The sequence below is a fragment of the Rattus norvegicus genome, chromosome 16 (genome assembly GCF_036323735.1).
Source record: "Rattus norvegicus strain BN/NHsdMcwi chromosome 16, GRCr8, whole genome shotgun sequence".
Classification (NCBI taxonomy): Eukaryota; Metazoa; Chordata; class Mammalia; order Rodentia; family Muridae; genus Rattus; species Rattus norvegicus.
In genome coordinates this window covers 9545581-9832425 of record NC_086034.1, presented here as the reverse complement: position 1 = coordinate 9832425, position 286845 = coordinate 9545581, and the positions used below count along the sequence as shown (strand labels likewise).

Below are 286845 nucleotides of genomic sequence, written 5' to 3'. Positions count from 1 at the left end.
TGGCTGTCCTAGACCTCTGTAGACCAGAGTGGCCTTAAACGCAGAGATCTGCCAGCCTCTGCCTCCTTAGTGCTGAGATTAAAGATGTATGCCCAGTCTAAACACTTTTTTAAAATTAAACTGATCGTTCAATTTGTGTAGGCTCAGCTACCTTTGGGAGTCAGGCCTGCCATGGAGTGCGCCTGGTCAGCCTACCAGCAGGGATCACACCTTTAAAGAAACCGACTCTCTCTCCAGCAGCTAGCAGATGAAGAGCTAGCCCTCTTCAGCTGGGGGTGGGATTTCATGCCATCCCTCCACCCCAGTGATGGGATTTTGTTTGGTTTGCGTTTGTTCAGGTCTTGTGCATACTGTCATAGCCACTGTGAGTGTCTGTGCGGTGTGCAGCGAATGCCCTGCTGTGTCCAGAAAACACGGCTTCCGTGAAGATGCCTGCAGCCTCTGGCTCCTACAGTCTTCCTGTCTGTCCTTCCATCTCTCGAACCTGTCTAGAAGGGTGTGGTATGTTGGATCCATTCAGTGTCTTGTTCTCTGCACACTGACCAGTCGAGGGGCTGTGTTAATTGCCATCTATTCCGAGAAGCTTCTCTGATGATTGAGAGATACACCAAGCTCTGTATAGCAATAGATCAGTCGGCTTAGTACTATGTTTATTTGGCAAAATATTGGTAGTAAGTTCTCCCCTAGGGCCCACATTTCTTGGCCCTGTTAACAGTGCCATGTGTGGACTCTATGTCATGATTGAATAAAAGAGTTTATTTGGAGTTTATTTGGTTTTCATGTAGTTCCCCTCCCCCACTTTAATTTCTGCCATCTTTCTCCTTTTCTGTTGAGTCTGTGGTTGGTGGAATCACTCCTGTGGCAAAGGAGAGGCTACTGTATGCGAGCTATTCTGTTGTTAAGGGGCAGGGTCTTGTTGGATTGCCTAAATTGGACCCAAACTTCTGGGATAAGTCTCTTCCTGTCACAGCTAGGAATTCAGCTGCCTGATGTCACATCCCGCTTGCGCTTAGGTTTTTAGAGTAAACTTTAAGCCAGCTGTGGTGGTGCACACTTAGAAGCCCAGCATTTTTGAGATGGAGATAGAGGGGGACCAGGAATTCAAGACCAGTGTGGGCTGCACAACACTCTGTTAAAAAAAATAAGTGAACATAAATATGTCTTTGAAAAAATTTATAATTAGATGGTCATTTGAACATGTGTCAATCTTTTCAATCAGTGTTTTAAAGACTTCCAGTTCTTAAAATATAAAATTGGGTCTAAGCTTGAGATGACAGCACTCTGGACCCTCAGGTAGAACTGTGAGTTTGAGGTCAGCTTGAGTTACATTGCAAGACTCTTTTAACCTCTCAGCCACCCACCTAGCAGTGTGCCAAGGGATCTTAGAGATGTACTTATGTATGTATTTTAGTATGTATTTATGTATGTACTTAAAAGAGATCTTAGAGATGTATTATGTATGTGTTTAAAGTGCACTGGCTGGGTCCTTAAGGGAGCTGACAGGTAGTAGAACCCATCTCAGCTTGGGTTAGTGAATTCCTAAGTCAGGTTCATCTGGGCATTTAAACAGAACCAGTGAGTAGAAATTGACTACACATTGGAGTTATTTTTGAGTGTCTTACTTTCTCTGATGCTGTGGACTTCATTACTCTTCCATTTAAGCTGCTCATGAACCTTGTTTTCTTATGGCCTAGACTCAGTGCTAATGTGTAACCAGTGCTGCTTGGCTCCTCCTCCCTGATGATCTGAGGAGGCTGAGGTATGCCAGGTGCAGGGAGAAGACGATCCTTTGCCTTTTGGGAGACTAATTACTCACTGAGGAGTCAGTCTGAGGACAGGCAGACCTGGAGACTCTAGGACTGTAGATTTAGTGATCTGGCCCAGAGAGGACATTATGAGAGGAGTATGGCAAGACTTGGGCAACTAGGTACAGATGAGAGAGGACTGGATTCGGTTAAGGGGAAGCAGTGATTCTAGTTGATGATTGAGTTAAAAATGTAGAGTTAGGGCTGCTCTCTGGTTGATTGTATTCCTGTGTGGGCACATGTTGTAGGAATCAGTTCTCTCTACCATGTTGGTCTGGGTATTGAACTCTATTGGGCAGGCTTGGTGGCCAGCTCCTTTATGCCCTGAGCCACCTCACTAGTGCTGTGTGTTTTTTTTTTTTTTTTTTAACCGTAAGGAGTTTAAAACAACTCTTAAACAACCAAATAGACAAGTAGAGGTTTCTGGGCCCAGGCTGCAGTCAGTGGTAGAGTGCGTGCTTGTGTAGGTGTGAAGCCCCGGGTTCAGTCTTTAGTACCAAAGATTACAGGGAGGAAAAGTTGTTGGGTTTTTTTGTTTTTTTGTTTTTTTTTTTTTGTTTTTTTTTTGGAAAATGTTCTTTATGGATCTGGAATTTCACAGAGATTTGGGATAGAGGAAGACAATCTAGAGTGATGATCATATAGATTGTATATTTTGACAGCAAGATTGATTGGGTAGTTCTCAAAAGTAACTTGCTTGCAGTTTGATAAGCCCAATGCACCTTAAGGGAAGAAAAGCCCTACCCCCACTATATTTAAAAAGAAAACAAAACAAAACAAAAAACCGACCTAGAAATAAGTGACTGAATCTAGTGGTACAATTAGGATTCTGTCTAGTCTGTTCCTCACATTTTGGTGGTTTTTCTTTTTTTTTTTTTTTTTTTTTTGGCCAGTGCATTTTCTGGCAGAAGAGGGTCCCTGGTAACTAACTGCGAGCTTACCTGGACCAGCCTGCTTTTAGGAGGAGAAAGGAAACCTTTTCTAGTTGCATAAATCTGTCTGGAGAGACCTGAAGGATGGAGTGTCATTGGTGTCTGGGCCTTCCTTACATACCCAGTTGAGCTCTCAGAACCTTTTAACACCACCAGTCGTGGTCCTTCCTGGACCACATGGGATGGGCAAATGGTAGTTTCCCCAAAGATAGCTCTGGAGAGAGAAGGCTAAGTCCATTTGGTTCTTAGCTTTCTAAAGGTAATTCTTTTAGAATCTGAAGAAATATACACAAAATAATTTTGGAGCAACCTTGTGGTTATACTATGGACTTCTTCCCAGGTTCTACTGATAGTAGATTTAGCAAAGATCACAAGCAGTAGCCGCTTAAGGGCTCAGTAAAGAGATTGACAGGAAGCTGTTGTCTAACTGTAGTTTGTTAAGATCTGCACAGGGAAAGTTGCAGGGATCTTACACTAGACAAGGAGACCTGGCTTGTCTAGAACACAGCTGTTTAGACTATGGCTTGCAGAGTGAGGATGTTTGTGATGTGTTCAGCAGTTTTATTTTATATTATCAGAGCAATATATCTAGTACTGATAATTTGGGAACCAGAAAGCAGTAAGTCTTTGAGTTTCCCATGCGATGGAAAATGCCTGGTAGGTACTGTTTGTTTCTGCTGCGTGTAGCTCTGCAGTCTTGGATACCACACGATCCTATTGGAACCTGTTGATCTCTTGTTTCCAAAGGGAAGGAGAACGTGAACTTTCAGGTCATTTTTCTATTGCAGAGAAAGAAAGGAAAGGAAGAGGGCTCATCTTGATGTGAACCTGAGTTCTATGCCAGGAATCCACATGTTGGAGGGAACCTACCCCTACAAGTTGTCCTATTACCCTCAGGAGTGTGCATTGCCCCACTGCCCCTCAGTGTAGTAGAAAAATAAAGTAAGGGAGAGAAATTCCATGACTTCAGTGCAGAGCAGTTAGTTCTGATATTGCTGATTATACTTTGGATCCTGATGATATTGCTGGATTTCTGACTTTTGCCATAAAAGCCACTCTTTTAGCCTTAGCAGTGTTTGCAAGTAAGAAAGGGAGTAGCTTATGACCAGTGATGTTATCTGGGTGAGGAAAAGTACTTTCAGATTACTGAAATAGTTTTCTCATCTTTTGTCCTTGTTAAATGGTTTTCTTTGGCTTCTAATCTGAAATAGTTTTCTCATCTTTTGTCCTTGTTAAATGGTTTTCTTTGGCTTCTTATTAGCTTACAATACAAATCTAAACCGTCCGAGACTGCCTTTCTCTGGCCAGTCCGCATTTCCTTAGGAGTTTAGGTCCTACTGTCTTGTTGATAGCCTAAGTCACCTAACCATTACCTTTCTAGATTTGTGTTTTAAATCTTGGGATCTGTATTGATTATTGCAGTATCCCTTACTATATGTGGTTGTTAGACATTTGAAATGTGGCTAGTCTGAATTATGTCATAAGTATAAATTACAATACACACCAGCTATTGTAATAATGCAAAAATGTAAAATACCAGTGTTTTCAAAATGTTGATTACATATTGAAATAGTATTTTGGATACATTGTGTTAAAGCAATTACCATTTAATGGGTTTTTGATTTTGTGTTTTTGAAGCAAATTCTCCCTATGTGGCTTACAGTATCCTTGAACTCTGAACTCTCAGGCCTCTTGGCTCTCTGAATGCTGAGATTATAGGTGTATGCCATTGCACCTGCCCCCACCCCACCCCTTTAGACCTCTTTGTTTTCCTGTTAGCAGAAGTTACACATCTGTGCCTAGATTGAGTGGAGTGACATAAGATACTCTATAGTCCTCACCCCCATCACCACTTACACAGCATAGGGTTAGTGTAAGGTTCTTTTCTTTCTTGTACCCCATCAATACATTTTGATTTCTATTCTTTCAAAATAATTGGTGTATTCCATTTTGTGAATATACTTGCATTTTATTTGCTTTTTGAGAAGGTGTGGCAGTGGCTGGCCTTGTACTTGGCTTCGAACAAGTGGCTGTCCTCCAGTCTCTGTCCTGAGGGATATGATTGCATGCAGGTGTTCACCATTATACCCGGCTCCCCAGTCCTGTGCTGACTATGGTAAGATTGTTTCCAGTTTTTCTCCTGTGTTGTAAGTAGTACTGTCCTTCTCTGTGAGACTGTTTTGTAGGATAAATTCTTACAAATGCATCTACTCTAAGAGGTGTGCAAACTTCATTGTATCCCAGCGGACAGTGTTTGTGTGTTCTTCCCCATGGCTAGTATTGGTTTATTTTTACTTTTCTAATCTGCCACTGAAAAGTTACTCCTGCTACAAAATTACTTGTAGAGAAATTACTTTGAGAGTTATTAGCTATTATTATTATTATTATTTATTAGCTTCTTAGTGGATGAATTTTGTTCTAAAATAGTGTAAACGAAATACCTTATACAAAGAAAGTGCATACATATTTGTGTCTGTTAATGGCAATAGGCTCCAAAATATGCTTCTGTGTCATAAAAATTACTTTGACCTGAAGGCATTTGCAAATGGAATTTTGTCCTCACCTCCTTACCTGCCTGAAGCAGAGCTTTCCAAAAGAGCTCCCTTGGCATAGGCTCTAAGCCCCTCTGGGACTTGAACTGCCGTAATGCTCTCCCTTTTGGAATTTTGAAATCATGGAAGGTTGAGTCTTACTAGAGGAACCACACATAAACAGACATGGCTAAAAATCCAAACTACTGCTTACCAATCCTAAAAGTTACTTGTTTTATGCTCCTTCTATCACTTGGACTTCCTTGGTTAGAAGTATCTTTCTTACTTGTGGCTGTCCTCCAGTCTCTGTCCTGAGGGATATGATTGCATGCAGGTGTTCACCATTATACCCGGCTCCCCAGTCCTGTGCTGACTATGGTAAGATTGTTTCCAGTCTTTCTCCCGTGTTGTAAGTAGTACTGTCTTACTCTGTGAGACAGAGTCCTCTGTGTGTGCGTGTGCGTGAGAGAGAGAGAGAGAGAGAGAGAGAGAGAGAGAGAGAGAGAGAAATAGAGATATTAATGCTGGAAGTCTAGTTGCTGAAACTAAAGAGAGCAGAGGAAAACCTTTTCTTCTTTAGTAATGGCTAAATTCATCTCTAGTCCCAGCATCTGTGTAGAGATTAGAAAAGTGACATTTCTCTAAAAATACTTAAAAATAATATTATTTAAAACTATATAAAAATACTTTAAGCATCAGTAAAATTTCTTTAAACTGAATTTTCCAAAATCTGTTCTCTAAAACTAAATATTAAGTATTGTTGAATGTTCTTAGATGTACTTCTCTACATAGTCTTCCACTTCCGCATATATTCTGTGGCTGTCTCTTTTTAAAGTGTGTGTCTCTTTTTAAAGTGGAGTAGCATAATACCTCAGCTCTAATTGTATGCTTCTTTGTTTTTAAATTTATCTTCATATCAATTTGGCTGAAAGAGTAAATTGGTTGTCCAGGTTCTTCTGATCATATCAGTGAGGAGGAATGACAAAGTCTTTTTTTAAAAAGAATTTATTTATTTATTATATATAAGTACCCTGTAGCTGTCTTCAGACACCAGAAGAGGGCATCCAATCTTATTACAGATGGTTGTGAGCCACCATGTGGTTGTTGGGATTTGAACTCAGGACCTCTGAAGAGCAGTCAGTGCTCTTAACTGCTGAGCCATCTCTCCAGCCCGAGGCATTTAAGTTAAATTTCTTGTAGCTTTTATTTTTATTTTCTGTGTGAGTGATTGAGTGGATGTCTGCACCATGGCCAGAGAGGGTGTTATCCCCTGGAAGTGGAGTTACTGACTCTTATGACCTGCCATGTGGGTAATGTTAGGAATTGAACCATAGTCCCCTGAAGAATAATGAATGCTTTTTTTTTTTTTTTTTTTTTCTTTTTTTCGGAGCTGGGGACCGAACCCAGGGCCTTGCGCTTGCTAGGCAAGTGCTCTACCACTGAGCTAAATCCCCAACCCCATGAATGCTCTTAACCACTGAGCTATCTCTCTAGCAGCTGGCACCCACCCTTTTAAAAGCCTGGAACTTGCTATGTGGACCAGGCTGGTCTTAGATTCACAGAGATCTGCCTACTTCTGCCTCTTGAGTGCTGGGATTAAAGGTTTGTACCACTATGCCCCACCCTGGTTGATTTCTTTAACCCCAGCATTTGGGAGGCAGAGTTGTCTCTGAGTTCAAGGCCAGCCTGGTCTGTCTACAGATGAAGTTCCAAGACAGCCAGAGAGAACTACAAGGAGAAAGTCTTATCTCAAACAAAAAACAACAAAAAAAAACAAAAACAGACCCAAACCAAACCAACCAACCAACCAACCAACAAAAAAACCAAAAACCAAAACAAACCATTAATCGTGACAATGATTACAGTAACTTCACATTAATCTGGATTCCCAGAAACTAAAATTTAAAAAACAGTTAATTGAATCTTGGCTTATTCATAAGCTTAGTTAGTGACCTGGAGTCCAGAAGAAAGTGTTAGCTTCCCAGGAACTGGAGTTACTGACAATTGTGACATGCCGTGTGGATGTTGGGAATTGAACCCAGGTTCCTTGGAAAAGCAGCCAGTGCTCTTAACCTCTGAGCCCCTGTGCTTAGTCATTTACATTTATCGTGCTGTGTACTTTATACTCTGCTTACTGGGTTTATTGCCTTCAGCCCAAGAGTTAAAACTCTTACACTGAGGACAGTGACAGTTCTCAGAGGCTCCTGTGAGGGCGATGGGGCACTCATGTTGCCTCTATAGAGCAGCTTGATAGATGTCAGTGAAGATGAATGTTTGTCAGCAAATAACTTGGGTAAAAGTTTTTTGATTTTTTTTTTTTCTTTTTCTTTTTTTCGGAGCTGGGGACCGAACCCAGGGCCTGCAAGTGCTCTACCACTGAGCTAAATCCCCAACCCCTTGATTTTTTAAAAATAAACTATTTTTATTATTTTTAATTGTATGTGTGCTTGTAAAGTATGCCCACATGAGTAGAGTCTCAAATCCCCCTGGCACCTGGTGTTACACACAGCTGTGAGTTGCCAGTGTGGTGCTGGGAATGGGATTCAGGTCCTTGGAAAGAGCAGTACTTGCTCTTGAGTGCTGAGCCATCTCTTCAGCTCCTAAAGTTTTTATTTAAAATTTTTTTTTTTTTGCACAACATATATTTGTTATATTCTTTTTCTTTAAATCCCAGGTTCCCCTTCCTTTTGTACCCATACCTTTCGATATTCTTTCTTTAAAAAAAAAAAACAAAAAAACCCAAAAAACCACACACACAAACTCAAAGCAAACAACAACAAAAAAATGGAGTTGTTTTGTGTTGACCAACTCTTTCTAAGCATGAGGCCCGTCTTGGAGCATAGTTAATACACCCAATGTCACTGCATTGGAGAAAACGGATTTTTTCTCTCCTGGCTCTTATCAATTGCAAATAGCTTCTTAGGGCCAAGATTCTGTGTCCTTCGCACTGAGATGTGTACCTGGTTTGAACTTGGGTAGGTTTTATGCTTGCTGTTGCAGTCTCTGAGTTCATTTGTTCATCAGTCCTGTTGTTTCTGGAAAATACTGTTCCTTGGAGCAGTTAGTTCACTTTCTCTGGCTCTTAAATATCCTCCTCTTCTGCATAGACTCTTCAGCCTTGAGAGGAGGGGCCATAGAGGAGGGGCCATTTAAGGCTGAGTACTTCAAAATCTCTCATTCTCTTCACATTGTTTGGTTGTGAGTCTCTGTAAAAAGTTTCTCTGGGGGTTGGGGATTTAGCTCAGTGGTAGAGCGCTTGGCAAGCGCAAGGCCCTGGGTTCGGTCCCCAGCTCCAAAAAAAAAAAAAAAAAAAGAAAAAGAAAAAAAAAGTTTCTCTGACTAGAATTCAGCAGTACCCTTATCTATGGAAATAGCAAAACACTATCAGGAGTCCTTTAATTGGCATAACCATTTAGCAAAATGATCATAATAGATTTCCCCCTAGGGCCTGTGACCTATCTAGTCTTAGGTTCTTTTTCTCATTAACGGTGTCAGGTATAGGTTCTATCACATGGATCGGGCTTAAATCCAATCAGAAGGTAGTTGGTTATTCATGTAACATTTGTGCTGTTATTGCATTAGTGTATATTTTGAGGCAGGTTGATATTGTAGCTTGTAGAGTTTGTACCTGGGTGAAAATGATGACTGCTTCTCTTTTGGAAGCATGTGTAGTGCCTTTGAGCACCACGAGCACTAGTCAGTAAGAGCGAAGCTATCAGTTGAGTGCTAGCTCTTTTCTCAGTGTTTGAGGACATAGGTATGTGTTTTCAGCAATGGGGTCTTACTGTCAAGTTGTAGAGAGTAACTAACAGCATTGGCTGTAAAGTATGTGAGTGGTGTTGTAAGGGCCCTCTTTTAGCCAATGCCTCAAAAAGGTGTAACTCATTCTTGATCCTGGGATTCTTTTTTTTTTTTTTTTGGTTCTTTTTTTCGGAGCTGGGGACCGAACCCAGGGCCTTGCGCTTCCTAGGTAAGCGCTCTACCACTGAGCTAAATCCCCAGCCCCGATCCTGGGATTCTTATTTGATAGCACATGATGTCTAGTTGGGGCGTTATCTCCCCCATTATATGATAAGTAACTCCATTTAAATACCATTTATATTTGTAAGTAATATGCATGTATGTATGCTTCTACATAAGTAGGTTTCCATAAAAAGTTTAATAAAAAATAAATCTGGTCAGATGTTCTGTTTTGGTAAATATTGATGAATGTATCCAGCCTTCCATGAACTTCGATGAAAAATTAGCTGCTGGAGAGGGAGCAGAAGTAGTAAGAGGAGGTTGAGTAGAAGTAGTTCTGTTTGTTACTTAGGAATTGAAGTTAGAGTCTCATACAAACTAGGCAAGCATTCTACCACCGACTTATACTCCCAGCCCATGGAAGTGCTTTATGTGGGGAAGCAGGTGGGAGTAGGAGCTCCTCCTTTTCCTAGGGTCTCTGCCTACTAAAGACCCTTGCATCACAAATTCCATTTTATTTTTCTGTATAAAGCTACGATGCTGTTGTCATTCACAATCTTTTGGTCTGTCCAATACTGTTTCTAAGTGTGTTCTGATTCTCCATATAATCTTAGCATGAGATGTATTTTCATTTTGCTTCAGTTTAACAATGTATACAATTCTTTTTTTTTTTTTTTTTTTTTTTTGGTTCTTTTTTCCGGAGCTGGGGACCGAACCCAGGGCCTTGCGCTTCCTAGGTAAGCGCTCTACCACTGAGCTAAATCCCCAACCCATACAATTCTTTTATATAGGATATTAAGCCAAATATGGAATTGTATATCAAAACTTGGGAACATTAAGTACTAATTTAATATTTTATGTAACTCTTTGGGATTGAGATTGAACCCATTGTGTGTGTGTGTGTGTGTGTGTGTGTGTGTGTGTGTGTGTGTTCCCTAGGCAAGTGGTATGCCACTAATTTCCCAACCCTGTATTTTTACATGGTATAGGACATTTTTTGAGGTTTATGAAGATTATTTTTCAACCATTATGTAAATGTCTATGTACCCGAGTTTAGAAAATGTAGAATAGTGACATGCAAATTAAGATATATCAAATAATGCTCACATTTTCTTACCGTGAGATCATTACTGTGAATCCTACATGTGAATCTCTTTAAAGCCCACAAATATCTGTGATATAGGTGCTGTTACCAATTCCTTTGACTCATGAGGAAACCGAATGCAAAAGTTAGTAAATCTTCAAGAGCTATACAGCTATAACATGGTAGGGCTTCCTGGCTCACTTTAGGGTCCTTGCATATTTTTTTAATAAGTCACATATCAGAAGCTGGTCTTGAATTTCTGATCTACCTCTGCCTTCCAGGTGCTTGGTTTACAGATATGGGCTGTCATGACCACTCTAAAATCCACTCTTAGTATAATTTATCATTTAAAATATTCACATTTTATGTATATGAATGTTTTTGTTTTTGTTTTTTCTTTTTTTTTTTTTCCGGAGCTGGGAATCGAACCCAGGGCCTTGTGCTTGCTAGGCAAGCGCTCTACCACTGAGCTAAATCCCCAACCCCATATATGAATGTTTTGCCTGCATGTATGTATGTGTACTGCATGTGTGTCTGGAGCCCACATAGTCAACAGAGGGTGTCAGATCCCCTACAACTGGAGTAATGGATGGCTGTGAGCTACTATGTAGGGGCTTGGTACCTACTTGGGTCCACCAAAAGGCGAGTGTCCTTACCTATTGAGCCCTTTCTCTAGTGCCCCCTATTTTATATTTAGTTATGTGCGTGTCTGTCTGTGTCTGTGTACAGATGTGTGCACCTGTGTACAGATGTGTGCTGGTGCCTGGAGAGAGTGTCAGATTCCCCAGAGCTAATAGGTGTTTGTGATTTACCTGACGGGTGCTGGGAAATGAAACCTGGTCCTCGGAAAGAGCAGTATAGAATTTTTTTTCTCAAAACAGGTCTTTGAAAAAATTGAATTTTTTTTACATGTATGAGTGTTTTGCCTGCATGTATGTCTGTACTACATGCATGCCTTGCTGCCCATATAGGGCAGAAGAGGGTATTGGATCTTCTGGGACAGGAGTTAACAGATGGCAGTGAGCTGCCGTGTGGGTGCTGGGAACCTGGGTCCTCTGGAGCAGCAGCCAGTGATTATAAATACTGAGCCATCTCTACAGCCTGCACAGCTGTAACAGAACAGTGGGAGACGTAGGAAAGCCCTGAGAAGAACAAAATTCCTCATCCTACTACTCAAAACTGACATCTGTAAATGTTAATATAGATACTTTAAGTTGACATCATTACCTGATGTTGCTCTTATAACTTAAGATTTTGAGTAAATAAGATGTCCTTGATGCTGGAACCTAAAATGTAAGATTCAGAGCAAGGGATAGCTCTAATGCAGAGTGGAGATGTCACTGGGCTGTATGCAGTTATGTTCGCCTACATTCTCTGGGTTTTGGTTTTGTTTTGTTTTGGTTGACATCTTTTCTGAGGCAGGATTTCTCTGTGTAGCCTGGCTGTTTTGGAATTCACTCAGTAGAACAGGCTTCCTTCAAACTCAGAGATCTACTTGTGTCTGTCTCCTGAGTACTCCAGTTAAAGGCCTGAGCCAGCACCCAAACGTGTAGCACATGCTGGCCTTGAGCTGGTGATCCTCCTGCCTCCACTTCCTCCAGCAAATCCTTGCTGCCTCCATCATCACAACTGGGCTGTTGAAGGTAGGACCTGGGGTTGGGGATTTAGCTCAGTGGGGTTCGGTCCCCAGCTCCGAGAAAAAAAAAAAAACACCAAAAACTTAGGCCGTGGAACTAAACAGAGAGCTCTCAAAAGGAGGTAGGACCTGACCTGAGGGAGGTAAAAACAGATTGTGGCGAAAAGCTAGACCCTCCAGCACAGAGAACGGACTTCTAACACCTGCTGGCAGCTGTGCATTCTTTTTTTTTTTTTTTTTTTGGAGCTGAGGACCGAACCTAGGGCCTTCCGCTTGCTTGCTACTCTCTACTACTGAGCTAAATCCCCAACCCCCAGCTGTGCATTCTTTATTCGTGGGTTCTGTTGCAGGTACAGCACTTTTTAAAAAAGAAAAACTACGTCTGAGATACATTAGTATATATTCATATCAGTAAGTGTGGTAAGTTCGTTTTTATCTTTCAATGTATGTTTAATTCATCTTTAAGTGTACTTTTGTTTCCTAGGAGTCATTCAGATTTTTTTTTCTAAAAATAACAGCACTTTTAGGGGATTAAATTTAGATTTCCTGCATATATCAACAGTACTGAATCAATATTTTATGAGCTTACACATCAGGAGCTCTCAGTGGCACTGACATGTGATACTGTTGTATATTGCTTTATCTCTCAGGATTCCAGGGTGATCTTGGATCAAGATTGGGTGGTGAGAAAGCTTGAGAAAGCTTTAAGTAACCTAGTAGCTGGGAGGTTGTCAGGTCTATCTTTTTAATGGGCAGACTTTTTAAAAATAAGACTTCAAAAACTTTATGATTTTTTTTTTATATTACACAGGTTTAAGGAAAAAGGGGGGAAAAAAGAGAAGCTAGCCAATTAGACTAACAAAATTAAAGACAGCTGAGAAAGAGAGAGGAGAGAGAGACCAGCTAATTAAAAATGTGTGTTAAATCTGTAGACTAAAGCTAGCCCAAGGATTGAAGGGTAATTTTACATTTAGAAAGCTACAGTATCTTCGGTCCCCAGCTCCGAAAAAAAAAGAACCAAAAAAAAAAAAAAAGGAAAGCTACAGTATAATTTACAGTATTTTAATAAAGAAGACCAGTTTAGTTTGATAAAATTGAGTATGAGTATTAGCCCTTACTGATTGCTCCTTCCTTTTTCTCTCCCTCCTTCTCTTTTCTCTTGGATTTTTGAGAAAGGGTTTCTTTATGAAGCTTTGACTGTCTTGGAACTTGCTCTGTAGACCAGGCTGGCCTTGAACTAAAAGATCCACCTGCCTCTACCTTTGAAAGTTGGGATTAAAGACATATGTCACCACTACTTGGTTATGAGTGCATCTTGAATGCCATTGTTACTAATAGAGACCTTAGCTATTGGAATATTAGAAGCTAAAGAAAAGTACAAGGCTGGAGAGATTCCTTAGTGTTTAGTAGCATTTGCTGCTCTTGTAAAGGATCCAAGATTTATTCCTGCATGTCAGAAGATTCACAACTACCTGTAACTCCAGCTTCAGAGGGGTCTGATAACCTCTAGCCTCCATGGGTACTGACAGAGGTAGATACACATAATTTAAAAGTAAATCTTTGTTTTAAAGTGTGTGTGTGTTTGTGGGGCGGGGGTTGGGAGAGGGCGGCAAGAGTGTGTAGTATTTACCAGTGTGTTTTGCCAGGTATACACTCTACTTAAGAAAGGTCAAGATGGTCAACTAAGAAACTACTAATTAGGTGGCTGGAATATGAATATAGTGAACAGTAGATTTCCTGTAGGCCAGCAATAAACCATTGGGACTTTCACCAGTTGCTACATTTGCTACATGTGTCTGCTGATCTTTGGCCTACTGGGCAGTTTCCATCCCAGACATGCTTTGAATGGTGAGAGCACTCTGGAAGATAAAGCTTCCAGCTTCCTGCTTACCATAGAGAAAATCCACTGTTTTGAAGGGTCAGTGGCAAACAGAAGTCTGGTTGCTCTCTGTGTCCATCTAGAGAGCCAAAACTACACTCTATTGCCCATCTCACTCAGTATAAAAATAAACTTAAAAGAAGTTTATAATCAGAGGGCATGTAGCATGAGGATCCTGGAATCTGGAGGCCCTGTTGTCCTGCTAGAAGAATTCCAAAAAGTATACTAAGAGAAATTGAAAAAGGTTTTTCTAAAGTTAGCTTAAAAAAAAAAAAAAAAGAATATGGGGGCTAAAGAGTTAAATAAGAGCTGCTCTTCTGGAAAATGGGATTTTTTTTTTTCACCCTAGCACCTACCATCGGGTGGCTTAAAACTGTAACTCCAGCCCATGGGATCTGATGCCATCTTCTTGCCTCCAAAGCTTCCTATTCACACGATGCACACACTTAAAACGTAAATGCAAGAAAACTAATCCTAAACATGATGGTGTATGCCTTTAATTTCAGCGTTTAGTAGGCAAAGGCAGGTGGATCTCGGAGTTCAAATCCATCCTGCTCTACAGATCAAATCCAGGACTGCCAAGGAGGGATACATGAAGAAACCTTGTATTGAAAAACAAAAAGACCAAACCAAAACCAACTAAATCATAAAAATAAAAATTTTAAAAAATGTAGCAAGTACTTATAGGTAACACAGAATCAGTCAGTACATAGAAAGTGAGGTAACCCTGAGGCTCCTGTTGCTTTCCCTTTTTCTCAGTTTACTCCTTGTGGTAATTACTGTTAACTGTTTAATACATCTTGCTGGCTAGTCTTATGTCAACTTGACATTAGGTAGAGTCATCTGAGAGCAGGGAAAGCCAGTTGAGAAAATGCCTCTATAAGGTTGGGCTGTAGGCAAGCCTGTAGGGCATTTTCTTAATAAGTGACTGATATAGGACTGCCTGGCCCATTGTGGGCTGGTGACCTGTGTTCTATAAGAAAGCGGCTGAATAAGCCCTGAGGAGCTAGCCAGTAAGCAGGAACCCTCCATGACCTCAGCATCAGCTCCTGCCCCCAGATTCCGTCCCCGTTTGAGTTCCTGCTCTGTCTTCCTTTGGTGATAAATTGTGATTGGAAAGAACAAGTGAAATAAACCCTTTTCTCCTCAAGTTGCTTGTGGTCATGCATTTCATCTCCACAGTAGTAACCCTAACTAAGAATCCTTCTAAACTCTCCGCACTAGTGAGAATGCATATCCTATTTTTGGTATTTCATGGTTTTATTTATGCATTCTGTGTTGCAGCTTGGGTTGTTTTGTTTTGTTTTTGCTTAATAGCTTCTCTCTCTCTCTCTCTCTCTCTCTCTCTCTCTCTCTCTCTCTTTCTCTCCTTCTTGATTGTTTTGCTCTGTAGTCCCTTCCGGCCTTGACTCTGCCTTGCTCTGTAGTGCTATGATTACCATTCTAGGCCTGGTCTGCTATGCCCCTCCTTTGACTGTTTAGTGGCACTCTGAGCTTCCTTTTTTACAGCTCACACATTGCGTCCAGCACTCCGGAACTCTTGAAACTTTCTTAAGGTCCCTTTCCTCAGGTATTCTGGTAAGCCTTGTACTGTTTGGGGCTCCCTCTATTCCACTACTCAGGCTAATATTTTCAGTTGGGTAAGATAAAACACATAATATTATTAAAGATAATTATATTAAAACATAGCTTTTAAAGTAATCACTTTTTTTTTCCCGGAGCTGAGGACCAAACCCAGGGCCTTGCGCTTGCTAGGCAAACGCTCTACCACTGAGCTAAATCCCCAACCCCAATCACTTTCTTTTTTAAAAAGATAGAATGATATGTTATTTGGGGGTGCTATACATGTGGGTGCAAGTTTGTATGCACCAGTGTGTGCAGGCAGAGGTTAGTGTTGGCTGAGTCCTCTCGTTCTCCACATTATTGTGAGACAGTCTTCACTCAATCTGGAGCCCACTAGTAAGACTAGCTAGCTAGTGGGCTCTGCGGATCCTGTCTTTGCTCGTGCTAGGATTACATATGTCATCACTTGTATGTAGGTGCTAGCAAACTGACCTCACTCAGGTCCTGAGGCTTTTGTGGCAAACACATTTACCAATTGATGGTTCTGCCCAGCCCCCTGATGTTCTTTCACCAGATCATTAACCCAGTGACAGGATTTATAGCTGTCCTTATAAAACTGACTTATCTACAGCAATGCCATTTGTTGAGATTATCTGATTTCTTTGCTTAGGAAGTCACATCCATGGTTAATACTATTGTGTATCTTCCCAACTCTTTTTTTTTTAAAGAGTTGTTTATTTTATATTTATGAGTACATTGTAGCTGTCTTCAGACAGACCAAAAGAAAGCCTCAAGCCCCATTACAGATGGTTGTGAGCCACGATGTGGTTGCTGGGAATTGATCCTAGGACCTCTAGAAGAGCAGTCAGTGCTCTTAACCACTGAGCCATCTCTCCAGCCCCTCCAACTCTTACAATAGGTAATTAAAGAAAAAAAACTTTAAAGTTGTTAGAGACTAATGAAGAAAGCAAAGGGGTGTGTGTGTGTGTGTGTGTGTGTGTGTGTGTGTACGTACGTACGTCCGTACGTACGTACGTGTGTGTGTACTTGTGTGCCCTCAGTCCAGGTTCAGAGAACTCATAAATCTATAAACCCATTGTCTTTGATTAGAGATCTCTACAGCTACACTTGTGTGCTTTAAGCTTTTAAGTGGGCTATCTTTGCTTGTTTGGGTTTGCTGCATTCTAAAACCTCTCTCTCATTTTAACATGCCAGACAAACCCATGTGTTTAAAAAATCTTACTCTATTGTTACTCCTTGTGGTTTTCCATTGACCCTCTCATTCTATGAAGAATGTGTCTTGTATGGCTTCCTGTCTCCAATACTACCTTTTTCTAATTTCTCTAGGGTAGGTGCTTCTTCTTAATACTAGAAAGCAAGAGCCAAAGGGTATGATGTCCAAAATGAAATTAGAAAAAAATTACAATTATGCTATTGTTATGTAAAGGACCTATGGGGTCAGTATGGGTGCCTGAGATAAGGCACCGGACACTAGAGAACAACAAATTAAAAGGCCACATAACCTGGAATCTAGAACTCATTAAGTCTGTCATCTTCTCTGTCCCCACCACATGGTGAGGTGTGAACCTCACTTACTTCTAACAAGTACTCAGGACTCCACTGAGCTTCAGCCTCATCCCTCCCTCATTCTCATTCAACAGGACAGTTCTCGTCTGAATACCAACATACATACCATGATTTATCTCTCTCCTTAAAAGCAATTCTTCTGGCTATAGCTACTTGACTTTTAGCTCTGTCTGCTCTCTACTTTGAAGGTTTCACTTTTCTACTTTCTCTTTCTGGTCTGCCAAAAATAAACCTTGACCAATTGCTCCATGGAAAACAAACAAAACCCAAATAACATAACAAAGTAGCACGCAGCCATTCTTGGGATTCTGCTTTCTCCTTCATTGTTGCTTATTCTTCTTTCCTGTAACCCAACCCTAAAGAGCTATCCGTAGTTCTGATGTATGTATAGAAGATGTGTGTATGTATTGAGCAGGCTGGACAGTAACCAGAGTACGGCCTGCAGCATGTGCTTGGGAGTGTTTCTCCTCCTCTTTGCTCATCAGCCTTCCTGAATCAGGCTTTGACTCTCAGCCTCCTGCTAAACAACCATCGAGAAAGCGCCATTTCTCATCCCGGAACTGTTGACTTAACGGTTTCCTCTTGAAACACTATTTTTGCACGAGGCTTCCAGGACAGTATACCTGCAAAGGTCCAGTCTGTAAACCTCTGTACTCATTTTCTTGATTATTTTATTTTACATCATGATTTTGAAACTGTTCATATTTTCATATATGGTAATGGCTTATATTTTAATCTATAACTTGAACACTTTGGAAATGCTGGCTTACTTTACTTGGGTGTTCAATAAGCAATTAAACTAGATCTCTCTGGGCCTGGAGAGTTTACTCACTTTTGAAGAATATTGATTGTTCTTCTAGAGGACCCAAGTTCAATTCCAAGCACCTACATGGTGGCCAACAACTACTTGTAACTCCAGTTCTAGAAGTTCTGACACTCTTCTGACCTCCTAGGGCACCAGGCATGCATACATATGCAGGCAAAAGAATTATACATATAAAATAAAAATGAGTAAGTCTAAAAAAGAAATTTAAATCACAGCTTCTCTAAAACTTTTGCCCCTCCTGAGGTAGTAGTGTCTTAAGGAACCTACAGTGACCTCAGAGTTGTAGAAATCTTGCAGCTTTCAATACTACCATCAGGAACTAAAGTCCCCCACCCCTTCTTGTGGTGTTGGGGATTGAATCCAGAGTCTTTCAAAGTGCATTAATTTTCTGCACCTGAACTTCATTTGTGCTCCTTCTAAAATTATTCTTCATTTGACCAGTCTCGGTTTCCTCTTCACCACGGCCTTTTTGATCATATGGAAGAACGTATTCTTTCTCCTGTTTGCTGCTCTTAACTGGTACATTTTGCCCTCTTGTAGAAAAACTTTAAGATGAAAAAGCTCTTTAAAGACACTAAGGACAATAGGAAACCCAGTCACACAAAAATAAAGATAGCCCTCTACTGCATTCCATACTGGAAAATGAACTCAGAGTGACCTAAGAATGACCTAAGAGCTAAACCATAAAAATTCCTAGAAGAAAAGCATAGAACTCTCTGGCTTTGGATTAGGCAGTGGTTCCTTAGATAATAGCATCAGCAACATTAAAAGTAGACAAACTGGATTATATCAAAATTAGAACTTGGTACATCATAGCTATACTATCAAGGGACTGAAGAAACAAACCACAGAATGGGAAAAATATTTGTAAATTTTGTGTATGGTGAGGGACTTACACCCAGGGTATATAAAGCTCACTGCCTAAAAACTCACCTTCAAAACAACCCAGATTTTATTTTATTTTTTTTAACATTTATTTATTTATTATGTATACGTCATACAGCTTTCTGCCTGCATGTATGCCTGCAGATCAGAAGAGGGCACCAGACCTGATTATAGATGGTTGTGAGCCACCATGTGGTTGCTGGGAATTGAACTTAGGACCTCTGGAAGAGCAGACAGTGCTCTTAACCTCTGAGCCATCTCTCCAGCCCAACAACCCAGATTTTAAAAGTAAGGTTTTTGATAAACCTCCAAGAGATACACAAATGATCGGTTATGTCTTAAAAATTCACTCATTAGAGAATGAGTGAATTGTCTCCTCCCTCCCTCCCTTCTTTCCTTGTTTCTCTTTCCTTTTGTTGTTGTTGTTGTTGTTGTTGTTATTTGTTTATTTCAAGGCAGCGTTTCTCCGTGTAGCCCAGGCTGTCCTGAAACTTGAGATCTACCTGTCTCTGCCTCCCAAGTGCTGGGACTAAAGCCAGCAACTTCTTTAAGGAAGTAAATGGAAAAACTTAAACATAGAATTGCCCATGCAGCCTAGCAGTTTCACTTTTTTGGTATGCACCCAAGAGAATGCAAATCTCACGTTCACACTGAAGCCTTCATGTAAGCCTGGACTCATTGTAAGACTTGTCATGAAACAAAACAAATTGTTCAGGAAAGTTCACAACTTCATTTCTAACTGCCAAGTGTTAGAAACAGCCTGAATATTCATTACCTAAGAAACAGATTCGATCTTTCCCTGGGCAGTGAAGCATCACCTATGAGAAATGGAGTGCCGACCTACGCTCGCTCGTAAAGCAGCTCAGTTGGCAGTGAGACTCAGCTTCAGCCTCCGCATGCTGCCCGCTCTACCCTCTAAAACCAGCCTGGAAATGCTTGTCGGTCATTGCAGTACTTGGGAGACGAGGCAGGAGGATCAGAAGTTAAAAGTCTTCATCAGTTTCAAAGCAAATTAGAGCTAGACTAGACTTCCTAATCCTCACTCTAAAGAAAAACAGTGAATAAGTCATTCACAAAAAATCCACGTTATATGAGTTCATTTACAAGAAACGGTAGGAAGAGGCAAATCATTAGAGGAAAACAAATAGCTTTCTGGGGCGCCAGCAGTAGGGAGCTGAGTAGGACTCTAATGGGTTTTGTTTGGATGAGGTGAGAATGTTCTGGAATTAGTAATGATCTTTTTGTTGTATCTACTTAGAGTTATCAAAGGGAGGATTTTATAGTATCTGAATTTTGTTGCCAAAAATGAAACAAAACCTTAAGAATATTCAGAATGGTTGGAGAGATGGCTTAGCAGTGAAGATCACTTCCAGAAGACCTGAGTTCAATTTCCAGCACCCACATGACTGCTCACAACTGTCTATAATCCCAGTTGCATGGGACTCAATATCATCACACAGATGAACACATGCAGGCAGAACAACAGTGTACAAAGAAAGAGAGAGAGAGAGAGAGAGAGAGAGAGAGAGAGAGAGAGAGAGAAAGGAAGGAAGGAAGGAAGGAAGGAAGGAAGGAAGGAAGGAAGGAAGGAAGGAAGAAGAAAGAACCAATCTTCAAAATGATATTCCAAATGGTGTTAAGAAAGTTATTGGGTCCCAGTCTTTGGCTTGCTTTTAATTAAAAAAAAATTTAAAAAATTTTAACATAACTGAAGAAGTGCTTAAGTCTATTATTCAGCAATCAATTGTTAACTGCTAAAACAGTAAGAATATTTTGGTGCTGGGGTACAGTTCAGTGGTGAGTGGAAGGGTTCAGTCCTTGGCAACAGCAAATAGTGGTGACTCAAAATTTTCAATGTATGACTTAGAAGAGATCTTGAAAGTTTGTTCTTTTTGTTTTTTTGAGACAGGGTTTCTCCGAGTAGCAGCCTTGGCTGTCCTGGAACTCATTTTATAAAATAAGAGGAGAGCAATCCAGGGAAGATCTGTGGACTCACACTCATGGGCATACAAGTGCATGTGAACCTGCATTTACACATGCATACACTCAAACCAGCAAACACCACAAAAAACACACACTGTCAGAGAGCTTAGATAGGTTTTTGCAGTTGAATACACAAATGAAAAAAGTTAAGACAGTGATGGTCAAATATTTGGAATTCTATTGCTTAGTGGTTATGTAACCTTAACCTTGGGTTTCCATCTGTAAAAACAGTGATAGAGCTCCCTGAGCTCTCGTGATGATTCAGCTCAGGTAAGAGAAATGTCTAGCACAGAACCTGTCATCTAGTGCTATTCAATGTTTATCAAATGAATTATATCTGCTGCTTTATTCTTGAGGTAGGAGTTAGTTCTGTTGTGTCTGAAGGAGTTAATAGCACAACTATGGCAGCCTAGTAAAGTGAACCAGTGTCTATGACTAGCCCCCTTTCCTCTTTCTTTTCTTCTTTCCCCTCTTCCTCCTCAGATTCTCCTCCCCCCTCTTCCTTCCTTTCTTTTTTGTTTTATTTGAGATAGGGGTTCTTTGTGTAGCCCTGGCTGTTCTGGAACTCAATTTATAGACCAAGCGGTCTATAAATTGAACTCAGATATCTGCCTGCTTCTGCTTTCCTAGTGCTGGGATTAAAGGTGTGAGCTATCACACCTGACTCCTTTTTTTTTTTTTTTAATTGCTGGGGATTGAATTCACAATATTTGGATTTAAATCCTATCTTTGTTACTTCTTAGCTATGCGGCTTTGCAAAATTATGTAAATGCGGGGTTGGGATTTAGCTCAGTGGTAGAGAGAGCGCTTGCCTAGCAAGTGCAAGGCCCTGGGTTCGGTCCCCAGCTCCGAAAAAAAGAAAAGAAAAAATTATTAAATGCTATTTTATGCCCAGTTTCCCCATGTGTTAATGTAATAATAGCAGTATGGAAGCTAAGAGCTAATTTATTCATTTTTGTTGTATCTATCCACTGCTCCTTGGCCAGCATTCTTTGAAGTCCATTCAGTGTTGCACATACTGCTCCTTAATTCCATTCCCTCACTGTTACGCAGATGTTCTCTTTTTTTTTTGATTGTCACTTCACATCTTTTCCCCAGCCGTGCTGTGTGTTTTTAGGCACTTAGGCGATTCTTTTACAAAACCAGGCTTGACTCCCAGTTTGTGCCCATTAGGATAGCTAAACAGAGAGAGGGTAAAGCCCCTAGGCTTTATATCCCCTTGCTTTTATTGAGTCTCCTTGACTTGCAGTCAGCCTCCTGCCTGGCTGCACAGGTATGATGTTAAGCTGTGGTGTCAGCCGATCCTGTCTCACCGTACTTTACGGCCAAAAGCATAGATATGTCATTGTCCTAAGGCTGTGGTCACCTAGGGTTCCAGTTTCTGCACACCTTGCAGGACATGCAAGGGTGTGTCTTGGATCATCTCCTGAGAAGCAGTTTGTCCTCTTAAGCAGGAATAATGGACGACTTTGCAGTACCAGAGCTGAAGCAGTAATCACTGGGTCTGCCAATTTGTACCCCTCTGCTCCCTGCTCCAGGGCCTCCCCTTTAAACCTTTAAAGCTCATGTCAGTTCCCCAAAGAAAGACTGGGATCATTGAAACCGTTTGCTTCTCTCCCAACACATTGACTAGATCTCTGCTTTTTGTCATTGCTTGCCTCTTTAATCAGTATTTGAATGGCTGACTGAACCTCTTGGGGCTGTTTGAGCCAGTTACATTCCTTGATATATTCATATTCTCCCTCCCTCCCTCCCTCCCTCCCTCCCTCCCTCCCTCCCTCCCTCCCTCCTTCTCTCTCTCTCTCTCTCTCTCTCTCTCTCTCTCTCTCTCTCACACACACACACACACACACACACACACACACACACACAGAGGCAGGCAGAGTGGGCGAGCTCACAGAGTGGAAAGACAAAGGAGTTCTGTGTTTTGCTATTTCAGAGTGTGTATTTGGTAGGAATGGGATAGCCAAGTTTCAGAGGCAGATCATTGACCCAGGACATCACTGAGCAACAAAATTACATTTTGTTGTATAATGAATCAATTCTTGACCTTGTGCCTAAGATAGTACATAGTTTGTGAACAGTATTTGTATTTTATTTGGACAGAGGCAAGACTTTATTTTCTGAATAATATATTTTCTCAATTGACAGATTTTTTTTTTAAAAAGAAATGTTGCAAGACAATAGTCTAAAATACAAAACAGCCAATTATGTGCTGGTTATGATTGGTTTGTTAGTTCTCTATGTGCATACTAGTTTAGAGTACAAACCCACTGACAGTACCATGGGGGAGTCGCGCATGCGTCTAGTCAGTCCAGATGGAGGTGTCTTCAGAAATTGTGTTCCTTCTTTGGAATTGCTGAGACTGAAGTACCTTTTCCAGACTTAGAGACTGCCGCACTGCCGCCCTGTGACCTGCTGCCTGCTTCTCTTCACAGTCGGCAAGTCGGCAAGCTCAACTCTCAGACCTTTTCTTCCCGTCTGTCCCCAAGGTCAGAAGACCTATTCCTACTCTTGGTAACGCAAGCAGTTGATAGGTAATTTCCCATCTCAAATTCTGTGGTCAGATTTGCCATCTGCTTTGCCATTTTAAGTGACATGTTCACAGGTTCCAAGGATTAGGATGGACTATCTTTTCAGGGGCCATCATTAGTGACCATACTTTATTTTTAGTTTGCTACATAACTTAAACCGCTTAACTTTTTTTTTTTTTTGATAAAGATGAGTATAGTTGTAACTTAATGGTCAAATCTGGATTGACTCTTGGCCTGATGTATGCCAGCTAACAATTGCTATTGTTATTGTGACTGGAAGCAGTTGGCTCACTGACCTGTTTCTTTGCTAAAAGAAGGTGATACTGTTTTCCAGCATATATCAAAATAAAACTTGAGTTGGTCTAGAGACTAAAGTTCAGCGACACCCTACCAAATTCTTGTGTTTGTCTTAAATAAAAGTGTGACGGACGTGCCTATTTCACAGAGCTGTGAGGATCACTTAAGTCATACATGAAGAAGCACTTTGACACTTTGTTAGAAAGCTTTAAGGGTTTCTTTTTTTTCCTTTTCCTTCTTTCTTTCTTTTCTTTTCTTTCTTTTTTTGGGGGGGGGTTTGGTTGTGTTTGTTTGTTTGTTTGTTTTTTGGTCAGTTTCCAGAAGATTCATTACATCTTTGGTTAGCAGGGTTTTCCTTACCCTGTAACACATTGTCAGGTTCACTTATGTCCTTTATTTAGGGCAAATGGAAGATGATTAAAAACTAAAAGTACTTATTAAGCTTTCATGATTCTTTTAGTAACTAGTCTGAAAATCCAGATGTATCTGTTTAAAAATCTTAATCATTTTCTTTTCTGACAACTTCTTAGGAAATAATAACTGTTGTTATTGTAGAAGCAAAATTAATATTTAAGGCCCATTGGATAAGTAAGACTAATAATTGTTCTTAAAACACTAATTGGAGTTTTAATCTTACATAATGGAATCTTAGTAAAGTCTTAGTTTGTAACTGGCTATCTAGGTATCCAATGTTTGGGTCTCACATATTACTGCATATTAAACAAAAACCACTCCTTAAAAAGTGATTGGATTTTTTCCTCCTTAGGTGGTAACAATGAGTAAATCCTTTCCCCCTATTACACAAAGATGCTGGATTTTTTCTTTTCTTTTTATTTTGAGGGGTTAAATTACTGGTGGGTGTTGCTGTGAAGGAAAGGAGAAGGAAAAAAGATTAAGTTACACATTCTTTGTTCACTGTTAGTGTGGGGCCAGCCTAGAATGTGCACATGCTTCAGTGTCCACCCTGCCCCCAGTTGGAGAGTAAGAGATTTTATCCCTGCCAGTCTCAAACAGACCATCTTAACCTCAATATTTTCAAAGTTGCCACTTACTTTTCTGCTTAAAGGCCTTGTATATAATTTAGCAGGTAAGCAAAAAGATTTTTTGTTCAGGCAGAGTTTTAAAAAATAGTTTTCTAGGAACCTAAAATATTTTAGCCATGCCATTAAATATAAATTTATCTGTAATTGATATAGAATAAATTTAGAGTCATATTTTGATGAAAAATCTCTTCTTGGCATAAGATAAACTTGAATGAATTGGATCACTTGTGTTTTAAAATCAGTAAAAAGTACCCACAGCAATTCTACTTTTGTTTAGTTTCTTGCTGTTCACAGATAAACGAAGACTTTACAGGGCTTTCACATAAACAATTACTAAAACTCTTTTTCACTATTCTGAGTTGTAATTTGACCTTTTGGTGGTTTTTTTTTTTGCCCAGTTTTAGGGTATAAGTTTTTCAAAAATATTTAATCCTTTAAATAATTTTTGGTTATTCAAACTTAAATGTACTTTATAAATATATTTATATGCAACTGGTTTACTTCTGAGGGTTTAAGAGGTTAGTTATTACTTATAAAGTGATTACATCTCCAACTAAACACTGCATCCATTAAGAAAATAATCTGGGGCTGGAGAGATGGCTCAGCGGTTAAGACCACTGACTGCTCTTCCAGAGGTCCTGAGTTCAATTCCCAGCAACCACATGGTGGCTCACAACCATCTGTAGTGAGACCTGGTGCCCTCTTCTGGTGTGTCTGAAGACCACTACAGTGTACTTACATATAATAAATAAATCTTTAAAAAAAAAAAAAGAATTTGTTCTCTGTTACAGAGAAACTGTCTTGAAAAACTGTGCTTCTTCTGTGGAGGTTACAATGCCTTTGTGTACTGCTTTTTTCTTGTTATTTATCCTGCATTTCTAATTGGATTTTAAATAATGAACTAGTTACTGTTTATATACTCACTGTATCATTGTGAGTTTTAAAAATTATATGGCCACACTGGTGTTAGCATACATCTGAGGAAAGTAAGAGGCAGCTACACTGTTGAGGATGTTCAGATACACATCCTTTTCTCTTTGGCTTATCTTGCACATACTGCATACTTATTAAACGGTATTTATTAATAAGTATGGGGTGACTAGGTAACTCATTTTTGTTTAGGCTTTCTTTTAAAGATGGTTTTTGGAAGAGCCAAGAGAAATGGTCTGTTGGAATTTGAGAATTCTTTTTTTATTTTCTTTTTCCAAGTTGTGTATTATTCTTGAGCACCATGTTTTAAATCCCCTTTGTGAGATTTATCTTACCCAGTTCTTATCAATTGGAATTAAGTTACAGCTTGTATATCTTTTTTTTTTTTTTTTTTTTTTTTTTTTTTTTTGAGATCAGTTACACTTTTTTTCAGCATTGTAAACCTCAGGTGAGTGGGAAGTCTTCCTCTTGGTCTTGGTTAGAAGCCTGACACATGTGTTCAGTGACTTCTTTGTGGCAATGTCATTATTCCCTCCTGTCTTCCTTTCTTTTTTCTTTCTCGTCCTCTTTAATTATATTAATAGTAATTTAGCTGGGTGACACTTCCAGCACTTGGAAGACAGAGGCAGGTGGATCTCTGAGTGCCAGGCCAATGTGGTCTACAATGTAGAGTTCCAGGATGGCCAGGGCTACACAAAGAAACCCTGTCTTGAAAAACAGCAACAACAATAATTTTAAAAGCTTTGTTTTTTCCAAAGTTTTCAAGAAGCCTGGGAGAGGAATTTAATGACCAAAAATAAGAACTGACTTCAATTTTACTTGAGTCAGTAACTGACTAAATTAAGATTAGATTAGAGAAGAACGATAAAAGCAGAGAGTATTAAATGAATTAAAGTTAAGGTTTTAGTTGTGTTCCCCACCCACCTACCAGTTTCAAAGACTATTGCTTTGTGTTTTCAATATTTTGATTTAAGATGATTGTGCTTATTCTTTTTGATGACACCTGTCAAAGGCAGGTCTAAGCACGGTTTCTGCTGGGTAGAAAACTGAGCTTTGAAGGTCATCTGTACATGAGATGAGTGGACCACAGGACACGTCGTGCTTCAGTGAAGTGTAAAGTGAAAGTGCTTGCTGGTGGCGTCGTCTTCGTTGTTGTTGATGCTTTGTGAGTGTAAGTGGCATACATCTCTAGGTGCATAACAATTCTTTACTCAAGAGTAATTGTGAATTTAAAAGCAGATTTCTTATTCATGTAAGACCAATAAGAAAATATAGATGAGGTCTATAACTTAAGAAAAGGTAAAAATTTTTTTCAAAGATTTATTTATTTATATCAGCACACTGTAGCTGTCTTCAGACACACCAGAAGGGGGCATCAGATCCCATTCCAGATGGTTGTGAGCCACCATGTGGTTGCTGGGAATTGAACTCAGGACCTCTGGAAGAGCTGTCGGTGCTCTTAACCACTGAGCCATCTCTCCAGCCCAGAAAAGGTACAATTTTTATGGCAGTTTGGAAATAGACCTTTTAGCATTGCATTGAGTTTCTGAAATGTGTGTAATTTGAATAATATCTCTGTCTGGAAGGAAGTTATCCACACCCCCACGGACCTCCCCAAATTGCCGACCTACAATTCTGCAACCTAGAGGTTGCATTTGGTTGCAATCAGTTAGATTTGCCTGACCAGCATATAATATCTTGCTGTCTCTCCCTTTCTCGTGTGCACATTCCTCTTCATCTGTTTTTGAGACAGTCTTACAAGGTAGCTCTGGCTGGCCTTAAACTTGCAGGTGTTTGACTGCTTCTGTCTCCCAGTGCGCCATCATGCCCAGTTGTTTTAATCGTGTGTATGTGTGGAGGGTCGTAGCCTGTCTTTGCTTCCTTTTTTCTTTTTTCTTCTTCTCTTCTCTACTTCTTTTCCACCCTTTCAACTTTCTAACAGGACAAAAGAGAGAAAAAAGAGTAGAGAGCAAAGGAAAGAGATCCCTGAATAAAGTCAGGGGCCATTAAACTACTTCCTGCTGATTAGGGCCATTGAGTTCCTTGGGGCAAGTTTAATCTTCATTAGTATCTTCATTAATATCTAATTTCTTGTTTCTTCTTTGCACACGACTATTCATCAAACTGCGAGCAACATCAGTCAACAACATTCAAGCTCTTTGGGCCCTAGCATTTTCATACCCTCTGCAAAGCCCCCAGAATTCCGAACGTCACACAACTGTAGAAACTGTCTGTGCACTGGCAAAGTTAGGACCCTGCTAGAGCATGAGACCAATCATGGTCAGTTATTGCATACGAAGCAGCCCCATATCCCACACCTGGGATTAAAACAAAAACATAGTCTTATATTTCTGTGTTTTTAAAAGAACTCAAAACTCCACAAAATTGTCACTACTTTTTTTTCTTTTCAGGCTAGCCTCAAACTTGGAGATCTGCCTGAATCTGCCACGCAAATGCTTCCCAGCTTAATTGTTTTTGTCATCAATTAAATTTTGAGAAACTTCACAGAAAGAAAATGTAGATTTCTAGTTCCTTCAAAAAATGTAAGATAGGTATTCAGTGGTATTCTTCCTTAATGCAGCCATTCATGGAAACAAAGAGCAGTCTAGAACTCCTAGTTGCCTTCTGAACCCTCATGGAGCACTAAGTGCCTTTAGTCATAAAATTTTTCATACAGTGAAGCTAAGGGAGAAAGTTAAATGCTTATGGCCCAATTAAAATAGGGCCTTTGTGTTTTAGGAGAAACAAGAAAACATACATACATACATACATACATACATACATACATACATACATATGCGCGCGCGCGCGCGCACACACACACACACACACACACACTTTTTTTTTGTCAAAATAGCATTGCTGGGGGTGGGGGTATAGGTCAGTGGTAGGCCAAACATGTTCAAGGCTTGATCCCCGCATTACAAAAAATAAAAAATGAAAATCAGACTAGAATAAAAATTTCTATGGATATATCAGGAGTCCTCTCCTCTTTTTAAGACATTTATTTTTATTTCATTTATATGGGTTTTGTTTACATGTATGTCTGTGCACCATGTGTGTTCCGGGTCCCTGTGGAAGCCAGAGGAGGGTGTTAGACCCTCTGGACTGGAGTTACAGAAAGTCGTGAACCGTCATGTGGGTGCTAGGGTCAGATCTGGGGCCTCTGGAAGAGCAGCCACTGCTCTTAGCAGTTGAACCATCTCTAGTCCTGGAAAGTCCTACCTTTAAACCTTAATTCATACTAAGGAAAGTCAGAGTTGGAGAGATGGTTCAGCCATTAAGAGTACTCGCTGCTCTTCCAGAGGAACCAGGCTTGATTCCGAGCACCCACAACCGTCTCTAATGCCAGTTGTATAGGGGATCCAGACATACATGAGGCCAAAATGCCCAGGCACATAAGATAATAAAATGAAAATAACTTCATAACTAATTTTGATACTGTTATGAATTGTAATGTAAATATCTGATATGCAGGATACCTGATAATGCAAACTCCTTGAATGGGTTGGTAAATCTCCATGGGGTTGCAACCCACAGGTTGAGAACCAACACACTGATCCATTCTTCTGCAGCAGTGTCTGTAAGGAAAACAAACAGTTCATGACAGCAAGTTCCTGGATCGTAGTAACTGATGCTTGAGGTGTGTTCATCACTGATACATCCTTTCCCCTTGCCTTCCCTTAGCTGCCCCTCTGCTCTGACTCTGTTGCTACCTGTTAAGCACAGTGAGTGTCTGTCCCTTGGGGTAATCTGTGCTATTGATGGCCACAGGGGCGTCAGATTGTCTCTTCTTCAGCTTTTTAGCATAGCTGATTCCTCTGCTTCAAACTTGGAGTTTCTATGACATATTACCTTCTACATCTTTTAGTCTAGTTTTTTTTTTTTTTTTTTTTTTTTTTTTGGTCTAGGTGATAGCTGAGGGACACATTAAATGAGGGCTGCCTTGTATAAAATCTGTGTTGTAATGTTGGGCTTGTTCCATATACCTCACATTTTACTTTAATTTATGAAAGCTGAAAACATTTTGAAAAGTAGCTGGCTGTTGGTGGTATATGCCTTCAATCCCAGTACTCGAGGCACAGGCAATAGATCTATGAGTTTGAGGCCAGCCTGGTCTACAGAATGAGTTCCAGGACAGCCAGGACTACACAGAGAGACCCTGTCTGGGGTGGGGGTGGGGAGATAGCTTATCAAATCCATTATTTGGTTGAATTCTGTTTTTATTTTTATTTTTTTGAATTCCGTATTTTTTAATAGTCTTCCAGATCTGCTGGAAGATGCTAGAATGAGTTGACAAGCATGAAAGCAGTGCTTCATGTAATATTTCCTCAAATGTTTGAGAAAGGTTTTCTTTCTCACTGAAAAAGAATTCAATTACATATAGTGTATATGCGTTTCCATGGGAAAGATTCCTTCCCTTCTAGCATGTGGGCCTGGGAATTAAACTCAGCCTGTCTACCTTGGAGACAAGTGCTTTACCTACTGAGTCCTGTCCCTGGTTCCTGTCTGTGAAGGGCCATGTCTCAGGATGGAGATGTGCTTCTACACGCACGCACGCACGCACGCACGCACGCACGCACGCACGCACGCACGCACGCACGCACACACACACACACCATTTTTATGTTTCTCTAGGTTTTGAGAAGGTATTGAATGTAATTCTGTTTTTTTCTATAGCAAGGAGCATTTCCCCATAAATCTTTTAAAGGGTTTTTAGTGTTTTCTGTAATTGAAATTATTTATGTCCTGGTGTAGGCTAGGTGTAGTTGGGTTCTTCTCTGCTCCTTAAATGGGGTGTGTTAAGCTAGTACCCTTCTCCTGCAAGGATCGAGCGATCTAGAGTTAGCTATTTCTATTTCTCTTTTCCAGAATGTTTGCGACCTGATAAAGTCCTCGTGGGTTTGCCTCTGGTAATAATTTGCCTTGAGGGTAGGCCTTATTAAGGAGGAAAGAACGTTCCTGTGAGGTGCTGTGCTATAAAACTACACGGAGAAAGGAATGTTGCCATGATTTCAGGGGCAACCTATATAAGAGATCCTGCTATTTCCTCACACCCGGAAAGAAAAGGTGTAGCATGTCGTTCACTTCCCACCTCCTTCTTCCTACCTTGTGAGCCTCACCTGACTGGGCCAGCTTCCTCTCCAGCCCTGCAGGTGCTTTGCTGACAGCACTTCAGGTTCGCTCCCTGTCCTGGCACTGGTTGCTGGGGAATTGTGTTCATGGGCTTCTGCTCTAGTAAATTGTGATCCTCTACATGTCTGTCTCTAATTTGGGGGACGGTGGTTTACCCTGCAACAGGACTGTTCTGATAGATCTTAAGACAGTTGTTGACTTTCAGCTTGGTCAGCTTTTTTTTTTTTTTTTTTTTTTTTTTGGTTCTTTTTTTTCGGAGCTGGGGACCAAACCCAGGGCCTTGCGCTTCCTAGGTAAGCGCTCTACCACTGAGCTAAATCCCCAACCCCTTGGTCAGCTTTTTAATTGTTAAGTCTGAGTGGTGATTTCCAAGCAAATTGCATGCTGGACTAGAAACTCAAAGTTGGTATTTTCTTTTTGGATTGTAAATTTAAGTACAATAGATGTTTTTAAATTAGGTAATTATTCTGTAATTTGTAGCACTCAGATTTTATAATAGGAATTTTAAGGCATTCTCTTCACATGTGTCTTTTATTAAGGTAGTTCCTGGTTTGGAAGGCAGGAATTACTTCCAGAAGTATTTACTGACTGCATTGAGATTTGTCATGCCTTTAGTGGTATCTGGGGTTGCATGTTACCATACAAAACTGTACTGTACTTCACTGTGGCATGCTGACAGAAACTTTCAGACACCCAAACCAGTTCAAACAGTTTTATCATTAACACCTATCCATCTATCACATATCTGCTCACCTGCTATTCTGATGACTTCATCTGATTTGTTTTCTTCAGGGGATGGAGTTAGGTTACCTATCTATGCTGCTCTTGACGTCCTTGGTGCAAATGTTCTTGCTTGGGTCTTCAAGATTAGCTGGGATTCTGGGTACATGCTACCCACTCTGACTTCAGCTCAGTTTTTTATGTATTGCAAATTAAGTTGCTAACATTAAATACCTCAGCATATACATCATTAGTTTTGAAGTAAACATTTCTTTACATCTTTAGGGAAGACTTAAGGTGGTTAAGTGAAGTAAAATTACATTTTTTTCTGGCAGTTTTTATTCCTTTAAAAATAGTTGAATGTTCAAAAATTCTTTGATAAAATACTACTTAGTGTTCACGTTTGTTGATGTTTGTACTTGTGAAATAACAGCTTACGTTTGCCCCAGCACCTGTGTGTGGGTCTGCATAGCACCTCTACTCATAATTGCTTCAAACTGGGCACAGGGTCTGTGGTCTTTGGTAGACAAATGGGGAACTGGTACATTCATGTGTTACAGTTCATATAAAACCCGTTGCTTCTCAGAAGTCATGGATTGTTTGTGACAGATGAGTCTAGATTGCTGTATATAATCATATATTACACATAAGATTTCATTTCAGTAGATAAAGAATTTAGGAATGACAGTGAGATCTCTCAGTGGGTTAGGGCACTTGAGCTGCTAATCCTAATTAGACCCAATCTGCGTTTCATTTCTAGGACCCATGAAATAGGAGAGAACGTACTCCTGAGAGTTACCCCCTTGCATCCACTTGTATGCCATGACGTATCTGCTCCTTTCTCAATAAGTACATAAGTAAAAAAGAACAATCTAGGGATGGTGCGCTAGTTTCTCCCTCTCCTTCTCTCCCTCCCCCTCCTCCTGTGTGAGTGTGTGTGTGTGTCTGTGTGTGTTCTCTGGCCTCAAACTTGGAGTGATCCTAACATGGGAATTAAATTTGGATTCTCTGTAAGATAAGCAAGTGCTTGTAACTTTTGAGCTCTCTCTAAACTTTAAAAACAAAAACAAAAAACCAACAAACCAAAGCAGTGCATATATGTAGAATCCTTACATTCTAAAATAATGATCTGTAGTATAGTATAATTAATATGTAAACAAGTTGCAGTGGTTTATTATCAGATATTACTTACTATATATAATTATATTATTATTTTTTTTATATAATTGGCAGTTTAATCGTTTTTTTCCCCCCGTAGTGTCACAAACACATGAATGGTACATTGCACTAGATCTGTTGTAAAAGTCAAAGGCTATCACTACACAGTAGGAAGTTTTCAGTTCTTTGTAGGGCCACTTTTACATATGCAGCTAGGCATTGACTAGAACATTGTTAGACAGAATAGAACAGTATTTTTTTTATTTTTTTGATTAGTCATTGGTGAGTACTTGGGTTGCTTCTGCATTTTAGCCATGTCGAATAATATCTGTTATGAACACAGTTAAAAAAGTAAAAAGTACTATAAACAATTGTACACCCACACATTGGCTATGTTATTTGTAAGAAAAGGATTGATCCTAGAAACATAAAAGCTAACAAGAGGGAATCATGGGAAAACCAGAATCGGAGTTGATCTATGAAGGGGAGAGTGAATGAGGAATCAAGTCTCCTCACAGATAACCCTGGACCTAATGTCTTTACTGCTGAGCTTCTACCAATCAAAGACCGACACCACCAGTCCTTGTTGAACATGTTTGGATAACATTACCTTAAATATCAAAGCCAAATGAAGACCAAATACATACAAAGTATGTACAAATATCACTCATGGACTCTGGTTTAAAATCCTGAGTAGAGTAACTGGCAAGCCTTCCCCTGCCCCGTCTTTAGATTTCTTTCAGTTGAGTTATTTGTTTGTTGTGTAATGTGCAAAATGTACAAAAGGTGAAGCATTAAAGGAGTTCTCCAAGTGAGGACAGTAGTGTATACAAAGTGACCAAATAGTTGGTTTAGAGCATTACCGTTCATGTCCTGTCTTCCCCCACCCGCTCCTGTCTGTTGAGCAGCAGTATACATGGTAGGAAAGAGTTTGAGTCAGACTATGTACTTGAGAACTAACTTACTTAAACTTAAATCCTGTATCTGCTATCTCTTTAGTCAAATTCCATTAAAAAACTACTTAACCATATTGAAATATAACCAGGGAATTGTGCTAGCTAGTCTTTTGATAAAAGCTAGAGCTATCTAAGAAGAGAACCTCTCCAGCTGGCATTTTCTTTTTCTTTTTTTTTTCTTTTCTTTTCTTTTTTTCGGAGCTGAGGACCGAACCCAGGGCCTTGCGCTTGCTAGGCAAGCGCTCTACCACTGAGCTAAATCCCCAACCCTGGCATTTTCTTAAATAGTGATCAGTAGGCCCAGCCCACTGTGGGTGGTGACATCCCTGGACTGGCCATTCAGGGTTCTTAAGATAGCAAGCTGAGCAAGTCATGAGGAGCAAGCCAGTTAGCAGCACCTGTGCATGACCTCTGCATCAGCTCCTGCCACCAGGTTCCTGCCCTGTTTGAGTTTCTGTCCTGACTTCCTTTGATAAACAGCAGTATGGAAGTGTAAGCCAAATAAACCCCGTCTTCCCAAACTCACTTATTGCTTATGGTATTTTGTTGCAGCAATACAAACCCTAACTCAGACAGTAATAAAGTAGAATACGTTTTTCAAGAAGATGGGTTTTTTGGTGGAGGTTGTTAGGTCCTGGAAGACAGCACTTGAATGTGCTGAATAACATGGAATCATTTTGAGAAAATTAAATGCGACTGTGTATTACCAAACATTGGGCAAACGAATGTATAAATTGTGTAAGGCTAGCCACATATTGAGCACCAATTTCTATCCTGCCCTTCTATTTCTGCCACTGATCTCACACATAGAATGAAAAACTTGATAACTGCTTAATTTTTAAAAGCCTCCCTCCCCCTCCCCTCCCCTCCCCCCTCCCTTCCTCCCCCTCCCTCTGTCCCTCCCTCCCTCCCTCCCCCTCCCCTCCCCCCTCCCTCCCTGTCGTTGTGTATAGGTTGTCAGTTCTCACTTTCTACCTTGTTTGAGACCAAGTCTCTCATTTACTGTTGCATACACCAGGCTAGCTGATGTAGCTTCCAGGGATTGTTCTGTTTCTGCCTCTTATGTCTTCTTCATTAGAGTGCTGTGATTATATATACAGCTGCTGTGTTCAGGCATTATGTGAGAATTCAGATTCAGGCATAGCAAGCACTACGCTTGGTGCTGTCTCTAGCCCCAACCTACTTCCATTTCTAAAGATTTCTCTATGTGTTTTCAAAACACCATGCTTCATAATAACTTGCCTATGTTAGGAAGCCTTTCAGTTACAGAAAGTTAAAGATGTTTGCTGACTGAGGTTTCCTAGAAAACTACTACAGTAGTAAACATTGTTTGAACCCTGGTGCCTTCTTTGACCATGTAGCTCATCTTGTAAATGTCAGAATAATTAGAAAGGCTGTTGTGCTTGTTGTCCTTGAGATGGCCAGTAAGGTTTAGTACCTTACTGTACAGTCCCCAGACAGACCTGTATTCTCTAGTCACCTTTTGTTTGTTTCTTTTTAGTGCAGGAGACCAAACCTAGGGCCTCTGTATGCTAGACAAGCATTCTATTCCTGAGCTACATCTTGAGATCTGGATTTTCTAGTTTTAGGAGTAGTATAATCTGTGTGTATACCAACTGTGGGAAAAAAAAACAATTCGCAGCTGCTTTCTTCCAATATGTTGTTTTTGTCTGGTGTGGATTGTTTCTGTAATTGCTAACCATGTGATTAGACGGATGGCTCTGCCATCTCTGGTAAAAAGTACTCCAGCAACTTCCCCACTGCTCCTTGCTCCTTACTCTACACATCATTCCTATTCTTTTGATTTTGGAAGATGACTTCACTTCTTACTTTAACAGGGTACCAAATTATTGTCAGTTTTATTTCTTTCCACTTTACTTCCAAGATCTTTTCTTCCTTCTAAATCCTTTTCTTCTCTCTCCTGCTTAAAAAATTTCCTTTAATTTTTTAAAAAAGGTTTGTTTTATTTGTATGTGTGCAAGCAACTTTATGTGTACCTTGAGTTCAGAATAGGGTATTGGATCCCCTGGAACTGGAGGCCCAGGCAGTAATGAGTTGCCCTGTGGGTTCTGGGCACCAAGCCCAGGACCTCTAAGAGCAACAAGCTTTCTTACCCATTGAGCCAACTCTAGCCCCTCTCTGATTTTTAAATTTTCATTGTGTATATTCCTTGTCCATGAAAAGTGTTAATGGGGACATTTTCATACAAGTATGTATTGTATACCATGTATATGTTTTCTACCTTCATCTGTGCCCTTCTTAGCCTTCCTATTACTTCTCCTTGTGCTCCGAGACAACTTTCCTCTACATGTTTGAATATATCATGTACATACACTTTATGTGTCTATAGGTTTTATATATCTATAAAATTTAGGAACTACAGAATGATAAAACACAAAATACATAGTTTGTGAGACAGATTTAATTCACTTAATAATGATTTTCCATGTTTGCACCCATTTTCCTTCAAAGAGCTCATTCTAAAAAAAATTCGATGGTGACTTATGTGCCACATATTTTTTACCCATTTTCCTGTGGCCGTTGCCTACATTGGTTCAATAACTTAGCTATGATAAATAGTGTTACAGTGAACAATGCTGCAGGCATCTCTGGGAAATGTTGGAGTCCTCTGAGTAAATAAATATACCGGAGTGACGTAGCAGGGTTGCACAGTAGATCTACTTTTTAGGGTTTTGAGGGACTACCACACTGCTTCCATTTCGGGACCAGTTTACTTTCCCACTGACAGTCTATGAGGGTTCCCTTTTATCCAAGTCCTTACCAGCATTTGTTGTCTTCTTAAATGCTGCCATCGATTGGTGTGGAGTCTCCATCTCGTTTCTCTGATAGCTCATGAGGTTGTCTGTAGTATAGAATCAATAGGGATGCTCCTCTAATAGGTTATTTAAGGGACTGAACATGACAGTGAGTCTGTAGAACTTAACACATAGAACTGGAACAGTGTTCAATAAATGGGGCTCAATATATCTCATTGTTGCCAGGCCATTGTTCTTGTTTCTTTTTCCCAGACAGGCGTTCTCTGTGTACCCTTGACTGACCGAGAATTCACTTTGTAGACCAGGCTGGCCTTCAACTCACAGAGTTCTCTACCGTCTAAGTTCTGGGATTAAAGATGTGTGCCACTACCACGGTGCCATGCTTTTGTTCGTAAGCCAGCCAGCACGTGTTTGATTGGGCACTGCTTCTGATTCCTGAGTGGTGTTTCTGTTATTGCTTGGATGTATGCTGGGAATGCTAGTAGTTGATTGTATTTAGAAGTGCTTGCTCTATGACTGCTAATATTTTAAGAATGGTTACTTTTCTAACTCCTTTGATCCTTACCTCTCACTTACTGTTCTAGTTTTACAGAGCAAGTAGTTCAAGGTCAAAGGGTTGCAGCATGTTAACAACAGGGGCAGGATTTTAACCTTGGTTCTCATTCTGACTGTAGAGTCCACACTCTGTTTCTTGTATCCATCACTACTCTGCTTCCCAAAAGAATTGTACGTGCACCTCAGGTGTTCTGGAACCTTGGCTGTTTGGTGGTTCTGTATGGAGATGGGTTGCGACAGTTAGGTCTTTAATGCTGTTTGAAGGATACTTCAGTGGGCGGTGATGTCTGCTGTGGGCGTGGGCCTCTGAGTACATGTGGGTTTTGTTTGTTTTTAAGGTGTGCAGGTACCCACAAAGGCCAGAGAGAGTGTCATATTCCCAGGAGTTGGACTTCCAGGCAGTTATGAACAGCTGATGTGGGTACTAGGAATAGAGCTCTGGTTCTGGAAGAACCGAAAGGACTCAATCTCTGAGCCACCTTTCTAGCCCTGCTGTTGTGCTTTTTACCTGTGCCAGAGACACATTGATGGTTGTTCTCCACTAGCCTAGAATCTGAACCCTGAGCGGAGCTAAAACCCATCATCATAGGGCATCCTTGTCTTCTTGATGTTCATTTTGAAAAGCTCTCAGGGAGAACTTTCCCTCGGGATGGAGACCCTCCAACTCCAAAGACCAGACCGAGACACCACAGGATGCAATCAGCAAGAGGATTTGGTTTATTGTCGGGATACACAGGCACAGGCACCTGCGGGCGCTTCAGTCACTCGGGGGACTGGCGCGCCCCACGGAACCAAGGATGGGCTTTTATAGGATTTTGGGGAGCAGAAGCAAGCATACAGAAGCAGATGCATGGTTACAGGGATATAATTGGTGGATTCTAATATGGCAAGGGTTTAGCCCGGGGGCAAGTTTCCTAGCTACCTTCCTGGAACATAACGACTGACTCGGCCCCCCAAGGGTTCAGCCCGGGGGCAAGTTTCTTAGCTACCTTCTTGGAACATAACGGCTGACTCGGCCCCCCACCAGCGTGTGGGACCTCTCCCGGGGCTTTTTTCATTGTCAGGTGTTCAACCGAAGTCGTCCTGTTGCCAGGCCTTCAACCAAACACATCCTGCTTGGCAGCCGCTGTGTACTCAGTGTTCTAACCTTTCCCTGAACCAGTCATCTTAAGTACAGCCTTGCAAAATGGTGTTACTGCTGCTAAGCTGGGGTCTTTCAATTTGAACCCACCTCACTTTCTTCTTATAGCTTGATGAGTCATGTTTACTTAATGTAGCTTGTGGCAGGAAACTGTCTGAAATAGTTAAAATATTCTACAGTACCTATAGAAGTACCGTAGAATTAATAATTGATACATGTTTTTAAGTTTTCTCTTATTGTCTCATTTTCTGGTTGATAGTAGTTATTTTATGAAATTCAAGGAAAGTGATCCTTCCAAATTTAGCCCCAGAGAATATGGTGTGGTTTTTGCAAGATCAATAGTTCCCTGGCAGGCAGTTGGATTATGTGTATTATGTTGGGATAGTTGCTTCTAATTATCTGTCTGAAACTCTCCCAAGGCTTGTTGCTTCCTCATGAAATGGCTTTGACTGCCCTAGTTGCTGCTCACCCTGTATACAGGCATGTGACTCACTGTTTGAAAGCTGGCACAGTACAGCAGTTAACTACTTGCCCCTTGTTACATAGAGACGAGAATTTAAATGTAGGCTTCGTATCTAACACTTTCTTTCCCAAGCATTTACTCCTCTGTTGACATGTAGCCTTCTGAAGAAGTCTCTAGACTGTTTTTTCCCCTCTTATCGGAAGTAATTAGTTTACATCTTCCTATATAAGAGATGGGTTTTATAAGGGTTAGTTAACAGAAAGTAGCTTTATTTTCTGCAGTATTTTTATTTTTATGTTTTGGAGATTTTTAAGACAGGGTTTCTCTGTGTACCTTTGTCTGTCCTGGAACTTTCTCTGTAGACCAGGCTGACCTTGAACATAAGAGATGGTTCTGCCTCTGCCTTCCTAGCGATGGAACTAAAGGCGTGTTCCATCACCACCCATCTTTAAAAAATTAGTTATGCATCATTAGAAAATAAGTCTATTATGAGAAGGAAGTTTGAAAGTATTCTTCTGTTCTCTAGGGCATTTAGAAATAGAACATACAGAGAGAACTGCACTTGGCTTGGTGACACACATCTGTAATCCTGGCATTTTAGAGTATGAGTTGAGGGATAATGAGTTTAAGTTTAGCCTGGGCAACTTCACTTAAAAGTTCAGGGTTAAATGAGGTCCTGTTTGGAAAAAACCCAACGGTGAGAATAGGGGGAAGGTAGGTCTTAATAATGGATTGACATAGTTACATTTTATTCCTCAATATCAAGTAAAATCTTTTTGTAAGTTAAGTGTAGACCAAGCAAACTGACCCCCCTCTCCAATGTCTCTAGATTGCTTGTTACACATAGTTGTGTGATCCCCCCACCCCCACAAAGGTGAATAGAATGTTACTTCATTTCAGATAGGGAACATGCAACAAATGACAGAAACAGTGCCACCCAAGTGTAGCTTGGTGAACCAGTGAGCTTACTGGGGTTCCTTAGGAACATGGCCAAGACTTAACAGAAGAGCTACGTCACTGCAGCTCTCTGCCAACAGTTTCTTACTGCTTATTACAAAACTTTTGGCGAGGAGCTTTGTAAGTCTTGTAGGTTTTGTAAACTTCCAAGTCTTATGAGTTTCCCTCCTCTCTGCAAGATCCATATTCTAATTAGGAAGACATAGCTATACAACAGAAACATAGGCATAATCTTTAATCTTCTAAGAGCAATTTAAATTTTCATTCAATTTCTAAGAGCAGTTTGGGATTGAAGATATGGCTCTGTGGTTAAGGATACTCTCTACTCTTCAAGATGACCCTGGTTTGATTCCCAACATCTACATGACTATTCATAACCATCTATAACTCCAGATGCAGTGGATCCAGTGCCCACTTCTGGCTTCTACAGGTACAAAAGCCTGTGCATGGAGACACATCACTCAGATACATCATTTTTAAAAAAAAATCTTTAAAAGAAAAAACAAGGGGTTGGGGATTTAGCTCAGTGGTAGAGCGCTTGCCTAGAAAGCACAAGGCCCTGGGGTTCGGTCCCCAGCTCCGAAAAAAAGAAAAAAGAAAAAAGAAAAAAAAAGAAAAAACAAGTTTCTAAAATTTAAAATTTGCCGGTTAAAGAAAGCTCCTTGAGACTTTGTGTAGATTTATTGGTTTGATTTTAATAACTTCTGTTATAACAACATTGTTTACTAAACTTCTGTATATAATTATCTTATAGCTAGTAAGTACATATTTTCTCAGATTTTTTTGTTAGCTCTTTAAAGGAGAAGATTATTTCCTCCTCCTCCTCCTCCTCCTTCAGAAGTGTTACAGTTACAAATTTCAGGTTTTGTTCATATTGACATAGTATCAGGATTTTGTTTACACTATGATAGTTCCATTTTATGAATATACTTATTTTATTGTTGGTATACATTAGATTTTATTGCTATTAAGGAATGCTGCTGTGAATTTAATTGTATGTGTCTTCAGGTTATAGAGCTAAAATTTAGTGGCACTGAGTATGTATACTTTACTGAGGAATGGTAGAGTTTAATTTTGAACAGTTCTAGATTGAACCAAGTGGAATAGAGTTCGAGAGAAGCAGGCCTGTGAAAGGGTGGACAGTCAGGATGAGTCCTGGTCTGTGTGCTTATGAGTTTTAACATACCTAGTTTGTGGTACTGAACAGGCTTTGAGCTGTCTTTGTTTTTTTTTTTTTTTTTTTTTTTGGTTTTTTTTTTTTTCCCTTGGTCTGACTTATCTTGATATGTCTTCTTTCCTTTCTTGAAGTGGTCTTTGTCATCATCATTCTCTCCATCAACTATGGCAGCTTACAACTATATAATAGAAAATTTATTCTGTTCTTACATCTTAAATCCCAAGCCATCACTATGGTCTTTTTTTATCTTTTATAGAGCTGGAATAACTGATATATTAAAGTAGTTTTCTGGCTATCATGAATGGTGTAAAAGAAAAACAAAAAAGTTCCTCTCACTCTTCTTCCTCTCTCTCACTCTTCCTTCCGCTCTTCCTCCCTCTCTCTCTCTCTCTCTCTCTCTCTCTCTCTCTCTCTCTCTCTCTCTCTCTCTCTTCCTCTCCTGGCTTGACATGAAAAAAAAAAGTTCCTAGCAAAGGAGAGAGAAAATAAAGATACAAGCTGGAACAAATACAGAAGCAAGGAAGCAGTGGCAGCACTCTTGGGGCTTTAGAACTCATTCCTGGTGACCTCATTTTATTGTAGCAAGACTCTTGGTATTTTCAGTATTGGTATTTTTCACAAATTTAATTACAATATTAATTACAAGTTTTTTTATGATCAGGAAGGTCCAACAGCAGATGTTGCACTTAGGAGTCTAGAATTACTCTCTAATGATGTTTGATAGTAGAAATTTCACTGTCTTGTGTAGCTATGTTCAAAGAATCTTGTTTGATGGTACTTTTACATCTTAGCTAATAATAAATACCTTTGATAATTTCTTAAACTCTTTACAGAAAAAGAGGATAATATGTATTTTTTTACTGATTCTGTTTAATTGGAAAGGAAAGATGATTATCAAGTATGTTAATTTATATGGAAGAATTAAGGTTTTAGGATAAATTGAGCAGAGAGGTGGCTTTTGTGGACTGGCTCTGCTGCAGCTTTCCCCTAGAGCAGCGGGCACTCATCAGAGGAGGGAGAGCAGAGACACAGGAGCTGTCCGTACTGAGGGCCAAGGACGCAAAGCTGGCACAGGAGCTGCTGCTGGGTTCTTTAGTCTGGTGCTAAAAGGACTCCTTATTCCACTAGGAAGGGAAAGCCATTGCAGCACTGGGGTTCCCTTGAAAGTTTTCTTTGTAATTTAAGAAGAAAAAAAAAAAACGCTGGGTGTAGTAGTGTACACCTTTAAGCCCAGCATTTAAATAAGCAGGAGCAAGTGGAACTTGGACTACAGTAAGTTCAGGATAGCCAGAGCTGCACAGTGAGACCTCCTCAAGACATTTGCCTTTCTACATCTGTGTAAAGACATGGTGTGTGTTCAGTGGCCATGTACGATGGAAGAGAGGACAGGGTCCCCCAGAACTGGACTTAGAGGCGATTGTGAGCTCCCTGATGTGCACTTTGCAATCCAGACTCTGGTCTTCTGGGGAAATAATGAGCACTCTTAACTGCAGAACTACGCCTCTAATCCCCCAAGAAGACTCTTGAGGGCCATTGCTGCAGCATCATTGCTTCAGAGTCTTGTTTTAAGGTATGGTGGGGGATTGAATTTATCTCCAGATATAACATGGTTATCTAGAGCAAGTCAGCAGGGTGAGGGTGGGTGGGAAATGACTAGGGAGAAACTCACAGGCTAAGCAGATATTCTTGCTAAATGTACATAACAGGATTTTTGCTGAAGTCAGGCTAGAGTCAGGGTGATACAGCATCACTTGAACGGATGGAGAGGAGAAGGGACTGGATCAGACATGAGGTGGTAGTAGACGACGGTCCTGCTAAGCTGGTTTCATTTAAGACTGGATTTTATGTAAAGGCAAACAGGCCTGCGTAGAAGAAAATTTAGAGAAATTTGGTGGAGCAGAGAACCTTTGTTAGTGTTTAGGATTACATTTAGTGGGTTGGGTGTTACTTAGGGTGTTTTCAGGAAGCATTGGATGGATGGGAGAGACAGAATCTTCCTATATAGTCTAGACTGATCTGGAACGTATCATCCTCTTACCACGCTTTCTGATTGCTAGAAATATAGCAATGCACCTTGGTGGCCTGATGTATAAATTTAGTTTTTAAAAGAAATTGCTTAGCTGGAGAGACAGCTGGAGGTGGCACGGGGGGGGGGAGCATTTAAGAGCACTTGTTGCTCTTGCAGAGGACCAAATTTCAAGTCCCTGGAGTACCCACATGACACGGCAGCTCACCACTGTCCGTAACTCCAGTTCTAGGGCATCAGCACTCTCTCCTAGCCTCTATGTATATCAGGCTCATGTACATACATGTAAGCAAAACATTCATATATGTAAAATAAATTAAAATAAAAAAAATTGCCAAACTCCTTTCCAGAGTGGGCGCTCCTTTACTTGCTCCTCACTGTATTTGAGAAAATCCGTTTCTTCACATCTTGGCCAGCGTGTTTGAATCTGTCTTTCCTATAGTGTGTAGTGAGATCTCTATCAAGCTTAACTTGCATTTCTCAGTAACTAATAGTCTTCTATGTCTATTTGTCAATCATATGATGTCTTAGAATTTTGTCGCTTATAAAAAACTATTTTCTTATTGATTTTTTTTTTCTTTCCACTGTTGAAGTTGGTTTGTTTTTTCAGTGCTGGATATTGGACCTAGAGCCACGTTGGTTCTACAAGCACTCGACCACTGAACTGTACTCCCACCCCTGTTGTTGAGCTTTGATGTGGCTTCATATATTCTTGATGAGTCTTTTTTACTTGTGTACTTTGTAAATATAGTCTCCAAGTTTGTATCTTGTTCTTTCCCTCTTAAAAGATCTCTCGAAAAGTAAATGTTTTAAATCTTAAGTTATCAAGGTAGTTTAACCACGTCTAGGGCTGGGTATATCTGTAGTAGTAATAAGAGTATTTGCTAAGCATCTGCCAGGTCCTGAATTCAACTCCCAGTACCACAAAAATTTAGCCAGGGGCAATCCATTAACCCTACAGAAACCACCAGGAATAGACACCAGTATGATAGTACAATTGTGATTGACCCTAAGTGTCTAAATATTACTTAGTAATTAGTTTTTGTTTTTGTTTTTGTTTTTTTTTTTCTTTTTTTCGGAGCTGGGGACCGAACCCAGGGCCTTGCGTTTGCCAGGCAAGCGCTCTACCACTGAGCTAAATCCCCAACCCCGTTACTTAGTAATTCTTGTATTAAGGTTTGTCTTATATGGTACAGCATAAATCCATCTAAGCGGAAACTTAAAATTACTTTAAGCTTCTCCATCTTAAATTAACATGCTTGAAAATTTTAGCCTAAAATCTTTGGTGAAAAAAATTATGTGTTTGGTGTTCGTCTTGTTGTTGTTACATTCAATTCGTTTTTGTATGTTTTTGTTCGTGTTCATGGACATGCGTCATGGTTCAAGTGTGAAGGTCAGAGGGAAATTTGCAGGAGTTGGTTTTCTCTTTCTGTTGTGGGTTCTGGGGATTGAACTCTGGCTTCTAGGCTTGGCAGTAGGACCTTTACTTGATGAGCCATCTTACCAGTCCCAGTGTTTGACTTCGTATAAGATCCCTAGTCGAACACAAAGTTAGACTTGAACACGCAAGTGAGGATGTATGGACAGAGGGGTATATTGTGGGACACACTATGACACACTATAGCTTGCAGGGCGAAATGTTTTCTATCTGTTCTGTTTGTGTGTTTTTTATTGGGGAGGGGTTTGTAAGGGTGGATATGAGGGGAAGAGGAGATTCATCATGTGAAACTCTTAGTAAAAAGTTATTTTAAAAAATGAAAATGGGGGGGGCAAAAACTTGTGAACACACATATACAGTGCTAACAGTGACCTAGTAAGTTAAGTGATTTGGACTATTTTGCCAATGTAAATCCTATATCTATACTCGTATATATTTATAGAGGCCTTTGTCCTACATTTTTTTTGGATTTCTAGTATGTAAAAAAACGATCTGTAGCCCTGTACTGTGAAGCAAATCTTTTTATTTCATTTGCCTTTTGTTTACTTCTGAGGTATAGAAAAATTTTCTCAGTAGGCTTTAAGATTAGGTTTGTTTGTGCTTTTTAAAAAGATTTATTTATTTTAGTGGGTGTTTTGCCTGCATGTATGACTGTATATCACTTGAATTCTTGTACTTGAGGTCAGATCCCCTGGAACTGAGTTTCAGATGGTTGTGAACCACCATGTGGATGCTAGAAACTGAACCCAGGTTCTAGACCCAGTGTTTTTGTTTGTTTGTTTGTTTTTTGTTTTTCCTTTTTTTTCCGGAGCTGAGGATCGAACCCAGGACCTTGCCCTTACTAGGCAAGCGCTCTACCACTGAGCTAAATCCCCAGCCCCTAGACCTAGTGTTCTTAATTGTGAGCCATCTCTCCAACCTCCAAGATGAGCTTTTTAAAATTTTTTTCTGAGACTACTTTTCTGTTAGTCACCTATTAGAGTACAACAGGAAATTAGACAGTTTAGATTTTTGAATTATGGTATATTTGGACATTGGAGGTGGATAATGTGTTTCTCTTAAAAAAAAAATAAATTTAGCCTAAAACTCAAACCTTTTTTAGCTGTGAAAACAGTGTTATAATAACTAGTGTTGTAATAAACAACAGTTTGCATGTTATTCATCATTTGATCCATTGCAGTTATCTGGTAAAATTGTTAAATAAAGGTACAGCAATAGCCTATTTTCACCATTTCACAAGAGAGGGGAAAAGTGAGATTACAAGAAAATTGTTCATTTCAGTGTTTTTTTTTTGTTGTTGTTGTTTATTTTTAATTGGTATTGTTCATTAAAACCTAAGCTTGACATAGACATTTATAACTAATTACCTAGAAGATTACACTGACTCATTTCCCAAAAAATGTATGTTCTTCTTTGGCTAGTAATCCTCCATTGACTTTACTTTGAAAATGAATAATTTCACCTATGAAAAACTTTCAGTGCTCTTTTACACATTTTATTCTGACAGTAAAAAAGCTTTTTCTTAAATAAGTCTTTTTTTTAAATGCAGATTTATGAAAATATGCATCGCTTTGATACTGTCTTGGAATTCATGAGATGGAAACATAGGTCAAAGCTGTTTGGAGAAATTGGAACTACAGTTTTATCTAGCCACATCTCTGAGGTAAGGAAAATATTAAGAGAATCAAGTCACAGGAAGTGGTTACTCACTGAAGATAGTCTGTGTGTGCACCGTGTACACTGCATCTTCACTTGTGGTCCTTTAATGTCCTTGGAGCATCAGAACTTTGTGTCAACCGTTCAGCTTCTTGAGTCACCTTCCTTACAAATTAATAATTTTAATATATTTTCATGTTACAAATAAATGGTCAACTATTTGAGAAATGCCTTGAGATCCAGTTTCGTCTGTGTTAGTCAGCTTCCCTTAGTGTCATGAGATTCTGAGGTAATTAACTTATAAAGGGGAAAGAGTTACTTTGGCTTAGAGTTCTGGGTTCAAGTGACTCTGTTGTTGCTTTGGACCTCTAGCAATGCAGCACATCATGCTAGACGTCCATGGCAAAGCAGATCGCTAACCTAAGCACCGTGTAAGAGAGAAGACTGGGCTTCGTGTGCTTTCCAGAAGCACACCCTCACTGACCTGATGGCTGCCTAGAGGATTGCACTGTCTCACAGCTGTGCTACCCTGCACTCCTGTACTCCTCTTAACCACAGCAGTTAGTCATTTGATATTCTTCAGTGACGTGTCCTTTAGTGATAACTTTGTCCTTCATTTGAATGATTTGTGTACTACTTTATAGTTGTAACTGTTAATAAGGTAATTTCTAATCTAGGTGACTCAGAAACCCATTTCCTTAATTTTAAAGATCCACAAAACTGCAAGCAACATACATGAAAGTCTTTCATGACCATCAGCTCCATTGTTCTTCTCCCTAACTTCCCTTCCACCTGTCTTGGTGTCCTGTCTTTTATCATCAATTTATTGGTCTGTTTATGTATCCCCTACCATCTTGAGTTAATTTTAATATCTATCTGTGTGTGTGCTTACAGAAGACAGAAGATGGTGTTGGATCCCCTAGAACTGGAATTACAAGTGGTTGTGAGCCACCCAGAGAGTGTACTGGGAACTGAGCTCAGGTCCTCTGGACGAACAGCAAGTTCTCGTGACCACTGAGCTATCCTCAGTCTAACTGCTTGATTTCCAAATTTATTCTTATAAAAGTATGTGTAATGAGAATACCCGCTTACAAAGCATGAGGACAAAGTGAAGGATGTAGAATAATTCTTTCATTAAACTGACTTATCTATTGGTATGGGGATGGATACCTGCCATTGTGCGTAGGTGGAGGTCAGAGGAAATCGTGGGCCAGGCAGTTTTCTCCTTCTACCATGTTTGTTCCAGGAAACGTCCTCAGGTCATCAGGCTTGACAGGAGCCCTTATCTACCAAGCAATATGACTGACCCAGTAGAGCTCCTCTAAAGAGGCCTTTCCTGCGGTACTGGGAGTAGTACTAGGCGTTGGATCCAGGCCTGTGTGCCTGCCAAGCAATTACTGTACCACTGAGCTACATTCCCAGCAGTTGGAACTCTTAAATGTTGACGCTAATATTGATTTTATCGTTACTGAATATTACTAGTTATAATTATTGCTAGGACTCTTCATTATTAATATTATTCACTTGTGACTTCATGTGTGCGTGTATGTGTGTTTCATGTCTTTTCAAAGCACTAACCTTTGATTTTATAGATGGAACTCCACTTTTCTGATTATATAGTTAATAAATTTTAATATGCTCACTTCCTTGTTAACCATTTTTGTTTTATCATATATTTGTTGTGATTATGGGCGTGCGTGCATGCGTGCGTACGTGTGTGTGTGTGTGTGTGTGTGTGTGTGTGTACACATCTATAATTTTAACGTCTTTGTTAGTCATTCATTGCTGTGCCCATGTGTCTCACAAACAAGGGAGGAGGGATTTATTTATGGTCATGGTTTCAGAGATTTCTGTCCATAGTCCTTGGCCTTGGTAAGGCCATCACTAGCCATCATGGTGTGGGAGTGTGTATAGAAGAAATTCTTCAAGATGGATAGGAACAAAGAATGAAGCCTTCACTCCACCCTTAAATCTACAGCCTCCTCCCGTAGCACTGCCCATATATATGTGCCTGTGATACATGAGCCTGTGGTGAACACCTCATGTTCGAACTGTAATTTCTGTTAGCCCTTGACCTTGAAATAGTAAATATACATATTCTTCCATTCATTTGGCCCAATTTAGAGCTTCTTATTTGTGGACTGTTTTGTTTTGTTTCATTTGTTCTTAAAAGTTTACAGCTGAGTAGAGCAGTATACATTTGTGATCCTAGCAATTGGGAGGTAGGCAGGAGGTTCAGGAGTTCAAGCTCAGCCTTAACTGTAGCCAGTTTAAGGTAAACCTAGATTATATGAGACCATCATCATTATTTTTTAAGGCTTCGTCTGTCTGTGGCTCTTGATGATTTCCAGTCTCTAGCATGAGCATCTGTAGTTGCACATCTAGAAGTTGCTGTGTTCTCTCAACTCAACCTTCATAGTAGTTCCTCCATCTCCTCTTAGCATGCTCAGTTATGTTTTTAATGTGTTACAATTCACTTCAGATTCTCTTCTTCAGCCCTATCCCTTATCTTCACAGTACTTCAGCAGTGATCTTTGTAAATCATGGCAAACTCTTTTGCTCAAAAGCTTGGAATGATTTTTTACTGTCTGTTGAGTAAAGTTCAGGCTTTAGCATGTGAGAAACCTCATGAATTAACCTATTTTTTAGTTATTTCTTACCCCTTTGTATGTAAGAAAGTCGTAATTGGTACTATGTTGGTTTTTGGTTTGATGGGTCTTACCCTATTTGTTATGCTTTTGTTTCTGATTCCTGTAATTCTGTTTATTCTGTCCTTTTATTCAAGCATTATATCATTCCATTATCTGTCATCAGTGTTTTAAACTCATACTAGCTCCTAGACTTCATTATTTCATGTTTTTGGCTTTGAAGTCCAGCTTCCATGGTTTGTTGCTAATCATTAAATTTTTGATGATCTACTAGCAACTTCTGTACCTTATATCCACTTTTACACCTGCTTGTCAACGTTGCCATTGAATCAAACAGTAATACTAGTTTTAGACACCACTGTCCAATATAATTACCACTGCCATATTTTCTAGTTGCTACTATGCACAGTTTTGTAGCTATATATTCTTGGTGGATTTCTTTTTGAACAGCTTATGGACATTTTTATGGAAGTTATTTTGAAGCCAGATGTCATCGCACACTTTAATCCCAACACTCTGGAGGCAGAGGCAGACAGATTTCTGTGATTTCAAGATCAATCTGATCTGTATAGTGAGATCCAGGCCAATCAGGGCCACACAGTGAGACTGTCTCAAAAATACCACCAAGAAAGAGAAAAAGGAAGACATAGAATGTGGCCTGCATCAAACAGAAATCCATGTTCAGTAGGTCTTTGGCACAGTATGAGACACTGCATTTCTGAGGTATTCACACTTGTTACTCAGCTTTGACTAGCAAAGTGGCTAGTACAAAATTTACTTAGACCCATTGTAACTTTTTTTTTTCTTTCTTTTTTCTTTTTTTTTTTGGAGCTGGGGACCAAACCCAGGGCCATGCGCTTGCTAGGCAAGCGCTCTACCACTGAGCTAAATCCCCAACCCCACTTTGTAACTTTTCATTCATTCATTCATTCATTCATTCATTCATTCATTCATTCATTCATTTTTTATTTTTTTTCCTTTGTAACTTTTCTAACCTTTAACACTGTCCCTTTAATTTAGATCATAACTTTCCTTTTGAGAAGGCTGTGATCTTTAAACTATGTACCTGTATAGTGACAAATTTAGAGTTGTAGTTTCTTTGAAAAACACAGAAATATGGGAATGTGTTTTCGTTTTAATCCCAGGTGTGAGATACAAGGCTACTTCAGCCTGTCCACAGCAGCTGCCTGATTTGCCTCGTGCTCTAGCAGGGACATGGTTTGTGACAGCTGCAGATAGTTTCTGTGATTATGTGACCTTTGGAATTCTGGGGACTTTTCAGACGGTATAATAATCTCACAGACCTGAAGAGAAAGACCACTGACCCAAGTCATCTTTACCATATTAATTAAAACAAGCTTCTTTATTCATGTACATGAAAGGCTGCCAACCTCTAAGGTTCAAAAGGTCAGCATTGGACATGAGGAAGACAAGGATTTTAGAAGTAGGGGATTTTCAAAGAGGGGATGTGGTGGGCAAAATAGGCTGGCTTACAGGAGCAGAACATAAGTGTAGCAAGTTAGTCATAAAGACCTCCAGCAACAAAGGCAAGTGGTTGGAACAAGGTAGTCTTAATAACAGGTAGTCATAACAGCCTTTTGAAACAAAGGTAAAGTTGCAAGATGGCTATAAACAAGTTTTTGAAACAAAGGCATGGTTCTATTTTCTGGAACAGGTAGTTTAGAATCATTTGTAGTTAAGGTTACAGGTGGGACATAGCCCAATCCTTGAGTAAAAGAGGTTTGTACTAGAGGAGTGTGTGTGTCATGTGTGTATTTGTATCCCCCCCACACACACCCCCCCCCTCCCCCGTGCTGAGGAACGAACCCAGGGCCTTGCACTTGCTAGGCAAGCGCTCTACCACTGAGCTAAATCCCCAACCCCTTGTATTTGTATTTTCATAGTTACTTAACTATGTCATTTAACTTGGTATAAGTGTGTGGTACAGTTAAAAACCCGGCCATTATTTGCTGTGAACAATATTGTTAGTTAGGGGATGTTATGTTTACATGTGCTTAAGGTTTCTTCAGACCTTTTATTTATTTATATCTGAAAGTGAAGGAGATATCATGAAAATAGTGGGAATTAATTCTCACTGAATCTTGACACAAAACAGAACTGGAAGTGAGCCAGAAGGAAGTGGTATGATTTTTGTGTCATTTGGTTTTATCGTAATTAAGAAAATAGAATTAGGGCTGGAGAGATGGCTCAGTGATTAGAAGCATTGACTGCTTTTTCAAAGACCCTGAGTTCAATTCCCAGCAACCACATGCTGACTCACAACCATCTGTAATGGGATCTGATGGTCCCCTCTTTTGGTGTGTCAGAAGACAACTACAGTGTACTCATGTACATAAAATAAATGAATTTTTTTTTTTTTTGGTTCTTTTTTTTCGGAGCTGGGGACCGAACCCAGGGCCTTGCGCTTCCTAGGTAAGCGCTCTACCACTGAGCTAAATCCCCAGCCCCATGAATTTTTTTTTTTAAATAATTTTTCCCCTGGCCACTTGGGTGAAAAGTTTTGTTTATATATAAACTATAAATAACTGGCATAACATTTAAATTACTTTTGCCCTATTCAGTCATTTCCTTAGGGAATATAGATTTGTTACCAGTATAGTCCCAACAAGGTTCCAGGTGCCTGTCATGAATGCTGTAGATACTTTTATCCTCTGGAGCAGTAGACAAGCAGTGAACAGCACAAAGAATAGGGTCGGGCATGGTGGCATACATAAATGTATCACAGTCTAGGAGTTGAGGCAAGAGGGTTGGTCACAAGTTCAAGGACTGTCTAGACTACATAATAAGACCCTGTCTAGAAAAAATAAACAGAAAATAAAAACCGTAAATGAAGCTGGGTGCTGTGGTTCAGCTCTGTTCCTTAGTACTTAGAAGAATGAGGCAGGAGGCTCACTATGAGTTTGAAACCAACCTGGTCTTCTTAAGTGAGTTCTAAGCCAGCTTGGACTATAGACTGATATCATATCTTAAAATAAAAACAAGAGGATGGAATATCAAAATATGCCAAGTGCTAAAGGAAAAAGAAAAACCAAACCAAAACCCTGGCTGGGGTAACAAGAAAGCTTTCAGTAGCAATGCCATTTCAGTTTGACTAGGATAGGGTAGGGTCACTGAATAAGACAAGTGTGGTGTTGTTGTTGTTGTTGTTGTTGTTTTCTAATTGGCACAGGGGCCATGTAGCAATACACCTTTTCTGATATCCTGTACATGTGCCAGTCCTAGAGCAAAGGCTTTGGTGTGGCCTGTTTAAGGAAGAGCTGTGGGTCAGTGCAGCTGGAGTAGAGGAGCAGCTGGAGTCGGGTGGACATCTGTAGACTTAAGCTTTTACTCTGAGGGTCTTTAAACAGAAGTGTGGTTTACCTACATCATAGTTAGGATTGCTGCCTGTGTGGGGAATATGTGGTGGATAAAGGTATTTGTAGACCTTTTAGGAAACTGTGCGAATAATCCAAGTGAAAGTTGCTAATGTCTCAATAGGTTAGAGAACAGAGGAGTTGGTGAGAAGTGTGTAGGCTCAGGATATAAACTGAAGGTAGAAGCAGCTGATTTGATGACAGGAGCCTGAGAGGACGTCTTTGTTAGGGTTTCTGTTGCTGTGAAGAGACACTGTGACCACAGCAACTCTTATAAAAGAAAATGTTTAACTGGGGCTGGCTTCCAGTTTCAGAGGTTCAGTCCATTATCATCATGACAGGAAGCAGAGTAATATGCAGGCAGACATGGAGCAGAGAGTTCTACATCTGGATGCACAGGCAGGATAAGGAGACTGCCACACGAATCTTAGCTTGAATATATGACACCTCAGAGCTTGCCACCTCAGTGACACACTTCCTCCAACAAAGCCACATCTAATCCAGCAAGGCCACACCAGCTAATAGTCATTCCATATGGGCCAAGCATTCAGACACTTGAGTCTATGGCCAAACCACCACAGGGAGAGTACAAGTGAATGACTGGCATCTTAAGTCTGAAGAAATAGAAGTGAAATGTCACTGTTAGTTAAGATGGGAAACACCACAGGTCTAGGAAATTTAAGAAAGGAAATATCAATAGTACTAAATTATATAGCTGTTGATAAAATTGTTAAGTCACTTTACATACTTTTTGAGTTATCTTAGGAATCATTTTCTCTCTGGCTTAATTCTTTTAATAAGATTAATGCTGGTTTTATTTATTTTCCTGCAAATGGTATAACAGTGTTCCTTTTGTCAGCCTGGAGTTGTTTTTCTGTTTTTTTGTTTTGTTTTTTGGTATGTGTTCTATGGAGTTTTTTACTAATTCCTTTTAAAGGGGCATGTGTGTCTGTGTGTCCATCAATCTGTACATGTATGGACACTCACATGTGTATATATGGAGGTATCTGAATGCCAGAAGAGAGTGTTCTGTCCCCCTGGAAGTGGAGTTAGAGATAGTTGTGAAGCACAGGTTCTGTATGATAGGGTCTGAACGTGGAAGGAACAGCACCCTCTCTTAACCAGTCATTGTTATTAAACTAACTTAGGGTGCTCAACTTGCCTTTCTTAATCCTCATCTCATTGACACTGTTTTTGATTGTTACAAAAAAACCTTCAGTGACCTCAAAACTTTACGGTAATTGCTCCTCTCCCCCCCCTTTGTCACCCAAGACAGGGTTTTTCTCTGTGTAGCTCTGTCTGTCCTGGAACTTATTTTGTAGACCAGGCTAGCCTCAAGCTTATTAAGATCTGTCTGCCTCTGCCTCCTGAGTGCTAGGATCAAAGGTGTTCATGATCACTGCCAGCTGTAAAATGTGTAGCCCAGGCTGACCTGGAACTCTGATCCTCTTGCCTCTGCCTCATTCAGCAAATCTTACTGCATATGCCACCACAATGGAAATTTACTGCCTCTTCACCGAAAAGTTCCTAAGTAATTGAGGCCTCAAACAAGATTGCTTAGCATTCAGTATTTCTGAGGATCTGCGTAGTCTTCTGGTCCCAGAGTAGCTGCCAGCAGCTTCCGAGACTGTTGTTTCCTGTTCATATTCAAACAGAAAGATTTTCTTTTCCTTAAATGCTAAAAACCAGGCTTGTGTTGTTGTAGATACACTCATAGCTCTTGAAGGAAAATATTTTCTTCAGATTTGGATGAGATGGATTTTTCACTGCTATAAAAATAACCATGACTAGCATAACCCTGACCAGGCTGCTGCAGTTGTGCATGTGTATATTGGGGTTAGGGTTGCTGGGAAAGAAGGTAGAAATTTGGGAAAGAAAATGGATGAGTGCTTGTTAAAGGAAAAGAGGATATTCTTATGCTAATCCAGACTCTGGATAAGGAGCAGAGCTGCCACACAAACAATGGCTGTGGAGCCGGAAAGTCTGCAGCCAGAATAGTGCTTCTCAGAAAGCTTGTCAGAGCAGGCGCCTGGAGCTGTCTAAGGGGGGCTTTCCTTGGAAGGGGGGCTCTCCTTGCCGATTTATGGAACTAGTAGCTGGCCTGCTTGCTGGAAATTCCCACACCTTTCTAGTATTAAGTGAAAATGAAGAGTATGGGGGAAACTTGACAGGAAAAGGAAAGTGACTGCAGATTTGTTTTTTCAGCTGACTTCAGACTTTCCCTGTTTCGTTTGGGGTTTTCTTTTCTATTTGTGCTTTAGTTATGACAGGACTGTTAATTCAACCTTCTTGTTTGTGAAGTTTTATATGTTTTTAGCTTAAGATACTCTTGGGTCTGGAGAGTTATCTCCACAGTAAGGAGTATATATTACTCTTTCAGAGGACTTAGGTTCAATTTCCAGCACCTATATAGTTCATGATAGTCTGTGAGTTTAGTCCCTGGCTAGACACACACAGATATGCATCCAGGCAAACAGTCACATACAGGAGTAAATCTTTCTTTAAATGGTGGTGGTAGCGGCGGCACACGCCTTTAATTCCAGCTCTTGGGAGGAAGAGGCAAGCAGATCTCAGTGAATTTGAGGCCAGCATGGTCCATAGAATGAGTTCCAGGACAATCAGGGCTATACATAAAACCCTGTCTTGAAAACAACAAATAAGTAAAAATAATAAGAGGTAATAGGTAAGTCTTTCTTTTAAAAAAGCTATCAGTATGGGTATATGCAATTGTTAGTTGCCAATCTATAGCTTTTAAATTCTTGCATCATTTTTCAGTTTTGACTAAGTGGCATTTTAAATATCTGCCCGTGTGCATGCATGTGTGTGCCATTGATTAAATATCTGCCTCTGTGCATGCATGTGTGTACCATTGATTAACTATCTGCCTGTGTGCATGCATGTGTGTGTGCGCCATTGATTAAATATCTGCCTGTGTGCATGCATGTGTGTGCCATTGATTCCTCTGTCACTCTTTTTGAGATCGGATCTATTGGGGTGTTCATCATGTCCCCATAAGACTTCCATCTCGGGGCTGGGGATTTAGCTCAGTGGTAGAGCGCTTACCTAGGAAGCGCAAGGCCCTGGATTCGGTCCCCAGCTCCGAAAAAAAGAACCAAAAAAAAAAAAAAAAAAAAAAAAAAGACTTCCATCTCTACCTCCCAGCACTGGATTTCATAGATGTACACGCATAGTTGCACATGCTTTTTATGGGCCTACTAGGAGTCAAACTCTGGGCCCTCATACCTACATGGAAACACTTTAGAGACTGGACTTAGGCTCTGTCCTTATGTGAGTAACATTTGCAAACGTAGGATTTTTTTCTTTTAAACCTTTAAAATTTTTTTTATTTATGTATGTATTTTTTTGAATGTTGGAGTGCTCTATCTGCACGTACAGCTACATGACAGAAGAGGGCATCAGATCCCTTTAATAGATGGTTGTGAGCCTCCGTGTGGTTACTGGAATATAAACTCAGGACCTCTGGAAAGGCAGACAGTGTTCTTAACCACTGAGCCATCTCACCAGCCCAAGTAGATATATTTAATTTATGGTGAAACGTCTAATGAATACCAGTGAGATAACTTAGCTGATAAAAGTCCTTGCTTCTCAAACATGACAAACCAAGTTCCATCCTCAGACTCAGTGATCAGACAGTATTGATTTCCCCAAAATTGTTTTTAACTCCTTACTCAAGTAGCACATAATAATAAAAACTTTTTTAAAGGATTCTGGTGAAATGTCTAGAAATTTAAAAAGCATATATTTTCAAAGGTTAGGATAAAAAAATCAGTCTTGGTATGATGATAAAATAAGATTGCAGTGGGCATGGTGCAAGCCTTTAAAATCCAGTATTCAGGAGACAGAGACCAAAAAGGATCTTTATAAGTGAGGCCAGCCTAGTCTACAAGATGAGTTCCAGGACAGCAAGGCTATACAGAGAAACCCTATCTTGAAAATAAAATAAAATTAGGTAATTTTTCTGCTGCATTAATATTGTAGAAACGTTAACATGAGACAAAGAGATAATAACATTATTGTTACTAATGATTAAAGGAGTAACACCTATTTATTGAATATGTAATACTGGGGTACAAGGTACTAATTCATCTAGGTTAATAGTATTCCAATTTTGTGATTAAGGAAGAAGGGAAGCCTTCCTTGATTAATCAACATTGTCAAAGTCATGAGTCAAGTGAACTTGAACTGACATTTGAAACCAAGCAGATTGCTATCATAGTTACCCCATTAAAATTGCTCTCTAGAATATAGTATGAAAACTGTCTTTACCTAGATAAATAAACTAAGGTCATTTTTATGGAATTGAATCTATAGCATAACATAAAGGGGGAAAGTCTATAATAATGCAGAATTTAAAAATCTGTTCTATATCTCTCCAAAGTGGGTCTTGTGGAAATAACGTTAACAGTATGCTTTTGGCTACTTCTTTGAGGAAACACGTCCATAATATTACACTTCTCTGGGCACTTTGTATGGGTGTAACTGTATTCTCCTGATTATGGTTATGGTGATTAGGCTTTTATGTGTCGGTACATTTCTCACAAAATTAGTTTATCTATTATCCCCAATATACTGTTCCAAAGTTTATTAACTCATAATAGCTAGCATTTATGTGTTCTCAAGAGTCCACCAAAAGCAGCAGGACACTAGGGCACGCACCTGTGATCCTGGCACTTGGGAGGCTGAGGCAGGAGAATCATTGCCAGTTTGTTGCTCCTAAGTTTTAAGGGACTGTTTGAATATGCTTAGGATATGGCTGCTGGCTTCAGTAAGATTACATCCATGACCTAGTCGAAAAAGTCACTTATTCATTAGAAATTAGTCACTAAATCTAGTCCCATATCCAAGGGAGGGGAATAAGACTTCACTCTTTGAAGGATGTATCAAAGTGATTGTGAACATATGTCAGGCCTTAACAGTGATCTTTTGACTTAATGGGGAGGGAGCTTAGATAAGGGTCTTACTGTGTGTGTAGCAGTGCTGATCCACCTCTGTGTACGCCATCCGTGTTGAAATTATAGACATGCAGCACTGTGCCTGGCCATTGGTGTAGCTTCTCAGTAAACAGTGCTGCAGGACTCTTTCATCCAAGAGCCCTAGCTTTCGGTATCTCTAAGCTGTTGACATAATGGAAGATTTGTATCTTCAGCCCCAGATGTTTCCTTTAAGCTTGAGAACCAGATGCCCAACAGACATTCCTGTTGGGTAATCTCAGCTGTCTAAATCTGAACCCTTAAGCTCTTTTTCTTCACTTCATCCAAAAATCTGCTTATTCACATTTCAGTAATTGCTCAGACGAGCAGTGTGGGAGTCACCTTTGTCTCATGGTGCTCCCTGACCCCAGTATCCAGCCATTACCAAGTACTGTAGAGTCTTGCTTTTCAATTGTATTCACTCGCTGTGTTCCTGCCACTGTGGTCCCATGCATTCGCCTACATTTTCACAGCAGTCCTCTTGCCCTCTGTGGTTCATCGCATAAAAACTGACTGACTAACACCTATCTTACATTCTAAAGCCCAGATCTTTTATAGAGTCCTTGTCCTTTCTGTCTTCCAACCTCTTTTGTATTGCACTACTGTATTCTCCATAGTTCAGAAGCATTGTTCTCTGTTTTTTTTGTTCCTCAGAAATCTCTGCACAGACTGCTAGTTTGACTGACTGTGTGTCTTCATGTAGTACCCTAAGTATTACGTATTACTCCTCAGAATGGGGGGTGGAGGGAAAGCTCTTCCATCTTGAATACATCTGGACCCTCCAGGGTTTCACATTTTTTTCCTACCTTGCACTTAGTACAGATATGCTTACATTTTATTTTTTTATTGTCTTGTTCTGTGTCAAAAGTATTTCCATCTTTAATTCCTTTCCCCTAAGATGCAGAACCTCCCACAAACAGCTCTATCATGGTGCTAGGACCCCCTGTGTTAGAGTAGTTAATTCTCATTTGGAGACTATGAACTTTAAGAAAGATGGGTCTGTTTTTCTATCATGATTATAGTTTTGGTGTGTGATATGTATGCCGATGCATAAAATAAGCTCTTTATGAATAATAACTACTGGCAAGAACACTGTTACACAGGACTTGAGCATTGGAGGGATTTACTGACCCATTCCATTAGTGTTGTCTCCCTTTCTGCTGTTTGTTCCTCTTATATCCTGTGACCCTTTGTTGTTTCATTTATATATAAATGAAACAGTTTGTATGTCCTTTGCATTCCTGTAAACTAGCGTCTGTGGTAATAGCAGTGTGTTTCTACTGATAGCTGGTGAGGTTACAATTCATAGTTTAGGATGTCCCGCATCCTACTGCATTGATACTACATTGAGTATTTAGTTACCACGGGTTTCTTGTTTGTGTGTTTGCTTGTTTTTGCTTCCCAAGACAGGATTTCTCTGTGTAGTCCTGGCTGTTCTGGAACTCGCTTTGTAGACCAGGCTGGCCTCAAACTCACAAGAGGTGGGCCTGCCTCTGCATTTTGAGTGCTGAGATTAAAGGCTTCTGTTTTCTTCTTAATATTGGTGGTAGTGGTGGTGGGTACGTTGAAACAGATTCTGGTTATGTAGCCCAGACTGGCTAGAACTCATAGTATTTCTGTCTTAGACCCATTTCCACTCCAGTTGCTAGAGTTAGAGGCAGAGGCATGTACTGTCATACTCAACTGACACATTCATTACAGTAATAAATAATTACATTACAGCAAACAGAAAGCTACTGAGGAGAGTCTGTCCTCCCTCCCTCCCACCTTCCCTCCCTTTCTCCTTTTTCTTGTTACTTTTGTAGAGCTGGAGTTGCTTTGCTGTTGCCTTGCTTGCCCTAGAACTCCTGGGTGTAAGGGACTCTGTCCTGTCGGCGTCCCAAGTAGTGGGGACCTAATGTGTGCACAACATTACACTAGGTGGTTGAGTGAGATTCAGTATGCTTGTCTTGGCTGATTTGAGGTTAGGAGAAATTGCAACTTTCTATTAAATTATTTAGACTTTGTAAATACAGTTGCCTTTAAAAAAAAAGGATATCTTTAATCTCTAAAAATGTATTTCAGCAGAGCTGAAACTGTATGTAGCCCAGCAATAGAGCCCTCACTTAGCATATACAGATCCAAGAGTTGATTCCCCAGTGCATACCACAGTTTTTTTTAAAAGCATATTTTTGTATTTAAAAGCCTGGATGTATTTGTTTTCTTCTCCACATCTGAAAATGTTCCAATTTTTCATTATATTCATTGCCTTGTTCATTTTTCTTTTCCAGAAGTCTGAAGAAAGCAGCAGGTGAAAGTCATTGTCAAGTGATTTTGTTCTTCTGTAAGGAAACCTCGTTCAGTAAGGCCGTTTACTTCAGTGAAACAGCAGGACCAGTAATCAAGGTGGCCGGACAGGACACGTGCGAATTGGACAATGACTCAGCTATACACTTACATCAGATTACTGGGAGCCTGTCTGTTCATCATTTCTCATGTTCAAGGTAAATTGATACTTGTTTCAGTAAGTCATTTCTATATATAAAGCACTTAAATTCCTTGTTCTCCTCTGAGCACATGCTCCTTTCTAAACGGTCAGCCATACCAGCACAGCTCTTAAGTAAAGAAGCAAAGAGCAAACATCCAGAGTGTAGACACCTTTTAAAAATCTTAGCCTCCCTGAACCTTTTTTTCTTTCTGTAACATAGGCAAGGGATCCAGCCTGAGGTTCACCTGGTGAGGATCAGGTGACATGAAGTCGTCTGCAACCCAGTACCTAACCACAAAGCAGTACGGATTTGAGACTGAGCTTTAGAATGTCCCATCTTCTTAAAAACGCAACAAGGAACAAGCACAAATAATAATTCAAAATTGTTTAATTGTCATGAGACGAATTTGGAAAATCAATATACTTGTTTGTCTGTGCTGAGTTCTAAAATTTCTCCATAGAGTATTAACAGTCTATTTGTGTCTCTGTTGCATACTGTGTGTTCATAGATCAAACTGGAACTTAAAATCAAATGAATTATATGTTCGTGCAGACTTTTTCCCCTGATTGGTTTGATTAGGACAATATTTTGAACTGAAAAGTTAGCATTGCTTTGTAAGAGCTTAGATTAAATTACCACTTTTCTTTTTTAAAATATATGAAGTGTGTGTTCGTGTATGTGTTAATGTTTGTGCACACATGTGCGTCTGCGTGTGGAGGCCAGCGTTGGCATTGGGTGTCTCCCAAGGGTCTCTGACTAAATCTGGAGCTTGCTAACTGACTAGGCTGGCTTCTGACCGCCCAGCCCCCTCCTTGTCTTCCAGCTTCATTTTCAGAAGGTTTTGGCTTTGTAAATTGCAGTTTCATGTTTAGTTCTGAGTGCTGAGGATTATTCATCCACATGGAAAATCTGGGTAACAGCATAAAGCTTTTTTATGTTTTCGAGTTACTACACTGACGTCCATAGCTTCCTCATATTTGCCTTATTGTTGCTTTGCTCATAACAGAGCCCAATGGCTCAAAGCCACTTAAATCTGCAAAATATGAGAATACATAATACAGTACCTCTGTGTTAAGTTTTGAGGGATCTTTGAAGGATATTCCTTTGCAGTGTGTGTTTTTATTAACAAATATTTACTCTGAGGTAAATTTCTTTTCTGAATATTAAGTATAACAAACTTAGGGATGACCAACCAAAGAGCATACAGAAGTTGATCTGAGGTCTCTCACATATGTAGCAGAGGACTGCCTTGTCTGGCCTCAGTGGGAGAGGAGGTACCTAATCCTCTAGAGACTCGAGAAAGGGGATACCCAGGAGGAGGGGGGTACCTTTTCTTGGGTGAAGGGGAGGGGAGATGAGGAGAAGAACGCTGAGAGGGGGGACCTGGAAGGGGCACAACATTTGGGATGTTAGTTAGTTAATTAATTAATTAATCAGATTAATTAAAAGCAACTAAGGGCTGGAGAGATGGTTCAGTGGTTAAGAGCACTGTCTGCTCTTCCAGAGGTCCTGAGTTCAAATCCCAGCAACCACATGGTGGCTCACAACCATCTGTAATGACATCTGATGCCCTCTTCTGGTGTGTCTGAAGACAGTGACAGTGTACTCATATATAATAAATAAGTAAGTCTTAAAAAAAAAAAAAAAGAGCACTAGCTGCTCTTCCAGAGGACATTGGTTCAATTCCCAGCACTCACATAGCAGTTCACATAGGGTTTGCCTTAAACCTGAGACAGTTCCTCCTCCTCTGTAACTCCAGTTCCAAAAGATATGACATCTTCACATAGAGGCAAAACACCAATGTACATAAAATAAAGTCATGTTTTGCAAATGTATAAAAGACATAAGATCATTACATTTTAAATTATGAGGTGGTGGTGGTACACATCTTTAATCCTAGCCCTTAGGAGTCAGAGGCAGGCAGATCTCTGAGTTAGAGGCCAATGAAAAACCAAAATACACACATAGATTATACATACATACATACATACATACATACATACATACATACATACAACTTATAGAATCTCTAGCTCTTACATTCTGTTTTCCTGCTGTCAGTGTGTGTGTATATGTGTGTGTGTGTGTGTGTTGTTGTTGTTGTTGTTGTTGTTGTTGTTCTTATTTTGTTGTTTATCAGTATTGCTAAATTTGCAGTTGAGTTCACATTACTGAACCACTTCATATTTATAGTGAAATTTCTTTTTTTTTTTTAGCTTCCATTTTCTTTTATTGGATTTTTTAAAAAACATTTTAAATGTTATCTCCTTTCCCCATTTCCTCTCCAGAAACCTGCTACCCCATCCCCCCTCCACCTACTTCTATGAGGGTGCTCTCTCACCTCTCTGCCCTGACATTCCCCTACACTGGGACATTGAGCCTTGACAGAAAGAAGGACCTCTCCTCCCATTGATGCCCCACAAGGCCATTCTCTGCTATATATGGAGCTGGAGCCATAGGTCTAACCCTGTGTACTCTTGGAATGGTGGTCTAGTCTCTGGGAGCTCTAGGGGTCTGGTTGGTTGATATTGTTGTTCTTCTTATGGGGTTGCAAACCCCTTCAGCTCCTACAATCCTTTCTCTAACTCCTCCATTGGGTACCCGATCTCAGTTCAGTGCTTGGCTGTGAGCATCTGCCTCTGTGTTTGTCAGGCTCTGGCAAAGCCTCTCATGAAAAATTCATACTTCTTTAATCCTTTTGGCTCTACCATTTTTCCACATGATTTTGTTTGAAAAATTCGGTGTCATGTATGTTATTACTTGTAATTTGAGGCCATAAACTCTGTAGTGTAAGATCCTGGCTTTGTTACATAAGCCTTTGACAACTTTTTCACCGTGAGTCTGGATTCAGATGAATGACCCTGGCATGGAAGGACTTGTGTCGTGTTTCCAGTTCCCTTACTTAGGCAGGTAGGGTTCTCTGTAAGGTGCTTAGGTACTCCCTTTTCACAGAGACATTCAAAAATGATGTTTTTGTAAAAGCTAGTTGCAAGTTTTCAACCAAAAAAATTTGAGGTGTCAATATCCCCCCCACACCCTCACCACGCTGTGAAAGCATTAGAAATCATCCCAGCCTTTCCTGAAGTCTCTGTTTTATACCTCGGAGGTTGTAACTGCCATACACAAGTGTGGGCAGCTCTGAACTCCGTAGGCTTATAGGTCAAGTTTTCAAAGAAGACTTATCCCATGCTGAAAATGAGAGGCTTAGTGCTCTGGGTACTCAGATCAGAATGCACTCTGGGCCTTGTAAGGCATCAGAATCCTTGCCTCTTTTGTTGTTGGTTTTGTTTGGTTTTTGTTTCCTGATTGGGTTTTGTTTAAGACAGGTTTGGATCTTCCTTTTAGGAAGCTTTCAGGAGCTCCAGCTACCCAGGGCCCTAGCTTAGCTGTTCACACTTTCTCGTCACCTCAGTATGTCTGCAGGCCTCTGTTAGCAGCTTCTGTCTGTGGTGATTTTGATTTTGGTTCCTAGGACTAGCATTTTTTTTTTAATCCTTTATGAATATGTCTGTGATAAATGAGCCTGGAGCACTTGTGAGGACTGAGGCCTTCTGAAGCTGGGCTGTAACTTCAGAAGTAGTGGTTCCAGAGGTTCCTGCAGCAGGGGTGGAGTTCCTCCCAGGAATCCCGGGCATGTTAAAGAAAGCCAGTCTGACACAGCGAGGGCACTCCTAGTTGTGAAAGAGCTGCTCCTCACTCGGGGCAGCTAGGCACCAGGGAGGGGTGTGCCAGTTGTCAATCAAATAGCCAGTTGGCTGTTTCAAATAGTTTATTTAAAGAAAAGTCAAGGGTGCTGGGGAGAAGAGGAGCCTGCAGGGAGGGAGAGAGAGAGGTGGGGGAGATGAAAACACAAGATGCTTACAGTGCTTAGCTCTTAGCCAGATACCTTTAAGGAGAGGGATTCTTTGCTCTGATCTTTTTTGTCATTTTTGTTTGTCTTTCATTAGTATAAAACTTGCAACTGGGCGTCTCATATCTCAATATCTGGTACAGTAGTTTTGTATATAATACTTTATAAATTGATACTATGAAATTTACTTTTTAAAGTATATTACCAGAAGGTATCATGTATGATAAAGGAAATGTTACTTTCTTCATTGAAGATTTAAACAACCTTCCAAGCTTGATTGTCTACAAATGTCATTTTTAATACAGGGCAGAATCTAGATAGTATGCTCCATGGTACTGGTATGAAATCAGACGTGGACCAGAAGAAGCCGGAAAATGGAGTGACGTTAGCACCAGAGGACACCTTACCTTTCTTAAAATGCTATTGCTCAGGACACTGCCCAGATGACGCTATTAATAACACATGCATGTAAGTATTTGATCCAGTTCTTAAGAGTTAGATCAATAGGGGTTGGGGATTTAGCTCAGTGGTAGAGCACTTGCCTAGCAAACGCAAGGCCCTGGGTTCGGTCCCCAGCTCCAAAAAAAAAGAGAAAAGAAAAAAAAAAAAAAGAGTTAGATGAATAGTAAACTCAGGCAAGGGGTTTTTCTTTTTTCTTTTCCCTTTGTATATATTATCCTTCCAAAGAAAGAAAGGAGTTTTGGCTTGAATATAGAAATATTGTCTATCATTAAACAGCCGATGATTATTAGTTATATCATGATACAGCTTCTCTTTTGTTTGTCTTGATTTTTGAGACAAGGTCTTTTCTGTATAGACCTGGCACTCGACTATGTAGACCAGACTGGCTTTGAACTCCCAGAGATCAGAGTGCTAGGATTAAAGGTGTGCAGCACTGTGCCTGGCTTACTTTTTGTTTCTTTACTGACTTTTAAAGCTATGAACCTAATGGCGCTCCTTGTAGAAAATGTTTTCTCTTTTGTAGATTACCACAACAAAACCCAAAATGTTTGCTCATTGTTTCCTTAGCCAGTTGCAGCAGCGTGTAGATACACAGGAGTGCACTGTGATGGCTTCGTTACTCCTCTCTGAGCATTTCTAGTCCACATCTGCTTTATGTGACTTTATGTTAGCCATTCAGTCCACTCACAGATGGTCATGTAACTTGAGTTCACGTGTGTGCAAGATGTGTGTGGGTATACGTGAAGAGATTGAGGATAACTTGCAGAAGTCTCTTCTTCTATATGTGGGATCCCAGAGTGGAACTCAAGATTGTTGGTCTAGACAGCGAGCACTTTTACCTGCTCAGCCGTCCTGTGCCCATAGGCCGTATCTCGGAACATACTGAAGAATTGTAGATTCTTCTGTGTTACCATACTTTTTGGCTACTTTATTAGGTTCTTAATATCTGCTATTCTTACCACCTCATTTCTTTCCAACCTTCCAACACTGGGTAGCAGAGAAAGAGGGTTAGAGGGGAAAGGGGACCATAGAACTCATCAGACTACTTTCTGCTGATTAGGAGCACTGAGTTCCTTGGGACAAATTCAGTCTTCCTTGTCAATAAATCTCCAGCTAGCAATGCAGCAAAACAGCCAAAGCAGCAGCAGGAAGAAGCAGCAGCAGAGGGACAGCTGCCGCTGCAGCCCTCTGAGGCTCTGGCATTTTATACGCTCCAGAGTCCCAGAATTCCAAGTGTAAACTGTCTTCAGCTGGCAGAATCCCACCCCTGCCAGAGCACGAGACAAACCATGGTCAGCTGCTGTGGACAGTCTGAAGCAGCCCACACCCCACACCTAGGATTAGCACAAAGAACATGTTCACATAACTTTTTTTTTAAGAGAGCAAAATTCTCACTACACTTCTGGCCAACAAAACAACTGTGTCCAGTTCAATCTCATCAGTCCATTGTCTTCTTGCTATAGAATTAGTAAAGAAGGCCAAATTTTGTAGTTGTCTGTGCTCTTTGAATAAAGTAGATATAATTTATAGAACTTACTGCATGCTGGGGATTTAGCTCAGTGGTAGAGCGCTTACCTAGAACTTACTGCATGAAATTGTATAAATTATCCTTCCTACATTTGGTAAGGGAAAAAACTCAAGAACACTGACATTAAAGAGGTAAAACTTTATAAATATATTTATGTAATAATTTTTTAAAATGAACTGTCCAGACCTCCTCTCTGCTTTCTGGTCACATTTATTACAAAGTACTTTCAGGATCTAAATCATTTGTTCTTCCCGAATATACTTCCTGTGTCATTAGAGTCTGCTGAAATGTTTTTCTGAAAAGCTTGTTCTCATTTCCTACCATGTAGAGATAGTGTGTGATCATGAATTGACTAGCAAAGTACTTAGTCACCTTTCTACTTGACAGAGTTCTCAGTGGCCCTTCAGGCTTTAGTTTAAACACACTACCTTTGATTTAGCTTAAATCTAAATTGGTTTTGCTATAAATCATGTGAGAATGCAATTTAAATATAAAAAACAAGGTATTGAAGGCCATATTCAATTCATATATCTTCAGTTCTTCTGTATGTCTATTTAAAACATTTACACTCATTTATTTGGTGTGTATGTGCACACATCAGCTTACCAGAATCAGTTCTTTCCTGTCACCATCTGGGTTTTAGAGATCAAACTCCAGTCTTCATGGTGACCAGTACTCTTAACCACTGAGCTGTCTCTTTGGCCTTCTTTATAAGACAGTCTCTATGTAGCTCGGGGTGATCTGTAATTCAAGATTCTTCTGCTTTAGTCTCCTGAGTGCTCATGTTCTGGATTTGTACTGCCGTGCTCTTTCTAATATGAAATGGTATTATTGTTTTTCTCTCTTATAGAACTAATGGCCATTGCTTTGCCATTATAGAAGAAGATGATCAGGGAGAAACCACGTTAACTTCTGGGTGTATGAAGTATGAAGGCTCTGATTTTCAATGCAAGGTGAGATCTAATTTGTAACCTATGGCTAGACTGTCTCAACCTGCCAGCTACCCAAGTAATAGCTTCGAGACCTTTTATTAATTATGAAAGCTTGGCCTTAGCTGGTTCATATAACTTAAATTAATCCATTCATACTAATCTCTTTTCTACTACATGGCTTGTTACCTCTTCTCAGTCTTGGAACCTTTTCTTCCTCCATTTCTGGCTGGCAAATCCCATGCCTGAATCTTTCCCAGATTTCCTATCTCTGCCTAGAAGTCCTGCCTATCCTCTCCTGCTTTGCTATGGGCCATTCAGCTTTTTATTATACCAATTGGAGATGATGGAGAAGAAGTGTCACAAAACACTGAGATAGGTGATGCTTCCTACAGATAACAATACTGGGCCTGTACAGGAATCAACGTTTGAATGACACAAAGAACACAAGAGATTATGTCAGCAATAACTCCAGAAATAAAGAAGGGCGGAGCTCTGCAACAGAGCTGAGCTCCCCAGCAGAAGGAGACTGCCCTTCACACTACTGTGCTCACAAAACCAGTTTTCTAACAAAGCCTGGCTCAGCAAGTAACAAGATTTTACTAATTGACGTTCTAGATTGCTTTACGTTCAGTTTTAAATTATCCCACATTGTGGTTAATGAAAAAAATTAATGAATGTCACATTTATTTGTGGAGTGTAAAATGTATTAAAAAGACTTTAAGATAGTGGATAGTAACATTTGTTTCCCCATGACATCACTGTTAAGTCCTCATTTCAGTATGTGGTGATTTGCATAAGATGTCCCCCATAGTCTCATCTCAAGCATTTGAATATTGGTCCCCAGTTGTCTGTACTGTTTGGGAAGGTGTAGGACATGTGGCCTTGGAGGAAGTGTGTCACTGGAGGCAAGTTACAAGAGGATAAAACCTTACCTACTGCTAATTTGCTTTCTGCTTGGGATTTGAGGTGTGGCCCTTAGATTCTATTCTGCTGCTGCTATGCCTTTGCTCTCCTGTCATGACTACTTTAACTCCTAGATCCACAAACCCAAAGGATCTCATTGTTCTGTACGATGCTTTTGGTCATGGTCTTGGTGTTTGATCACAGGAGTGAGGAGAGCTAATATAAGGTCTCTGTTCAACTACATGAAAAGAGAAGCAGCAGAGAGAATTCAAATTGTGTGAGTTTCTTAAAGGATGCCGCCAGTGTTTTTGAAAAGCATCTCTGGATAGAACCTTAAATGTGAGCTATGCCAGAAAATTAACCCTATTTAGAACTGGCAGGCTTGATAGAAAACTACAGAGTTAGATTTATCCTTGAAGTCACTGGGCGAGTGACTAAATCCACCCGTCTCTCTGGTACAAACAGACCTAAGCTCTCCTCCAAGTGCTTCTGAGTGTGCGAGCGAAACTGTTCCATCCTGTTTCCACAGGTCTTCTCATCTTAGGAAAGACCTGTGTCTTCAGATTTTACATACATAGTCATTCAGTTATTACACTAATGATCCGGTGTAGCGCACAATCAAGTGTGCTGTAAGCAAGAAGACCTCTCACTCTGAATGCAGCCGCATGTGTCTTAGCAGTTGTGCTGTATTCTTGAGGCATTGCACGTTTGCCAACTAAATCCTCATGTCTTTGAGTAGTCACTCTGCTTCCATGCTACCCCCACCCCACCCCCACTCTTCACTAGTGATGTTGGTCCTCTGATATAAGTAGATAGGAATGGTACCAGTTATCAACTGTGTATGCCTTTATAAATCACTTTTAAAACTTCACGGAGGAGCAGTGGTTACAGGCTCTGAGCTATGCCAGTATTGACAAGAATCCTACAAACTTCTAGACTGATTTGGTCCAAAATTTAGTATAAGTTAGTTTTCAAGATTAATCTGTCCAAACTCAAATGCTTCCTCATAAGAGCTGTGAAACTTTGGGCAAGGAGCTTATTTTCTTAGGAATTTTATATATCAAATGAAATAGCATAGTAAGGGCTTAGTAAATGTTAAAGTCTACCTCGCGTTGAGCAGTATCCAATTATGTCGCCCATATCCCTACGTGTGCACACACTGCTGCACGGTAGAATCTTGAGCACATGGTTTTAAGATCCTATACTTGATAAGTTTCTTTTGTTAAGTATGCTTCTGAACAGAACTTCTCAAGCCCCTTTTCTCCCCCCCTCTCTCCCTTCCTTCCTTCCATAACCACCCTTCTTCTAGTTTATAGATCATGGGACTGGGATGTCAGAATCTGAAGATTCTACACAGTATCATGCTTAGAAATGAAAATACCAGCAAAAGGACATGGGGCATCAAATATGTTGGCATCTTAGGTGGCTGTCGGGTTGGTTGTTTGGGGTTTGCATTTATCCATTAGAGTATGTGCAGTACGTTGTGTGTGGAAGTCAGAGGACACATGTGGAGGCTGCTCTTCTGCCCTGTGTGTGCTGTGTCTGACTCAGATTGCCAGGCTTGGAGTAAGCTGATGCAGAGGTCAGGGAAAGGTGATGCTTGCTGCTTGCTGCTTGCTGCTTGCTGCTTGCTGCTTGCTGGCTTACTGCTTGCTGGCTTGCTCAGCCTGCTATCCTAGAGAACCCAGGACCACAAGCCCAGGAATGGTACCACTCATAATGGGCTGAGCCTGTCAATCACTAATTAAGAAAATACCTGACAGGCTGGCTCACAACACAGATTTTAGGGAGGCACTTTCTTAACTGAGGTTTCCTCCTCTCACATGATTTTACTTTGAGCCAAGTTGACAGAAACTATTCAGCACTGTTACTCCTGATCCTTGGGGGTGGGTAGTCTCTTGATATCCCTCTTGATCTCTTTACAGTGCTAGGTAGAGGTATGGTAAATGATGCCTATGTACTTCATGTTCTTGCTACCTCACTGCCAGAGCACTGTCCTGTGTCCCTTGTTCACACCCGTTGTGAGAGGAGCCAGTCCTCAGAGTCCTCACTCCCATGTTGTTATCACTTGCCTTCAGTGCACTCTGAGTATCCTTTGGCCCAAGCACATAGTGTTTACTTAAGCCAGACTCTTCCATTTCATAGTTGCCAAACGAATTGTTCTCTGGGATATTAATTAATTAATTATGTATATAGTTTTTTCCTTACACGTGTGTATGTGCATCATGAACATGCCTGGTGCCCAAGGAAGCCAGAAGTGGGTGTCAGATCCCTTGGAACTGGAGTTACAGAGGTTGAGAACTGCCGCGTAGGTTCTTGGAGGCAAACCTGAGTCCTGGAAAAGCATCCAGTGCTCTTAATCACTGAGGTTGATCTTCAGGTCCCCTCCCCTCATCCCCTCCCCTAGGACTTTTATTCCCTACCTTAGTCTACAGATAGGGAAGAGTGTAGGAGAGAGAAAGCTGTCACCCTGCTCTAGATCCTGCTTTAAAAACCTGACATATTGTTAACCTGTGTAAGAAAGATGTGAGGTGAGTCTGCAATAGCTTGTTTGCGATAAGGGCATATCAGGTCTTGAAGGTCTGGAATTCATGTCATACTCACCAGAGAAAGAAGAAATCAATTTATTGAACATTACCTGTTTGCATTTAGTTTGCTAAGTATTTGGTGCATTTCATCTTCTTGCCTTATGGTTACTCTGTAAGGCAAAACTCTTTATCTGGTGCTTTCCAGAGGAAACTAAAGAGAAATTAGGCACTTAGGGTCACAAAGCGAGTGACTGGCAAGGCTAGGTAAGATTTATGCTGATTTTTTTTTTTTAATTATATCAAGCTACCTTCTATCTATTGGGAAAATTTTTCTTTCCCTTAAATGAAGTCATATGATGTATGGCTGTCTAGTTTCCCACACTCACTGTTCAAGAATCTTTTAAGTTAGACTTATCTTTGAGGCCTTATACTTACAAGTGTCTTCGTCTTCCGTACTCACTCCTGTTAGAAGGTATGGACGCACGTGACTGTCTGCACAGCTGTGGAGCATTAGTGACCATTGTCTGGGGCGAAGTCTGCTTTTATTCTTCTAGTCATCCGTAGTAGAGAAGACAGAGACAAGAGAGAGAGAAAATGAGAAGTGGGCAGTATTCCATGGCTTAGAGATCTTTCACCCAAGATTGCCAAAGATGTCCATCTTTGTTTTCCTTTCACGTTAATCTACTCAAGGCAATCTTCATTCAGCCTTCCTGGGAATGACTGTTTGGCGCTTCATTTATTCATCATCAGTTATACAATCATTCTTTCTTTTATGCTGATTTTTCTCTAGGTGAGTTATTTCAGAGTTTGCAGCATAAGTCCTATCATATCTCTGTCTTTATGATAATTTCAAAAGAATTATTTTAAAAATAAATTCAGTTAAAATGTAGAATTTATACACTTGAATATTTCTAAATGTTACTGTCTTCCCAGGGTGGGATTCAAGCCATAGATCCTCAGTCACCTTTTTTAGGTAACAGCTTGATTGTACTGAGGCATTTCCATTCTGGACGTCTGATATTTAAAAATAATGTGGTCAGTTTCTGTTTACATTCTTGCTCCTTCTGTAATGCTGTGCAGGCTCTTTCTATTCATATTTTAATTCAGGATGGCATTCACCCAGGGGACACTGAGGTGTCAGCATGTGATCCCTCCTCGATGGCTGAAGTCACTTGTTTTCTGATCTTTTAGGGCACACCCCGTATCTGGTGGGTGGTCTGTAGCCACCTCTCCTAACCAACACCTCTCTCCCCATTGACTAGAACCTCTCGCCCCACTCTGTAGTCTGATCTTAAGTCTCACCCAAATCTGATTTCTGCTGTGATTATATTTTTCATACCAGTTTATGATTCTAATAAAATACTATGTTTTCTAGAAGATAATTACATTTTAAAACTAAAAGTAGCTAGTTGAATGGTACTTCAAATGTACTAAGTTTGAAGTAAAAAAAAAATCACAATTCTATTCTTCATTCCTTTATAATTTATAATTAGTGTCTTTTACAGTCTTAAGAAAAAAATATAAATTTTCATTAATTTTTTGTGTCTTTTGAAACAAGGTTTCTCTGTGTAGCCCTGGCTGTCCTGGAACTCACTCTGTAGACCATGCTGGCCTCAAGCACAGAAATTCACCTGCCTCTGCCTCCTGGGTGCTGGGATTAAGGGTGTGTGCCACCATTCCTGGCTAGTATTTTTTTTTTGGCCTAAAGTTTGGAAAACCTTTTCTCCGAGTTATAAATAATATTTACCAATACTAAAGATATTTGTACTCAATTTAATATGTTAAGTCCTTTAATTTTTTTTGTCTTAAAGGATTCACCAAAAGCCCAGCTACGCAGGACAATAGAATGTTGTCGGACCAATTTGTGCAACCAATATTTGCAGCCTACACTGCCCCCTGTCGTTATAGGTAGGTCAGCCCAGAGATGTGCAGGCATGACTCTCTGTAAGTTCTTTGTCTGTAACAGTAACCACACTACCTAGAATTCAGTGCTGTGGTGCAGCAGGAAGACCCATACTTCATTGTCGCCTTTTTTCTCAGGCCCATTCTTTGATGGCAGCGTCCGATGGCTGGCTGTGCTCATCTCTATGGCTGTCTGTATTGTCGCCATGATCGTCTTCTCCAGCTGCTTCTGTTACAAGTAAGATAGTTATTTCTATACTAAATATATTGCTAGCTATTTTATATTAGTCTTGTGTTTAAAAAAAAAAAAAAAGAAAGTAAAAACCAGTGACTACTGTGTGCACTTCAGAAATTCAGAAATCACTAATTAATATTCTCTGGTTTCAGCTTTTCAACTGTGTTATAGCTTCACTAGGAGGAAAAATGAACTTAATTGCCAATTAATACTTTTAATACTAATTCATTCTTGTATATTTAAGAATAGTCATGGCTTTCTTATTTGTATAATAGTGAGCTTTGTTTTATCTGAATTTCTAAAGCAGATTCCTAGATAACATAACTTCTTTTCTAGTTTAATAATTTGGGATTTTTCAGTGAAATGAAATCATCTATGAAATAGGTTAGTAATATAAATAAATCTATATATAAAGAACTTTACAATATATGAAGCTGTCAAGTTTAAGAACCTGGAGGAAAAGATAAAGTCAATAAGTAGATTTTATACTGGGTTGCTATATAGAAAAAATAAAATTGGGACAATTTCCTGCACTGTATAAATTTGAATCAGATTAGATTAGAACTATATATTCTTTTTTTTTTTTTCCTTTTTTTTTTTTTTTTTTTTCGGAGCTGGGGACCGAACCCAGGGCCTTGTGCTTCCTAGGTAAGCGCTCTACCACTGAGCTAAATCCCCAGTCCAGAACTATATATTCTTATGCACAATTTGGAGAACCTTTCTGAATCTGCCTCAACTTGGAAACAAGCAAGGAAGTAAATAAAATATGATAGTATTAGCTACATAAAAAGGGAAATGTGTGGTAAAAAAACAAAAAAATCTCAAGAGGTTAGAAAACAGAATGCATGAAAACTCCTGGCTTCTAATTGCTGCAAGTGACTGCTTACACACATAAAAAGAGAATCTACAAACCAAAACGTGCAATTCAGCAAATAGACAAAAATGGAGACAAGTTTTTAAAGAAATATGCATGGCTTTCTGAAGATCTTTATTTTTTGAGAAAGGATCTCACGGTGTCACCCTGGATAGCTTTGCACGCACTGTGTAGACCGGGTTGGCCTGAAACTCGTGGAGAGATTCACACCTCCTCTACTTCTCCGGCACTGGAGTGGAAGTTAAGTGTAGGCCACACCAGCTAACGTCCTCTTCCTTGGTCATTCTGCACTGTAGTTTCCGAGACAGCTTCTCCTGCTAAAGCTGGAGTCACTGCTGTGGGCTAGAGGGGCTTGCCAGTCAGCCTCGGGCTCCTCCCAAAAGTCTCTGCCCCACGCTGGGATTGCGGTGTGCCCTAGGTCTTCATGGGTGCTGGTGCTCAGACTCAGGTCCTCGTATGGCAAGTCCTTTACTGACTGTCCTCACCTGAGCCCCTCACATGTCTACACAAGATTGTGTCTTCTTTTTTGGTTTTTCAAGACAGGGTTTCTCTTTATAGCTGGCCTAGAATTGAGATTCACCTGCCTCTGCCTCCTAAGTCCTGGGACTAAAGGCATGTGCCAGACCACCACTCAGTTCAAAGATATTTTTTCTTTAGAAAAAATAACAGATTGACCAAGTCAGCCTGAACTACATAGTGAGACCCTGTTTCACAAAAAATGAAAATTTATTCTGAAAACAAACAAAAACCAATTTATCGGTTATGGGGTGAGACATGATAATGAAAACAAGATGTGGTGAACATTTAATTACAATTTAGTAGCCTTGACTTATTAGCCAAGCCTGTATCTTATAAACCAGATAGGATTCTTGGGAAACCTGTACAGGATGGGAGAAAAGACTTACAGATACTGATGAGAGTTATGTGAAATGGCCCAGGCAGATTAAACCTGTACCAGTTAGCTCTGCAGGCGCTCACAGTCTCACAGTAAACACGGGCTCCTGGAAAGAGGGAAAGAAGGGAAGCATTAAGATTGCCGTGCTCCCTCCTGCCTGACACGTGGAGGGAGCAGAGTGTAGTCGCTGACTTTCTCAGATGAGAACATGTAGGTGACAGTCTGGGGGATGTCATCAGCTATGTTCATAGAACAGGGTACTAGAGAATAGAGGGCATCACAGGAGAAGACTTGAGTTCAGCAGATGACCCCATGCAGTATTCAGCATGTTCATATGAAAAATTTCCCAGGCCTGAAATGACTGGAGGAAATAGTATTGGTGCTCACCGAAAGCCAGGAATGGTGCCTCTTAACCACCATCTTTGAGAGTGTGAAATCATAGGTCTTGGTTAAAGTGCTCAGCTTGCTTCAGTGACAGAGAATAATTATCACCAGACTAAATGCAGCTGATGTCCCACCTTAAAACAAGACTCAACTGGACATGGTGGTGCATACCCTTTATTTCCAGCACTCAGCAGGCAGAAGTAGGTGGGTCTCTGAGTTAGAGTCCAGCCAGGCCACATAGTAAAAGGTTGTCTTTAAAAAAAAACATACAACTGAAGGTTTCTGTGTAGACCTGGCTGGCCTTGGGATCAGCTGGCCACGTCTCTCCAGTGCTGGAGCTAGGGCGTGTACAGCTTTAGTACAGAGACACAGTTAGTGAGAGTGTGTGTCTATAGATACATGAGATGAGTGACTCTCTATGCTCAGTCTCCTTTCAGATTGTTTTAAAGATGTTAAAAATTACAGTTTAATACTTTTTACAGCTGTGACGTCATTTTACGTTCTGTAGGAAAAGGGGATATTTGGGGGGTTTGTTTAGCTTTGGTTTGAGGGATAGAATCTTAACCATGTAACCCAAGCTGGCCTTGAATCAAGATCTTCTTACCTAACTCTTCTTAGTGCCACCACCACTGGCCTCTGGGGCAGGAGGAGTGTGTGTTGGTGTTAGGGGGCCGGCGGGGGTGTTTGGTTGGTTGGTTGGTTTGTTTTGTTTGGGTTTTTTGTTTTGTTTTTTGTTGTTTTTTAAAGGAGACAAGACACTTCCCCATCTAGGCCTGGTTCTGTAGCCCAAGCTGCCCTTAACTCCTATTCCTCCTGCCTCCCAAATCTGGGGTTACAGATGTAAGCCACCACATTCTGCTATTTATGTGTGTGTGTAAATATATATATACATACAAATACATACATATATATTCACTTGCTAATAGACCATGGCCAGCTCTTCATGTTAGCATGACACACAGCATTCTATCTCATACATTCTATTTCTACTGGACTATAATAGGTTTTTTCCCCCTGTGGTAAAGATTGATTAGGTTGCAATTCCTCCTGGAGGCTCAGGGTACCACAGTGGTCCAATTTTAAAGTAGATTGTTCTCTGCTTTTTTAAAGACATTACTGTAAGAGTATCTCAAGCAGAGGTCGTTACAACCGTGACTTGGAACAGGATGAAGCATTTATTCCAGTAGGAGAATCACTGAAAGACCTGATTGACCAGTCACAAAGCTCTGGTAGTGGATCTGGATTACCTTTATTGGTAAGCCCAAAGCCTCTTACAAATACGAATGTTGTGTCGATGAAGACGTGACGCCGTTGGTAAGTCGGCATCGTGGTTATTGCAGATTAGGAGATAATAGATAATTTTTTTTCTCACGTAGTAATACAAGAAGAAGTTAATTAAAAATAAGAAATTTGAGCCAAGAAGAACAGGATGGGCAAGATAAAGCCATGAGTAAGAAGTCTAATAGTTACATAAAATGTTAGGATATGGAGGCCTGTGTAAGCGCAGGTTAGCTATGTATTTTGCTCTAAACTTTAACAGTCACGGTGAGAATAGAGCCATCTTTGAATGCATACAATATGATTATGTAAGAAATGTAAGATTTGCTATACATAAACCTGCTGCAGCCAGTGCTTAGCCAGTTTGCAGAATACAGTCATTATTTCAGCTTTTACCGAATTTACATACACGGGCAACTTGAAGATGATAGTCTGGAAACAAAGTTAAGTAGTATTATTTAAGAGTATCCAAAAGCGCTGGGGATTTAGCTCAGTGGTAGAGCGCTTACCTAGGAAGCGCAAGGCCCTGGGTTCGGTCCCCAGCTCCGGAAAAAGAAAAAAAAAAAAAGAAAAAGAAAAAGAGTATCCAAAAGCATAAAATATTTTAAAAACAATCTTAGCAAATTTATACGTTATAAAATTTGTACATTGAAAATTATTAATTGTTGACGTTAATGGAGACCTAAAGAGATGGAAGCGTTTACCTGTTCATGGCTGAGGCAGTACTGTCAGTGTCAGGTAGCCTCCCATGGGAGCACGGTTTCATTTCAATCCCAATAGAAATCAGACTTTAACGGAAATAGATGGGCAGATTTATTTAAAAAAAAAAAAACTGAGCTGAAGTTGTTTGAAAAGAGGGCAAAGGACTAACTACATGGCTTCTGGCTTACTTTAAAGCTACTGTGGTTAACAGGGTAAACTTAATGTAAAATTAAACTAGAAAAACCTCCAGAGGAGTTTTTAAGAAATGTCATTGTGACTTCTTATTGCATCAAAAGCATTCACAGCACTTGTGAGGCATAAGCAGGCAGGGCTTTGTGAGTTCAAAGACAGCCAGAGCTATAGAGACACTGTGTTTCAAAACAGCAACAAAAAAGAACCAAAATTGAAAGATGAATCAGTTAACAGCTCCAGCTTCGTATTTTTAACTGGACAGAAGATTTGAGCAAGAGTCAGAGTGGCCCTGACATGAGCTCATTGCATCATGGAGGACTTGCAGATCAAATGCACCAAGGCCTGAGAGAATATCGGAGACTTTATACATAGCTGTTGAAAATGCGAAGTGATGAAAGGTGACTAGCAAGTTAAGCATAAGCTTTCTTTTTTATATTTATTTTATTTTTATTTTTCTTGAGACAATTTCTCTGCGTAGTCCTGGCCTGGAACTTGGTCTATAAGCAGATTAGCCTTAAACTCAGAGATCTGCTGGCCTGTACCTCCCAAGTGCTGTGATTAAATGTGTGTGCAAGCTTACCTTGTATACAACAAAACAGTTCCTCTGTTATTTACCCCAGAGATGGGAAAATGTGTTTACTCAAAAGACCTGAAGGTGGCTGTCCATAGTAAATATAGTCTAATAAATAAATTACAAATAGTCTGAAAGCCCACCAATTTGGCAAATGTATAAACAAATTATTACACATTCATTAATGTTTAGAAACAAATCAATAACAATAGAGATGATTTCAAAGGCACTTTATGCTTAGGGGGAAAGCAACCAGATACAGAAAACTACATAATGTATCTATTTATCTGACTCTAGGAAAAATAAAACTGTAGGACAAAAATGGATAAGTAATGCCAAGACAACAGGAAGGAATTAATAATGAAAGTGGGAATTGTTTTAGGAAGTGGAAATACTAAGTCGTAAATGAGATTTTGGTAATTAGATGGCTAGGCATTTAACAGAACATACTGCTCAGTCTTAAAAAGGGATACATTTTATTCTATATATAAGTTATATTTGAATAACCCTGGCTTTAAAACACTACAGTCTAATGCTAAGTGGTCATGATGTAAACCAGTTCAGCTTTGCATAGTTCCAGCCTCAGATACAGCGTTGTTTTTCATTTAAAATTACTAGTAGTCTGAAGATGAAAGATGAAGTATATACTTCAGGTCTTAGTCCCAATAACTACCTGTGTTCTGAGCCAGAAACAGAATTTAAACGAAGTTGTGTATAAAAACAAAACTGTAATTCTGACAAGTACAGCCAAGGAGGTAGAGAATAAGCTTGTTGAAGCTAGACAAGCAGCACTCTACAGACAATTAGGCCTGCAGCAAGAGCCGTGAAGAGGAGGAGAAGCAGGTGCATTCAGACATGTGAAGCAGGGCTGAATCTGCCTGGAGGTTCTAGGAGGTAGCAGAGCTGCTTCCCTACCCTTATGAAGACCAGTCCTCCTCTATCTGGGGAGGTTTCAAGAGGGATCCAGTGGAGGGGGCGAGTGGAAGAGGTGCCTGTTTGGACATCCAGCTCAGCGGAATTAATCCTGGCAGTTAACCTGGTGATAGATGTGTCATAGCCAGATCAGCCGCCCAGTCAAATGATTGTGAGAGCCAGAAGTGGATGGCTCCAAGGAAATCGCATCTTCAGACACAGCAGGACTGGTGTACATAGGACTTCAGAGACTAACCATGTGCGCAGCCTCAGACAAAACCTCAGCACGGAGAAGAGGAAGTAGACATACAGCTCACCTCTGACCAAACAAGACCTGGGAGGAATTTGGGGAGGGAAAGGAATGATCAAAATATACTGTATAAAGAATCAAATTCTTAAAATTGTTAGAATAAGGAGAGTGTAGGTAAGTAGTGAAAACTGGGGCGGTGTCAGATCAGCTAGGATCTTGGAGGCTGAGTTGAAGGATTTTAATTATCATTTAGATTTCGTTGCATAGTAAATCACCTTTAACTCAGTGGCTTGAAGCCAAAAACATTTATTATTTCTCATAATTATGAGTCTGTTAGAAAGTTTGTTTTCGAGACTTGTGCAGCAATTGATAAACTATATCCCAGTTCATGGGGTTGACAGTTGGCGCGGTGCTTCATGAGAGCAGAAAGATAGGCAGGTTAAGATACACAGCGTCCGTGAGGACTACTTGTTGTACATTTACTACTCTGTAGTCCAAGGCCCAAGAGTGTGGGCAAGGAGAGCTCCCAGGGTGGCCGGCTAACCAGAGTGCGTGTTCACTGCTGCTTTTGCATGCTGTACACACTGGGGCTGTTTGGATATGCCAGGCTTTCTAATGGGATGACCTTAAAGGGTTCTTTTCATAAACTCTGTTTTTGTTTCTGTATAGGTTCAGCGAACTATTGCCAAACAGATTCAGATGGTTCGGCAGGTTGGTAAGGGCCGGTATGGAGAAGTATGGATGGGTAAATGGCGTGGTGAAAAAGTGGCTGTCAAAGTGTTTTTTACCACTGAAGAAGCTAGCTGGTTTAGAGAAACAGAAATCTACCAGACGGTGTTAATGCGTCATGAAAATATACTTGGTGAGTATCCTACAAGTTCCTCATTCTGGCAAGGTTCTCAGGGTGCACAGGAGAGCCTGCCATGTGCATATGGATTCAAATGTTTATGTAGCTAAAGGCAATCTAGTAGAGTTCACAGTGAACTAGAACTCTTTCCTGGATGCCGAGAAAGCATCTTCCTGCTCTAAACAACATTGAGCTTTAGAAGGACGGAAAAGGCTGCTTTACTGGACTTGTGGACTAATGGGAGCCAAGTGTTTGGCAGAGAACTTCAGTGCTTTTCTAGGGTAGCTTTAACTGCGTCGACCTTTTCCCTTTCGTCATTAGAAAAACCCAGTTCTGACCTTTTTTATTTCCAGTGTGTGACTTTATTGTGTTTTTATACCTAATACATCTTCCTCTCACCACCACCTCATTATAGAGTGGTGAAGTGCTATCTAATCGTTAGAATGGGGACAGATCTAGCTTTTCTGAGTTTTCTTTTCAGCTGCTACTTCATTATCTCTCTCTTTTTTCGGGGAGCGGGGATGCAGTGGGGAGGATCCCTGGTTCTTTATTAAAACCATTTCTTCTCAGTAGTGTTTTTCCATGGAGGGTGGAGGGTCCTGCAACAGTTCCAGAAGATTTCCTTGGTTTCAAAGGTGACTTTGCATATGACCAGGAGTTCTTCCCAAGATGGGAGGCTTAGCCAGTTGCAGAAGAGGGGCTTTGAGGTTTTTACTGAGGGGTATAGTGGGAGAGGCTGAGAGGCCGGGAGAGCGCAGTACTAGGGAAGGACTTGAGCTTATCCTCCAGTTGTCAGGCTGTTGGGGAATGCTCCCTTTTCACAAAGAGATGGCAGAAGGTGTGCCTTGGTTTGGGTTTGATTTCTGTCAGAGCGGGTGTCAGTGCTTCGGGTCTTGGTGAAGAACACATATCCAGATATCTGAGTGCCTTGGTCTTTTGCCTGCTTTTCCTTGTTGAGCATAGGATTCATATGGGAGCGAGCAGTAAACAGTGCTTCATCTGCAAGTTCTGTGCTGATTCAGGTCAGGATTTCTTCAGATCGGCATAATTAGGCTTTCTGCCCTCCACTTAAGGAGGTGGAAGCTTGAGATGACCAGATGTCCTTCTTGTCCCCACTTCTGGCAGATATGGATGCTATCCTGCAAATGTCTGTGGGAGTTCTATAGTTCTGTTGCTAAGAGACTGGAGATTCTGGAATTCTCATCTTTTAATTTGTAAAGTGCATTGCCCATTGCCATGTACAGACATTTATGTTCATTTCCTGTGGCTACTATAAAAAAATTGTCATAAGCTGAGCGGTTTTGTTTCTGTTTTTGTTTTTTTTTTAAGATTTATTTATTTTATGTATATGAGTGCACGGTAGCTATCTTCAAACACACCAGAAGAGGGCATCAAATCTCATAGATGGTTGTGAGCCACCATGTGGTTGCTGGGAACTGAACTTATGACCTCTGGAAGAGCAGTCAGTGCTCTTAACTGCTGAGCCATCTCTCCAGCCCAAGCTGAGTGGTTTAAAACATCAGAAGTATGGGTGAGTGTGATGGTACACACCTTCAATCCTAGCACTCAGGTGGATCTCTGAGTTCAGAGATAACCTGGTCTACAGAGTGAGTTCCAGGATAGCCATTGCTACACAGAAAAAAAAAATAGAGGAGGGTGTTGGGGGGAGATGGTTTACTGTTGAAGGGGTTGACTAGTTGGTTGGAACCTGAGTGTAGAATGTATTTAAAGAGTGAAGTTTGATGGTAAGATATGGACGGTGGAGATTCTGTTTAGACTCCTGGAACTCTGACCAATAGCCTAGCCTACCTGGCAGGGTTCCAGGCCAGTGAAACACTCGGGTCTCAAGAGTTGTAAGCAGGAGAGGAATGACCCCTCAGGTCATCCCTGACCTCCACATCTACTCACACTCTTATGTGTACGTGTTACCTGTGCACACATAAAAAAAGGGGAGCGACTGACCATCCCCTCAGCTTTAGGATCCAGAACTTTAAAATGAAGCTGTTGGCAGGACCATGGCCTCTCTGCAGGTTCCTTCCTGACTGAAGGGGTCATTAGTGTCCTTGGACTTACAGACAGCCCTCCTCTCAGTACTTCATAGAGTCTTTCTGACCACGTCATACAGAGGGACACTGATGCGGGGATTTGCACACAGTCTTCTCATGCATGGCTTCATGGAAATGTAATTTTATCTACAAAGACCCTTTTTCCAGTGTAACTTAAAATATCTATTTTTCAACTTGAAATTGAGAGCTTTTATTTTGGGGGTTCAGGGGTAGGGTTTTTTGTTCTTTTCCTGGCCATTAAATAGTCTTCCTCTGTAGCTCTGGCAGCCTTAACTCGTTCAGTCTTCCTGCCTCTGTCTCCTGAGTACTGGGATCACAAACTTGTGCCACCACTCCCTGGTAAAGAACCTTTTCAAGAGAGAGTCATGTAGGCAAATAGCACTTGCAGGATATCGTATAATAAATATATGGTTTTTCTTAGTCATATTATTATCACTGCTGTGATCAATGTCAGGGTTGTCATGTTAGCTGTATGTGGTAGCACATGCCTGTAATCAATCCCAGCACTCAAGAGGCTGAGTGGGGATGACCACACGTTTGAATATAGCCTGGACTACATAGCAAAACCCTGTGTTTAAAAATACTGTAAATCTAGACCTGAAAGATGGCCCAGTGACTAAGAACACATACTGTCCTCGCAGAAGGCCTGAGCCTGAGTGTGATTCCTAACACCCACGTTAGACAGCTCACAGCCGCCTGCAGCTCCAGCTCTAAGGGATTCAACAGCCCTCTGATCTCCTTCACTCACACACACACACACACTCACTCACTCACACATACACACTCACACACAAATTAAAAATACTGTACATTTATTGTAAAACTGTAGTGATGTGTATAAATCATAGGAAATGAGTCCTTGGTGATACTCTCAAAACATTTTGCCAGCCAGGTTAGGATAGTACTTTGTGTACATAGTAGCAGTTCATTCCCAGTGTCCTGATCAGTAACTGCCTGGTGTCTCTGCACACAGCTAACCTCTGAACTCTCTAACTAAACAGGTTTTATAGCTGCAGACATTAAAGGCACCGGTTCCTGGACTCAGCTGTATTTGATTACTGATTACCATGAGAATGGGTCTCTCTATGACTTCCTGAAATGTGCCACCCTGGACACCAGAGCCCTACTCAAGTTAGCTTATTCTGCTGCCTGTGGTCTGTGCCACCTCCACACAGAAATTTATGGCACGCAAGGCAAGCCTGCAATTGCTCATCGAGACCTGAAGAGCAAAAACATCCTTATTAAGAAAAATGGTAGTTGCTGTATTGCTGACCTGGGCCTAGCTGTTAAATTCAACAGGTAAATGATTCTTTGGAAATTCTTTTAATATCTGTCAGGTATTTATCCTCAGGTTTGGTTGTTTCTTTTTCTTTTTACAAAGCTGCATGTGACTGTACTTCTCTGGGGATTGTTATGGATTGAACCTGAGGTCTCACGAGTGCTAAGCACACCCTCTGCGGCTAAATGGCCTCCCAGCCTCTGCGTGATTGTTGACTTCCTTTTTTAAGCCATAAGATGCTTTATTTAAATAAGATGCTTTTATTTCACTTTACCTTTACTTGCTCTTTTTGCAAATATAGTTGTCCATGTTAAATATAAAGTAACCTAAATAATGGGCGTTAGGTTTGCTTCCAGTTCCTCTGTGTTTCTAAAAAGGTTATGAAGCTGGGAGTGGTGGGACGCACCTTTAGTCCTAGGACTTGGGAGGCAGAAACAGGTGAATCTCTGGGTTCCAGGACAGCCAGGGCTATACAAAGAAACTCTGTCTCAAAACACAAAGCAAAACACCACAACAAAAATGGGTATTACGAACATTATTGAATTTTATGCATATAAGTCTATTCTTGAACACTTGCATAAATATTTTTGTTGGGGGCTGGAGAGATAGATCAGCGATTAAGAGCACCCGACTGCTCTTCCAGAGGTCCTGAGTTCAATTCCCAGCAACCACATGGTGGCTCACAACCATCTGTAAAGAGATCCGATGCCCTCTTCTGGTGTGTCTGAAGACAGCTACGGTGTACTCATATATATAATAAATGAATAAATAAATCTTTGAAAAAAAAGTTTTTTTTCTTTTTTTTTTTCTTTTTTTCGGAGCTGGGGACCGAACCCAGGGCCTTGTGCTTGCTAGGCAAGTGCTCTACCACTGAGCTAAATCCCCAACCCCGAAAAAAAATGTTTTTTAAAAAAAAATTTTTTTTGTTGGGGTTCAGGAGTCCTCCCACAAACCACATGCATCAACACTGATCTCAGTCAGACAGGGATAGTTTATTGAGCACACACCACAAGATTGATCGATCACAGTTTGGGAGCTAAAGCTAAGTACCCCAAACCTTTCCCAGGACTAGCTTAGAGGTTAAAACTACAGTGAGCTCATGTGCAGGTGCCTTGACTCAAGGTATTTTAGACAAAGCAATTCATATTAGCCTTGAATTTGATGGGTCCTAAGTGAAGCTATGGTTGTGGAATTTCCTTTTTTTTTTTTTAAGATAATTTATTTAATTTTATTTTATGTGTGCTGGTATGAGACTTTCAGATCCTTTAGAACTGGAGTTACAGACAGTTACAAATTGCCAGGTGGGTGCTGGGATTTGAACCTGGGTCCTTTGGAAGAGCAGTTTTCTTAACTACTGAGCCGTCTTTCCAGCCTCCCTGGAATCTCTTAAGATTAACAAACCTCATAACATGCAGAGCATAACAGGGTCTGTGGTCAGCACGACCCTGCTCGAGTCAGGTTATTTCTCTGTGTCAATGATGGGCAGGCGTGTTATAGCAACATTGTGAAATAGCTGGCAGGCATGGGACAAAATGGCTACAGCTATGCCAGGTGGGCAAGCCTCATCAATTTTTATTCATAATAGATTTCTAGATAAGGGAGGCTCCTGGAGAGTTTCCACATAGTTACTTATGGCATATTGTAAAATAGTGCTTCAGAATGGTATTGTGTGTGAAAATAGGGGAAGATAATTAGGCACTTTCTTTCGATGTTGTTAGTTTTCCAAAACAATTAGAACTATAAAAATTTCAAGGAACTGTTGAAGCAGTTGTTTCACATTTCAGAATTCATTTAAAGCCAAAAAGTAAAAATACTAGTTTACTTACTAGTGGAGGGACTAGAGAGATGACTTAACAGTTAAGAGCACTTACTTAAGCTCTTACAAGGACCTGGGGTCAGTTCCTAGCACTCACATCAAGCTTCTCAAAACTACCTATAATTCCAACTCCAGGGCATCCGGCCTTCACAGACCTGCAGTCACTTGGAACATGTGGCCTCATGCGGGTGCACATACATGCACATAGAGAATGAATAAGTAATTGTTTTGTTGTTGTTCATTTTGAGGCAAGGACTCACTTTGTCACTAGGCTGATCTGGAACTCTGTGGACCAAGTTGACCTTGAACTCACAGAGGTTCTCTTGTGCCACCACACCTGGCTTTTTTTTTTCTTTTCTTTCTTTCTTTTTTTTCTTCTTTCTCTCTTTTTTTCTTTTGTAGCAGCAGCAGTAGTAATTAAAATTGTATGGGGCATCTTCTTGGTCATTAGCAGTGTTCTTTTTGTTGTTTTGAGGGGAAGTTGTTATAAATTCTAAGATTTTCTTTCCCAGCCCTGGCTCCCAGATTGACAACTCTGAGATTAATTATTTATTATTCAATGCTTAGGCTATAACCTTAGGCTCATTCCCTGACTAACTTATTTAGTCTATTCAAACTGTGCTGTGTCTACCACTTGATTAGTTACCTCTCTTTCAGTCCCAGCCTGCGTCTTTCTTCATGGCGCTCTCAGTGTCTAGTTCAAATCCTTCTTGTGCCTCTCTTTAGTCTCCTTTTGTTCTCTATTTCCCAGAATCCTCCCCTTCCTGCCAGTGTCCTACCTATTTCCTACAAAAGCTGATTGCCATAACAAATAAATCTTTTTTAAAAAGCAAGTTTAGTTAGTTGTTGTTTGGGGTGTGTGTGTGTGTGTGTGTGTGTGTGTGTGTGTGTGTGTGTGTACACGTACATGTGTCTATATATGGGGGTGTTTTGTTTTTCAAGTCAGAGTTTCTCTGGGTAGCCCTGACTGTCCTGGAATTGACTCTGTAGACCATCAGGCTGGTCTCAAATTTATATCCCCCACCTCTGCCCCCCAACTGCTGGGATTAAAAGTATGCACCACGACTCCTGGTTTTATTTTTATGTTTATGTATATATTGCATGCATAGATGTCTATATTCCACATTCAAGCAGTTCTCCAGAGGTCAGAAGATGACTGGAACGGGAATTACAGGTGGTAGGTAGTAAGCCACTGTATAGGTGCTAGAAATTGCACCCAGGTCCACTGGAAATGTATCAAGTACATTTAACTGCTAAACTATCTTTTCCAGTCCCTACTCCATTGTTTTTAATTCATCCTCACGTGAGTTTTCAGGACTCCTGTGAGCATGCAGCCTGATTCTTGCCAAGATAGAATACAAGTAGCCTCTTGCCTAAGTTTCTCTGTAACTTCATGAGCCAGGCCTCCGCTGTGTACCTTTCTCTCAGCATTCTGGTCTTCCCACTCCCATGAGGAAGCTCCGTAAGTCTGCAGGCTCCCCTGGCACGTCAGTCTAGACGCTTCCACGTTGTCCCCATAGCAACTAAAGGCATAGCAACCATATCGTCAGCTGTATTGTAGCAACAGCCCCACCCCTCCTTTCTGTGTGCTATTGACTGTTGCACATGCAGAAACTACAGGAGGACCTCCAAAATCCTGTTTTTATCATTCTAGTATTCCCTTGAGAAAGGGTCTCTCACTAAACTAGGAACTAGCCAGGTGGCTGGAAGCCCCAAGGAACCTTTTCTCTCTCGTACCTCCATGGCACGGATGTTACTGATGGCACACCCAGCTTGAGGGCTAGGGATTAAACTCAGGGCCTCCTGCCTGTGTAACAAGTATTCTTACCAGTGAGCCTTCCCTTAAGAACCAGCTTCATACATTGTTTCATGTTGCTGTGACAAAATATGACAAAAGCACCTTTTGTCTTTAGCCTTTAATGGCTAAACTATGGTGCCAGCCTAACAAAAGCAACTTTTAAGGAAGGAAAGAACTTATTTTGCTCATGTTCTCAGGGTGTAGTCCATCAGGATAGGGGAAACATTATTGGGGGAGTATGAGGTCACATTGTGCTGTAGTAAAAAAGCAGAGAGAGTTGAATGTGAAGTGGGGGTTCTCTTGTTTCTCCTTTTAACATTTTTATTCAGGAATTGAAGCCCACAGGATAGTATCACCTCATTCAAGGAGATCTGTCCTTCCTCTACTGAATTTCTCTGGAAATGCCCTCAGAAACAGCACACCTCCACCCCTGCCCCACCCCCATCCCTGGTTGCTTCCAAATCTAGTCAAGATGACAATGAAAATTAACCATCAGAGATGTTTTATAACAAAATACAATACCTTGTACTGGTTCCACTGGAAAGTGGTTTCTAGAACTTTCCAGTCGCAGTAACAAAACATTTATGTCTTCAAGTCTAAAATTCAGTGCAAACCCCAGAAAAGTAAAAAGTCATTTATTACTGACTATGTAGATATTACTTTGTTTCTAATATAAATAAATTGGATCCATGAGAAATAAATTTCAATTCTGCATTTTAATGTTAAACTTGTTATATAAAAATGTTGAAAATAAATTATTTTTCTTTTATTTTTATACTCAACTTCTCAGATATAATTACCTGTTCTTGTACTTGTCTTATATAAAAAATATTGTCATGCTTTTTTTTTTTTTTTTCTTTTTTTTAAGATAGGGGCATATGTAGCCCAGGCTGGACTGGAACGAGACATTTAGCCAAGGATGACCTTGAAATTCTGGTCATCCTGCCCTTACCTCTTCAGAGCTTAGTGTTAAGGTGACAAAAATGACTCACCACACTGGACTTAGGTGGTGCTGGGGGTGGAACTTGGGCCTCCTGTGTCTATACAGACGAGCGCTACACCAGCCGGGCCTCACTGGTGTTACCTCTGATAAAAACAGCTGCTTTGGTGACAGGTCTCAGCTGAATCTACGAAAGGTGTTTGTAGTAATCCAGTTTAGTGTGAAAGGTTGGTCAGCGATCTGTGGCAGACATGGTTCCAACGTCAGAATGACTGTCCCAGCTCCTGCTTGGGATGCTATGTAATATCAGCATTATGTAACATTAATTCTATAAAGGACTCATAACATTACATAACATTAAATCTGTAAAGGACTCGACTTCTAACACATCTGCCTTCAAGAGTTGATAGTAAAGAGTATAAGAATTTACATGTCCTCGACAGAAAAATATTTATAAGGATGTACAGAGATGAAGTGTTGTTTGGTCCTCTACTTGACCGCTGTCTTCCTCCTGTCTTAGTGACACAAATGAAGTTGACATACCCTTGAACACCAGGGTGGGCACCAGGCGGTACATGGCTCCAGAAGTGCTGGACGAGAGCCTGAGTAAAAACCATTTCCAGCCCTACATCATGGCTGACATCTACAGCTTTGGTTTGATCATTTGGGAGATGGCCCGTCGCTGTATTACAGGAGGTAGGGATTTGAACAGTGTTTCTAACTGTATTCGTTTACTTGTCGATTAAAAAATAATTACCTAATTTATATGTCACCTATGTCAGGGTTTCCCAGGACCACTCTCAAACCCTCTGGTTTCATCAGAATTATGCACATAGTTGTCTAAGGGGAAAGATGCCAAGAGCAGTCCTCAGAAAATGCAGGTTTCCAACAGCTCTCTTCAGTCTCTTCAGGGAGAGAGAGCATGCTTGGTTTCTCCCTTCCCTCAGCCAGCTGTGACAGGGTGAAGTGTTGTCGTCAGGGAAGCTCGGTGTGCCTGCCATGTCTGTTGGCTCTGCTAGTGTGTACCCCAACTCCAGCCTCTCAGAAGAAGGCGGATACAGCATGACAGCACTGTCTGCAGTGACCATCAGCCAGAGGGCACGCAGAGTGCCTCACATTCGGGTCCTAGACAGTAGGCAAGGCTCACCACAGTTTCCTTTGTAAGAGCAGAAGTGGGCCTGCTTGGTGAGCAGTCTTTCTCTTGTAGCAGAGAGTAATAAAGACACTCACAAGTAGGAACAGAGATGTAAATAGACATTTACACTAAAATGCCTTTAAGAAAGATCGTGGTCTCGTTTCCTTAGTTTTAAGTGTTTCATTACTAGTAGCCCAGGCTGGCTTCAAATCACAGCCCTCTTTTCTCAGTCTCAAGTGCTCTACCCACAAAGAAACACTGTCATTGCTGATAGACTTTCATTCTGTCAGAGGTAGGGGGAATAATGGGTCATAAATAATAGAAAAATATATATTTATTATTAAAAATGAGCCATTCAGATTGTGTTTCTTCTTTATGTAGGAACCAGTTGTTAGTCCCACAGTTCAGTGGGAGATGCTCTCTACGTCGACCGAGAGCTGTTGCACGGCTGTGACTTTGCTCACTGTTGTTTTCTCACTCCCTGCAGGAATCGTGGAGGAATATCAATTACCATATTACAACATGGTGCCTAGTGACCCATCTTATGAAGACATGCGTGAGGTCGTGTGTGTGAAACGCTTGCGGCCAATCGTCTCTAACCGCTGGAACAGTGATGAAGTAAGTTGGAGCCAAGTCCCTGTAAAGTGATCAGCGAGTGCGGGTTACTCCATGCTCACCACACTCTGTTTGCGTTTCTCTTTAGTGTCTTCGAGCCGTTTTGAAGCTGATGTCAGAATGCTGGGCCCATAATCCAGCATCCAGACTCACAGCTTTGAGAATCAAGAAGACGCTCGCAAAGATGGTTGAATCCCAGGATGTAAAGATTTGACAAACAGTTTTGAGAAAGAATTTAGACTGCAAGAAATTCACCCAAGGAAGGGTGGAGTTAGCATGGACTAGGATGTCGGCTTGGTTTCCAGACTCTCTCCTCTACATCTTCACAGGCTGCTAACAGTAAACCTTTCAGGACTCTGCAGAATGCAGGGTTGGAGCTTCAGACATAGGACTTCAGACATGTTGTTCTTTGCGTATGGACAGCTTTGTTTTAAATGTGGGCTTTTGATGCCTTTTTGGTTTTTATGAATTGCATCAAGACTCCAATCCTGATAAGAAGTCTCTGGTCAAACTCTGGTTACTCACTATCCTGTCCATAAAGTGGTGCTTTCTGTGAAAGCCTTAAGGAAATTAGTGAGCTCAGCAGAGATGGAGAAAGGCATATTTGCCCTCTACAGAGAAAATATCTGTCTGTGTTCTGTCTCTGTAAACAGCCTGGACTATGATCTCTTTGGGATGCTGCCTGGTTGATGATGGTGCATCATGCCTCTGATATGCATACCAGACTTCCTCTGCTGCCATGGGCTTACAAGACAAGAATGTGAAGGTTGCACAGGACGGTATTTGTGGCCAGTGGTTTAAATATGCAATATCTAATCGACATTCGCCAATCTCATAAAAGCCATCTACCTTGTAACTGAAGTAACTTCTCTACCAACTTTATTTTTAGCATAATAGTTGTAAAGGCCAAACTATGTATAAAGTGTCCATAGACTCGAACTGTTTTCCTCCAGTCACCATTTTGTTTTCCTTTTGGTAATTATTTTTGTTATATAATTCCTCCTATCCAGAATTGGCGCTCACTGTCTTGAACCATACTTTGAAAGAAATGCCTCTTCCTGGAGTCTGCCTTACTGCATCTGATCACCATGTGCATACCTCTGATCAAATTCTGGAGTCTTTGTTCTCGGTACCTCTTAAAAAGGGAAATTGTGTATCATGTGTAGTGTGCTTTTATTTTCAAAATCTTCATAGCCTTTATTCTAGCCATTTTTACCTACATACTCATTCTGTACAAAACAGCTCACTCGGGTCTCACGGCTGATCCTCAGTGGAAATGATTTAAAGTAGAGCTGTGTACGAATTTCAGAATTCATGTATTTAAAAACTTCACACTAACACTTTACTAAGATATTGTCTCATATCTTTTATGAGGATGTCAGCTGATTTTTCAATGACTATAAATGTATCTTAGCTATCTAAATCTTTTGAAATTTGGTTTTATAATTTCTGGTCCCTAACTTGTGAAGACAAAGAGGCAGAAGTACCCAGTCTACCCACATTTACACTGAACATTATTAAATAAAAAAATGTATATTTTATAGAGGCCTTGTTATCTCAAAGAACAGTTCTGGTTAAAACTTATTATACCAATATCATACTATTGAGATGTTTATTCTAAGCAAACAAGCCATGTGACATTGTTTCTTTGGATAAAACAAACTAAAGATGGTTATATCAAAACATAGATCGATTTAAATTAAATGGGAGGCAGGTAGGGCATGTGTCCATCTGTCCATCTACAGACATGACTAAACTTAGTAAAGTACCTCAGATCATATTCCACAAATTTGTTTTCCTGTTTTGTTTAATGAGTCTCATCTACTGTTCCTCAGCCCTGAGAACACTGAGGTCTGATTTTACATGTTTAAATTGTGTGTGGAGGCCACTGTAATGACTCTTGTCTACTTAGCGTGCTCTAAGGAAAGGCCATCAGGAGTTAATTGTAAGGCAGGCAGCAAGTGCTCCAGTCATTGCCTTCCCACACTGCCATCACTGCGCTTACGCAAATGGCAAATGCTGCTGTCTTTCCTTATTTGGCTTCCCAAAATCGAAAGTTTCATTAAATTTACTGTGTTCTCCTCCCCCTCTTACTCTTAAATTTAAAATTCAGTAAGTGAAATATTTAAGAGTGCATCAGACCTTTGGCCAGTGAGAAAATGCTCAGTAGGTAAAGACACTTGCTGCCAAGCCTGCGAGCCTCAGTTCAGACTGCGGACACAGTGACGGGAGGGCGCCAACTACCGTCCAGTTATCCTCTGACTTCCACACACTCCATGGCATGCCCGCTCCCCGAAACACACACCATTCACTCCACATTCTCAAAAGTAATTTAAGGAAAAAAAAAATAGAACCCTCTGTGTTAATGTATTAAGTATTATGTAGTTACTTAATTAACAACTTGTAAATATCTGGAAACTATGATTTGGTCCCTCTTTGAATCTAGAGTTTAAAAAACACATGGCTAAAGTCAGCCATCCTTTAATATTTAATTATTTAAAGGATGGCTGATTTTAGCCATGTGTTTTTTAAATATAAAAGCCCCAAACCCCAAACTGCTTAAATATATACCAAGTAATCCAGGAAGACATCATACGTGGTTTGTATGACCAGTAGTTCTCTAGTACAGAGCATGTTAAGATTTGCCCCAGCCTGATTCTGTGAGGTTTCTACAGCACTCAGTAATGTTCTGAGTATAAAGTCTGAACTGATTACTCTGGAAATATTCTAACAAAAGATATTTTAGTCAGAGAGCTATGTTCCCCTTCCAGTGTCTAGAACCTTTTCTAAGCCTGTAAGTCACCTTTTGCTGTCATCAGCTGTTGTCCTGGAGTGTGCCAGTTTTCATTTATTCATCCTAATAATAGTCAATGTGTTCTTCTTTTTAGATGTTTTTCTTGTTTAGAATAAAAGGAATAATTTTTCAAGAACCATACATCTCTGATTTGGCCTAAGGTCAAATTGGATATTGGGTACTCTACTCCAGGGCAGATTTCAAAAGTGATACACTTGTCTTTTCAGATCTGTATTGTTTTGAAATGTTTCCAAAGGCCTAAGATAATTTCAACAGAAGTGTCACTCGTGAAAAGAAACGTGGTGTAGCCCTTGTGGTAATAACACAAATTGACTTGAGTCAGAGGTTAAGACAGTTACAGTTATCTCGCCTCCGGGCTGGAAGAGGCATGAAAACAGGGCAAGCAGAACCTGATTCTCTGGGGTCCTGTATGAACCCACAGGGCATGGGAAGGATCGTTCCATAAAGAAAGCCTGTATGGACGGCTTTTGCAAAGAGTTAGATGTAATACTGTAATTTTAGGTTCTGCTCTGTACTTCCTTTCAGTGGAATTATTTAAGCTCTTTAGTGACCTTTGTTTTTCCCACTTAAAAACTAAAATGTAGCATATGTTGTATAAAATGAAAATATTAATGACTTAGGGAGATTGTACATAAGGCATTGACAGGTTAAAAAAAAGCATTTTTATTATGCAATTGTAAAACACCAAAAATATAGATTCATCTTTGATATGTAACACACTAAATGTATTTTGTACAGCATCTGATTTAAAAGGTGCCTTATTAAGTTTACCATTAATTGCTTTGTTCTATATACAGATTATGTCCAATGTATCATTTTTCAGTAAATAACCTTATTTTAGTATACTTCAGCGATGTGTTTTGTGATACTGTTCTTGGATTTATCGTGTTTCAGAAGTTAACTGTTGAGATTTTATAAGTAATTTAGCGTACAGTCGTACATTCCCGAGCATGCATTTCAGCTCTGGAAACCCGGCAGGAGCATGGCCAGGTAAGTGCCCCATGCTTGTCCTTTATGTAGATGTTGAACCTACCTTAATGAGGGGGTTTTTTTCCTTCTATACAAAGAAAAAAAACAACATCGTTTTCTGATTATAAAAATGTGTGTTTATGACAGAACATTGGGAAACAGGAAAAGCATAAGCAAATAAACTACTCCATTTTATTGCCAGACACCACTATTTACATTTGAATGTTTTTCTCCTTTTTTTTTTTTCCATGACATTAAGGTCGTGATATTCATTATGTGTCAGTTGAAGACACCATGCATTGACTGGGCATGGTGGTGCACACCTTTGATCCCAGCACGTGGCAAGCAGAGGCCAGCCTGGTCTACAAAGTGAGTTCCTGGAAAAGCCAGAGATATACAGAGACACTCGGGCTTGGAAAAGAAAAACACCAAATACATATCCATTCCATTCTATTTCATTCCCACAAAAGAAGACCTTAAAATTAGCTCAAATCCTGTGCCTCCCAAGCAGTGAGGACTTGAGATGCATACCGTAGAGCCTTAAAAATGTCACCTTCGGGGCTGGGGATTTAGCTCAGTGGTAGAGCGCTTGCCTGGGAAGCGCAAGGCCCTGGGTTCGGTCCCCAGCTCCGGAAAAAAGAACAAAAAAAAAAAAAAGTCACCTTCAAGCCATGTCATATTTTCTGTGAGTTCAAGGCCAGCCTACACAGTTTTAGGACAGGAACCTGTCTCAAAAAAAAAAAAAAAAAAAAAAAAGAAAGAAAGCAGAGGAAATAACTTATTTCTGTGACCTTTTTGTTATTTTAATCATTTTTTTGTGATTTTGCTTTTGTTTTCAGAAGAAGATAGAACTTGGTCTTGCTTGTAGCCCAGGCTAGCCTCAATCTCTGTGTTCTAGCTCTGAACTGTAGCTTCATTCCCTTCACAATAAGACACATATTGAGCATCATTGTACATAAACCCTATTTTCTCATAGATCCTAAATGCAGATATGTATGTTATAACTTTATTAAAGGAAAGGTACGGCTCTTGGTATTGTCCTATCATCAAACACCTTTCGTTTTTACTGTACCGGTAGTATGTTCTTCAAGGCTTTTTATTCTGTTTGATAAGGTCCCCTAAAGTGTCCTTGCTGACTGAGACTTGCCACCTGCCCTGAGCTCCTGTCTGCACTGAGTTCCTGTTAGGAGGCAGGACTTGTTTCCTTCTTAAAGACTCAACTCTCGTTTATGTCACTCCTTGACAGCATGCTTAGAGTATACAGCTCATTTCTCGTGAATGTAGACAGTATTCGTTTCTCTTCCTTGTGACACAATTCTGAATAGTCAGCTCGAGAGGAGAGCTGTGTTTTTTTTTTTTTTAAAGATTTTGTTTATTGTATATGAGTACACTGTAGCTGCCTTCAGACACACCAGAAGAGGGCATCAGATCCCATTACAGATGGTTGTGAGCCACCATGTGGTTGCTGGGATTTGAACTCAGGACCTCAGGAAGAGCAGTCGGTGCTCTTAACCACTGAGCCATCTCTCCAGCCCGAGAGCTGTGTTTTAATTCAGTGTGACAGAGAAGGCTTGGCAGCTGGGCGTGGTCCTCCACTTCTGTTAGGTCACGATTCAAGTTTCCCCAGACTCAGAACTAGCTAGGGGATAGCTTATTCATTAAGTTTGTTTCATAGTCATAAAGACTTTGATCCCTAGAACCTGTGCAAAAAAAAAACCAGACATGGTGGTCTGGGGTCTGAGGTGGAAGATAGATCTCCAAGACTCACTGGCCAGTACCCCTTGTCTCCTTAGGCCAGTGAGGACCAGAGTGGCTCTCAGCAGACACAGCAGCTTACAACCATCTGTAACCAGTTCCTGGAGATTTAACACCCTCTTCGGGCCTCCTCCCTTTCTTTCTTTCTTTCTTTCTTTCTTTCTTTCTTTCTTTCTTTCTTTCTTTCTTTCTTTCTTTCTTTCTTTTCTTTCTTTTCTCTCTCTCTCTCTCTCTCTCTCTCTCTCTCTCTCTCTCTCTCTCTCTCTCTCTCCCTTCCTTCTTTCTTTCTTTCTTTCTTTCTCCCCCCCCCCCCCCCGAGCTGTGGACCAAACCCAAGGCCTTGTGCTTGGTAGGCAAGCACTCTACCACTGAGCTGAGCTAAATCCCCAACCCCCTGGCCTCCCTTTCTTAAGTGTATTTGTATCTGTTCACCAAGTATGTGCCAAAAGAGGCCAGAAAAAGGTGATGGACCTGGATTCACAGGTGGCTATGAGTTTTGATGCAGATGCTGTGAACCAAACCCAGGTCTTCTACAAAAGCAGTGCTGGTTTTTAGCAGCTGAGCTAGCTCCCCAGCATCAGCACCTTCCTTTATTTCTTGAAATGGAGTTTCTATGTGGCCTGGCGCTAAGCTGGGGCCCTCCTGCTTTAACTTGACAAGTACCTAGGACTGCGGGTGAGCGCCGTCAAGCCCAGCTCCTATGAGATTATCTTCCGGATGTCTCCAATAGCCCTGTCTATGTTCCGTCCTACCATGTTTTTAACCCATGTACTGTTTTTTTTAAATGCCAGATCTAACAGTTTTTAAATAATTTTCATCTTCAGGAACTTATAAATAGAAGGGATCCCATTCACCCTTCATGCAGTTCTCATGAACTTAACATTTTGCATAACTACTGTGTGGGGTGTACTTGGGAGGTCACAACAGCATGTCTGAACGTGCACTGTGCTGTTCAGAGTTGTTTGGAGTAAAGAACTTGTGTCCTCTGGAGACTTCAAGAATATTTTATTAACCAATTATATGTAGTGATCAAAATTAGGAAAATTGGCATTGATACCATAACAACAGTCAACAATACCATGACCTGCAGGCTTCATTCAAGTCTTTCCAGTTCTAGTAAAGGCCTCATGCGTGTGTGTGGCATGCTTTGGATAGTGTAATGTATTCAGTTCTTGGGTCTCAAGATAAAACATGTTTTAAGTTACGTTTTGTGGGGAGGTGGGCCCGAACCTTCAAGCTGCCTTTGAATTTGGCCGTCCCATTTCTGCCTCTTGAATATTGGCACATCTATATATAACATTCATCCTGGTGAGATGCCATGGCCTCATGCATCATTAATGCCAGAGCCAACCACTTGTTTACGATGTGTCTTAGGGTTCCCTGCAGCTGTGATAAAATGTATTGAAACCAAACGTAACTTGGGAAAAGGGGGTTATATGACTTACACTTCCACATCACAAATCTATCATGAAGGAAGTCAAAGCGGGAACCTGGAGGCAGGAAATGAAGCAGAAGGCACGCAGGAGTATGGCTAACTGGCTTGCTCCCCATAGCTTATTCAGCCTGCTATTTTAGTAACATCTAGGACCAGTTTCCCAGGGTTGGCATTGCCCTCAGTGATCTGGGCCCACATACATCAATCATTAATCAAGAATACACACCACAGGGGCTGGGGATTTAGCTCAGTGGTAGAGCACTTACCTAGGAAGCGCAAGGCCCTGGGTTCGGTCCCCAGCTCCGAAAAAAAGAACCAAAAAAAAAAAAAAAAAAAAAAAAAAGAATACACACCACAGATTAACTCTTAGGCATTTTCCCAGTTAGGAATCCCTCTTAAATGACTAGCTTGTGTCAAGTTAACAGAAAGCTCACCAGGGCACCATGGTTGCTTGTTTCTGTAAAGCTGCCATTCTGTTTGTGTGAGTACATTGTTGGGGGTGCTTTGGACGTGAACTACACAGGACTTGTGTCAATGGTTGCTAAGTGACTTTATGATGCCATCATCCATCTTCACTTTCCATTGACAGGGTGTGAGGAAGTGCTCTCTTTACATAGATTACCAATATGGACTTCTGGGTTCCATTAGGTCGTTGTGCTTTGATGCTTAGGTTGACACTTGTCTACAGGGAGCTGAGTCATGAACCCTCTTGACTCATGCTCAGATTTCACACTTATTTGAAACATTGGGAGGTCTGAGCCACCAGCTTCAAGGTTGGATGGGGTTTAAAAGTAAGCCCTAGTGGCAATGTCTTAGGACTCACATTGCTGTGAAGAGAAACCACAGCCAAGGCAACTCTTACATAAGACATTTAATTGGGGCTGGTTATGGGTTCTGAGATTCAGTCCATTATCATCATGGCTGGAGGCATGGCAGCATCCAGGCAGGCACGGTGCTGGAGGAGCCGAGAGTTCTTCATTGTATTCAGACACAAACAGAAGACTGGCATCCTCATGTAGCTAGGAGGAGGGTCTCAAAGCCCACACCCACAGTGACACACTTCACCTACTCCAACGAGGCCACATCTATTAGTCCCACTCCTGGGCCAAGCATATTCAACCACCACAGGCAATTAAGTGTGGTTTCTACTTTTCCTGAGGCTGGTGGTGTAGCTCAGTAGTAGTAGAGGATCTGCCTACCAGATATGAGCCAACACACATTTTTAGAAAACACTAACTTTTTCTAGAGATGTTTATATTCCCAATAATTGTTGACTTGAGGGTCTTGTTCATGACTACTTCTCCACAAATGTTTGACAAGGAATATAGCTGTTCATCTTTGCATTAACCTGTCCCTCATTGTCTCCCTATGATGGGACAATACCAATTAGAAAACAAAAGCAGTCCTCTTGCCTGCTCCAATGAAACATTCCCTACACATTTTTTTTAACCTCCTTCCAGAGAGTTCTGCCATTGGAGTTTTCCTGAGAAAGGACGGGAAGTTCAGGCTAAAGCAGGGTGAAACGCTTTCATGCTTTTGACTTAAGATGAACCCTAAAATATTTGCGAGGCCTTTAAGAATGCCTCTATCACCACCCTACCCCTGGAACCCTGGGCCTCGTGCATGCTATCAAAGGCTCTCCCACTGTGCCGAACACATCTAGCAATCTCATCTTAGACTGTGAGTCCGCAAGACGGTGATTATCTAGCTATGATATGGTGATCATGACTCATGTAAGGTCACCTGTGGTTCAGCTCGCTGCCTTCAGGTCTGAAGCTGACCTGTATTGGCCTTAGGACTGGCTATATAGTTCTTGTTCTGCCCCATAACTCCCAAGTGATTTGGAATGGTTTAAGATTGAGACTCTATAACAATCCTAATAGGGGTTAGAATTCTATATTGCTATATCATTCTGTAATAGGCCTTATTTTCTTTCTATCTTCTCAAAGAATCATGAGGCCATCTTGATGTGGTGCTCTTACATAGTTTTTCAGGAGCCACACAAGTGTTTTTTTTTTTGTTGTTGTTTTTGTTTTTTTAAAGATTTATTTTATTTATTATATATAAGTACACTGTAGCTGTCTTCAGATACACCAGAAGAGGGCATCGGATCTCTTTACAGATGGTTGTGAGCCACCATGTGGTTGCTGGGAATTGAACTCATGACCTCTGGAAGAACAGTCGGGTGTTCTTAACCACTGAGCCATCTCTCCAGCCCGCCACACAAGTGTTTTAAGCTGCCCTGGGTCAGTACCATGTCTACCTGGAGGGCACTGGGAACATCTCCTGACATCATGTATCTTAAAACAGACGAGACTCCATCAAAAGAGGCCCTGGGGAGATGGGTCAGCTGGTAAATTGCCTGCCATGCCAGCATGAGGACCTAAAATCGGCTCCCCAGAACCAGTGTAAAAAGCAGGGTGCAATGTGTATCTGTAATCCCAGCAGTGGGGGTGGGGACTGCGGGGAGATTTCAGGAGCCCATTGACCAGGCAGCCTAGTGAAACTAGTGAGGTCCAGGTCCAGTGAGAGACCCTGCTTCCAAAAATAAGATGGGAGGTGACTGAGTAAGATGCCCAGTCAACTTCTGGCTTCCATGAGCACCCACACACATGCACATAACCAGATGGACACATACATCACAGCCACCTACACAAGCATGTTTGTATTCACACATACATACAATGTTTACTGAACTGTCTGTAAAAAGGCACATTTGGCTTGACCGTGAAGGCTTTGTAAAATGTAATCAGGCGTGTTTTATGACATAGAAAGCACTCTTGCTAAAAGGACCATTATTCCTCCTCACTCCAGATACATCCAGAGTTACCTCATACAGCGGCGGTGGAAGACCAGACCCACTAGTGCTTTTTACTTACTGCCTTTCTATGGGGGTTGGCAACCCATAGTGCTTTGTGGTGGAACTGATTCACACTGTATTCTATGCTAGAAACTCTGACTGGAAGTCTTTAATGGTGAGACTACATTACCCTAACATTACCATAACATTGTCCCTCAGAAGGGACAGGCCAGTGACAGCAACATGGAGCACAAGAAGCTAGCCAGGTCTGCTGGCAACAGATGGCCTGCCACACACAGGTCACCCCAGACTTTGATCTGGGGTAACCCAACCACACATACCCTGGTCCAGAAATAGTATTGATAAGGGAGAGCACTACTGAGCTGGTCAAGGTTCAGAAACATGTCTAAGATCAGGGAGGTCCAGAGAGCTGGATCAGAGGTGTTAGCTTAACCAGCTCCCTACGGACGGACTGACGTTAAGCAGAATTGTGGCTTAGCTCATGGTCAGCCTTCAGTGACAGAGCCTTCTGGCCTACTGTCCATCAAACAGTGAGGTACTGATGCCTGTATAAGTAAATTCTGAAGGTTAATTATTTGAATTAAGGCCTCCAGCAAGCAATGAGAATTCCTAGGAACCCATTACCCAGTCAAATCCCATTGGAAGTGGAAAAGAGCATCTTCAACCAAGACTGAGTACTACCAAAGCCTGCTTTGTTTCCCGATGGCAGTGTGGCTGCTTTCTTGAGCCGACTGTAGGGTATAGTGACTTGTAAACCACATATATATGATCAGGAAGAACTGTGTCACTGCCTGGCAAGAAGGCCCCTCAATAGTCTACGCAGCACGTAGACTATCGTGCTAGGATTAATATTCCTAGTTGAAGGCAATATACCAGAAGTGACAAGTCACTTTTCCCCTAGTTTCATTCTGTCCCGTTCCCCCAAGTGCTTCACCAAATGTTTCCCCTTCCAACAGTGAACAAGGTGGAGCTTCGAAGAGCATCACTTTATTCCAAAGTTGATCACTACCAGTAGAGTTTAATTCCCTCCTTCCCTTCCTTAGAGATGCTGGGGGAGGGAGGCGGGAAACCATCTTGATAGAATGAAAAGCATGAAGACCACACACGCAATGTTGTCCCTGCTTGACGTGTTGGCCTTTACAGAGTGAAGCAGGGAGGGAAATTCGTGAGATTAAAATTAAATATACAAATAAAGACAAAGGGTACTGAGGGTCAACATGGCTTCTTTTGCTGCTTTGAGACAGGGTCTCCCACATCCCAGGCTGGCCTTGAACTGTTACGAAGCTGAGGATGGCTCTGAACTTCATGCTTGTTCCATAGGCTGCAACCATAGGTGTGCACCGTGCTGGGGCCTGGATCCAGGGCTTTAGTCCATTAGCCTAAGTTTATTCAACTAGGTGTTGGCTCCCTCCTGAAACTAGAAAGACACTTCTTGATTAACTTTTCGGTAGTAATTGGAGATTCGTTTCCAGTTTCGGGGGCAGGGGAGTCTTCTTTTTTTTTTTTTCCTTCAAGATTTTTTGAGGCATTGGAAAGAGAATCTGGGACCTTTTGCACGGCAAAACCGTCACCTTCACTGTAAACATTCCTTCTGAGAAACAATGACTTTCCAACGCAGGAAAGAGGAAACAGAAAATGTATAGACATTTCCAACCACAGGAGAAGAAAAAAGCTGTAGAACCGAGGGAGTGTCTCAGAGCCAAGACAAGCCATGCCACTGGGGAAGGCACGGGAAGCCCAGCTCCCGCTCCAGGCACGTGCCTACCATTCTGGGAGCAGCATTCTGGCCTCCCCGACCTGTGTGTCCAGAAGAAGTACATGCGCTTACCGCAGGGTCTTTGCAGAAGGTGTCCAGGGAAGAGCTAGGCCACTAGACGGTCTCCAACCATCACTGGCCTGAGCCTCAGTCTGAGAGCAGCAGGCAAATCTACCGTGTCTGATGCAAGCTGAGCCAAGCCCAGGCTTCAGGTCTTGAACATCAGGAAGCCTCCAAATGCAGTGCCTGGCCGGCTCCCCTTTGTCACCGACCCTTGAATTAACTCAAACCACACCCTCTCACCCTTTTGCAGCTCTGCCATAGCAAAGGTAGTGGCTGTGCTCCCACCCCTCTGTTCCGCACTGTAGACTGGAACCCGGCGATGCCCTTCAAATACCAGCTGCCCCATTCCGGGGCCTGGACCAAATGTAACGCTCACTGCAAACAGGTAGATGCCACGTTTGGGAGCTCGGAAATAGCCGTGTTCGGGGAAGTAGCCGCTGCCCACGTTGACGGATGTAGCGTTGAACTTCACCATCTGCAGAGCGGTGGCCTCTTCTGAAGAACTGGCATAGAAGGCCACAGGGGAACCTGAGGTGAGGAAACACTCAGTTATCCACTCACTCGCAAACTCCCTCTTCACTTTAATCACATGAGAAGCGGGGTACACATTCCCAAAGGTTTGTCTGAGACAGTCGGTGTGATGTTACAGTGTGTGTGTGTATGGGGTACTGATCTGCTGGCTGGCTCGCTGGCACATGCATTTTCTCCTTTGACCCTTTCAACTCTAGAGAGAGAAGTCTCTGTGACTACCTGGGGCTCATGCCTGGGTGGACTGTGCTAGAAACCTGGGTATCCAGCTCCTAGACGTCTGCTACCTGCCAAGGATCGTTCCTCCCACACCAGTGCTGGGGATGAAACACAGGACCTCGCACGTGCTAGCCATGGGCTCCTCCACTAAGTCAGATCCCCAGCACCTACCTGCTAGGAATCTTGAGACATCCAGTGGGAAAGAGTAGTAATGTTAATACTGGGAAGTAACTGGGAGCAGGAATGGTGGCTTTGACTAGACGTGGGCACAAGTCCATAAAGAAGAAGGACTGAGAAACCTCTTCAGGCCAAGCACAGTAGCTCATGCTTGTAAAACACGGGAGGCAGAGGCAGTAAGATCCTGATTTTGAACTCAATCTGAGCTACATGGTGACCCTTTCTGAGCAGGAGGGAGGCCCCCTCTGGCTCGTCACCTAAAATTTTTCTAATTGCTGTTTCACATGTATGGATAATTTGCCTGCCTGGATGTCTGTGCGCCCATATGCATGGGTGGTGCCCACGGAGGCTAGAAAGGGTCACCGGATCCCCCGGAACCAAACTTACAGATGGTTGTGAGCTGCCGTGTGGATGCTAGGAATTGATCCCAGGTCCTCTGGAAGAGCAGCCAGTGCTCTAACTACTAATCCACCTCTCCAGCTCTGGTTAGTCATCTTTATATAATTTCCAAAGCGCTGCACAGAGCCCTAGCATTTCATATGGGTGAACTGAAGCTTAAGAAGGGAAAGTTTGCTGATCCTGACCACACAAGCAAACCTTGGCCCTCTTGATTTGGAGTGCTCTCCTATCCTTCCTCTCGCTTGCAGAAGCACTCCTCCCAACACTAGGAGCACAATCCTGCTGAAACTAGAGAAACACCCCCAATTGTATGGTGAGGAAGAGCATGAAATGCTACATCTACTTAGGAAGTTCAGGGGTGAACTGACAGCCAGGGCATGAGACCAGAAGAATGCACCTTACCAGAAAGTGAGGCCAACCATAGGAGGATCCTCTTAGGAGTTCCTTCATCACTGGATGTGCTCATGTGTGTACATGTGTATGTTTTGTGTGTACCTGTATGTACACATGTTTGCACTCCCTGCATTTCTCAGGAAAATGGAACTTAGAGAAGTCTGCAAAGCAATTGGTAACTTAAGTCCATCTTTTGCTTCCAAATCCAGAAACAGCCTCGGGAATAACAAAATTTTGCGTCTCTCTGTGTCTGGAAGATTCAATGAGAGTTGTTTCTGAATAGCTTCCCTGTTTATGCCACCGTGAAAACACAGGTCTGGTGCTTCAGTCCCCGAAGCCCCCAGCAGATGGCGCTCCTGCCTTGGTGAAAGGAGGCTGCTCTACAGCACCCTCTACTGGTGACTCTTATTCTTTCAGCCAGCCTGCATCTCGGCAGGGCTCAAAGGTTCTGTGGCCTTCTTACAAGAGAAGAGCTTTTAAAGGGAAAGACAGTTTTGGAAATAAAGAAATACAGCGGGAGTAAACAGACACCTAACCTTATCAGGCAAATGGTGAAAGGCGTGAGGGGGTTTGCACCACTTACAAGAGGACCAGAGATGGAGGGGCTAATGTAAGGGCATGCAGCTCTCTGGGGGGAGGTGGGGGAGCTGTCTGGGTTCTGCATGCCAAGCTTGTGCTGGGGAAACGAGGCTAGCAGGTTTTCTAACAACTCTTATGTGTAGGTGGGGCCCCCGGGATCCACCTTGCTGCAGCTCAGCTGAGAGCCAGCCTCTCTGTGCTGCTCACTGGTTGGGTTAGGTCATTTCTGGGGCTTGAGACTCAGGTAGAGGGCTCTTTCCCCGTGTTTACCTCTTATGAAGGGGTGCTACCATGACAGATGTCCCCCTGCTCCAATGCACAGTCCCTAGAGTGCAGGGTGAGCTGATGAAAGACTGGGATTGGGGTGAGTGGGAAGAGTTGAGATGTTCTACTCTGCTCTACAACCAGGGCCTCTGCCAACTCATGGGCTCTGGAACTACAACTGATTCTTGGGACTCCCACTTTCCTGTACTCCAGGAAGCATAAAGAGGCCCATAGCCCTGAAGGTAGCAATGGTGACCAGGGATCCTGCGTTCTTATACCCTGTGCCCACTCCCCAATAGCAGAAAGGAGCTTCTTAGTTAGCAGATAGCCCTGTCCTAGATTCCTAGAGGCGGTCTTCAGGGCCCAGGCACTCACCTGCTTCCCAGAGCCCCAGACCTTTGGCATCTGCAGACATCACTACTTGTTTCTTATCCCTCTTCCGGGATTCTCCCGGGCCTTTCTGTTGCTTCTTGTCTTTCTTACTCAGCATGGCCTGCAGCTTATCCAGGTCTAGGCTGGTGTTGCTTGCCAACAGCCCTTGGAAGTTGTGGAAGAGGCCACGGAAGAGCTGCTGGTGCTGTCTCAGGCTGTGCTGGGTGTCAGAGAGCGCGCTGTGTAGGTCTTCAAGGGAGCCATTGAGGGCCCAGGAGGCCTCGCAGCACTGCCCCATCTGCTTGACATCCGAGCTCAGGCGCTGAATCTCTTGCTCCAGGTCCCCCAAAGCCCTGGTGTCCTCCTCTCTCCCAAAGTCGTGGCTGGGCTCAAGTCCCTCTGCCGACCGTGGGTGCTGCTCCACAAAGCCACCTGCGGCCTTCTCCAAAGCCTCCACCCGAGTGGCCAAGTCCTCCCAACCAACCGCCTGCTCTTGCAGCCCACTGGCGGCGTCCTGCAGGGCCAGGCGGATCTGCTCATAATTCAGGGGCAGAGGGCGAGGAGGCTCCTCCGACATCTCGTCCACCATCTCCTCCCCGAAGAGTGCGGCCAGCACGGCCTGATGTCGCAGTGCATCCTCCAGTAGGGCTGCGAAGGAGCCATGCAGCAGGCGTATCTCTTTGCGGGTCCCGTTCGCCGCGGTCTTCAGTGCTTCCACAGCGTGGTCCAGGGCCCGCAGCTGGCTCCGCATCCGGGCCCTCTCAGCCCGGGCCCGTTCACCCTCTCCTCTGTAGGCATCCAATGCCGAAGACATGGCGTCTACAGTGCTTTGCAAGGCCTGCAAAGAACCGTCTAGCTGGTGCTGTTCGTCCGGGCTTACTTGGGTCTCCTCTAGGGTGTGCATGGCATCCCTGCGGCCCTCCGGGATGACATCCATGTCGGAGTAGACCCTTCGGCAGTTGCAGTCCTTGACATATTTGATAAGATCTGCATGAGCTGCCTGCAGATGCTGCAGAGTGAGGTTGAGGTCCAAGAGTTGCCGCTCCATCTCCTCTTTGTTCTCCTCCATGATCAGGGACTTCTCCATTAAGATCACTCGTAGCTCTCGAAGCCCCGTGTGGTTCACCAGCAGCTCCTCCACCTGCCTCTCTACTTTGCTGATCTGGTCGAAGGTCTCATCCGATTCAGAATAGAGCTCCTTGATTTCATCCGTGTGCTGCCTCAGGACGCTGTCCATGTCCTTGAGGGTGCCCCGCAACTCCTCCTCCCTCTGGTTAGTGACCATGTGCAGAGCGGAGAGGTTTCTCTGCAGCTGCCCCAGTCTGGCCTGCAGGCTCTCTGGCTCTGGCCTTGCCGCAGATGCCACCGCCAGGCTGCCGTTGGCCCCTGGAAGTTCCTGAGCTTTAACAAGCTGCTTTAACTTGGTGCTCACCTCAGCCTGGACCTCAGAGAGGGCATGATGCACGGATCGGCGCTGGGCATGCAGCTGGTCCTCCACATCCTGCCACAGCTGGCCCAGTCTCTGGCTATTCTGCTGGACCTTGGCCTCAAACTTGGCACCAAGCTCTCGGAAGTCAGCCCTAGCCACGGTGCCCTCCTGGATCATCTTGATGGCCCGGTGATTGGCCTCCACATCAAGAGACAGATTTCTGATGGCCTGGAAGAGGCTCTGTAAGCTCTCGTTGAAGCTCTTCCAGATGGGACTGAAGTGTGCTTCCAGGAATGCATGGATATGGGGCTGCAGCAGATGTTTCGATGTCCTGCCAAGAGACTCTGCAACAGATAGAATGTTTCACAGGAGCCTGCTGCAGCAGACACCCCTCCCAAGGCTGGCAGAGTTAGGGCCTCTGAAGTTTGGGCCTTCCTGGGGGCCGCTACTCACCAAATTCTGTCAGATTGGCTTCTGTCATTGCAGCTGTGAGGTTGCTGGATGGGGCCTCCCAAGGGCCTGCAAAGCCATCTTCTACCGGCTGGGCGTCATTCTGGAGATTTTGAAGCAGGTGTTCCTGTGGCGCCTTAATCTCATTAAACTCTGTGACAGGGTGACCTGAAAACACACTGGATGTAAGTGTTAAAAGTCAACTCGCCAGGCCTGGGCCTATAATGAAGTCAGGAAAAGGCTTGGGACTCAACAAGGGAGTACGCTGGCCCCTTCTGTGATGGAACTTAGAAGCCCCTTAGCCTTCTAAGAGGGGCAAATACAGATCTCTGAGCTATCACCGTTCCTCCCCTACCCCTAGCAGACATGACTAATCAATCATCTCCTTTCTTTCCTTAGCCACAATTTCATTCCTGACAGCTCTAACCAATAGACAGCTGATCACATAATAAAGTCCATTCCCTAACCTACCCTTGAAATCAATTCATAGAAGGTGACTCTTGTGTTGATTCTGAGACCGGGAGCAAAATGACTTCCAAGGCCCAGGTGGGTGCTTTCTTTTGGGAGGTTGGGGGAGAAGAGAATGGAAAAGCTTCCTCTAGGCCCAGGAACTTGTAAAGGTCAAAGAGCAAGAAAGACACCTGGCAAAGTCAGCTCTCCAAGAAAAATGGAGTCAGTAAAAGGGACAGGTATCAGCTCCAGGAAGTAGGCTAAAGGCCCTGGGAATCTGGCCCCAGAGTACAGGACCACAAGGAAGCCTGATTGTAAGGGCAAAGTTTTCCAGAGATGGTACAGCCATCAGAGAAGGGAGAACCAAACATATGAACTCTGTCTTTCCAGGAAGGCAACATACCAGGTTCAAAGCCATCCAATGAGTCCCAAGTCTCCTGGAGTTTACCACTTGCCTCTGTGGGCTCGGGGTTTGCTGTGGGATCTGCAGAAGGAAGAGGCATGGTGTGTTAAGCCCAGAAGTCAGAGGAACAGCATAGTTTCTGGGGTCAGGGGTTAAGAGAGAGCTTTGGGAAGCCTTACGATGGTCCTGGCAGTCTGGACCCTGGAACCCTGGGCAGCACCTCCAGTCCACAGACATCAGCACCTTCTGCTGGACCTGGTACACTGGCTTCTGGGCCACTCGATACCTGTGGAAGAAAGTAGGGAGTCAGCACTTCTGGTGAGCCCGCTGGGCCTGGAAAATGGCCTGTCCACCCCACTCACATGACTTTGACTCTCTGGCAGTCAGGAGCGCCCTGCGGACATGGCTGTTGTGAATGAACCAGGAATTTCTCTGTTTTGCAGGCAGCTACAAAGGTGACCAGCCTGGACTTCTGGTAAGGACACCAGTTCCTGGAAAAGAAGCCATAAGAGAAGATTGCTGGTCCTTCCCAGATGTCTAGGGATGTCCTACCCTGCCTCCTGCCTGCCCAGCTCTGGGATTCTGGAAACCACTAAATGCCAAGGAAGGCAGCTCTTGTCTTAATTCATGAGCTCTACAAAGCCACTCAAAAGAGCCCTGACCCACTATCTTCCCAACCCCTCTCCAGGGCCAATGGAGGAATGCGGAGGACTCACACATCATAGCACAGCTACCTGCAATCATGGGGCTTCTCACTGTCCCTTGACACCAGGGGGCGTAATGGTGCAACTGGGGCTTGGGGAACCTCAGGTCTGAATCTGCATTTTGTGGCTGTGTAGCCTTGAGGGATACACTTAGGGAGCTCCTATTCCCCCATCTATAGTTGGTGGTGGCGATGCCCTTGTCTAAGCGGGTGGAGTACCGAGTGCTTTGACAGCTCACCGGGCCCCATCCTGGCAGCTTCCCGATGCTACTCCCGTCTTTTCTCACCAGAATATGCCCGTGGCTACTATTCCCTGGCCCTGCCTCCTGGGCAGTTGGCTTTCCAGCAGTCTCGAGGGAAAGAAGATGGCTGGGTGGAATAGCCCCCTCTCTGGCAAAGGCGTCCACTTAGTGGTCCTGCAGAGCATACAGTGTGTCCAACACTTCCAAGGCAGCCATTTACCCCTTTCCACTTTCACCCCTTGCCAGTGTGCGCTGTAGCATCCTGGGATGGGAAACATGCTCACCGAGCTGGGGGGCTGACTACCTGGGTTCAGTGCGAGGGTCAAAGCGTCCTCCCCTCATCACTAGCTCTCCAGGGTTGTAAGTAGCAGTTCAGCACCTCTTGGGTACCGGTATGGTGATACCAACTCTTACTCAAGGGTCCCAAGAACAGGGTCTCAGAAGAAGGGATGTGGTAAAGACCTACGAAAGGTCTGATTATGTGTAGAAAGAGCAAGTCAGACAGGGAGCTGGGAGTTTGGACAGGGCTGTGGAAGTCAGAAGAGACTGCAGATGGAGCCAAGGGAACTAGAAACCATGCTAGAGAGACATGGGTACCAGAGGAAGAACCGGGCCATTTCTTGAGGTCATGAGGAAGCAGAGAGAGGTTTCAAGCAGGGAAGCGATGTCACAGAGGCATTCTGGTCCCAGGGTCCAGAGATGACGGAAGTCAATGAGATGTGGATGGTCTAGGGTAGATAGGGTTTTAGGGTCTAGAGGAGAAATTCACATCATGGACCCGGTGAGGGGGACATGGAGGAAGTGGCCATGTCTGTCAGCATCGGAGAGCAAGGTTCAGGGCCTTTGCTGATTTGGGTGGCTTGTTGGAACGGGAACTTCATTTTCTGAAGCCACTCTTTGTCCTGGGGCCATTAGGCACCATTAAAGATGCTGCTGGGAGGAGTGGAAGGACAGACTTACCAGCCATGGTGTGACCACATCCATTGTGATCCTGAGACACTCCCGCTCTGCCCACACTCACTCTCTCCCCACACTCACTCTCTCCCACCCTACCCTTCAGGACCCTAGAAGTCTGACAAGCCAGCCTTTACCTTCTAGGCAGCAAGCTGGAAGTGCCTTGAGGGAAAACTCCCTGGTCTCGTCCTGCCTGAGGACGCTGACATCACGGGAGCCTCCTACATCAAAACAGCTCAGAAAGGTACAGCCAGACCCCTGAGGCCGACCCCTGTTACTAACCAAAGGCACTGGATCGAGGTGTAGCTTGGAGTTAGAGCACAAGATTAACATGCATGAGGCTCTGGTTAAGTCCTCAGCACTGAAAAGAAGAAAGAAGGTTGTTCTCCCTGCTCAGAACGATTGATTGTTTCTTAACTAGACTTGTCTGCTATCTACCTGTAGTGGCCAGGGAAGCTAGGTCTCATACATGATGAAGAAAAGAAGAAGAAGAAGAAGAAGAAGAAGAAGAAGAAGAAGAAGAAGAAGAAGAAGAAGAAGAAGAAGAAGAAGAAGAAGAAGAAGAAGAAGAGGAGGAGGAGGAGGAGGAGGAGGAGGAGGAGGAGGAGGAGGAGGAGGAGGAGGAGGAAGAAAACAGATCAACAGGAGGTCAAAACTGACAAAGTTGCTACAGGGAAGATACAAGTCAGGGAGAACGTGGGGAGTAGAGGAAGTATAAGGGTTAGCAGGGCATTCAGAGAACAAAGAGAACTCTTGAACATGAACGGCCTACATTAGAAATGGGGGGGGGGGCAAAAAACAAAACAAAATCAGGCTAGGGACAGAGTGTAGCTGGCAGAGTACTTGCCTAGCAGACAGGAAGGACTGGAGCCATTCCCAGCACAGAGTAAAAACAGCTTTCATGGCTCAGGTTTGTTATCCCAGTAGTTTGGGAGGTGGAAGCAGGAGGATCGGGGGCCAACATCAACATCACCTAAACAATGAGTTTTAGGCTAGCCTGGGCTATATGAGATCCTGTTTCCAAAACTAACTAACTATCTAACTAACTAACCAACTAAATAAACAAACAAACAAACAAACAAGCATGCCAAAAAGCTGGCCCAGAAGTTAAGAGCTTTGCTGCTCTATCAGAGGACGCCGACTCCATTCCCAGTGCCTACGTGGAGGCTCACAAACACCTCTAACTCCAGTTCTTCTGACCCCCATGGGCACCCAAAATCCATTTAGTGCACAGATGTACGTGCAGATGAAAACACTCATACGCATAAATAAATAACGAAAGGAAATGAACAGCCAGAAGACAGGAAGAGCAAGCAGACTTAGAAAATGAGAAGAAAGCATCAGTCCCAGGTCCAACATCCAAGTGACAGGGTGACAGAACAAAGGGAAGAAGCCTGATGAGACTGTGTGAGTGTGTGTGAGCGTGTGTGTGTGTGTGGGGGCAGTGTGTGCATGTGTATGTGTATGCATGTGTGTATGTGCATGTGTGTTTGCACGTGTGTGTGTGTGTGTGTGTACATGTGTGTGTGTATGTATGTGTAATGACAGGATGATAGAGCAAAAGGACTCTGATGGGATTTTGTATGTATGCGTGTTGTTTGTATGTGTTCAGAGATGAAAAGACATGTTTTCAGATTCGAAAGGGTCAGCAAGTACCTGCAGTAAGATAGAAATAAACTCACATCAAAGCTCAGCATTGTGAAAATTTAGAAGTCTTAGAAGGAAACCCACGGGGTTGGGGATTTAGCTCAGCGGTAGAGCGCTTGCCTAGCGAGCGCAAGGCCCTGGGTTCGGTCCCCAGCTCTGAAAAAAAAAAGAAAAAAGAAAAAAAAAAAAGAAGGAAACCCACCACACATACTGAGAGAGGGGCAGGGGGAGAGTGTGTGTCTGGGAATAGAGACATAGTGCGAATTACATTAATAATATTGGCAGAAAGCTGGGCTGTGGTGCACACACCTTTAATCCCAGCACTTGGGAGGCAGAGGCAGGCAGGTCTCTGTGACTTTAAGGCCAGCTCAATCTACAAAGAGAGTTCCAGGACAGCCAGGGGTACACAGAGAAGCTCTTGTCTCAAAAAACCAATTATAGGGGGCTGGAGAGATGGCTCAGTGGTTAAGATCACTGACTGCTCTTCCAGAGGTCCTGAGTTCAATTCCCAGAAACCACATGGTGGCTCTCAACCATCTGTAAAGAGATCCGATGCCCTCTTCTGGTGTGTCTGAAGACAGTGACAGTGTACTCACATACATTAAACAAATAAATTTTTTTAAAAAAGAAATTTAAATACATAAAAAATCCAATAAAAAAAGAATTAAATACTTAGCCAGTTCTAAATAGCTGATTGAAAAATAAATACACACACACACATATATGCAGAAAATATTGCTAACCTAGAATTCTATGTATATATTTTCTATCAACAGAGAAGTACAGAATGGACATGTTTTTAAACACAGCCAGTTTCAGACAGGCCATCTACTTAGCACGGTCAGCTAGGAGGATTGCTTGAGCTCAGATTTCAAGGGTGTCCCGAGCAACAAACAAACAAATAAACAAATCCATGAGGTCTCTTAGGTGTCTGGCCCGGGGTCTCCATGCACCTCTGACAGGAGATTACTAGTAATCTGACTCAGCCCCTCGCCTGTCATCAAAACCATCTGCAGCTTTTTAAAAGCAAAAGCCCCTTGTGGGTTGAAGGTACATTGTGATGTTAGAACATGCCAGAGATTCAGTCCCAAGCATCACCCTAAAGTAATAACAACGATAACTCTCTAAGCCCACACCCAGATCAGTCTCAGGAGACCCCAAGTCTGAGTCGGCCGATTAGCATTCTAGAAGATCCTGGGCCACTCCAAGGCACAGCCTGGGACTGAGTGCCTCTGGGACCCAGGAAATCCACTAATGCCAGGGAACAAAATAGCCGCTCGTGGTGGAGAATGCTTTTACTACCAGCACTTGGCAGCTCACAGACACCTCTAACTCAGTTCTGAGGCAGGAGGATTTGGAGTTCCAGGCTAGCCTGAATGACAGAGAGACTTCAAAGGCAGGCTAAGCTGTATCTCAAGATTCTGTCTCTTGAGGCTAAAGAGATGGCTTGGTGTTCAGGAGAACTGGCTTCCAGGGGAACACTCCTCCATTGCTGGGACAGACAGACAGACACTATGAAAATCAACTTGGCAATTCCTCAGAAAATTGGAAATTGATCGATCCCAAGACCTAGCTATACTACTCTTGGACATGCACCGAGAAGGCACTTCACCCTACCACAGGACACTTGCTCAACCATGTTCATTGCTGCTGAAACAACCTAGATGTACTTCAACAACAGAAGGATGGATGAAAAAAATTGTGGTATATTTACACAATCGAGTATTACTCAGCTATTTTTTTTTTAAAAATGACATCATGAAATTTGTAGGCAAATGGATGGAACTTGGAAAAAAAAAACCATTCTGAGTAAGATAACCCAGACCCAGAAAGACAAACATGGTACGTACTGACTGATACGTGGACATTAGCTGTTGAGTAAAGGATAATTGTGCTATAATCCACAGACCCAGAGAGGCTGAGCAACAAGGAGGAGTCGAAGGGGAACGAATGGATCTCCCTGGAAAGGGGAAATAGAGTAGATTTTACAGGCAGACAGGGCCAGGTAGGGATGGGAACAGGAGGGATTAAGTGTGGGGGTGAAGGGGGAGAATACCAGGAGACACAACTGGAATTGGCCGGTGCGGGGGTGGGGTGGGGTGGGGTGGGTGGTGTTTGAGCATTCGTGGATCTGGAAACCTAGTGCAGGGGAAACTCCCTGAAATCAAGCGTGAACCTAGCAAAGACTTCTAGTAATGGGGGAGACAGAGCCTGGACAAACCATCTTCTACAACTGGTCAAGGTTCCCAGAAGTGGAACTGGGACATCAATCTAGCCACAAAACCTACAATCTGTCCTGCCTCTAAGATATGCTGGGGTGAGGGTGGTACAGACCTTATGGGAGTAGCCAACCAATGGCTGGTCCAACTTGAGGCCCACAGGGGGAGAGAAAGCCCATGCCTGACACTGCCTGCATGGCCAGGAACTGGAGGCTGGATAGCTCAGAACCTAGGATAGAACCAAGCATGACTGGGAGTGGTTCTAACGATATTCTGCCATACTCAGATCAAGTGTCTAGCCCGAGTGTCATCAGAAAGCCTTCATCCAGCAACTGAGGAGAGCAGATGCACAGACCCACAGCCAAAACTAGGCAGAGTCAGGGAAAGACCACAGAAGAGGGGGAGGAGGATTTAAGAGTCAGAAGGGTCAAGGAGAACAAGAGAATGCAGCCCACAGAATTAACTAACCAGGGCTCATAGGGGGCTCACAGAGACTGAGGCCACAATCATGGGCCCTGTATGAATCTGACCTGGGGTCTTGTGTTATGGTTCTGTAGCCTGGTGTTCTTGTGGGACTCCCAGTAGTGGAAATGGAGGGTTCTCTCACTTTGGGGACCCTTTTCCTCCTACTGGGTCGCCTACTTCAGCCTTGATAAGAGGGTTTGTGCCTAGTCTTATTGTAACTTGCTATGCCATATTTGGGTGATATGCCTTGACCCACCATTGGCCTGCTCCTTATTGGAAGGGAAATGAGAAGTGGATCTGGGGAAGGGGTGAAGTGGGGAGGGCTGGGTAGAGTAGAGTGGGGAGGAAACTTCTGTCAGGATGTAACGCATGAGAAAAGAATGGATGGATGAATGGATGTTTACAAATATACATAGAATGAATGAATGAAGGGCTGGAGAGATGGCTCAGTGGTTAAGAGCACTGACTGCTCTTCCAGAGGTCCTGAGTTCAAATCCCAGCAACCACATGGTGGCTCACAACCATCTGTAATGGGATCTGATGCCCTCTTCTGGTGTGTCTGAAGACAGCAACAGTGTACTTTATATAAAATAAATAAATGTTTTTAAAAAGAATGAATGAACGAATAAATAAATAGAATGAAGTGGCTGCTCTGTCAGAGGGTCTGGGTTCAATTCCCAACATCCCCACGGTAGCTCACACCCATCTGTAACTCCAGCTCCAAGGGATCCAACCCTTTCTGCCGGCCTCTGCAGGCACAAGACACAAACATTATGCATAGACATACATGCGGGCACAACCCTTAGGACAATGGTGGATCAAGGCAGCAGTCCAGAGGGCAGCCTGCAGGGCAGCCCTGGGAGTGTCTTCAGCAAGGGCATACCATGGGTTGAGCATCTGATGAGTGCTGAGTAGATGTGGAGACAAATAGTTGAGACACTGAACTTTTAAAAAGTGCAAAACCAGAAAGCCAAGCAGAGAAAAATTTAAAAAAAAGAAAAAAAAACACCCAACGACAACAACAACAACAATGTTTTACTCTAGAGAAAGTTAAACGCATGCAGAGGAAAAAATGATTCATAGTTTATTTCAAGACTCACATCGAGTAGTACAGTCATAAGGCTAGAAATACCCTGGATGTAAGAATGGCGAGGGGTATGTTCCTGTGCGCATGCGTGCGTGTATGTGTGTGCGCATGCGTGTGGGCATTTATCTCTCTGTGTTACCGGGAGAAGATGAGGGCTGACGTATAGACAATACTACTTCCAAAGAAGCATCTATGCTAAGTATATAATTCAGAAATACAGAGACCAATGACAAAAGCATTACCCAGTGAGTTGAAAGTTATCACTTTTGGGGACCAGAGGGGTTTGGGAGCTTCCAGTGCTCCTACTGAATGTCATAGAATTGACTGGCTTCGATCCAGGAGTGTCAAACTTGGCTTCAGCTGTGAGCGTGAGGTGTCCTAAGGTGACTTGGGAATAGGGATCCTCAGCTGAAGAGCTGCCTAGATAAGACTGGCCTGTGGCTAATTGCTATAAGAGAGCCCAGCCCACTGTGGGTGGCGTTATCCCAACGCAGGAGGACCTAGGCTGTGGAAGAAAGGAAGCTGAGCAAGCCAGAAGGTAAATAGCTTCCTCCAAGGTCTCTGCTTTAGTTCATACCTTAGCTTCCCTCTCATCTTCTCACTGGGCATATTAATTAATTCTATAATATATGGGCAGTGACCTGTGAGCCAACAAGCCTTTTCTTTCTTTTTCTTTCTTTCTTTCTTTCTTTCTTTTTTTTTTGTTTTTTTTTTAATTCTTGCTGTCTTCTTCTTTTTTTTTTTTCTTTTCTTTTCTTTTTTTCGGAGCTGGGGACCGAACCCAGGGCCTTGCACTTCCTAGGCAAGCGCTCTACCACTGAGCTAAATCCCCAACCCTGTCTTCTCTTTTTTTTAAGATTTATTTATTTTATTTATATGAGCACACTGTAGCTATTTTCAGACACTCCAGAAGAGGGCATTGGATCCCATTACATATGGTTGTCAGCCACCAGTGGTTGCTGGGAATTGAACTCAGGACCTCTGGAAGAGCAGTCAGTGCTCTTAACCACTGAGCCATCTCTCCAGCCCAAGTCTTTTCTTATTACACGAAAGTTGCTTTTGATTAGTATTTTATCACAGAGAGGCAAACTAAAACAAGCGGTCAGCAGGCTCTCTCTCTAAAAAGACAAATGGTAAATATTTAACAAAGACTAATTATACAACTTGCCCAGGGCAGAGTGGAAATTCCAGTTATTAGTTCAACAATTATTAGAAATTGTAAAACAAACAAACAAACAAAAAAAGATGTTCCCAAGTGTAGGCATTCCAGAGTCCTTTAGGGCCCCAGGGCACAGCCCTGTGTGCAACTGTTCAGGTCAGTGCCCTTGAAGCTGGCCCTGAGTCTAGGTTTCCCAGGTCAGGACAGACTCTGTCACAGCTACTCAAGTCTGTCACTGTAATATAAACAGTCCTTGAAGATACTTAAATGAACGGGCCCAGTTGTGCTCCAATAACATTTTGTTTAATCAAAAATAGAGGCCCAGTGCCCTCGTTTTCTGGCTGCTGCATAGGAGTATGTATATCTAAAACAATTGAAATGTTAAATCAATAAATAAAATCGTGGGAGACAGGGTGACGAATGCCTATAATCCCAGTATTGGGGTAAGTGAGAAAGGAGGGCTACAAGTTTCTGGGCAGCGTGAGCTATACAGCAAGGCCTGAAAAAGGAAACAAAACAAAACGAAACAAAACAAAAAACAAACCAAACGGGCTGGAGAGATGGCTCAGTGGTTAAGAGCACCGACTGTTCTTCCAGAGGTCCTGAGTTCAATTCCCAGCAACCACATGGTGGCTCACAACCATCTGTAAAGAGATCTGATGCCCTCTTCTGATGTGTCTGAAGACAGCTACAGTGTACTCATATATAATAAATGAATAAATCTTTAAAAAAAACAAAAACAAAAACAAAAACAAACCAAACGAAACAAACACCAGGGGCGGGGCTAGGTCTGTAAGGTTCTTTCCACATAAGCATGGCGACCTGAGTTTGGTCCTCAAGCATACGTAGAAAGCCAGACTCGGTGGCACAGACTGGGATCCAGCTCTGGGGGCTTGCCCACCAGTTAATTCGGTCTAATCAGTAAGACGCTTGATGTTGACCTTAGCCCTCCACAAGCATGGATGCACACATGCATGTATATTTGCACACACACACACACACACACACACAGACGAGCACATGCATACACACCCGAAGGGAGGATGCAGCTCAGTTGGTAGAGTGTTAGCACGCATGGCGTCCTGAGTCAATACCAGCACCACATACAACCAGCAATGGTGACACAAGCCTCCAATTCCAGCACTCAGAAGGTGGAGGCAGGAGGACCAGAAGTTCAAGGTCGCCCTCTGTTAGATAGCAAATTCTAGGCTAGCACATGAAATACATAAAACCCTATGAGAGGGGAGGGGAGAAAAGGAAAGGAGGTGGGTTGGAGAGATGGCTCAGCGGTTAAGATCACTGACTGCTCTTCCAGAGGTCCTGAGTTCAATTCCAGCAACATGGTAACTCACAACCATCTGTAATGACATCTGATGCCCTCTTCTGTTGTGTCTGAAAATAGCTACAGTGTATTCATATACATGATATAAATCTTTCCCTTTAAAAAGAAGATTTTAAAAAATACCATAGGAATGCTGGCCAGGATATGGAGGTGGGGGTGGGGAGGTGGTCTGTGAGGTGCAGTAGTGGTGAGGATGAAAACAGTGCAGAAGCTCCTGATGTTCACATCCCTCCATGCCTATAACCCATTCCGCAGACGCAGGGAGGAGAAGCATGAGGCGTTTGAAGCTAGCATAGGCTATATAGGGAGTTCAAGGCCAGCTCTGGATTAAAAACAAACGGGCTGGGGAGATGGCTCAGTGGCTAACAGCACTGGCTGCTCTTCCAGAGGACCCAGATTCAATTCCCAGCACCTAAGTGGTGATTCCATAACTGTCAGTAACTCCAGTCCCAGGGGATCCAACACCCTCTTCTGGCCTCCTCCAACACCAGGCACACGCACGGTAAACAACGAGACATGCAGTCAAAACACCCACACACGTAACGTTCTTTTAATTTTAAATTTTCGTCTTTTTAGGTAACAGAATATTTTGTGTGTATTCATGAAGTACAATATCACCTTGGTTGTTTATTTTTAATTAACAAGATGTATACGAAGAGTAAAGAAAAACAGTCGAACCCTAAGACTAAAACAAAACTATGTAATTACCAGATGATCCAGCTGTAGCCCTCCAGGGCGGCTAATGAAAGGGTCTCCGTCAGCGGGCAGAGACACCTGCCTACTGAGTTTATCGGGCAACGTTTTAACAGTCGAGGTATGGAGTTAGAGTAGATATCAACCAACAGACAAGTGGATAAAGAAAAAAATATATATATCTCATATATTTATATAGCATATTCGGTCACACAGAAGATTGCAAGAATGACATCTACAGGAAAGTTAATGGAACTAGAGAGCATCCTATTAAGGGAAACAAGCCACACTCCGAAAAACAAATCTCTCATATGCACAACCTAGACTAAAAAACAAAAAGACCTGCAGGAGATGGCGGGTCAAGGGAGAACAGGAGAGGGCAACAGGGTGTGAATATGACCAAACACTTAATACAAATTATGTGGGGGCTGGGGAGGTGGCTTGCTGGCAAAGGACAAGAGCTTGAGTCTACATTGTCAGCACCCAGGAAAAAGCCAGGCATGGTAGCGTGCACTTGGATTCCCAGCATTGGGGAGGCAGAGACTAGAGGGGGTCTGGGGTTTGTAGGCCCACCCGTGTAGCTGAAGTCTGTGAGCTCTGGGCTCAGTGAGAGACCCTGCACCCCCTACACACACACACACACACACACACACACACACACACACACACACACACACACACACAAAGAGAGAGAGAGAGAGAGAGAGACAGACAGACAGACAGACAGACAGAGAGACAGAGAAGGACAGAGAGACAGGGGGACAGGGAGAATGTTGTTGTGGACCAGAGAATGTCCTGGATGCACAAGGCTGATATCATACTCCAACAATAAGGGATTATCTAGTCCAGAATGCCTCAGAACAAGTCTAAACAAGTCCTACACGTTGGAGCTTGTTAAGAGCCCAGGAGGCCCGGTGTGCGTGCCTGACCTGGTCCAGCCTGCTAGGAGTGACGGGACTTTCCAGCTCTCCTGAACTGCACCGAAAGCCTTGCTGCCCACCCTTCCTGCCCAGGAACTTTCTCTTCTGAGAGGCCACACTGCTGTTGGCTCTTCCCTTCCTTGGCAGCTCCCGGCTTGGCATAGCACAGGCAGGCAGCCTGGGAAAATTCCTAACCTTTGCTTTGGTTTCCTCCAGCTCTTGGCAGCTTCTGGTAGGCCCAAGGCACATGTGCCCCAGGCTAGACGTGCTGAAGTGCCCCATTGTTCTCACTGCCCTCGCCTCAGGCCTGCTCCTTCCTTCGCACCCTCCTAGGAGGAGCCCTGCTGGCTGTGCTGAGGAACAGGTGCCAGTCAAGAGTGAGGGAGGGTCTGTCCCCAACCCGATGTGGCTGGCACTCACAGGAGGGGATGCTGAGCCTCAGGGGGAGCTGGGAAACCTGAAACTCTCCTCCCCTTTCCTTCCTGGACTCTGGTGACCTTGAGTCAGGCCCTCCTCCCACTCCTGGAAATGTCAGAGGCCGAAATCCCGGGAGACTCAGAAAGAGGTTGTGGGGAAGGCTGACAGAGCTTGTTGCTTGCAGGGAGGGGTTGGTGCTTTCTGCATAATGGATGTGCTTGGGTTGTGAAGCTGCCTTTGTAAGAGCATCTCTGCTAGCCAAGGAGCCCATCTCTTCAGGCTGGAGGCTGTCCTGTCTGGCAGCCATGTTGTCTGAGGCCTGTATCCAGCTGTTAGGGTGACATCCCATGGAAACACTCCTCCCTGAACCAGGAGTGGTGAAGTGGTGTTGTAGCTCACCAGGGAAACCCAAAGTCCATCCAACAGGCAGCTCGGGTCTGGGACTCCCTGACTAGCCCAGAGGGCTCAGCCCTGGCCTGTGGGGCTCCTCCCCGCTTATACCCAGAACCCTGTGTTCAGGAGCAAGAACAGGTACAGGAGTACTTGGCCTCCCTCGGCTGCTGTGTGTCCTTTAGTAGTGTGCTAAACAGCTCTGGGCCTTGAGCTGCCAGCAACCAAAGTCCCTAGTGCTCCTTCCACTGGGAGGATTCTTTCACTGGGAGCAATGCTATCTATTCCCACCCAACTGGGAGTGGGTCAGGGTAGAGAACACCGGGCTCCACCTCTATGAGATCTGAGGCCCTGAACGGAGTCAGAGTAGAAGACGGCCCACCTCTCCCAGGTTGAGCATGGCCTCTACCACAGACCCAGTCTTACTGAGCAGCTGGCTTGGGTCTGAGGAGTCCATACTCTGTATATACAACCCTACCAAGGAGCTGGGGAGAATCAAGGTATTCCTTGCTGGTTCCCTGGTCTTGCCTCTGCAGGATCCCCAGGGTCTTGGGAAACAGCTATGTCCCTCTTCTGCCCTGGGACCTGGCAGCCTCCGGACACGTTTCGTTTCACTGTTCTCCCAAAAGCTCTTATCCCCGAGAGTCCAGGGACTGCCTGGTCCCTGACCTATGGAGCTGGAGGGCCACATGGAAAGCAGGAGGCCTGGCTCTACAACAGAGATTTTATAACTGATGCCGATGCTGTATTCCCCTGCCCCTGCCCCCCTCCCCTGCTGATGGAGCAGCGGAACACAGCGCCTGCCTGGGTCTCCTCACAACCCCCTTCCCTTTCTGCCCAAGGACCTGGGCAGCACCTCCGTCTCCTGTCACAGGAACTTGGGAAGCAATCAGCCCAGGAAGCTGCCGTGTTTCCTTCCTTTCCCACCAGACTCTCTGGATACTTCAATAACTCAGACTGTGGGGTCCAAGCTTCTGGGGATTCGGAAAGGAAACCCCAGTAGGCAGGAGTCCTAGCTTGGTTCCTGAGTCTTGTTCATTATGGCCAAGCCCCTCCAGTCACTAGAGCCTGGCACAATTCCACCCGGGGAAAGATGGAGGGTCCTCCAATCTCAGGGGCTAAGGAAGCAATCAGACCCTCTCCACACCCAGGAGGAATGAAAAACAAGGACAAAGCTCCTCCCTTCTGGCCCCACAAGCTCCACCATCTTCCCTTCACAATGGGAGGAAGAATTTGCAGACTGGGACCTGCTGCTGGTGGCTCTAGGGACGAGTGGCTTGGTCCCTGGTCCTAAAGTCAGAGGTGGATGGTAGGACTGACTGTCTCCACGAACAGTTGCCTGTGTTTGTGAGCCTGTGGTAGAACTAGGGTTGGACAGGACACCCCTTTCTCCCTACACCACCAGACCCACCCCTTCCTCACGAAACAGTGCAAGCTTCCTCTTATGCTGCAGCCTCTCTATGACCAAGGGTGCTTCCCAGAAAGTGCCCAACAGATATTCCCCTAGAAGTGCCAGAAGCAGATGGAAACCTGGTCCCATAGATTTGCCTGGGAACCTTTTTATAGTCCCTTTTCTATGTAGTGGGGAGGCTGGGCAGGGGAGGGAGGGAGTTGGCCATTCACCCTACAAATCGTACAGTTTCCACTCTGAGAGCTAGGTAAGAAAGCCAAGGTCCAGCTCTCCGTGCCTGTGTCCCAGGGCAAATTACTCAACCACCGTGAGCCTCAGGCTCCTCCACTGTGAATAAGGCAGTTGGGGGAGACTAATGGAGACAAAACTTGAAAAGCTGAGCCCCAGAGGCTAGCCCAGGAAGTGGCATCTGTGCACTGCCTCGGACATGTTGAGTCACAAGACTCCAAATCCTGAGGACAGACCCAGAGTCCTGGTACCCCTAAGCATAAAGGGGATGTTGGGAAACCTTGTCCGGGGTCTCGCTGTGTCCTCTCCATGCAGGAGGCTTCATGAAATTGTTCTAGGATTCCCTGCCTCCATGAGCTCTGGGGGAGGGACTGAGAAACCCTTGCTCTCTTTAGTAATCCTGGCCTGGTACTCTGGGCACTGAGATCCAAATGCCTTCCTGATGAGTGACTGTCCTCAAGGGTTTAGGCTGGGCCAGCCTAGCTTGGGGTTCAGGTTTCAGAGCCGAACTCCTTCGAAGAGCAGAAGACACAGCCTCATTAGCTGGAATCTTCTAGAACACCCGGCCCTCGGAGTCCCATGCCACTTTACCTGTTGCAGCCCCAACCGAAGCCCCTGCTATAGGTCAAGCAGGGTCCTCGGCCTGAGTCCTGGAGTACCAGACCTAGGAGCTTAGCACCCCTTAGCCACAGAGATAGCCACGCATCAGCCCATTCCACAGATGTGTGTCTGGGGCTCAGATATCATTTCCTGACCTCTGCTAAGGGCAGAATTTGCTTACCGTTGGCTGGGGTCTCTGCTGGTATCGTCGTCAGCCCCTATCCTCCAGCCTTCAGGCACGCTGAGCCTATTAGGGTTGGAGAACCTGGAACCAGGGTCCTGTGCCCAGGACCCCAGCAGTCCCCAGCTCAGGTACCCCGCAAGGCCCAGCAGCAGTGTCAGGATCATGGTGAGGGGTAAGCTTAGCTGCCTATGCTGAGGCTCAGCCTTACAAGTGACTCCCGAATTTGCTGGTGATGTGGTCTTCAAGCAAAATGTCAGAAAGAAAAGAAAACACAAGGACAACAAAGGGAGGAAGTGGCCTGGTCCGGCCCACCCGGCAAGTCTCATCCGCCCCCGCCTCTTGTAGCCTGGCCCCCTCCAAGGCCACCAGCCACTCAGGTCAATTCCTGTGTCCTAAGGGCACTTGAATCAGGGATACTGGGTGTACGGTAGACATATAAAGGTGGCCCTATCACACCCATTTCTACAGGACTCTGCCCTGGGCCTGGAGACAGAGCTGTGGAACGTGTTAGCTTCAGAAGATCTGGTGCCACCCACACCGTTGGCCAGGAAGTGGGGAGCCGGCACACCAGACCTGACTCAGCACCTTCCACACTGGGCTAAGGGAACCAGCAGGTGGGTGGGAGCTCAGAGAAGGAACGGAACGATGCTAGTATCACCCGGCATGCAGCCCAGTCTAGGGCACGGGGGAAGCTTTGTGTGTTTCTGACCTCAGCTTTCCAACAGGTTTGACTGGCGAGCCAGGCTCAGAAGCATCCAGAATACAGTGGGTGACTGGACAACCAGGGCCGTCTGCAGGTTGATCGGTCACTGGATAGGCCCTGACCCCTGCACAGCCTAGGACACCGAGGCATCAGCCAAGGCCCTTTCCGTCTGCATACGAGAGCCATGGCACAAGACCACCAGGGCTTTTCAAGGATGAACGGGGTGCAGTGATGGTTTAGGATATGTCCAGCCTCCTACAAGCACTCCCTCCCCCGGGGACAACAGAAGTCCGCAGGGCAGAATTGAGCCAGTAGGGGCTGGGCCCTGCTCTCTGTGTCCCCGTGGGGCATTCCTTTCCTCCAGCCCGCCCTCCCTGCCCCCACCCTGCCCTGGGCTGGCTGGGCTCCAGCCAGCAGCCACAGCATCAATATTTCATCCCCGTCAATAAGAGGCAGCGGCAGCAGAGGCAGCCCTCCAGTTCGTAGCTTGCAGCAGCCAGGTCTCATCCTCACAACCACCATGGACGTCTTCAAGAAAGGCTTCTCCATTGCCAGGGAAGGCGTTGTGGGTGCTGTGGAGAAGACCAAGCAGGGGGTGACCGAGGCAGCTGAGAAGACCAAGGAAGGGGTCATGTATGTGGGTGAGTGTGGCAGGTGGGGCGGGGCAGGGCGGGGCGGAGGGCTCCCTAATGGAAGGCTGGACCCCAATACCTTCCTTCTGTGGATTCTCCCAGCTTCTGGAGAGCATTTTGAGAGAGTTAAAATTCTGATTGTCGAGGCAGGGTCGCATAACCCGGAGAATATGATAGTGTGTAATTGTCCTTGGAACTCTGGGGGGAGGGACTCTGAGTGGGACAGGGTCGGAGTGCCACACCTGCATGCTTGCACACAAAAGCATGCACACAATGCCTGGGGTCTCCTAACCCTGGAGACCCTGAGGCGATGATCTGTTCCAGTGGACTCCGCTTCTCCAATGGGAGATGCTGCAGCTGAGGCAGGCTACAGGACCCCACCTGGCCTAGAGAGAAAGGGTAGGCTGTGAAAATGGGCCTGCTTCAGTGATCAGTCCATCCCCAGATCTCTGTGCTCCTTCCAAAGAGGGGACAGGGGTAGCTAAGCCTGTGACTCAGCTTTCTCTGCCCTGTTCAGCTGCTGCTTCTGAGGCCCGGGCCACACCCATGCAAGGGCCATAGCTCTTCCAGCAACCTTACCTCAGGCCTGGTCTATTTTGTCCCCTCTTCCTGTCCTGTCTCCTTCCCGTCTGTCCTCTGTCCTTCAGACATAGCAGGAAATGGCCTTTTGAAGGGGCTGCTGTCCCCAGATGCCATCCTCATCCCCTCCGGGCCCCCACATTGCGTCCAGCTGTTTGTCCTGACTGCTTGTAACACCTCTTTCCTCCAAAAGGCACCAAAACCAAGGAGAACGTGGTACAAAGTGTAACCTCGGGTAAGGCAACCCAGAACTGGGGACCCCCACGAACCCTACCCTATATCCAGGGCCCACGCTTGAAGTCCTCCTTGTACCCACCCATTGGAGCGCTGAGCCCTAGGTGACCCAACTACTACATGCCCTGAAGATAGACCAGAGTAGGCATCCTGCCCTAGAGTCAGACAAAGGCATGGAAGTAATAGGAGTCAGGCATCCAAGCTCTGGGAAGGGGCCCGTTCTACCCAGCTTGGGAAGGTAGCAGTGGAGAGGGCCAGGGCTGAGTCCAGCCGGAATCCTCTGCAGTGGCTGAGAAGACCAAGGAGCAGGCCAATGCCGTGAGTGAAGCTGTGGTCAGCAGCGTCAACACAGTGGCCACCAAGACCGTGGAGGAGGCAGAAAACATCGTGGTCACCACCGGCGTAGTACGCAAGGTAAGCCCAGTTCATGTCCTTTCCCTAGGCTCCCCAGCAACAGGGGACAAGTCTGCCCTGGTGAACACACAGACAGATAGTATTAGACACTGCTTAATGTAACAGGCAGCGTCCGACTCGGTGTCTTTACACCCGTTCATATCTGGGATCCTCCAGGACTGGGGACTTGGGATTCATTTTATGCACAAGGAAAGTGGCACAAGGGGCTGGGGATTTAGCTCAGTGGTAGAGCGCTTGCCTAGGAAGCACAAGGCCCTGGGTTCCGTCCCCAGCTCCGAAAAAAAAAAAGAACCAAAAAAAAAAAAAAAAAAAAAAAAGCAAAGTGGCACAAAAGACCATGGCCAACCCATCCCTTTGGCTTGCGGGGAATAAATTTTACAAGGGCAGTGTATGGTGACAGGAGCTACCTGTTATCCTTTGTCCCTCATCCCAGGGTCTGGCTGCTGCCTCCCAAGGAAGCAGTAATGGCAGCACTGCCCACTTGTGGTGGACAAGCTGCAGGGCTCCGACTCCACCCTCTGCTGAGGTCTTTGTGTGAGCGTGTGGGTCGTATGTGCATTACATTAGGGTGAAGATGTGTGTGAACACACGTGCGAACGGACGTGCTTGTGTAGGTGTGTGTGTGGCAGGCAGTCGATAAAACAGGCACATTGGGCTCTCTGGGGATAGACACCGGATGTAGGCGCTGTCTCAGCGCTTGCCAGAGAGTAAGCTCTGCTTTAAGGCTTTTACACCTACTCATCACCCATTTAATGGGACCCCAATGTCCACCAAATAGGATTAGGTGTTACGATGCATGGCTGGTCTCTGCAAGCATGTAGGTTCCATGAGTGGCCAGCTTCTGGGCTATACCCTTGAAAGACTTGAGTACAGATTGTGCAGGGATGGGGATTCCAAAGTGGAGGTTGGGGATGAAACTGATTCCAAAGACTTGTTATCTTCAGCCCCACCCACTACAACAGGCAACCCCAGTGGTAAGGCTCCAGACGTCTACACAGCCAGTGCCGCAGAAGTCTGCTATAAGGAGCAGGGGAAAAGGGGCAGGTCACCCACCCCTAACACCTGCTTCCAGGGCCAGCACAGGGTCTCCTGTCACTGGAGTGTGCAGGTGTACCTCTCCAAACTGTGTGACTTTGGGAACATCCCCTCTGGGTATACCCATTTCCTCATCTGAAACGGCACATCTCCTGGGGCTATGGGAGAAGGCAGAGCAATGATACCAGGATGTAATTCTGCTAGGCATATGGTCAAGGGCTGTGATAATTTGTATATGCTTGGCCTGGGGAGTGGCACTATTAGGAGGTGTGGACTTGTTGGAGTGGGTATGGCCTTGTTGGAATAGGTGTGTCACTGTGGGTGTGGGCTTTGAGACCCTCATCCCAGCTGTCTGGAAGCCAGTCTTCTAGCAGCCTTCAGATGAAGATGTAGAACTCACAGCGCCTCCTGCGCCATGCCTGCCTAGATGCTGCTCTTCTCTCACCTTGATAATGGACTGAACCTTTGAACTTTCAAGCCAGCCCCAATTAAATGTTGTCCTTATAAGATGTGCCCTGGTCATGGTGTCTGTTCACAGCAGTAAAACCCTAACTAAGACAGCACCTGTCATCATCATTACCACACTTCCTGGCACAGTGGCCATCCCAGGAAGCTTACTCCCAAGCCACTAGCAAGGAGGATCCTGGGAGCAAGTTCAGGCTACCCCTTGCTAACCTGAAAGATGCTACCAAGTCTTTAGAACTGGGCCAAGGGATGGTCATTTTCTGTTGACACATGAACTAGTTCTGACGTCATACCCTAACCCTGCCAGAGAACTTCAGAGGACTGCAGCATGACTGTCTGGCCACTTGTGCCACGGGTTTGAGGTGCCATTCTTGAGGGCCAACAGTCATCTGCCCTTTAGCCAAAGAGCCTGGCTTGCTCTGGCTGACAGTTGTGCATCCTTTTGTCTCTTGTTGCTTGTGGCCCTGAGGTCACACAGATAGATCCTGAGAACAGACTCAGTCTAGTTCCAAACCCCCTGCCGTTGTGGCCATGAAGCAAATGCTGTACTGAGTGAGGAGATGGAGAAAACCTGAGACAAGAGCACATCAGGAAGGCAGGAATCCAAGCTCCTGAGGACCCGAAAGGGACTTGGACACGAGCAGGACCCATGCCAACGAGCCCTGACACTTTGAGCTCTGAAGCCATGCACTAGTATCTAGCTAGGCCCTGCCCATTGTCCTCAGGGTCTCTGAATAACAATGACATGCCACTGCTTGTATGGCCTGAGTGAGGGGTTCATGGGTATCTTCTTACTGCACACCCTCCAGGCTTCCTCATTTAAGGAGCCTAAGTCTGTAGAGAGCCAGGTACCCATGACCTGGAATCTGCTTGTGGGAGATGATACTGGGTTGCAGGGTATCTGGAACCTCCAGACCCTCTAAGCACAGTAAGATGATGGAGGGCCCTCTGTTCATCTGTGAGACCTGGCAGGGGAGCCCCTGCGATGGGCAGCTAAGAGTCAGTGTATCTTCCCATAGCCTCGTGTCTCCTTTGCTCCCCTGTAGGAGGACTTGGAACCCCCTGCACAGGACCAGGAGGCCAAAGAGCAAGAGGAGGGCGAAGAGGTAAGAACTGGGTTCCCTGTCGTAGGGACCTGAGACATAGAGTCCATGCTTTCATTTTTGGGTCCCGGAAGACCTTACCGCAGCTTCCCATGGGGACGTGGGTAGGGCAGTCAGGAGCCTAAGTGCCTGATCGCTCTATAAGTGGCCATTTCCAGGTGGTCACGGAGAGTTGTGGGCCTGGGAATGGGTGCAAGTCTCTTTCCCGCCCTCCTTCCCGCCCTTCCCCCTCCTCTGCCAGGCCAAGAGTGGAGGAGACTAGAAGGCTTCCAGTCAACCACAGAGGCTCAAGGGACACCTCTCTGTCTTGGACCCTGTCCCAAGCTGGCACACTGAGTGCCCTGCCTAGAGTGCCCTGCAGGTTGCCCACATTCTCCACTCCCTAGCCCAGTGCCACAAGCCTATCCAAGCACGCATGCACGCTACTGACAGCGCCAGCGCCCCCTGCTGGCTCATTTTACCCTATGGTCCTTCGGATCACCAACCAGACGCTGCTGTGAATTTTTTCTTTTTTTAATGATTCCAAATAAAACCTGAGTCCTAATCCACCTGTGCTTCTTCTCTGTGCTACGCCGTCCCTCACGAAGCCCTCTGGACATCCTCAGGGGAAAGGCATCAAGGCTCAGCGTTTGATGGGACCAGGTACACTTCAAGGCATACTGAGCTCTTCCGGATGGAACCTGTGCCTTCAGGAACATGGTTCCCCTTAAAGCCCTGCTGTCTTTAGCGGTAGTGTGTGACTCCCCTGGCTGACAGGCAGCTAACACTGTCTACAGAAGAGCAGTGGGTAGACCACGGTTTCAGTCTCAGCACCCCTGTAAGAGTGGCCCCTTTAGAACCTGGTTCACTGTGTCTGAGGAACCTCAAGTGGGCAGAGGGTGAGGATGTCTGTGCAATTTCAGTTTGTGCGTTATGGGGACAAGGGCACCTTCTGCCTCCCCCGGAACCAATGGTAAAACCTTGAACCACAGCAAGAACAGGGACAGCAGAGCATCCCGAGTCACCCTCTGTGGCCTCTGGTATCCTCGGGCTTCCCTTCCCCCTCTAGTCCTGGAGCCTGCAGGACATCACGTGTTGGGATGGAAGTCGCAGCTTGGGTCCAGACAAACCACACCAGGCCAACACTGTCTTACGTGAAGGAGGTTTATGGGAATGACAGAGACAAGGTGTGTGGGGGGGGGGGCTAAGAGAGGGAGAAGAGAGAGAGAGAAAATGGATAGGGGACAGGAAAGGTCTGCCTTTTATTTGAAATGTGAAGCAACTGCTCCCAGGTGAAGGTGGGAACTGAACCAATGGTACGCTGGGAATGTATGGCCGTGGCCACGGCAACGTATGTGCAGGTGACCAGGTGATGTCACTGCGGAGGTGAAAGCAATTCCTGATACAAACATCATGAACAACAACAACAAAAAAAAATGGCATTGATATATTTGGGACTGGGAGTATAGTTTAGTGGCAGAATGGTTCCCTACTGAGCATGAGACCATAGGTTCAAACCTCAATACTGCAGATGAATAAAAAAACTATGTACCATAGTAAAACCTAAGAAGGAATTAGGGGACTGAGTTTAAACAATGTGCCCAGGAGCACAGAGCTGAGCAGCCTTAGGCACAAGCCTTGATCCAGAACCACCTGATTCCCTGCTCGGCTACGATATCCACCGTGCCAGTTCACGCCTCCCAGTCATAACTGGGGGGCAAGCGTGAGGCTGTTCATCCTGGAATCCTCCTTAGGGCTCTCACCCTTGTATTGGATACTCAGTTTGAGTTCAGAACTCTGAAGTGATTTGTCCGGGCGTCCAGTCTGGTGCCAGAGCCAGAGCCAGAGCCAGAGCCAGAGCTGGAGTCCACAGTGGCCGGAGACACTTATATCCCACCCAGCCTGTGCAATAGAGAACACGGGTCAAGGACAGCCCAGTCAACCTGCCCTTGAGTCACAGGTCTCCACTGCTGAGGAAGAAGGACAGAACTGAGGTCCCATAGACAGAGGAAAGGAGGCGCAGGGCAGTCAGGGTGCTCCCAAATGTACCTCCTCCCCCAGCTCAAGGTTTCAGGAAGGTGTGCCCATCCAGGAGGTGTGCCTGCCTGGGAGCTCTCTGGGGTGGAGGACGGGCAATGGGCCCGGACCTATTAAGTCTCATACATCTCAAGTGCCTTTGCAGAGATCTCTGCTCCCCGAAACCCCTGTTCTGGACTCAACTGATAAACATCAAGGCCAGCTTGCTCCAGGAAGACCCTTCTCAAACCTATAGGCATCTTCAGTGCTCATGGCTTCTAACCCCAGTCACAAGCTCTGGGCTAACTTCTGGAGACAGAGTTCTGACTAAAGGAACCCCTCTCACTGCCTCCTCCTGTAGGTCCTCTGATGTGTAGCTTTTGGAAAATAAACCTTCCACCCTCAGCCGCTTTTAGTTAATTTCTATTATGGGGTTTCTGCCCCACCTTAGATCATTCAGTTCCCAAATAAACGACACAAAAGCTTTATATTCATAATACGCCTTAAAGTTAGAGCTGGGCAGATATTTACCCTCTATGCTATTTTATCTATTTTCCTGTCAATAACCCCAAGATACCACTTGCCATGTTCTGCCTGGACAGACTCTATTCCAATAGGCAGGACCCCCAAGGTTACCTATTCACAATCCATCTACCCCAACGTGATTTCTTCCTCTTCTCTCTTCCTCTCTCCTGTCTTTATCTACAACCCCCCTACAGCCAAGTGACTGAAAACTTGTCTACCTTTATCTACTGCCCAATCACAGGCATTAACCTTTTATTCACTAATGAATTTGGGAGCAAGGTTACATCACTTGTACACAAGGATCTCCTCACTGGGGCAACCAGATCTTGGAATGAGGATTTAGCATCTGAATACAAGGAGCACCAGACCAACCTCCTATAAACTTCCCTCCTTCCTTCTTTCTCGCCTTTTTAAAAGTTACATATTGATTGGATTTGTTTAGTTTGTGCTTGTATGTATATTGTGTATCTGAGTGAGGGTTTGTGCACACAAGTGCAGTGCCCCCAGAAGTCAGAAGAGGGCGTCCAACCCCTTGGAGCCGGAGGTAGAGGGAGGCAGGTTTGATTTATCCTTCACAGATGCTAGAACCTACTCTCCAACTCTGAGAGAACAGCACACGTCCTGCTGAGCCATCTCCAGCATCCCCGTCTTTTTTTTTTTTTTTTTTTTTTTGGTTCTTTTTGTCGGAGCTGGGGACCGAACCCAGGGCCTTGCGCTTCCTAGGTAAGCGCCAGCATCCCCGTCTTTAACCCTAACTTTATTTTTTGTGACAGGGTCTCACTGTGTAGCTCTGGCTGTCCTGAAACTCCATGTGTACACCAGGTTGGCCTTGAACTCACAGAGATCTGCTTGCCTCTGTCTCCAGAGTGCTGGGATTAAAGGCACGGACCACTATATCCATGGTTTATTTTTATTATTATTTTCTGATATAAGATCTCATATATCCCAGGTTGGTCTCAGACTTACCACGTAGCTGCAGTGGCCCCGAACGCCTGACCTTCTGCGTCTACCTCCAGGACCACAGCGGTACTCCATCATGCACAGCTGCTGTTGGGTGCTTTTTGTCTTTTGAGACAGAGTCTCGTTCAGGCTGACCTCCAATTTCCAGTGACCCTTCCTGCCTTGGCTTCCCAAGTTCATTACGGATATGAACCACGCTGGGCTTTTTTGGTTGACTTTAAAAATCATTAACTTGATGGGCTGGAGAGACGTCTCAGCTGCTCTTCCAGAGGTCCTGAGTTCAAATCCCAGCAACCACATGGTGGCTCTCAACCATCTGTAATGAGATCTGATGCCCTCTTCTGGTGTGTCTGAAGACAGCTACAGTGTACTTTTATACAGTCAATCAATCAATCAATCAATCTTTAAAAAAAAAATCACTAACTTGGGACAGGTAAACAGGCTCAGTGGATAGAGAGCTTGCTGCTAAGATTAATGACCTGAGTTCAATCCCCGGAACTACATGATAGAAGAGAGATCTGACTCCTGCAAGTATCCCACATTCACATTGTGCTGCACATGTCCATGATCTCTCTCTCATACATACACACACACACACACACACACACACACACACACACACACACACACACTCTCACACACACAGAGAGAGAGAGAGAGAGACAGAGAGAGAGAGAAGTAACAAATAGTCTTTAAATTTTTCTTTTAGAATATCACATCTGGGGCTGGAGAGATGGCTCAGTGGTTAAGAGCACCGACTGCTCTTCCAGAGGTCCTGAGTTCAATTCCCAGCAACCACATGGTGGCTCACAACCATCTGTAATGGGATCAGATGCCCTCTTCTGGTGTGTTTGAAGACAGTGTACTCACATGAAATAAATAAATAAATCTTAAAAAAAAAAAAAAAAAGAATATCGCATCTGGGAGCAGGGGACAGAGCAGGGGAATCGTGAGTTCATGGCCAGGCTGGGTTACCGAGAGGCCTTGTCCTGAAAATAAAGTAAATGAAACAAATCACTAAACGCAACTGAGCAGCACAGCAGACCTCTGCCTGCTCTCTGCACAGGCGCCTCGGCCACATGGCTTATCATAATGACGGTCACCTAGGTTACTTTCGGAATCTGAAGGCCACTCTCACTAAACAAACTTTACCGGCTCATCAAAGTACCTTAAGGGTGACTGACACATGTGTCTGTCCCCTTTGTCACCTTAACATGAGGTCATGCTTTGCTATGCAGATAGGTATGTCAGTCAGTTAAGTAATGTTTGTTTAGGACTAGCAGCAAAGACTGACTTACCAAACTCAGCAATCCCTCTCTTCCCCTTTGGGATCAGTGACTTCTCAGGGCTGCTGGGCCACTGCCCTGCAAGTTTCCTGTCACCCAATCTTTCCTTACCAAAACCCCAATTCTTTTCCTTTTGTTTGCTTGAGTTAGCAGAGTTCACTCCCAGGCCTACATGCATACACACACACACACACACACACACACACACACACACACACACACACATGTACACATGCACACACACACCCCACACACACAAATGCTCAATAAAAACATCCCCACTAAGTAGCTATTAGTATCAGCTTCAACTCTGAGAGCTCCCAGGTTGGGGTCACCAAGGCAGAGGGTGAGTGATCTCCTGGACCCTCACCCAGGCCTTCTATACTCACTAGTTGCCTGGTCCATTTTAGTTAGGGTCTCCACCTTCCCCATGAGAAACCCCCAAGGTCCTGCATGTGTCTCCACTCCCCCACCCCTCACACCCCTTTACTCCCTATTTTCCCCAAACCCCAGGAAATCTGTCTGCTGACCTGCTTCTGCCCTGTCCCTCGGCCTGGTGAGCTGGCTCTGGATTACTTAAAAATTTCCAATTGGTGTTTAGATGCACCACGGCGGTCAGCAGGACTGACCCTCTCTGCAGCTGATCCTCAGCAACCCAGAACTGCTCCAAGCCACAACAGCAAAAACACAAAGACATGGTACAGCGAGTAGAAGACGCCCAGGGTGCCAGTGAGCAGTGCTCTACCTTCCTGGGGCGCACGGACAGGAGCAGTGGGTGTCTGTAGTGTGAAATTCTTCAACACGGTCTTTCTGAGATGGGCCAATGCTTTGGTCGTTGCTGGAGCCCATCTGAGGAGCCAAGCAGGTAACAGGTCCTGCACCAGGTTATGGTAAAGTCCACTGAGATGGGCCTCTGCCAGCTGAAAAACCTCCACCTGCTGGGTCTCCCAGCACAAGGCAGATGGGACCAAGAGGTCCCCAGATCCCAATGGAATTTTTTTTTTAACTTCCTCTGGGTGGTGGGGGTAGGGTAGGGTGGAGAAACAGCTGTTTGTTACTTTGAAGTGTCACAGGTCAGGCAGGTCTCAGCCTTAGTTTCTTACATCTAACTCCTTTCTTATTACAAACTGGTAAGGAAACAAGTCAGGAAGGAGGGGCCCAGAACTATAGATCACTAAATGCTCCTGCGAGCTGGGCTCAGTGAGCTCATTATCTGAGTGGCTCAAGGCACTTCATGATGAGAGACTTCAGGTCAATGCCTTAGAGCTAAGGTCAGTATCTTTTTGTTCCAAGAAACGAAAAGGATGACCCCGTCCCCAGAGGACATACAGAGAAGTCTAGATGGTGTTAGGAGATGGAGGGTGAAAAAGAGGGGTGGTGGTGGCGGCTCAATATTAGCCTCCCTCTGTCATCTGCTATTTTCAGAACGTGGGCTTTCTGGGGAGCAGACGTTAATGAGATTTAACCCTGCACAGCTCTGGGTCCCAATGGCATTGTCTTTACTGCGTCGCAAGTGCGTCCTGCTTCCTTTCCCAGGCGTGGATAAGCGCTGTCAGGGACCCAAGGACCAAGCTGCTAATCAGGATCTAACAAGACTTTGCCCATCTTCAGCCATCAGCAGTGAGGAGACTGGGTACTTCTCTCCAGTCTGGGAAACAGCTGAGCTTGGCTCGGAGCTCTGCTGTCTCCTTGATGTGCCCTTAATTAAAGCTACTATTATACTTTTGGGTTTACTTCAGTGATTCCACCAAGCAGGGCCCAGCTCTTTGGCGCCATGAGGGGGCGGGCTTCCCATCCTCTCCGACGCCTACAGCTCATTAACTCTCCAATTCAAAGCTTCCCCTCTCCCGGAAGCAAGCTGCACCTACAATGGGTATAATCTGTCCCCTGATCCTCGGACTCCTCTTTCTGAAGCTGAAGGAGTGCTTCTGGAGGCTTGGGAGAGGAGAGTCCGCGCCTGGAGGTGTGGGGGGTGGGAGCTGGGGTGAGTGGGGAGGACCTCAGGCGACAGAAGGCAGTGCAGGCTACAGAACCAGGGAGCTACGCACCCGGCCACACCCTGCCGTGACTCACCAGGAACGCAGTCCCTCAAGGAAGAAGCGTGCGTTCGGGGAGCCCTGTGCCAGTTGGCGTGGAGTGCAGCGCCCGTGAGGCAGTGTGTTTGTTCGACCTCCCTTAATCTCCCCTCTCTTCTTAAGCCAACGATATAAACTTCTGGTCCAGAACGAAGCTGGACATTTTCGTCCGGCAAGTCCCAGATGGAGTAGGGATCGTGCAAAGCCAGCCCCCACCCAGCACTTAGCACGTGTCCCCGCACGGGACCTCAATCCCGGGCGGTGCCCTGCTACTGGGTGACTCACAGTTGCCGCAGGGTGAGGCTACGCCTAGGCACCATTCATCGGAGACACATCCGAGACCTCCACCCACCTTCCTTCCATCTCCAGGCCTTTTTGAAATTATTGTTGCCTCCCGTAGTAGTATCTTTCCCCAACTGGCGCATAGAAGGTTGACCACTTCAGTTAAAAAATAGGGACCACGCCCTGCCCAGTTCCTCGGAGATTAAAAACAGCCTTCTTTGCAAACTGGCCCCAGGCTGGCCCTGAAGGCCTTCCTCAGTCTGCAAGCAGGGGGCAGTGTCTCCACGAGCTCAAAGTGCCTTTGCTCTGAGTTCTCTGCATCCTTACTCCAGGCTTGTGTCCATACTTGGATCCATGGAGCTGATCGTCTCCCTGCCCCACTCCACACGCAAAAAGTCTCCCTAAGTGTGCAAAAGGAGCCGATGTTATTACTTCATTATCTCCAGCTCAAGGAGAAGGTCCTAAAGGGACGTTTTGAATTCTCTGAGGGTTTCTGGCATCTCCAAAAGACCTCACCTGCAGAAACTAGTGCTGGGTCCGGAGCCTGGGCCACACCACATAACTAATGGAGCTGGACCTACGATGTCCCACTCTCTTTCTGCTGTTTATCCTTCTCCAGTGGCTCAGGGATAAATCCCAGGTGACTCATGGTTGCTTCTTACCTATAATGCTTTAGGCATGGATGTGGGGCCAGCTCTTGCTAGGAGAGGAAAGGTCAAGTCTGTGGGGTCAGAGGGCTTCCAGGAGAGACTTTTCCTGTGACACGTTTCTGAACTAGGCTTTCTGTTCCAGTTGAAAGCTAAGTCTTCCCATATTACCTGCGCCCCAGTGTCATGCACTAGCCACCTGCCAGCCATCTTTCATGCATTCCCTTCCTCTCTAAAGCTAAATGGCTTTATGGAATGCGGGGACCAAGCAGTCAAAAGCTATCTTAGAAAACATTAGGTGTCAGGAACTTCCCGCCAGGGAGCTCCACAAGAATTTGCTGAGTAAACACCCCATTCTAGAAGTGTCACAACTACAATAGGGGCAGGATCCCCCACAACCCCTTCTACAGGGCCAAAGATATCTCCCTGCCAGAGCTTGAATGTATGTCATACTTACTAGCCAATAGAGTTAAAGGTCAATATGTTTAGCCAATAAGTTTAAACTGTAACCTTGCTGATGTAATTTGTACCCCTACAACGGTATAAAAAGTGTGTGCCTTTGTTCCCAGGGGTTGCCTCTGCCCAGATTGCAGAATGACCCCAGTGCATTGAACTAGTAAAACCTCTTGTTTATCACATCGATCTCCATCTCTGTGTTTCTGTGAGTGGGACGTCCCGGACGCAGGACTCGGTGGACTTTTCTCGAGTCTTAGAGCTTCCCCTTCAGTTCCTTTTTGATGAGCCCCTGGTCAAGCTCTTCTTCAGCTGGCTCAACACTCAGCTTTTTCTGTCTGCAAAGCACTTAGAAACCATCTTGGCTAGCTGCGCGTGGCTCCTGCTTGGTTCTTGTCTCTGTCTCTGTCTCTGTCTCTGTCTCTGTCTCTCTCTCTCTCTCACACACACACACACACACACACACACACACACACACACACACAGGAGCACATGCTCGCCGCACATGACTCTCCCTGAGTCCAGGTGTCTGAGGAAAGCAGAGGCATCAGATCCCCCTGGAATTGGAGCCTTGAGTGTTTGTGAGCTGACTGACCTACTGACACCGGTGCTGGGACCTGAACTCATGGACTTCGAAAGAGTAGCACTCGTTCTTAACCAGTCTGCAGCCAAAGCCATGCATTCATTTATCTATCTATTTTGAGATGGGATCTCAGTATGCAGCCCAGGCTGGCATTTAAGTCTCTACGTTCCTAGTACTGAAGTTACAGGCAAGTCCTTGCCGGCCTGGTCTCCCAGGCCTGATTCCCTGTAGACGATAAGCAGGAAAGAGCAGGTTTTCCTACTTGCCCATCTCTCTTCCTCCCCTCCCCTCCTCTTATCTCTCTCCTTTCTACTTTGTGAAAACACGTAGCACTTGCATTCCATTGCCCAAGCCCAGCCACACCTTTACTCTTGGCTTAGATCTACGGCTGAAGAAAGTAAATGCTTCCTATCCCTCCTTTGGCTGAAGTAGTGTTTGCTGCTTTTGATTGGTTGAAGTTGTTCCTCCAGAACTGTTTTTAAGACTGAAGCGCTGGGTAAAGGGTCCATACAGATCTATAATATTCCAGTATGTGTGGCATGACTTCTTTTTTGTTTGTTTGTGTGTATGTGTGTAGCCCTGGATATGTCCTAGAATTCGCTCTGTAGTCTAGGCTGGTCTCGAACTCCCAGAGAGTCACCTGCCTCTGTTTCCTTAGTGTTTTAGTCAGGGTTTCTATTCCTGCACAAACATCATGCCCAAGAAGCAAGTTGGTGAGGAAAGGGTTTATTCAGATTATACTTCTATGTTTGCTGTTCATCACCAAAGGAAGTCAGGACTGGAACTCAAGCAGGTCAGGAAGCAGGAGCTGATGCAGAGGCCATGGAGGGATGTTACTTACTGGCTTGCTTCCCCTGGCTTGCTCAGCTTGCTTCTTATAGAACCCACGACCACCAGCCCAGGGACAGCACCACCCACAATGGTCCTCCCACCTTGATCACTAATTGAGAAAATGCCTTACTGCTGGGTCTCATGGAGGCATTTCCTCAACTGAGGCTCCTTTTCTGTGATAACTCCAGCTTGTGTCAAGTTGACACACAAAACCAGCCAGTACACCTAGTGCTGGGATTAAAGATGTGTACCACCACCACCCAACTGACATTTTGTATTTTTAAAAATATTAAAAGTTTAGAAAGAAAGGTGCTGGTGTGGAGAGGTCCTCTGCAGTGCCTGCTCTTGTAGACCACCTAGGTTTGGTTCCCAGTACCTTATGGTGCTCCACCCTTATCTGCAATCCCAGTCCAGGGAATCCGGAGCCCTTTTCTCACCTCCAAGAACACTGCATACATAAAGTACATATGCAGGCAGATACACGCAGGCCAACACATAAAATTCACCACACATAAATGAAAACTATGGGGAGGGAGAAGGGATAGGGGACTTATGGCCGGGAAACTGGGAAAGGGAATAACATTTGAAATGTAAATAAAAGATATCCAATAATAAAACAAAAGAAAAGTAACTTTGTTTTCATTTGTTCGTTTGTTTTGGTCAGCAAGGGCGGTGAACCTCATACATGCTAGCTAGGCACAGCCCCGACATCACGGGCCCCCTTACCTTGACATGGGAAGTCTCACTGAGTTGCCTATGTTTGCTGGGATTTGGAGTCCTAGGAGGCCTCTTGTTTAGTAGCTGGAAATGGAAATGCAGGCCCTGAGGCCTGGATACCCTGAGTTTTGCATGAGTCTGGCAGGCACAGGAGATAATTTAGCACTTTGGTCTTGACACCCCCCCACTGCCCACTCCCCCCCTCCCCCGTTTGGTTTTGGCTATGCACACTCCCCTCCTCTTGTAATAATGCACGGGACAGCCTCATTCCTTCATCCGCGTCTGCTGTGTACACACCTACCCATCTCTAAATGCACTTACCAGCCACAGAGCCCCTTGACCTCCGCCTGCATCTGGCTACGTGAGCCCCCATCTCTGAACAATCATTTAGATTCCCCCACCCCCAGGAACAGTCAAATTTAGACAATCTCTATCCCGTGCAGGTATGAAGAATACAAGGGCTGTCGATCTGGCCTGTTCTAGTGTTGAGAGTATGTGTAGTGAGGGACAATTCCCGATTTATCATTCCCGGCTGCTGTATAATTGGGTGGGCATATAATTAAAATTAGATGCATTATGGGAAGGACATGTTCAGTTAAGGACAATGAACATAAAGCCTAACTTATCACAGTAGAAACTGCACGCTACAAGCCGGCCCCTCTTTCTCTTGAATCCCAGAAAAGGAAACCCCAAAGGATGAGTGGGACCCTCATGAGTATTTCCACTTAGGCCGCCCGCATTCAATTTGAACAGTTCCCCCCAACCCCCCAATCTGCAATATCACTTTGCTCTAAATAAAATGATTGTATCTTGCTTCATCTGTAAATCTTGCAGATCCTGGAAACACTTGACCCATACTGGGACTACGGGGAACATTAAGCATTAATGGTGTTTGTTGAGCTTGTCAAATGCATATAACAGGAGGCCTTGACTTGAAGTAAACTCCTGCAAAGTCCAGGTTAAAAACTGAAGGGCTGGGTGTCATGGTCCATTTCCTTAATTCCAGCATTCAGGAGGTGGAGGCAGAGGTCTACATAGAGAGTTTCAGGACAACCCAAGCTATGAAGAGAGACCCTGTCTCAAAAAACAAAAACAGGGCTGGAGAGATTGCTCAGTGGTTAAGAGTACTGTCTGCTCTCTTCTTCTAGAGGTCCTGAGTCCAAATCCCAGCAACCACATGGTGGCTCACAACCATCTATAATGAGATCTGATGCCCTCTTTTGGTGTGTCTGAGGACAGCTACAGCATACTAATATATAATAAATAAATCTTAAAAAGAAAAAAATCAAAATGGAGTCACTCATGGTAAAGTCCCATGTAACCAAGATGAAATCCATCTGTTTATCTGTCCCTCCCAGAGGACTGGACTAGAGAAACTGCTGAGTTACCAAATAGACAATTAGCAAGACAATGTAGGTCTCCTGCTTTAATTCTTCCACAGAGAGGCAACCGGAAGTAACCTCCTGCTACTAATTACTTCACATTGTTCTGTAGTCCTGCCTAGTGGGAGGGTAATCTGGTTGTCTGTTTGGTTTTCTTAAACAGGGACTTGTGGCTTCCAGGCTGGTCTTGAGCTTGTAATACAGGAGAGGGTGACATCGAACATCTAATTATCTTGCCTATACCTGAGTCCAGAGGGCTGAGCTCAGAGGTATGTGCCACCTTATCTGGTTTATCTTTAACTGGGAACTGAACTCAGGACCTCACACATGCCAGGCAAGCAGCCTCCCACCTGAGTCACACCACCAGCACGGATCTGTCCTCTTGTTCCCTGTGCCTTTCTTTCCTCCCATCCCCGTAATCACTCTGCATCTGTGGATTGGCTTTTGAAGACTTCACGTTTAAGTGAGATTATTCAACATTTGTCCGTCTACACTTTGATTGTTTCGCTTAGCATAATGTCGAGGCTCGTGGTACGGCAAAGGGCAAAGCCCGTTTTTTCAAGTTGGTTAATATCGTGTTGTGCATACGTAGTGAACTCCTGTTAGCCACTTTTTGTTGCTTGGTTTTGTTTGGTTGGTTTTGTTTGCTTGTTTGCTTCTCTCGAGACCGCACCTCACATAGCCTGTGCTAGTCTCGAACTCTCCATCTAACTGAGGCTGACTTTGAACTCCTGATATTCCTGCCTCTGCGTCTCAAGCTTGGCATTGCAAACACGGCAGCACCACACCCAGCTAAGTGTGTCTTTGTTAATGGATATCTGGCTGTTCCCAGATCTTAGCTATTGTGGCTATTACTGTAGAGAACAAAGGGGTACAGGTATTTCTTTGAGGCACCCTTCCATTTCCTTTGGGACTGCAGCCAGAAGGAGTCGGGGTTATATCTTCCTGGCCTCAGTATTTCACTGAATCACCACGCTGCTTTTCACGGCAGCGGTACCAACTCTGAAATTAAGCTTGATGACCGACTTTATTTTCTTCTTTTGTTGTTCCACACAATTCTAAGGAGGAGGGAGAGGTGATTTAGAAGAATTAAGCCACTGTTTCTGGAAGGATAAACTGGCATTTCGATCTCCCTCCACATCCACTCCCTACCAGCTTCTCTCTGGACAGCTCTCCTGGGCTGGATGACCTGGGCTCCTGGCTCTGAGTTTCCTGGGACCAGTCAGAGGGAAGGTGCTGGGTTGGAAACACCTTGTACGTGGTTGAGAAGTGGCCGTGTTTCTCTAACGATGGCTGCAGCTTCTGTCCCTTGACTCTTCCACAGCCATAGCTCCAGGAGACAGGGATCTCATGCCCCTCTGAGAGACCCAGATAGTGGCTATAATTCTTGATGATCAGTGTCCCACTATCTTATTGTCTGTCCCTGTGAATGGTCCCTTTCCTTGAGCACACATCTAAATGTGCTCCCTGGCTTCTACCAAGAGTCTCGCTGACATCCTGGATACGTGTAGGATGACAGAGCCTGTTGGGTATAGCTTCCCTCAGGGACCCACAAGGCAGGTCTGTAAGAGTCTGAATGAATAAGGCCATGCTATGCTATGGCTGGGAGGACTCAGTGTGCGTGGGATTTGTGGGTACAGTGTACAGTACTGTGAACTGTAAGTGGGGCCGGCAGCAGAGGCAGGATGGACGACATCCTTTGGCTGTGTGAGACAGTCAGACACGAGACAGCCTACGTGTTTAGCCACCCAAAGTAAACATTTTAAAAAGAGCACTGGTGTTTGCTAAGTTGGCAATTGGTATTTGAAAAATCAGCTTTCCTTGACTTGATGATTCAGCCGGCAGGTCCTTTGCCAAAGTGGGTTGCTGAGCAAATTCGTCTTGGAAAATGAGTTCATTCCTGTCAAAGCCAGATTCTCCCTGACCAAGGGAAGGCTGGACTTGACCTGCTGGCTCAGGATGGGTTTGCCTGGGTGTCTGTGTTCAAGGGTTGCTCCCCTGGAGTGTCTTCCAAGATGGAGGACAGACCCCCACCTGAGGCGTCTCCAACCTCAAGCAGGCCAGTAACGCTGCCCAGTGACACAGAATCTGTCACGGTTAGGAGGATCTTTGCCTAAGAAAGGAATCCAGTCTCAGGAGGACCACAGAGGCCTTCCATCCAGGTCACTCAAGTGGCTTGGGGGAACAGGGAACAAGTCACAGTTGGAGCTGAATGACCAGGGCCAGAGCCAAAGGGTCAGGGAACTAAGTCCATCTCTGGACAGTTTAGCCTCTCCTAGTCCCTCGACGTTTCCTGGCCAGGCATTTGGGGAGGTGTGAGTCTGGGCAAAGGGTAGTTGTGTGACATCACTGGAGTGCTCACCCAGAGACAGAGTCCTAAAATGGACAGCGTCCCTGGGCAGCGGGGCCTGAAGGGCAGGGCGTGGGGGGAGGAACAGCACCTTGTGCTGTGTGGGCTGACTTTTGACAAGGGTCTGTTGGGTCTGCTTCACAGAGGAGAACCAAGCTGAGAACTAAGCAGGGGTCTATAGGAAGGGGTCCAGGGGCCATTCTAAAGCTGGCAGGGGAATAGCAGGAGTAGGGGGTCACATGCACCCTCAATGGAAACAGGGCCTTTGATGGTTCCTCAAGTGTCTCCATGCGTTTTGAAGCCCCACCCCCACCCCCACCAGCTGTACACTCCTTTCCCAGCCTAACGCCTTAAGTGGAAGGAATACCCTGGAACTTTGTCTTAAGTGGGAAAGATAGGGAGGACTGGACCTATTTGAGTTCCAGGGACCTCACTTTCATGGTCATTTTCACAGCCATGAGAATATGCATGCATGCATGCATGTATGTATGTATGTATGTATGTATGTATGTATGTATATATGTATGTGTATATATATGTATGTGTATATGTACACACACAGACACATACATATCCACCTATACAACTAGCAAAAATCACATCCTTGTGTTTTTTCTCTTTTCTTTGTGTGTGTGTACATTGTGTATACGAATGCAGCAGGCAAGTGTGTGCTGTGGCACATGTGTGGTCAGAGGACAACAGAGGCTATCAGCCCTCACCTACCTTGTTTGAGACAGAGCCTCTTATTTTTTTCCCCACTGTGCGTACCAGGCTAGTCAGTCTGCAAGCATGCTGGGTTCTCCTGCCTTTGCCTCCCATCTTCCTGTACTAATCGTAGGATTATGAATTCTCCTTGCAGTTGGCTTTACATAGATCCTGGGGATTTGGACTCAGGCCCTTTGGCTTATGCGGCAAGTCCTCTGCCCAGTGAGTCATTTCCTCAGCCTGCTTTTCCTTAGGAAGGGCTCTTCCAAATCACATGTCTGCCCACTTCAGCCCTAAGGAGATGGCAATGCTAGATGTGGGGCTTGGCCTTGTGACTGGAGGTCCTACTGCCCACAGCATCCTTTAACCACAGCCCAGGGCCTGCCAACACCACCCAGGAACGTGAGAGGGCCTCAGCTCTAAAGGGCATGGGCTATGAGGGCCCTTGCTCTGGTAAACACTAATTAAGTCCTGTCATACCTAGCAGGACGGGTTTGAGGGATGAGAGAGGCTTCACAGGGATGAGGCCTTAGCCATAGTCAAGATTATGTGAGTGGGAACATTGGATGACCTTCTGACCCTGTCCCTTTGCCAATGGAGGCCCTCAGCTCTTTCGATCCAAGGGGTCTAACATGGAGTAGGGCCTCCTGCTGAGAGAAGCTCCCCCCACCCACCCACCCGCCCCCCCTTCCCCCCGGGGCTGGGGACCGAACTCAGGACCTTGCGCTTCCTAGGCAAGCGCTCTACCATTGAGCCAAATCCCCAACCCCGAGAAGCTTCTTTTTTGATAGATGAGCAGGAGGGAGCAGGCGTTTGCAAGAGCTGTGTACTCGTCCCACTGGCTATCAGTGACACGGCCAGGAAGGCATAGCTACCCCATTTTATAGATGAAGAAACTGAGGCTTTGTTTGGACTGGCGATTGAGGGAGGTAACATGTGGAATGTGGCTTGAGGAATCTCTCCCTATCCTGAGTAATGAGGGAGGCAGCATCTGACACACCAGGAAGCTGTGGAACTGCCCCTTGTGGGGAATTCGAGTTAGAGACAGATCTCCTCAAGTAGCGATGGGGTCTTCTGCCTAGATGTCTAGGATATGGGGAATTAAGTGTCTACCGCTAAACTCACGGAGCTTCCCTAGGAGCTGCACCCCAAGGTACAAAGTGGCCAGGATGCTCCCATGTGCTGGCCGCCCCAAGTCCCGAGTAACCCAGGAGCTACGATGAGTGAAACTCAGCTGATCGAGTCAGAATGACCACATGGGCCAAGGCTGTGCTCTCCATACAGCTAGACAACACCCTGTCCAGGGGAGACTACAAGGCTGTCCTGCTGGGGCAGGGTCTTGGCAGTGGGACAGGCAGTGGTGCCCGTCCACTTGTGCCTGACTCAGGGGTACTTTGGTGCTAGGCTTTAAAAGTCTGACTAGGTCACACTGGGGACCCTGACAGTCAGCCCAGAGGTCTTGTTCTCAGGTACACATCAGTGCCCAGGTTTAGAGAGCTTAGATTCCAGCCAGGATCTGGAAGAACTGTTGCTTCCGAGTGCTGTCCTCTCACAAAACATTTGAGCTCCTTGCCCCGGGGACTAGACCTGTTCAAAGCTGATCTCTCTGTTTCTGCCTTTTATCTCTGCTTCCCAAGGTCCTTGTCAGAGGGAATAAGGGGGTGGGGGCTCATTGAAAGGAGGGTAGTGCACAGTACTGGGGTAGCCCCACCCAGGTTCTGAACTGACTCATCTGCTTAACCTACTACTGGCTGGGTAAGGGCAGGGTGCCCTGGAGCCTGGCAGGCAGTCTAGGTACATATATAAAAGCACGCTCTTCCAGTCCGAGGAGCTCTACCTGTCACTGTCTGCTGCTACACGATGCTGGGAGGCTTGGGGAAGCTGGCGGCTGAGGGCCTGGCCCACCGCACTGAGAAAGCTACTGAGGGAGCAGGTAAGGGCCTGGGTTTCTATCTCCCCAGAAGTTGGCAGACTCCTCTGTTGAAAGTTGATTCCAGCAGGCAGGCAAGAGTCTGAGTAGGCAGAGGCTAAGGCCCATCAGGAAGCTTGGCCCACTGGCCCCGCCAGGAGACAGCAAAGTTGGGGCACCGAGGCTGGGGTAGCTGCCCAGAGAAGAGTTGCTGTCCAAGCAGCCTTTTTACTAGGGATTTCTCCATAACCCAGGATGACCTTGGGTGAGGTGAGGAGTAGACCAACACGGAGGAGACTCCAGGAGGCCAGCAGGACCCAGGTGCTGGGAGAGGAGTTAGTGGCTTGGGTCCTACCTTTTGGAAGACTAGTGTAACTTTTATGTCACTATTGCTTATCCCAGGGCCCGAGGCTGTAGCTTGGTGGTAGAACATTTGTCTAGGCAAGGCCCTGGATTTTTGCAAGAACTATAAAATGAGATGAAACAAAAATCCTATCTAGTTTGATCAGTTTTTGCCAGAAAAAAACTTTAAAGCTTCAAAGGTTCTTTTATTATGAAACCACAGAGTCTTATCCTGTTCAAAGTCCAAAAGGACATTTCTATTTCTTCCAAGAACCGAGGACATGGTTGTGCCACCAAGGTCTGTCAGTACTTGTTCATGCGAGTCCCACTTTGGGACAGATAAACACCTGTGTCAAGTTGGCAGTCTCACTGGAAATAGCTGTGGACACATCAGCACTTATGTCATTCTTAACCCAGCAGCTGGATCTGACCCTCCCCCATTTTCTTGTTGTTGTTATTGTTATTATTGTTGTTGTTGTTCTTTTTTTTTTTGTTCTTTTTTTTCAGAGTTGTTGTTGTTCTTTTTCTCCTTCTTTTTCTCCTTCTTCTTTTTCTTCTTCCTCTTCTTCTTCTTCTTCTTCTTCTTCTTCTTCTTCTTCTTCTTCTTCTGCTTCTGCTTCTGCTTCTGCTTCTGCTTCTGCTTCTGCTTCTGCTTCTGCTTCTTCTGCTTCTTCTGCTTCTTCTGCTTCTGCTTCTTCTTCTTCTCCTCCTCCTCCTTTTCTTCCTCTTCTTTCTCCTTCCTTCTCCTTCTCCCTCCTCTTCTTTTTTTTTAAAGAATTATTTATTTATTTTATGTATATGAGTACGCTGTAGCCGTCCTCAGACACACCAGAAGAGGGCATCAGATCCCATTACAGATGGTTGTGAGCCGCCCCTGTGATTGCTGGGAACTGAACTCAGGACCTCTGGAAAGAGCAGCCAGTACCATCTCTCCAGCCCATGACCCCCTCCTTAATCTTCCAGCCTTCTGAGTTGTGAGGGACACAGCAATGGACAGAAGCAGTCTCTGAAATTTGGGTTCTAGCATGCTCCCACAAATCCCCCCAGAACCTGGAGGTGGGTAGGGATAGCCTCTCTTCCAGGAAGAGCTGCCTTGAGGAGTTTAGCTTTTCAAGAGATGTCCAGATGTGGCTGAAGTAGGAGAGCCAGCTCTTCCTGACTAACAAACTAATTGTCCCAACAAACCTACTTTGGCTCAGGTCTCCGGCTGACAGAAGGCTGTTCTAGGTATCCATGCCCTTCCTGGCTGGGGGGAGGGGCGTGGAGGGCTCTGCACATCTCCGGCAGCCAGGCAGCTTAGGGTCTACGAAGGGAGGCAGCTAGGGGTTCTTTTAATTTGTCTGTCATGGCTGAGGGCAGCATGCCGGAGTCTTACTTTATTGTCTAGAGGTACACGGGCCATCGTGAGGGAAGTGGGCTGACATATTCCTTCATTCTGAATTTGTCCTCTCTTTTCAGTTCATGCAGTGGAGGAGGTGGTGAGCGAGGTGGTGGGCCACGCCAAGGAGGTTGGAGAGAAGGGTAAGGCTCAGGCTGTTTGGAGATGGGAGATAGGGGAGGAGGAAAGAAGGAGAGACGCGGGGAAGGAAAGGACAGAGGGCTGCTGGGTGTAGCTCCAGGGTAGAGCACTTACCTAATATGTGAAGTGGTTGTGTCCCCAGAACTGGAACAGAGATAAGTAAGGGAGGGAGAGAATGAAGTAGGCAGGCAGAGACAGGGAGGGAGGGAGTTAGTGCTAGCCTTAATCCTTTTCTTGCTCAACTAGACCCAGCCCTGCCCCAGATGTAGCACCCTCTCGGCTGGGATGCAATTATCTGTAGGTTGTACCTTTTGTTAGACTCCATCCAGGCTGTTTCCTCGGCGGGATGTTAAGAAGACAGGTACGGCAAAAAGTGACGTGCTTAGGGACAGAAGCTTTAAGCTAGATAACCGTGTATTTAAATATGTTTATATAAAACTTTACTCTGTATGTGTTATGCCACGAACTGAACAGTGTACAAAACATGTCATACTGCACTGTCTACAACCAAGTAGAGTCCATCTGGACGAAGGACTTACATTTAAATATATGAATATGCCAAACCGTCAGACGATAATTGTTTAAGCTTAAACGGCTGAAATGAAATGCCACGGATTCATCCATTCATAAGCAGCGGAGTTCATTGTTTTTATAGCCAGTGGATGAAACATGTCTATGAGCCCAGAACTTGGGAGAATGAGGAATTTGAGCTAGCCTGGGTTACATAGCAAGCATCAGCCTCACTCAAGAAAGAAGAGGCAAAAGATGGAAAGGAAAAGAAGAGAAAAGAAAAGAAAGAAACGTGTTGCTCTGGGCACTAAAGTCTGGAATCCTCAGAGGCAGCAGAGGCATCTGGTGAAGTTGGCTCCTGACTCATGAGTGGCACCTTTTTGTCATGTCCTCACGTGGCCACACTAGCTTGCCCTCCTGGGTGTTGCCTCTCTTGCTCATGAGGCTCCATCCACCCCACTAAGCTCACCAGAACCACACCTCCCACCTCTTCACGGGTTGATCTTGAGGAGAATGACAACATGGGATTTTGGGAACACAAAGATTCAGACCAAAGAAGTGTCATAAGAGATGTTAGCATAATCTTGGAGAGGGGAGGCTCTTTTTGACTGAGATTAAAAAACAAAAACAATCCAGGAGTCATAAAGAAAATATTAGTAGTTTCAACATAAAACGTTACTATTTTACATAGGAGGGGCGAGGTGGGGAACACAAGAAGCAAATTGGAAGTTAAGTCAAAAGGAAGGCTACACACAAACTGTGAGAAAATAACAGAAACAAATAATGCAATGTAGCAACCAACATGAAAAATAGTCAAAGAATACAGACCATTAGTTTCTAGAAATGTAAGTAGCCAGTGCACCCGTGAGCTGTTAGTGATGCCTCGTTCAAATGTGAAGAGACAGTTTGAAAGTTGGTGGGGTGGGGATGGTGGGAGTGGGGTGGGGATGGTGGGAGTGGGGTAGGGGGCTCTCACCAAGTGAGAATGACAGGTGCACTTGGCCCTCTGTGTGCAGGGAGGTGCTGCTCCAGAGTTGACCCCGTAAAATGCCCTCACCTCACAGGCCTCTCCTGCTGGAAGCACAGTGGGTCACCCTCACACTTTTCTTTTTCTTCCCCAACAGCCCTTACCGATGCCCTAAAGAAAGCCCAAGAATCAGGGGACAGGGTGGTGAAGGAGGTCACTGAGAAGGTCACTCACACCATCACTGATGCCGTTACCCACGCTGCAGAAGGCCTGGGCAAACTGGGACAGTGAATCTGCCTACCAGCAAGGCTGGCCCTTCCCTCAGGTCAATAAAAAGTATGGAATGCAAATAGAGTCCGAGTTTATCTCTGTTTGGATGGGATCCCTAGGCAAAATGGTTTCTGTCGTGTTTGCTTTGGACACTTATGTGGAGCGGGCTGGCTGGAACTCACTTGCTGTGTGGCTGAGCTGACCTTGAACTCTTGCTCTGTTTGTTTGCTGCCATCCTGAGTGTGGGACTGTGGACAAATGCCACCAGGACTAAGTGTTTTTTTTACTGGAAAACGCTGCCCACTGCCAGCTTCTCTTCTGCTTAGGAGGTATTCAACACACCTGCCTGCATGTTGTAATTTCCAACCCCAATAAAAAAAACACACAACCCAGTTATTAATTATATTTATAAGCTATATGCCTAGACCGGGCAGATCTATCACCATATTAACTTATTCCCCAGCTATGAGACCCCTTGCAACTTGCAGCTCCTCCAGGCCATGGAGTTCTGCTCCGTTTTCCTCCCACCTCCTCTTCCTCCGTCCTCTCTCCTTCTGCCCACTCTCCAAGACCTCCACTCCCACCTTTCCCTTCCACTGCCCAATCACAGGCTCTAGTCTTTATTCGAACAGCACCGGTGCAGCCTACCACACCTGCCACCTCTTGAATCAGAGGAGGACTCATCATTCTGACCAGCAGCCTGTGTGTGTGTGCAGGCTGGCCAGCACCACCTCTGCAGCCCTGGAAATACAAGCACGTATCGCCAGCGTGGCTGCTTTAGTTTTTATTCTGAGGATAGAGCTCAGATCCTCATGACCGCTCAGCACGCCCTTTCACTAGGCAGTTAGGGAACCTCGAACTGTTAGTCTTTCCCAGGTCTCTCTTCTCCTTTTCTTTCCTTCTCTGCTGAGTGAACAGAGAGGTCTTAACAAGCGCTAAGCTGATCTCTAGCCCCACCCAGCCCATGCTGCCGCTGTGTAGTGATAAACGGCGTTGAGGAGCCCAAGAGCACATTCACTGTGACATCCTTTGGTTTTCCTCGCAATGGAAGATCAGGACTGACTGTGATTCAGAGCATAGCTGGGCTGCTTGCTCTAAAAGACCCAGATAAGCATTTATGCCAAATGGTACCCAAGCCAGTTATCGAGGAAGAAGTCCACTGCTTGTTTCTGGAGGCTCCTGTTGGACTCCACTTGGAGACCTTTGGGCAAGACATAGGTAGTGGGGTGGCAGTGGCTCTCCTTCTTTTCATGAGTGACTCAATACCTTATATGTGTGGGACTGGATGCGAATGCACAGCCCTGGAACATCCCCACTCAGGAGACAAGGCAGGGGGACCAGGAGGACAAGGTCAAGCCTCAGCTATATAGTGAGCCTGAGGCCAGCCTGGGCTACATAAGACCCGTCAACAAGAAACAGTGTGTAAGTAGGCAACATTTAGAAGTTTTGGAACAGGGGTTGGGGAGATGGCTCAGTGGTTAAGAGCACTGACTGTTCTTCCAGAGGTCCTGAGTTCAATTCCTAGCAACTACACGGTGGCTCACAACCATCTGTAATTGGATCTGATGCCCTTTTCTGGTGTCTGTAGACAGCTACAGTGTAGTTATATATAATAAATAGATAAGTAAATCTTTAAAAATGTTTTGGAACAGGAGCTGGGTATGGTGGTAATGCTGGAAATTCTTGCCCTGGGAGGTGGAGGAAGGAGGCTGAATTCTAAGCCAACCTGGGCTACATGAAAACCCTTAAAAATAGGGGCTGGGGACAATGTGGGCAAAGGGCTTGCTGCCCAAGCTTGAGGACCCAAGTTTGAGTCCCCAGCCTCCAAGACCCAGAGGTATGGAGCAGAGACGGGTGGATCCTGAAATCTTGCTTGCCAACCAGTCAAGCTGGGAGAAATGGTGAGTTACAGGTCTAATGTGAGACACTATCAAGGTGACGTGTGCTGGGGAGGAAGACACCTACACCAGCCTCTGGTCTCCACAGGTGCATGGGCTAGTGTACCTGGAAATACACATACAACTTGCATGTGTCACACACACACACACACACACACACACACACACACACACACACACCCCACACTGGTGATACACATTTCTGGGGAGCATGGATTAAGATTCTGTGTAAAACTATGATTTTTATTTATCTTGCTGGAAGCTATTTGCTTTTAGCAGAAATGACGAGAATGAGGAGAAATGATGTTTTGGCTAAAGAGTAGTTGTTTTTTCAAGACAGTGTCTCTCTGGGTAGCCTTGGCTGTCTTGGAACTCATTCTATAGATCAGGCTGGCCTCACAGAGATCTGCTTGTGCTCGGCCTCCAGAGTGCTGGGATTAAAGGTGTGTATGCATACTCCTCCCTCCCCAACCCCTGCCTAAACTGGCTTCTTAACATGTTTTGGTTCTTCTAAATCTGTCTCACAGATTTCTACAAGGCTCAGGAATATCAAAGGATCCACGCTGGAAATAGTACGGTCTAGCTAGTGTTGTACTTATCTTGGCTTGACTCTTGAAGACTTCTTTGGATTTCCCCAATCCAAACCCAGGCTTGAAAGGCTAAGGACAGCATGAGGGGAGACAGGACCTAGAAAGGTGCCAAGGGGAAAGATGCATTCACTGTCGTATGTTCATGGCAGCAAGAGTGCGACAGCAACAGGGAAACATCCTGTAACCAGACACCTATAGAGTCCACTGAGTGGAGAGTTCCTCAGTCTGAAAAATGAGGTCTGCGCCTGGAAGTCTACCAACCATCCTTGGCTAAAAATAACACCAACACAGGAAATGGAACATTCCACGTGGCTACAGAGGAGGAAGGGCTGGGGATGCAGCCCATTAGGACAGTGCTTGCCTAAGACAGGGGAGGCTCACCCCTGGCTTGAAAGGACAACTAGGGGAATGTAAACATACTGTGTCAACTAAGTAAGATCCCAAATACGTTTGCAGAGCAAGTTCACTTTTCGTAAGACAAATGACATATGAGAAAGCAAACTTTACGGCTCATACTCAGCAGTGTTAGCAGGAGTCCTGTCTGTGGGATATGAGCAGTCCTTCAGGGGTGTGCTATTTCTCTGGTGTTTGACTTTAAGAGCAAACTAATGCAGCTGTTTCAGAATACATTGTGGAGGGCTGTACTAGCTTATTCCAGACTCTTTCCCAGTGCCGTGCCTCGGGGTGCTCACCACTTGGGAAGAGTGACTAAGCAGCATTTGGAAGCAGAGCCCTGAGGAACACTGCATACCGGGGTTAAGACAGCCGCTCACAGGCTGCAGAGGCCAGCTTGCATTAGTGAACGTGCATGACCAATCTCATGTGAACGAGACCACATGCTGCGAGTTAGACAAACAGGGAAACTGTTCTATCTAAGGCTGGTGAGATGGCTCAGTGGATAAAATGCTTGCTGAGCAAGCCCGGCAGCCTGAATTCGGTCCCTGAAGCCCGCATAAAAGTGCAGGGATAGAACGAACTCCATGAACTTGCCCTCTGACCTCTGCAAGCACACCATGGCATATGCGTTCCCTCACCCTGCAGTAACAATATTAAAAAAACTGTCCCATCTTCAAAGGGTCCGAGTGCTGCCTGCACCTTAACTCACACCGCACTGCCGTCTCCTCACTACGCACCTTTTCTGACTTGCATTTTCTTCCATGTGTACTTGGCAATGTGGGGCGTGAAGTCAGTGTTATAAAAATAATGGGGGCGGTGTCAGCAAAAAACGGTGTGGTGTGTTCAACTTGTCTCACTCTGGCTCATCCTCTGCTCCGACTTCACCACAACCTAGCAAATTAGCAGTGGGCTATTACAGGGAGCCTCGACAGTCCTGAGATTCCAGCACTAGAAAGTTACAAGTACGATTCCTGGAAGTTGGAGGCCAGACTGGGTTGTAAGAGTTAAGACTCTGTTTCAAAGAGGCTAAACAGCCTACCGGCCCCTGAAAAGACAGAATGTAGCTGGGAGTTCTTAGAAGACCTCATTTAGCTGGGCACGGTGACGTAGATCTTAAATTCCTACATTCTGGATAGGGGCGGGGGTCATGAGTTTGAGGCCAGCCTGAGCTCTGCAGGGAGACCTAAAGGCTGGGGGTGTAGCTCAGTGGTATTTGTTAGCATGTGCTGGGTTCTGGGTTCCAGTTAGAGCACCACAGAAAACAAGGGAGCCCTTACTTGCTGTGGTATGGCCGGACCACACCCAACAGGACGGACCACCCACTGCCAGTTGTCTTTCCTTCTCCCAACAGCAGCTCATTTTACACTGAAAGCCTTCACTGAGGGCCTCCAAAAACACTCAGATGTCATCCCTTAAGTCGGTGGCTGCTCATTGTTTGGACAAACAATAGGAACTTAAGTGGGAAAACTGGGAAATGCTAGGCCTGCGGGGTTGGTACACTCAACTTATTTCTGGGATCTAGAGACGCCTGCGCGGAGCTGTGCAGACTAAGGAAAGAGCACAGGCCTTAGTTCTGACCTACCTCGAGGTTTTGGGCCTGATGGTGGAAGCTCTTCAAGCTGCACACAGCACTTCCTGGCAACAAAGCCTTCCTAGCTCTAGACTGAAGAAATCTCCCCAATGGCTGAGTAAGTAGAAATGTCAGTGACCACACACCACAGACTTCAGGGTCAGTCAGAAAGATTATTAAATAAGGGTATGGAGGGGAGCAGACTGAGCTGGCTGCTGGTCCCCAAGAACATCACGGCATGTATCAGGATTCTGAAATGTCCCAGGCTGGGTGCAGCTCAGAGTCAGGGTACTGTTATGTGTACGGGTGTTTCTGCCTGTATGTGTCTGTGTCATGAGTGGGCCTGGTATCCCTAGAGGCCAGAGAGGTGGGAGTTAAGGCAGTGGTAAGCCGCCATGTGGGTGCTGGCATTGAACCCGGGTCCTCTGAAGAACAGCCAACTCTTACTTAACCACTGAGCCATCTCTGAGCCTGAGCCTGTTCTCAACTCCACAATCTTTGCCTTTCACCTCACAGGAGGAAGTTACTATAGCTTTTAGGGCTGTTTAAATCCGTTGGCCACTCAGCAAGCTGTGAGGCGACTCGAACACACAACCTTAACCTTGTGGAAAAGGTCTCCTCGGCCTAACATAGCATATCATGCTCTTCTGCTGGCCACAAGATTGGATGGTAGCTGTGGGCATGAGGATTCCCCGAGTCTTCTGAGTCTTTCTTAGTTACCTACTACCCAGACAGTGCTTGTTTGACATCGACCCTGGATCCAGTCAGTCCTTAGAGCATACTGTGGTCCTCCAACATCACCTCAAACAGGTTTTGTAAATCACTGTTTAGAGAACTAGAAAGTTGCCCTGCCATTCCCAGAGAGAATTTAGTTTTTCCAAAGACACAGCAGGAGACATTCAGGGTCTGTCAGACTCAAGTTCAATTCCTTACCCATTCTCTATGCCCTGACCCCTTCATGAGCACCTTTCTTCAATCCTTAGTTTTTTTCCAACCATGCCCGGGAGTATGGTCAACATGACCTAGGGGGAACTGAAGACCTCAGCAGCTGCCTGCTTCATATCTCTTCTCTGGCCTCCTAATTCACACACCCTCGTGATGAGCAAGGTTAATTACACCCTGCAGTACTCGGCCACTCTTACTGTCACTGGCCTGCGTCTCTTACAGCCCTTGTAGGTGGCAGGAGAGGCGGAAACAGAAGCTCCTGTGTGTGGAAACCATAGCATCTCTGGCACTCACAGTAGGAAAGCTAGTCACTTGAGAGTCTACTTCCTAAATTAGTACTTACAGACGAACCCATTGGGTCATTAATAAGCATCTCAAAGTAGATGCTGTATAAACACATGTCCACAAAGAACTACCAATGGGTAGTTAGGCAAGTGCCATAACCGAGGATGACTGTCAACTCCTGATCCTCCTGCCTCACCTCTCTATGCTCAGATTAAGGTGTATGCTATGAGTTTGTGTGTGGTACTGGGGACTGAACCTTAGCACCCTACATCCAAGCCCCACCACCCACTCACATAATATATTCTTTTCTGTACCATTTCCCCACCTTTACCAGACAAGGTGTCACACAAGCTATGGTGACAGTATAGCTGAGGATGACCTTGACCTCCTGTTCTTAGTGTATAATGTAATGGGCTTCACTCTAATTCCTCATCCCACGTCTCCCTCGTTTCTACTCTGCTCTCACCTCATGAATGTATTAGTTTAATGCCTTAGAAAACACTATTACCCTTTCCTTGTTCTACATGCTTCCACACTTTCATGTCATTTACACATGCATGTGTGTATATATAATATGGAAATATTTTTAAACTAAAAATACAACTACTGTATGGCCCACTCTAGGAACATTCCCAAGGAAATCTGAGGGGACACACCAGACACTTGTGCATCCACAGTCATCCACATAACAGTTCTATTTGCAATGTGACCTTAAGTAGCTGTTAAATTCTGTATCTAAACTGCTTCAAACGAAACTTTATTTCTAGGATACCAGAAAAAGGCACTCTAGAGCAAGAAGCAGGAAGATCAAAAGGAGTTCAAGGGTAGCCCCAGCTAATAACAACTTTGAAGGCAGCCTGGGCTATATAAGACTTTGTTTCAAACAAAAAGTACCAGAAATCACACTAATATATTATTAGGTTTACACACTACAGCCTCTTCTCCAAGAAGATAAAAAATAAAATAAAATAAAAATAATCAAGGAATAAAATTTGAGGAGCTCATGACAGAAAGCAGTGACATGGTTATGAAAATTTCTGAACCTCAATTACTGTTTAAATTTACTAAGAGATTATCAAATATGAAAACACAGAAAAGAAACAAATTTTGGAAAAGGTAGACTTTTAATAACTGCTTTTATCACCAAGTTAATCATGCAGTTACAAAGTAGTTAGAAATTTCTGAAAGGGTACTGTTAAAAAGAAGCGCTCATTCTTATATAAATAATGTCTGGTACTTCTGTGGAACACTCCTGTTCAAAAGCCCTGGCCAGTAACTCCCCAAACAGAAGTCAACCCCAGGCAGTCTCCAGCCTGCGGATAGCGAGGTGCTGTGTAGACGGCAAAGCCTTGGAGAAGGGACATACAGGCTGAGTCTGAAGTCTGCCAGCCTCCAAACAGGGAGCCAGTCTTTTCTTCTGGGACACTCTATTTGAAGTATGGTTCAATTACTCAACATAATAGATCTCCAAATTGGTAAAGTGGTTACTTCACTCTCTGGACTGCATAACAAGTTCCCAAGTGTCCCTCCCGTGTCACTTGCAGGTACGCCTGCCCCCAGGTGCTACTTTATTTCTGCTGGACTATGCTGCAGGGCCGATAAGCTAAATTATACTGTTTTATGTTATAAAAACTAGCTTCTTCCATTTCCTATATTTTAGGCGTTCACTGCTTGAGTAAAGGTTAGGCTTAAGTGGTTGAAGGCAATTTTATTACAGCAGCATGAACTGGTTTATTCTGAAAGAATAAAATACATGAGAAATAGCTTTTATTTGTTTGCGACTTAGAGACTGAGTTATTTTGCTGATGTAAAGCAGCAATAACTCACTCGAAGACCATGCCACCTTTGCAAATGCCACACGCCTACTTCTTATGTGCTCAAGTACCCAGACTTGTCAGGAAGTGACTGACTCTTGACTGCCTTCCCTGGCAACAGCACTAACCCTGTTGGGAAGAGTCCAGAGCAAGGCAGCATGGCCAGGAGCAGAAACTTTACTTAAAAGCGAAACACCTAACTGGCAGGATACACGTGATTCCTACCTTTACACCATCAGCTGGTACATGATCCGCTAACTTAATCTTTCTCTTAAGGGGCTGATTCCAACTGACTTGTTGAGAACAGTGTCCATTAACTAATGAGTCACAAGAACAGATTTCTGTGGTTACATGTAAACTTGTGACAGGTCTGCAGAAATTATAGGTGAAGAGGGTGGTAAAGAAGTCAGCTGTGACCTGTCTATGTGAAGGTCACGCCAGCCTCATTATACACCTTGAAGACTTTCTCAATGGCATTGACGTAGGCAGCTGTTCTCAGGTCCAATCCCAGGTTATACTTCATGGCTGTGCGCATAATTTGCTGGAAGGAAGGGGAAAAGGCAGTGAGACACCTGACTGATTAGCAGGATATGAACACGAAGGCACTCGGGTGTGAGGTCTAGTGCTAGTCCCCGCCCCAGGACCAGTCTGGACAAGACGCAGAAGGCCAAAGTCAAAAGACTGGGCCAGCAGCAATGTTTCTGGCAGGAAGGACCAACTCTGTGGAATTAGTGGACGTTACTCCAGGGAACAGCAGGAACTGAGTCCTCAGAACTACAGATGCGGATGTTCTCTACTGCGACGTCCTGTCATCTGAACGAGCTCAGCTCGCATCCTTATGCTTATACAAGATAACCAGGAATAGGGAATGGGAACATCCTACAATTTCAATGATGACATCTGAGAGCCTTGAATATGCTACAGGCTGATAAATTAGACTTTAAAAAAGTTACATTTCTTTATTTAGTGTATGTGTGTGCTTTGTGCATGTGCACTCCCATGTGCCAATGTGCATGTCGATGAGGGAGTTGGTTTTCTTCCTACTATGTGAGTCTCAAGGACTGAACTTAGTCAGACTTTGTGGCAAGTGTCTTTATCCAAGGAGCCATCTTGTCAGCCCATTATAGTATATTAATCTTATCAATTAAACAAACAACCCCCCCCCAAAAAAAAACTAAAACCCAAAACCCCTCAGAAAACATCAAGCACAGTGGTACATGCTTATAACTCCAGTCGTGGGTAAGTGGAGGAGATAGGACAAGGAGCCCAACCACATCCTTGGATACTTAGTGAGTTCAAGGGCAGCCTTGGGCACATGAGATTCTGTTTTAAAATAAACCAAACAAACGTCCACTGACAAGGGCCACCTTCTTCAGTGGACTCTGTCTATGCTGCTCCAACCTGGAAGTCTTTAATCCCAGCACTTGGGGAAGCAGAGGCGGAGATCTCTTTGTGTTCAAGACCAGCCTGGTCTATATTTAGGGTTCCAGAGCAGCCAAAGCTACATAGAGAGACTGTTTCATAGAATGAAACAAAAAAATTACAATCAAAACTGTTACAGTTAAGGCCTTGATGTAAAAAAGTTCAAATGGGGGTTGGGGGTTTAGCTCAGTGGCCTGGTTTCGGTCCCCAGCTCCGAAAAAAAGAAAAGAAGAAGAAAAAAAAAAAAGTTCAAATGGTAAAAAACCCAAAACTGAAAATTCCTTATTTAAACCAGATTCTATAGTAAGGTTAGCTTTGGGCTGTTAAATTCTGGTGGACTGATCAGCGTTCTAGCTTGGCTAGCTACCTTTGTGGTAACAATAAACTGCCCAACTCAGCAAAGCTTGGTAAACGCTTAAGATGTACCGACAATAGCCATCACCTGTGGCTAGAAAGGCGCACGTTCTGCTCTACACTCGGGGACCAGGTAACGCAGTATACAAACACGCAATCTGCCTGCCGGGATAACGTGGGTATCCAACCATCTGTGCTTTACAGCTATTAAAACAAAGGCAGCTACCACCTGTACACATACCCTGGCAGATCGCTCCATTGTGTAGGCCAAGCCAGAGTGCACGATGTCTTTCTCAGATGCACCCTGTTAGGAAAACGAACACTCACTTAACAAAACCACGTGTAAGATATGCCTCCTGTGTCTAGAAGAGTACCCAGATCAGGCTGACATGCACCAACACAGGAAAGACAAATATTCCCATACTCTATCAGTGCATACTAGCAAGCTACACAAAGCGTTCTTCAAAAGCAATTTAGTTTTAATGATACTGCACAATAACTCATGGAATAAGATCCCAATGAAAACAGCCACAGGAAAGAAGCCAGAGGGCAGGAAGTAGTCAGGTTAGCATGCTCCACTCCAGATGCTCCACACAGCTGGTGTCCAAGCACGCTCACCACTTCTGCAGGTGAGCAGGGCCAGCCACAGAAAGGAATATGGCTAAAGCTGACGGCAGCTCTGGGAAGACCTGGCCTGTGGACTTATTGTAGCTTCAAAGCTGGAGGGTCTAAGATCGTTTGTTTGTACAGATGCCATCCATTTGGCTTCTTGGGAGGGACTGCTGGACACATTAAGTCACTAACTATCACTTCTGATGGGACACAGCAAGCACAGCTCGACGGTATATACAGCCTAGGGTGACGATGAAAACTTGAAGTGGGTTACCAAGAGTGTTCTGCTTTGGCCTGGCGTGTGGTACATGCCTATGAGTCTAGAACTTGGGACATGAAGGGAGGAGGACAGGAGCTTATTCTTGGCCACCTATTGCAAAGCCAGTTGTTAAAATTTATTTTATTTACATGAGTACAGTGTAGCTGTCTACAGATGGTTGTGAGCCACCATGTGGTTGCTGGGATTTGAACTCAGAACCTCTGGAAGGGCAGTCAATGCTCTTAACCATAAAGTTAGGGAGATGAAACAACTTGTTAATGGGCAGAACAGCACTGCTGCTCTCACTCAAACACTTACTTGAGCAAAAGATACCATGTTCTGGGCATGTTTAGACATTAGAGACACAACATTGAAAAAAAAATTCTATGTTTTTACAGAGTGTGCACTCGATGTATATGTTGTGTACATACATGCAACATACATATACAGACTTAGAACTAGGAGGCTTTTTTTTGAGAGGGGGTCTCAGTAGCCCAGGCTGACCTTAAATTCATATCAACCCTCTTATTTGTACAGCCTGAGTTCTAGGATTACAGATTAAGTTGTCCCCACACTCACCGATATTCTGTCCTGGAACTCTGCTGTGGGGACCACAGGGATAGTCCCGCCGTGCTTTCCAAACTTTCTCTCTAAACTCTCTTGAACGGACACTGTGAAAAGCCAAGAAACCAAGGTAAGAGACTGTTAATAGGGGAGGGAGGAAATAAAGGTACAATCACTCTAACCTACCCATGTGTAACCCCGAAACCAGTGTTTTAGACATCTGTACCCCTAATGACACACAAGGGTTAATCATTAAACACCCAGGAAAAAGAACCTAGTCAAATTCCTATAGAAATGTGAATTTAGGTCACTGCTGTTTCCATAACACCCGTCACTAGGGTTTTCTTCCTCTGGCTTTGTTAAAAAGAAATGTTGAGGGAAGAGAAAAGAACAGAGAGGAACATTCTCAGAGAGGCAGAGTACTGGGACACAGTTGGAGGTCTTGGCCTTATTTCAGCTGGATGACAAATTCTTAAAATGTGGTCAAATAAAAAGTATCACCAGAGGATTCAAAAAAGGGTTTGCACACATGACAGATCTTCTGTAATTAGTGTAGAAAGAACTGCTCTCATTAGCATTTTCATAAATGTTAGCTAGGACTTCTCTGAGAGCAACTAGAGAGAGCAGTTTATATCAGTGGCGGAGCTCATGTCTGAAAAGACTTTACTGTACCACTAACTTATAGATTGTAACTATAAAAGTTTGACTATAAACATCTGAGACCTAATATGTTGACTATTTATTAAAAATGTGTGCTTTTGCTCTATGGCCTAGGAGACAGGACAACTGTTTTCTTTTTTTTGGTTCTTTTTTTCGGAGCTGGGAACCGAACCCAGGGCCTTGCGCTTCCTAGGCAAGCGCTCTACCACTGAGCTAAATCCCCAACCCCCTGTTTTCTGTTCTTAGGCAAAGTCTCTAGAATTATCAGGAACAGATTTCCTAAGTGTGTATGTTTTCCCAGCTGTCTTTGGCCCACAGGACAGTTTTTGGAGACACAGACAAGATTTTAAGAACTCACTGAGCAAGTGGTAGTTCGAGTCCCTTTCATATTTGAAGGTCAATCGGCCATAGCTGACGTGATTTAGATTCTTTAGCCACTCAAAGTAAGATACTGTCACTCCTCCAGCATTCAGGTAGAGATCCTATGCACAAAATGTGACAGAAAAAATATATAGACAAGGATGACTTTAACAAAAGATCATGAGACATCGATGACCTCACACACACGCAGGTATGTATATGACTATGTATGTGTCATGCATGGTGCACACATGGAGGAAGAAGACAACGTCTAAGATTCGGTTATCTCCTGCACCATGTGGGTCTCGGGCAGATGCTGGACAGACTTGGTGCTTAGTAACTTTGGCTTCTCAGCCATCTTGTCAGGCTAAGGAACTCAGTCTCAATACCAAGGTAGGCTACAGAGCTGTGCTATGCCAACCTGACACAAGCTAAAGTCACCTGAGGAGGGAAGCTCAGTTAAGAAACTGCCTTCCTAGCATAACTGTAGGCAAGCCTGGGAGCAGTGGGTCTCACCTTCCCAGTTCTCATGGTATGGTGACCCCCAACCCAAAACACTACTTTTGCTGCTACTTCATAACTCTAATTTTGGTATTGTTATGATTTGTAATGTAAATACTTTTTGAGATAGATATTTGTCAAAGGAATAGAGACACACAAGTTGGGAAATGCTGCTACAGGGCCTTTTCTTAATTAGTGATTGATGGGGGAGGGACCAGTCCATTGTGAGTGGTCCTGGGTCCTATAAGAAAGTAGGCGGAGTAAGACATGGAGTCAGTAAACAGCATTCTCCCTTGGGCTCTGCACCAGCTCCTGCCTCCAGGTTCCTGCCCCTTTCTTTGATGATGAACAGTGAGTGTTGTGAAAATGTTGCTGTGGTTACCGTGTTTCACCACAGTATTAGGAACCTTAACTAAGAAAGCAAACAGCACAGATGTATCTTAGAGGTCACTGGAGGATGTTGGTGATAGCTATGGTGATAGTTTATTCTTACCACAACCTCAGACTAAACTAACTGCTCACCAATCAGTGGACCCATGCTGTCTCACTACCTAACGGCAGCCTATTTCAGTTAAGTGAGATTTTCTTCCTTTTCTTCAGATGCTAACAGTAAAGAGAGCTCTTAAGGGTCTACATTAAGTCCTAATAACCCCTCTGTTTCACCCCAAACCTTGAACACATATTACTTGCAAATTAAGAGGAAAGAGATCTTATGTGTGGGTATGAGTCCAGAGAGGCGGCAGATCCCATGGCTAGAGGTACAGGCAGGTTGTGAACTACCCAGTGTTGGAGCTCAACCTGCAACAGCATTGTAGGTTTTTAACTGCTGTGCCATCCCATCTCACCAGCCCTAGGTTTTCCTTTCTTTTTTTTCCCCTCTCTGAGTAAAGCAGGAAGAGACATTCAAAATGCATGAAGTTAGAAACTGGGTAACAAAACTTAAGAATATAACATAGAATTGGATTTTTAGCACAGTATGCATTTAATATAACTAAATTTTCAGGGGGTTAAATATACTTGAGTTACTGATGGAAGCTAGAAAGTGTTCAGGACTACAAGAAAAGTGGCTGGCATATTATACTCACCATGCTTCCAATCCCCTCTCTCTCTAGTCTTGAGGTGCTGGGGATTGAACCTGGGACGTCGTGTATGCTTAGGTAAGAGCCTACCACTGAAAGCCCAGCCACACCCGTCGCCATTATATTTTTTAAAGGCAAATGAAGGCTAGGAATTTACCACATCTGTTGGGCAGTGGTAGCCCGTGCCTTTAATCACAGTACTCAAGAGGCAGGAGCAGGCGAACCTTTGTAAGTTCAGGCAAGCCTGGTTTACACAAAGCCTACTCCAGAACCCTAACACTGAGTTCCAAGACAGCCAGGGCTATACAGAGAAACCCTGTCCTGAGAGACAAAGCAAAACAATACAAAAAAGAATTTACCATAACTTGTGATACCAATGGCTCATTTTCCTGCCAGTTTCTAGGAAAACAAATTACGAATCCCAGAACATATAAAACCTGAGGAACATAGGTGACTTACTGGAATAACCATGATGTTTCTTTCTAGGAAAATCTTATCGGCCTCTGGAGTGGTTGGGCCATTGGCTCCTTCAGCAATGATCTGCAAAAGAATTGTGAACATGCACAGATGCTAGGAAAGTCCTCACAGGAAAGCTATGTATGTACAGATAAGGAGCTAAAAGAAAGCACATAATTTTAGTTAAAATTAAATCACTCTACCAAGTGTATCACATTGCCTTTTATTTGTCTGTTTTTCTAATTTTTTTAACCATGCTTTGAAACTGGTGATGGTGGCAGAAGACACTGGCAGACTGGGGTAGCACCCTAAGGCCCTTCCACACCGATATTGCTGACTGGTTTTTATAATGGTTTTTACCTTGGCTTTGACTCTGGGTGCATTGGATTTGGTCAACTGCTTCTCGCTGGCTGCAGGGATTAAAATGTCGCAGTCAGCCTCCAAGATGCTTCCTTCATAGACCTTGGCTTTGGGGAAGCCCAGAATTGATCCATGTTGCTGTAATTGATTGGAAATCAGAATTAATGGCTGCCAACAGAGTTTAAATGTTCGCTTTAGTGTCTACTACACAAAAACCTGCATTTTTTTTTTCAGTTACTACTGTACTTTATTGTGTTCAACCAAATCACCATGTTACAAAAATAGCAAGCTGCCATAATAAAAAATAAGGCTAAAAACCTGCATTTTAAGAGCTCTTTGAGAAGCAGGTATGGTGGCTCACTTCCCTGTACTAGGGGTGCTGAAGCATGGAGGGCGAAGTGAGTTTGAAACCAGGCTGGGCTATCCAGGGCGCGAGGCCAACAAAACATACATAGAGAAGGGCAGGTCTCAAAGACACCCTACTTGGAAGCTCATGGAAGGCAGGAGACTGACCAACCTAAGCTTGAATTAAAAGACAACAAAACAAAATAAAACAAAAAACCCAACCCAACCACCCAAAGATAAAACCAAAAGGGAGAAGCAAGATGGAAGGTTTCTGCCACCAAGCCTGATCTGAGCTCAACCACCCAGGAGCCACACGGCAGGAGAAATGACTCCTGCAAGTTGTCCTCTGACCTTCACGTGCACACGTTGGCACTAAATAAATACAAATCCATAAAAACGCCGGTCTTAGTTTTTTAGGGTGAGATGGCTCAGTGCTCGCCATCAAGCACTGACCTGAACTGAAGCTCTGGGACGTGTATGGTGGGAAGAGAGAACAGACTCCTGCAGGTCTGACCCAAGTGTACAGCACAGCACATGGTTAGATCAGAGTAACTTACCAACTTGAAATCTTCCAGTTCTTTTGGGTCAATACCATCTGGATTCCATATACTCCCATCAGATTCTCCAACACCAACACACTTAGCACCAAAACGATGTAAATATCTCATAGAGTGCAGGCCCACATTACCAAATCCCTGTGAAGAACAATTATGCATGACACAGACTTAATACAGATAGTATAATCATTTTGACCAACATAAATCCACATTCTACTAGTTTAGAAGCAAGTCTCAAAACCCTTTGTTCAAAGAAGCAATGTTCTGGGACAGCAGATGGCCTAGATGCTCCAGGTACCTGCCACCAAAGTGTATTCTGATGGTCTCAGTTCTACCCTGAGGACCCATACAGTGAAAGGAAAGAAGTTGCCTTTTGGCTGCTTTGTGTGCACACAGACATATACAGACCATATTATAAATAAATAATATAATCTGAAACCCAACTCTGTGTTACCTGAGAGACTGAGCCCTGGGACAAGTCCCAGCCACACAGTCAGAGCTTAGGTCTCGCGCGCGCCTGTGTGTATAACGTACGCTGCTGTTGGAGGGAATGCTAACCCTGAACCTCAGTGAATACAGACTGACACGACGCCCTCAGGTCCAGGTGAGCACACTGCTGCTTTAGAGTTGAAGCCTTCCCTTCTAAATGCAATGTTATGCTTAGATGAGGACCAAAAGAAGTGGTTGACAGTCATGTATTTAATATCTAATATTAAGACACATTAAATTGGGTCTAATTCTATGAATCATATTCAGGTTATGAAAAAAAAGCTTCACTCAAAAAGCAACCATTATAAAAACATAACAAGTTCTCAAAGAGTCCAATGTTAGTGCTGTAAATTGAAAAATCTTTAACAATCTAATGTGTATCAGTTACTGTGAAAACAAAACCTGGGGGCTGGTGAGACGGATGGGTAGATAAAAGCATGTGTGCCCAAGCTGGAGACCTGAATTGAATCCTTGGGATCTACAAGATGGAGGGCCTGACGTGCTCTGACCTCCAATGCCCATAAATGAATGCACGCAGCAGAACAGAGCGAGGACCCGCATTGCTTTACCTGAACAACAAACGTCTTATCGCCAAGCCCCGGGGTCATCCCTAAGATGCTCATGTAGGAAGCTTCATTGATGAAGTTCTCAATCCCATGAAAAACACCCCGGCCAGTAGCGGAGATGCGTCCGTGGATGCCTCCTTGGCTGATGGGTTTACCAGTGACGCAGGCGTGTGCATTGATATCCTGTAAGAGGTAAGAGGGCTGGAGATGTAGCGCACAGGTATACTGTGTTTTCCTGAGTGAGGCTTGAGGTTCAACCCTGGCACCATGTTAAAAAGAAAAAAATCCTGTGAGAAGAAAGAATCATCATCTAAAGAAGAATTTAGGTCTCTTTTGGGACAGGCCACTGACCTTAACCTTGTGATCCTTGTCTCAGCCTTCTGAGTGCTGGGATTACAGGCAAGTGCCACCATAGCCAACGCTAAGCGCTGTTCCTATGACCGGACCAGTACAACGAAGCACATTCTCATTAAGGGTTTGTGCATGTGGGTGTGGCCCTGCCTGTAACCCCAGTGTCTGCTGAGGCAGGAGAAGCTCAAGTTCAAAGGTACCCTGATTACACAGTAAGACAATTTCAAAACACAAAATCTATAAGGGTGTACAACCTCTGAGTATGTGTGAGTTATATTTAAAGTTCACACTCACCAACAGGGAAGGAGGCACCTTTTCCAACTTTCTGTTCTTAGGAATCTAATAAGGTAGGCTATATTTCACATTGAGAGAAACAGTTTAGGGATTTAGTGTTAAGCATAAATAACACTAATAAAATCATATAATTCAGCTTGAAACTATCATTAGTCCTTTACTGAAATCCTAAGCCATATGAAGTTAGGGCACACATTCTACTTGTAAGCACCTTAAGATTATCAATACACAATGGGGGGAGGATGGGGAGGGGAACACTCATATAGAAGGGGAGAGGAAGGGGTTAGGGGGATGTTGGCTTGGAAACTGGGAGAGGAAATAAAATTTGAAAAGTAAATAAGAAATACCCAATTTAATAAAGATGGGGGAAAAAGGAAAAAAAAGATTATCAATACAAAAAAGTTCAAAAAATAAAGAACCAACAGAGGAATTATAATTTTCTTAGATGGAAAGATGCTTTAAAAAAAAGTCTGGGATTGGTACCACACACTTATAATCTTAGCTCTTGGGTTAAAGGCAGAGAGAGGCAGGAGAATCTTTCTTTAAGTTCAAGACCAGCCTGCTCTACATAGTGAACTCCAGTACAGCCAGGGCTACACAGTAAAATCTACTCAAAGAATTTCAAAAGATGACTAACATTCAAAAGAAAATTTTTTTTTTATTTTTTTTTTTTGGTTCTTTTTTCGGAGCTGGGGACCGAACCCCAGGGCCTTGCGCTTCCTAGGTAAGCGCTCTACCACTGAGCTAAATCCCCAGCCCCTCAAAAGAAATTTTAAAATGGTGTTCATGGACAAGATGCAGAAGCCTGTACCTTGATAGCACTAACAGATCTGCAAAGTGGATGGGGGGTGATTGCGATTTTACCACCAACCTTCCCGTCTTTCAGTTAAGGCTGTGCATGTCTTTGGTTTACAAAGAGGCACGGTTAGAAAAATCCGGTCTCTGGAGTCCCAGGACATGGCTCACTTGGTAAAGCAATTGCTGTGGAAGCGTGAGCATCCCTGGGGCTTGCCAGCTGGCCATGCAGCCAAATCACCGAGCTCCAGGTTCAGCAAGCTCCTTTCTTAAAAAAACTGAGGAGAGTAGCTGTGGAGGACAATGTTGACCTTGGGTCCCACATACACACACACACAAAAAGGGGAAAAGGATTGGGAGGTTTCCTTTCTGAAGTACTGCACACTACAAACACAGCAAGCAGACCACTGTGGAGCAGACACATTCACTGACCACTCAACAGAAGAAATGAGAGGAAGCATCATCAGACCTAGATAACCAGCAGAAGGTGAACGATGAGTTTTAAACCAGTGGCAAAACATGCCTGCTAAGTGAATTATTGTCCACTGCAATAAAGTGATCAACTTCATACTACATCCCTACCCAGAAGTCACCTGACTTTTATTCCTATCATTTAAACATAGTTTTTACAGAGAGAACTTGGAATTGTATTTGCTACAGTTACCAACAAAAAGAATGAAAGCACATTAGAAAATTAGGCAGTCTAGTAAAAGCTCCCAGAGTTGTAGTTTTCCCACAGTTCTCTTTCATGAATAATTAACACCATGAACACAGAATTGCAAAGCTGGTGCCAAATAGTTCTAAATTGTGGAAATGCAAATGCTGGGGCTGAAGGAAAGCCTGTGTGAGGTTCAGGCCTGGTGCCAACGGACTCCCTAGCATACTTAGTAGGATCATGTCCCCAGCACCATATTGCCAGCAGGGTTAGGCCACCAGTAATGCTAGCTTTTTCACCTTGGTTTGTGTCTTTAGATTTCTTATCAGCCAAAGACAGAGAGCTTTAACCATCTCCATCCAAGGTTTATTTCATTCATGCTGTCACAACTGTGTAGGAGCATTGAGTAACTGCACTGCCTGCCAGCTTTCAGGAGGCAGTGCAGAGCCCAGCTCGAGAGCAGAAGAGCTCAACTCGTGCTTCCTTGACATTTAAAGGTGGTCAAGTCAGGCCTGACAGTGAAGGCTCAAGCTTAGCTCCTTGGGAGTCTGAAGCAGCATACTCTAAGTTTCTGTATACACCGGGTTTTACAGCAAGATATGAAAGTGAGTAGTAGTCCAAATCTTACATCATTGCATTTCATTTCAGAGACAGGCCTAATAAGGGCTGTGGATTGTTCTCCATACATCACTCTATTTTTTTTTTAATTTATTTATTTAATGTATATGAGTACACTGTCGCTGTCTTTAGAGCCCCCAGAGGACAGCATCGGATCTCATTACAGATGGTTGTGAGCCACCATGTGGTTGCTGGGAATTGAACTCAGGACCTCTGGAAGAGCAGTCGGTGCTCTTAACCACTGAGCCATCTCTCCAGCCCCCATACATCACTCTATTTAATCCCTCCTTCCTTCATCCTAACAGTCTGGGAAGAAGATACAAACGTTTCCTTATATATGAGGAAGCTAAGGCATAGACTCCTAACTCATAAAGCTGGTGGGCAAAGGAGGCAGGACTGCCTGTGGTCCAAGACACCGCTCAGGAAATGTGTGTCTCCTCCAAAGCCTAGCTTCCCACTAGGGCCCTGGAAAGACTGCCCTGAGGACCCAGCCTCTTACTCCCTCCAGGACTGTATTTCTCTTACATGCTCTGCCTTGCACACCAATGACTCTGTGGCTCATATCCAGCTAATTAACAGCCAAATAAAGCTCTTTTCCCAGGCAGCAGACACCTTTCAGAGAGTCCCTTTGCTTCTCTTCAATGCCACTCTTCTTAGCTGGAGGCTTTACTTAATGCCCCATTTCCCTCTCTTCATACCCGCCTGCTGTCTGGGATCTTCTATCTAGCCCTCAACGATTCCATCTCCCACTATACAGTGTGAAACACTCAGTAGAAGCTCTTCATGGCGTCTCTGTTTTTCAGGACAAAGCTTGATGTCCTGGCTGTCCTTAACAGGCAGTGACCTGGCAGGAGCTCTTTAGTCTTTTGTCCCACTCTCCTCTCCAACAACTGGTATAACCACTACCTCCCTGCTTTTGAAGTTCCCTTGTCTTCTGTATTTCAGGACTTTCTAGATACTTCTTTTTGCCTCCCCATCGCAGATGATTGTGAGTTACCATGTGGTTGCTGGGATTTGAACTCAGGACCCCTGAAAGAGCAGTCAGTGCTCTTCACTGCTGAACCATTTCTCCAGCCCCCCAAATCCCTTTCTAATCCACCCATCCAACTTTATGTTCTTGTTCTCTCTGTCTCTCTCCTCTCAAAATAAATAAGCTGTGCGTGCCTTTTATCCCAGATCTCAGGAAGCAGAGGCAGGAGGATGAGTGTGAGGCCAGTCTGGTCTACAGAGCTAGTTCCAGGACAGCCAGGCCTACACAGAGAAACCTTGTCTGGAGGAGGAAAAGGAGAAAAAAAGTCACTTCTCAGTTTATGGATAGTGTTTTCCAGGGTTCTACAGCTTTCAGACATGAAGTTGTTCCCTCAGCCCTGGGTTCCCGAGCTGTGAAGATGGAGCTGGTGTTACACAGATGGCCACTCTTCCTGCAGGATCTGTCACAGCAAAGTCTCTTCACTATCTGTCAAGTAAGCCCACCCTGAGACTGGACATCGTGTGCTTCACTTACCTTCTGTACCTTTACACACGCACGTCTTACCTGCAACCTCAGCTGTTTTCCTCCTCTTAGCCCCCAAAGCTCCAGATGTTGATATTCAACCAGATTTTCAAGGTCCAGCCCAAATATCCCTTCAAAAAGGCCTTCTTTAAGAACCCAGAAGTCTATCTTCATATTACACCAGTTCCATACCTTAGCTCCTCTTTAGGTGAAGAGCACTTTTGAGGGAAGGCAGAACGGAACGTAGCATCTCGTGCTTTCACAAGTGAGCTGGCTGGGAAGGGTCTGAGCAAAAACCCAGGTGTTCGCGCTCACTGTGCTTACAGTTCCAGAACAGAGGGGCAAGCAATGTGCACATAAGTGTACAATTAAAGGGAATGAACCCAGCGACCAACTTCTCATTAAAACAGTGACTCATTACTTTTGTGGATAGCAATGTAGGAAGCCTTGGGTTTCAGTGGATACTCACATAGTGCCCTATGGTGCTGGCATAGGTGTCAGCGATCCAGGACATCTCCCGCTCGCCCGTGCTCATGTCTGGGGCAGGCACATCAATGCCAGGACCTGGGAGCACAGGGAAAGGGCAGTGTGCCAGTTTTTAAGATAAACTTATCCCAAACATAAAGATGCTTGTAATTCTCTAAGAGAACAATGTCAACTGTGGCTAGAAAACTTTATATATTTCACTTTGGTAACAAACTGAAGCTATAAAAATTTTCATTTAAATGTCTCTTTATGAAACTTGTACACACAATGTCATGTCTCTATTTCTTCTACTGGAATTTACTCTGTTGTATCTGCAAGTTACCTACAGACAATAGATTTAAGTTACTCCTGGGACCTCAGGGTATGGTGATGGCAAATGTTTGGTCTCTCAACCTCAGTTCCTTACACTGTAATTAGAGATAATAATCATTTGATCACTATTAACAGGATCCTCCTGGCTACTGAGTAGATGGGCAGGAACAGTTATCTCCCTATTGGCTGAGGTCTTCTCAATAAGTAGGGAGGGAGGGGGAGGCGACACTGCTGCAGCAAGTGTGTAAGGCTGTGACACTTCTACTCGTGGAGCACCTCTGACTTATTAGCCAGTGTCCATCAGGTGCAGTGTTTAGTTCTCCAGAGCAGCAAACTACAAAGTAAGGCTGGGAATAGCAATGGCTCCTGGGTAATAATAGCACTGTGCTGCTTCCTACCCCACTGGGCACGGTGAACTCACTGAGCAACACATGCAGTGATGCTCACTCCAGCAGTAACGGAGAGCTAAATACTCTCAAAACGAAAAGATAAGAAAGATGCCAGTTAGGGAAGATTTGGCACGGCTACACAAAGAACTAAATAGCCATTAAAAATGACTACGGAATCATCACCAAGTTCACCTGTGTAAAACAGCAGGTTTCATACAGTCACATGTTCTCTTTTTCCCTCCCTCTCTAGCCTCTGCAATACATGTGTCTCTCTATATACACACGTACACAGTGTATACAGGTAGAGTAAGATAGGTGTCAATAACTTGTTTACTGTATTCTTGTCTCTTAGCATTCTAACTTCCTACAAACCTTTAAGTTAAGGTTCAGGTTTTATGACCCCACTAAATATGTCTCTCCGCACTCTTGTCTCTGAATTTTAGGCATCTTTAAATCTCAGAACAGCTAACCTCCATAACCCTTTCTAGTTGCATCCACTGATTAAAGGGTCTGCTTGTCTGGTCTGCTTACTTTCTATTTCTCAAGAGTGATATATATATACCTGGGTTACAAGTTAGAATTGTTTTGCCAATTTATAATACATATTTCTCCCTTAAGCTAAGGACAAATTGCTATCAGATCTGTTTAGAATTATCTAGGAGGATTATCTTAGTTTTCAGCAACATTACTTGCTTCAAAACAAGTATGAATTGGTCAGTCTGAGGTGAGCAGTTTGTCAATCAAAAAGACATACTGAAAAACACAGACATGACTATTGACTGATAAGCTTGCATTTCCCAAGTTTCACAAGGGGAGCAAGGAGAAAATCCACTAAAAATTAGCCTAGACATGCTAAGGATTAGACTGATTTCCTACTATGTTCATGAGTCTCCTGCCTCACACAGGATCAATCTACAGGATGTACAGATTACAAGTAATTCTTGCACTACAGATAAATCCCTAAATCCACTTTGTTTGGAAAAAATTAAATTCTAACAGAACATGCACATAAGGGAGGAGTTGAAATCCGAGTAGTTCTGGAGTATGGAGACATCGGGAATGTGGGGAACCTGAAGGGCAAAGTTACACACACACACACACACACACACACACACACACACACACACAAAAACATTTCCAAGCTTTTCTAAGAATCTGAAGAGGGAGTATTTTTCAATTTGTTCTGTGAGGCTGCTATTACTTTATTACCAAGTTACCAAGTCTGGACAAAGTAATCGTAAAGGGAAAAACAATCTCCAAGTCTAAGCTGATAGCATACAGAAACAAATAGCCACACTGGCCTACACATGCTAAACTTCATGTATTTCCTTTATACAGGGAAAACACACTGTAGTCAATAAGTGCCATCTTGTCCATGTGGGTTTGATCATAGAAATCACTAAGTATGCTAACAAAACAACTCACAAACAGCCAACCCAAGCCCACAGTAAATTGTTACCCTTAGAACAGCATCAAAAAAACTATGTAGTTGGCTCTAGTATTGAGAAGTATGAAGCAATGGTTAAAGAAATAAGAGGCCCAATAAGCAGAAAGATGTCCATGTTCATGGATTAGAAGAGTCGATTTGGTAATATGGAAATCTCCCACAAGATGGCCTCTATAGTCAACATAATTCCTATCAAATTCTTACTTTACCTCCTCAACCTCACTCCACCCAGACCTGACCCTAAACTCCCAGCATTAACAGGGTAAGAATTCAGACTCAAGTCTGGATGGTGAATTCCGTGAGAAGATAACAGATAAGCTTTCAGTTTGTCCTCTACAAGCAAAAGGGGCCAAATCACTCACACTTAATGTACGCCTGGCTCCTTCAGAGATTAAATGAGTCACTTTTGGAACTGTCAAGACTTACAACTACACTGGGAAGAATTTATGAAAATATGGTGATAAATATGACTGAATGAAATCTAAAAACTCAAGGATGTTAAAATATAATTAGGCACCACCAGGCTGGAATGTGAACTCACTGTCTTGAAATCATCAAGGATCCTGTGGTCATGAGTGAGGTGCTCATTAACTTCTGCTGGTAAAATGTCCCTGTGCAATGAGGCACAGGTAGAATCCATAGCAGTGTCCAAATGAAGGAGTCAAGAACCCTATTGACTTTAGACAGTCTCCTAACGTTCCAGTCTTTCCTATATTCACTCCTGTATTAACTCATCTATTGCATACCTTACCTCCTAACAACAGAGCAAGTTTCAATATACAGCTTAATTCCGTGAAGGAAACATGAAGGGAAACACTAAGGCAGGAAAGCCGAGGTAAGAGTATGGTGTGCCCAACGCCATGTCAGCCAGTTTCCCTTGGTTTAAGGTCTACTGAGTAACCTTACTTATTTCAGTTAACCAGAAGCCCGGAGAGCAAGAAATAGAAGACAAACTACTTAGAAACTGAAGAGTAAGAAACATGTTACACACCACAAAGAATATTCCTCTCACAAAGAACATATCAACACAAATACGAGACAAGAAGACTATGAAGCAGATGGACGTCTCCTTAGAAATGGAGCATGCTCACAAACGCTCCTTCCTGTAACTGACTTGAGCACGCCTCAGAAACACTGAAGGAGAATGGGGTAGCAAGCACATCACAGCACTTTGTAGTCTGTCTCCATGCAGAAAAGGCCGTGCGTGACTAAGGCAGGAAAGATCTCCTTAGTGTCCTTGTTCCACACTGCAGCGGGAACCTGAACTTGTTAAAGACAGGCCAAGATATGTCTGTCTCTGAGAGCTATAAACAAACCTGTTTCCAGAAGGGAAAGGACAACGATATTCGGTTTATAAAAGCAGAGGTTTAATCCAGACCATTACTTTTTCCGTGTTTCCCTTTATGCAGAATACATAGGGCAATACATACCAATAAAACCCTTCTTTGCCAGCTCCATGGTGAATCTTCGTGTAATCTTTTCTAATTCATTATCCTTCAGAGAAAAACAAACAAAAAACACAAAGAAACATTTTTGATATAAAGATCAAACTGAAAGAGGATTCTTATGTTTTCTATGAAAAAAACCTTCCCACACCTGCTCACACACTCCTCAGCACAAGCTGGAGAGCAGGCACTTGCATGTACTTTCTTTTTTTTTTTTTTTTTTTTTTTTTTGTTCTTTTTTTCGGAGCTGGGGACCGAACCCAGGGCCTTGCGCTTCCTAGAAAGCGCTCTACCACTGAGCTAAATCCCCAACCCCTTGTATGCACTTTCTTGAGCCAAGGTTTTAGTATGTAGCAGTCTACATACTCACTATGTATCTCAGACTGGTAAAGAAAATTAGTAGTCAATATTTCTAGTATAAAAAAATTTGGTTTGGTTTTTCAGTCAGTGTTTCTTTTTGTAGTTCCGACTGTCGCGAACTCCGAGATCCATCTGCTTCTGCTTCCCAAGTCCTGGAATTAAAGGCGTGCACAACCATTCCCTGGTAAAAAGATGATTTTAAAAGGCCTGCTTGGACTGAAGCGAATTCAACCAATGTTGTGAAATCCTGTCTCAGAATAAAAAGAGAGGGATGAGGAGATGTAGCTCAGCGGTAAGGACTAGAGCCTTGGTTCAGTGAAGGCATGACTGAGAGAGTCTTACTATGGATCCCTGGCTGGCCTTGAACTTGCTATGTAGCCTAGACTGGCTGTGAACTCAGAGACCTAGCTACACCTGCCAGGTGTGGTGTCTGTAAGTCCATCATTGGGAACACTGAGGCAGAAAAATGTAGAGAGAAATAAGGATATATAGGTATAGGCTATGTAGGGAAACTTCTTTGTTTAAAGTGTGTGTGTGTGTGTGTGTGTGTGTGTGTGTGTGTGTGTGTGTGTGTGTGTGTGTGTGTGTGTAAAGAAGAACATGACAGTGCATCCTGCAATCCCAGTTCTTAGGAAGTAAAAGAAGTCATTCTAGGGTATGTATATAGTTGGTACCAGGTCAGCCAGGGCTTCAAAGCAGTAGCACCCCCAAATCCCTCCTCTTTTCAGTTTCTGTTGCTCGCTCTGCCTCTCCCTCCCACTCCTCCCCATACTCACACAAACAGTTCTAACTATACAGATCCTGAGGTGGTTTAGGGAGCGGCACCATTACTAGGTGTGGCCTTGCTGGAGGAAGTGTGTCACTGTGGGCTTTGAGGTTTCAGATGCTCAAGATGGGCCTAGTGCAGCACAGTGTCCCTCTGCTGCCCGTGAATCAAGGTGCAGAACTCTCAGCTTCCTCTGCAGCACCATGTCTGCCTGCATGCTGCCATGCTTCCCACCATGATGATAACGGACTAAACCTCTGAAACCACAAACTAGCCCCAATTAAATGTCTTCCTTTATAAAAGTTGCTGGGGTCATAGTGTCTCTTCACAGAGATAAAACTCTAAGACAGACTTCATGGGTCATGTCTGTACTTTCAAACCGCCCCCCCAAAAACCCCAAATAAACAAAAAACCCCCAACAAAATCACATGCAAAAAGTGAGGGAGGGGTTGGGGATTTAGCTCAGTGGTAGAGCGCTTGCCTGGGAAGTGCAAGGCCCTGGGTTCGGTCCCCAGCTCCGAAAAAAAGAACCAAAAAAAAAAAAAAAAAAAAAAAGTGAGGGAGAGTTGGGGTCTAACACAGATGCTTTAACATAGGCACGAGGGTTAAGAGAATGGAAATCCAAAAGGACAAGGCACATCCAAGAGTGTGGGTGTGGGCTTCTTGAAAAGGTTACAGAGACAAGACACGCAAGTATGGGTGATAGTGTGCTCAAGAAGTCATCCAGTGGTGAACTTCAGAGAATAAGACCACACAGCTAATCACTGTAGCAACCATTTAACTAACTTGGAACAGAATAAACGTGATTTTTACTAACTTAGTTATTTGTTGCTAGAACAAAACCTTGATATTAAAACTTCAGATCAAAATCTTATTTACTTTATTTTTATTTTTATTTTTCCAAGACAGGGCTATGGCTGTCCTGGAACTTACTATGTAGATCAGGCTATCCTTGAACTCAGAGATCTGCCTGTCTCTGCTACCTAAGTGCTGGGATTGAAGGTGTGTGCTACCATGCTGGCTTAAATCTTCAGATCAAAATTTTTAAAAAATGGATGTAAATGTCTATCAACATGAGAAGTATTAATTACTTGTTAAGCAAGTAAGAAAGACATCAACAGCAAACAGGTATGGCAAAATACATTAGGTAATTTACAATTGATTCAATCATTATTTGCTTTCCAATTCCTTCAGGAAAGCAATGGAAACCATTAATCTCACTGGCATGAGGAACACAATTTTAGGCGCTTGCTATGTGCATAATACCAGTTGGATACTTACTGTATAGTTCTTGGGATTGATCTTAACGCCTGCTTTAGCACCTCCAAATGGCACATCTGAAAGAGAAAACTGAAAGATGTTGTTCCATATAAAGTTTAAAAAATATAAAAACAAAGTATTACCAATACAGGGAGAGCAATCAAGTGTTTGTTTCTGAAGTATTCTTGCATTTCAGGTTTTCTTTTAACTTCCCTACACACGAGTAGTTATCTTTTAACTTCCCTATAAACGAGTAGTTATCATCTTTTAACTTACCCATACACGAGTAGTTATCTTGAGGGTGGGCTGTAACACTAAATAAGAATTTTATGTTTCATATACACAGAGTCTACATTTTACTGTTGCTTACACTTTGCTTTTTATCCATTTGTTTTTCGAGACAGGGTTTCTCTGTGTAGCCTTAGCTGTCCTGGAACTTTCTCTGTAGACCAGGCTGGCCTCAAACGCAGAGATAGACCAGCTTCTGTCTCCAGAGTGCTGGGATTAGAGGCATGTGCTCTCACCCCACAGCCTGATAGCTACGTTCTGACAGTAGCTCACCCCGTAAGATCAGGTCTGGAGCCTTCTACTCTGAGCACTATTTCGGTGCTCATAGTTTCAGATGTGGAATATTTTCAAGACAGGGTTTCTCAGTGCAGTCCTGGCTGACCTGGAACTCAGATCCATCCTATACGCGAGTGCTGGGATTAAAGGCATGACCCACCACCACCCAGCTACATGACTGTTTTTTTGTTTTTTTTTTCTTTTCTTTTTTTTCCGGAGCTGGGGACCGAACCCAGGGCCTTGTGCTCGCTAGGCAAGCGCTGAGCTAAATCCCCAACCCCTACATGACTGTTTTTGTTTTTTTTTTTTTCTTTGTTTTCAGAGCTGGGGACTGAACCCAGGGCCTTGCGTTTGCTAGGCAATCACTCTACCACTGAGCTAAATAAATCCCCAAGCCCTACATGACTGTTTTAATGCTAGAAAATCCCCAAACTATCGGCGCTGAAGTCCAGGTTAGTTGGCAGAGTGCCTGCCTAGGATGAAAAATGTCCTGGGCTCAATTCAAAGCATCACAAGAAAACACAGGCGTTAAACTTGAAATGAAATCTTACTGAACAGGTATTATAATGTCAGGCAGCTGTTAATTACATTTAATCAGTATTCTATTGCTTCTAAGAGAATACTGAATTTACTTTCCTTCGATTATGATTTATTTATAGACCATGGATAGGCATTTAAAACAAGGACCTGGGGTTGGGGATTTAAGGCCCTGGGTTCGGTCCCTAGCTCCGAAGGGGAAAAAACAAAACAAAACAAAACAAAAAAACCAAAGACCTATGTTTAAAGAAAATTCAGTTAGCTTCTATAAAAATTTCAGTTTTGGGGCTGGGGATTTAGCTCAGTGGTAGAGCGCTTACCTAGGAAGCGCAAGGCCCTGGGTTCGGTCCCCAGCTCCGAAAAAAAGAACCAAAAAAAAAAAAATTTTTTTCAGTTTTAAGTTTGGAAATGATGACAAAGTTCTTATTTCTTTAATTACCATGTTCTCCTTGGTAATATATATTCACATATTGATGTGTGTTTCAGCCTATACTCATGTACAACGGTAATGCAAACACACAAGTAAGAAGGGAAACCTGTCTATACTTCCCATAGCCCCTACAGAGACCCTAAGCAACCAAATCCTCGTGTTATATAATTTAGAAATGGAGAAGACAAATGAAAGTTAAAAAACGACGACAAAAAACAAAGAAATCCCCGAAAAAAACAGGTCAGGTTTGGTGACATACACCTTTAACCCTAGCATTTCAGCATTTGGGAGGCAGAGGCAGGAAGATCTGAGTTCAATGCTAGACTTGTCTACATAGTTTCAGGCCAGCCAGGGCTATATAGTTGAGACATTATCAATAAACAAAGCCCTTTCAAAAAACAAAAACAATTCTGTTAAATATTTTTATAGCACACTAAAAGTAACCATGGGGCCCAGCAGGTAAGTCTTAGAAGCTTGACAACCTAAGGTGGATTCCAGGAACCTAAGAAAAGGAAGTAGGAGAGAACACCTCTACAATGTTGCCTCTGACTTTCACATACACATCACTATAAACACAGAAATAAAAAGTCAGAATTCTAAAAGTAGCCGTGGATGTACACATTTCCCCAAAGAGTTGTAGGCCCGGCAGGAAGGCTACTCACCAACCACTGCACACTTGTAGGTCATTAGGGACGCCAGCGCCTTCACCTCATCCACACTCACGTCAGTGCTGTACCGGATACCTGGGGAGAGTCATCAAAACAGGAGGAGAGACACAATTACATTTACAACTTCTGGTGAGTTAATAAATAGTTATAAGGATGAGGATTTAGCTCAGTGGTAGAGCGCTTGCCTAGTAAGTGCAAGGCCCTGGGTTCAGTCCCCAGCTCCGAAAAAAAAAAAAAGAAAAAGAAAAAAAATAGTTATAAATTGAAACCCTATACCTCTTATATTTTACAGACAAGCTATTTCTTTTTTTTTTTTTTTGACAAGCTATTTCTATAGACAACTGAAATACCATTTTTTACAAGTTTTTGAGACCGGGTGTCTCTGTGTAGTCCTGACTGTCTTAGAACTTGCGCTGTATGGTCAGGTTGGCCTTGAACTCAGATCCACTTGCCTCTGCCTCTGTGCTGAGCTATAATACTTGAAATATCTTATGTATAAGGATACCATAAAAGGTAAAAAGGAAAAGCTCTCTCTAGATACCCAAAACGAGTGGGCACCAAATTAATTTATTCTGATAGCCAAGAGTGGTCATGAAGACTAGTTTTTACTTACGAAGAATCCTTAGAGAGTTAAAAAAGAAAGCTAGTACTCAAAAGGTTCTCAGTTTAACACCCAGCATTGCAAAAATAAATAAATTCATGCCTTAGCAGGTAACAATATTTCCCACTAGGCATAATTATTTGTCTTCAATTCTTGGAACCTCTTTGGTAGTAGATAATGGATACACACGTGCTGTGGTACCCAATATACACACAAATCAATCAATACCAAATCAAATAAACAATGATTACTTCTCTTCCATGTAGCACTTAATTAATATTCTCTTACTACAAAAATCTTGGAAAGTTAACAGCCAGAAATGTAGAGTGTAACAATACAAGTTTCCACTGAGGATCTACACACTCAACGCTAAACAATATTAGTGGGGCAGCCGTGGTGGAGCGCACCTTTAATCTCCGTACTCAGGAAGCAGGGGCAGGAGGACCTGAGAGTTCATGGGTGGCCTGGTCTACAGAGTGAGTTCCAGGACAGCCAGGGCTACAGAGAAACTGTCTTGAGAAACATAACAAAGCAGAACAAAATCAAAACACATGTTTCCAATAGATGAACTGTTTTGTTTGTGGAGAAAAATTTCCCCAGCTACACCCATGTGGAATTATTAGTCATACCACAGGCATTTTCCTGCAGACTATGAACTAATGAGAAACTTCTATTGGAGTGAGGCTTGGGAGGGCTGTCAGGAAGGCCTAAGAGTAAGCCCTGGAACAGACAAAATTAGGGTAAGAAGGGAGCAGAAGATAATGAAGATTGTGTTACCTGGGGTCCAGAAAGTTTTCTTTTTTTAAATTTCTTTATTATGTATATGAATACACTGTAGCTATATCTTCAGACACCAGAAGAGGGCATCAGATCCCATTACAGATTACAGACAGCTGTGAGCCACCATGTGGTTGCTGGGAATTGAACTCAGGACCTCTGGAAGAGCAGTCAGTGCTCTTAACCGCTGAGCTATCTCTCCAGCCCCAGAAAGTTTTTTGTGAGCTTTCTAGGTACTCAGTAGTACACAGGTCCTTTTACTGCTCCTGGGCTGTGGGCACAGTAGTGATAACACAGGACCTCAAAGTGAACCCCATTAGACAAAAAGATGCCGCGGCCCCAGGGAAGGTAGTTGTCCTCTCCTGGGATCCAAACCTAAACATAGTCAGTCACTAACTTTGGAAATCCTTCACCACATTCGAGTAGACATTTAAGATACTTATGTGAGTCCTGAGTGAGCTAACCCAATCACAGAAAGACATACATGGTATGCACTCATTGATAAGTGGCTATTAGCCCAAATGCTTGAATTACCCTAGATCCCTAGAACAAACGAAACTCAAGACGGATGATCAAAATGTGAATGCTTCACTCCTTCTTTAAATGAGGAAAAAGAATACCCTTGGCTGGGAAGGGAGAGGCAAAGATTAAAACAGAGACTGAAGGAACACCCATTCAGAGCCTGCCCCACAGGTGGCCCATACATATACAGCCACCCAATTGGACAAGATGGATGAAGCAAAGAAGTGCAGACCGACAGGAGCCGGATGTAGATCGCTCCTGAGAGACACAGCCAGAATACAGCAAATACAGAGGCGAATGCCAGCAGCAAACCACTGAGCTGAGAATAGGTCCCCCGTTGAAGGAATCAGAGAAAGAACTGGAAGAGCTTGAAGGGGCTCGAGACCCCAAAAGTACAACAATGTCAAGCAACCAGAGCTTCCAGGGACTAAGCCACTACCTAAAGACTATATATGGACTGACCCTGGACTCTGACCCCATAGGTAGCAATGAATATCCTAGTAAGAGCACCAGTGGAAGGGGAAGCCCTGGGTCCTGCTAAGACTGAACCCCCAGTGAACTAGACTATGGGGGGAGGGCGGCAATGGGGGGAGGGTTGGGAGGGGAACACCCATAAGGAAGGGGAGGGGGGAGGGGGATTTTGCCCGGAAACCGGGAAAGGGAATAACACTTGAAATGTATATAAGAAATACTCAAGTTAATAAAAAAAAAAAAAAAAAAAAAGATACTTATGTGAGAACAGGACTACAAAAATGAAGGTATATTGTGTTAAATTAACTACCGCAGCAGCACAATTGGAATATATGAAGAGCAAACTACAATTCTGGAAACAGAGGAAGGGATATTCTGATTTTTTTTCTTTATCCTAAAGTATCAGAGACCTGTTAGCCTCTAATTCCGTTGGCATTACTGTATTTGGTTTGGGGCAGCAATGTTAGTGGGTTTAGTAGATTAGCACTAAGAGATATGGCTGGATATAGAGGATTTTTTAACCTGAAAGCAGGAGCCCCATGGCTGCCTGACCTCGAATGGCCAATGGGTCGATTACAGAACTGTGGACTACTGACTGGATGTCATCAGGAGGGGCCTCAAATCTAGAGCCATGTTCTGTCCTGCTGACGAAATAACTCAAGCTCTACCTAGTCCAGCAGAGAGAACTACACACGCCTCCACGGTGATGTTCATTGTATCAACTAGGGAGAAACTGGAAGGGTAGAGCCTTAGCCATTTCACCGAAGGAAGTCAGGGCAGGAACTCAACAGGGCAGGAACGTGGGGTAGGAGCTGCTGCAGAGGCCGTGGGGAAGTGCTGCTTACTGGCTTGCTCCGTCAGCTTTCTTATAGCTCCCAGGACCAGCACTGCCCACAGTGAGCTGGGCCCTCCGACATCATATGCTAACTGAACATGCTCTACAGGCTTGTCTGCAGGCTAATCAGGCAGGCATTTTCTCAACTGAGATTCCCTTTTCCAAAATTACTCTAGCCCACGACATGCTAGCCTAAGACTTGCCAGCACAGGGAAGGCAGGATGAAAACTTCCACTCCAGGAAGCTTTGAAACTAGAGTTTATTCTTAAAAAGTTAACAGGGACTTTGACTTTCACATTTAATACTAAGGAAATGCAAGAGATAGACACAAACTACACATGGTACAGTCACTGCTCTAGTCTTTACTATTACACTTTCTTTATATTTCATGTGTTTGGGTGTTTTGCCTGTAGGTCTGTGGGTCATGTACATGCCTGGTGTCTGCAGAGGCAGAAGAGGATGTCAGATCCAAACTCAAGTTACAAGTGGTTCCGAGCTTCGATGTGGGTTCTGGGATTGAACCTGGGTCCTCAGCAAGAGCACCAAGTGCCCTCAAACACTGAGCCCTCTTCCAGCCCCTCTAGTGCATTTTAATTATCACATGATTCTCAGCATGCTTAGGAACCTAGTGACTGGTGGATTCTATTTAGTTCAGGCTGGCCTCAGTGGCCTGTGTGCTGAGATTATAGGCATGCACCATCATACCTGTCACCCAACTTTATACTCAGTAGTTCAGCATCAAACCTCTTGATGAAAGTGTGACTAAGTCATCATTAAAAGAATGTAAAAACATGAGCTGGAGAGATGGCTCAGCGGTTAAGAGCATTGACTGCTCTTCCAGAGGTCCTGAGTTCAAATCCCAGCAACCACATGGTGGCTCACAACCATCTGTAATGGGATCTGATGTCCCCTTCTGGTGTGTCTGAAGACAGCTACAGTGTACTCATATAATAAACAAATAAAGCACAAAATAGCTGGAGTAGATAGATGGGCAAGTCAACAATCAGGGCACTGAGGCAGAAGCCCAAGTCCAGTGCACGTCTGGACAACACAAAAACATCCAGTTAGTTATAGAGTGAGAACGCATCCCCAGGCTAGAAAGATGGTTCAGCAGGTAAAGGTGTTTGTAGCCAAAAGTTCCATTGCCAGGGTCCACATGGTCCAAAGGGAGGACCAGATTTCTGTAGTTGTCCTCTGACTCCCATGCACACGTCCCAACCCCACATAATAAGTAAATGTAAAACGAAGTTTAAGTCTCACAAAAATGAAAACAGAACCAAAGCAAACCAATGCTACCCCGCTTCAAAACTAGCTGGGATTGCTATGGTGATAGAGAAAAATAAACCACCAGCTCAATACTTAGGAAAAAAAAAAAAAGACTAAGTAAAAAAACCACAACTGATAGATAGCTTGACATTTTTTTTTCTCCTGTTTCTAGATGAATCAAAACCAAACACACACTCACATAACTCCTTAGCTACCATCCTTTTGTATGATGAATCAGTAAACATTTATGGAAACTCAAATGTTTTTAAATATTACTTGAATTGGGATCTCCTTAATGGGGCATAGCTTGTCCACCTGGAACTCAAATTCCAGTGGTATTCTAAACTATCTACTTAATAAACAGGAGTCCTAGGCTGTGACTGTAGCTCAAAGGCACAGCGCTTGTGCAAGGGCCTGGGTTTCTTCACTAGCATAGAAAGCAAAGGAAGAAAAGGAGGGAGGGAGAAGGGAAACCAATTAACTTACTCTGTGGTGCCAAGGAACTGCTCTGTCTAAGAAGTCAGGAAACATAGGTTTTAAGAACTGCTAACCCACTTGGAAGAGACAAACTTAAGCTTCTTGGGAAACAAAGTTTAGCTTCTTCATTAAATATTTAAATTATGTCTTACATAAGACTTTCTTTTTAAAAATTACAACTTAAGGGTTGGGGATTTAGCTCAGTGGTAGAGCGCTTGCCTAGGAAGCGCAAGGCCCTGGGTTCGGTCCCCAGCTCCGGGGAAAAAAAAAAAAATTACAACTTAAGTTACTTGATTAGCACTTGTGACCAGCATTCTCAATCACTTAAATCTGTATCCTGGGAACTTACTAAATAACCTCTATGCAGTACAACTACTAACAATATAGCTGTCTTATATTAAGTCTTGTGCATAAAGCTTGCCTTATCACCCCAACAGATGGGAGATTATGCATTAAAAAAAAAGAGGATCTTGTTAATTTTTAAATAAAAATTGCTTAGATATTCTTTTCTTCTGATAGTCACACTTTCATCCCCAACAGGTTAGATGCTGAACTACTGAGTATAAAGTTGGGTGACAGGTATGATGGTGCATGCCCATAATCTCAGCACACAGGCCACTGAGGCCAGCCTGGGCTACACAGTTTTTTTTTTTTTTTTTTTTTTAAAAAAAGATACTCCCGACATCCACAAGAAGTTGGGAAACATTTAACAAGACAAAAGGCAACAGTAACTATCCAAACTTGTTATGAAAAGGTGAAAACGTCCAAAGGACTGAAGCTATCCAGTTTCCATGGGTCTTCAGAGAATAAGGGCAGAATTACTATTGAGAAAAGGGAGACAACTGACCAGGAAAAGAACTATCTAGAGGGGACTGTGCACTGAGGTCAGAGGACAATCTGAATCTAGTTCTCCTACTGTGTGGATCCCAGGAATGGAAAGAAATCAGGTCATCAGGCTTGGCAGGAAACACAATTACTCGATCAACCTGATGAATTTTGGAAACCTCTATTCTCTTTGCTCGGGTATGTGTAGTATCCAAAGTATTCACGATAATATATTAAATGCTATGCATCTTCTGCTCATATATGCATATCTGTATAAGCTATTACTTTTCACTGTGTGCTGAGAACTGAACTGGGGCCCTAGGAAAGAACAGGTGCCCTTAATGGTGGAGGCATCCTCTGAGCCTCTATTTTATTTTATTCTTTATTTTTTATTTTTTTGACACTGTGGCTCTGTAGCCTTGACTTTCCTCCTGCCTGCCTCCTAATTGGTGGGATTGTAAGTATGAGCCACACACTTGGCAACGAAGGCACTTTATGGCTGCTCTTTGGCATATCTAAACTGCCAGCACCATCATAAAGCACCTTAAGACAAAGGTCTGGCCTTACAGAGGTGGGGTATCCTGAGCTCTTACACCACTTCCCAGATTGGTGCACCAGTTGAGATCACTAATGGCTAACTCTTGGAATTTTCTATTTACACTGTGGTTGAATGCCTTCCAGGTGGGGGCTACTAACCCTAACTACAACCCTGCTGCCCCTAATAGGTTTACTTTTTTCTTCCACTTTCTCAGACTGAAAACTTTTATATTTGATTCTTCCCATCTTCATCCTACATCTCTGAATATCATCATTTCCTCAAAATTACTTTAGTTTACCTCATTTCCTTCTCATACCTATTACCTCCATTCTTAGATCTGATGTGATTATGTGTAATCCATTTAATTAGGTTTATCATTACCCATTCAACAAAGCTAAACCAGAAAAACGCTGTCTATCACCTTTTAGTTCTCTGCGCACACAGTGGGCATTCCCTGATTTAATTCCCATCTAACACTAACCATTCTAAGTGTAGACCTCACTGCTTAAATACAAGCCCAATAATCTCACAAGATCACCCTTTCTCAGAAATTAGTTACAAGGACAGGGTTTGACTTGGATATAAACCAGGGCTTTCTACAGGTCCCTCCTCAGGTTCAGTAATATGCTATTATGCCTTATAGAACACAAATACCTTACATATAACTAAGGATACAACAAGGGAGTTTCCTTCCCTAAGGAGCTAGAGGCTGGCCATCCTCCAGGCACAGTGAGCTTACATCCCGAGAGCTCTCTGAACCTCTCATTATCAAATCATCTTTTGTCGTTTTGAGAACGAGGGTCACTGTGTAACCCTGGTTAGCCTGAAAATCTCTACAGACCAGCCAAGCCTTAAACTAAGTTCTTTCTGCTTCTATCTTCAACATCTGCAACATTAGTGGATAAAAACTTATTTTCTCAGAATTTAAATTACAGTGGACAATCCAATCTTTTCTGGTTTTAAGCCTCAAACCTCATCTTTTCAGTTATTTTATGGGAGCATTAATCATTACCCATTTTTCTGGAGTTGTGTGCACTGGTGACTTGTAGATTTTAAACAGTGTGCTCTGAGAGACCTGTAACTAGTTAAGTGGAGAAAGGAAATCTGTAGCATACCCTGCCTCAGGTTTCAGAGCGCTCTCTTCATTTGTTTGCACATAAGGACACATGGATTTTATAAAATACTGTCTGTATAAAGGCAAACAATTCTGCACTTTAAAAAAGTATTACAGACATCACTTCACAGCTGAGTGCTAAAAAAATGTATGAATTATATGGCTTATAAAATAGGCTAAATTTTGTATTTTATTTTGTCACAGCCATGCTTTTACACTTTCAAAGTATTAGGTTACACAAGATACCCATCTACTGTTCACCATCTATATTTAAACAATGATTTGAGGAAGTTCTAACATAGGAGAAAGAACCATTACTGGGAAACCTCTGACTTAATATAACATGAAGATACTGAGGGGCAAGACAGAAGACAGAGAAAGTGGCTCCTATGGTCAGTTGATTGCTAAACCCTTCTCCTAAACTGTTTTAGCATTTCATGTGTCTGAATGCTTTGCCTGTATGTATACACGTGCACCACATGATGCCTGATGCCTGAGGAGGTCAGCGTAGCATCAGATCTACTGGACTGAAGTTATGGATGTCTCTGAGTCACCACTGAGTGCTAGGAATCAAACCAGGTCTTCTGTAAGAGCAGCCAGTGCTCTAAACCACTGAGTGGTTTCTTAAGCCCTTACACTGATTTTAAGAACTTTATGCTATAGCTGGTGAGAAAGTTGTTCTCTTCAGAAGAGGAAATGCAAAGGGAGCTGAGAGGGAAGGCACCTCAAGGACAGATTTGCAAACAGCTGGATGGCAGATGACCGACCCAGAACATCCTCATGTGCAGCAGGAACAAGCTCTACTATGCTGTGAACATATCAAACCCTCGAACAAGTCTTGTCAAATCAGCTGTTGATCACAGTATCCATCTCTGCTACAAAAATCGAGTTTTTGGTTTTTGAGACGGGATCTATCTATGCAGTCCATGCTGGCACTGAATTTCAGCTCTTCCCGATTTACCTCCTTAGTGCTGGGGAATCACAGATAAGTGTATATTGCCATACCTGGCTACCGAGAGAATCCAGGCCTTGACTGTGCTAGGCAAGTGCTCTAGTTCTTAGTTAAATCTCTGGTCCTCTGTAAATCCTTACCAGAGGCAAATCTAGTAGCCTCAGTTAAACATGGCTTGGGGTAAAAAAAAAAATCACAAGTTTTATTAAATATTTACTTGAAATAAATTACTTACCAGCACTCCCAGGTCTCTACTTTAAACCATCTCTTCTCATTATAGATTAGACTACTGCTTCAGTATGGGATTTGTTCTTGTGTTTGAGATAGGGTTTTTCTGAGTAGCTCAGGTAACTCCCAATCCTCCTGCCTCAGCTCTCAGAGCTAGGACTGCAGCAAGTCACCAGGCCTGGTTCAGCCTTGAGGACTTTATTTTAGGAAACTCAGGTATAAGGTCGCTGGAAGGAAAGATTAGATACAGAAGTCTGAAGGCTGGGAAAAGGATGTCAAGGAACAGATGAGGCCTCTCTTAATAAACCTTGGGAGATTCCATGAGGCAGGAGTGCTCAAAAACAAAATTCCCAAAACACTGAGAGAGAAGACAGTTCACTCTGGCATAGGGTGTGAAGGGGCAGTGCGATATCGGATAAATCTAACGCTCTACTCCGAGAAGACCAACTTTGTTTATCTTGCTGCATCATCATGCAATGCTGCTGCTGCTAACCACAAACCAGTTCTCTTTCTCTGCTGTTCACTCTACTGTGAGCAGTTACTGTGACCAGTAACCATAGGCTGACGATATTTGTTGCTAGGTTCAATACTTTGGTATTAAAACTTCTGTGACAAGAGCATTTAACATGACAAACCATGGCAAACTGGGATTGCTTTAATGACTGTGAACTAGCAGCAACAAGACAGAAAATAAAATCCACCAACTCACAGGATGCTGAAGAACCTTCCTAAGAGACAGGAAATATGTTCCCCTCTGCAAAGACAAGGACAACTTAGCATTTGCTATACAATGCCTCTTGCTGACGGACATCCTTGTTTGTTCTGGAGGGGAGTAGAATTTGAGTTCCTGGCTTGCTGAGGGAGGGAGCGAAAGGAAGGTGAGGTGTAGGAGAATGACTACCCCTTTTATATAATTTTGGAGCTGCATGGGAAATCAGAGGTCAAAGTGGTTCCAATGGCTTCTAGCTAAGGGAACTACTGAACTAACCAACAATAAATTAGGCTTCAAAGGGATCTCCTAGAAGTGGGTGGACTCAATGAGAATTTGGTAAATCATTAAACCTTTAGCTATGACCTTTGTTCCACTGCTGGGAACACCACCATAGTCTCAGTCTTTCTAGTGTAGAAAACATTTCTATAATTTTTAGTCAGTCAGTAGCAAAAAAACTACTGTACAGAATGGAGGCAGACAAAGGTCTTGTCCTGTAGTTCTCAACCTGTGGGTCCCTCCATAACTCCTGCAGGAGCTGCACATCAAATATTTTGCATATTAGATATTTATATAACAATTCATAACAAACAGTAGCAAAATTACAGTTATGAAGGAGCAAAATAAATGAACCCTATTTTTAGTCTACCCTCCTCTGTGTTCACTTACCAATTTAACCTCCATCAAGACTCCTATTCAATATAGTAAGCGTAAGCAACAGAAAAAAGGTGGTTTTTCTTTTAACAGGTCTTTAAAAAAAAAAAAAAACCTTTAAAGCTGTACTGTGAAATGTAGAGGGGATAAAATGAAAACCACCTTTTTCTCCCTAAACAAGTCTGTAAGCCAATCTACACACATCCAAAAAATTTAAACTACAGGATACCCTAGTGACTACCAAATTTAACTGACTTAAGGACCAACTCTACCTTTCGCCTAGGCTCAATTCTGGTACTAGCCAGGACAAGAACACACCCCCACGGCTATTTCATTCTATTGGCTGGCAGGCAGTTCTGTAGTTTACACCCTTTAGATTTAATGTCAGGTCGCCCTGTTTGTCAGAGCGTTGCTCTGCTCGGTATTTTTTTTTTTTTTTTTTTTTTTGAGGGGAGGAAAGGGGCACAACACAAAAAGTCATCAGTGTAAAATTATATTAATTTAGATGAGTAGGATGCGCTGGTTAATCAAACTTTCAAGATTTCAACTCCAGAAAGAAAATCATTTTCTCTGTTCTGGTATCATCGGCTGGCTGGTGTTAAGGGCTCAAGCTCTATGACAGGGCACCGACGCTAAAGAAAAGCTGTACAGTGTCTTCAGTGAAGTCAGCATCAACACATGCAGAGGCTTGGGGTAAAGGCTTGCCCAGTAAAAAGGCTGGCATATTATGTGATAGTTTTAGGGCGGAAAAAAAAAATCAGTATCCTCTAAGGCTGCCACACCCGAGGCGGGGGAGCCCGAAGCGGGGCACGGCCTGCATAACTGGGCAGGGCAGAGTAGCGGCCCGGGCTACGGGAGTCTCGAGGGGAGGGAGAGCGGAAAGGGGCTGGAGGGCACTCACCTCCCTTGCAGGGCGTGCGGTGCTGGCTGTGCTGGGCCCGGTAGCCTTCGATGACCTCCCAGGAGCCGTCGTCGCGCCGGATGGGGAAGGAGAGGCTCAACACATGGTTGCAAGGCTTGATGATCCGCAGGATGCCGCGCACTCGGTTCCGCTTCTGCTCCTCGTTCTCCCGGGTCTTCAGGTCTTCCACCAGCTTGTCCTCCACGATGCTGGCGCCGCGGTCGAAGAAGCCCTCCACCATCTTGAAGAAGTTGGGGTCGTCTTCGCGGTCGGTGGCCGCTTCGCTGTAGTGGCGCCTGGCGACCGGCGTGAGCCCGGGTTGCGGGACAGCAGAGGGTTGTCCGCGAGCCCAGCCCAGCAGTGCGGCTGAGTCTGCAGCCGCAGAGCCCAGGGCAGCGGGCCCGGCGCGGGACAGTAGCAGCACTTCGCCCAGACGGCGGTACATGGCGGCGGGCTGAGGCGAGAGCGGCGGGAGCACAGAAGATCAGAGCTTGCAGGCCTGGACTGCGGGAGGAAGGGCTGGGCGCGAGCTGCCCTTTTAAGCCGCAGCTTCCTGCTTGTCTGGCTGTCCCCTCCCCTGCGCCGCTTGTCGCCCCACCGGGAGGACGGACTTCGGCGGCCGCGCGCCGCCCAGGGCGCTGGGTCTTGCCTCGGCCGCGGCCTCGCCAGGCCTCCAGGCGTCGGCGCGTGCGGCGTCGGCGTCGGCGGCGCGCACTCGCAGGTGGGCTTGGTGCGCATGCTCGCGGGGGCGGGGCTAGCGGGGGCGCGCGCCGGTCGCGGGCCGGAGGCACGGGCTCCTGAGAGCTCTAAGATGCGTCCGCGTCCCGGAAGGTCGGTCCCCCTGTGCACGCGCGGCGGCCTATTAGGTAGAAGCTGACTGCAGGGAGGCCTCGAGGGCTGGCCAGCAGCCCAGGCCGCGTGAGTCTCCAGGCCCCTCCTTTCCTCTCTGGGCCGGAATGGTGTGCCGGCCCGCTATGCGGCCGGCCGGAGAGTGGCGCGGAGCTGAAGCCGCCGAGGCGTTGGAGGAGTCCAGACTCATCCGGAATCGGGCTGTTGAGGGACGGGAAATCTAGAAGCTTCAGGACTGGAGGGAGTCCCTGATCCCACTGGCCTTGACTTTGGACAAGGTTTTAATTTGTTCTAGTCAACTATTCAGCGATTTTGAGGTAAAACACTTATGCAAAGCATTGTTGACTTTCTCGCGTGCCACTTTTTTTTTTTTTTTAAATCATGGTGGTCTCACTCTATAGCCTAGGCTTGCCCGGAATTCATGGGAACATGCCTGTTTCAGCTCCCTCAGCCCTCTCTTCTTGAGTCACCACATCGGCATAGTCTTGTAACTCTACCATTGACTGTGTGTCCCCCCCCCCTTTTTTTTGGAATCATGTCCTAAAGTAAGATAAGGAAACTAGAAATGTGATAACATCCTCAGGAGTGTCTCAGTATATAATTTCTGAGACTATGGATCACACTGGCCTTGAACAACTCAGAGATTGGTCTGCCTTTGCCTGAGAGCTCAGATTAAAGGAATGTGCCATGGCACTATGTGTATGTGTATTCATATATATATATATATTCAGCCTCATATATATATATATATATATAGTCAGCCTCTCTATACATACATATATACACATACATATATATGTATATATACATACATATGTATATATTATATATATACACACACACACACATACATATATATATATTCTTTAAATGGTCCAGGATCTGATTACTAAGTTATAGTTTTCACAGAGGTAGCTGGGCTTGGGTGCTGCATGCCAGGAACCCCAGAACCTGAGAGGTGGAGACAGAAGGATAGAGTTTGATTCCAGCCTGGGCTACATGAGATACATGTCTTTTTCAAACAAAAATGAAACTACAAGAGAGTTCAGTTACACACACACACACACACACACACACACACACACACACTTGATAATGTCCAATAATATTCTTTAAGGCAAGCTACCAAATGCCGCATTACTCATAAAATCACCCCAGAGTGGCTTGGCAATTTTGTAAACCTTTGTACTTCCTGGCCTCATTCATCTATTACATGATTTTGTTCATCTACTAAGCATAGAAGAGAGGTTCTTAGTTCTTAAAATGTTGTATAAATATAAGTGACAACCTAGACCGGTTAAGTTATTCATTTACCTCAGTGTACTCTGAAGCAATATTGATCTTTCTTTACCAGTGTAGCTTATATCTTACCTTAGTTACTGAGCCATAACCATTAGTTATATTTGTTATGTATTAGTAGTAATTACATTAATATCAACAATAATCGATACAATAAAACATATTAATTATATTCATATGATTAATATCAAACATAAATGATAACTATTAATTATATCTGTATTGTGTTTTTTAGCAAAAAAGATTCTCTGGCCTTCAGCATAAATGATAACTATTAATTATATCTGTATTGTGTTTTTTAGCAAAAAAGATTCTCTGGCCTTCAGCATGATATTGGCTTGATGTGGAAAGATTAAGGTACCACATTTCCTTTTCACTTGATAATATCATCACTTTATGATTTTATATTACAGGAAACAGAACATTCTACCCAGAGTCTAAAGCTTCAAAAGAATAAGACTCCCAAATCCTGAGGTTTAAGCATGCGCCTGACTAGTGTCTGAGCGCATGGAAGCGTGTCTTCTGATAGGCTGTTGTTTGAGACAGGAGTCTCATGTCGTAGCTCAGGCTTGTCTCAAACAACAGCACCTGAGAATGTAGCTTTTTATTTAAAAATACTTTAGTAATATTTTAACATTACATGCCAGTTGCACAAATCTAAAGAATATATATGTAGGTCTTAAAAATAAGCGAGCAGGCATGTTAGCACTGGCCTTTGCCCTTTGGCAGAGGCTGGGTGACCTCTGATTTGGAGAGGAGCCTGGGTTATAAAGTGAGGAACCCTTCCCCCATCTCTCTCACACCCACCAAGAACAAGAGTGAACTTTTCTCTAACCCCTGTCTAGAACACAGATGGAGTTTTCCTGTCACCCTAAAGGAGGTATGGTGTCTCCTGACTGACAGGGAGGGCCTGAGGCTTGGAGGCACGTTGTTGATGTCCACCTTTCTAATAAATAGGCTGAGTCAAACTTAGATATCCGACTCCACAATTCTCTTATCTTTGCTTATCCAGAAAGTATATATTGGGTCCACCTACTTTTCCATCTGGCTGCTTTGCAAAACAGACAAATAATATCCAAATTACACTTTAATTATTTATAGTAATCTCCATTTCAAAAGGAGACCAAAATTTAACTTGAAAGGAATTTTAGTCTTTGATGGCACCAACAAAGACAAATTGGTTTTCTACCTTTGAGGTTGATACGGCTTTTCCTTGCTATTTTGCAGTCTTGCCCTGTTCTTGACTCGTAGTGTTCTTTTGTACTTTCAAGTACTTGAAAAAAGGTTTTAGAAGAGAGCTGGAATTTATACATAGTCTATATAAATATGTGAGCAAAAATCATTGGGTGAATTATTTAGTTTGAAAGGGCTGCATACATTTTCTATTCTGTACATCTCATTTAGATGCAGTCAGTGTATGTATGATCTTTAGAGGCTGTCTTCTCTCACAGAACATCTTTAAAAGTATATTGATTGATGTAGCATGTGTCACTACTTCATTGCTGTACTGACTGTACTCCTCTTTTATGATTTATCAGTAAGCTATGTCCACAATGTCACAGTTTCCCCCCCTTAAAGACAAGGTTTCTCTGTGCAGCTCTGGCTGTCCTGGAATTCTCTCTGTAGACCAGGCTGGCGTTGAACTCACAGAGATCCACCTGTCTCTTTCTCTAAAGTCCTGGGATTAAAGGTGTGCACCACCACAGCTGGGCAGCTAGCAACATCTTTATAATTCTTTGGTCACTGATAGACCTTAGACTTATTTTGAACAATTAGGAATAGTGTTATAAACATTCTTTTTTTTTTTTTTTTGGTTCTTTTTTTCGGAGCTGGGGACTGAACCCAGGGCCTTGCGCTTCCTAGGTAAGCACTCTAACCACTGAGCTAAATCCCCAGCCCCTGTTATAAACATTCTTGAACAAGTTTCCATTCTCTTAGGTGCTTCTGGGAAAAGAATTGGTAGGCTGTATGGTAAGTTTGTGTTTACATTTGAGAAACTGTCAAATTGTTTCCCATGGTGATTGAACTGTTTTAATTCTTGTTGTCCTTGTAAATGAGTTCCAGTTTCTCTCCTCACCAGTGTCTCTGACTTTTTGATTATAGCATTAGTGGGTGTTAGGTAGAATCATTTGCTTAGCCTTGAAGTCTAATGGTCTAAGAATGTTCAGCTTGAGCATCTTGCTGTCCTTTTATTGTACATTGCTTTATGGACATGTATTTAGATCCTTTGCTCATTTTTAAAGTTTGATTATTTGTCTTTTATATTTGTGGTCATATCATGTAGTCCTGGCTGTCTTATAGTTCACTGTGTAGAGCAGGCTAGCCTTGAACGTAAGGAGATCTACCTGTCTTTGCCTCCTGAGTGTGGAATCAAAGTTACACACCTTCACACCTGGCTTGCTCACTCTTTCTTTTCCTATTCGTTCAAAAAAGAAAAGCTTTCATAGCTTAGGTTTAGCCACTAACTTACTAAGTAGCCCAGTCGTCAGCAGTCTTGCCTCGTAAGTACTGACCTTACAGGTGTGAGCCCTGGTGCCTGGATCGCCCTTTTGTTTGTTTAGTTTTTGAGTCAGGGTCTCATGTAGTGTAGTCTGGCCACAAACTCCCTTTGTAGCTGAGGATGGATGACCTTGTACTCCTGATCTCTTGTCTCTTCCAACTGTTGGTATCACAGGCATGTGCCACCTCACTCAGTTCCCTTTCATTAATGAATTATAAGAATTCTCTTGGTACTCTGACTGTAAGTCTTCTGGTAGACATGTGTTTGCAAGTGTTTTCCTCCTTTCTAAGTTATCTTGCCTTCATGTGTGTATATAATATGATTTATATACTTTTATACATAGTACACGTCTTAACATACTGTCTGAAAAATAAAACTGACTGAATGTGTTTATGTATTTTCATTTTATTTGCCCGCGTGGCCGTTCTTTTAATTGAAACTGTTCTTATGTGTAGCAGAGTGTGCTGTTGCCCCACGTAGGTGGAGGTCAGAGGACAGGTCCAGGAGTCTGTTCTCTTTCTGCAACTGGGGCTCTATTCAGACCGTCAGACTCGGCAGCAAGTGTCTTTACCCACTGAGTCACCTCTCTGGCCCTCATTCATGTCTGTGTCAGCACCACACTTCTTGATTATTCTAGCTTTTTTCGTTTGTTCAGAGACAAGGTCTCATGTGGCCTAGGTTGGTCTCAAACTTGCTGTGTGACCGAGACTGGTCTGTCCTCACCTTCTGAGTGCTGGTTTCATAGTGTCTCCCTCCTTCCCTTCCTTTTCCCCTCCCTCCTTCTCTCTGTCTTTCCCTTTCTCCTTTCACTACAGTTTTGTTTTACATTCCAGCCTTGTTCTTTTTTTGTGATTGGTTCTATGCCACTTGACTTTCCATATAAATGTTGAGATCTTGTTGATTTTTGTAAGGAATTCAGAATTTTGATGATTATGTTGAATCTGTGAATCAATTTGGGACAGTTCTCAAAAGTTATATGAGAATGGAACCCAGAAATTCTGTAGAATTATAGAACCGGTTTGTCAGTGCTGAGCATATTTCAAACTCTGAGCTCTTTAGTATCATGAATGGAACCAAAAATCCTAAAGACTGCAGGAATATCTTTTAATTGATAGATTTGTACACATCTTCTGTCTTAAGTGTTTTTGTAGAATTACCTTTTAAGACATCAGTCTATGATTCCAAAAAATGTGTAGTAAACTAATAAAAATAAGATCTGTACTTGGTGTGTGTGTGTGTGTGTGTGTGTGTGTGTGTGTGTGTAGTCAGGATGAATCAGAACATGATGTTTTTGTCTTTCCTTCCCAAGTGCTAAGATCATTCCTAGTTTGCACTTCTTACTATTTTGTGAGACATGGTCTCATTGTATAGTGCAGGCTGACCTTGAATTTGATCTGTAGCATAGTCTAACCTCAAACCTGAGATCTGTTTGTTTCTGTCTCCTAAGTATTGGGATTATAGGCATGTGCCACCATGCTTGGCTTCTGTTATTCTTTTAAATGTTTTTGAGGCAGGGTCTCAAGTGGCTTATACTGACCTCAGATTCGTACACAGCCTAGGCTGGCCTGAATTTCTTTTTTTTTTTTTTTCTTTTCTTTTATTCGGAGCTGGGGACCGAACCCAGGGCCTTGCGCTTGCTAGGCAAGCGCTCTACCACTGAGCTAAATCCCCAACCCCATGGCCTGAATTTCTGACTTGCTGGTCTCTCCTACTTAACTGCTGGGATTATAGGTGTGCACCACCAACCACCCCTAGGCTTTTTGATTTTTTTTTTAATGGAATGTAAAACATTAAACTTGTATTTGCCCTGGTGCAAATATAGAGGTCAGAGGATGACTGGCAGGAGTTAGCTCTCTCCTTCCAACATGTGGGTTCTGGGGATTGACCTCATATGTCAGGTGTCAAGCAGGTGGTTTGTAACTTCATTCCCATTTTCAGTGTAAACGAACAGTTTTGTATTGTATGCTAATTCTCTTACATAGGTCAGGGTCATAGAAGTGACTTCCTGTTTGGATAGTTACTTTAGTAAGGTTCTTAGAATTTTCTCTATATAAGGTCTTATCTTCAAAAAGAGTTTTACTGGGGCAAGAGAGATGGCTCAGTGGTTAAGAGCACTGGCTGTCCTTCCAGAGGACCCTGGTTCAATTCCCAGCACCCACAAGGTAGCTTTCAACCATCTGTAAGTACAGTCCCAGGGGATCCACTGCCCTCTTAAGGCCACCACTGGCACTGCATGCATTAGGTGCATTCACATCTTTGCAGGCAGAACATATACATAAAATAAAACATTAAAAAGCCAACATTTTATTTAAAAAAAAAAAGAGTACTTTCTTTCTTTCTTTTTTTTTTTTCTTTTTTCTTTTTTTCAGGAACCGAAACCAGGGCCTTGCGCTTGCTAGGCAAGCGCTCTACCACTGAGCTAAATCCCCAACCCGAGTACTTTCTTTCTAATCTGATGTCTTCCCTTTAGTTCATAATTTTATTTTATATAGACACAAATAAACACAAGTTTTAGATTTAATGATTTCTGTTCTTCCATATAAGTACTGTAAACATTTTGTTTCCTAGCCGCTCAAAATGATAATAGTATGCACAGTCTAGCAGGAAGGGCAGAAATTTATATCATCATTTGATATATGATGAGAAATCTTAAGGCTGATTGTACCCCTGCCCTGAAAATATTGATAGTAATAATTATAGCTAAAATTTTTTAAGCTTTATTATATTTCAGTAATCTGATGTGTATTCCTCTTTTCTCCTCTTTTGCCTTCCCTCCAGAATGAGAAAATGAAAGGAAAGGCAGGCATGATGTAAGGAAGAAGGCACAGAGGAGAGAATCCTGAACAAGCTAGCGCCCTAAACTGGATCATAGAGGAGAGGGGAGAGGCAGAGAGAAGCCAAGAGGTGTCCTGGCTGGATTATATAGGGATCAGGCTGGGGGGAAGGGAAGCAGAAGCCCAGGCACTGGTTAGGAGAGGTTTAGGGCAAGGGAGGTTGTGAGACATACTGGGAGAAGCTATTGGGACTGAGGGATGCTGGGAGAGCTGGGAGGCGGCCCCTTCCAGCTCTGAGTGAGAGAGCTGGCCAGTTCCTGCTTTGGTGTTATAACCACCTCAGTTAGCCTCTCACCCTGCTTCTGAGACTTAATATCCGCAGTCTCCTTTCTTTCCTCTCTGGTTTCTTCCTGGTGTATTAGTGAAAACCTATGAAAGGGAAGAATATGGGGATTTGATACAAGTGTCAGTGATGTTAGTTGGCCTTTTAAAAAGTCATTTAAAGGTGTTGGGGATTTAGCTCAGTGGTAGAGCGCTTGCCTAGGAAGCGCAAGGCCCTGGGTTCGGTCCCCAGCTCCGGGGGAAAAAAAAAAAAAAAAGAACCAAAAAAAAAAAAAAAGTCATTTAAAAAAAGGTTTGTGCTTATCTTTTGGCACATACAAATCCTGATAATGTCAGATGCGCAGGTTCTGCTTTCTGTAGCCCAGGCTGGCCTTAATCTCCTGTAATGTCCAACTAGCCTTGACTGGAGATTCTTCTGCTTCAGTCCTCAAATGCTGGGTTTTATAAGAATGTGCTACCACATCCATCAAGACTTGCTTTTATAACCAATCAATTGGTAAATAGAGCTGAGACAAGCATGTTGGCATGCCCCTGTCATTTTATCACTGGGAGGCTGAGGCAGGAGACTTGTCAGTTCGAGCTAGCTCGTAAGCTGGGTAGTACCATGCTTTTAGCATTGTGTACTTGTTAGGTCATGGGCTGGAGAGAGGTTAAGAGTATGCACTACTCTTGCATGTGGCCTGGGTTTGGTGCCCTGCATCCACACGCTAGCCCATAAGCATCTGTAATACAGTCCCTAGGGATCCAGGACCATTTTTTGGCCTCTACCAGTAGCCTTCACATGGTGCACTCATGTATACACACACATAGAAACTCACACTCTCACACACACACATTTAGAAAGAAGTAAGCTAGGTGGTGTGATGGTGGGGCACATGTCTTTGACCCCAGCACTCTGGAGGCAGAGGCAGGCAGATCTCAGTCTTTGAGTTTGAGGCCAGCCTGATCTACAGAGAGAGAGAGAGTTCCAGACAGCCAGGGCTACTCAGAGGACCTCTCTCTTGAAAAAAAAAAATCTTTAAAAATGCTAGGTCACAATAAATAAACATAATAAAATAGTTTAAGGCTGCTTTTCTCCCCAGCAGGGGCAGCCACCCTCCTGTGCTTTTCCAATAAATCTGTTGCGTGAGATTTGTGGTGTGAATCTGTGGTATGGCTCCTGACTGCCAGCATACCTTTCGAAACATGGACTCCTTCAGTAAGAACAGTTCATGTCTCAGGATCTGGAGACCAACTGAGTGCTGAGAGAGAGTCCAAGCCTCTGGGCAGTGACAGCAGGAACAGGGACAGGACCAAACCTAGCTCTGGGTCCTAGGAGAGATAGCAGCAGCACCTGAGGAGGAGTTTGCATTATTTAAGCTGGGGGGTGGGGTGGGGAAGGTGGCCAGAGAGTATGGATGGGGAAAGGAACAGCTGCTAGCAAGGGAGAGAAACAGGATGCAGTGGAAGCTGAGAAAACAGTGAAAAGATTTTAATAAAAAATTAGGTCAATTTAATACCGTGTTGGCATTTGAATAGTAATGAAGCTAAGTAGAAAGGTAGGACCTTTATACTGGAACAGGAAAAATTACTTTTCCCTTAGTCATGAAAGACTTATGGTAGAAACCATTTTACTTGGAGTCATAGATGTGAGTGTAATTGTACTCGGGAGCAATTAGAGTTTTCAAAAGTCAGGAAAGATACAGGTCAGTGACACAGTGTGCTGAGTCAGGGGTAAGCAGGACTCTGACTTTCAGAACTGGATCTAGTAGAGGGAAGAGATACTTGCTTTAGGCTGCTTTCACATATCCAGATAAAAAGGGCTTAAGCTCAAGCCATAAACTAAGATAACTGTTGCCTGTTGAGCCTTGAGGCAGAGCTTTCTCACCGTAAGTACAAAAGGTCAGTGGTAAGGTCAGATACCAAAGTACCCTTCATGATTTATATTCAGATAGCTAGTGATATTTTTCTAATGGTTAAGATGGCTGTCTTAGTTCCAGGGGTCACATGCAGGCACAGCTAAGTACTAAGACAGAACGGCAATTCCTACCCCTTTATTAGTACAGGTATCCTTTCCATCCCTCTTCAGTTATTAGGCCCCCGTAGCTAGGTGTAAGTTACATGTCTATGCCTTGACTGTGGGGAGGGCCAAGAGAAGGTCACTCCCCAAGCAGTAATTACTTTGAAGCAACTTTTCTAGTCTTCTTTATCTTTCTGTAATAAAAGATCATGATAAAAGACAACTTGGGGAAAGAAAGGCTTACATATCCTGATGATCCATCAAAGAGGGAAACCAAGGCCGAACCTTCAGCAGAGCTCATGGAAGAATCTTTCTTACGATCATGGAAGAATCTTACTTTTTTTTTTTTTTTGTGATTTGTTCAGTTTTCTTTCTTTTTTGTTTTGGAATTTTGAGACAGAGTCTCTGTGGCCCTGGCCATCCTGGAACTTGCTGTGTACACCAGGCTGGCCTGAAACTCACAGAGGTTTACCTACCTCTGCCTCCAGAGTGCTGGGATGAAAGGCAAGTGCCACCATGCATAGTCAGCTTGGTCAGCCTGCCTTCTTATACAGCGCCACTCCTTGGCACTGGCCGCAGTGGGCTGGACCCTCCCAGGTCAGTCAGATTAGCCTTACAGGTCGGCCTGGTGGAACCATCTTCTCAGTTGAGGTTCCCTCTCCCCACAGAACCTTGGCTTATGTCAAGTTGAACTAACCAGCATAACAACCAACAGTGTTTACCATACTTGCCACAGAAAATAACTACCTTTCTGTTTGTTTTTTCATTGTGATAATATATTTCTGTAGATGACATTGAGTGGAGGATGATATGAGAATTATGATGCTTGTGCTTTGGTGTTCTCAACACTAACATCTGAAAATTCCCTTTGAGATTGTATATAATGATGATCATTTTAAGGTCATGCTTCCAATTTTCGAGTAACAGCTTATAAGCAGCTTTGTGGTCTGGTGTTTGCTGTGTTGTTGGAAAGAAGAACAGACAGAAACCCATCTTTAGCTTGTGGGTGTTATAGTCAAAATCAAGTGCTGAAATCCTCTTGATATGTTCTGATAAACTTGCTGTCTGTGGCTTGTTTTTATCAGCGCAGGACACAGATAGGACACAGACAGGGAGTTTGAAGCATTGAGAGCACTAATCTGGCCTTTATGTTGTTAGACGATCTAGCCTTTGTCCAAGGCAGAAATGACAGACTCCTTCGATTCTCTGTTACAATGATACTTAACCACAAGCATAGTTTAGGATAATACTACTTTAAAGATACACAGGGAAGCCCAGAGGTGGCAAACATTAATCTCAGCACTTGGCAGAAAGAGGCAGGCAGATCTCTGAGTTCGAGGCCAGCCTAGTGAGTTCCAGGGCAGCCAGAACTGCGCAGAGAAACCCTGTCTCCAAACAAAACAAAACAAAACAAAACAGAACAGAACAGAACAGAACAGAACAGAACAAAACAAAACAAAACAAAACAAAACAAAACAAAACAAAACAAAACAAAACAAAACAGAACAAAACAAAACAAAATAAGACAGAACAAAACCAAGATTCAAGGAGGAGAGTAGAAGTACCCTTTAAAATAGTTACCATAATTTTCTTATTAAATGCAGAATATTTATGATTGTCTCCTTGGAGAGCCCTTGAAAGTAAAACACAAAGATTACATACATATATACAGACATGCACATAAATAAAATATAATAAAAAATTTAAAACATGTATAAATGACCAAAAATACATGAAAAATGGAAATGCAAATAAAAAATCACTGATATTACTTCATATCCTCTAGGAATGACTGTAACAATAATAGAACCAAGAAAATAGCCGGTGCCAGTGGGATGTAGAGAAATGAGAACCTTGATGGAAACATAAAATGTACAGCAGTAGTGGGAAAACCTGGTAGTTCCTGAAAGTGTTTCCCTATGATTTAGCAATATTCCTAAGAGATTTGACGCCATGTGAGTACACATTGTAATAGTGTCGATGCCAACCATATTCACAATAGTAGAAACCTGAAAACCTGCGTGTCTGTCTGCTCATAAATATATAAACAAAGTGTTTTCCACACAATGGAGTATGAGTACCCACAAAAAAGAATGAAATCCTGGGTTTGGAGTAGAGCTTAGTAGGTGCCCGCCTAACACGTGTGAAACCCTGGGCTCGTACTCTGGCCCCACAAACCCTGGGTGAGACTATGCTCACCTGTCATTGCAGCACTTTGAGGTGGAGGCAGGAGAATCATGTTCAAGGTCATTTTTGACTATATAAGGAATTCAAGAACAGCCTAAGTAAGATTCAGGAGAGTCTCAACAAACAAAACAAAACACCCAAAGAAATGAAATACTGATTCATGCAACACTGCCCGTGAGCCCTACTTAAAAAACATTACTAAGTCAAAGATGGCAGACAAAGAATTACATGATTCCATTTCTGTGAACTGTGCAGAACAGGCAGCTCCATGGCAACAGGTAGAGGAGTGGCTTCCAGGAGGTGAGACGGGAGGCTTGGGATGGCCTTCCCTTTGAGGTGAAGAACACACTGGAATTAGGTGGTAGAGACAGTTGCACAGTTGTGAGTACATTACAAACCATTGAACTGTAAATGATCAGTTTTCTCCCCAATTTTTCTTTTTTCCCCCCCATTATTTATTTTGTGTGTTTATGCATGTGTGGCAAGTATGTCAGAGCATGAGTGTGGTGGTCAGAGACAACTTGCGGAATCTACTCTTTTTTTTCACCGTGTGGGTCTAGGGAATCAAACTCAGGCTATCAGGCTTGGCTGCAGTGCCTTTACCCACTGAGCCATTTCTCAGGGTCTCAAACCTTACTTTCACTTAAGAATTGATAACAATTAATTAGCAACCCAGTTAACTTCAATATTTTACATTAATTTGTCTTTATACCAGTAGTTGAATATCACTGATCCACGGGATCAGTGCGCAGAGAGATTTTGCAATAAGAACATTGTCAGGAAGAGAAATTGTTTTTCCTGGCCTGAGTATGTAGGACAGTATTTACATGCTTGTCTAGCATTGGGAAGACCCTGCGTTTGATCTCCAGCACCCCAAAATAAGTAAGTTCTCTCCCTTCAAGTGTGAAGGGTTAACAGTTTTAAATAGCGAGTGGTGTTGCCAGATGTAGTGTTCACCTATAATCCTAGCACTGAGGAAGCAGAGGCAGAACTGTGTGACTTCAATGCCAGCCTGCGCTACAGAGCAAGACCCTGTTTCAAAAACCCCAACTAAACCCAAGTCAAACAAAGCCAGTGGGTAGTGTGAGCCCTTTTATATTTTTAAAAATTTCTTTATCTGTTCTGTAGAGACTGGGTTGAAGAGACCTGGTGACCCTGGTGCTGTCATAGGTTGTTCCACAGTGAAAGCACAGTTGAAAGAGGTTGGGTATGAAAGGTAAAGGGAAGTTAGTACGTGTGACTCCTATGACTTTGAAGATAAACAGTAACATGCATGGTATATTTTGAAGTTGAGATATTTGTTAAGGTAACCAAATGAAGTTGCTAAATGGGAGTAGTGTCAGTGAAATGAGTTTACAGCAGATCTGGACCACAGCTATAAGTGTAAGTGATATTTAAAGGAGTGACAAGAAAACGTAGGGGTTGAGTGTAGAAACAGGGTAGTTCCCAGGGGTAGCCATGAAAGGTCCTCAGCACTGATGTCGTCAGGAGGGTATAACTCCACTTCCGGGTAGCTGACACCCTCTTCCTTTCCTTCCATGACTCTGCGTGTGTGTGTGTGTGTGTGTGTGTGTGTGTGTGTGTGTGTGTGTGTGTAAAAGAAAAGAATGTATTGGCCTGGGGATAAAGCTTAATGGTAAGGTGTTCAGTTCTTGTGCAGGGTCCTGAATTTTAATCCAGCTTTACCAAACATTGTAAATTAGGATGTAACTTCAGGTAAAGCAGTGGTGACAGTGGTGAGAGTGCTTTTAGTGCAGTGCCGAGAACTGAAGTCAAGTTTAAAGAGTGAATTAAATATGCGGAAGTAGACAGTGTACCAAACCAGGTTTTAACAAATTTGATGTAAAAGAAAACAAAAACTTGTAGAGCGCTTACCTAGGAAGCGCAAGGCCCTGGGTTCGGTCCCCAGCTCCGAAAAAAAGAACCAAAAAAAAAAAGAAAACAAAAACTTGATGGTAGGCAGTTTATAGAGGCTCTTAAGGCGGTCAAAAGGGAGGTTTGCTTTGAAAATGGTAGACGTTAGCATGGCTAGAAATGGCTATTGGCGAGGGAGAGATTATTGTAATGAGATGCTGTACAGAGGTATATAAGGAGTAGGACAGAGGAGTTGGTACCCCAGGGTGTCTTGGAAGGGCCATTTTGAAGACCACGAGGCCACATAGGAGCAAAAGAAGCACGTCTGATTTAGGAATTTGAGACAGCAGGGAGATTCCTATCCATCAAGCTCCTTTCTCAGATACTAAATAGATTGAGGAAGTCTAACTTAGAGATGTACATTTTATTATCTCCAGGACTAGGTAATATAAATAAGGTTAGCAGAGCAAACAAAAGGCCCCGGGAGTATTTGAACCTAAAGGTTGACTAGAAAGAAATGATCTGAGATGGTAATGGAAGAGAGGAAATTATTATTGAAGAACCTTCTAATGTTGGTTCTAAGGTGCTAGCTGTGTGTGTGTGTGTGTGTGTGTGTGTGTGTGTGTGTGTGTGTGTGAGAGAGAGAGAGAGAGAGAGAGAGAGAGAGAGAGAGAGAGAGAGAGAGAGAGACGGGGACTGAACCGAGGGCCTTGGGCATGTTAGGCAAATACTCCACTCCTGAGCGTCTTCCTCACCCTTTTTAATGAACCTTTTCCCAGTCAAGTTTCGAATGACAGTAGCTGAGATTATAGAAAGGCCAGGCTGAGTGTATCTAAGACATTGAGAGGAAAGGGAGTTCTGCGAAGGCTGTGAAGACAGTGTGCAGGCAAGTGGGATGAGAGTACCCAGGTAATTGGCACAGTGCATTTTCCCCAGTCCTGGTGTGTTTAGTTGTGTGAGTGAGGCTTATCTGAGAAGGCGAGTTAAAACAATTCTGCTGGTCTTGGTATAAATTCTGTGGCCTAGTGAGACACAGGGATAATGTGACAAGAGAATACAGCAGTAAATTTTTAAAGTGATGGGCTTTGAAATTAGGCTGATAGAGAATAAATAAAACCAGAAGACACTGCATGTTGTAATTCAAGAGTTAGAGTACTGTTGCTGTTATGACAGATCTGGCTAGGATTTCTGAAATAGAGGCAGAGTGAAGGTTCTTACAGTCAAGATAAGCGGACTGTAAAGCTAGGCTGTTAGAGGAGACAGCGGCAGAGCCAGGGTGTGAGGAGACTCTGAACCAGGTTACAAAGTCTTTCGAAAATAGAGAAGCGGGTCAGTGGGTAATAGAAACGCGTTCAAGGTAAAAACAGATGACATAAGCCTCGGGAAATTGTCTTTTGTTTGAGGGTAACAAATGGGTGGTGAACATTTAACTGTCTGTGGGCTGCATATTTGAATGGTAGAGTGGTTTGTGCTTAGGCTTAGTAAAGACAGAATTTGCCATGTTAGAGAATGATGTTAGTTCAGAAGTCAGAATACCTGTTTACAGGGCTGTCAGGAGGTATAGTTTGGGAGGCTGTGCTGAAGGGAAGAGGAGAGAGAATGTATAGAACAGGAGCTACACAGGGCCACAACAGGAAAGGGGACTAATTGTTGGGAATTACTTGTGGATGAATGAAAAACTCAATCATCTTAGCTGTCAACATGTCAGTTAACCTAGTGGGAAATGTGTTTAAACTGACAGACTGAGAAGCTGGGTTTTGTAAAACTATGTGGACGTCAGGGTCCCAGCTCTGCTTACTAATGCCTAGTTTTCTTTGCCTTTTGCTTAAGTCTGCCATAAAGCTCCATTCTCAGCAGAACTCAGCTCTGAGTGGTGAGAAAGCGGATGTGGAAGCAGTTGGTACTCATTTGGTTTTTGGCTTCAGAGGTCTCTGAGATGTGTGGGTAGAGATAACCCTCAGTCCTAATAAGACTGAAAACCCAGTGAGTTTTCGGGTCTTAGCAAAGCCTGATAACGTATTAGGTAGGAATATACAGAAGTCCCAGTAGGAATGGCTGGGTGTGCCTTTGGAGGTCAAAAGGTGACCGTTGGGGGGAGTCTATTCTCTCCTTCCTTTGTAGGAAGGGATTGAAGTCCGTTGTGCCATTTGCATCCCAAATGCTTTTACCCTCTGAGCTATCTACCACTCCTCTCCTACCTTCCAGCTTCCTTTTTGGAGACAAGGTCTCAAGTAGCTCAGGCTGACCTTCAGTTTGCAGTGTAACAGAGGATGCTCTTGAGTTTCTGAACTTTCTGCCTCTGCTTCTGCAGTGCTGGGGTATAGATACTATTACACATGTTTCTTAATGTGGTGTTGCGGATGGTACCCTTGGGTTCAAGCGTACTGAGCAAGAACTCTACCACAGAGTCACACCGCCAGCCCAGATTCATTAACGTTTTCCAGAAATGTAGTTCTTATGCTAACGCAGCAGTATTTAAGTCAGTTACACTCTACTGTGCCTGAAGTGCAACATATTTAGTACCTATTTTTTGAGTGATGTGTTAATCATCTTTACTGTCTTTTTATAATGCATACATAGGTCAAAACCTCACATTGTACCCTATAAATATGCAATAACATAATTATTTATTGGTAAAATAATTGACTTTTAAAAATGGCTCAGACACTTGCCTGTCTGCTTTTGTCTCCTTTAAACAACTGCTTGTCACCCTATAGGGAAACAAAGTCTGACTTTCCAATCAGCCCCCAAGCACTCTATTTCTTCAATGATGCTGTGAATACAGTATAGATATTACCTCCCTTGTGTGTGAAAAGTCTACATGCTCTTTGTTCCTGCATATTTCTTTTCTCACTCTAACATTTTTATACACATTGTCTGTATAATGTATTTTGATCATATTCTCCTCGCATTACACTTTGTGACTTTCTTCCTTTTACACTGGTCCCCTCCCTCATTCCAGACATGTTCCCCTTGTCCCTTTGTGTCTGTTTGTCTCTTCCTCCCTCCCTCTCTCTCTCCCTCCTCACTCCCGCCTCTGTGTGTGTGTGTGTGTGTGTGTGTGTGTGTTTAACCCACTGAGTTTAATTGTGTTTGCTTTCATGAGCATAAGTTGGTAGTTATTTACTGGAGCATGGGTAACTTATCATTGGCAGCAACACTGAAGGGACTGTTTTTCTCTCCCCTAGCAACCATAATTGCCTATGCGTCCTTAGGAAGGGACAGAGCCTTTGAGTACCTCTCCTTTCCATGATGGGATGTTGCTGTAGCCATTCTTGTACAGGTAGTCACCGCTGCCGTGAATTTAATAGTACAGCAGCTTGTCATGCACAGCACTTCCTCCTTCCTCTGTGTCTTTGAAAAAAGAGTTTTTTAAACTATTTTAATTTTATGTCTATTGGTGTTTTATATGCATGCATGTCTGTGCACAACATGCATGCAGTATCTGGTCGAAGCCAGATGAGCATGTCAGATCCCCTCGGAATGGAGTTATATTTGGTTGCAAGCCATCATGTAGATACTGGGGATTGAATGTGGGTCTTCTGGAAGAGCAATTGGTATTCCTAACTGTGAGCCATCTCTCCAGCTGTTCTGTGTCTTATACTCTTTTTTTTGTCTGCTCTTTCATGATGTCCCTGAGCCTTGGAGAGTGTGATAACAGATGTCTCAGTTAGGGCTAACACTCGCTTACTCTAAGTGGTTTGACCAAGTAGTCTTGATAGTAACTGTTGCCCACTGCGGAGTCTGCTCTGATGAAAGCAGACAGCAGCACTAGTCTATGGCGGTGAGTAATGATTCGGAAGATGTTGTGGTGTGTGCCTCATGTCCGTGTAGCAGTGCAGCGGTGGTACTTAACAGTTCATCACACTAAGGTCTTTCACCACACTAACCTGTAGCGTATTAAAGTGTGCTTCAGTTCATCAGGTCATGAATTACTTAAAACAAGAAGCATGGTGTCTTTTCTTAATGTCTAGGAGATACTAACATGTATGGTTGCTTCTGCTCTATGAGCCAGGAGTAATTCTGCTAGCAGGAAATGACTTGATAGCACGTTTAACCATCTCTGCCTCTTTCAAAGTAATAGATGATATTGGAAAGAATTCACATCTCACATTTCTGGTCTTTGTAACTACTAGTCTCATTTGCCTCATATTGGTTTTGTCATCTGTTAAAAGTTTAGACCAGCCAGGGGGTGGTGGCACTCGCCTTTAATCCCAGCAGAGGGAGGCAGGCAGATAGATCTCTCTGAGTTTGAGGCTAACATGGTCTACAGAGCGAGTTCTAGGACAGCTAGGGCTACTAGCAGGAGAGATGAAGAACATTGGAGGGAGTGAGGATTGTTCTTGATTAGAGCACAGTATTTACAGTTAAGTATCTTTAGCATAACAGACGTCACCCATCTCATGTCGGCATTTATTCCCTCCCTCAGTGCTTTGGGGTTTTCTACACTTTTATTATATTTAGGCTTTTTTCCATTAAAATAGTTGTTTTAAATATATTTTATTCATATTCTTTCTCTCCCACCCTCATTCTTTTATTTTTCTCTTTAGATATCTTAGTGATAGCATTTTGTATTTTTTTAAGAGTTCTTTTTGTTTTGTGCTTTTTTTTTTTTTTTTTTAAACAGAGACAGTCTCACTCTGTAGCTGTTCTAGAACTTTTCCTGGCAGAAATGAATAAATGTCCCCTTATGTAGATAGGGTACTAACAGCATACGGGAGGATGACGCCCCCAGCCCAGCCTGATGAGCTGGAGTCAGTTGGAGATGCTTACAGGACTGCAGATGGCTCACACGCAGCATGGGGGGCAGACTCTGCTCCCCAGCGATAGCTGCTGTCTGTGTTGGCCTGAGGAGGAATCTTAGGAATATCGGACATTTTAGGTACTTCCTCAGAGTGTGAATTGTTTGCTTCCTGATCCTGAGTCTTAGAAGTTTCTTTACTTCCTGATTTTTTTTTTTTCTTTTTAAATCTTGAGACAGGGTTTCATTTTGTAACTCTGGCTCTGGCTGACCTGGAACTGGTCCCAAACTCACAGACTTTTGAGGGTTTCTGTTGTTGTTTTTGTTTGTTTGTTTGTTTTACCATCTCCGCCTCCCAAGTGCTGGGATTAAAAGGCTTGTATTTCCTGATCTTTAAGAGCTCTTTCCAGCTCTTCAATGATGAGGTGTTTCAGTTTGAAGTAAATTGCTCTTGTAGCACCCAGGGTGCCCGTCAGCCTTCTCAGTGCTTCTTTACTTACTTATTTTAAAAGACGTGAACTAGTTTTCTTGAGGGTTGTCCTATGAAGAAGATTCCATTATCAAGTTAGTTTGGGAAGTCACTTACGTATCCCAGCACCCCACCTCCACCCCATCAGCAATTCACGGTGACTATCAGTTTTCTTCCAGGTTGATAAAGGTGCTGGGAAACGTCTTACAGATAATCTTATCTTTTAAGAGTCTGGCCTCAGGCCGAGGTGTGTGCTTCCTAACCTTCAGCTCCCAGTTCTCAGACTCACGGGGTTAAGCTGAACTGGAACTGGAACCCAGGGTAACTGGATGATCAGCTCCTGAGGCGTCTCAAGCCCAGTTTCCTGCTCACAGTGAGCAAACAGCTTTAATATTAAACCCTCTATTGCTCAAACTTGTTTGGATATAGACATTGTTATTTTTCAAAACATACTCAAAGTCGCTGGTCCCTGAGTGGAATGCTGCCTGAGTCAATCGACAGCAGTGAGTGCAGTCTTTAGATGACAGTGCTTTGGGGTAGAACTTGGGTTTTAAGTTAGCATCCAAAGTGGCGAGTTTCATCACAGCATCACATGCATCGTGTTGTTAGACTTTAGAATTGGGTTTTCTCACTGCATTTTCTATGTGCAGTGTTAAATGCTGTATTTACTTGTTACTTTTTCTAATTGTACCTATTTTGTATTCTTATCACAATGACTTTTCTCCTAAGTTGTGTTGGGTCTTTGTTTTTGAGACAGGGTGTATTCCAGGCAGGCCTGGGACTCTCTCTGGATCGTGGATGACCCTGACATTCTGGTCTTCCTGCTTTCACTCAATAGTTAGTAGCTGGCCAGTGATGCCATGCCCGCTTTAGGTGGTCTTGGGGACTGAGTTCAGAGACCCGTGCAGCTATGCAAGCAGTCCCCGCTACATCCTCAGTGCGTGCTTTTTGGGTTTGTTTTGGAGACAAGATCTTGCTATGTAGGCTAGGCTAGCCTTAAACTCACATTTTACCATAACCTTTCAGATGTTTCGATTACCGGGTATGGGCCACATTAGCACTTCCCAGGATTTTTTTAATACTAAAACAAAAAAGATTTATTTATTTTATTCAGTGTATATGAGTGCTTGCCTGTATGCATGCATGTATGTGTCCTATGTGAACTGGAGTTATACTATGTGGGTGCCCGGGAGGTGCTGGGAAGCAAACGTGGGTTACAAGATTTGTAAGTGCGTTTCTGCTGATCCGTCTGTCCAGTCCCTACAAGAAGTCCAGGTTGGTGTTTCCCTTTGCCCTCTCTGTTGCAAGATTATATCAGTTATAATAAACTTTTTGTGTTTCGGGATCCTTGAGACGATCCTGTTCATCTTCCTTGTTATTTTTCCTTAAGTCTATGGCCGGCTAAAAAATAATACCCATTTAGTAACTTGCATCAGAGTTTGAAGTTTTTTATTAGCTCTGTAATCTTAGAAGAGTTACTTCATTCTCAAAGTTTACTTCTTTGTCTAAAATAATATCTTGAAGAGGAGCTGTATGATCAAGTAAGAGGCCAGCAGGATGGCTTAGCAAGTAAGGACCGTGTCGCTAAGCCCGGAGACCTGGTTTGAGCACCAGGATCTATATGGTGGAGGGAGACGTGAGTCCCCAAAGTTGTCCCCTCACGTCCACATGTGCACTGTAGGGCACATACACCCTTGTGTGCACACATACAAAATGTAACTAAAAGTTTTAAAAAAAACAGAGCAGAAAGATGGCTTAGTGGGTAAAGGTGCTTTCTTACCACCAAGCATAACCAACAGCCTAGCTTTGGTCCATGGGACCCACATGATGAAGGGGAGCTGTCTCCTGTGTACTGTCCCATTCCTGGACCCGCTCCTCCCATCCCCTCCAAAAATAAGTAAGTAAATGCCATTGATCAAAAGCTGAACAAGAAGTAGCAGCGGGGCTGTTGGAGTTCAGGGTCGTTTTAACAGTTTTCTTAGGCCAGTTATGTTATCACAAGCCTTTAACACCAGTGTCTAGGAGAAAGGCCTAGTTGAGGCCATGCTGAGTTCTGGGCTTGCAAGATTATACAGAGAGACCCTGTTTCCAAAAGAAAAAAAATGTTTTTAATGGAAAAGAAAAAGGAATCCATGTATTTCAAGCATGTTAAAGATTCTCAGTCCTTATTATTCTCCCGCGTGCCCTCAGGAAATGCTGTGTCTTATTACATGGATGACTTACGAGCAGTTGGACAGGCGGAAGAGTGCTAAGTAGTTTAGATGTGAGCTCTCTCAGCTTTATGCTGGCAGCAGCTACACAAAGTGATGTTGTCATGGTAACTGCAGGTTGTATGGGAGTTGAAGGCAGTTTCCTTCCGTCTTTCCAGCTGTCATAATAAGCAGAACTTACTGGGTAAGCGCAGGCCTACTTACTGGCTTACCTATTAGTGATGCCCAGCTCTGCTGCTAGTCTTTGTGAAATTGCTCTGTTGCCGTTTCTAACCTGACGTGTCTTCAGAAGCTTTGCAGAATGCCGTCCTCTAGAACACGAGAAGTCTCTTTCCTAAAATGGCTTAGCTGTTAGTATGTTCAAAGTCATGCATCTAAGATGATACACCATGGGTTCTTGTTTGCTGTTTGTGTGTTTATGGGTAGTACTTTCTAATGTAACCTGAGCATGGACAGCGATCGTAGTAAAAATCTGTAGGAAGCTTAAATTGTAAAACAAACAAACAAAAAAGTTTCCAGCTATCAAAGAAGTTCAGGTAAGAATATTGCTAAATCTTATTTCTATTCTAGCTCTGTCCCTTGTTTATGACCTCACAGCTTGATGAGTTTCTGCTTTTACGTTTCCTTACACACAGGAAAGGTAGTATCAAGTTCACATACAGTGTTTGCGTGTTTCTCACAGATAACCTGTTGCATTCATTAGGAATGCTCTTTTAGTCTCATTTCCATTCATTTCCTAAACATTTAGAAGTTGTATATTCAAGGGAGAATATAAAGTTTAACAATTAGAATGAAAATTGAAATTTATTTAAAATTAATAATTATAAGTAATTTATTTTGGTCCACCCAAAGTGTTTTAGCAAAAATGGTTTTTATATCTGACAGATATTGGTTTGAAACTTCCATCTGCAATGTGGGTGTCTCGGCTGTAGACAAATTATTTAAGTTATGTGTAAACTATTTGGATTAATGGGTAAGAATGCTGTGCAAGCATGAGGACCTGAGTTTGGATCCCCAGCAGCCATGAGTAAAGCTAGGCAGGGCTGTGCTGGATGTGCTTGTAACCCCCAGCATAGGGTTTGTTTTTTAGCCAAGGCTGGCCATGAATTCATGCTGAGCGTTCTGGAATTTTGATGTGAAGTCCATTAATTAATTTTGGTCATATAATCTTATCTTCATGTTAACAAATGCTTATAAAGTCAATGAATTTATATAAAGCAAATCATAGATAAAATAAATAGATTTCAATAAAAGTATAGAATTTTAGAGCAGAGAGGGTAATCAATACAAATAATACTTATGGAAGTTGAGTATGACGGCCTGTGCTTGTAACTTAACATTTGCGAGGCTGAGCTAACTGCCACCCTGGACCACAAATGGGCACCAGGCCGGCCAGCAAGCACTATTCAGGAAGACTCTATCAAAACAACTCTTCTCCCACTCTGCCAGAAAACAAAAGTACAAACAAACAAGAAAAAAAACTCAAAAAGAAGGTCTTAGAGTTAACCCAGGCCAGCCTAAACTTCATGAGATTCTGTTTCCAAACAAAAAGACAGTATTACAGACATTCAGGTGGTTCCTTATACAGTGGGTCTCAACCTGTGGGCCACGACCCCTCAGGATTGAATGACCCTTTCACAGGAGTCACATATTAGATGTCCTACATATCACATATTTACATTATGTTTCATAACCAGCAAAACTACAGTTATGCAGTAGCAATGAAAGTGATGTTAAGGTTGGGGGTCACCACAGCGTGAGGAACTGTAGTAAAGAGTCATAGCATCAGGACGGTTAGAACCAGTCAGTGCCTTGGAGTGATATCAATTAAAATAAATTAAAGGTCTCAGTATTTAGTTCAGGCTAGCCTCACATTTATGGTTCTCTTGCTCCAGCCTCTTAGCTGCTAGGATCATAGAGGTATGTGGCCACACCTGGCTAAGGGCCTTCCTTTTTAGGTCAGTTTTCTAAGATCTTTCCTCTGTTCTCACAGCTGGGAACTGAATGCAGTGCACATTTCCTGGAAGCTTTTAACTAGGAAGGCCAGTGTCACTGTGACCAACCGACAGATCATTCACTAAGTCGTGTAATTTAAGTAGTGATCTTTAGTAGTTTTTGCAGTTATTTTTATCTCTAAAATGAATTTTGTTGTCATTGAATGACTTTGTGTCATGTAGCACTGTCTACTTAGACAGGTTTTCTCTGTGTAGCTCTGTCTGTCCTGGAACTCACTCTGTAGACCAGGCTGGCCTCAAACTCAGAACCACCTGCTTCTGCCTCTGGGATTAAAGGCACCACCTCCTGGCCTTTAAAAATGTTTTAAAAAACATTTTATATGTGGGAGACAGTGCATGTGTGGGAATCAGAGGACAACTTTGAGAACTGAGTTCTCTCTACCATGTGAGTTTTAGGGGTTGAATGCAGATCACCAGGTTTACCGGCAAGCCCCTTTACATACCGAGTCTGCTCCCCAACTTCTGTGGGGCAGGAGCATCGCTTTTGGCTGTAGTATAGTTTGCAAGTGGTAATCTTCTGTACTAATTAGAATTGTGTGAAAGTACAGATAAGGAGTTGACCCAAGTAAAATATTGGTCATCGCTGTTTTTTTTTTTTTTTTAAAGGTTTATTTATTTTATGTGTACACTGTAGCTGTCTTCATGCACACCAGAAGAGGGCATCAGATCTCATTACAGATGGTTGTGAGCCACCATGTGGTTGCTGGGAATTGAACTCAGGACCTCTGGAAGAGCAGTCAGTGCTCTTAACTGCTGAGCCATCTCTCCAGAATATTTTTAATTCAACATAATAAAGGAAAAGAAGTCAGGGAAAGTGTGGAGGTTAAGTTTCATGTTATGAAATCTCAACAGAATGATTTATGCATACTTAGATATAGCAAGTGATCCGACTAAAACATGATTCCTGGGGGTTAACCTAAATACACTCTGAAGTTCTTGGTGTTCCAGCTCTGGTCTTGCTCCCCAGATCAAGGACGATGTTCATTCACATGGAAATAGTCATGCATTCCCCAAGAAACTGCCTGGTTCTAATAGAACTCTGAATTCTCGTTCATTATTCATTAAACAACCATTTTACGCTCCAAATAAAAGGCAAGTACTATGCAGAACATTGTGTTTAAAACAATCCAAATTGTTTAAGGCAGTTATGATACAATTTATAATTTTAAATTTGTGAACTTTTTTTTCTTCTGTCTGTGGCAAAGACAAACATATGGTTGAAATTTATCTAATGGTTCTGTCCATCTCTTCCATCTCTAGTGGTTCTTAGTAGGTACTTTATACGTTAACTTAGTAGGTACTTTATACGTTAACTGGGCTTTGTTTACTGCCACAGCTTTAGCGTTTTTCATCATTTCAAAAAAAATTTCTCAAGTATTGTAGTGAACTGTTAGTCTCCTTGGAGAACATATATATATATATATATATATATATATATATATATATATATATATATATATATAAAAGTTGGAGCCCTTATTTACGGTGGAATGGTAGTGCTTGCTTCAGCATTACTGAGTTAATGTACAGCTGGTACAAAGTTTGCCCTTTTAATAACTAACTTGTTTAGCGAGAGTGAATGATTGATTGCGGCAACTGAAAGTGTAAAGCATGAGTGTTCTTTACACACCATTCTTCAGTATGACAGGTATCTTTATAAATAACTTTCAGTAATTTTTTTTTAAATAGACGGTCACCCTTCTCTTTTGTTATCTATTTTTTTTTTTATTCTTTGCTTTTTTGAGACAGGGTCTCATGTAGCCCAGCCTGGCCTCAAACTTGGCATATAGCCAAGGAGAATCTTGCATTTTTGGCCATCGTACTTCCTAAGCGTTAGTGTTCCAGAAATGGGCCACCATGCCTTGCATTTGATGCTTCATAAAAGTTTTAAATAAATCAATCTTTCTTTCTGTTTTTGAGACAGGGTTTCTCAATGTAGCCCTGGCTGTCCAGGAACTTGCTCTGTAGACAAGACTGGTCCTGAACTCAGAGACCTGCTTGCCTCTGCCTCCTGAGTGATGGATTAAAGGCCTGCGCCACCACCTCCCAGCTTGATACTTTTTTAAAAGGGAGATATTCATGAACAGGGCTTTGAGTCTTTGAATATACTAGATAAATGTTACTATGATAATTGAATATTTTGATATAAAACAATTATAACTGTTTAAAAACACAATAACTTTATTAATGTTATTTATATTCAACATTGTAATAAGTGCTATAGGTACATTAGCTTTTAAAAATGATCCCTAGATTTTACTTAAGATATTTGTTTTTATTTTATGTGCATGAGTGTTTTGCCTACAGGTATATAATTGTACCATATGTGTTCAATACCTGTGGGGCCAGAAGTGGATCCATTGGAACTGGAGTCACTGTTGTGAGTCACCATGTGGGAGCTGGGAACTAGACACAGGTCCAGTGCAAGAGCCATTGGTCCAGTCCCCGTTATCGTATTCATGCTTTGTAAAAATTTCACAAAAGGGATGCTATTATTATACCCACTTTACAGACTAGAGGATCAAGGGATTGAAACCCAAGGTTTCTGCTGTTGGTGTCATTTTCTTAACAAGAATTTTGACATCATGAAAATACTGTTTTCTCCTTTCTCCTTCAAACTCAAGTGTTTTATTATTTTATATCTTGCAGGGCAGTTTTGTTAGATATGGCTTTCAGAGGTCGGTAGTTCTCCAGTTGGGTTTTATGTGTTTATGACTCTGGGCAAGACCTGGGTACTATACTCCATCCTTTTTATCTTCGTCTTCTTTCAGAGCTGTGCAGTTTAGTGAGTCAAGTAACGGTCAGGGATTGTTCAAAAGTTAATTGTCAACCTCTTATCACCTTTTCACTCAGCCAAGAAACTTTATATCAATTGTTTGCATTATCTACTTTTCATTTTTTTTTGTTTTAAAGACATGGTCTTGTTTTACATAGCTCAGGCTAACCCTGAACTCTATATATAGGCCTCAGACTGTTTATAACCCAAACTGACCTTGAACTGATCTTCTGCCATCCTGCTTGTTGGAATTACAGGTTTAAGTCTTGGTAGCTAAGTTGTTGTTTCTTTTGAAAATCTAATTAACTTGTATTTTGGCTTCTTATTAATTAGAGAGAAATATTTTAAGATTATCTCTTTGAAATCTTAAGGTATTACTGTATCTTTTTCTTAACTTTGTAATACTTAATTTTACTTAGTTTCTAAGTTCTTTCTGCAGTCCTCTTTATTAAAGCTAAATATAAAAATATCAGTTTTTTGTTCCTAGAAACCACTAGGATCATTTTTAAAGTGATGAATGCTAATTATGAGTAATAATCCTTCATTTTCACTGAGAGCAATTACTAATTTTATCATTATGAAGATATGTACACTTTCTGCTCAGAATGGGAGTTGATAGCAAGATAGGAAGAAGCAGTAAAAGTAGACGGGATAATATATCGTGCTGCACAGAGGAAGTGACAAGTATTGCACAAGTTCTGTTTCGTTTTTAGTTTTCTAAACTCCTGATCTTTCATAAAAGTATCTCTTTTTTATATAATTGCCCCCAAAACAAACTAAAATAATCTGTAAGTAATCATATGTGCTCAAAACCATTTTGCTAGATCTGAGGATATAGTGACGGATGAGGAAAATGAAATTCCTGCGCCATGGAACCTAACCTTTAGTGGAGGACACAGGTAAAGAGTAGAATCTCAGGGAGTAATACGGCGTGGGGGTGAGGGCACCTAGAGTCCAGTTAGACTCTTTAGATGGAGTTAGATGGTAATGTACTGAGGCAGTGAGCCATATACACTCCAAGGAAAGCATTCTGCTGCCTTGTCAGATGGGCAAAGTTATAATGTCCACTGCGTGGCCCAGGCTGACCTGGCACTCTGGAACTTAATCCGTAGTCCAAGGTGGCTCCTCCTCCTCCTCCTCCTCCTCCTCCTCCTCCTCCTCCTCCTCCTCCTCCTCCTCCTCCTCTTCTTCTTCTTCTTCTTCTTCCTCCTCCTCCTCCTCTTCCTCCTCCTCCTCCTCCTCCTCCTCCTCCTCCTCCTCCTCCTCCTTCTTCTTCTTTCTTCTTCTTCTTCTTCTGTCTCCTGAGATTAGAAGTATAAGCTACAGCAACATTGCTATTCTTTCCCTGAAAATTATTAGGTACTAAGTAAGAGTAAGATCCCATCATAGGGAATGAAGCATTGGTAGAATGCTGGCCTGACATACTCGAGCTTTGGGGTGTCTCTTCATGACCAAGTACTGTGTTCAATGGCTACAGTCCCAGGACTCCACCTACTGCATGGAGGCAGAAGGATCAGAAGTTCATCATCCTTGGTTATAGAAGGAGTTGAGGGTCAGCTTGGGTTGGAGACTCTGTCTCAAATATAAATAAGGAAGTCACTAAATTTCCATAACCGATTTGAGGACATATGGACCCCTAAGTGGACTACTCGTGGTTCGATGTAAAAGTTAACGTTTGTAGGCATCTCTCTCTATACCACAGTTCACTGAATATTTAGGTGCAGTAAGCCAGTACCTGGGTCACGAGAGTAGAGCTGGCAAAGATCTGTCCTAGGGTTTCTATTGCTGCAGTCAAACACCAGGACTAAAAAGCAAGCTGGGAAGGAAAGAGTTTATTCGGCTGACACTTCCATATCGATGTTCATCATTAAAGGAAGTCAGGACAGCAATTCAAACAGGGCAGGAACTTGGAAGCACAAGCTTATGCAGAGGCCATAGAGGGAGCTCTTACTGGCTTGCCCTGCTTGTTTCTTTATAGAACCCAGGACCTCCTGCGTGATGGAACCCACAGTGGGCTGGACCTGCCCTCCTCAGTCACTAATTAAGAAAATGCCTTACAGCTGGATCTTAGGGAGACATCATCTCAATTGAGGTTCCCTCCTTTCAGTTTGTGTGTCAAGCTGACGTAAGACCAGTCATCATAGATCTTATTAGAAGCAATTGAATCTTTCCCAAGGGTAGGACAGTCACCCTCAAAAGGCAGGAACACTAAGGAAGACCAGTGACATTCTAGGTTTTCAATTGTGGAAGACTGAAGCCCTCTACTTTGTACGGTGGCACTAAGGTGGCAGTAAGGACTATGGACAGGCACAAGATAAGAGAAAGCCCTTTCACCCACTTCAGTCCTTCATGTTTCGTTCCAAGAGGAAGACTGGCAAGAAAGAGCAGGGCAGGAAGAGAGCACCTTATCGAACTCTCCTAAAACCAAAACCTAAAAACATCACTGCGGTATCATTTGCTTTTGGTTTTCTTTCTGTTTGCAGGAAGCTTTAGCTTTGTAATAGTTTGAGGTTTATTGAAAATTGTAAGGATGGTGCAGAGTCCTCTGCCCCATACTCATGTTTCTGTATTGTTTTAGTAGGAATAGTTGTACGTATTTTGTTTCTATATTATATATTGTATAAATTATTGGCTATATTATATTGTATAAATATAATATATTTGTATTTTTATAAAAATTTGTGGGGTTGGGGATTTAGCTCAGTGGTAGAGCACTTGCCTAGCAAGCGCAAGGCCCTGGGTTCGGTCTCCAGCTCAGAAAAAAAAAAAAAAAAGTCAAAAAAAAAAAATCTGGTTTTAGGGGCTGGGGATTTAGCTCAGTGGTAGAGCGCTTACCTAGGAAGCGCAAGGCCCTGGGTTCGGTCCCCAGCTCCGAAAAAAAAGAACCAAAAAAAAAAAAAATTTGTATAAATTTGGAGTTGTGAGAAGTAAGTAGTTCCCATCACTGTGCATAATCACTAACCAGGACACTAAAATTACAAAGTATGCGCGCCTCAAGATAGTGATGTCACCGCTTCAAAATACTGAAGTAAAACTAAAAACTATCATCATACTATCAGTAAAAGAGCCTTAGTTTATTTTAGACTAACAGTGATGCAATTGCCAGCAGATCTGAATATTAAAAAATATCTGCATTGTATGATTATAAGTTTTAGGACAGCCAAAGCTATGTAGTAAGGCCCTGTCTTTAAAAAAAAAAAAAAAGCCAAAAAACCACCAGCAGCAGCAGCAGCAGCAACAACAAAACCCAAAACAAACAAACAAACAAAACCCAAGCAGAAAGAAAACAAACAAAACCCAAGCAGAAAGAAAACAAACAAAACCCAAGCAGAAAGAAAACAAACAAACAAAACCCAAGCAAGCAGAAAGAAAACAAGTGGGGCAGATTTGTCCTATAAGAGGAAGAGAAAAGGTAAAACACTGTTCATTAGAATCCTTGGCAGTCCACTCCCAGTAGTGAGGCTGATGATTTCTTCTACTGAAAGATGTACACGGTGGGAGTCCATTAGCTTTGCTCAGACGCTCTAGACAGTTTTCACTGACCAGAGTAAGTTCAGAAGTTGACTATCAGTCTCCATTACGATGACCTCATGAAACATTAAGAGGCAGAGTTAATGAGAGAAGTTACCTAACACATGATTAATGTAAATCTTGCTTGTAAGGTAAAGTGTCATTGTACAGCTGACTGGTTCATGTACCAGAGCCTTGTAGAAGAATACGGTGAGAGAAATGGTGTTCTCTGTATCTAGAGATATTAACATGCTGTTTGGTTTTTAAGCAGAAGCAAAATATTAGAGAAGGAGTTGAATATAACTGAATAGGTTAAGAAATGGAAACTAGGTAGCTGGGCAGTAGCGACACACACCCGGCTTTGATCCTAGAGCTTGAGAGGCAGAAGCAAGTAAGTTTCTGAGTTCTAGGACAGCCTGGTCTACAAGTTCCAGAAGAGTCAAGGCTACACAGAGAAGTCTCTAAAATCCAAGCAGGGGGAGAAGGAAGAGGAAGGTGGATGGGTTGCTTATTATGATTATGTAAAGCAGTAGTTACAGCGTGCGCGTGCGTGTGTGTGTGTGCGTGCGTGCGTGCGTGCGTGCGTGCGTGTGTGTGTGTGTGTGTGTGTGTGTGTGTATGTATGTGACATGTGGGTGGTCTTTGATTTACTATAATTCAGCCTAAGATTTTGCTTTTATGATGGTGTAGAGATGGTAAGTGTCAGTAGGAACTGTGCTGGAGTCCGACCTTGCCCTGAGCTATCAGTGTGCGATAGGATAGGGTCCTCTTCAGTGATGCTGGGCAGGAACAGCTCCCAGTCAGCCATGCGCTTATGAGAGTAAACAGCAGTGTCCACAGTCCACGGTGTTGCTAAGCTAGGTTTTCAGTGACCTAGTATGTGCAATACATTTTTATATGTAGTGCTAGTCTACTTCTTAATGTCATCTGAGTCCATGCAGTTTTCCCCTTGATTCTCAAAACTGCCTTTCCACAGATTCACTTTTCACAGATTCACATACAACCCTAACATGATATTTGCTTTGTCTCTTGGATAACTTTAATTTAAAACAGTCTTCCCATATTTTTGTTATAGGCTAACTTAAATTTTTAAACATTTATTTACTTATTTATGTTTTATCTCCCCCCACCGTGTGTGTGTGTGTGTGTGTGTGTGTGTGTGTGTGTGTGTGTGTGTGATTAATTAGATCAAAAGGTAGCATGTAAGCATCTATTCTCTAGTCTCATCATGTGGGACTGAAGGATCAAACTTAGGTTGTTCGGCTCAATGGCAAACACCTTTACTTTACCTTCTAGCCCAGCGGTTCTCACCCTCCTAACACTTTAACCCTTTAACACGATTCCTCGCGCTACCTCTTTATTAAAGAAACTAAGTCACTAACAGTCTTCTGAGGCTACCTCCACGTCACGTTAACAAGTTCTTTGATTCCTTGTATTGCCGGTAAAGTCAGCCTTTATTTTTACTCTGCGAACTTCTATTATTTTGAGATGAGGGCTCCCTGTGTGCTCAGGTTGGCTGTGAACTTCTGGAATCAGGCTCTCAAGCAGCTATGAATTTATGTGTACCATCTTCCCCAGCTTTTTTTCTGTCTATCTTATCTTATCTATCTATCTATCTATCTATCTATCTTATCTATCTATCTATCTATCTATCTATCTATCTATCTATCTATCAATCATCTATCTATATCTATCTATCTATCATCTATCTCTCTATCATCTGTCTATCTATCTATCTATCTATCTATCTATCTATCTATCTATCTATCATCTATCATCTGCCTGTCTGTCTGAGATAGAGTCTGTGATTCTTTAATTTGTAAATACCAGGCCTGGCCTACTGTGTTCTTCAGTCAGTAATTTACACAGCCAGACACCATGCAAAAGTAAGGTCTTCCTTTAAGATGGCCGATATGCTATATTTTATGGTATGTCATCGTTAAAAGTGAGTATAAGTAAAAAAAATTATAAATGACATGATTATACATATCAGAAATCTCATAGGACCTATAAAAGTCAATTTTATAAGTGATTTTAGCATTCTATGTAGAAAAACTGTCTGTCTGTCCATCCCTCCATCCATCCACCTATATCTATCTATCTATCATCTGTCTACAATAACAGAACAATTTGTAAGTTAATTAAAATTTAAAGTGTCATTGAAATTCCAATGGCTATAAACAGGTCTAAAAGGATGCCGTGAGCACTGAGAATTATAAAGCATTGCAAGTTCCAAGAATGACCTATGAAGGGTAAGCTAGTGATGGGTCAGAAAAGTCCGCGTCATCAAAATGAGCTACTGCTCTGTAGAAGTGGTGTGAGTTTCATTAACATCTCCCCATAGACTTTGTGTGAAGAAATAGACAATCTAATTCTATAATTTTTTTTGAAATGTAAAGGACTAGCAAGAACTAAAATCACTGAAGGACAGCATTTGGAGAACTTTTCTTTCCCAATATCAATATTTCCCTTATGCCATAACAAATAAGACATTGTGGTCTTGGTCAAAGAATAGACATAGATCATAAACAGAGAGTTCAGAAGAAACTTGCACGTATGGTTTGCATCCCATTGGCCAGTCCAGTCCAGTGGGAGAAAGAAAACTTCACATGGATATGGGTATAGGAAGCAGTGAGCTCACACTTCCGCCTACTCCACTTACAGAAACTACTGAAATAAAATGTAAATGCAAAAGCTATAAAACTATCATATCTTTCTACATATAACAAGTTCCTCAAGATTTAGTGGACTGAAGACTTATTTGTTACTTGGTAGTTACTATGCGAAGAACTCTGGAGGGGCTTTGCTAGATAAGGTCTTCTTCGGGTTGCAGTCAAGATGTTAGGAAAGTGTAGTCATCTGAAGGCTAGGCTCAGGTTGGAGAGTTTCTCTAAAGTGATTTGTGTCCCATAGCTATAAGCCAGCAGCCTTGATTTATACAAGCTGTTGGCAGAACTCAGGTCTTTACCACTTGAATATGTTGGTAGGTCTACCTGGAAGACGGATTTGGCTTCCCTCTGGTGAGTGATCCAACAATGAGAACTAGGAAGAAGATATTAATGCTTTTTAAAAATTTTAAGACTTAAACTCTTAGGGTCAGTGCATCTCTGGAGCCCTGGGATAAGAGGCCGGCTACCACCCTTGTCTAGCACTGATGCAGTGCCAGGATCTCATGCATGTCACCTACTGATGGTCTCACACCTCCTCTCAGGTTTTTTCTGTTTTTGTTTTTCAAGACAAGGTTTCTCTGTGTAGCCCTGGCTGTCCTGGAATTCACTCTGTAGACCAGGCTGGCCTAAGCTTCAGTCTCAGAGATCCACCTGTATCTGCCCCCTGAGTGCTGGCGTTAAAGGCCTAGGGTTAAAGGCATGTGCCACTACCGCCGGGCCCCGTCTGATTTGGGAAAGATGATTACTTTTATTTTCACATCCAAGTTTTTAGTTTATTTGTCCTCTCAGAAATCCCCACAATATAGCAGACAGGTCACAGTGGATCTACTCCTTTTGCTGCATCTCACCTCCATTCACTTTTTGCCAGTACCAGAAATGGCCTTTGCAGTCTCCTGTTCTTATCTTCCTTTCCCTGTTTTCTGGAGGTCTTTTTCTTCTCATAAAGGCCATGTCATCTTGCAAGGCTGTGTTTAGGCTCATTCTTCTTTACACAATCTCAAGAATTATAGATCATGCCCCACCAACATAGGTTCAGAAGTCAAATACAATGATGATATATAGTGTGGCTTTGTATATTTTGGCTAACTTTTCCCAATTTTTTTGTCTTTGGTAAGGTTCCCAGGGTGAAGGACATCAGTGGCCATCTGTTCTCCCTGAAGCAGATGGTTAGGAACTTTCTGGTTTGTTACACTGCCACTCATGATGGTGGCAGTTCCCAAGATACCAAGGAGGCAATTAAAAAAAATGATTACAGCTGTGAAGTTTCCTTGTCTGTATCCCAGAGGTTCTGTTAGGTTGTCTCAGTTTCAGTTGATTCTAGCAATTTAAATTTTTCTTCTCTGATTTCTTTAATGATCTACTATTTAATTAGTTTATTTATTAGGTCTTATTATGTGGCCTTGGCTGGTTTGGAAATCACAAAGACCCACTTGCCTCTGCCTCCTAAGTTCTGGGACTAAAGGCATGTGTCACCTCACCCTACCTGTACTGCTTTGAAAAGCAATCTTTAAATATTTATGTGTTTTCTGAGGTTTGTTTTGCCGTTGATCTCTAATTTCATTTTATCTTGGTCTGAAAGAACGTGGGGAACTATTTCATTTGTTCTTATTTGTTTAAAGGTTGCTTTGAGTCCACAGTGTGTCAGTCCTTGAGAGGGTCCCCTGCACCACTGAGAAGAGTATGCGGAACGTTCTGTAGCTGTTGAATCAGGTCACCTGCGGAGTGAGTCAGCTCTGGAACTGCTTTGCTGATTTTATCTTGGAAGATGGATCTAGCTGTTGCTGGAGTCCTGAAGTCTCTCACTCTTACTGTGTGGTCTTTCAGTGTTTATGAAACCAGGGCCTCTAAGATTTGCTGTGTAACTATTTATAATAGTTATGCCCTGCTACTGAGTTTTCCCATGTGTAAGTATGTAGTGACACTCTTTATCCCTTAGGACTAGTCATGGATGGGAGTCTATGGTCAGATCTGACATTTCCTACACCAGCTTGTCCATGGCCTCCACTTCCTTGGTAATGTGACTTGTAACTGTTGCTTGGTTTTTAATGTCTTATAATCAAGTGAGTCTCTCTCTCTCTTTCTCTTTCTTTCTTTCTTTCCTTCTTTCTTTCTTTCTTTCTTTCTTTCTTTCTTTCTTTCTTTCGCATTTTTTATTGGATTTTTAAATTTACATTTCAAATGTTATTCCCTTTCTCTGTTTCCTGTCCATAAGCCCCCTATCCTATCCTCCCTCCTCCTTCTATGAGGGTGTTCCCCCTCCCCAACCACCCACCCCTTCCTGCCTCCCTGCCCTGACATTCCCTACACTGGGGGTTCCAACCTTGGCAGGATCAAGGGCTTCTCCTACCATTGGTGCCCAACAAGGCCATCCTCTGCTACATGTGCAGCTGGAGCCATGGGTCTGTCCATGTGTACTCTTTGGGTAGTGGTTTAGTCCCTGGGAGCTCTGGTTGGTTGGTATTGTTCTTATGGGAAACCAACCCTTCAGCTCCTTCAATCCTTTCTCTAACTCCTCCAGTGGGGACCCTATTCTCAGTTCGATGGATGGCTGTGAGCATTTGCCCTCTGTATTTGTCATGCTCTGGGAGAGCCTCTCAGGAAACAGCTATATCAGGCTCTTGTCAGCATGCACTTCTGGGCATCAGCAATATTGTCTGGGTTTGGTGACTGTATTTATATGGGCTGGATCCACAGGTGGGGCAGGATCTGAATGCCATTCCTTCAGTCTCTGCTCCAAACTTTGTCTCCATATCCCCTCCTATGAATTTCTTTTCCCCATTTTAAGAAGGACTGAAACATCCACACTTTGGATGTCCTTCTTGAGCTTCATGTGGTCTGTGGATTATATCTTGGGTAATTTGAACTTTTGGGCTAATATCTACTTATCAGTGAGTGCATACCGTGTGTGCATGCGTGTGTGTGTGTGTGTGTGTGTGTGTGTGTTGTTGTTGTTGTTGTTGTTGTTGTTTAATTGGGTTACCTTACTCAGGATGATATTTTCTAGTACCATCCATTTGCCTATGAATTTCATGAAGTCATTGTTTTTGATAGCTGAGTAGTACTCCATTGTGTAGATGTACCACATTTTCTGTATCCATTCCTCTGTTGAAGGGCATCTTGGTTCTTTCCAGCTTCTGGCTATTATAAATAAGGCTGCTATGAACATAGTGGAGCATGTGTCTTCGTTATATGTTGGGGCATCTTTTGGGTATATATGCCCAAGAGAGGTATAGCTGGGTCCTCAGGTAGTGGAATGTTCAATTTTCTGAGGAACCTCCAGACTGATTTCCAGAGTGGTTGTAGCAGCTTGCAATCTCACCAACAGTGGAGGAGTGTTCCTCTTTCTCCACATCCTCGCCAGCATCTGCTGTCACCTGAGTTTTTGATCTTAGCCATTCTGACTGGTGTGAGGTTGTTTTGATTTGCATTTCCCTGATGACTAAGGATGTTGAACATTTCTTTAGGTGTCTCTCAGCCATTCGATATTCCTCAGCTGTGAATTCTTTGTTTAGCTCTGTACCCCATTTTTTTAATAGGGTAATTTGACTCTCTGGCATCTATCTTCTTGAGTTCTTTGTATATACTGGATATTAGTCCTCTATCAGATGTAGGATTGGTAAAGATCTTTTCTCAATCTGTTGGTTGCCCTTTTGTCCTAATGACAATGTCCTTTGCCTTACAGAAGCTTTGCAGCTTTATGAGGTCCAATTTGTCAATTCTTTTTTTTTTTTTAAGGGAAATTAAGTTTTTTTTTTTTTATTAACTTGAGTATTTCTTATATACATTTCAAGTGTTATTCCCTTTCCCGGTTTCCGGGCAAACATCCCCCTCCCCCCTCCCCTTCCTTATGGGTGTTCCCCTCCCAACCCTCCCCCCATTGCCGCCCTCCCCCCATAGTCTAGTTCACTGGGGGTTCAGTCTTAGCAGGACCCAGGGCTTCCCCTTCCACTGGTGCTCTTACTAGGATATTCATTGCTACTTATGGGGTCAGAGTCCAGGGTCAGTCCATGTATAGTCTTTAGGTAGTGGCTTAGTCCCTGGAAGCTCTGGTTGCTTGACATTGTTGTACTTTTGGGGTCTCGAGCCCCTTCAAGCTCTTCCAGTTCTTTCTCTGATTCCTTCAACGGGGGACCTATTCTCAGTTCAGTGGTTTGCTGCTGGCATTCGCCTCTGTATTTGCTGTATTCTGGCTGTGTCTCTCAGGAGCGATCTACATCCGGCTCCTGTCGGTCTGCACTTCTTTGCTTCATCCATCTTGTCTAATTGGGTGGCTGTATATGTATGGGCCACATGTGGGGCAGGCTCTGAATGGGTGTTCCTTCAGTCTCTGTTTTAATCTTTGCCTCTCCCTTCCCTGCCAAGGGTATTCTTTTTCCTCATTTAAAGAAGGAGTGAAGCATTCACATTTTGATCATCCGTCTTGAGTTTCGTTTATTCTAGGGATCTAGGGTAATTCAAGCATTTGGGCTAATAGCCACTTATCAATGAGTGCATACCATGTATGTCTTTCTGTGATTGGGTTAGCTCACTCAGGATGATATTTTCCAGTTCCAACCATTTGCCTACGAATTTCATAAACTCGTTGTTTTTGATAGCTGAGTAATATTCCATTGTGTAGATGTACCACATTTTCTGTATCCATTCCTCTGTTGAAGGGCATCTGGGTTCTTTCCATTTTCTGGCTATTATAAATAAGGCTGCGATGAACATAGTAGAGCACGTGTCTCTTTTATATGTTGAGGCATCTTTTGGGTATATGCCCAAGAGAGGTATAGCTGGATCCTCAGGCAGTTCAATGTCCAATTTTCTGAGGAACCCCCAGACTGATTTCCAGAATGGTTTTACCAGTCTACAATCCCACCAACAATGGAGGAGTGTTCCTCTTTCTCCACATCCTCGCCAGCATCTGCTGTCACCTGAGTTTTTGATCTTAGCCATTCTCACTGGTGTGAGGTGAAATCTCAGGGTTGTTTTGATTTGCATTTCCCTTATGACTAAAGATGTTGAACATTTCTTTAGGTGTTTCTCAGCCATTCGGGATTCCTCAGCTGTGAATTCTTTGTTTAGCTCTGAACCCCATTTTTTAATAGGGTTATTTGTTTCCCTGCGGTCTAACTTCTTGAGTTCTTTGTATATTTTGGATATAAGGCCTCTATCTGTTGTAGGATTGGTAAAGATCTTTTCCCAATCTGTTGGTTGCCGTTTTGTCCTAACCACAGTGTCCTTTGCCTTACAGAAGCTTTGCAGTTTTATGAGATCCCATTTGTCGATTCTTGATCTTAGAGCATAAGCCATTGGTGTTTTGTTCAGGAAATTTTTTCCAGTGCCCATGTGTTCCAGATGCTTCCCTAGTTTTTCTTCTATTAGTTTGAGTGTGTCTGGTTTGATGTGGAGGTCCTTGATCCACTTGGACTTAAGCTTTGTACAGGGTGATAAGCATGGATCGATCTGCATTCTTCTACATGCTGACCTCCAGTTGAACCAGCACCATTTGCTGAAAATGCTATCTTTTTTCCATTGGATGGTTTTGGCTCCTTTGTCAAAAATCAAGTGACCATAGGTGTGTGGGTTCATTTCTGGGTCTTCAATTCTATTCCATTGGTCTATCTGTCTGTCTCTGTACCAATACCATGCAGTTTTTATCACTATTGCTCTGTAATACTGCTTGAGTTCAGGGATAGTGATTCCCCCTGAAGTCCTTTTATTGTTAAGGATAGTTTTAGCTATCCTGGGTTTTTTGTTATTCCAGATGAATTTGTAAATTGTTCTGTCTAACTCTTTGAAGAATTGGATTGGTGTTTTGATGGGGATTGTCAATTCTTGATCTTAGTGCATAAGCCATTGGTGTTCTGTTTAGAAGTTTTCCCCAGTGCCCATGTGTTCAAGGCTGTTCTCTACTTTTTCTTCTATTAGTTTGAGTGTATCTGGTTTGATGTGGAGGTCCTTGCTTCACTTGGACTTAAACTTTGTACTGGGTGATGAGAATGGATCAATTTGCATTCTTCTACATGCTGACCTCCAGTTGAATGAGCACCATTTGTTGAAAATGCTCCTTTTTTTCCACTGGATGGTTTTAGCTCCTCTGTCAAAGATCAAGTGACCATAGGTGTGTGGGTTTATTTTTGGGTCTTCAATTCTATTCCATTAATCTACCTGCCTGTCTCTGTACCAATACCATACAGTTTTTATGACTATTGCTCTGTAATACTGTTGGAGGTCGGGGATGGTGATTCTCCCAGAAGTTCTTTTATTGTTGAAAATAGTTTTCACCATCCTGGGTTTTTTTGTTATTCCAAATGAATTTGCAAATTGCTCTTTCTAACTTTATGAAGAATTGAGTTGGAGTTTTGATGGGGATCACATTGAATCTATAGATTGCTTTTGGCAAAATGGCTATTTTTACTATATTAATCCTGCCAATCCATGAGCGTGGGAGGTCTTTCCATCTTCTGAGGTCTTCTTCAATTTCTTTCTTCAGAGACTTGAAGTCTTGTCATACAGATCTTTCACTTGCTTGATTAGAGTCACACCAATGTATTTTTTTTTTTTTTTGGTTCTTTTTTTCGGAGCTGGGGACCGAACCCAGGGCCTTGAGCTTCCTAGGCAAGCGCTCTACCACTGAGTTAAATCCCCAGCCCCACACCAATGTATTTTATGTTACTTGTGACTATTGTGAATAGTCCCTCATTTCCCTAATTTCTTTCTCAGTCTGTTTATCCTTTGAGTAGGGGAAGGCTACTGATTTGTTTCAGTTAATTTTATACCCAGCCACTTTGCTGAAGTTGTTTATCAGGCTTAGTAGTTCTCTGGTGGTATTTTTGGAGTCACTTAAGTATACTATCATGTCATCTACAAATAGTGATATTTTGACTTCTTCCTTTCTAATTTGTATCCCTTTGACCTCATTTTGTTGTCTGATTGCTCTGGCTAGGACTTCAAATGGTATATTGAATAAGTAGGGAGAGAGTGGGCATCCTTGTCTATTCCTTGATTTTAGTGCGATTGCTTCAAGTTTCTCTCCATTTAGTTTGATGTTGGCTACTGGTTTGCTGTACATTGCTTTTATTATGTTTAGGTATGAGCCTTGAATACTGATCTTTCCAAGACTTAACATGGAGGGGTGTTGAATTTTGTCAAATCTTTTCTCAGCATCTAATGAGATGATCATGTGTGTTTTTTTTTTTTTTTTTTTTAGTTTGTTTACATAGTGGATTATGTTGGTGGATTTCTGTATTTTGAACCATCCCTGCATCCCCGGGATGAAGCCTACTTGATCATGATGGATGATTGTTTTGATGTGTTCTTGGATTTGATTTGCAAGAAATTTTTTGATTATTTTTGCGTCAATATTCATAAGGGAAATTGGTCTGAAGTTGAGTCTTTGAATTGTTTAGGTATAAGCATAATTGTGGCTTCATAGAAGGAATTAGGTAGTGCTCCATCTGTTTCTATTTTGTGGAATAGTTTGTACAGTATTGGTATTAGGTCTTCTATGAAGGTCTGATTCGGCACTAAACCCATCTGGTCCTAGGCTCTTTGGTTGGGAGACTTAATAACTGCTTCTATTTCTTTAGGAGTTATGGGACTGCTTAGACAGTTTATCTGATCCCGGTTTAACTTTGGTACCTGAAATTGTCCATTTCCTCCAGATTTTCAAGTTTTGTTGAATATAGGCTTTTGTAGTAGGATCTGATGTTTTTTTAAAATTTCCTCAGATTCTGTTGTTATGTCTCCCTTTTCATTTCTGATTTTGTTAATTTGGATACACTCCTTGTGCCCTCTGGTTAGTCTGGCTTCGAGTTTATCTATCTTGTTGATTTTCTCAAAGAACCGGCAAGCTGCTAGTGTATGCTCTTTCCAGTTTGTTTTTGGAGGCACTCAGAGCTATGAGTTTTCCTCTTAGCTCTGCTTTCATTGTGTCCCATAAGTTTGGGAATGTTATGCCTTCATTTTCATTAAATTCTAAAAAGTCTTTAATTTCATTCTTTATTTCTTTCTTGACCAAGTTATCATTGAGTAGAGTGTTGTTCAACTTCCACATATGTGGGCTTTCTGTCATCTTTGTTGTTATTGCAGACCAGCCTTAGTCTGTGGTGACCTGATAGGATGCATGGGATTTTTTTAAATCTTGTATGTGGAGTCCTGTTTTGTTGCTGATTATATGGTCACTTTTGGAGAAGTACCATGAGGTGCTGAGAAGAAGGTATATTCTTTTGTTTTAGGATGAAATGTTCTATAAATATCTGTTAAATCCATTTGTTTCATAACTTCTGTTAGTTTCTCTATGTTTCTGTTTAATTCTGTTTCTCTGATCTGTCTATTGATGAGAGTGGTGGGGTATTGAAATCTCCCACTGTTATTGTTTGAGGTGTAATGTGTGCTTTGAGCTTTAGTAACGTTTCTTTTATGAATGTAGGTGCCCTTGCATTTGGAGCATAGATATTCAGGATTGAGAGTTCATCTTGGTGGGTTTTTCCTTGATGAATATGAAGTGTCTTTCCTTATCTTTTTTGATAACTTTTGGTTAAAAGTCAATTTTATTCGATATTTGAATGGCTACTCCAGCTCATTTCTTAGGACCATTTGCTTGGAAACTTGTTTTCCAGCCTTTTACTCTGAGGGAGTGTCTGTCTTTGTCACTCAGGTGTGTTTCCTGCATGCAGCAAAATGCTGGGTCCTCTCTTTGTATCCAGTCTTTTAGTCTATATCTTTTTATTGGGGAATTGATTCCATTGATGTTAAGGGATATTAAAGAATAGTGATTGTTGTTTCCTGTTATTTTTGTTGTTAGAGGTGGAATTATGTTTGTCTGGCTCTTTTCTTTTGTGTTTGTTGCAAGGAGATTACTTTCTTGCTTTTTCTAGGGTGTATTTCCCTCCTTACATTGGAGTTTTCCATCTATTATCCTTTGTAGGGCTGGATTTGCAGAAAGATACTATATAAATTTGGTTTTGTCATGGAATATACTGGTTTCTCCATCTATGTAAGTTGAGAGTTTTGTTGGATATAGTAGCCTGGGTTGGCATTTGTGTTCTCTTAGGATCTGTATGACATCTGCCCAGGATCTTTTGGCTTTCATAGTCTCTGGTGAGAAGTCTGGTGTCATTCTGATAGGTTACTTGATCTCTTTCTCTTACTGCTTTTAATATTCTTTCTTTGTTTTGTGTGTTTGGTGTTTTGACTATTATGTGACAGGAAGAATTTCTTTTCTTGTCCAATCTATTTGGAGTTCTGTAGTCTTCTTGTATGTTTATAGGCATCTCTTCCTTTAAGTTAGGGAAGTTTTCTTCTATTATTTTGTTGAAGATATTTACTGGCCCTTTAAGTTGGGGATCTTCACTCTCTTTTATACCTGTTATCCTTATGTTTGATCTTCTCATTGTGCCCTGGATTTCCTGGATGTTTTGGTTTAGGAGCCTTTTGTATTTTACATTTTCTTTGATGGTTGTGTCAATGTTTGTATGATATCTTCTGCCCCTGAGATTCTTTCTTCTATCTCTTATATTCTGTTGGTGATGCTTATGTCTATGACTACTGATTTCTATCTCCAGGGTTGTGTCTGTTTGTGATTTCTTTATTGTTTCTATTTCCATTTTTAAATCCTGGCTTGTTTTGTTAAATTCCTTCACCCATTTGGTTGAGTTTTCCTGTAATTCTTTAAGGGATTTTTGTGTTTCCTCTTTAAGGGCTTCTACTTGTTTACCTGTGTTGTCCTGTATTTCTTTAAGGGAATTATTTATAGCCTTCTTAAAGTTATCTATCATCATCGTGAGATATGATTTTACATCCAAATCTTGCTTTTTTGGTGTTTTTGGATATCCAGTATTTGCTTTGGTGGGAGAACTGGGCTCTGATGAAGCCAAGTAATCTTGGTTTCTGTTGCTTAGGTTCCTGCATTTGCCTCTCACCATCAGGTTGTCTCTGGTGTTAGCTTGTCTTGCTGTCTCTCACAGGGGCTTGTCCCTCCTGTAAGCCTGTTTGTCAGCACTCCTGCAGACCTGTTTTCTTTCAGCTGGATTTTGGTACAGAGAGGTGTACAGTTCAGCAACAGGCACAAGCGCAAACCAGAAGGGTCCTGTCCCAGACTGCTCCAGGTTTGTATGTCCTGAGGGCTCCAGGCAGTTTGCTGGGAGCAGGAGAAGTTGGTCTTATCTCTGCTCTCAGGTATCAATCATCAAGTGAGTTTCTTAAAGACAAAAAGTCTCTAGGTCTTGTTTCCTATTCCCATTGGTTTAGTCTGCCTTTTAATTGGTGCCTTAAGCTTTTTACATTGGAGGTTACAAATTGGAAGGTTTGCTGTTACTTAAGATTCTGTTTACTCTTCTGCTTGGCTAGTTTATCTGTAGCTCTTTTCCTCTTCTCCTGGTAGCTAGATGTTTGCTCTGTTCTTCATTCCCAGTTCTCCCAGGATTTGTGTTCATCTGTTGTTTTCATGAAATACGTTCTTCTTGTGTTCTTCAGTATGTAACTTTCCAAATTTTTACTGTGTATAGTAGTCCTTTAAGAATTTTCTAGAGCCATGTGAGGTTTCACACACCTTTAATTCTAGAACTGAGGGAGCAGAGGCAGACAGATCTCTGAGAGTTTAAGACCAGCCTAGCCTACACAGTGAATTCTAGGCCAGCCAGAGCTTCATAGTTGAAAAAAATTCTTTTGCAGTTCTGGTTAATCATTAAAAATTGACTTAATTTGTGCTTGTATAAGACTGTCTAATTTATGTATTAGACTGTGCTTAATCCATAAAACCATTTCTAGTTACAGCCATCTTGGTTGCTTCTTACTTGTAGGGCTGGTGTCCTTCCATGCTTTGCTGGCTTTTAGAGTTGCTGCTGACAGAGCTGGGTCTTCTCACACTGTCTCTCTGTTTGTTCTTTTTGACTTTTAGTGTTGCTTCTGTGTTTTGTATTTTTTGAATCTGAGTTTTGATGTATCATGAAGAGTCTTCTCTAGTCAGGTCTGTTTAGGGTTCTCATTGTTTCCTATATTTGATTGTTTCTTCTCGGTTTGGAAAATTCTCTGCTATAATTAGATTTGATTCACCATTTGATTTGTGTCTGAGCTCCTTCTATCCCATGACTCCCTAGGGTTAGTCTTGTTAATATATAGATTTCTTGGAAGTTTTGGTCATGTTTATTCTTTTCTTTTCACATGTCTGTGTGTAATTGTTTTGTGACTTGTCTTTATCTCTGAGATCTGGTTTTCTACTTGGTTGCATGTGTTGATGATGCTGTCTGCTATGCTTTTCCTCTCACTGCTTGATTCTTGATTCTCACTACTATAATTCTGTTTGCTTCTTGTCAGCATCTCAATATCCTTGCTAAACTTTTCCTCCACTCTTTTAAATTGTCTTCTAAGTTAGTGATTCTTTTATTCACTTAAGCGACTTTCTGGTCTATGTCTTCAGTTGATTACATGTTCTTGTTCAGGTTTCAAATTATATTTTTATTTGTTTATTTGAGTCCTGATTTGGTGATTGGCTTCCTATAAAAGTAGGAATCCGAAGTCTTTCTTTTTTTTTTTTGTTGTTGTTGTTGTTGTTGTTGTGAACTTTTTTTTTTCGGAGCTGGGGACCGAACCCAGGGCCTTGCGCTTTCTAGGCAAGCGCTCTACCACAGAGCTGTTATGGGCATCATTCCGAAGTCTTTCTTACATTTCAACTATCCTCATCCATATTTCCAGAATTTACAACTTGTTAGTCTGTTTTGGTGCCATTGTATACTGTTCTCTCTCTCTCTCTCTGTGTCTGTCTGTCTGTCTCTGTCTGTCTCAGTCTCTCTCTCTGTCTCTGTTGCCTCTCTCTCTCTCTCTCTCTCTCTCTCTCTCTCAAGTTTCTTTCTGTTTTAATATGTCATCTGCTAGAGTGAATGATCATGTGCCAGGGTGCATGTGTTCTATAAATTATAGTTTTCCCTCCTAATTCTGCTTATTTTATTTTAAATGTGCCTTTCTGGTGAGTTATCTTCGTTTGGGTTTATGTTAGGGGAAGTCAACTGTAGTGACCACACCTCACGGAAGTCGCAGTGTGGGGTTGCAGGAGAAGCTACTGTGAACTTTGCTTGTGTTTGGAGGCAGAGTCTAGAATCCTGGTTGGAGAAAATACACTTTGTAGTTTTTGGGCATCCCTGTGCCCTCTGCTCCAAACTATAATATTTAAGTGATGAAATGAAGCTGTAAGGAGTAAGAGAATAAGAATGAGGAGACTGTGTAGGTTAGAAGGATGAAAGGCACTAGAGAAATTAGTTTGTATTAAACTTGTAAAAAAGAAGGACAAAAGAACCTTTTTGTACAAGATACGAGTTACAACATGTCTGTCAAAAATTCTTAAGATATAAACGCATACATAATAAGGACAAGATTTTAAATATTAAATATATATTTATAAAACAGGAGAGCAAACAAAGGTAAGAAGTATAAACACAAATGAGCAGCTTTCAGTAAATGCTTCTTTCTGATGGAAGACAGCCGTCCTGTAATGTTTAGTTCTGCCCATTAGGACATTGACTCAAATAGTTCATCAAATTCTGTCAGTAATTTTCTGTGACTCATTTACTTCCTGCTGTGGCTAGAGTGGGGTGTTTCAGACACCTCCCCACTTCTGTTACTGCTAGGATAATCCCTGCCTCCTAGAGGCTGTTACTCCAGTGTGGCTCCTGCTCCTCATCCCACCTTCTGCCGTTCTAGGTTTCTCTGGATCATTTGCTCCATGGGGCAGAAGAATGGTTGGGGAGATGATGAGCAAGGCAGGTCTCTACCTGTGGGCCTCTCAGGTTTCTGAGTCCTTCTTTGCTGGTGGATTGGAGCAGGCTGTCGACAGCCATCTTTGGTATTCAAGTAAGACATCTGCAGTGACACTGTGGACAGCGTCCAAAGCACCAAGGTTAGCATAGTGAGGTGCGCCTTGTCCCGTGCGGCACACTGGGAATTCCTCTTTCCGTCTCTGCAGAGCGTTTGCTTTTTCCCCCGGTAGTCAGAGCATTCAGATGGGAAGTGAGCCTTCATCAGCTTATTTTATGTTGTTTTACCCTAGTTAGGGAAACCATGATGTGGATCTGTCCACAACAACCCTCATTAAACGTGCTGTGCTGGGGCCTCAGCTCTTCACTCTCAGAACACCTGAGGGAACTGCCATAGTGAGCTCCGTGAAGAACTCACGCACACACGAACATAATAATACTCGTTGAACTTGTCGTTAACTTAACTTGTGTTAAAAACTAGAAAATCCTAATACAAAGATAAGAATTAATAGAATAGGCAAGAGAATTTGACTATGTTTGGCATTTAAAACTTAAAAAAGTCAGGCTGATGGGTCTGCAGAGAAGTGGTGCACAATGGAGTTACTTATTTGGATTTCTTATAACCATAAAATGTCGAAGACAGCTAGAAGAAACAACCAAATCAACTTGTCAACTCTCCCTGAGGAACACTGACTGGGACCCCCAGCAACAGCACAGGGAATAGCTTTAAGGATTAACAAGTGGTGTTATGTGGAATTAAACAGTTTCTGCGTGACAGAAGAGTCAGTCAAGAGAGTGAGGAGACATTCTTCAGAATGGGAGAAAATCTGTACTAGTTATACTTCAGGTAAGGACTTACTATCTAGAATATATAAAATTTGCAAAAATTCAACCCCCAAAATTCAAAATTCTCAGTTCATGGGCCAATGAATTGGACAGACAGTTCTCAAAAGATAAATACAAATGGCCACTGATCCTTTAAGAAATGTTCAACGCCCTGAGCCAGCAGGGAAGTAAAGACTATTTTTGGGATTTTGTTTCATCCCAGTCAATGACTGCATTAAGAAAACAAATAAATGGCAGCAAATGCTGGGGAGGATGTGGGGAGAAGCTGATGTACTGTTAGTATGAACCCAGGTAGACACGGGAAACCTGTGTGACAGGGTCCCAGACAGCTACAATTAGAACTTCCACATGACCCAGATATGCACAGCACTCCTGGACATACGGACAGGAAGCTCAGCTGGTAGAGTGGCCCCAGCATGCATAAAGCCCGGCGTCAGTGCTAGTATTACATAAGCCCAGCGTGGCGTTCGCCCATAATCCTAGTGCGCTATAGGTAGAGAAAGGAGGACCAGAAGGTTAGGCATCCTTTGCTTCATAGCCAAGTTTAGGGCCAGCCTGGGGTGTATGAATCACTGTTTCAACAACAACAAACTGTCGTCTTTCACCAGAGACATGTGCACATCCATGTCTATTGCTGCTTTTTTTTTTTTTTTTTTTTAAATAGAGCCAAGAAATGGAGTCAGTCTCAGTGTCCCACGGTTCTTATGTGTGTGTTTGCTGGGAATGAAGCTGAAGGCAATCTGCCCTGTGCTGCAGTCTAGCTTAGGGTAGATTCCCACTAGTGGATGGATGGGTGCTGAAAGCTTGTTATACACACTATAGACATTTGGTCAGCTGGAAACAAAAGGAGAATATGAAATTCATAGGGGAATGGGCAGCCCTGGAAAATGTTCTGTTAAAGGAGTGACCCAGCCTCAGATAAATACCTCTGTCCTCTCTCATATACAGATCCGAGTTTCTAGTAGTTTTCTGTATGTATCTGTGTGCGAGTGTGGGGAGTGCCAGAAAACTAGAGAGGACTTGTGAGAAGGGAAGAGGTTTTAAAGGAGAAGAATGCTCAGGGTAGTAAACACATTGAGGTGAAGACGGAAGGGAGACCACTAGGGGCAGACGAGCCTGCGGGAGATGGGAGGGGGTGTGTGTGGGTCAGAGTAAAGCACAAATGTCATAAAGAAACACATTACTCTGTGTGCTAATTAAAAGACGAATGCAAGTTATGATTGACAATGTAAAACTGATTTGTTTTTCTGGTTCTCACTGTTGTAAATTTGTCCTTTTTGGTGGTAGTTAAGTGCATAAAAATGTATTTGATGGTGGAAATATGAAATTCAGTGTGAAGCTCCAAATGGCTACTCTACTGTATAGACGTTCATGGAGCTGTATAGACTTTGGGTCTGTATAATTTCTATGTACAATTTTTTTATAAATAAATTTTAAAATTAAAAAAGTAGGAATCAAATATTATTTTGTGTGGCAATTAAAAACATGTTTAGGGTAACATTACGAATGTCTCAGGAGATAAAGAATTGGCATAAGAGGTAGAATGTATAGATCAAAGCAGTAAAAAATTTCAATTTTATCGTTGCTACGATGTAAAATATGATAGGAACAAAAGCTTAGAGGAAATACAACATGTTGTATTTCAGAAGTCTGTGAGAGTGTGGTTCCCTAGACCATAGAAAGCTAACATTAATAATTATTGTATGTCCCCTCACAATACCGTGAGATAGGAAATAATGTTATTCTCAGTTAACAAAGAAACAGTTTTCACTTGACAGATAAAGAAACTTAACAGTATTATGAACTAAGAGATATATGCACCTATAATAGTAGAGTGAACCCACCGGAGCTGTCACCTGGCTTTAGCACTTGCTAGTTTCAGAGTAGGAGGGGTTTGAATTCATACCTCCTGTCTGAGTCCAAAAACAGATGCTTTCATTTCTGATCCCTCTTTACATTGTTGTCCTCTGATGTTACTGAGTAATCTTATAATTGCTTGATATTTGTGGGGAGTAGACATGAAAAACCTTCATAATGGCAATGATATTTGTAATTGTGAGGTTTTTTTTTTTTTTTTTTTTTTTGGTTATTTATGGAGTAGAGAAAGTACTTTTAATCACATGGAGTTTGTAAGAAACTCTTTTTTTTTTAAGTTGTATTGTGGGGAAAGACAAAACCTGCTGATACGGTTCATCCTGTTTCATAAATCTTTGACCCATTCATCAGACTCTGACCATTCTAAAGATAAAGACTGTGAGGTATTCGTCTTTCTGACTGGTGGCCTTCTGCAGATTGAGAAACTGTGTAATGATTAACCATGGTAATGGATATGCACTTGCTGGTTTTACCTGGTATCTTAATGAGCTTTAACCCTCTGAGTACAACCAAACATAGCCTAGAATCATTGAAACTCACCATTTATCTATGACTACTTATATGTAAGTTTTCTTTCTTTTTTTTTTCTTTTCTTTTTTTTCGGGGCTGGGGACCGAACCCAGGGCCTTGCGCTTGCTAGGCAAGCGCTCTACCACTAAGCTAAATCCCCAACCCTATATGTAAGTTTTCTATGATAAATATCTCATTCCGACCTACCAGTCTTCACCATTATCCTCCCCCACTCACATACTCATCCTTCCTATAACTTATACTTAGCAGCAGCACCCTTTGGTGTAATTCTAAAAGTCATATTATTTGGTGTGTGTGTGTGTTGTGTGTGTGTTGTGTGTGGTGTGTGTGTGTATGTGTGTGTGTGTGTGTGTGTGTGTGTGTGTGTGTGTGTAAAATGCATGCCTTGGCATGTGGAGGTCAAAGGATAGCTCAGGTTCTTTCCTTCCACTGTGAGTCCCAGAGATTGAATTCTGGCCTTCATCAGGCTTTGCTTAGTAAAGCATCTGTATCTCTTGAGCCATCTAACTGACCCTGTTCTATATAATTAATCCGGTTTACATAGTCAGGCCATTTTCTAGCTAATTCCTAGAGAGTGGAAGTCCCACACTTAGGCTGTTTGTTGAGATAAATAAATGAAGACATAGTCATAGGTAAGTAACTGTGTGTTTTACATCATTTGGATTCATTTCTGGATCTGGGGGCTGTCTCTGAAGTGTCAAGACTGATTGTTGGGCTGGAAAGATGGCTCAGTGGTTAAGATCACTGACCGCTCTTCCAGAGGTCCTGAGTTCAAATCCCAGCAACCACATGGTGGCTCACAACCGTCTGTAATGGGATCTGATGCCCTCTTCTGGTGTGTGTGAAGACAGCTAATATATTTATCTACCCCTTCATAGAAGGGGAGGAAGCCTTTGAATTTTTATCTTTGATTCTTCTGTGATACTATCAAGTGTAGTAATGCTACAAATATGAATAGGTCTGAAGTTGAAGGGTTACAAACTTGTAAAGCATAATTGGAGATATAATTGGATATGTGGGAATGACGTGGATAGGCTTGGGTTCAGTTCTGTATAGTTGTGTAAAGTCACAAGACAGCCCAAGAAACAGCAGAGTGGAAAATAAAAGTCAGATCATTGGCGGAGCTGGTTGGGAAAGAGCAGTGTTCTGAAACTAAGGAACAGAGTGTCTCATAGTGAGAGCACTGTGAGTACCCATTTGGCAATTTGGACTTTGTTATTGTCTTAATAGAGATAAAAATGAGTGTCAGATTTCACGATACTGAGAAAATGCTAAGTGAGGACACAGAGCAGGGGAATGGTTTATATTCTTTCTGTATATCTTGGAGATGTACGTGCACATCTTACAGCCAGCATGGCCCTTAGGTAAGCCAACTAGGACAGCTTTCTGGGTCCTGTGTTGGTTTGGGGATGATTCTGGGCTGTACTTCACTTTCCCCTAAACATTCAGTGTTGTGACTCGTCATATTCCTGAGAGCTTGTGGAAGATGCAGGCCATAGGCCGTTCCATGCTCACTGTGCTGACTTACACGCCTCTTTTCTCTTGATATCCTGCTTTTAGTTCTGCGGGATTCCTTATCTCTCATGAGCATCACTTTATCTTCCCCATTAAACTATAAATGCCTTCATTTTCCTTATTATTGTTCATTTTCCATTGTTAGTATAATGCCTCACAGTTATTTTGATTATGAAATAAATTAATACACATCTGTCTTTTAAAACCCAAAGTAATTCTATTTTGGTAATATCACAGAATTAAAAATGTAGAATGTTTGAGGAAAGGGTTGATAAACAGTTACAAATGGCAGTAAGGTGAGGATTGAAAACTGGTGTTTGATCAGTCTAGATGGTTTCCCATATTGAAAGCATTGTAGTAAAATTGTTGTAATAGGAGACAAATTTTTTTTTTTTTTTTTGGTTCTTTTTTTCGGAGCTGGGGACCGAACCCAGGGCCTTGCGCTTCCTAGGTAAGCGCTCTACCACTGAGCTAAATCCCCAGCCCCAATAGGAGACAAATTTAAGTGGGCTGAAGAAAGAGGATAAAGAAGCAACATGAAACTTTGTGTTTTCCTTTAACAGATTCTAGGCTAAAGGGAAGAAGCCATTAGAGAAGAATACCCCGAGGTCCATGAGGACAATTTGTGATCAATGGTTACTCTTATGCCTTGACTTGCTATGTAAGTCTTTCTCCCTCTTGATAGCATTTGAAGGTTTTTGCAGTGCTACTTGGAGCCTCCTTGTGGTGAACCTAATAATGACATATAAATTAGAAAAACTTGATACACCAGTCATTGCATATGTAGATTATTTTTATGAGGGTTAAATGAAGGTAGGTTTTGTGGTTGTGATAAGAATGCTTAGTTCTTTGGTTTCCAATGAGTTATAATGTGATGCCTAAAATTGTTGTAACTTTGTTTCTGTAGTACTTTATTGTTATATGTTTTATTTGAAAATATTTATTTTAAGCCCTAATACTCTTCTTAAACACATTTTTAAAGATTCATTTGTGTGTGTGTGTGTGTGAGTGTGTGTGTGTGTATGTGTGTGTGTGTGAGTATGTGTGTATATGTGTGTGAGAGTGTATGTGAGTGTGTGTGTGAGTGAGTGTGTATGTGTGTGTGAGAGTGTGTATGTGTGTGTGTAAGTGTGTGTGTGTGAGTGAGTGTGTATGTGAGTGTGTGTGTGTGTATGTGTGTGTGTGTGTATGTGTGTGTGTGTGTGTGTGTGTGTGTATACCAAAGGTGTGGGATTCCTAGGAGGATCCTATGAAGGAGGAGTTAGCGTGTGGTTAACCTGCTGATATCGGTGCTGGGAACCAAGCCTGCTTCCCCTGAAGAGCGCTGTGTACTGTTAACCCTGGAGCCATGTCTCCAGGTCCTTAGCTGATAAACGTAATAGGTACCATCACTGTTCTCTCCTTTCATATTAAATATCAGCACTAGGGGGCTGGAGAGATGGCTCAGTGGTTAAGAGCGCCGACTGCTCTTCCAGAGGTCCTGAGTTCAATTCCCAGCAACCACATGGTGGCTCACAACCATCTGTAATGGGATCCGATGCCCTCTTCTGGTGTGTCTGAAGACAGCTATAGTGTGTTCATATACAAAATAAATAAATAAATCTTTAAAAAAAATATCAGCACTAGGACTGTTGTTCTATATTCTATATGAAGACTGTGAAAGAAGTGCCTGTATGACCAAGTAAAAAGAACTGGCTTTATGAAAATAATACATATTAATCAGAGATCAAAATATTGAACATAGAAGTATTTAAAATGATCATGTATAATTTAGGTCCTTCAGGTCCTTCATGATCCTTTTGAGACAAAGTCTAGTTTTGTAACCTCAGACTAGCCTCAAACTTATGAGCCCTGCTGCTTCCAAAATATTGGAATTATAAATGTGTGCTAGTATACCTAGGCAATTCTGATCCTTGATGCTCGTCTGTATGGGCTTTTTAAACATAAGTACTTCTGAACATTTCAACAAATATCCCTGTAACCATATCCAGTTCTTAAAAGTGAAACTTTAGTCAGAAAGATGGCAGATGTGGAGAAAACCCACTGTTGTGACGAAAGAGGTTCTGGCTAAGGCAGCAGGCATTCTGGAACCTGTAGACTTGTAGCTTCCTTGCCAAGAGCTGCCTGCCAAGATCATGGAGGAGTTTATGAGGAACTCTGAGAAGAAAGACAAGCTGCTTTGTAGTCCACTTCGAGTAGTGAACTTCTCACAGGCTTTTCTGGCTCAGGAGGAACCAGATGCTTTGGTCTCTGAAGACACAAGTCAACAAAAGGCAACTGGAACTAAGAAGCAGTCGAAGGAACTGAAGGCCACATACTCGGATCATGTGGATATCATAAAATGTGCCGTGTCTGAGGCCTTACCCCAGGTTAAAGAGGCTCACAGGAAGTACACAGAGCTTCAGAAGGTGTTTGAGCAACTCAAGCTAAGAAGTGAGTCCTTGAGGAGAAACTATAATTAGCTCAGAAACAGTGGGTGCTGCGACAGAGTCTGACAAAGATTTCTGCAGAGGTAAAGAGACGCTGGAAGAGAGCTCTGGAGAAGCTTGGTGGCTCACATCAGGAGCTTGAGACCTTGAGGCCGCAAGCAGGACAGAAACAGGAGAAACCGCAGAGGAACTAGAGCTACTCCAGCTGCTGTGTTCCCTGCAGAATAAGCTGTCATCTCCGAGGACAGAGATGTCAGAGGGCCCGCCCTTCCACCCAAGTCTCCCTATAGATGAAAGGGTGAGACGAGAGCCGTGCTCCAGCCGTGCGAGTGCCCAGCTTGGGCTGAGACCAGAGCAGTTCCTTCACTGTTGAATCTCTAGGCCTAGGCTTGTAGCCTCTGTACGATTTTCCATGCTGATTTAATCTGACAGTATATTCTGGCTTGTTCTTGTTCACCTGTGTCTAACTGCTGTCTCTGTAAAACTGTACCAGTGAAACTGTCACATGCATGCATACAGACACATGTGCCACAACCACCTTTTTCTCTCGCTGACCTTCAATAGTTTTTCCTCTTGCCCTCTCTTTTTCTTTGCCTTCTTTCCCCACCGGATGTAAAAGTAACTTTATGTACCTGATGTAGTTGTCCCAGAGTCTTACTGCTGAATAAGCTCACCCTTTGTAGTTTTTCTAAACTGGCTGGCTGGTTCAACTCAGCTCTTCTGGTTCAAAACCCATCTCCAAGATGACTGGTTGAAATGGGCCTCTCTTGGCTTCTGATGCTCTGAACTCCAGGAACTGAAATGTACTGACTGCACTGACTCAACTGAACTCCACTGCACCGAACTGACTCTCCCTTTACTGCCCCTCCTTCCTGTGCTGTCCTGTGAGTCATGCTGTGAAACCTTTCTCTGATTCGTCACTTTGCCCCTCAATTAGACTGGCAGTTTCAAACGTGGCACTTACCATTTCAGCTGTAGTCACTTAATCCTGCATGCAGAACTTGAGTCTGTTGAATCTAGAATGTGAAAACATGTCTTTGTGACTGTGACCTCACTGTATTCAGTATTGTATAAAAATTTTAGGAACTCTCCGAGTAAACACTTGGTAATTGCTCATTGATAGAACAGAAAAATGCTGTGTAGATAATAAACAAACATGGCTATAAGATTAATTAAAAAAACTTCATCAATATAGTTGTTCTTTATGAGTACCCTTACCACAGTCTCATTGCTGCTTGCTTCAACCTTTGTTGTTTTTTTTTTTTTTTTTTTTTTTCTTTTTTTCCGGAGCTGGGGACCGAACCCAGGGCCTTGCGATTGCTAGGCAAGTGCTCTACCACTGAGCTAAATCCCCAACCCCAACCTTTGTTGTTTTATTTTGTGTGTGTGTGTGTGTGTGTGTGTGTGTGTGTGTGTGTGTGTGTGTGTGTGTGTGTACAGTCTTCTTCTTAGGTAGCCATCCATCTTATTTATTGCATGCATCTGTGGAGTGGGAGGGGAGTGTCTGCCATGGTGCCTGTGTGGAGGCCAGAGGACGACTTTGCAGAGTCATTTCTCTTCATTTACCTCTACATGCTGTATTAGTAACTTGTCTGTTGCTGTGGATAAAACACTGTGACCAAGGCAGCTTATAAAAGGAAGAGTTTATTTGGTTTTATGGTCTTGGGGAGGTGTGGCTTTGGAAGCTGAGGGATTGATTACATCTTAAACTGCAAATACAAAGCGGTTGGTAAGCCGGAAATGGCTGTAAATTCTCAAAGAGTTTCTTTCAGTAAGCTTTCCTTTCCCCAAACAGCACCACAGACTGGGGACCAGGAACTCAAAGCTGAGCCTTTGGGGAACATGGGCTCAAGGGAACACACTCAGGATGCTAGTGGCCCGCTGAGATGTCTCTCCAGCCCTGGGCCTGGCTTCTGCCATGGGTGCTGGGGATTCGACTCAGGGCCTAAGACTCGCACAGCAGGAACGTTACTGACTGAGCAGCTCCCTAGCCCCTTGCTTTTCATTTTCTAGCACATTCTAAAACTTCATACATTCATGCCATAAAAAATTGTCTTTTGTTTGTTTGTTTGTTTTTCATTTTTTGAGATAGGGCTTCTCTGTGTAACCTTGACTGTCCTGGAACTCACTCTGTAGACCAGGCTGGCTTTGAACTCAAAGATCTGCCTGCCTCTGCCTCCTGAGTGCTGGAATTAAAGGCATGTTCCACCACCGCATGGCTAATGATATATTCTTATTGTTGTTGTTACTTTGGTTCTTTTTTTGTTTTAGTTTTTGTGTTTTGGCTCTCCTGGAATTCACTATATAGACTATGCTAGCTATCCTCTAACTCACAGAAATTCACCTGGCTCTGCCTCCTAGGTGCTGGGATTAAAGGTTTGTGAATTCTTACTGTTAAACTTTCCACTAAGATTTATGTGTTTAGAAGATGCACCTTCTTTATATGTTTTTGCTGCAAATCCATTGTTTTCTTCGTGAGCTGTCGTTCTCTTTCTAGTGTATGCTTAGAAAGTCTGCAGTCATCACTCCTGCAATCCTCTACTTTAGTGTTCTGTCAGTGATTCCTCAAAGTGCAGGCCTTACATGAACGCTGGGACTCCAGGAGTGAAGCTGGCATGGTGGAGGCTAAAGTGGAAGGGTCGTCATGGGCTTAAGGTCAGCCTAGACAGTGCCTTCCTGACCAACTTGGGCTGCAGACTAAGACCCTGTCTTAAGATCAGTCAGTCCATGAGACACCCAGACTCATAGGAATTTCTTATTCCTCCCTGCCTCCTTCATTCACTCCCCTCCCTGTTGTGGTAAATATTAATAAATTATTATCCCGAGCTGGCGTTGGCACCCATAGGGCCACATGACACTGCGGGGATCTTTATCTCACTGCCTCCACGTTGCCCCCAAGTCCTCTCAGACCCAGGCGATCCGTGAGCTGCTCCAGTGTGGCACCGTGCCACGCTGGTCCCTAGAGTCAGTTCCAGCACCTGTGGGGCCATATGGAACCAACCATAATTTATCTCTGGTCAGTAACTCTCTACTAGCGCAAACTCTCTGGTTCCAGCTACCCGGTAAAATAAGACTCAAGAAACTGCAACCCAACAATCAGATTTGTATGTTAAATTCTCAGTCCACAGTATGTCTACACAGTAAACTCACAACCAATTGATAAGGATATAAACCGCCCACCGAGATAAGATAAATTGACCTATAGAAATCCATCCCTTAAACATTCATAATAACTTGTATCTATGCAGAGATGCAGGGTGAGGATCGTTACGCCTGCCTCCGTCTTGACTCTCCTGCTCCCTCTCTCCCTTTCCTTCTAAAACTTTGTTCCCTCCTCCCTTCCATCTCGTCCAATGACAGGCCTTGTTTTACCTTGTGTCTGCCTTCACCTACACCTCCCTCCCTCCCTCCCTTCTTCCTTCCTTTCTTCCCTCCTTCCTTCCTTTTTTCTTGTGGCACTTGAGATCAAACTCAAAGAGTTGTTTGTGGTGGGCCGGTGTTCCTCCACTAATTTATATCTCTAGTTCTTTGCTATTTCCAATGTGCACAAAGTAAGTTAATGCAGTTGTCATGTGTGTCATTGTCCTGTTCAGCTGTAATTAGCACCCAGCTTGACTGAGATCTGATCCCTGAGGGAAGGAGAGACAGTCTTGCACGGAAGTATGAGATTTCACGTGGCTGGAGTCAGCACCGCTTTCCGTAAGCCAAAGGACAAGAAACCAGATCTGCAGCCACTCATACAAAAGCTGTGCGTGGCCTGTGGGTAACCCTGCTGTTGGGAGAGCAGACAGGCGGATGCTGGGAGCTTACTGGCCAGCCAGCTTATTAACCTCTGCAGAAAACCTGAGATTCAGTGGGAGACACTGTCTCAAAAACAGAAGGGAGAGCAGTAGCGGGTACGCAGTGCCTTTCTCTGGCTTCTTAATGTGTTTCTGTGCACACCCACACACCCACACCCACACCCACACACACACATACACACACACACCCCGAGTGTGAAACTTCAGCCATTATAGGAAGCTAGGAGAGAATCTATATCTCATGGATTGTATTGGTAAAGTGAAAGAGATCAGTAATACCATTTGTTGCATGTGGGATCATCAGAGGATGGTGGAGATTTAGAGGGAAGAGATATAAAGGGATGCCGTTTGCAGGGTCAGGATTGCTAGGATCCGCTTTGGAATTAATGGTAAGGAATTTTAAACAAAACCACTTTTCAGATAGTCATTACCACCCCCCAGCCTTGACTCCAGCCCAGTTTATAGACAGAGTGAGTAATGATTCAATCCGTTTGATTCTTTCCAATCAGCAGGATTGATTTACTTACACCAGGTGCCACAGTTAATGGAGAAAAAGTTTAAATGAAGAGTTTCTTTTTATATGTTTATGTATTACATGAACATTTGAGTTTGATCTCAGGTGCCACAGGAAAAAGAAAGAAAGGAAAGAGGAAGAAAGAAAGAGAGGAAGAGAGGGAGGGGATGAAATGAGTGAATGAGGCAGGGAGGAATAAGAACAAGAAAAGTGTATTAAAGGGAAGAGAGTATATATACTTGTAAACCCAGGGAGGTAGAGGGGAAGTTAGGAACTCTAGGACATCCTAGATGTGTAGTAAGCTCGGGGCCAACCTGGACTACATAAGCCCTCCTCATAAGACACCCCCAATAAAGGAACAAAATAAAAAATATGGAAACAATAATTTTTAGTTATTATACTAAATCACTTGTACATTTTAAAGAGAGCCTCACTTAAACAAACAAATGGAATATTCTTTCTTTTAGTTTGAGCCTTGTATGTTGGTTTTGACATTGAGTTCAGAGGAGGACTGAGAATGTGTGGAGTGAAAATGATGGGTTTTTAAAGGTAATATGCAATAATAAATAATGCCTACCCTTTAAAATTAAGTCATTATTTGAATGGGGCAGGATTTAACAGCATAAGAAATGAACATTCTAAAAATGTACTTGTTTGATTTTGCAGGTTCCCTGTAGTTAAGCAGGCTTAAGTGATTTGGGCTGTGTGCTCTTACTGCTGCCTCTTGTACTGTGAGGGAAGCTCAGGCAAGCCCTGAAGTTGCAGTATGGCGAGGATATGGTCACTTCCCCAAAAGATTGCAGTGATATATGATGATGTGCATGTGAACTTTACTCGGGAAGAATGGACTTTGTTGGAACCTTCCCAGAAGAGCCTCTACAAAGATGTGATGCTGGAGACCTATAGGAAGCTCATTGCCATAGACTATAACTGGGAAGATCACAGTAATATTGAAGAACATTGTGAAAATCCTACTGTAGAGAAACTCTCTGGATATATCCAATGTGTTAAAGGCTACTTATATCACAGGCATCTTCAAAGTGATGGACCAATTAATACTGGAGAGAAACCCTATGACTATAACCAATGTGCTAAAGCGTTTGGACAACATAGTCATCTCCAAATGCATAAAAGAACACGTACTAGAAAGAGACCCTACGAATGTAACCAATGTGGCAAAGCCTTTCATTGTCAAAGTCATCTTCAAAGACAAAAGAACACATACTGGAGAGAAACCCTACGAATGTAACCAGTGTGGCAAAGCCTTTGCACGATGTAAATATCTTACAAGTCATAAAAGAACACATACTGGAGAGAAACCCTGATAATGTAATGAATGTTGTAAAAGCTTCGCATGTTATGGTGGTCTTAAAGGGAATTTTAAAAACATATTCTTGTGAGAATTCTATAAATATAATCAATTTAATAAAGCCATTTCATAACAGTCACCTTCTAAGGCATGGAAGGAACCATAGTGGCGACATGTAGTGGGTGTGTCTGACTCCTTTGCCTGCTCTTGATGCTTTTCCTCCTGCTTAATTGCATTGCTAGCATTGATATGAGGGGTCGTGCCTGTTTTTATTGAAGCGTGGTATTCCTTGTTCAGTTGACATCCCAAGAGACCCGCTCTCTTTTGAAGGGAAATGGCAGCGTATCTGGGTTTGATGGCACTTGTGAAGAATGGAAAGAACTGGATGGATGGATAGGAAACTGTGGTCTGGATATCTATCAAGTGTGAGAGTAAAATAAGAAATAAAAAAGTAGCTGCATAGATTTACACACACACACACACATTTGATGCTTATTTTGTTTCTCTGAGTATTTTAAAATTAAAATTTATTATTATTATTATTGTGTGTGTGTGTGTGTGTGTGTGTGTGTGTGTGTGTGTGTGTGTGTGATGTATGTATTAGTGTAGGCCTAGGTATGCTGTGGTGTGTGTACGTAGAGGTCAGAGGACAACTTTGAGAGTTACTTTCCTCCTCCTCCAAGGGACTAAACTCAGGGTGTCAGGCTTGTGTAATAAGCACTGTTGCCCACTGAGCCACCTTGCTGTCCCTTTTCTCAGCCTTTAACTGAAGACTTTTTTGATTTTTTTAAATAGTTTCTTATTTATTAATTTTGTAATTGAGTAGCATACCAAAATAACCAACCTGCATATTTGTGATCAGTAGTTTGTTTTTAACAGATATAAGAGTATACTATACATTAATTTTGAAATTTTATTTTTATCAGAAATTATGAATCGAGGACCTCAAGTTCACATATTTTGGGGTGCTCCAGTTGCTGCACTGAAAATGACAGTATCCCAGGAAACAGCCTCCTTAATGTCCACTGCCAACACCTGGGAAAAAGTCCAACTCTTTTTCAAACAGCGTTCTTTGTGTCTGAAGGCTGGAGATCAGGAGTTTAAAAGTCTGGAAGACTGTCAAGTCCCCGAAGGTTTTGGCCCACCCGGTCTTCTTAGTGGTCACCTTTTAACGACTTATGTGAATAGGTCTGCTCAGGCGGAAGAAGACTTTAAACATTCTGAGTCTGAAACACAGAATGTAAAGTCCCAGAAGATTAGCCTAAGTGATATGACTAGTGTATGTCGACTTACGGACAGAGTTCAGCATTTACCTGAAGAAGAAAAATACCAAAAGCTTCCATATGAAAATAAGAAAATTATAGATGAGCAGTCTAAAACTCAGTCAGATGCCTGCGTTCAGAACTTTCAAAGAGATGTGCTTCAGTTAGATCGTAAGTGTGCAGCTGAACTGGATCTGGGCTGTAGTAGTGGACAGAAGAATACAGGGCCAGAGGCTGAGGAAAAAAAACCAGAGCCAACAGGACATCGTGAAACACAAAGTCAGGAGAGCTTTGCCTCTGACACACAGTGTGAACCACAGTCTGAGGGAGCAGTCAGGCAGGCCTCAGGCCAGAGAATATCTCCTGATACTGAATTTCTCAGGGTAATGACCGCCAGCCAGCGTGCTTTTCTAGCTCAAGGGAATGATAAAGGTCAAGACTATATTAATAAGAGGACTGTAAACCTGGAGGCAGAACCTACAGGCAGTCAGGGAGTCAGAGGAACTGAAGGGAATTTTAGTGAGCCTGGTGGAGATTTTGAAGAAGGATCTGAAAGTGAGCAAAGCCAAGCATATTCCCTGGAACTTTTTAGTCCTGTTTGTCCTGAATCAGAAAGCAGTTACGGTCACATAAACCCTGGGAAAAGTCTTGAAGAAAATATAAGCTCTCCAGAACTTTCCAGTCGTGAGGAAAACCTGCCACAAAATGAAGCACACGTTGAGTTGTGTGGCTCAGGAGTGCTGTGTTCCCAACCAAGCAGCTCCCATCGAAGTACAGCTAAAAGGAGCCAGTGCTCTAAGGACAATGCCCGTCATTCTACAGCTCACTCTGAAGTCCATCAGGTGTCCAAGAAAGCAAGGATGGATTCCAATAGAAGAGAGGCAGCCCAAGCAGTGCCCCAGAAGATCATGCCTGAATTTAAGGATAGTAAAAAAATATCATTAATAAAAAATTGTGATTCTAAAAGTCAGAAGTATAACTGCTTAGTCATGGTGCTAACCCCATGTCACGTGAAGGAAATAAACGTAAAATCTGGACCGAATTCTGGTTCTAAAGTGCCGTTAGCAACGATTGTAGTAGTCGATCAGTCGGAGATTAAGAAGAGGGTTGTTCTGTGGAGGACTGCAGCATTTTGGGCACTTACAGTGTTTCTTGGTGATATAATTCTACTTACAGGTAAGGCAGTTGTGGCATAGTGCTGGTCTGTTTTATAAAGCTGTGCTTTCTGCTTATTGTTTCCTTTGCCACTTGTCTTCCCTGGGTGTGACTGACCCCTTTAGCATATGTGTTATTTCCTTGGGCTTTAGCTCCCTTCTTGGCTCTGTGCTGCCTTCCCATTCATTTTCTCCTCTAAGAGGCCTGCCCTGGTTGGTTGTCACAGTCATCCATCTTGTGTAGATGGAGTCCTATCACTGGGCTCCTTTCTGCTGTCCCACAGCCGGGTCGTATGTCTGATTAACTCTTACTTGACGAGCAGTGTTAGGAGGGCCACGCCTCTTCTCACTCCAGCAGTGCCGTGCACGGTAAACTAGTCCTGAAGGAGCAGACACAAATGTTGATGTTTGGTTTGTTGTGCCACAGTCGCATGGCCTTGAATATGCTGTTTTATTCAGCTGAGGATGGCCTTGCAGTCTTGTTCTTCTTAACTATTTGCCAAATGTTAGCATTACAGGTGTGCACTATCACACACTGCTTGATGGTGTTATTTTTTTGTGGGTGTGGTGTGCTTGTGTGTTTGCAGGTACATGGGCATACATGTGTTCAGCTGCAGCCCTACACACACACACGCACGCACGCACGCACGCACGCACGCACGCACGCACGCACGCACGCACGCACACACACGAAGGCCAGAGGTTGATGTCAAGGAGTTTTCTTGATGGCTTATATTGAGGCAGGGTCACTTGCCTCAGAGATCACCAAGTCTGTCAGTCTAAATAGATAGCTCGATTCAGGGATCCTGCGCCTCTGCCTCTCTCATTCTGGGATTGCAGGCGGCTACCATGCGGCCAGGCGATTACTTGGGTGCTGGTGATCCAAACTCTATCTTCATGGTTTCATGGAAAGAGCTTTTCTGCACTGAGCCATCTCTTCAGCCCTTGACTTCACCTTTAATACTAAAATTATATTAATCATGTTTGAACTAAAAGTCTCATAGAATTAAACTAGTTTCTTAAGAATACTTACGGATTGCTCCCTCAAGTTACTGTCTATGCATACATCAATCAGTACATAAGCATTAGTATACTTATGTATTGAAACTTTTTACCAGGCCCTGCTAATTTTGGACTACATTTGTCTATCATTATTATGATTAGATGAAGATATTTATTAGCTCGAATTTTCAGTTGAGGAACCCAAGATCTAGAAACATAAAGAAACTACACAATGACACAAATCTAGGAAGAGACAAGACATGAAACCATTTGGGCTCCAGAATCTATGCTCTTTTTTCAAAAATTTTTTTCTTCATGTGTTTTTTCCAGTTAGGCTTCTCTGTGTAGCTTTGGCATCCTGGAACTCACTCTGTAGGCCAGACTGTGCCTTGAACTCACAGGGAGCTGCCCACCTCTGTCTCTTGAGTGCTGGGAATAGAGGTGTGTGCCATCATCTGGCTATATATTCCTATTATATAGTTATAATAATAAACAAGATACAATTCTTTTTTCCCATTTTCATTAAATTGGGTATTTCTTATTTACATTTCAAATGTTATTCCCTTTTCCAGTTTCCTGTCCATCAGTCTCCTAGCCCCTCCCTCTCCCCTTCTGTGTGGGTGTTCCCCTCCCCATCCACCTCCCCATTACTGCCCCCCCAACAACCCCCTACACTGGGGGTCCAATCTTGGCAGGACCAAGGGCTTCCCCTTCCACTGGTGCCCCAACAAGGCTATTCACTGCTACCTATGCAGTTGGAGCCCTTGGTCAGTCCATGTATAGTCTTTGGGCAGTGGTTTAGTCCCTGGAAGCTCTAGTTGGTTGGTATTGTTGTTCTTATGGGGTTGCAAGCCCCTTCAGCTCTTTCAGTCCTTTCTTTAATTCCTCCAACGGGGGTCCCATTCTCAGTTCAGTGGTTTGCTGCTGGCATTCGCCTCTGTATTTGCTGTATTCTGGCTGTGTCTCTCAGGAGAGATCTGCATCCAGTTCCTGTCAGCCTAAACTTCTTAGCTTCATCCATCTTATCTAGTTTTGGTGGCTGTATATGTATGGGCCACATGTGGGGCAGGCTCTGTGATAAATGTGATAGTTTGAATATGTATTTAGATCTATCCATGATATAACTGGTTTCACAGTGAGGTCTTCTGTTGGTTAATATTTTTGTCAGCTAACACAAGGTAGAGTCTTAGAGAAGAGGGAGGCTCAGTGGAGAACATGTCCCCATCTGATTGGCCTGATTGGCCTGTGGAGCATGTTTTATTGTATTTTAAATTTACATTGCAAATGTTGTCCCCTTCCAGGATTCCCATCCATAACCCCTATCCCATCTCTCCTTCCCCTTCTTCTGTGAAAATGTTCCCCCACCCATCCACCTACCCCAGCTCTTTAATGAGTGAGACAAGAACCAGCATTTAGGCCTGCTGTAAGTCCAACCAGCCAAATAACTAGGAAAGAGGCTCCTAGTATTATTTTTTACAAATTTCCTTCCTTCCTTTGAGCTTTCTACGGAAAAAAAGTGTTGTGTACTTTTGCTTGCATTGCTTCTTGTGAATGGCCAATCGTCCACATGAGTTTTCCTCTTGGATCAAATACAGATCCACTCTTGATATTCTGGGCATCAGTACTAGCTCCAGCTTCCAGAAGACTAATGGCTGTGATGTTTGGTAGTACTACTCAGTGCAGTTTACTCATTGTTTGTGTGATACTCATCGCCATATAGCTAAAACATTGAAAGCAATGTAGTTGAATGTATAATGTATATTCTGTAAGCTCCTACATCAAGGGGGTTGCTTCGGTCTAACCCATCATGTAGACGTTTGGTCTTTTTGCTGAGATAAGCCACAATTACGTATGCCCAAATGAGTGCCCCATAAACACATCCATTATAGGTTCTGAAGTCTGTTAATGAATCTGTACCATATATTATTTTTGGTACAGCCATGGATAAATGACCGTATCTGTGGCCCAGTGCAATAGTGCTGAGTTCAGGTCTCCTCCAAGTTCAGCATCTTTTGAAACTGCATAAGCCAATTCTGTTATTGATGATAGCCCAATAAAAATGTAGATTGTCCTTTGGTTGCCATGTGTATAACTTGCTGCCACAAATTCTCAGTAGTGTTCAAGTATTCCATATTATCTATAACATATTGATTATGTTCATGTGCTATAGTTCCACCCAAGAAGTTCTTCATATTCATGAATTTAATGGTGTTGGGGTTTGATTTCCTCTGGATAGAAAAGGGGAATCAGTATTTCACTAATGCTGGTGCTTGGCCATTTTGGTGTGCTATCATTCCTACTGCTGCATGCTGGGAAAAAGTAGTGGGGTTTGGGATGTAAAGGCAAGCTCATCTGAAAGCAATGAGTGTTGCTTTCTCTTTTTCCCTTAGACCGGGTGACTCCTGGCCTGTTCATACCTCAGAAGGCAAAGAAAGGCCTGGGTTCAGACACTAGATTTGCTGTCTTATCGCTTTGAGTCTTTGGGTAGGTCTTTCAGCCTAACAGAGCTCTAGTTGTCTGGTATGTGAAATGTATGTGTGATGTTCTGCTGTGATTGGTTACTGTTGCTACTATATGTTTCCTTAAGTTAACCGCAGTGTACAGGAGTTCATGGCATGACCAGACTTCCTTTGTTTTGTTTTTAGATGTTGTTCTTTATGAGGACCAGTGGATTGGTGAGACAGTACTCCAATCAACACTTACCAGTCAGTTACTGAATCTGGGAAGTTACTCATATGTCCAGCCCGAAAAATGTAAGACAGGTTTGGAATGTGCTGTACTTGGGATGCTTTTTGGCTTTAAGCTAGTACAAACCCAGTGTGAGCACACTGTGGATTTGATCTTTTTGCACTAGTCGTGCTCCCAGTGGCAGAGCGCCATGGCTGGCAGTCAGCATCCAATTAGAAAGTGAAACCGTGAGATTTCACACTGCCATGCTGCTAAGTGGGGCGGGTGGTAGGTTAGGTGTAGGTAACACATTTTTGATTTATCTTTGGTTTATGGTCGGATTACTGGAATGTTACCTCATTGTAAACCCACTGTAAGTCTGCAAACAAATAGGAAAGATTTGAGTAAAATGTTTCTTTTTAATAGCTATTTTCACTTGTAAGCTAAAATTGAAACTCATTTATTTTATTTTTTTCCAATATTAGTATTGAACATAGGCCCCACCCAGTGCTAAGCCTGTGCTTTGTCCCCATCCTTTTCAAGAAAATTGAAAATAGAATTTTAACAGATGACTGTGGTGGGGTAAACAGGGGGCCCCAACCCCAAGTGACAGCTGTGTGTCTAGAAGAGAAGAAATAGATGGACTTTTGAGCGATAAAGCACAGAAAGTATTGCGGTTCACGGTTCATTTTCTTCCTAGGTGTCTGCAAAGCGGTAGTTCTTAACACTTAAAGAGTTTTCTCTTTGAGATACTGTAGTCCATGTCTACAGAAAAATGTAGGTGGGCAAAAATAAGAAAAGGAAAAAAAAAAGTCTACATCCTTCTACTGACTTCTGAGGCTTACCCGTGTAATTTGTGGGCCTCTGCATCTTTGAGATAATTAAAGGTCTAGTTGGGTACATAGTCAGACTAATGTAGTTTGAATCACTTTCTATCATTGCTGAGAAAAGTACGGTTTTGGTGACCATTGCATACCATGAGCATTTCTCTCAGTGCTGACGACTGCTCTGTTGCATGCGTGAACTGTTGCTTGTTTAATTTTTCCCTTGTCGAAGAACATTTGAGTTATTTCTCATTTGAGGTTTTTAAGAGTATAGATTTTTGTGTGAACATAAATGTTCATATCTGTGGCACAGACTTCTAGAGTGCAATTTCTGGGTTGTATTCCAAATACATATATAATTTTATAAGAAATTACCAGCTGGGTCATGATGGCATACCCCTTTAATCCTAGCACTTAGGAGGGAAAGGCAGGCAGATCTCTGAGTTCAAGGCCAGCCTGGCCTACAGAGCAAGTTCCAGGATAGCCAGGGCTGCACAGAGCAACCCTATCTGAAACAAACAAACAAACAAACAAACCAACCAACCACACATCACCACCAACAACAAAAAGAAGTCACTAAACTATTTTCCATTCTGGCAATGCTACTTTAAAGTCTCTGCCTAGGCTGGAGTATAGCACACTGATACAGGGCCTGCCTGTTCTGTGTAAGGCTTTGTGTTTGATCTCTAGCACCTCAAAATACACAAGTAAATGAATAAATAAGTCATGTGGAGTATCACACGCTTGAAAATATAGCTACTTGGGAAGCTGATAAAGAATATGATAAAGTTGAGGCCACAGCCTAGGCAATGATGTTTAACAAAAATTGGAGACTATGGGGTTGGTCCCCAGCACTGCAAAATAAGTGAAAGATATAATTACTTAGTGGGAATATATTATAACTTTAAATGCATATTTTAGGGCTGGAGAGATGGCTCAGCGGTTAAGAGCCCCGACTGCTCTTCCAGAGGTCATGAGTTCAATTCCCAGCAACCACATGGTGGCTCACAACCATCTGTAAAGAGATCCGATGCCCTCTTCTGGTGTATCTGAAGACAGCTACAGTGTACTTATATATAATAAATAAATAAATCTTTAAAAAAAAAAACTTTAAATGCATATTTTAGAATATCTGTAAGGAAAATTATCATTTTAGAGGACATTTCTCGTTTCTTTTTTTTTGTTGTTCTTTTTTTCGGAGCTGGGGACCGAACCCAGGGCCTTGCGCCTCCTAGGCAAGCGCCCTACCACTGAGCTAAATCCCCAACCCCCTGTAAGGAAAATTATATGAGATATCTATTCCACAGTAGGGTGAGTGTAATAAAGCTAGAACTAAACATTTGAACGGTTTTTACTATAAAGAAACAAGAAATTTATGTGAAGAGAGGTGTGTCTAACTTGATTTAAACATTATGGTATGTTTATTTATTGAAGCATTACATAGCATCACATTAATTTGTATAATTTTTATGTTTATCAAAAGTAAATTTTAGTAAATAACTACAGTCAAGTTCTATCATGGTAGAGCACTGTCCTATAGCACACGTATCACCATGGATTTGATCCCAACTCCACAGAAGTAATATAGGATTCATACCAGCAATACCTGTCACAATTTATCTTTTTCCATGTCAACTTTTACCATCATCCTATTTTTTAAAATGCTTAATCCATTCTAAGAGATGTTCTGAGTAATAAATTCTAAGGAAGTCTTTGAGAAGCCATTTCCCTAATGGCACAAGACAGCTCTATTGTACAAAACATAATTAAAGAGACAGAAGTTCGGGGCTGGGGATTTAGCTCAGTGGTAGAGTGCTTACCTAGGAAGCGCAAGGCCCTGGGTTCGGTCCCCAGCTCCGAAAAAAAAGAACCAAAAAAAAAAAAAAAAAAAAAAAGAGACAGAAGTTCTAATTAACGTACTTAATAGATTAGGTCTGTATGTAAACAAGGTCACATAGAGCAAGCTATATCTTCAGACACATTAATTCCCTAATAGGTTGTCAAAAGCCCAGTGACTTTCATCAAGGAGGAGTGTAAATCTGTGCTAACAAAAGTGCTATAAAACTAGAGATCATTAGCAACAACAGAAAACAGCATTAAAAAAAAGTTTTGAAACTTTTACACGAAATTTGGATTTAAAGAATGATATAAAATTTGCAGAAGTAATGACTGTGTTATTTATTAGAACACAGAAGATGTGCTTAAAGCTGCTACCAGACTAATATTTCTTAGTCAAACCCTTCTACCAATAAAAATGAAAGAATAAAAATAAAGTTTGAAACTCAGAAAATTTGCAAAACTACTAAGTAAGCCATAGAAACCAAAAAATATAAAATCATAACATTAATCAGAAGTCAATAAGAATAAAACTGTAACAGTGAATATAAAACATGTTGGCTTATTTTTATAATATATATATATATGTATATATATATATATATATATACCCATACACATACATACATACATACATACATACATACATACATATGTACATACAGACGTACAAACATACACACACATTTCAATGTTTGGACAGAATTATATATCCTGGAGCTTTCTCTTCTCTATTGCTATGGTCACAAACGGGTCAGCAGAACTGTGAACCATTGCTGGACTGCCCTTCGTGAACCTCAGCCTGAGCTAAAAACCAGTCTTAGAAAATTCATATTGTCCTAAGGCCATTGGCACTGGGTAAGCCATTTGACTACTAGACATGACATGTTTGGGAGAATTATTAACCTCTCCATACCACGGCTCTTTATGTGTAACATGAGGGTGAGTTTGTGGTAACCAAATGAGTTAGCACTTACTAGGTAGCTAAGATATTGTAAGGTATATAAATAAGTGCTCAATGAATGTCAAAAAAAAAGAATAAAATTATAAAACAATATAAGGAATCAGAGTTCACTCTCCATCCCTTCACCCCTAAGACAGCATCTTTCTGTGTAACCCTGACTGTCCTGCAGTATATTAATACTGTGCTTGTAAAACAAATACCTATTTATAAGATCCACTTATATCCTTTTATTGTTACTATTAATAAAATAATAAAGTCAGAAAGTTTATTATATGATTATGTAAAATGTTCACATTGTAGGGCAAAGAGTGAGGAATATAAAGGAACTTTATATATTTGTAACTATTTTTATAAATTTAGCATTAATTCAAAGCATAAAAGCCTGGAGTGTTAGCATACACCTTTAATCCCAGCACTTGGGAGGGAGAGAGGGGCAGAGTTTGAGACCAGCCTGATTTACATGGTGAGTGGAAGAATAGCCAGGGCTCCACAGAAGGACTCTGTCTCAAGAAATAAAAGCATATATGTGTTTATGTGTTCATGTGGAGGCTAGAGGGCAACCCTGGGTGATGTCCTCAGAAATGCTGTACACCTTCTTTGACACATGGTTTCTTACCAGTTAGGCTAGACTGGCTGACTAGCAGGCATTAGAGTTCCTTCTGTGTCTTGTCTCCCCAGCCCTGGAATCACAAGCATATGCTACGTGCCTGGGGTTTTAATGTGTTTACTGGGAACTGGACTCAGGTCTTCATGCTCATGAGGAAAGCACTTGGCCAATTGAGCTAGCTCCCTAGCCTACAAACAGAACATTTTTAAAAGTCACTTATGATCATGTCAGTACGTGTAAAGAAATCTTTTGATGAAATTCAATATCCATTATTAGAAACAGGAGGAAATTTCTCTTTATGTCATAAAGAGTCTTCATAAAACCTGTTTTAGCCAGTATTCTATTGGTGTGATAAGACTATGACCACTTCAACTCTTACAAAGGAAAGCATTTAATTGGGGCTGGCTTATAGTTTCAGAGGCTTAGTCCATTGTCGTCATGGTAGGAACATGGCATGCAGGCAGACATGGTGCTGGAGAAGGAGCTGAGAGTCGTATAGCCAGGTCCAGAGGAAGAGAGAGCCTCTGGTTTGGCTTGGCCGTATGAGCCAGTCCATCCCCAGTGATCCACTTCCTTTAATACAGCTACATTTACCCAACAAGGCTATACTTCCTAATTCTTCTAAGTAGTGCCAGTCCCCGATGACTATGCATTCAGATACATGGGTTTATGGGGACATTCTTATTCAGGCCACCACAAAACCCAAGGGGGAAATCATCAAAATTGAAAATACAATAGAAATTTGTTTTTTAAGATTTGGCCATTAAACTAGGATGCTACTATTATCACTCTTACCATCTTAGAGAGTGGGATAAAGTACAGAAAAGATATATAAAATTAGAAAGAATAAAATAAAACATTATTTATAAATGATATGGTAGCTTATATTAAGACTTCTTCAAAAATTATGAGAAATGATGAGAGAGTTTAGCATGGTAGCTGGATATAAAATAAACACGAAAATCAGTTGGATTTCTGACATTCAGCACCTTATAATAAAAGAATTAACTTTATAAAATTAATACGGTATCAGCATATAGTAATAACTAACAGTGTATTCACTATTCAGTAGTGTATTGTTTGATCTTCAAGAATTTGTATGTATTCTAAGGTTTCTTTTTCTTCTTAGCTTTCCTTCTATTGTGATCATGTATACGACAAGGAGTGGTTGAAATTGTCCTGTACCTCTTAATACTTGGTTTGGTTCTAATATGTGGTCTCTTTTAGAAAAAGTTCCGTGAGCTCAGAAGAATGTATATTCTGTAGTGTTTAGATAGAATATCCTATGGATGTCTGTTAAATCCATTTGATCTGTGATGCCATTTAATTCAGATAGTTCTGTGTCTCTGTTGCCTCTCTGTCTCTCTGTCTCTGTCTGTCTCTCTGTCTCTGTCTCTCTCTCTCTGTCTCTGTCTCTGTCTCTCTGTGTGTGTGTGTGTGTGTGTGTGTGTGTGTGTGTGTGTGTGTTCGAGTGACCTGCCATCTGGTGAGAGTAAGATATTGAAGTCACTAGTATGCTGGAGTTAATTGGCTTCACATCTAGTATTATTTGTTCTATGAAATTAGGTGTACCTGTGTTCACATCTATGTTTAGAATTGAAATGTCCCTTACATGGATTGTTCCCTTAATCAGTTTGAGGTCGCCTTCATTGCTCTTGGCTAGTTTTGAAGTCTTTGTCAGTTATTTGAACAGTTACATCTGCTTGTTTCCACGCTCTGTTTGCTTGGGATTCCTTTTCCTTCCAGTCACTCCATGGCACGGCTCTCACCTGTGGGTCATGACCCCCAGAGACCTTTGGGAAACACAGATATTTATAGTACAATTCAGAACAGTAAAAAACTTACAGTTGTGAAGTAGCAATAATAATTTAATGGTTAGTGGTCAGCACAACATGAAGAACTGTATTAAAGAGAGACAGCATTGAGAAGGTCAAGAACCGCTGCTCTAGGATATTGCCTGTCTTTTTATGGCGAGGTCTATTTATTGGAGGCAACAAATAGATGTATCCTGCTGGCCTAGTTTCATTTCTTTTGCTGTGATAAAATATCCTGACAAGCAACTTTGGGGAGAAAAGATTTATTTTAGCTCATAACTCAAGTTTACTGTTTATTGTAGTAGGAGGTTAAGGTGGCAGAAACTTAAAGCATCTAATTAAATCTTTCCACAGTCAGAAGCAGAGAGAAATGAACGCATGCACGCTTGCTAGTCAGCGTTTCCCCACTTTCATGCAGTGCTGCCCACACTGGGTTCCCTTCCCACATCAACCCGGCCAGGGCAGCCCTCCAGACGGGCCAGCAAGTTGAAGGTTAAAACCACACCCCGTCCTTTAATCTGTTCTGCTACTCAGTGCCCTGACTGGGGATTGTAACCATTTGCATAGTGACAAGTGTTAGCCCTGCCACGTTTACTCACTGTGGAGGTTGGTGTCTTCCTGCCCTCTCTGCTCACTCTTAGTCAAGCAGAGTTTGTTCTTCCCTGTGGCTTTATTGTTGCGTGTGTCTTTTTCCTCACTTCAAATAATTCCTTCAAGTGTCTTTTGTGGCGCTGGCTTAGTGGTCGTCAATCCCCTTAGCTTGGATTTATTGTGAGCTTTTCTTCATCCTCCATTACAATGTGTGTCTGTGAGGATACAGTAGAAACGCACCATTTCTTCTAAAGTTTCTGTTGAGAAATCTGCAATTATTTCAATGGGCTCATCTTTATACGTGACTTTGTACTTTTTCTGGCTGCTTTCAATATACTTCCTTTGTTCCATATATAGTAGTTCAATTAGGATACGATGAGGGAAGTTCTTTGCTGATCTTCTCTGTTTAATGTTCTAAATGCCTCGTGTTTGGATTGTCATCTTCTCCTATAATTGAGAGTCTTTTTTTGTTTTTTGCTATGATTTGGTTGAAATGAATGAATGAAAGCTTGAGAATGAAAGCTTTCTTTTCCAATGCCCATAAATCTTAGGTCGGTCTTTTTTAAAGTCCCAATGGCTTGAGAGTGCCATCCTTGCCCTTTTTTTTTTTTTTTTTTTTAGGATTTATTTATTTATTTCATGTATATGAGTACACTGTAGCTGTCTTCAGACACACCAGAAGAGGACATCAGATCTCATTACAGATGGTTGTGAGCCACCATGTGGTTGCTGGGATTTGAACTCAGGACCTCTGGAAGAGCAGTCAGTGCTCTTAACCGCTGAGCCACCTCTCCAGGTCCCATTCTTGGCTTCTTATTAGTTTATCTCTGTCTTTTTGGAATATTCAAATTTTTCCACTTTACATTTAATCTTATTTGGCCCTCTATTTGATCTTTTCTATTGGTGAGACTTACAACAATGAGTTTTTAATTTAACGTACTATGTTTTCGATTCCAGTATTTCAGTTTGCTTTTCCTCAGTAGTTCTCAATGGTTCTGTTTATGGGATCCTCTTTTCTATCTAGTATGAGGTTCTTTATTTCATTCAGTTCTCTCTTTTTCACTCTCATTCGTATTGTTTTAAAATTCATTCAGGAATGATGTTTTAAACATGCGCTTTTGACTTCTTGGGGTTCACTCTCACTGGAGGATGTTACTTGAGAACCAGTGACTTTTGGAGGAGTTATGCTGCATCATATATATATTTCTATTATTGCATTGGGTTTGTGCATCTGGCTTTATTTCATTTCTTGGATTCGTTGTTTTTATTTGTTGTGTTTTTAAAAGAGAGTGCTGTCAGTGTTTAAGTGGAGCCTGGCTATGGTGTAGCTGAGGTGTCAGTGGGCAGACCATTGTGGATTTGGTCACAGAACCTGCTTACCCCTCCCTCCTCAAGGCCCTGGGGTCAGGATGTATATGCTGTTCTTGCCTAGGCCGTTTTCCTGGGCTGAGGTGGGCTCTCAGATCCTGGTCCTGTCAGTAGGTTGTCCTTCACAGGTCAGGCTGGAAATGCTGGTCATGCCTCTAGGTAGTCCTTTAGGAGTCCTGCTGAGAAGGTGAGCCCATTACCAGGCTGTCATCTCTGTTGTTAGGATAGTTCTTGAAACCTCTGTCTGTTACCCTGCAGGCTCTGTATCTGACTGGAACTGAGCTACTAAAGTTTTCTTTTTCTTTTCTTTTTTTAAAGACTTATTTTCTGTGTTATGAATGTTTTATCTACATGTATGTTTGCATATTTCATGTGTAAAGTGCCCATTGAGGCTGGAAAAGGGCATAGGGTTCCCCGGAACTGGAGTTGCAGACTGCTGTGAGCTGCCATGAAGGTGCTAGAATTGAACATGGGTTCTTTGGAAGAGCATCCAGTTCTCCTAACCACTGAACCATTCTTCTGCTCAGGATTCAGAATCTGGTTCCATGACATTTGCTCTCAGTGTCCCAGGAGTGTGACTCACTGAGGGTCTCAAGCACTAAGCAGTTGAAACTTCAAAGACGTCTGACACTCTGTCTGCTAGGACAGAGGCTGTTCCTGGGACGTATGTTCTTCCTCTGCTGCTGTCCTGTATAATCTTTGTTCCCTTCCTCCCCCTTCTTTTCTTTTTAAAATATCTGTTACTGAGAGCACAGTATTTTCCGAGGCCTTTTGTCTTGTGAGTGACTCCAATGTGAGGAGGAGATCCCTAGGCCACACTAACCCTTCTGGGACGGACTGTGTATTTTTTTTCCTTGCTGCCGTGCTAGAGATTTTCAGCCACCATGCATCTTTTCTCACAGCTGCTGTTCAGCTTTCTCCAGTTTATTCCCTGGAGATTCTAGCCAACTGTTTTCTAGGTAGTTCCTTCTCTCTGTCTCTTTTCAGGAACGTTTCTCTCTTTTCATAACTCCCCTCCCTTCTCCCCCCTCCTCCTGCCTTCTATCCCTCCTGACCATTTATGGTTCTAGGGATAGAGCCCAGTGCCACCCAAGTGCTAGGTAAACAATTTACTGAGAGTCAGCCTTGTCCTCAGTTTACATTCTGTGCTGAGTGTGCTATTTTTTTTTTTACATTTTATTTATTTATTTTTTTTATTAACTTGAGTATTTCTTATATACATTTTGAGTGTTATTCCCTTTCCCGGTATCCGGGCAAACATCCCCCTCCCCCCTCCCCTTCCTTATGGGTGTTCCCCTCCCAACCCTCCCCCCATTGCCGCCCTCCCCCCACCAGTCTAGTTCACTGGGGGTTTCAGTCTTAGCAGGACCCAGGGCTTCCCCTTCCACTGGTGATCTTACTAGGATATTCATTGCTACCTATGAGGTCAGAGTCCAGGGTCAGTCCATGTATAGTCTTTAGGTAGTGGCTTAGTCCCTGGAAGCTCTGGTTGCTTGGCATTTCTAGGTCAATCATTAACTCTTTCTGTGTTGAGATTGTGGTGATGTGGTTTTTCTCTGTCTCCTTAGCACCTGTCACGTAGTAGATGCTCCTCTGGTGAGTGAATAAATACTTAGGTGTTAGTGTAGCAGATGGAGTGGATGCAGATGACCTTGTTAATGGGAGAAAGAACGAAGAAGGGCAGATTAGTCTATAAACTCGTGATTTCTAAGAAAACCAATCAAATTTAGCCATAAGTCTGTCATATATATGAACATATCTTCCTTTCCTTCAGAAGAATTTGAATTTGATTAGCAGACCTTATTAATCCATTCTCTTAAACATTGATTGATTGATTGATTCATTCAGTGGGGGTGGGGTACCTGTGTGGAATTCAGAAGAGTTTGTGGGAGTTTGAGTTAGGATTCAGACCATCAGGTTTTTAGAAGACTCCTTTGACTGCTGAGCACCTTTCAATCCGTGCTTCTAAGTATGCATATTTGATTGTATGTAAGTTGTAACGGTCGTCTCAGTAATTTAAAACAGGGTCTGGAGAATTGGCTCAGTGGCTAGAAGTGTATTTTGCACAGAGGTTCTGGTTATGAGTCCCAGCAGCCATATGGTGGCTTACAGCCATGTATAGATCCAGTTCCAGGGTATCTGACACACACTGCAGGTACCAAGAATGCATGAGGTACAGAGTAAAACAGTCACATGCATAAAATAATCAAAAAAATTTAAAAAACCATTTAAAGGTGAAGATAAAATCATTAAGTGGTATTACAACTGAATAATTAAGTGGCTGTTTTTACAGTTAAAAGAAGTATTACTATTAACACATGCTTAAATGAGAATTAGGGAGTCTTGTGCACGTGTGGTTGCTGTGCTGTGCAGAACTTGGTTGGGAACAGGAGTGTGACGACTTGACTTGATAGCACCTTGAAAGTGATAAGGACAGCAGCCTAAACTAGCGATGGGTGTAGGGCAGGTTCAGGAGAGTCTGTTAAGTGGCTGGTAGGCTATTGCAGAAGTGATTTGCTAAGGAGCTTGTTGATGAAGAACTGTTGTCAGGTTAGCTGGGAAAGATGGGGTCAAATTAGACTCTAGAGATTGGGAGCCCACCAGACAGTTTCTGGAGCATAGAAGAGTAAAAAATAATAGAAACTCTGGGCCTAATTATAGATTGGAACAGTATTAATTTCCTAGAGATGGCAAGTTTCTATTGTCTAACGGTATCAACCTTTATTTTTTGGTGTAAACTAAGTCAAGAATAAGCTACATATTATATAGAAATAAAGTAATGGTTCATATATATTTATATATTACAACATAAAACATAGTTCAAAGAAAACATTTTGTGGGATGGAGAGATGGCCGACTGCTCTTCCAGAGGTCCTGAGTTCAATTCCCAGCAACCACATAGTGGCTCACAACCATCTGTAATGGGATCTGAAGCCTTCTTCTGGTGTGTCTGAAGACAGCTAAAGTGTACTCATGTAAATAAAATAAATAAATCTTTTTAAAAAAGAAAGAAAACATTGTGCATGCATAGTGTGACAAAACTTGTGAAAAGAGGCAGTGTCTGCAGATACTGACTGATTGGATTTTCAAAACTGTGATGCTGGAGAGATGACTCAACTGTTATAGGCTAGGCTCATAACCAAAATATAAGATTTTAAGTACTGTGAAGACATTGGAACATTGCAAGTCTAAAGACTAATTACTTATTTGGGGCTAGTTTTAGCCCTCTAGAGTAGCCATTTCCTGAGCACGTCATCAGATAGCATCCTGTCTTACAGAAAAGCTTCCCCCATCTTGCTGTACCTGCTTTTCCAAGATAGCCAGCAATGTATCTATCTTATCGTTATTTTTTGATTTATTTATTTTATGTGTATGGGTGTTTTGCCTACACACACACACACACACACACACACACACACACACACACACACTCATGCACGCACTCATGCACACACCATATGCCTGAGGAGGTCAGAATAGGGCACTGAGCCCTCAAGAACTGAAGTTATGGATAGTTGAGAGCCACCATGTGGGTTCTGGGAACCTACCTAGGTCCTTTACAGAGCAACCAGTACTCTTAACCACTGAGCCATTTCTCCTGCCCCACAACCAATGTATTTTAAAATTGCCTTGATTTATGACTTTCTTTTGTGAAACTGTAAAACTTCGTGAAACTGCTTCTGTGTTGGAACATGGAATTTGAGATCTTGGTTCTTTTTTTTTTTTTTGGTTCTTTTTTTTTTTTTTCGGAGCTGGGGACCGAACCCAGGGCCTTGCGCTTCCTAGGTAAGCGCTCTACCACTGAGCTAAATCCCCAGCCCCGGAATTTGAGATCTTAAATCTGTGTTCTTGGAACATTACTCAAAGATGGCTTCCTAACTAACTTTACTCTCTTTAAGATGAGAGCTGTTGTCTTAGTCAGTGTTCTGTTGCTGTGAAGAGACATCATGACCATGGCAACTCTTACAAAATGAAGCATTCAGCTGGGGCCAGCTTACAGTTTCAGAGTCCATTGTCCTCATAGTGGGGAGCATGGGGCCACACAGGCAGACAAGGTGCTGCAGAAGGAGCTGAGAGTTCCACATCCAGATCAGGATACAGCAGCAGGAAGGGCTTTTGAAGCTGCAAAGCCACCTTCAGTGACACACTTCCTCCAACAAGCCCACACCTTCTGATCCTTGTCAAGTAGTGCCACTCCCTGATGTCTGAGAATTCAAATATATGAATCTGTGAGCCTATGGGGCATTCTTATTCAAACCACCACAGCTGTGGTTTTTCATTTATGATTACCAACAAAATATGATGTCATCTTTAGTCTCTGTTTTTATGTTTTTTGCTTCCTTAGATTCCAATATAATTGCCAATGTTATACTTCAGGATTTACTGACATATGTGTCTTCAAAACATTCCTATCTCAAAGATCTGCCTCAGAGGCAGCCTCAGAAAATCAACACCGTAAAGTTTGTGGAATTGGAGCAGTTGCAGCCTGATACATTAGTCCATGCAGTGCTCAGAGTAGTGAACATCACTGTATTGACAGGTAAGTATTTTGAGTCTCTTTAATTTTAGCTTATAAATACTATTGTACAAGACCATCTTAGTATATCAGTTGGTTACCACGATGTATTTACCATGGGATACTGTGTAATACCAAGTAGAATGTTTCTTTTCCTTTTCTAGAGGCATTATATAGTTACAGAGGACAAAAGCAAAGAAAGGTTGTGTTAACGGTGGAACAGGCTCAAGGTCAACATTACCTGCTTGTATTATGGGGTCCTGGAGCAGCCTGGCATACTCAACTTCAAAGGAAAAAAGGTAAACACACTGAAAAAAGCACATAACCTATTTATATCTCGGTAAATGATTAATGTTTATCTGTCCGTAGTGCAGAGACTCTGAAGAGAGTATAGCATTTGAAATAATAATGATTGAATGCTCCTCTGAAAATTGCTCTTGCTATAATTTTAAAGCAATTTAGTTATCTAGTTATCTAGAAGCTCTTTGTAATTAATGATGACAAAAGAAAGGCTTGAATGTGTTCATGCTTACTACATGAGGACATTAACAACAACAGTCTCTCCTTCAAACAGTGTTCTTTTTCACATTGTTATGTGTGTGTATGTGTGTGTGTGCACGCGTGTGTGTGTGTGTGCGCGTGTGTGTATGTGCGTGTGTGTATGTATGTGGGTGTGTGTGTATGTACGTGTGTGTGTGTACATGTGTGTGTATGTGTGTGTGCGTGCGTATGTGTGTGTATGTACGTGTGTGTATGTATGTGTGTGTGCGTGTGTGCGTGTGTGCGTGTGTGCGTGTGTGTGTGTGTGTGTGTGTGTGTGTGTGTGTGTGAGTGCCTCAGGAGTTCAGGAAAGGGCACTGGCTTCCCTGGAGCTGGAGTTACAGCTCTGTGCGTGTTGGAACATGGTCATTTGTAGGAGCAGCACACGCCTGTAATTGCTGAGCCATTTCTAACCCCTCAGAGAGGGTCTTTAAAACTTTTATTCTAGAAAGGGATCTGTAGGGTTTTTGTTTGTTTTTTGTTTTTTTTTTCTCAGATAGAGTGTTCTTATAAATTCCTTTCTGTTAGAAGACTGATGTTATAGGGATACATTAAGTCTTTCAAGTCACATTTCCTATCGGATTAATTACTATGTTCTGGATTTTATTACAGTTCAAAATGTGAACTCTTGGTCACTGTAGAATGCTTGCTCTAAAAATACAGCCCAGTAGTATGCATGTTTTTTAAAAGCACAAGTTAATAATTTATGGTACATTAAATTAGAAGGGATATTTCAATGAATTAGTACAGTATCTTTCTACTGCTGTGAAATTCTGATTTTAACATAGAGAGATGTTTTAATCAGTGTTTTTTTTTAGTTACTTTACTCTGCAAAATAATGTAGACATTGATCAAATGATTCATTATTTCAGACTTGGATAAGTTAATGTTGCATCCAGACTTCTGCCCAAGTGCTTATCTGTAGGTAGGATCTGTCACATTGTCTCTTAATCATTAATAGCCCCTAACTAGGATTTGAGATAAGTCTGACTTTTATGTTATGATCAAATAGTGACAGATGTTTGTCCAGTTGTGAAATTTGACAAACATGTATTGATGACAGACATGATCACTGACCATTCTATGTTAGCTGTGAACACGAGTCCAGTGCATGCTAAACGAAATGTAGGTCAGAGGTGGAGTTGTAGGGGAACACATTGCTCTTTCCTTTTTTTTTTTTTTTTTTTTTTTTTTAGGAGCTGGGGACCGAACCCAGGGCCTTGCGCTTGCTAGGCAAGCGCTCTACCACTGAGCTAAATCCCCAACCCCCACATTGCTCTTTCCTTAATGTGACTATTTCTTTAGAGTTAAGATTATGTGGTAGTAGAAGAGAATTTATTAATATATCTAGATAATTCTATGACTTTTAGTTAATATTGAAAGCATGTACACAGGAATTCTGATATAAATTGTTTTTGCTGAGTTCACTAATTAAGCCCAAATTTTTATATATCCTCATTATTTTAAAGTTTTAACATCTGCTTTAATACCTCAAGACAATTCCTTTTAATAGAGAAATTTCAGTTTTGAAGGATCATTTAAGTGATCGAACTTCCAGAAACTGTTAGCCTTCTTGTTTGTTCCTTTAGCAGTTCTTGAGGCTATGTCCATGTCAGCCTCTGTAGTAGGCACTGGCTTTTGCATACTTAAGGATAACAGACCTAGCTTATATAATCATTTCTGATTATATGGAATTGATGCTTTGGGGAAGAATAGGAAGAAATCCCCAAATTTCATTTCTTTGAAATATGTCTTATTAGCAGGTATGCAGCAGGCATTGATCGTGGCTTAGGTTCTAGTGGAGGTACGCCAGCAACATAAATCATATTTCTGGAGAGTAATTGTAAATTCACCACTGGGAGGTAGAGGCACAGGGTCAGGGTCAATGCTATCTTTGGATACGTGGGTATTTTGAGGCCAGCTTGAGCTACATGAGACCCTGTTACAAACAAACAAAAGCATAATTAGGTGACCGTAAAATAATTTATACAGAATCAAATGTCATTTTCATGCAGTTATTTTAAAATACAGTTTATCGTTTCGAATGCATCACAAGTTAAGATAAAGTGCTTTCCTAGCACAGCTAATTAAGCAGAGCAATGCATATAATCCCAGCTTATATTTGGATGATTTGGATGATTATGTATTATCCAGTCAGTCATGTCTACCTTTGTAGTCCGATTATATGCTAAATCCACAATTCAAATACGGATTTAAATTGGTTAAAAACTTTTCTAATATAACTTCAAGTTTGCCACAAGCAATAGTTTACTGATGAAACAATTTAGCTGTCTTATTTACCTAACTTCCCCGGAACCACGATAACAAACCCGTGTTTGCACACAGTAGCCCCTATTCTGGTAACCTCCGTAAGGACTGACAGGGACTAGCCCAGGCTGCCTCCACTCATTTCCTGATCTTGACTTCCTGAGCCACCTGCTTTCACTCTCACGAGGCCGCACTGCAGTGTGCACCACCACGCAGTTTATGCAGTGTCTCACGCACACTGTACACTGCACACTGCACACTGCACACTCTGCCAACAGCCCAACATTTCCGACTTTTAAGCAATAGCAGTATAGACTTTCTGGTCAATAATTGTGTGTGTGTGTATGTACATACATATTTGTATATTCAACTTTAAAATTACACTAAAGTAAAAGGATATTTCTCTACAAGTTTTCCCAATAATCAGCTATTAGACTGTTGGCAGAGGACCTGGTTCAGTTCCCAGCACCCACCTAATATCTAATGATGCTGTCTGCATAGACTGGCTGAGTTACTTGTCAATTCTGAATAAAAACAAAACAACGAAAGTTAGTTCTTAATGAGGGAGTCAGAAAATGTCCATTTCAGTTAAAAAACTCAACTAGCTAAAAATTTATTATAGACTTTATATATGTTAAAATTAGACTGTGCTGTTCTAAACGGCAGTTGTTTTGGGGCCCAAGAAATCATCAGGAAAGATCACAAAGGTGGTTTTGCTAGTGTGGTGGTACACACCTGCAGTTCCAGTACGTGGAGGCAGAGGCAGGAGGCCTAAGAGTTCAGGGCAGCCGGGACTCTTAAGAGAGAGGCTCTCTCAGAAATCTTAACATCTGTAGCTTTTCAATTCATTTGCTTTAACACATTGTTATATTTTGTCTTTTTGCCCACATTCTTTAGTGATAAAAGTTAGGTTTAACTGATTTAATTAGGTTAGTCTACTTAACCTGATTCTGAGTATAGACCCTTTATTTTGGTGACTTTTTATTTGTTTTTGTTTAAGATTGTATTTGGGAATTTAAGTACCTTTTTGTTCAGCGGAACTGCATACTAGAAAACTTAGAATTACATACAACACTGTGGTCATCCTGTGAATGCCTGTTTGATGATGATACAAGAGCAATTTCATTTAAAGCAAAATTTCAAAAAAATACATCCTCCTTTGTCAAGATATCAGACTTAGCAACTCACCTAACAGATAAGTATTCAGGTAAGATCTTTATACATAAAATGTTGCTAGTTTCAGTGTAAGCAAAGAGGCTACCACTTGTGAGAATGTATATAATTAAATATGAAAGTGAAATGTAGCACTCTATAGGTAGATGAGCCAGATATTGATTTCACAGTCTTCTGATCACCTAATGTCTTTCACGTATAGTTATGTTTTTCCTTTATATATCATTATCTAGCTTCTCCTGATTTTCCGCTCACGATTCTTCTACTCGCGGCCACTCCATGGCTAAGATTACAGCTGTACACCAGCATCTCAGGCTTCGAAGTTTTCACTGTTGAAAGGTTTTAACTATGAATTCAATGTACTTAATAAATACAGAGCTATGAAGATTTTCTACTTGTTGAGTGAATTTTGGTTTATAGTTTTCAGGAAATTTGTTCATTTAAATTATTGATGTAGTGGGGCTGGAGAGATGGCTCAGTGGTTAAGAACACTGACTGATCTTGTAGAGGTCCTGAGTTCAAATCCCAGCAACCACATGGTGGCTCACAACCATCTGTAATGGGATCTGATGCCCTCTTCTGGTGTGTCTGAAGACAGTGACAGTGTACTCACATACATAAAATAAATAAATATTAAAAAAAATTGACATAGCAAAAATTATTGATATTAAGTCATTCTTTTACTAGCCTTTTAAATATTTATAGACTAGGTAATACTATTGATCTTATCTGAAACTAGTAATTTGTGTTTCTTTTTGTCTATTTTTATTCATTTTATTGATTGCATTCACATTATGATGATTTTTCTGTTTTCTCCTTTATTCACTTCCGTTCTGATTTGCATTACTTCCTTTTTCCTACCTACTTGCTTTTGCTCTTTCTGATTTAAGATGAAAATTGAGATAACCACCCTCCCACCCCACCCCCCACCCCCACCACCAATGTGCCATGAATTTCCTGGGAAGTAACTAGAGTGTCTGGGTTTGCCAGTATTCTGTGAGTTGTGAGATTTTCTACTCTAGCTTGTGGAAAAGACACTCTTCCCATCCCTGTGGGCTCAAGGGGTTGTTCTGACTCTGCTTCTATAAGCCATATATTCTTAATCAAGATGTCCAAGGGGCCCAGATGTTAATGCTGTTACTCAAGTCATCTTAGAATCATGCATACTCCTACTATTCTGAGATAGTGTCAGGAACTATGTGCCAGGAATGTGTGTGGGTGTGGGTGTGTGCAGGGGTTATATAACAAGGTGGTAGTAATTCTCGACCTTATTCTCCTTTGGCCAAATGATAGATCAAATCTCACTAGTCATGTTAATTCATATATGTATTGTGTTGATTAATAATCTTCATTGTCAACTTGATTGGATTTAGACTCACCTAGGTGACACAACCTTTGGATGTACCTGTGAGAGCGTTTCCATAGAGGTTTAACTAGGGAGGGAGCACACACCCTGAATGTGGGTAGCATCATCCATGGTCTCAAGTCCTAACTAAATAGACATGGACAAAGGGGGCAGTGAGCTGAGCACCAGTGTCGGTCTCCCAGAGGATTCAGTGTAAACTGCCTCGCTCCCGTGATCATGACTTCTCAAACCTCATTGGCCTCAGGTGGCAGTGTGGGCCAATTAGACTAACATGTTGCCACCCCTGCCAACCTCTAGTGGGAGCACAGCCCTCAGACTTCTGCGTGGTCTCCCAGACATGGCCCTTGGCCTGGGCCAGTACCTTACCATGGCCTCACATTCTCCTGTTCCCGCTGTTGCCATCGAGTCTCCAGTTTCACCTTTCCCCACGGTGTACGAACCCCTCAGCTTCTCTTCTCTTCTATCTCTTCACTGAGGGCTCCATCCTTCCCATTTCTCCATCACACCTTGGCCCATTGTAGTGGCACCTGCTGCTGGCGAATGGGTGTCTTTCTTCTGGCCTCTCCGGCCATGCCGGTCAGAGGAGGTATGACACTTTATACCACTTTAGAACTTGGAGTTGCTGTGGCCAAAGCAGGGTTCATATTTACACTAAACGGTGAAATCTTGGGTAATGAGGCATCATATCAATATTTACACCAGTGCCCACCCTCAACATTCCATCTCCCCACAGAGACGGCTGCCATGTGAAGGGATGCCATAGGCAGCAGAGGGGCTGTATCTCCTCACAGTTTTTATTTCTTACAATGGAGAAATCAACTGTAATTACCACTTACACAAGACAGGGACCTGTGAGGTTTGAAACCTAGAATTAGACTTAAAAATAAAAATAACCTCACGGAAGTCAACAGTACAGTGGGCCACCGAGCCAATGGTTAGTGGTAGTGAAGAGACAGTTTCGCCAGTTGATGCTGCCGGGCACTGGGATGTGCTCGGGAACTTTAGGGATGTGCTTCCCTTTGGTTGTACTCAAAAGACCCCTAAATTTAGCCCTTTTCTTCTCTTGTGGTCAACTACTAGGACAGAAGTCATAGTTTCTGTCGTTGTTTTAAATATGAAAGTGGAAAGAGAATGCACAGGAACAAACAACTCTTCCTAGCCTGGTACTATTTTTTAGGTTAAATAAAGGGCAAGAGAAAGGAGCTATCACAGAGATTTCCCAAGAAGGTCTGCTTGCTGACAGAAGCTGGGGAGGGCTGGCTCCTTGTGACGAGCCATAAGAAGCAGAATCTGGGTGCCTAGATTCCAGAATGCCCCTGAAGGCAAAGTCCACTTTTACAGTGCCTCTTAAATTTAGAAAGGGGTATGCAAATATGTAAAGTGCAGAATTATGTGGACAGTCTTTTGAGATAATTGCACTTCTCATTCATCTCGTCTGTGATTGAACATGCCTGTGGAAAAGGGCAGTGTTGTGTCTGCTACGGCTTATTAAACATGTGGCCACTGCCCATTCCCACGACCTCATGTAGCGATATCTGCCCGAGCAGAGATGATGGAGCGTCTTAATCCGAGAGACAAGGCAGATGGAAAGCGTCAAGGAGCGTCCCAACTGCTGAACTCCAAAAGAGGTGGCCAGAAAATAGGGTGAGGGCTAACGTGATGCATCCTGGGCTAGACTTTGTAAGAGGACCACGGTGGCTATTCTTGGTTGCTGACTTGTTTAGAGTAAAAAGGACTAGGAAATTGGTGATGCCACTCTGTGTGAGTGTGTGGGGTGTTTCTAAGGACAGTAAACCAAGGGGGAAGGCAGACTCCGACTGTAGGTGGCAGCATCTCATAGGCTTGGGGCCCAGAGGGTAGAAAAGCACAAGGAAACCCAACAGCCAGCACCAGTGGTCTCCCTCTGCTTCCTGGCTGCTGTGATGAGAGCTGCCTTGCTGTGCTGTCCTCTCCCACCATGGCCTCTCTGACGCCTCTGACCAGGAACCCAAATAAATATATCTCTCTGCCTTTACATTATGTCAGAAGCTTTGTTTTAGTGACCAAAGCTGATTAACAAAAGAGCAAAGAATAAATCTGAAGGCTTAAAGAAACCCTTAAATGACTATGGAGAGGAGAGTCATATTCAGATAGACTCATAGGCTATGTTAGTATGCAGAAAGGCAAAAATAAGTTAGGATCAAAAGATCATAGTAGATGTAATAGGCATTCAATACATGTTTAGTAGATAAATGCATTGTTAGTTAACATGGTTGAGGTTACAGTTAATGACAAACAAAACCACCCCTCCCCACACTGCACTTAATTCCTCTTTGAATAGGAACCCAGAACTCACTCAGCTGCGGGCAAATCCTCCATAATATTATAGGTTCTTTATGGAAGCCATAAATAAATTGACATTCTGTAGGCAGGGATGAGTTCCAAGAACAAGACCTTGGTGTGGCTTATACAGTAAGTGACTGTAAATGAACCATATTGCTATGTTTGTCAATTAAAGTTACTGTTGAATCAAATAATTACATTCTCCCCTCGCCCCCCACATAGGAGTGGTTCTGATCACAGCCAGGGTGTCAGAGCTGGTGTTCTGTGCTACAGCAGCTCAGAAGGTGGCTCTGAATGCTCGCAGCAGTCTGCAGAGCATCTTCTCGTCTCTTCCCCGTATCACCTATGCTGGCTGTGCGCAGTGCGGCTCAGAACTGCAGACGGATGAGAACAGGATCTACAGACAGTGTCTGGGTTGCTTGCCGTTTGTTGGGAAGAAAATGTTCTACAGGTAAGGCGGCCAAGTACGGTATTCCGTTGGTCTGACAGAAACTATTTACTGCATGGACGTGACTAAGAGCAGCAGATACCAACCCTTTATAATCTAACTAAACAAGGGCCTAAGAGGACAAAACTTCCCCGAGAGACAAATAACTGTTTCTGAAACCGAGAATTGCCCAGTAATGTTGAGCTATTTTAGAGGGTTAACTAGATCTTCTTTCATTTAAACAGCCATACTGAGGACTGTTCACATTTAACCAGTGTCTAACAGTTTCATCCAGAACAGTTTCTCCATCTTGGCATACGATGACAATGTAAACATTAAAAGTATTCTGTGGCCTCTCCCTGGATTGTTTGCAGAGGCTGAAAAATATTTGTTTAGCCTTCAGCGCTTCCGTTTCCCACCTGCACTGTAGAAGGGAAAGATACGCTGGTCAGTGTGTTCTCCGGTGAGCTTGCTAGTGAGCCTGCGCAGTGAGGAGCACGTTGCTTTCAGATCGCTGCTCAGAGCCCTGGACAATTGTTTTTTATAATCGTAAAATTGCAGTCCTTTTACAAAAAGCTGCAAGTGACACTGTTTTGGGTCCTTTCCTATTATTTATAAATGTTGAAATATCTCAAAAGGAAACTGTGTACTCACTGTTTTTGTTTTATTTATTTTTGTGTTGTTTTAGACAAGGTCTTGTTAGGCAGCCCAGGCTGGTGTCAGACTCGCAATCCTACAGCAGCTTCCTAGGTGGTGGGCACACGCCTTCATGCCTTCTGCGTTCCACAGCTCTTTTGTCATGGCTCACACACAGGTGATGGAGGAGCGAGGTCAGGACACCTGATGTCTCTGTACAGAGAGCTGTGCTAGTCAGAAGTGAGTGAGTGAAGCTGGGCCTGGTGCCACACATGTGCAGCCCAGTAATAGGAGACTAAAGTAAGATTTCAAGTTCATGGCCAGACCTTGTTATACAACAACAAAATGAATAAATTAAACAAATAAAAACAAGTAAGTGAATGAAATTTACTTTTTTCCCCTTATTTTTCAATCTAGATGATTGAATTTAGGGCCTTATTCTAGGCAAATGCTATATGTATTCTCTTTTTACCTTTTATGTTGAGACAAGGTCTTGCTGAATTGCCCAGGTTGACCTTCTTGTACGTTGTAGCTCAGGCTGGCCTTAAGATTGATCTTCCTATGTCAGCCTCCCAGTTAACCAAAGGCCTGTGCCACCAGGCCTGACCAGAAGTTCACTACTGCTTTGTAAATTGCTAAGGAGACTGAATTAAGGTTCATAGTATACAACAGACATACTAAACGGGCTGACTGACAGTTAAAGGCTTCAAAATGAAGTATAGTCAATTCACTTTATACAGCATACTTAAGGTGATGGCACGGGGTCTTGCGATGTAGCCCGGGCAGGCCTCAGATTCATGCCTTGCAATCTGTAGTTAATTGTACTTTTAAAAATAATTTTTATTGAGCAGTAAGTCATACGCATCATATTAACTCACATTGTATGTGCACATAGGCCCTCCATACACACACAATGAAATATTTAAGGATTTTAACTGTAATTCAGTGATTATAGTGCATCCACAGGATTACAGATCTGTCATCATAACCACGTTTGGTACTAAGAGCTCCACACCCGCTAACAGTCATTCTGTCCTTCACAGTGGAAACTGCTAACCTACTTTCTGTTGCTGTAGATTTGCCTGTCCTGAGCATTTCACACAGATGAAATCTTATAGTATGGGGGTCTTTGCTGACTTACTTCTCAGGAGTGTTTCCAGAGTTCATCCATGTTGTGGACTGTATCAATACTTTAAATTTTACAAAATTTATTATCATTATTAGTATATGTGATGTTTATGTGCCCATGCCATGGGGCATATATGGAGGACAGAAGACAGTGGAGTTGGTTCTTTCTGTTTTGCCCCAGTTAGCTTTCTGTTGCTATGATAATCGACAGTGTACCCGAAAGCAGCTTGGAGAAACAAAGGTCTGTTTGTTTAGACCAAACAGTGGTTCTCAGCCTTCTTAATGCTGCAAACCCTTTATTCCTCATGCTGCGGTGACCTCAGCCATAAAATTGTTTCATTGCTACTTGATAACTTTAGTTTTGCTACTAAATCAATCGGAATGTAAATATCTGGTATGTAGAATATCTGATATGCATTCCCCAGTGGGGTCACCACCCACCGGTCTATTGGATTATACACTTCCAGGTAACAGAGCATCATTAAGAGAAGCCAGGACAGGAGCTCAAACCAGAGCAGAGGCAGAAACTATAGGGGGAAGCTATTTACTGCATTGCTCTCTAGCCTCTGCCCAGGTAACTAACTTAGTTTCCTCCCTCCTTCCTTCTTTCCTTCCTTTCCTCGATCCCTCCCCCTCTTTTTTTTTTTTTCTTTTTCTTTTTCTTTTTTTTTGGAGCCGGGGACAGAATCCAGGGCCTTGCATTTGCTAGGCAAGCGCTCTACCACTGAGCTAAATCCCCAACCCCCCTCCCCCTCTTTATCTTTATGACTCACCTACTAAAAGTAACTGAATGATACGTCTTTTGTCAGTTTTACTGTGCTTAAAAATATTTGAGACTAGAGAACTTTATCTGCCTGTTTACATGTCTACATATTTATATGTCATAATTAGTCTGCATCTGTATCTATCTTAATATCCTTGTGGAAAATCACTTTGTTCCAGTGATCTTGGTAGCTTATATTATATAACCATAATGTCTAGAAAATTTCCTGTCTTTTCCCCACTGTAGAAGAAGTTGCTTTTTCCCCAAACAGCGTCCTCACACTCTTGATGAGCCTTCTTCCTTATGATTTCATGTTTTGGCCCTTTTTTGGTTTTTATTTATTTAATTTAATGAGTATATCCCCTACATGTATGTGCACTAGATTTCTGGTGTACCTGGTTCCTGCAGATGATGCAGACATCCTGGTAGGCCACGCTGGGTTGGCATGTGGCCAGGCCAGAGAAGCTGCTATGGGTCTCCCTGAAACCAGGGTCAGTGGCCTTTGAGATCGGTGATGCCTGAGGCCTGTTCAGGGCTTGGAGAGGCAAAGGTACTCACTTGATCTTCCCGGTCGGGGGCAGCTCATGCTGCAATGAAGATGGACACTGCTTTTCAACACTGCTCTCGTGTCTGGGCTTCGATGGGGTTTCTCAGGACCTTATTCCTCAGGTGGGATTTCCAAGCTGTGATTGGATGGCTGGGTTGGCTGAACTTCTTTTGTTTCTCAGAGTCTGGGAGGAGAGAGTCCAGTTTTCCTTTCCTTCTTCGTTTGCAGTGTTCGAGATACTTGCAGTGGTCCAGCACATGCAGATCTCAGAGACTTCAAGGCTTTTAAACACCGTTCCTGCTGAGGTCAGATGGATTCGTTTCCTCTTTGTCTTGGGAATGGTCCACTTTTCATCTGCCTTGACTTTGTTCCTTGACTGCTTACACTCTTAGTCCTTAGAGTTGTTGTCTCTGGTCCTTTTGGTCTTTTCTTGCAAGCTTAGCTGTCTGAGCCTTGGCCATGTTCTCAGGAGCCTATCGCTGTCCACAGCACTGCCCACAGCTACTTCTCCATCGCACATACTGGGTCCTGGTACTGGGTTTTGGTCTGAGCAGTTCTGTCAAGAGGCCAGAGGCCAAAGGCCTTATCCTTTTCCTTATTCTTCCTGAGCTAATGAGAGGGGCACACCCAGTTTACCTCAATGGCTGCTGTGAGAGCTTCCTCTTTTTTTTTTTTGGCACATCGCCATGTATCCCAGGTTTACCTTGAACTTAGTGTGTACCTGAGACTTAATGGCTTCAACTTCTGATCCTCTTCCTGTTACTATCCGTGTTCTGGGATTATAGGTTTGAATCATCATGCCTGGTTTCTCTGGTTCTAATTGAATCCAGGGTTCATGTATGCTAGGCAAGCATCCTAACTGAGATACATCCTTAGCACAGTACTTAGTTTTTATTGCAAAGTAGTGTTCTACTTTATGTGTCTTACTTTATTCATTCATTGTAAATTGATGGACATTGGAGTTGTTTTCTCCTTGGGGCTGCTGTGAACGTGTTTTCATACGGACACAGTTTTCAGTGCTTGGTATGTACACTCGGGAATGTGTTTGTTGTGTTATGTGACACACTTGGCCATACAAGACATGGCCAGGCTGTTTCCCAGAGCCGCTGTGCAGCTCACGCTCTCCGTATCCCTGCTCCTGTGTTAGGTCTCATGTTTTAATTTCCGTTGCTGGAGTTTTGGATGTTAGATATAAGAAAGGTGCCTCTTTCAAGCCAACATCATTTATACTTATGTTTTCTTTCAAAGGTTTTAATAGTTTTAGCTGTCATATTCAGGTTTGTAATTTGTTCTGTGTATTGACTTCCTTGTGTGGTATAAGGAAGAAGTCCAATTTCCTTCTTTTGCACATTGATATAAACATGTTGTAGCATGAATTTTAAAAAATATTTATTTTGGGGGCTGGGGATTTAGCTCAGTGGTAGAGTAGAGCGCTTGCCTAGCAAGCGCAAGGCCCTGGGTTCGGTCCCCAGCTCCGAAAAAAAAGAAAAAAGGAAAAAAATATTTATTTTATTAATTTTTAGGTTAGCATACAAAGCAATGGATTCATCATGGCTTCTTCATATATTTGTGTCATTACACTTTGTTCTCATCCGACCCTTTCCCCTTATGGCTCCTCACGCTGTTCCAGCTGCTTCCCCTTCTTCATCAAGTCAGTCCTCTCTTCTGGTTTTTTAAGGACCATATTTACAGTCTCATTTGTAACATGTATAGTATAGGTAACTACATATATAGGATACATACAATTTTAACATGGGTTCTCCATATAAATAAAATATGTGGTGTTTGTCATTCTGAATCTGGCTTCTTTTATTTAACGTGATTTCTTATTGTATTCTTTTTCCTGCCTATGTGTCCAGCAGGATTTATTGAAAAGGTTATTCTGGCCCACATTGAGTCATCTTGGCAACATTATAAAAAAAAAAAGTCTAATCTTGGAGTTAGAAGTAAAGGTCAGTGGTGCAGCATTTGACCAACATGCATGAGCTCTTGGATTGGATCCCTAGCACCAAACCAAAAACTTCCCAACCAGTCGGCCAGCCAACCAGAGCAGTACAAAAAGCAGAAAAAACCCCCAAATAAACAAAACCCCCTTTCCTGTCAGACTCCCAAGTCCCTTGGATGAAGGACTCGTCTTGTCACGAGTGTCCACGGCGTTAGCATACAGTAGAGACTCAGTTGGTATTTGCTGAAATAAAGAATGGAAGAGAGAAGAGAGAGAGGACAGAATAAGAGCAAGTGAGGGACACAGAGGCAGAGGTGGACAGAGGGAGACTGGGGTTATGTGGGTGAAGGGGTGACATCTGCAGTCACATTTTGTCGTCACTAAATTCCTTTCTATTTCTGAGTCTGATTCTAAGTTCTGTTGTTTATTTTTGTAGACCGGCTTTAATGACCATAGTTGATGGAAGACATAATACTTATGTCCATGTTGGGTCGAAGATGATGGAGCAGATTCTTTTCAACATTTCTCCAGATTGCCTCAGCAGAGTGATAGGTAAACCCCACCACGCAGCAATTGTTCGTCAGCACAGAGCACAGCGCTGCACATAAAGCTCTCCCCTGTCTATAAAATAGAGAGATAGTCTAGCTGGGGTGAAACATAAAAGCTTACATGAGTTGGAAGGTGAGATCTCATTACATCTGCCTTGTACATGAATAAAAGAAGCTCCTTCTCTCGTTAGCCTAAATTCCTAGTTGGTCAGCAAAAACACGAGGATCCTAGTCTCATAGTAGTTAAAAACAAAACAGAAGTGTGTAGCACCGTGAATTGAAGTTAACCTGTAGTTGGATTTCTGAGGTCTTGAGCTGATGCCCGGGACAGTCGGGGACAAAGAAGGAAGCAAATGCACTCACCCGTCAGACGACCGTGCTCCATGCTTGTCCTCGTTAGCCTCAGGCTCCCTAAGTGGACAAGCTAATCCAGTTCTGTCGTTTGCTTAGTTTTGTAATCGTGGGTTGCTTCTATATTAATAAAAAGTTGTTTCATTCATGCCTCACATGCTCTAACTAGTGAGTGACTCCAGCTCTTACGTACCTTTTATTTCTTGCTTTGATAAAGATTCCGTAACAGTACACTATCTAAGCCCTCGGACCTCTAGTCTACATAGGGCTCAGACTTGGCAGTGTTTCTCCGAATAAACCAATATTAAAGAAATCCCTCTTGAAACATTAAAAAAGCATAAGCACGCATTTATATAGTTTCTGTCAGCTTCAGGTAAAATCTCAGGCATGACTCTAGCCCCTAATAAAAGTCCTAACTGACGAAGATCTAAACAGCCCCAAAATGTACTATTTGCTTTAACCTGCGGATCATACTAGGAAAGCTCCTATACGCTCTTGAACATTTATTAAAACATGACCGTGACCATGTTTTTCATTTGTTTGTTTCCTGTCATGGCTTTGTCCTTTAGAGATATATATGAATCACTAAATATTTTATCTTAACCAAATCAACTCTTTGGGAATGTGTCAGACAGGGAAGTAAGAAAAAAAAAGTTGAGCATCTAATCCAAAAATAGGAAACAATAAATTGATGTTTAGATTTGAGCTTTATCCCTAAGGCACCTTATTATGGATATACAGATGCTTGGGGTATTTGTTTTTTATTTTTAAATCTAATATTTCAAAACATTCCGGTCCCAAGAACCTCAGCTCCGAGATGCTCAGTTTGTGTGTGCACTCCTGTGATTAAAACTGTAAAACAGTAAGTATGAGGGCCTTTTAAAAATTTCTTATATATATTTTCTGTGAGTGTTGAGTTGAGTGTGTAAACACTCAGACACCAGAAGAAGTTAAAAGAGAATGTTAGGTTCCCTAGAACTAGAGTTAGGAATGGTGTGAGCTGCATGTAGGTGCAGGGAATTAAACCCAGGTCCTTCAAGAACGAGTGCTCCTGATTGTCCCGAAGACATGGCCTCCTTATTTCAGGAAAGAGCAAGCCTCAGTCCCCAAGTATTTAGAAGCTGATGGCTGGAGCTGCTGTCAGTGTGAGCATTGCTTGTGCTTGCCTTCACACACGGTAGGAAACACGCCATCTTCTAGACTCCCTTCAACAATTTGAAGCTAGAAAGAGAGGTATAGAACAAGAAATGTAAGATGTGTGTCTATAAAGCTTGAGGAACCAAGGGAAACAAGGAAACCTTCAGAATGTGTTTGTGTGCAGCTAGTGGGGTCCTGAGTGTCGTGTGTGCTCTGTTCTCAGTGCCTTCCTCAGAGGTCACCTACGGCATGGTCGCTGCGGACCTGCTGCACTCCTTGTTGGCAGTCAGTGCAGAACCTTGCGTGCTGAAGATCCAGAGCCTTTTCGAGTTGGATGAAAACAGCTACCCCCTGCAGCAGAACCTCTCCCTGTTAGATTTCTGCCCTGACTCGTTTAAGATGTGGAGACCAGGACTTGCTCTAAGGCCAGAGGAGGACACTGGAGTTGTTCCAAAGGAGTGATGAAACAATCTGTCTTTTGAAGATTTATTTACTTTTACTATATGTACATAAGTGTTTTGCTTATGTATGTCTATGCATCCACAGAGGCCAGGAGAGGGTGCCAGATCCCCTGAGACTAGAGTAATGGATGCTTGTGAGCCGCCGTGTAGATTTTAAGAAAGTGCTCTTAACTGCTGAGCCATCCAACCCAATGATCTACCTTTTGAAATAAATGAAATGACAGGGATTTTGCTTAGAGTTTTTAAAATAAGTAATTTATTAGCGAAATCTAATTGTAATAAATTATTTTTTAAGAAAATTCTGTGATGCTTTTATTATTTGCTTTTCTGTTGTAGCTGGTGTTTTTTTTATTCTGGAGAGATGATCTAGCAATAAGGCAGCATATCAGAGACCCTTTGGAATAAGGCGGTATATCACAGACCCTTTGGAATAAGGCGGTATATCACAGACCCTTTGGAATAAGGCGGTATATCACAGACCCTTTGGAGTTACGGTTCCTCATTTGTTTTTCGTTTAGCCCCTGATGCACCAAAGCACGAAATATTGGAGATCTGTGTAAAACGTCTCCTCAGCACTCACTGTCTGCTGTAAACGGAAGTGCTTTCCTTCATTACAACTGTCTCTGCTGGGCTAGGGGTGCAGTGCTGTTGGTAAGGTCGCAAATGCGGTCGTATCCATCGTTGTCCCCCATTGACACTTTACTGTTTGGCTCCTGGCCCCTGCTCTGTCCTGTGAGTGGTCAGCACTGTGTGAAGTCTCTTTCTGGAAGATGAGCTTCCTCTCTGGCTAAGACTAGGGCACCCGCCTTCCATCTTTATCATGAGACTTCAGGAAGAACTCCAGCTCCTTGGCATCAGTTGTCTCCGTGTTCAGATAGCCAAAGGGAGGAGCACAAATGTTTCCATTTACAGTATTGTGACTCCTGCCACGGTACTGGATTAGTAGTGTGGAAATGGCTGTAGCCCCGAAAGCAAGCTGCAGGATTCAGTGTGGTCCTTAGTAAAATCCTAGTGAGTTTCTTCATATGGAACAACAGCACTCCTGGGCCAAACCACCCCCGAGGACAGAGCAGTGAGGAGGGGAGCAGTGACTTCAGATTTTATCACAGAGCCACCATGACAAAAGCGGACGTGTAGATGAATGGAGTTAGAGAGGATGCAGAAGCCAGCCCTGGCAGGTATGACGGAGCAGCGCACAGACGTACACCGCAGCGAGTGTGGCGTTTTCATCAACAGATGGCCCTGGGAAGACCAGGCCAGAAGAAGAATTCTCTTATCCAGTACAGAAGAGATTCAGAATGGATCAATACCTATAAGATCTGAAACTTTGACACTGCTACCAGAAGACACAAGGGCCATACTTCCAAGACAGAGACACAAGCCAGGACTCCCTGGCGCCTTCGGACTGGTGTGGCCGTAGAAGCACTCCAGTAGCTCAGGAAATAAGATCAAGAGCTGACAAGTGGGACTGCAGATAATTTTAAAACTTCTGTGAAGCACAAGTAAAGAGCATACAGGACGGGAGAGAAATCGTCAGCTGTATCTTTGACTTGGGATCTCATCAGAATAAAGAACGACAAACAAAATCAACAAATGGCACAGTTTTCAAGAGGAGTACAATTAGCTGAGAGGTGGTGGCACTCGCCTGTAGTCCCAGCACTCAGGAGTGCGGAGGCAGGCAGATCTCTGAGTTTGAGGCCAGCCTGGTCTACAGAGAGAGTTCCAGGACAACCAAGTGGTCTGTAAGTCTATTAAAAAAATATTCACCATCTCTAGCCCTCGGGGACATGCAAATAAAAACTATAGTCAGAGCCTATCCAAAGGGCCTGTCATCAAGGAGACAAACTGCAAATATTGGTGAGAATGTAGGGAAAGAGGAATCAATCGATCCTTACACACCGGGTAACAGCTCCAAACTACAGAGTCTAAGCAGTAAATAGATAGCAGCATCGTGCACATCACGGTATGCATCCCTGACACACAAGAAGAGTCACACTCAAAGCATAGTGTGAAGGGGGCAAACAGAACAGTGTCATCTCTTCTCATTCCTTAGGTGATATATAACGCGTACATTGTGCATTAAATATATTTAGATGACATGTGCCTGTACATTATATAGTGCCGGATCAGGTGATAAAAGCCGAGAATAACTGCTGTAGAAATCAGAGAGGAAGAGGCTGTGCTTGGGAAGGGCCACCCTGGACAGGGGCTTTTGTGGCCTGCTGGCTCTAGATCCAACCTGCACCACTTGCTCCAAGGTAACAGCCATTCTAGTGAGTGGCCATAGCGAGATCACCATGATGCTAAACACTAGAGGGCGGTGGAGACGCACCACAGAAGGCTGTGCTGCTCTCCCAGGTTGAGCCAGGCTCTCAGTCACGTGCCTACTCCCTCCTGCCCAGGACACTAAGTGCCCTAGGCTGGGTCCCTTTGGTGGACCTCCTTGGCTCACTCACTCCTGCCTGAAAGTTTGTCAATCAGCAAACTAATGCAAGCCCATACCAAGAGAGCCGAGGTGGTTATTTGCCAGACTTCACTCTTCATCATTACTGACAAACAGTTAATTTACACAGAAATGTGAGAGGAGAAATAAGAGAAAGACTGGAAGAAGACTTTACCTTCCGCACGTCCTAATTGCAAACTGCCAGCAGTCCTGAGCTCTCTGATGAGAGGGACTGACAGCTCCAGTGCTGCTCTCCTGCTGCGGGGCACAGAGAGACAGCAGCCTTCCTTTCCGCTCTACTTACAGGAGGGAGAGCTCTCCTGGCCTTGGGTGCAGCTTTATCCTGCTGATGTACGAAACCTCATTCAACCCCCAAGGGGTAGTTCCTTCCTCCTTTCCACAATGAAACACAATTCCTTAAAGCAAACAGTGATTTGGGCAATCATTCCTTCCATGGTAAGAATTAGGGGACTGTAATGGCTAAGTATTACAGTCTGTTTTTAAAATTGCATGCTAAATGCAATTAGGAAATTTGCCAATTGTGTTGAAGGAGCTGAGCTTATGGAATTTAATCAGTGAATTATTTCATTATGTTTTTCTGCTTAACTATTCAGACCTTTATAGCAGATTGCTAGCATCTCCCTGCTCCTTGGAGAAAAACTTAGAGCAAGTCCCCTGATTTCCTTCTCTTTCTTTTCTCTTTCAGTATTGTGACTGCTTTGGTCACCATGAGTAGTAAGTAAATAAAATAGAATTCCTCTGGTAGCTTCTAGAACCACAGGCAGGCTCTGTCCACATCTCCAGCCTTCAGTTACAGCTGCCCTGCTGCCTGAGTCCTGGCCTCCGTCTGGTGCTTTGGTCTTCCCTTCCTCCCCACCCCCTTTCTCAGGTGCATGGTCACCCCAGCAGGAGCCTCAACATGTCACTAAGTCACAGTGGAAGATCTCCCGAGGGGCAGGAAACTCTAGCTGATGTGAGCTCAGTACCAAAGTACTTCCGCAACCTCCCTTTAATGAGGTCTCCCCACCATTCCATGGCCTTGTTTTGCTGCAGTGTTCGTTGGCAGCAACACCATTGTAACCCCTTCACGATTTCTTTTTAAGCAGGGATTGTCTGGAAAAGGAAGTCAGTTTTGAAAATATATTTCTCTGACTCTCTTATGAACAGAATTCTGGGTAAATTCCAGTTATGAGGTGCTCAAGGCAGACCAGAAAGTAGCAAGAAAGTAAAAATAATCTCTCCCTTCCTCTGATAATTATCCCCTGACAGGATGCTCATGGATCTTGAAGTAATATGGGCAGACATTCCACACTGAAAAGTAAGAAAAACATAATTGGCAAATGACTGCACAAATTACAACATGCCATTATGGGATGCCAAATTGGCAGCCATGACACTGGGGCCAGGAGGCAGCTGCAGGAAATGCTCTCCCCAGGGATGCACCTTCAGGAGAGCACAGGTTCCTGGAGCTGCCTCCCATTATTCCTTTGAATTCTTCACCCCTCCCTGGAACTCTGCCCACTGTTCTGCAGCTTTGCAAAAAAAAAAAAAAAAAAAAAAAAAAAAAAAAAAAAAAAGCATGTATGCCTCTCTCTGATCCTGGACTTGCTTGGCCATAATGGTTTGCTTTGGCTCAGGGATATCTAGGGTCACCACGTAAACAGAAGACAAAAATATGCCCTCCTATGCTTCTGCCTCCACCTTGACAAGAGCCGTCTCTGAGTAGCTGGTGCTCAGTGTGACTCTGGCCTGGTGAGGAGCCCTGACCCACGGCTTGAGAACAAGTTGCCTCACCTGGGGCGGTTCACGCTCGGCCGAGCGGCCCACAGATGCAGAGGGTAAAAATGTCCACAGTGTACGAGCTGAGAACCTGTGGTCATGTGATATGCACTCACTATGGCCCAAAGAGCCAAAAAAGAGCCACCAAGTCGGAAACAAAGCAGCTCCTGAGAACCACTTTGCTCTTGAGGAACTTCCTGGTTTGACAGAGGCTGAGCATGGGGACAGAGGCCTGTCTAAGGGGAGCAAAGGCTGCAGTGTTTTCTCTGGAGCTTGGGAGACGAGAGCCGGAGACTAGCACTACCAAGGCATCCGAGCAAAGATGGACCCAGGGGACTTCCCTCTGGGAACGCTTGTTGAATTGTTGAGCTGCACTGTGACGTTAGCAGTTTGGGGGAATGTGCTAATTCTTCTAGAAATTGGAGTCAGGACCCACCGAGGAAGAGCTCTTGGCTGGAGTCCTTGAAGAAGGACAGTCCTGATTCTTCAAAGTTTGACAGTTGGTTGCCACGCTTCGGTTAAATAACGGTGGTGTCCGTCCTTGCTTCCTCATGCAGTATTCCCGCATGCATTGTATCCCTGCTGCCAGTAGATCCGGAAGGTTTTCTTGACTTTGGAGGAGGCACAATACTGATGTTATTTTCTTAAGATGGCCCATAATTGCTCACCCTTAAATAATTCTGCCCTCTAAACTCCTTTATGGAGTTAATTACATCCATTGACAATTACACCTAACACTGCCCCAGTATAACTAGGTTGTTATTTTGCATGATGTCAAGAACAGTGGTTTGGAGCGTTGGGCTTCACTGTGGAGCTCAAGATGGATGGTGGAGGCTGCCAGTGGGGGACACCGCTCCACGGGCCGTGCGCTTAGAAACCAGTGACTGTGCTTTACTGGTGTCACTCCCCCTATTGCCTGAAGTAGCGTTACCTCACATGCACTGTCTGCCTAACAACAGCGTTATGAACATACAGAAAACCTGTTTCTTCTTTTTGTTTATGATGATTACTAATTTGCTTCTCGGCCAAAAATGTATGAATTTAAATTTCAAGGGTCTGGAGGGAAAATGTTTTTATGATGAGGATTTGAAGCCCCCCTCCCCTTCTTTTTAATAGGGACTCATTATATAGTCTGGTTTTAAATTCCCAGCCTTCTGCAGCATGGGATTACAAGGGCGCATCACTATGCCAGCATGGGGATTTGGGCTTTGATGCCCTCTTTAAAATCCATATGGGTGGAGCTAAGGAGGTGGCTCATGACGGTTAGGAACCCTTGCTGCTCCTCCAGAGGATCTGGGCTCAGTTCCCATCACCCACCTTCGGGAACTCTGTTCCCAGGAGCTCTGATGCCCTCTTCTGGCCTCCTTGGGCACCTGCACACATAGGACGCACACACAGGCAAGCAGGCACCCACCCACACATAGAAATTTCAAGTTTTTAACTTAGAAATTATTATAACTATATTTTATTATTCCATGATTTTTAAAAGCATTTTTTCCAGAAAATAAAAAAAAACTACCTAAAAAGAATATATGGTTTTTAAATCTTTTTTTATAGTTAGCTACCCTCACAGGTAATATTTCTTGCAGTTGGTGTTTTATGTGTTTGATTACTATCTTTAGGAGGTTTGTATAATAATTATAACTGGAGTTCACTTCAGTTCACTCGTGGCTCATCTGTATAGCCACACCGATGTGCACAGAGCTGTGTTCCGAAGCCCCACAGTGGAGCTACGACGTCAAAAAAAGCCGGATGAGATCAGATGTGTTTAGCAGAGCTTGGTTATATTCTACAGTTAAGATCACACATACGGTAAACGTCAAGGATGTTGAGAACATATTTTTCTTACGTATTATGAAATTTTAAAACTCACATGTAAATAAGCAGGGCATGGCGGCCCATGCCTTTAATCTCAACTTGGGAAGCAGATGCAGGTGGATCTCTCATGAGGTTGAGGCCAGCCTGGTCTGCATAGTGAGCTCCAGGCCAGCCAGGGACTTAAATAGAAGGCACTGTCGCAAGCAAGCAAGCAAGCCACAGCAGCAGCAACATAAAAACAACACAAACCTCATTTTTTTTAAAATTACTTTATATCCCAACTGCAGTTTCCCCCTCTACTCTCCTCCCAGCCTCCCCTCCCGCCCCCTTCCCATTCACTCTCCTCAGTTTCTCTTCAGTAAAGGGGAGGCCTCCCACGGACTTCATCAAGTTGCAGTGGGACTAGGCACATCCTCTCCTATTGACAAGACAGCCCAATGGGAGGAAAGGGTCCAAAAGGCAGGCAGCAGAGTCAGAGACAGCCTGCTCCTGCTGTTGGGAGTCCCACTCAACGGACCCAGCTACACAACTGTAACACATCACATGTGCAGAGAGGCCTTAGGTCAGTCCCAAGCAGGCTTTCAGGTTGGCAGTTCAGTCTCCGTGAGCCCTTATGGGCCCAACTTAGTTGATTCTGTAGGTTTTCTTGTGCCCTTGACCCCTCTGGCTCCTACAAACCCCAAATCCCTCTTATTAAAGGCAAAAGAAGTGAATAAATATATCACGCTAATGTCTAGAAAATTGAGTAATCTGCATTTGTCAAATGGTTCTCATATTGGTATGTGTTAAATAACATTTGTTCAGCTTTACATATTTCTGAGGAACTGATCACCTTATGGGGCTGTAAAGAGTTTCTGCTAGAGTCACTCACACACAGGATCTGAGACGGCACCCAAGAGCTCACACAGGCCCATGAGAACCTGCATATTTCTTTACCTTGTCAGTCCATAGATATCTCTACAGTATGACTGCTCCTGCTTTCACCCCTCAGCACACCCACAGCCCGTTCATTTCTTGCCATTTCAGTTTCTCAGAGGCCTGTCAGACATACCAGGCCACCAACTCTCCCTTGTTATCCAAGAAAGACCATTGTCAATCACGGTCTCACGTTGGCATATGGGCGTGGCGGCAGGTATCCACAGTCTCTAGGTTCCGGATGAAACATTGTAGCTCTGCTTCAGCAGCCTGCCCTGCAGGCACAAGGAACTGTGCGTGCGTGCGTGCGTGCCTGCGCTATTGGAAGCCACTGCGGTGTGGATCACCTTGAAAGCCTGTAAATGAAGTGGAGAGGAAGAAACAGGAAGGTGTGTCCTTCTGGATCAGTCAGGCAGAGCTGTTTTGTATTGGTAGACATCAGAAGTGGACCTACAGAGGCACAGGTGAAGCTCCTTCTACTTCAACTGAAGTCGCTCACTGAAGACAAGAGAGACACAGGCAGGCAGTTCTGCTTTAGGTACAGTGCATGGACTCTGCCTGTCTGCAGTTTGGTGTACAGGCACACAGAAATAACAGGCACAGTGGCTGCTCGCTAGATCATCTAGTGGGCATTTGGTGACAGTGACTTTGATTCTGGGGACCACTGATCCAATGAAGTTTATACCTTTCGCCACGGCCCTTAGTCTTGAGGACAATACCATGGTCCCATGGATTCGCCTGTACAAAGCAAGAGTTAGGAGCTGAATGCCCAAAACTCTGTTGACCAGGTGACCACGAAAGCCAGCAAGAGATCACCTGAAGTAGGGTGTGAGACGCGGCATCCTGAGGAGGATGGCTGTGGTCAAGATGTCATGTAAATTGGGCTGCCACCTGTTCTATGGCTCCAGGGAGGGGCTACAGAGCAAGCTGTGCTGACCTCTCGTTGACCTCCTGGTATGTGGGTGGGCTGCTGCACAACAGGTCTCTCCCTGTTGTGGCCCACAGTTCATTCTGCAGAACGCCCGGCTTGGAAAACAAAGTATCCGTGGCCTCAACCCACCACTTCCCAAGGTGGTGGGACTCAGCTGGTGCTGTGCTCCCTTTCAGCACTTGAGGCTGTGCTCCGCCAGACAGAGTATCAGTTCTTAACCCTGAGATCCTATTTGACGTCATGACCTTGACAATCAGTAGCCCCGCAGATCCATAGGGGTTCGGTGGGTTAGGAGAGGCTGCTGGCCACAGATACTGGCCGGAGCTGGGTTGTGTCCTTTTTCCTTCCTGCACTTGAACACCCATGAGCCACTGTCTCAGGCTAGCCCCGCAGTTCACTGAGTGTTAGACGAGATGTCCACGGTGTTGTGTCGCACGTATGGGGACACGACGGATGGCTCAGGGCTCCATGGGGCGGCAGAGCGCGTGCCAGCGCTTCACCAGCTCCTTCGGCTTGCGGAGCATCTCATTCCAGTGCTCAAGCTCTTTGCCACGGGTGTACATGTAGGGGCCCACTACCACTCGGCCCAGTGGGTAGCTCTCTGCAGGGGAGAGAAAAGCTTTGTCACGATCTTAAGTACAGAAGTCATGCCACTATCATGCTAATGTCTGCGCTGACTTCTCTGTTTCCCATTCCCCTGTTCTCTGGAAGGAAGTAGCAAGCTCCTCTTCCCTAAGCATGAGCCTCCCAGCACTGTTCGCTCCCCCTGGGACTTTGGAGAAGGAGACCAGGTGAGAGCTTGCATTGGAGCCCCCGCGCCCTCACTGCCTGGCCCCTGCCCCAGGTCCCGTGAAACCCCAGACATTTTGAACTACTGTTGGAGAAAGCACTTTTGTAGGGGGAAAGGCCTCTTCCGTTGCATCCTTGCACACTGGGCAAAAGCATTAGGCAGTAATATCCACCCGTCATCTACCACTGGGGGAGAAGGTCCGGTGGGCAAGTACCCCAGCCTCTCTGAGAGCTCTGGGACAACTCCACTGGAGGGTAGCCATTGAGTGCTGCCTACAACTGAGGCAGCCCCAGCTTCTCATTGCCCCAGCACCATGTCCTCTGCCCCCACTCCCCTCCTTACTGTCCCCTTCTGTGATCTGCAGCACCACCAGGCTAAGGCTGGCGGTGTCCAGCTCATTGGCATCAGCCTTGAAGCTGAAGGTTTCATTGTACACGGGGTTGACGGAGCCCAGTACAGCCGAAGTCCTCTTGCACTTGACGAATTTGTTGTGATTCATCAGAGACACCTTGACAAACACGCCTGTGGGGCAGTACACAGACACTAGTGGGTAAGAGAAATGAGCACAAGCCTAGATCCTAAAGTAGGATCTCTGGCTAGGAGGGCCCCCTCTGTAAGCACCAGGTTCCCACCACTTTCCGATCCTTGACTGCCTGAGCCAGCGGATGTGATTGGAGCAAACCATTAGTGTGATGCTTTAAGACCCAGGGAAACCTGGTTTCCTTTGCCTTCCTCCGGCCCCAGAGGCGCTCATGCTCAGCTGGCCCAGTTTCCTGGACCTGGCACCATAGCCCAGCCTCCCTGCTGCTGGGAAGGCATTGTGTTTTGGGAACTCAGGCTTTGGGCTCATCCAGAAGCCAAGGGCTTCGGGGTGGGGTGCAGATGAGTTCACAGGCTTTGAACTCCAGCAGGTAGCAGGCATCTTCCAATGGCTGAGGTCATGAGGTGGGCAGGGCCAGTGCC

At 43.1% G+C, this 286845-nt stretch overlaps 7 protein-coding genes, 1 long non-coding RNA gene, 1 other non-coding gene and 2 pseudogenes across 23 annotated transcripts in view; 6 read left to right on the top strand and 5 right to left on the bottom strand.

Annotated features, from left to right (window-relative positions):
* The first annotated feature begins 45564 nt into the window (after positions 1–45564).
* Bmpr1a (bone morphogenetic protein receptor type 1A) lies at positions 45565–91675 on the top strand. 2 transcript variants are annotated; one of them, NM_030849.2, is made up of 12 exons: positions 45565–45642; positions 58919–59131; positions 63272–63434; positions 65807–65909; positions 71131–71227; positions 71360–71459; positions 74720–74864; positions 78184–78376; positions 81429–81726; positions 86781–86956; positions 87883–88013; positions 88099–89551. In NM_030849.2, exons 2-12 carry the CDS (start codon positions 59065–59067, stop codon positions 88222–88224), a joined length of 1599 nt encoding a protein of 532 aa, NP_110476.1. In that variant the 5' UTR covers positions 45565–45642; positions 58919–59064; the 3' UTR covers positions 88225–89551. The 2 variants fall into 2 exon arrangements, with proteins under 2 accessions (NP_110476.1, XP_063131830.1); XM_063275760.1 differs by lacking the exons at positions 45565–45642; positions 58919–59131; positions 63272–63434; ... (2 more) ...; positions 71360–71459; positions 74720–74864 and adding an exon at positions 75017–76179 and having other exon boundaries at positions 88099–91675.
* On the bottom strand, positions 69400–72026 carry LOC108353075 (uncharacterized). Its single transcript, XR_001841572.3, has 3 exons — positions 71298–72026; positions 69755–69869; positions 69400–69530 (listed from the first exon to the last, which is right to left on the bottom strand). It is a non-coding gene; the product is annotated as an uncharacterized LOC108353075 (long non-coding RNA).
* Tenol-ps1 (T-enol, pseudogene 1) lies at positions 78792–80529 on the bottom strand (annotated as a pseudogene).
* Positions 91676–98772: 7097 nt separating the features above from the next.
* Mmrn2 (multimerin 2) lies at positions 98773–120245 on the bottom strand. Of its 2 annotated transcripts, XM_039094475.2 has the most exons (8): positions 119946–120245; positions 106278–106406; positions 105650–105778; positions 105467–105573; positions 105288–105368; positions 104438–104602; positions 102559–104328; positions 98777–100152 (listed from the first exon to the last, which is right to left on the bottom strand). In XM_039094475.2, the coding sequence occupies exons 1-8, from the start codon at positions 120110–120112 to the stop codon at positions 99770–99772; spliced, it is 2931 nt and encodes a 976-aa protein (XP_038950403.1). In that variant the 5' UTR covers positions 120113–120245; the 3' UTR covers positions 98777–99769. The 2 variants fall into 2 exon arrangements, with proteins under 2 accessions (NP_001358943.1, XP_038950403.1); NM_001372014.1 differs by lacking the exon at positions 106278–106406 and having other exon boundaries at positions 98773–100152; positions 119946–120221.
* Positions 120246–120353: 108 nt separating this feature from the next.
* Sncg (synuclein, gamma) lies at positions 120354–125661 on the top strand. Of its 3 annotated transcripts, XM_039094809.2 has the most exons (6): positions 120354–120562; positions 120674–121292; positions 122056–122097; positions 122383–122510; positions 125057–125116; positions 125355–125661. In XM_039094809.2, the coding sequence occupies exons 2-6, from the start codon at positions 121172–121174 to the stop codon at positions 125373–125375; spliced, it is 372 nt and encodes a 123-aa protein (XP_038950737.1). In that variant the 5' UTR covers positions 120354–120562; positions 120674–121171; the 3' UTR covers positions 125376–125661. The 3 variants fall into 3 exon arrangements, with proteins under 3 accessions (XP_038950737.1, XP_063131761.1, NP_113876.2); XM_063275691.1 differs by having other exon boundaries at positions 120414–120562; positions 125057–125661; NM_031688.2 differs by lacking the exon at positions 120354–120562 and having other exon boundaries at positions 121090–121292.
* A 16036-nt stretch (positions 125662–141697) lies between these two features.
* Fam25a (family with sequence similarity 25, member A) lies at positions 141698–145504 on the top strand. The gene is made up of 3 exons (NM_001134849.1): positions 141698–141837; positions 143614–143676; positions 145309–145504. Exons 1-3 carry the CDS (start codon positions 141765–141767, stop codon positions 145440–145442), a joined length of 270 nt encoding a protein of 89 aa, NP_001128321.1. The 5' UTR covers positions 141698–141764; the 3' UTR covers positions 145443–145504.
* Positions 145505–152210: 6706 nt separating this feature from the next.
* On the bottom strand, positions 152211–185857 carry Glud1 (glutamate dehydrogenase 1). Its single transcript, NM_012570.2, has 13 exons — positions 185243–185857; positions 174367–174447; positions 172195–172250; positions 169773–169836; positions 166178–166272; positions 161507–161686; positions 160449–160586; positions 159547–159684; positions 159190–159270; positions 157149–157272; positions 156146–156237; positions 154937–154999; positions 152211–153460 (listed from the first exon to the last, which is right to left on the bottom strand). Exons 1-13 carry the CDS (start codon positions 185685–185687, stop codon positions 153341–153343), a joined length of 1677 nt encoding a protein of 558 aa, NP_036702.1. The 5' UTR covers positions 185688–185857; the 3' UTR covers positions 152211–153340.
* A 382-nt stretch (positions 185858–186239) lies between these two features.
* Shld2 (shieldin complex subunit 2) lies at positions 186240–277505 on the top strand. 11 transcript variants are annotated; one of them, XM_039094703.2, is made up of 12 exons: positions 186270–186408; positions 187693–187747; positions 230118–230313; positions 235501–235598; positions 243916–245427; positions 249053–249160; positions 261424–261618; positions 261759–261893; positions 265403–265609; positions 269486–269714; positions 275146–275261; positions 276969–277505. In XM_039094703.2, the coding sequence occupies exons 5-12, from the start codon at positions 243921–243923 to the stop codon at positions 277205–277207; spliced, it is 2736 nt and encodes a 911-aa protein (XP_038950631.1). In that variant the 5' UTR covers positions 186270–186408; positions 187693–187747; positions 230118–230313; positions 235501–235598; positions 243916–243920; the 3' UTR covers positions 277208–277505.
* Positions 216598–216724, top strand: LOC120097585 (small nucleolar RNA SNORA15). The gene has a single exon (XR_005495155.1). It is a non-coding gene; the product is annotated as a small nucleolar RNA SNORA15 (small nucleolar RNA).
* On the top strand, positions 235607–242336 carry Zwint-ps1 (ZW10 interacting kinetochore protein, pseudogene 1; annotated as a pseudogene).
* Positions 277506–282877: 5372 nt separating the features above from the next.
* Syt15 (synaptotagmin 15) overlaps positions 282878–286845 on the bottom strand; it is a 10809-nt gene continuing 6841 nt past the window's right edge. The window contains exons 7-8 of the mRNA NM_181632.2: positions 286225–286404; positions 282878–285693 (exon numbers count right to left, since the gene is read on the bottom strand). Of these exons, the coding sequence (NP_853663.2) occupies positions 285551–285693; positions 286225–286404 (323 nt within the window). The 3' untranslated portion in view covers positions 282878–285550. The remainder of the gene's footprint in view (positions 285694–286224; positions 286405–286845) is intronic.

Bases quoted from the DNA above. Each gene is read 5' to 3' on its own strand.
- Bmpr1a (NM_030849.2), top strand. From the start codon at position 59,065: ATGACTCAGCTATACACTTACATCAGATTACTGGGAGCCTGTCTGTTC. The intron at 71,460-74,719 runs GTAAGATAGTTA...GCTTTTTTAAAG, and splicing joins TCCAGCTGCTTCTGTTACAA to ACATTACTGTAAGAGTATCT. The intron at 81,727-86,780 runs GTAAATGATTCT...CTCCTGTCTTAG, and splicing joins CTAGCTGTTAAATTCAACAG to TGACACAAATGAAGTTGACA.
- Mmrn2 (XM_039094475.2), bottom strand. From the start codon at position 120,112: ATGATCCTGACACTGCTGCTGGGCCTTGCGGGGTACCTGAGCTGGGGA. The intron at 106,407-119,945 runs GTAAGCAAATTC...TATGCTCTGCAG, and splicing joins AGCAGAGACCCCAGCCAACG to GACCACTAAGTGGACGCCTT. The intron at 104,603-105,287 runs GTATGTTGCCTT...GTGTGTTTTCAG, and splicing joins ATTGGATGGCTTTGAACCTG to GTCACCCTGTCACAGAGTTT.
- Sncg (XM_063275691.1), top strand. From the start codon at position 121,172: ATGGACGTCTTCAAGAAAGGCTTCTCCATTGCCAGGGAAGGCGTTGTG. The intron at 122,098-122,382 runs GTAAGGCAACCC...AATCCTCTGCAG, and splicing joins GGTACAAAGTGTAACCTCGG to TGGCTGAGAAGACCAAGGAG. The intron at 122,511-125,056 runs GTAAGCCCAGTT...GCTCCCCTGTAG, and splicing joins CCACCGGCGTAGTACGCAAG to GAGGACTTGGAACCCCCTGC.
- Fam25a (NM_001134849.1), top strand. From the start codon at position 141,765: ATGCTGGGAGGCTTGGGGAAGCTGGCGGCTGAGGGCCTGGCCCACCGC. The intron at 141,838-143,613 runs GTAAGGGCCTGG...CTCTCTTTTCAG, and splicing joins GAAAGCTACTGAGGGAGCAG to TTCATGCAGTGGAGGAGGTG. The intron at 143,677-145,308 runs GTAAGGCTCAGG...CTTCCCCAACAG, and splicing joins CAAGGAGGTTGGAGAGAAGG to CCCTTACCGATGCCCTAAAG.
- Glud1 (NM_012570.2), bottom strand. From the start codon at position 185,687: ATGTACCGCCGTCTGGGCGAAGTGCTGCTACTGTCCCGCGCCGGGCCC. The intron at 159,685-160,448 runs GTAAGTTACTCT...AATCAATTACAG, and splicing joins AACTGGAAGATTTCAAGTTG to CAACATGGATCAATTCTGGG. The intron at 157,273-159,189 runs GTAAGTCACCTA...TTTTGTGCATAG, and splicing joins GAAACATCATGGTTATTCCA to GATCTCTACCTGAATGCTGG.
- Shld2 (XM_008771136.4), top strand. From the start codon at position 243,921: ATGAATCGAGGACCTCAAGTTCACATATTTTGGGGTGCTCCAGTTGCT. The intron at 245,428-249,052 runs GTAAGGCAGTTG...TTTTGTTTTTAG, and splicing joins TGATATAATTCTACTTACAG to ATGTTGTTCTTTATGAGGAC. The intron at 249,161-261,423 runs GTAAGACAGGTT...TTGCTTCCTTAG, and splicing joins ATATGTCCAGCCCGAAAAAT to ATTCCAATATAATTGCCAAT.